The following is a 228617-nucleotide window of genomic DNA, read 5'->3' on the forward strand; positions in this document are numbered from 1 at the left end:
AGGGGTCGGTGTGCACCGACCCCTCTCGCTATCCAGGCTTCGCGCACCTCACCGCAAGCAGCGGGAGCCCAGGGCTGGGCTCCCGCTGCTTGCGGAGAGTTGCCTGCATGCTGAAGCCTGCCTGCGCTGAGCTCAGCGCGTCCAGGCTTCGCGGACCTCTCCGCAAGCAGCGGGAGCCAGTGCTGGGCTCCCCCAGCTTGCAGAGAGCTGCCTGTTTGGGGGCTGGGGTTGGGGGGAACTCGGGCTTCCCCTGCCCCAGCCCTGCGCCTGGGGGAAAAATAATTTCCCCCCTTTATTTCCCCCCAAAAAACTAGGTGCGCCTTATGGGACGGTGCGTCCTATAGGGCGAAAAATACGGTACCTTTATTTATGTTCTATAAGTGTTAAATGTGTAGATGCCTCTTTAATTCACTGGAAAATTAAACCACTTGCACTTTCAGACTGATTTAACTGAGTTTAAATATAATAGAAGTAGCATATTTGGAGCATTCCAAATATTACTATTTCTAAAAGGGATTAAAAAATTTGTGAGTGAAGGCACAGCACTATCCTTCACTTCGAACAATTTTTTTTTCTTGCCTGCCAAAAGAGAGACTTGATAGCAAATCAGATGTGAGGCGCCAGATGTAATAAATTAAATGGCATTTGTATTCTGCCCCTGCCCTGCTCTTGATTTTATTAGATATTAACATGTTTAAAAAATTTCCCCAATGAATGCAAGCCAGATTTCTCTGAAGATATTTCATGTCACATTTATGGCAATTCAGCAATTTTAGCAAGCTCCGCAAGTCAATTAGGAGTCTTTGTTGCTATCTGGCCAGATTCACGTTTTGCAAGATTAATTCTAAGCCACTCATCATTAGCAGTTGTGAGTGTGACCTCTTTGGTCAGTCTGCCGCCTGTATGTGAAATGTGATCTGCTCCTAGTAGCTATTATAAATGCATGTCTTTCTCTTTCTTCTGTCTGATTGAAATACTCAGTTGCTTTCCACTGTCCAGTCTAAAACTTGCCATGAGAACTAGCTGTGACCATACAAGCAAAATGTGATGTAGTGCCATATTTTGAAGAGCAGGAGCTCATCATGACAGCCCCATAGCCATGCCCCAAAGATAATAAAAACTTCAGGCAGCTGTGCTGACATAATTGGCATAATACCCCGTTTATTAGGTTTATCATGACTGCAATCCTATGCATGGTTTCTTGAGGTAATCTCCATTGAACTAACTGGTGCTTGTTTATGACCGCCCAGGTTCAACTTCTTCAGTGCTTCGTCCATGTCTAATCTTGCTCCTTTCTAACATTTATTGGTGTACGTTTTTCTTTTTGTAAATCTAGGTAAAGGTAAAGGTACCCCTGCCCGTACGGGCCAGTCTTGACAGACTCTGGGGTTGTGCGCCCATCTCACTCAAGAGGCCAGGGGCCAGCGCTGTCCGGAGACACTTCTGGGTCACGTGGCCAGCGTGACATCGCTGCTCTGGCGAGCCAGAGCCGCACACGGAAACGCCGTTTACCTTCCCGCTGGTAAGCGGTCCCTATTTATCTACTTGCACCCGGAGGTGCTTTCGAACTGCTAGGTTGGCAGGCGCTGGGACCGAGCAGCGGGAGCGCACCCCGCCGCAGGGATTCGAACCGCCGACCTTTCGATCGGCAAGTCCTAGGCGCTGAGGCTTTAACCCACAGCGCCACCAGCGTCCCTTTTGTAAATCTACCAATGAATAAAATAAAAAATCAGGTTTAAAGGGTTTTCTCAGGGTGGTAGAAAGCATGTGTGTTGTGTCCTGTGGTGGTAGGGCTCTCCCTTCTTCTGACAGGAAATGCTCTGTGAGTGAGGGTACAAAAATGGAGAGCCAAGGAGGGTTAGTTTTGAGGAAAATTTCCCCATTTGCATCTTGAGGAATGTTGGACGGTATGTGCCCATCCACTTTCCTATTCTGCCTTTTACAGTAGAGCAGATGTTTCACATGCAGAAATCCCCTGGTTCAATCCTTGGCATTTATAGTTAGGAGAATCTCAGGCAAGACTTCTCTATCTGAGACCTGGGGAAGTTTCCACCACTCTGTATACACCAGGGGTCCCCAAACTAAGGCCCGCGGGCCGGATAAGGCCTGAGGGACTCGTTTATTCAGCTCGCGGCAACCCCTGCCACCGCGTTCTCTTACTGGTGCTGCTCTGCACGGCTGCCCACTTCTGGGTCGGAGGAGCACCGGAAATAGCTTGTGTGCATGCGGAAGCATTATTTGCACATGTGCAAGTGCACATCGGGGTCGGAGGAGGACCATGCACATGCACACAAGCTATTTCCGGTGCTCCTTCGATCCGAAAGTGCGCCGGAAATAGCGTGTGCACACGCGCTCCCCCCACCCTCCGGCCTGCCGTGCGATTGGCGCTGAAGACACCGGCCCGAGGCGTGGTAAGTTTGCTGACCCCTGGTATACGCCATTCTGGGCTAGATAGTGTAGTGGCTTGGCTCTGTATGCCACAGCCTCATAAGTGTAATTTGGGGAGAGGGATAGTACAAGGTGCAACTCAAGAAACCAGATTTGGCCCCAGAGTGATCAGTGGTTTCCCTTGTACAGTATGATCAAGAGAGGAAGACTGGATGGCCTCATCTCAGCACTGAGGATTAGATGTCTCTTGGTTCCTTCTGCCTCTATAATTATTGGATGGATCTGCTGGGTCAGCACAGCACGGAACGTCTGCATTTAGGACGTCAGCTACTTCCTCCAAAACTATCCCACCTGGAATGCAGAGTCTATTGCAAACTGAGCAAAGGAACAGCATGCAGCCTGTATTTGATTATTTTTAATAGCAAATCTTTCCATTGAGGCAAATACATTTTTATAGGTTTTTGCACAAAGTAACTGTACCTGCTTCTTATTTAACACACAAGAACATATGACATGGATTTCGTATTAATAGCAGTCATAGTAATATTTCTTACTGCCCTTCACCAGAGGTCCCAGGGTCAACTACAACAATAGAATATTAAAATAAGTTAAAATAGATTACAGCCAAGAGATAGATCCTAAATGTATAGGGTTGGATTCAACGAACTCAGTGTGCTAGCAGAAGCCAGAACAAGGGTTCCTTCTTGCACAATGGGGTTTCCCCTTTCCTCTCTGTGTGCTCCTCCAAGCCTCCCCCAGCTCTACAGAAGTTTGATTCAAATATTTCTCCCTCTTTAACGCCATTGGTAAGGTGAGGCTGTAGCTGCAACCCTGCAATGCTACTCACCTGGGAGTAATCCCAGTGGAACTCAGTGGAATTTAAATCTGAGGTACTATCCCAGTTCTTTTCAGGCAGACATAATTCAGTCTTGCCTAACCATCCCATTTTCTTTTTAATTTCATTTTGAAATCATCCCTTCCAAACCACCTAGTCCCTGTTCTCCCACTTGGGCACTGGTGAAAGATATGGTAGAGAAACAAAACAAAAGAGTTGCACTCAGGCAAGCATATCTCAATTTAAAAAGATATGAATGAGCCCTTTTCCTTTCCCGCAACACCTCTTCACTCCTTGATGACACAAGCAAATAAACCAGGAAGCCTTCAATTAACCATAGTTTCCTGTTTCATCTGAACTGGGAAACTATGGTTACTAGCTTTGGAACAAAACATAATGCTAAACCATGATATGAAGTTTTTTGATCCTGGCATACTCCAAAACTGGTAATCATAGCTTCCCAGTTCAAATGAATCAAGAAACTATGCCCCTGCAATCCCACAAAGGGCAGCTGAGCCTGAGTCACATTTTAATTTCCCACAATGCCCCCAACACAGTATCACTCCAAGACATTGCAGCTACAGTCCACCACAGCTACAGCTGGCCCACCACTGGCCTAACAGAAACTATTACAAACAGTTTTAGATATAGAAATATTTAAACATACATTTAAAGTAGCATACTGTGCAACACTTTCAGGAAAGAAAACCCCCCTATTAGTATTCAAAATGTAAACAGAATGCATTATTATTCATAGTGAAAAATGCTATTCCTAGGCTGATCTGTTGACAGTTGCATATCAAGAACTGGTGTTCTGGTAATGCTAATTATTCCAAAAGTACTAAAGCTAGGCTGCCCTTTGTGTTTTTATTTCATCTGCAAAAATCCAGGGTGTGTCACGATGTGTCATCAGTCTGATTTTATTGCTCTGTGGTTATGTTCTAGGCTATGATCAAGCCTTTTCCATTCAAGCAGGAAAAAAATTGCTTTGCAGCCAGCAAGCTATGTTTTCTGTTCTAGTTTGTTTATTTATTAACTTACAAAAATTTAAAACCCTGTGAGAGAGACTAGAAATGATGAAAAGGACAGGACATTCAGAATGCTGAATGCTTGCTTGCCCTGGAGAATGGGAAAGACAGGTTATAAAGCAATATTATGAGTCAAGGACACTGCTCAAGAACACTGTGATCCAAACCTCATTCCATAAATTATTTCATTCCTGGATTTAAAAAGACAGGGATTAATTAAACATTATAACGGGCACATGGGACATACCTGGAGGCAGACACTGTTCTTGGCATGCTGCCTACACACACACACACACACACACACACACACACACACACACACACACAATGACACACCTTTTCTTTTTCACTCTGTGCAAACACTGTTGGTATTTGTTCATTTTTGGGATGGCAGAGTCAGTAAGTATGGGAACCTCTGCACAGTTGGCGGGGTGTGTGTGTATAATAACCCTTGCTGGATCAGACCAAATTTCAGCATCCTGCTTCTCGCAGCAGCCAAATGCATTTGGGAATCTCACAAGTGGGGCATAAGGGCAATAGCCTTGTTTTGTTTTTGCTCCCAGCAAGTGGTGCTCAGAGACATGCTGCCATATAGCCGTCATGGCTAGTAAGCACTGCCAAACCTATTCTCCATTCATTTGTCTGATTTGGAGATGAAGAAACTGTGGTCCTCCAAATGTTGATGGACTAGATCTCTCCTCATCGCTGTCCGTTGGCCATGCTGGCTGGGGCGATGGGGGTTGGACTCTATCGACATCTGGAGGAACCCCCCAATGCACACCAAATTAAAGTAGTCATCACTACCTCTTGTGCCAATGAAGTCACAATTGTGACAAGATTAGCATACCCTAACAAAGGAAAGATAATGGTTAGAATCTAGATTTGATAGCTTTTGAGACTATGCATGATACAACTGGGACGCAGGTGGCGCTGTGGGTTAAAGCCTCAGTGCCTAGGACTTGCCGATCGAAAGGTCGGCGGTTCGAATCCCTGCGGCGGGGTGCGCTCCCGTTGTTTGGTCCCAGTGCCTGCCAACCTAGCAGTTCGAAAGCACCTCCGGGTGCAAGTAGATAATTAGGGACCGCTTACCAGCGGGAAGGTAAACGGCGTTTCTGTGTGTGGCTCTGGCTCGCCAGATGCAGCTTGTCACGCTGGCCACGTGACCCGGAAGTGTCTCCGGACAGCGCTGGCCCCTGGCCTCTTAAGTGAGATGGGCGCACAACCCCAGAGTCTGGCAAGACTGGCCCGTACGGGCAGGGGTACCTTTACCTTTACCTTTTATGATACAACTACAGTGGTACCTCTGGTTATGTACTTAATTCATTCCGGAGGTCCATTCTTAACCTGAAACAGTTCTTAACCTGAAGCACCACTTTGGCTAATGTGGCCTCCTGATGCTGCTGCACCACTGCTGCATGATTTCTGTTCTCATCCTGAAGCAAGGTTCTTAACCTGAGGTAATATTTCTGGGATAGTGGGGTCTGTAACCTGAAGTGTATGTAACCTGAGGTACCACTGTACTCGTTTTATGAGAACCAATGCCAGTTTTCCCACTATTGGGTGATGTACTGCATTTCTATCTAAACGATAGTGATTTATTTCTAAATCTGTGTTCACACCTATAAATTAGAATATGAAAATTATTTGAAAATTGGTGTCCCCCTTTGATCACTTTTTTGTGGGTACTGCACTTCCTTTCCTTTTCTTATCATGCACCTTAGATGGCAAGGACTGAGCCTGTATGCAGAACAGACTGAGCTGTAGCTCCCACCCACACTGGGATGTCTTTTTCCACCCCCGCCGGAAAAAAATAGTAATGGGGAAAGAGGGGATACGAATTAGCTCAAATTTTGTTTCCAGTTTTTCTAATTAAAAATGGTTTGGAAACAATTTTTTCAGACAAAAGCCATTTGGAATTTTTTTTTTCTTAAAAAGCATTGCTAATTTAGAAGAAGGTGCATAAAGCAATTCCCAAGCAAGACTCATTTGTACCTTCTAATTTGTGAAGGCTACGATACCAATGCGTCCGACTTTATTGTCTCCTCACACGGCTTCATCAGTCTGCAGTCAGCTGGAATATGAATAGAGGCAGGTCCCAGGAAGATGAATTCATTCATTTTATTCCACTGTTTATTGTTTATTGCATACATTACGGATGCCAACATGATATTCCCTGCATCCCTGTGCAATGCAATATAGCTTCGAAGATACTTATTTAGAAGACTCCCTGGTGGAGGAATTAGGAGGGGAAAATACGTATTTAGGCAATTGCTTTGCCTCTCATGTGGCAGAGACGATCTAATGCCTATGGCTTGTTTACAACTGATTACATTGCCCACTCACTGTTCCACATATGAATATACTGTCTTAAGGCACATGAGAAAGCTAAAACAAATATCATTAATGCAGGCTGTGCAGCTCCCTGTATTGTTGGTTCTCATGATTAATGGTATCAAGGCTGACACTGCTTCACTGCAGTATCACACAAAAGCAGTGTGGGGAACCCATGTCTCCAGTTCCCCTTCCTAAGCTCCAAGCAGCCCATGCTTCTACAATGTGGCTTGTAATTGTTACCTGTGAGCAGGAGTGACAGCTTGGCCCTCAACCATGGGTGCACAGGGCTGTGGGTGCCATGCAGTGTGCATGGCCCTGGCACCAAAATTTGTGGGTGCCTGGCCCCTTCATGGGCCCCAGGGTGTTTACACCTATGCCCGTCAGTCAAGAAGGGCAAATCTGTGTGTTTCTGTTTGTCACTCACCCACTCTGCCTTCTGTTCAGTTCCCTACATTTCCATACCTATTATTATTATTATTATTATTATTATTATTATTATTATTATTATTATTATTAAAGTCTTCATGAGAATTCACCAGCATTTGAGAGTGAATTTATGCACACTGCACATATACACATTTTGTATGCAATTTTGTCTACTATACACATTTTTAAAAAGCAATTTCCAGAAGACAGCACATTTTTGCATGTTCTTTTCACTATTATGCACACTTTACACTAGTATGTTCATTTTTGAACACTTTACTTGGCTAGAGGACTGCATTGCAAAATTTGGAGAAGTGCACATTTTTGAAGGATGGCTGCATTTTGGTTCCTGCCTTTTCTTTGTATTGTGTGGGTGTGCTCAATTGCTCCTCGAACATGAAAAGAGGATCACAGGTCTGGTGGGCAGAAGAAGTGGGTCAAATATCCTTTTTACTAATGATGTTCTGAGCTGAACTCACAAAATCAGTTAGGATCCTAGAGTGTTCTTGATAAGATTTATGTTATATTAATTGCCTGCAGGAGCTCAGTACAGCTCAGCATGGTCTTTGCCCTCTTATTTTAGCCTTACAACAACCTTGTGATGTAGGTTAGGCTAAGAGATGGCAACTGACCCAAAGCACCCCCCCCCCCAATTGCTGAGTGAGGATTTGAACCCGAGGTTCCCCTCCTGGTGCAATACTCTAACCACCAAACCACAGAGCATCAACAAATATGGGCTACAGTACCAAACAAAATCAGAAGTAGTGTCTGAAACTTTGTTCTATTTGTAGATTTTTAATTACATAGGAGTGGGAAAGGGTCTGGATAACTTTTCCAAACTGTTGCACAGTTTAAAGAGGATCACAGGTCCGGTGGGCAATTTATGTTGGCTTGATGCTCTCCAAATTTCCACACTCCTTGCTCTTGAACGACTGCAGTGCGGAAGAAATGATTAAATTAAGTTTTTGCAAATAGAAGCACGTCAAGCTTGGAACAGTTAACCGCTGTACTTATGCATTACTGTAAACAGCCTGAAGTTAAAACATTCCCTCCCCAACCGCACCCGTTGTTGACTTATTGCCTTTTCCCGCTTCCAAAGCTACTTTTTCTTTTGTTCCAAGCCCAAGGAAAGAAAACTGGATAGGATGTTTGCTCCACCCAGTGAGGATGCTGGTCACACCCTTTCAGGGGTCCAATAGTACCTTGGTAGGCAATGAAGAAGGTCCTCTCTGCTACTGGCAAAGTACGCTAGGCATGACCCACATAACATCTGCTCAAGGTTCCTCCTGAACTGTGGCTTTAGATAAATATCTGGGACAGACAGTTCATTAATTTGCTATGGCACCTAGTGCCTACAGAGAGGATATTTACTGAGCTCCTTGTATGAATAAACAGACTTTGCCCTGAAATACTCCCTGCAACTCTTGGATTCCCATGTGCTGCCTTCTTGAAAATAGAAAAGATTATTACAAAGAGAAAACAGTATTGTAATAATCATCACAATGTTAAGTTGTAGACAAATATGAATATATATCCTCTAATAATGGGAACAGATTAATTAAATCTTGCAGTATATCATTCTAGAAGTGGATAAACAGACTCTATTTATTGTTCTTTTGAATGCCTTCTCTTATCAAATTTGCTATTTTTTCTATATTAACTATCTCCTAAACTTTAGATAACCAAGAATCAAACAACAATGATGTGGTGTCCCGTCCCGTCCCCCCCCCCAAGTTTTGAGAAATTGCCATTTTAGCTGCTGTTGATAAGTGAGATGCCATTTCAGTACCCTCCTGTGGTATAGTGCTCTTGAGATCCTCAAACAGTATTACAACTGGGTCCATTGGAAGATCGTAACCTAGGGCACTTTTCTATTTCTATCAGAGCAGATTCCCAGAAAGTCTGGATTGCAGAACATTCTTGTGACACATGAAGTATATTTGTGTTAGGTGCCTTACATCTCCTACATTGATCACTTCACTATTCCTTGGCTAACTTTTGCTCAGTCTAGTTGGAGTTAAACACTATAGGTCATAATTATTATGACCCCCTCCCCTTAAAAATTATGGGTGTTTAACTCCTGCTAGGTAAAGGTAAAAGTAAAGGGACCCCTGACCATTAGGTCCAGTCGTGACCAACTCTGGGGTTGTGGTGCTCATCTCGCTTTATTGGCCGAGGGAGCCGGCGTATAGCTTCTGGGTCATGTGGCCGCTTCTGGCGAAACAGAGCAGCGCACGGAAACGGCGTTTACCTTCCCGCCAGAGCGTTACCTACTTGCACTTTGACGTGCTTTCGAACTGCTAGGTTGGCAGGAGCAGGGACCGAGCAACGGGAGCTCACCCTGTTGCGGGGATTCGAACCGCCAACCTTCTGATCAACAAGTCCTAGGCTCTGTGGTTTAACCCACAGCGCCACCCACGTCCCTTAACTCCTGCTAGAGTCACACAAAGGATAAGCCCAGTTTACAGAAGCTTCAGCTTACCAGAAACATAGCCAAATTCTTAGTACTTGAACTGCATCAGTCTCTGCTCCTTTTTCTTGCCTTTTGGGAGAATTTGGGGGTACATTTTAGAATGTTGAGGCCATGTGCTCAAGCTTCCTTTCTCTCCCCTCCCCTACAACCCATCCAGATAGTAAAATGTAAAATACATTTTCATTGCAGCTCTTCTGTAAGAAGCATAATATCCACTGCAAGGTGGAATGTTACATTTTTTATTTTATTTTAATGAAACTCTTACGATCACACCTAACATCCCTTGCTTCAGAAGCCATGGTCAGATAGGCTGTTGCAGGGTCACAAATACTGGGAGAAGCAGGCAAAGTGCCTTCAGCAATTTGTAACGAAAGAAAATGAACACTGGTAAAGGAAAAATTGTTATCTAGGAAAGGAATATCACGAATGCCTGAGCTAATAAAGAATTTGTATGCATACTCACTGGAGAACTCGACATAAATAATTTGATATACTAATTGACCAGGGGAAGTTTACATTGTTAGTTACACATGGAAAAATAATTAAATGGTAGATTGAAGAGTGAGTCAGATTTTTGACCTGGGGCCAGAAAAGGGATGTGAGCGGAAGAGTTTAATTGGTTATTATTGAATATTAGTTTGTTCAGGATCCAGATACAGATTTGGAGCATTTTATTACCCTCCTCAAAGTGGTTATATACAAGAAGTCAAAGACTGGGGATTACTTTGAGTTTATGGTCTTTGAAATATTGCAAACATTGTAATAAAGCATATTAGAATTGGCCTGTTAATGATTTAATAGTGACAGGTTATATATATCCAGTGCTGCATGTGCAGAGTTCTACTTGCACGACAGGACTTCTCCTTCCTCCCCTCTCTCAAAATGTGCCCTCCAAACTTCTGGAGCAGATTTTGAGGGTGCCCAGGGGAAGGGGTTTCCAAAGCGGAGAAGTTCAAGCCAAAGTCTGCTGCATTAGTGGAACAGCAGCGCTGGATGCAACCTAAGGTGTTTGCGCATTTAATATTTATGTAACTGTAATATAAAGAACAGTCTATGTCTGATATTCATTTTTTCCACCAGCTGCAGCCAACATGGTCAATGGTCAGGGATGATTGCAGTTGTAAGTGTAGCAACGTATTTTCATTTGTGAAATATTGGAGGTTAGGAGCTTAATATCACATTCCATGGGAATGGTTGTTACTATTATATGAATATGATGTGTGTGTGTGTGTGTGAGAGAGAGAGAGAGAGAATAAGAATAACTATTTCATTTTCTCTAATTGTTCATATCTAAGAAAACCCAGCTAGATCGCTTCCAGAGAGTATGTTCATTCCACATGCCTCCATTAGGTGGTGCTCCAAATATATGTTAAGCGGTACATAACAGAACTGAGTAGTTTTTAAGGTACCTAAGGACAGAAAATATACCAGTGGACAAGTGAATCTCTGTTGGCTGTACCCACGAAGTCACAGTGGGACTATAAATGATCAATTACGTCTTGCAAGGACATACACATCTGCACTGTATGATACCTTATCATCATCATGAATTAGGGGAAATGTTTCTCAGGAGTGGTGGAGCTCATCGTTAGCAGGAGGAAAAGGAAAGCTTCTTTCCCTTTCCGTAAGTCCCACCCTCCTCCAGCAGCAACAACAACTACTGCATTGGAAGTCTGGCTGCCATTTTGAATGCTGCACAGTCATAGCATCTCCCAGGGGTGGGTTTTTTGTGGGTGGGGGGAGCAAAGGTCAGTCACTACAAATAAATGCTCAGAGTTTTGGGTGAGAAAACTCTGCAAAAGTGGGTTGTTTTCTAGGGGTGGGAGAAAAGAAAAACAAAAGAAACCACTGGAAAAATATATTCATAGAAATCTTGGCTCAACCCTAGCGTCAGTAGGCATTCTTGGTAGCTTCTGAATGATCCAGTGTCTAGTCTTTACCTCAGGCTGTAAAGCATCCTAGCCCTTGTTATAGGCTCCACAGGGCCTTCCCCACAAAAGTTACTTTCAGCTGCTTGCCCTGTGTGTCACTTGAGGCTTTTCACATAATCAGATTGTGCCTGTTAACTAGGGATGAGGGATGAATTCACTTTTGTTTGCCTGTTAACTACCCGATATGCACGTCTGGAACAAACAGCAAACTGAAGCACAGCTATCCTTTGAAATTCACGTTTTCAGATTTTGAGATGGTGCTTCCCCACTCACGAACATGTACAAAAATGCATATTGTGGGAAAGTGTGCATGAAAATGCATATACAGTGGTATCTTGGTTTTTAAATGTAATTCATTCTGGAAGACCATTTGACTTCCAAAATGTCCAAAAACTCAATACGCAAGCCTCAAAATGTATGGAAAACTCAAACAGGAAGCCGCCTCGGAAGTTTTTTTATACGTTGTAAGCTGCCTTGAGCATGGCATTAACTTTGGAAAGGCGGCACACCCAAAAATGATTGATTGTTTATTAGGAGAAATGCCAACTAAAATGTTGACAAATTTTCCTGTCTTTGAATGAAGGGCAGGACATAAATCTAATAAATAATAATAACCAATTATTATTTGTCAATAATAATATTTGTCAACAGTTATGATATTATTTAGTTGGGGTGAAGGGGAAACAAGTGTTATTTCTCTAATTTAGCTGTAATTCCTATTGGGGTTTCAATTAATTAAAGAAAACCAATTAAAAAAGTAAGATTGTTTTTAGATGGTGCTTGCATATTCCATATCTTAGAAGAGGCATTCCTTCCTCTGTGAGGGAATGCAAGGAGATTGCCTCTTCTAAAACGGTATTACTGTCTGCATTTCTTCTTAGCGGTTTTTTTTTAAAAAAACCCTGGTTAACTATCTATCTATCTATCTATCTATCTATCTATCTATCTATCTATCTATATCTATCTATCATCTATCTATCTTCTATCTATCTATTTGCTCATAAGGTGTCCCTGGTTAAAGGATGCAACTGACACGGCTTGAAGCAAAGGTGCACAACCTGAGGGCTTCCTGCCGCCCTCAGCCTAATTCTACAGAGGCTTTGGCCTGATTTCAAAAGCCCTCTGCAAGCTCAGACTTCCAGTGAGAATGTTCTGTTCCTTTCCCAGCAGCCTGCTAGGCAAGGAGGGGGGGGGGGCGGAAGGCAGGCAGGGAAAAATGGTGGCCCTGTTAGCACCGACACTTGAATAAAGCAGAGAGAAAATCCTGGTCAATGTTTACAGAACAAAATGAACTAAACAGTACACAACTTGAGCAGAAAGAGAGTGATTTGGCCTTTTTGGAAGGTCTTGTTCTGAGCAGGAAGACATAAACGAAACATCCACAAGAGAACTGTAAGGCCAAATGAGCAGAGTGGGAATTACTTCCAAAGAGCCATGGTGCTGCAAGTCTCCGCCTCTCCCTCCCCAGCTATGTTCTATCATTTCATGGGAAAAAAACACTTCTATAAAATGCTATAACTGATAGAAGACTGCTCTCTTCCTCTTAAATAATGAAAGCCTACTAAGGTTGCCAGACCTCCAGGTCTGGCCTGAATTCACTAAGTTTGTGTGGCAAATGGAGGGCTTGAATTTCCAGGTGGCCCAGAGTGCTAATAATAATAAATACTAATAAATATTAAGAAGACTGTGCATGCAGCTTGCAGAGTTTCAACCTGGCAGGAGTTGGCTGCAAATTGCAGCATAGGCACTCAGGGCGGGGGTAGCTCTGCTCTACCTTCTTCCAATTAACCTCCATCTCCAGGTTCTGCCCTATGACATTGCAAAGGAATGCATCTGTGACATCACCAGGGGCAGTCCCTAAAGCCTCAGGTTTGGACCCTGTGATGCTCCTGACCTGGCAACTCTGATTCAAAGGGAGCAGGAGGATCATCTAGCCCAAGCCCCGGCAATGTAGGGATTCTGTCCACAGCCGTCCCTGGGTGGGCTCGACCCACCAACCCTTTGGTTATCAGCCACATATACTGACCCATTATAATTTTAATAATAAACATAACCCCTCCCCAATTAACAATGCACAATGTACTTGCACTATTTGTTCGTTATTTCTGCTGCAGCTTAGGTTGTAAGAATTATATTGCTTATTAATTCCTGTTTCTATTATATTGCTAGCTGTCTTGAGGGTCTAGTTTTAGAACAAAGTGTAACATGTAAATATTTTAATTTACATTCCAGCAGGAGCAACTATCTTCCTCGTTTCATTTCCTGGCAGCTGGTGGTTGAAACTATTATGGCACATCTGCATCCTGTTCTTCTACCAAGAAATTCAGAGTAGTACACATTCTTCTCTACGCTTTCATCATCACAACAACCCTGTGAGGTAGGTTAGGCTCAGAAATAATGACTTGCCTAATTTCACCCAGTGAGCTTCAAATCAGAGAGGAATTTTGAGCTTGAATCTCCCCCATCCTGTTCCAGCCTCCTAGTTTGTTGTGCTGTGTATTTATTTATTTATTTTATCCACCTTTCATTCCAAGGTCTTAGAGTGGGTCACAACATGTCAGGAGCCATACAAAATTAAAAACGGTTTAATACAAGTTACATAAAGATTAAAAAAAGAAATTTGCATGGTCATTATGTAATTCCATCCCATTCATTTCAATGTAAAAGGAAAAGGGTGATGCAATCAAATACATATCATCTGCAGAATGAAAGCAGCAATAGCAGCAAATCCTTATTGTATACGCTGGATTGATTTCCATTCCAAACATGGGACAAATAAGTGAACATAAGCAATTTCTTCTCTAGAGTCTGTTTCTGTTGGATTTCTTTGACATCCCCAAGTGTGTATCAAAACAGGCAGAGCTGTGTGCAATCTCCAATGATTTTCCTCTGAGATGAGGGCTGGTCTCCTGTCTACCTTTCATTCTCTCTCTCTTTTCCTTCCAAGTGGGAGCTACTTGATATTTATTGATATAGAAATGCATGTAGCACCTGCTGTTACAATTTTCACAGCTCAGTGTTTACACTTTGCTTGTAAATTGTGGCATCTCAAAGTCTCTGCCCTGTCAGAAGCATGATCGACAGCCTGTTAACATGGTTTATCAAGATAACAGGCCTGGCATTTCCATTTTGTAAAGATGACTTGTCACGTTTTGCAGATGCAGTATACTTTTGATCTGGGAAGCTGCATTATGTCAGTTTAAACCACTAGTCCATCTAGTACATTGCTGTCTACTCCAGGGATGAGGAATCTTCGCCCCTCTTGATATTGTTAATTCCAACTTGCCCCAGCCCCAGCCAGCATGGCCAATGCTAAAGGATGATGGGAGTTGTAGTCCAGCAAATATCCAGAAGGCCAGATGTTGCCCTTTCCTGGTTTGTTCTGAATGGCAATGGCTTCCTGAGGTTTTGGATGAAGAGGCAAAGTAGGCCCAGGACAATTTGCTGACTGACAATCCTGAGCTAGATGGACTCTGTATAAGATGGCTTCCTAGAAACCTACATTTTATGTCATTTATCCAAAGATGAGCATGCTACCTTCTCCACAAGACATGAGGAATCATTCCTTTATTTTACAGGCCACAAGCATGTTGTTGTGAAGCACCTTGAAAGGGCAATATAAATATGTTTTTCATTTAGAGAAATAAATTAAAATCTACACAGAAGAAGAACTCTATGTTGCCTCTTGGAACTTTACAGCTGCCTTCCCTTCACGATCCATGCATTTGACATATAACCAGCCAGTAATAATAGGGAATAGGGAATATTTATGATTAATTCTGGCTTCCCAGAGATTGGATGTATTCTTCTATTCCTCAACCCTGTGCTGCCTCCCCTCCTTTCATACTTGTATGGTCCTGACTACCCCTCTCCAAAGTGCATAGTGCATGTTCTATCTTGGTTATCAAACCTCTACCCCAAAAGGTGTAACCCAGCCCTTCCTTTGGGCATACCTAGGATGGGGATGATCTCACTGCTAAGACAGCTAAGACCTTCACTACTCATAAAAGAAGGATGTGATAATCCCAGTCCCAAGGACACTTCAAAACAAGGATTTCCAGAGCCACCTTGGTGGTTATATAACGTACCCACTTTAATGCATCATGCTTTGCAATGCTACTGGCTGGATGTAATGTGTGAAGTGATGCCAGAACTCATTACAGAAATGTGGGTTTATATTATTCTGTGAGATCTTACTGTGATTCATCCTTACTCTTCCTTGGCTTGAAAGTTCACCTAGTCTTACCTACCTGTACATTTTATTCAGCAGATAGGAAGGGAAGAAGTTTCATGTTAGTAGAAGCAGGAAATGACTCAATTGTTTGCATTTTTAGAGTTCTGTTTCATGGAAATATGACCTTTCGGAGTGTGGGGTGGGCACTGTGTTTCCAACACATCCTTGGAAGGAAGAACATAAGAAAGATTGTAAAGCAGTTTGCTAATGGAGTCGTTTGATGAATAATAAATAGCAGGGTTTTCTTAAATGTAGCAATCAACTCACTGCAGAACTTGCATTCTAGGGCCAGAACAAGACATGGCTGCCTCCTAAAACATGTCTGATCTTCTTCTTTCACATTCTCCTGCAGCATCTAGTGATACAGGCTGCATCATGTGATGGAACTGGACTGCAAGGTTTTCTTTGTCCTAATTCACAGACATCAATGTATTTATTGACTGATTGATTAAATTTACCATATATCTTCATGTTTCCTCCCAAAGTGTGTGTGTGTGTGTGTGTGTGTGTGTGTGTCTTAAAGGTAAAGGTAAAGGGACCCCTGACCATTAGGTCCAGTCGTGACCAACTCTGGGGTTGCGGCGCTCATCTCACTTTATTGGCCGAGGGAGCCGGCATACAGCTTCCAGGTCATGTGGCCAGCAGGACTAAGCAACTTCTGGTGAATCAGAGCAGCGCACGGAAATGCTGTTTACCTTCTTGCCGGAGCAGTACCTATTTATCTACTTGCCTTTTGACGTGCTTTTGAACTGCTAGGTTGGCAGGAGCAGGAACCAAGCAACGGGAGCTTACCCCGTCGCAGGGATTCGAACCGCCAACCTTCTGATCGGCAAGTCCTAGCCCACGGTGGGTTAGCCCACAGCACCACCCATGTCCCTTGCATGTGTGTGTCTTACTTCCAGGTAAACATGTGCAGGATTTCTGCCTTCATCAAGTTAGCTGCTGCAGTCTTCATTCTTCTAGAGTCATTTATAAAAATGCAGTGGAAAAGAGCCTGGGAAGTAAGGGGCCACATTGTGAGACCACCTCTCGCTTTCATTGCTGAAAGGCCTCCTATGGAGACATGTACTAGCTCGTTTCTATTATAGACACACAAAATGCCATGCCAACAAATTTGCAGGTCCAGCAAGGCCAGGGATGATGAGAGTTGTAGTTTCACAATTTCTGGAATACTCCGTCTTAGAGTATGTCCATACACTAAGGCACTTCATTGACAGCTGTTTTCAGGAAAATGCAATGACAGCATTCCTGTCAAGTAGGCAAAGTTGGGAGAGAGTTTGAGTCACAGTGCTGCAGTTTTTTATTGCGGTTTTGCAACTCCAAAGATCAGTTTTGCATCATGCCTAGTTCTGCCCATGTTACACTGTGACATGAGAATAGCAACCCCTGGCTGCTGAAATATAAGAAACGTTTTGTGTGAAAGTTAGGTCCCCAATATTGGAACAGTTTCCTAGCCTCAAGAAGGAATTTGCCCATTTATTGGGTAAGAGTGAACTCAAATTAATTGCAAGCAGGTTAGAGCTGGCATAGTTGGAGTGGCATTCGGAGCAGCTGTCTTGGCTCCTCTGTGAAACCATATTTCAATTAGTCTTATTCCAACAACTTCAAACTGCAAAAGTTGTCCTGGACTGGCAAATTGCAATGGAAAAAATGGCAAAAGAGCACTTTGTGAATCAAGAAAGAGCAGCAAACTATGTCAGAGTTTGGCAAACATTTTAGTCTGTACCCTGGTGCCTCTCTCTCTCTCTCTCTCTCTCTCTCTGTGTGTGTGTGTGTGTGTGTGTGTGTATTTTGACTAGTCTGGGCTCAAATTAGATTTGATATCCTGGTGTGCTTTCCAAATGTAACAACTAATAAATGAGCCTCTGTTGAAATGGGTGCAGTGGAGAAACTTCTCCACTTGTCTTTTCATCTCATAGTCTTCTGCTCCAATATTGTTTGTTCATTCGATCTGCTGCAATGTTTTTTGTGTGAATAGGATGCATATATCGCTGGTTTTGTTCATGGGGAAAAAAATCCCCATGAAGGATTTCAGTGTATCTAAAGATCAAGCTCTCTGGATCCCCCCACTCCCAAGAATCTGTCATGATAACGTAGCTCGAGGAAGTTATGATTTTTCTACATTCCTTCATGTCAAACCATAAACATGTTAGGTCCTGTATCAGCAAAGCCAGCTCAAAGTATTCTGTTGACAGAGAAAACAAATTTCTAAGAGTCTTCACAGATAGGATTTATTTCTAAGAATACTTGACATCAGTGAGTGAGTAGAGAATTTCTCAATAATCTGAACCTAAGCAGACAGGAACCCTAATGAGGAAGTTCAATTCACAGTGAAACCCTATGCATGTCCACACAGAAGAAAGTCCCAGGGAGTTGCTATATTTTAAATGGCGTTTCTGTGTGCTCTGGCATTCGTCATGGTGTCCCGTTGTTCCAGAAGTGGTTTAGTCATGCTGGCCATGACTCAGAAAGCTGTCTGTGGACAAACGCCGGCTCCCTCAGCCTGAAAAGTGAAATTAGCAACTCCAAAAGTCGCATTTGAGTGGACTTAACTGTCTAGGGGTCCTTTACCTTTTTACCTTTTACCTTACTATGTTTTAAACATTATTAGTAGTGGTATGCTTATCTGCACGTCCATCTGCATGGACTGCAAGATGGACTGCAAGAAGAACAAACCTATGCATTCTGAAGGAAATCAGCCCTGAGTGCTCACTGGAAGCACAGATTGTGAAGCTGAGGCTCCAATACTTTGGCCACCTCATGAGAAGAGAAGACTCCCTGGAAAAGCCCCTGATGTTGGGAAAGATGGTGGGCACAAGGAGAAGGGGATGACAGAGGATGAGATGGTTGGACAGTGTTCTCAAAGCTACCAGCATGAGTTTGACCAAACTGTGGGAGGCAGTGGAAGACAGGAGTGCCTGGCATGCTCTGGTCCATGGGGTCGCGAAGAGTGTCGGACATGACTAAACGACTGAACAACTACAACAACAGATGCTTATCTACCAGTCACTTTCCTATAGATATGCTCAGAGCAGCACACAGAAACAGTAAACAATACAGAGCTATATATTGATAGATAAATACAGTAGAAATAATACATGTACAAAATCCATTTGACAAATTTCATCAGTTAACATTTATATCCACACCAGCTAGCTAACAAAAACATCAAAATTATTTTCCCCCTAAACTGTTTGATTAATAAGAACAATCACCAAAAATATTCACATTTAGCTAAATAACTGCTAAACTTTCCGCTAACTAATCCAAGTTTCTAAAGTATCAACAGTTCAATGGGGCTTAAACTGGATTTCAGCCCCAGAATGCTTTTGATCTCATTCTCTCTCCCCCTCCCCCACATACACACACCAAGAAAACATGTTTAAGAAGCATATTTGCCTGTGATCAATTTGTGTACTGAGGTTTAACTTCCAAGATTATCCAGCTGACTGTGAGAACCTGGCTAGCAATGGTTCAAGAAACCACATGCATCAATCTCAGTAACAGTTTCTCTTTAAAGCAAAACAAAGCATGGGGGATATAACTCTTTTTGTTTTACATGATCTCTCCATACATTAAATGCCTTTGCCTGCTGATGTAAAAAATCCAAGTCTCTGCCTGGTGATGTAATGTATATAGTCTGCTCTGATAACCAAACATTAGCCTAGGTGCATTTTAGCAAGCACTTTTTGTTTACTTTCTCTAAGTGTACTTATACCCCACTTTTCTTCCAGGGAGGTCAAGCTGGCATGTATTGTTCTCTGCCTCTCCTGCCCCCTCTCCATTTTGTCCTCAGAACAATCCTGTGAGGTAGATTTGGCTAAGAGATCATCACTGGCCCAAGCTCTCAGCCGTATAGCTGAGTGGAGATTTAAAACAGGGTCTCCTCATTTTTTGCATTTGGAAAATATATTCCAGTGGGTGTGCAGAACCTCAAAGGAAGAGATCTACTTTACCAACCAGTAGCCATTAGTGAGGAATCAGTGATGAAGAAGAGGTAGCTTCTCTGTGTATCACCCCACACTGATTCAGGTAATACAGTGGTACTTTGGGTTACATACGCTTCAGGTTACATACTCCGCTAACCCAGAAATAGTATCTCGGGTTAAGAACTTTGCTTCAGGATGAGAACAGAAATCATGCTCTAGCGGCGCAGTGGCAGCAGGAGGCCCCATTAGGTTAAGAACAGTTTCAGGTTAAGCACGGACCTCTGAAATAAGTTCTTAACCCGAGGTATATTGTAAGCATTGTGGGTTTACTTCCATCACCAAAGGCAGGGGGAGTGTGACAGGTTCAGTTGCACCAGGTGCGAAGCCTCTGGGGCCACAACTATATAAATTCAGGCATGCTGAATTTTGGTGTTGCACAGGGTGCCACTGAAATTTGAGACGCCAAGGTCTGCCACTGCCAACATCCCATCCTAGTCCAAGACTCTAAGCACTACTCCACTCTCTCTCTCTCTCTGTGTGTAGTGTACAGTCTTCAGTATACATGAGGGATGGAGAACTTGTTGTTTTTGTTCTACAGCTTCCACCATCCTTGACCATTGGCCATCCTGGCTGCGGGTGACAGGGGTTAAGAGTCCAACAACATCTGGAGGGTCTTCATCCCTGCTTTACATACACCATCAATTTGGTCTGCCTTTGGAAGTGGAAATGTGCCCCCTTGCTGCTGAAATTTTGCTTCAACAGCTGCTTCACCCCAGGCCATGTGAAAATTGCGCTCCAAATCATTGTCTATTAAAAAATAAAAGTAGTTGTGTTGCTCCATAAGAAAGAAGAATCCAAAATCCCTACTATTTTGGTGGTCTGAATAGAGGCATTTCTGAAATGTTATCTATTAAATTAACTCAAAACCCAAGACTAACATGGATCAAAACTGCAAAAGTCACCCCTAGTGTGCAGAACTAGGTGTGCTTAATCCCATTTATTTAAATGGCCTTGACTTTACCTGACTGTCCTCCTTCATGACTGCAATCTGAGGCTGATTCATTTGGAAACAAATCCCATTAAATGCACTACTTGCAAATTGTGTAAACTGATTTTAATACTGCATTTCTTATATTGGAGCATCCTGCCCTGGGACCTCTGGGGAAGGGTGAGTAAGAAATCCAATCATTATCGTTAATAAAACAATAATAGTTCAGAATAAATGTGCTTTGAGGCCAGGGTCTCTCTCAGTCCTGCCTGGAGCTGTCAGGGGCTGAACATGGGACGTTTTGCACGCAGAGCAGGGATGCTCTATCTCTGAGCTACTGTCCTGACCGTGAGAGAGGAGTCCCGGTAGGAGTATCATTAACTCCTCGCTTTCTTTCCGTTCTCCTACTTTATTTCCTTGAACTCTTTTTTCCAGCCCGTTAGGCGATAGGAAGGAAGGGGATTTCTCTCCCGACCCCCCATCTCATTCTGCGCGCTGCGTAGCCCCCGGCGCGAGGCAGAGCCGCTTTAGGACCGCGAGGAAAGCCGCAAGACGCGCAGGGGAAACAGCTGGGCGCGACCACCTTCTCGGAGAGGGTGAGGCGCGCCGCTCCCTCCGCGCGAGATCCTCTTTCGGCGCGCGCCTCCGCCCTCCCGCCGCCCCCAAACCGAGGGCGCGAGTGGTATCTTCCAGCCGAAGACTATCTCGCGGCCAAATGAAGGAGCGCTGGCAAGCTGCTGCCGCCGCTGCCCAAGGTAGCCTCCAGAGCAGCAGCAGCCGCCGAGGAGGAGAGAGGAGGAGGAGGAGAGACCAGCAGCTGCTGCTGCTTCCTCCGCCAGCTGAGCGAGCCGGCCGGTCTCGGCGTCGCTGCCGCTCCTTGCAGGCTCCTCAGCCTCCCAACTCTCGGCGAGGGAGCCCGGCCGGTTCCTTTCCCGTTGGCTCTCCTCCTCTCGCCGCCTCGCCCTCGCCTCACTCGCCGGGACAAAGCCATGAAGGCGGCGCTGCTGGAAGTGATGAGGATGAACCGCGTCTGCCGGATGGTGCTGGTCACTTGCTTGGGCTCCTTCGCGCTCGTCATCTTCTATTTCCAAAGTATGTTGCACCCAGGTAGGGCGGCTGCTGCTCCTCGGCTTCTCCTCCTCCACCTCGCGCGCGCCCTTCGCGGGGACTTGGCGCGGCGGCGCCTGGGGCTCCGGGGCCGGAGGTAACGCGGGTGGCGGGAGGCGAGAGGAAAGTCCGGCGAGGGAGCACCTCCTCCGAGGCCACGGGTGGGGTAGAGCCGGGTCGCCCGGGGGTCGCTGGCGAGGGGACGGCCAACTTCCGAGGGCGGGAGGGGGGGGGGCTCAGAGAGGTGGGGATCGGGGTGAATGAAGGCAGGGGTGGGGGGTCCGGGGAAGGAGGCGAGGGACCGGGAGCTCCCTCTTTTTGGAGGGGGGAGGAATCCCGCCGGCAAGATCGTGCTCTGGGGAGAAGGGCGGCCCGAGCGGGGCGCCTGCTGCTGGTGACGGGCTCGCCTCGTTCCTCTCGCCGGCTTCCAGCTGCTGGCCATGTGCGCGCAGACGTTGGAGGAGATCCCGGCTGCGCCGCCGTCGCTGCAGCAACATCAGCATCAGCATCGGAAAGGGCCCGGAGGAGACTCCAAACCCCGCAGCCCTGGACTTTTCATGTACCGTCTCTTCTTCGTCTTCTTCTTCTGTAAAGGAGGGTTGCCGTGGTGGTTGTGGGGGGCGACGACTCCGCCCATTATTTTGCCCCTCCGTCTATCTCTCCTTACTTGGAGGAAAGGCACTTTCCTGCAGTGATAAAACTGGGAACGATGGCAAGGTTGCAACGCTAAGCCCCCTTGCTGTCAAGTTAACTCCACGGGACTTGCTTCACGGTGGGAGCATTAAAATACAGAAATGTGGAGTTTCAAAAGTGGGACTGATTGATTGATTGATTGATTGGCAGTTTTGCCCTGCCTTTCCTCCAAAGAGGTCAAGGCATTCTACATGGTCCTTCTCTGTTTTGATGGTCACAACAACCCTGCAAGGTAGATCATGATGAGAGAGAGAGTAGCCCAAGGTCACCCGGTGAGCTCCACAGCCCAGTGGAAATCTCAACCTGGGTGTCCCCAGTCAAAGCCCGTTGCTCTAAGCACCAAGCTGTGGAAACTTTCCCAGCCCCAGATATCCTTGGCTCTCTGTGCCTCCCCACTGCCACTTGCTTCTAGTGTTTTTCTTGCTTTTTACTCTGCTGTATAGCTAGCCCATAGGGACTGCTACCCATAGCCCAACTTGAAGGAGACAACAGAAAAGCTCTGTAAATAAAATCCATTAACACATCTATTTAAGTGAAGGACCTTAGTCCAGCAGGAGAGCATCTGCTTGGCAGGTAGAATGTCCCAAGTTCAATGACTAAGTCTCATTTGGGAGAGATTCTCCCCCCCCCCCCGAAATCCTTGAGAGCCGCTGCCAGTCAGCATAGACAGTATTGAGCTAGATGGACCAAATATATGCAGCAGCCTTAAACCATCCTCTTTCCTTGGCAAGGTGGTAAACTGAGTCAGGTTGTACCACCGACTCTGTATAGTTGAAGTAAAAAATTCTAGACCACAGTTATTTATCTGGCTGAATTGAATGGGGAGGGGGGACGGGGGGGAGAGAAATGTTGTGGATTAATGTGGTGGTAGGAAAGAGCAAAGCTTGTGTTGTTTCCTGCAAAGTGCATCTCCAACAGGGTGGGCAAACCTTCAGTCGCCCAGAAGGAAGCGTGTTGTGAGGAGCTTTAAAATCTTTGTTTAGTTGCATGTAAAATATTTATATCCTGCCTTTCCACCCGCTGTCTCCAGCAAGTTGGGTTTGCATAGCACCATTGCCTAGAGAAGCTGGATCACTGCAGCAGCAGAGAAGGATAAAGATCAACTTGCCTGCTGTTACGTATATGGGGTTAGGGACTGGAATTCTCATGGCTGGATCATGGAGAGCCTTGCTGGCAATGCTTGGTGGATTCATTGAGAAATGGGTGGAAATGAGCAGATCTGGCTGGCTGTCTTCTTGCACTTTTTTGGGTGAGTGTGTGTGGAGAGGGGAAGCGTTTGCCTAGGACGGTGTCACTGCTGTGGCCAGATTGTAGAGTGAGGGTTTTCAGAAGCCACCTTTATAGCAGTGGTTTTTTTCCCCTTGTAGTATAGCAGATTAGGGGACGCAGGTGGCGCTGTGGGTTAAAGCCTCAGCGCCTAGGACTTGCTGATCGAAAGGTCAGCGGTTCGAATCCCTGCGGCGGGGTGCGCTCCCGCTGCTCGGTCCCAGCGCCTGCCAACCTAGCAGTTCGAAAGCACCTCCGGGTGCAAGTAGATAAATAGGGACCGCTTACCAGCGGGAAGGTAAACGGCATTTCCGTGTGCGGCTCTGGCTCGCCAGAGCAGCGATGTCACGCTGGCCACGTGACCCGGAAGTGTCTCCGGACAGCGCTGGCCCCTGGCCTCTTGAGTGAGATGGGCGCACAACCCCAGAGTCTGTCAAGACTCTTACCTTTAGTATAGCAGATTAGAAAGAAGCCTTTCTCAAATTTGGTGCCCTCCATACGTTTTGGACGACAACTCCCATTAGTCCTTGGCAGCATGCCCAATGGTCAGAGATGATAGGATTTGTAGCACAAAACATTTAGAAGGTGCTAGCTTGGGGCTAAACTCTGTGCAGCAGGTAGCTAGCTGTATTCCTGCCAGGAGGTAGAATTGTACTGGGGACCAGTGGAGAAGCTAGCTTGCCAAATTTGCAAAGTTTCGGTAGTCAGACACGACAGCTGGAGTGGGGAGAGTCATGCATCAGACTAAATATCTTTTTTAGGCTGTTGCTTAAGCTTCATATACTTCGTAGGGTGCTTTCCAACCAGGGTTCAGCATGTTTATGGTTCAAATTCTGCACACACCTACCTAGGATAATTGATCTCAGTGGGGCTGGTTTCTGAGTAGACTTAAAGAGGGAGGATTGCACATTTAACCGCTGTTGCTTTCAAGGAGGGGGTTAAGTAGATGCTCAGTTGTTTCCCAAGGAAAGCGGAGACCTTTAAAGATGCTTAACTTTTGTCTCTGCAGAATCTTATTCCCGTTTATTCTCAAGTAAGCCTCACTGATCGGGGACGCAGGTGGCGCTGTGGGTTAAAGCCTCAGCGCCTAGGACTTGCCGACTGAAAGGTCGGCGGTTCGAATCCCTGCGGTGGGGTGCGCTCCCGCTGCTCGGTCCCAGCGCCTGCCAACCTAGCAGTTCGAAAGCACCTCCGGGTGCAAGTAGATAAATAGGGACCGCTTACCAGCGGGAAGGTAAACGGCGTTTCCGTGTGCAGCTCTGGCTCGCCAGATGCAGCTTTGTCACGCTGGCCACGTGACCCGGAAGTGTCTCCGGACAGCGCTGGCCCCTGGCCTCTTAAGTGAGATGGGCGCACAACCCCAGAGTCTGTCAAGACTGGCCCGTACGGGCAGGGGTACCTTTACCTTTACCTTTAAGCCTCACTGATCACTGAAAGAAATTCTATGTTGAGTTTATGTGCACGCTTTCTGTTATTCCTACATTTCTGAAATGTTTGCCATGGTTCAGTAGTATGCATTTGTAATTGCTATCAGAAACTGCAAGATTCCAGAAAAAACAGTATCCACACACATCCACACATAGGCAATCTTCTCTTCTATCCATAACTCATTATAAATGCTTTTCTGCATGTGTCCATCCTTGGCTGTGAACCTACGATTGGCTTTCCTACAGCAACAAGGGCAGGGAAGGATTGCTTGAAAAAGAACTCGCTTTTCACTTACTGCCTGCTGTCTTCTGCCTTACTGTTTCTCCCACGATGCACTACAGAGGATGTAATAGAGAGATTTTTTGCCACTTGCCAACTGTCAGTTTAACACAGCTGATAAGAAAGTCTTGCCAATTGTTCCTACAGCAACAGTTTTTTTTAATAAAGTATTTTTACAAGACTCGCCTGCCTGTTGCTGTGTGCATGGATATCATAACTGGTTGGGAATTTTTGCAGAATTGCACTGGTCAGCTCTGTGGACACGTTCTGCTTCTAGAGGGAGTCAGGTCCCCCCACCCACCCACAGTAATTTAGAAATGCAGGTCCTGAACATGCTGTAGTGGAATGTTTCACCAGCTAGCTTAGTGGTCTGTGCTAGAATGCATGTGAAATAATTTTACTGGCAATTGCAGACACTTTTGGATGTTTAAGTCCTGTCTTGCCATCAGTAGAGCTTATATTGCAGCTTGGTAAATAAAACACCCCAGAATACTCTTGCTTGAGCTGTTTGCATATACGTACCTTCAGGCACTTCTCCAACAGAGCAGGCACAGTGAATCAATGCAACTGCCCTTTTTATATAAAGTGTAGTGAATACTAGAGATTGTGAACCAAACCAGAGCAGAGACTGCCTTTTTTAATTGTGAGGGAAACAATATCCCTGAGGACATCTTTTTGGAGGAAGGTACTTCCTAGGCATAGTATTTTTAAATAACTGAATCCAGTTATACTGATAACCGATGATGACAATTCACTTGCTACACTTATCTTATTTATTTGATTTCTAGCCCATCTTTCTACTGAAACAGTGCCCCAGAATGGCTTACCTATTAAGTCCGTCAATAGCTGGAACTTAGTAAAAAAAAGCACCACCCTCCTCAAATCAACATGAGTCAAGAGTGCTTGATTTTGATAGATTATGTAGGGAGGGCCCTTTTTAACATTCTTGATTTCAAAGCCTATTTAAATTTCTATAATGCAGCAAAACCTGGAAATCTTAAGTCACATAGTTTTTACATGTAGTATCTATAGATCCTTGGGCATGTTCTGAAGGCATATGATATAGAAACCTTTCTGAAGCTGTGGTGGTCTAGGTCAGATATCCCCTTCCACTCCATGTACATATTAACATGAAATAAGCCAATGGATGCGTTCTGCAGTTATTTATTCAGAGCGCACGCTGCATGCAAGGGAATATTATTCAAATTAATGGCAGGTGCAGCGGTTCTGTAACTTTTTGCACTTGTACTAGATTGGAAAATGATTTTGGTATATGGCGTGTCATATCTCAGGCCCACAAATCCTGGCACCACAGTTAGCACAGCATTTAATTATTCTTGTTTTTAATGAGTGGCATTTCAGTTTTCTTGTTACCTCCCGCTGAAACTCTGAAGGTCATAACTTACTGTTTTGTGGGGTGGGGTTTTAACATTTATTCATATATGATGGCAGGTGAGTGTGGCTTGGCTGAAACATATCAGAAGGCCAAGTGGGAGGGTTCTCTACCGTTGATTTATTGAAATGTTTTAATTTAATGGGATCCCAGAATTTTGGCCAGGAAAAGCACCACCTGGAAAGTGCAGAATCTAGGCAGCGTCCAATTGTTCAAGTTATATATATAGGGAAATGGCTCTATTTTTATATTTATTTAAAATCACCTTTTTTTTTTACTATTCCACATTGCAGACCAGCTTCGGAACTGATCACAATTAAAATGCACTTGAAAGGGCCACCAAACACCTGCTTTTAACACCTGCTATTGTTTTTATGCACAACTTGTACAAACACATCTAAACGTGTAACCCATTAGTCTGACATTAAACTCCTAGTAAAAGCCTAAGTGAACAGCTGGCTTTGGAAATTTAACAACATTAGTGCCATTTGTATCTTTGTGGGAAGGAAGTTCCAGAACTGGGGCTCCACCATCACTAATAAGGCTCTCCCATGTTTTTGCCACTGATTGAACCACAGAGAAAGGTAGTGTGACCATGAAAGCTTCCTTGACTGATCTTATCTCACAGGCTGCCCTATAAGGGAGCAGTCAGGTCCCAAGTTGTTTAAGGCTTTGTATTGGAGTAGGTGAACCTTCTAAGACTACTGTTCAACACACACAAACTGTGCACATGGTAGTAGACCATGCAGCAGCTCTGCTGATTGCTAGGAAGACCAAGCAGGAAATTAATTGTAGGAGCATCCATGTGTCCTGGCTAGCGTAGTTTGACCTTGGGGAAGGCAATCAGACTGAAGATATGAAGCAACTTCCCCAGTGTTTCAGAGAGGAAGCAAATAATTTCTGGGCTAAACAGCTTTTGTGAAAATCTGCTGCATTCAGACAACCCAAGTATAGCAGGCTGGGTGTGGGCACTTCTGCAAAAACTGTTTTGGTGCCCATCTTTAAAAGGTGTGTGTAAATTTATCTCCATAGCTGGATTATGGTTCTGAATGAAAACTGATCGCATTCAGCAGGAAGCATCTTGCACTCTTAGCCAGTATGAGATGTGTTGTCTCTTGACTCACTCTGAAGAAGCCTCTTTCTAAAACCCATACCTCTTTCTTTCACATTGCTCCTATCCAAAATAGAGTTTTATTATAAACTGAGATCTCAGGATAGTCCAGTGGGGCCTGACAGAACATAACAGGAAAAAGAAACTAGACCATAGCCTTTGCATTGATTCTCATTGGATTAAATCTTGTCTTTATTTGGTAGCTTCATTGGGAGAAATAGAGTTGCTTTTGAGGTTGGTGCTGATGCAATCAGTGGTGAGCTCTCGGTCCTCCAAATTAAGGCAGAGACTTGCTTTGGGGGGAAATTGCAGGATACAGATTGGTTCGGTTCTGTGAAGTCGTAATGGTTATCTGGCTCCAATCTCCATGACTGCACAACAAGGGACATGGCTAGCATTAAAAAGCCAAATTGTATGAAGTGATAGTTATCAGGTGATTAAGCTTAAGCTTTCCCAGCTTGGGTCCAGTTGAAAAGTAGTGTTTTTTGTGTGATAAGAAGGCTCTGCCTGTGATATCTATGCTGGCAATTTTGCACAATTGAGCCACTGAAATGATTAATTGCATCTGTTACAGTGAGAAACATGGCTGTGTCGTTCTGCATAAAGCCCAGTTGTAACTCTAATCAAGCGAACCCTCACTAGTGGAGTATGCCTTATATGGTTGGATTGGAAATATATTTTGTGTATATTTTATGTCCTCTAGTGCAGTGTTTCCCAACCTTGTGCCTCCAGATGCTTTTGGCCTACAACTCCCATCATCCCTAGCTAGCAAGACCAGTGGTCAGGGATGATGGGAGTTGTAGGCCAAAAACATCTGGAGGCACAAGGTTGGGAAACACTGCTCTAGTGATGGTGTCATGCTCTCTTAACCCTCCTGGACCAAGCATATATGCTTGTATATTTTCCTTCTCTATTTGCTTGCATTTGTCATATTTTTCTATTAAGTTTGAATGCTAAGAAGCTTGGGTCTGGAGCCTCAGGTTCTAGACCAGGGATGGGGAATTTTCAGTCTTCCAGGTCTTGTTGGATGACAGTTTCCATAATCTCTGACCATTGTCTATGCTGGCTGGGACTGATGGCAACTGAGGTCCAACAACATCTGGAGGGCCACAGCTTCCCCACACTTGCCCTAGAGAGGAAGGCCACCCACAATCATCCCTAGATTGTAAGGCTGTATCAGATTATTCACTCTACAGCAATCCTGATAATTTCAGCATAAGGCATTTGATGCTTAGATTACAGGAGAGAAGCTACTCTGGGTCATAGCCATCAAGACCAGACTTGTCAATCTGGTGCCCTCCTGTACTACAACTCCCATCAGTCCTAGGGCCCCAGCCAGCATAGCCAAGGCTGATGGAAGCTGTAGTCCAAAATATCAGGAGGCCGCCAGGTTGGTAAAGGCTAGACTGCTGTGATACAAGCATTCATAGGCAACTCTACTTTATCAAATGCATCAAAGAAAGTAGGCTGTTGAATTGATACTGTTCCAACTTTGCTCATTCCGCAGTATACTAATTAAAGCTGAGCTGATTTACAAAATCGTTCTGCTTGTTTGGGCGGCATTTAAATAACTTCTCGCTTGTTTGTAATTTATTGGTTGTATAGATTGAATGGGCATATGCATAACTGTGGCTTTGTTCACCATGGATAACCTAGACTAGACTTCTTCTTAAACATGGGGCCCTCCAAATGTTGCTGGGCTACAGCTATTGTAACTATAGCCATACTGACTAGGACTAATGGGACTTGTAGTCATGAACAGCCTCCCAAATATTTTGTTATCTGAGGCAGTGCAGGGAATGATGCCATTCCTTTATCCCCAGTCATGGTACCCAAGGCTGATCAAGTCATTTTGACACCTGAGGAAAAAGTCATGCAAGACTGTTGTATTTTTGCAACAATAATTAAATAACTAACAATTTGCTACCCTTTCACGACACCCCTAATCTGCCTCCTGAGGCAGCTGTGTCACACTGCCTAATGGTTGGGCCTGCTGTGGCTGTAGTCCAAAAGCACCTGAGGGACAGCAGGTTAGGAAGGTCTGATCTAGACCAATTATGGGCAATATGTGCCCCATCTGATTGAGTTGGCCAGTCCTACTTTGTCAAAGAATATGTGTAAAGATGGTGGTGATATGATGGGCCCCTATTGGAAAAATTAATGAGTGAATGAATGAATAAATAAATAAATATTGTATTTGTATTTGTATTTAGATTGCAATATTTTTTACAGAAAAAGTGGATTTACAAATTATCATGGGCAAATCTATGTTCCTTTTGCTTTTGTTTTTGGTGTTAAACCCCACCCCCCCCAGTGCTAGATTTGTAAATAAACTAATGCAGCCTGAGTTTTTTAACACACACAAACGGTAACATAGGGCTGAACTCTTTTTCTATGTTGCTTTTGAGGGCAGCTGCAGACAGAAGTTAAAGAGTGTACTTGGGTGGAGAAGGGCTGGCTGAAAAAGTCAGAAAATTATGCCAACCTGCAAAGCAGTCTTTTGGCTTAGCCTCATGAGAGGTTGTGGAATTTGGGCCCTTGAGGAGTGGATTTCTAGCCCAACTTCTCATTTAGAAACTCATGGCTTCCTGATTGGAAACTGAGGAGAACCCTGTGGAATTTCCTACAGATTATGTGAATTGTTCCACGTAGCGGAGCAGGTCTCCCCTCCGCTCTGTTCTGTGAGGCAGTTAAGTATCCACCACACTCTTAAAGGGAACGATGCCTGTCTATCTAGCTTCCAGATACCAAACTGCCAGCTGTCTTTTTGCTCTCCAGACCCATTACATTTCATTGCAGTTCAGTCTTATACATTAGCATAAGCCTGGAAAAAACGAATCCTGCATTTATACCTAATGCCATATACACAATATATGTCAACCAATTCTAGAAGGCTTTACGCAAGTGAGCCAGTCAGGATAACTGTTTGACAGCCCTGTTGCCAGACTTATGAAATGCTGTGATATCCTTCTAGATTGTAGGAAGGCCTCTATATAAATGCAAAAGAGTATATTGCAATTCTTAGTTTAGCACACTTGAAATTTGCTTCAAAACCAATTACTCCTAAATCCATTTATTTTTTTAAAGTCATTTTGAGAGCTCTGCAGAATGCCTTTCAATATAAATTTGGTGCATCAAAACTCTAATGCAACAGTCAGGCTAGATTATGGGACTTTTTTTCTGGTACTGTTAGCCCCCAGTGGTGAACCTTGGTGAAATGTGTTGCTGAGATACTGCAAACTGCTTCAATTGTATGTATGCTGATCCTTGCTTTCACCATTGAGCTTAGCAATCTTTGGGTATCCCAAAGTGACAACCGTAAGCACATGAAGGGAGGGACAGTGAGGATGAATGTTCCATTTCTTCTCTGAACTTTTTTTTGGCCTTTTTTTTTTTTGCCTTCCAGCTCATGCAAGGTGACTGAAGCAGGAATCCCTTTGTGTCCGTGGAGGCTCCTTGTGTGTTCTAGAACCCTCAAAACCAGGCTTCAAAAAGGTGCAGGGAGGTTCTATGAATATGAAAGGATCCCTGCTCCTCTCACCTTCCATAACATTTAATGTGAGTAAAATGACAGCAGTAAGATGCAGCTATCCCCACGCTATGCCTCGTATTTACAGGTGCCACTGTGGAACATTTGAAGGGGGCCTGTGTGTGTGTGCATGCTAGGAACATAGGGAGCCGCCTTTGTTGTTGCTTAGTTGTTTAGTTGTGTCCGACTCTTCATGACCCCATGGACCAGAGCACGCCAGGCACTTCTGTCTTCCACTGCCTCCTGCAGTTTGGTCAAACTCATGCTGGTAGCTTTGAGAACACTGTCCAACCATCTCGTCCTCTGTCGTCCCCTTCTCCTTGTGCCCTCCATCTTTCCCAACATCAGGGTCTTTTCCAGGGAGTCTTCCCTTCTCTTGAGGTGGCCAAAGTCTTGGAGCCTCAGTTTCACGATCAGTCCTTCCAGTGAGCACTCAGGGCTGATTTCCTTAAGAATGGAGAGGTTTGATCTTCTTGCAGTCCATGGGACTCTCAAGAGTCTCCTCCAGCACCAGGGAGCCGCCTTATGTAGAGCCAATTAGACTTGCGTTTTCTTTGTAATGACCCAGCTGGCTCTGTATTTACACTGACTGGCAGCATCTCTCCAGGGATTCAGACAGGATGCATTTCTGGAGATGCCAGAGATTTGACCTTTTTTTTTTTTGCAGGCAAAGCCCATCTTCTCACGCCGGGTTACAGCCCTTCCAATGAGCTATATGCCTTTCCATGCTGTCTTCATCTTAGTCTGGTTGAACTTGGGAACACTGATAAAAGAGAGCATTGTCCAGTGGAAGTTAATAACTTTATAAATTGCACTTACTGAATGGAAGACAAAAATGTTATTGACGAAGCAACTGAAGCTTTTGTTCTAACTGTGGCAGTTTCTACACTTCATCTGGCCCTGTTACTTTCCCCCTGGGGAAAACTGCTCTTTAGCGCAAACAGCAACTTGGGTTTCCTGCAGATTGCCATTTGTTTTGGTCTATCACTAAAGAGCGGGTTTTCCCTTGGAAAGGAGTGGGGAAAGGGGGAAACTGCTTGGACCTGTGCTTTCTGGGCACGGCACAATCGGAAGTGTGGACGAGCCCTCATGCCCTTGGTTTATTGGTCCAGCTTAATGTTCAGCTTCTAATTGCTTTCAAATTGGCGTGACTGAAAGTGTGATGCCTGCCCATGCAGATCTGCTGATAGATTGAGGTCCTCTGCTATAAGAAAGAAGGCCTGTTCAGTATGCCAGCTCCAATGGATAGGTCTGGGATGAAGGCCAGAGGGAAGAGAGGTGTGTGGAGGGCTATGTGCTTGATCTCCCAAGCCTGAGTTTCCCCATGCCTGTTTTAAAGGGATTATGGCTGCTAGTCATGCTGGCTATATACTACCTTCAATATCCAGAACCTCATGCCTCTGAACACAAGTCACTGGAGAGGTCTATTGCGCTTGTGTCCCGCTTGTCGGCTTCTGATTGGCTACTGTAGAAAACAGAATGGTGAACCAGATGGGTCTTTGGTCTGTTCTTAATGCACATGCCAGCTTTTGGACAGGAATGTACTTGGCAGCCATATATAATTTTCTCCCCTCCATTTTCAGTAATGGCCACTTGCTGTTTAATTCACTGGAGGGGGGGGGGGAGTCCCAAGAAACCCCAATGCACTCCTCTGGTATTTTTGGAAATGTCAGTACCACCCAAGGTAACTTTCCACTAATTTTCAAGTTGTAGGAACACCCATTACTCTGTAATGGCAATTTCCATCGGGCAAAATGTATAGGTTCTTTTTCATTCTTTAATTGGTCAAAAATGTTAGTACAGATATTTGCTAAACACCTTATAAATAGCAAGGGAGTTTTGTGCTGGCTTTCGTAATATTAACGCCGTACATTAAAACTTGTCACGATTTGGCGTAAGCCTCATTTTTTCCAAGACACACCATTTCCTATAGCTTGGAACATTTCCCCTTTTTTTTATTCATAGGAATAAGTTAGGCTGTGGATTCCCTTTGAATAATAATCATAAAAAAGCCCTGGCCTTGGTCAAGTGTAACTGGCTTGCTGATCATTTCATGTCTCTTTGGGGGAGGGGGGGTGAGCAGAGTTTCTGAACGCTTAAATTGTTTCCTTGATTTGCTTACCAGGGAGACAGAATGGTTTACGTACTTGCATGATGCATTGAAATGTTAGAAGCAGTTCAGAGCAGTGGTAGAAATTGCATCCTTGTTATGTACCCCCCCCCCCCGCCAAAGGTTGCTCTGCGGTGTTTAGAGTTTATACACCAATATGCTCTATCAGAGCTCTCTCTGCCTGTGAGGCTGGTTTATTCTCCCCCCCCCCCCAAAAAAAAATATTGTGCACATGTCACTATAATACAACCACTGTTTCTCCTCCAAAGCATTGGGGTCTAAATCAGATGTATTATTTATCAACTTGAAGGTAACTTGTATCTGTGTTGAGGGATAGTGTTTGATAATAATGCAAAACAGTTGAAAGAGGAGGCTAGTTCTCTTTTTCTTCTTTTTAGGGGGTGCTTGCTTAAGGCCTTTTGTGTAACAGCAAATGTTGTTTTTTAATTTAGGCCACTTACTAATTGGATTTCCTGTATCATAGGAAATTCCAAACCTGGGGCAATGTGTTTTCCTATCATGGCTATGGGTGAAAAGCCAGCATTTAGAGTTTTGCAATCAAAAAGGGAAACTAAAAAGATTGGCTGTGATCCAGGTAAGGTTAGCTGTTGTGTTGTGGCCAAATCCTATTGAAATTGATGGGGCTTAAGTGAATCAAGACAATTTATTTATTTTAAGGGGGCTTTAGTCATGAGTAACTTTATCTGGATTGAGGTTCTTGCGGCTTTGGTAATGTGGTACGTGTTGTTTGCTGTTATTTCAAAGATTAAAAATACAAAATACACAAAAGATAAAAAGATTGTTTTTATTTCTTAAAACACACCTACCCACCCAAAATTGGTTTGCAATACACGGAATGGCAATCTTGCAACATTATAACCCCCAAATTGGTTTGCAACACACAAAATGGCAATCTTGCAACATTATAACATTGCAAAGGTGCCTTTTGATTGAGGAAGGAAAGAATTGTCCCTGCAATTAATGATTTTTGATGTGCTAAAAAATATTTTGCATTTGTCTATTTTTTCTTCTGCTCTCAGATAGTATGTCAGTATGCCATTCTTTTCTATCATAGAATTGTAGCATTGGAAGGGACCCTACCGTTTATCTAGTCTAACCCCTGCAATCACAGAAATAAGTTAAATAATCCCTGGCAAATGACCATCCAACCAATGTTAAAAACTTCCAATGTCCATGAGGCTGCTGTTAGTAATTTTTGTAGTCTCCAACTTTGCATCTGGTGGCTGGTTTTCCCCCTTTGATGAGGGAGATGCCTGTACCTTTTATGGCCCTGTCTCTTTTTCTGGTCTTTTAGATGTGGCAGCCATTTTGTGTTATGCCACCCCATCCCTGGGGCAGCCATTTTGTGATGGGCATCTGCAACATTTTCTCAACATTCACAACATGCCCTCTAGCTCAGTATGGTTGACAACTCCTGCTGTAAAGTGTTAAGGCCAGATATTGAGGTGCTTACATGATCCTGTTACATCAATGGGGTTACTTCTGAGCTTAAAACTAATTTCTGAATCCTTCACAGTCACCTACCAGAGTTGGAATATCACCACTGTCTTCTCTGTTTTCAGAGTGGAGCTACAGCAATTTATCCTCTTTAAAAGACATTAAAAAGTGAATGCTACAACAGTTCTTTTTCTGCCTTGTTAGAGGCAAAGATCAGTGAACTTGGCACTAAATGAATCCGCAAAAAGGCATTGAAGACCCTCAGCAGGATAGGAAATTTCATGTGGGCAACATGGAGGGGGAATAGTCAACCCCCCTCCCAAAAGTACTTCACAGTCCATGAGATTGTTCCTCTGAAGCTCCTACCTCTTTGGTTATTATGATGTCTAGAAAGTAACCACAAAAATGCTCTCAAAATTTTAACAAACCAGCCATTGTGTTAAGTAGGCCTAAGTATGTATAGTTGAAATAATCACATATTAGCCTTTCCCAGCCCACCCATATCTCAGTTTCCCGCCTTCCTCTTTATTTTCAGATTGTAAGACTCTTGGGCTAGGGGCCGGTCGTGCCTGTTCTTTGTAAAGCACTACGTTGCCTCCTATGGGGTTTTTCACCTATTAGAGGGTGGGCAGTATTAGTATACAGAAGTACCTCAGGTTACATATGCTTCAGGTTGCATTCGCTTCAGGTTACAGACTCCACTAACCCAGAAATAGTTAAGAACTTTGCATCAGGATAAGAACAGAAATCGGGTTCCGGCGACGCGGCGGCAGCAGAAGGCCCCATTAGCTAAAGTGGTGCTTCAGGTTAAGAACAGTTTCAGGTTAAGAACGGACTTCCAGAACGAATTAAGTACTTAACCTGAGGTACCACTGTATGCTGCTAGATGAGTATCTTACGTAGTTGGTTTTGTTTGTGATTTATTTTTCCCTTCCCTAGGTTTAAATTGTTTTAATGTGTTGCACTTTATTTTCACCAAGTCGCTTTGAGACTTTTTATTGCAAAAAAAGTGACAGATGAATAAAATGAAATGCACGTAGATGGTGCTAAATAAATACATATGCCAAAGAACATAATGTTGAAGCTTGTGGGGAGGTTTCTCTCCATTATTCCCCTTCAAGAATCCAACCAACAGTGGCACCCCTAAGCAGTTCTTTATGGTGTTTGCCAAAGACAAAAATAGACACCAGTTGTGGCACAGAGGGTTGTGGAGGAAGGCTAAATTCAGAGCTGTTGTTGCAATGGCCTGTGAGTGCCTTTTCTGGCCCAGGAATGTCTCTCACTTTGAAATTTTATCTTTATATCTGATGGAGATGTAAGAAAAAGGTGCAGGCGACTTCCTACCCAGTTGCAAGCTGAGTGCACAATTACATCACTTCAGATGTTTAAGACTAACTTTATGTATGGAATTCTGCACTGATTTTCTGTCCTCTCATCACAAAATATCTGGTTGCGGACCTGGCTGGTTTTGTCTTTGTTGTGTGGCTCTCCCATGGCAGGTTTTCAAAATGATGGAAGCCTGACAATGTAATGCTTTAATTTGTTGTTCTTGCTGTTGTTCAGGGTGTAGCCAGTGGAGTGTGGTCTGAAAATGTTCCAAGGGTCCTTTGGTAAACTTTTCTAAGCATTAGCTTAGAGATCCCTAGTCCCTTTGCTTGCTCCCTCTCTTTTAATTTGGTCAGTTTATTTATGCGATTATAATATTTGCCTCCCTGTTTGTCTTGGCACTTGAGTGTTTTAGGCTTAATGAACAAATGCGTCCAAGATTCAATTCTTTAGTCAGATTAACATTTGTACTCCCCCTGATTTTCTGTGCAAACAGTGTCTCCTTTGCTAGCAGCCAAAACAAAGCTTCCTACATCACTACAGTGGTTTGTAAACAGTTCTAGTTCTTGCTAAAATGAGTAATTTCTTCACAGGATACAAAGGCACCAGTTCTACAGATTTTAGGCAGAGCTGCTGCACTGGATTAAAAAAAAAACAGACTGCAAGTCAGAATGTGTGCAGAGATCATTTTGCGTTCAGGGAAATATGGGGTCCCAAGTAGTGCTTAAAAAGGAAAAAGGAAAAAAGGAGAGAATGGGACACAGAGAGAAGAAATCAAATTTTTCATTTGGCTCCATTTTCAAAACAGCTCCTTGGACTAGGCAGGCAGTATGTCCACCAAGTAGTCTATAGATCTGAACAAGTGCCCATTCAGTGACTGTGGGAGTAATACTGTTCTCATGCAAATATAGGTTGGGCTTTCAGGACCTTTCTTGCATCATTCTGGATATTGGATTGCGGCATCTATGCAGATGTGGGCTTTTTTGTTTGGTTGGCATTTTGAGGCATTGAGCACCAAATTCCAGGGGGTTCAAGGCAAGGATTAAGGGATTCCCTGATTCGTGCTGCACCAAAGCACTGTTTACTGCAAATTCCTTGTAAACAATGCAGTGTAATCCTATGCATGTTTCTTTTGAAGTAAGTCCCTCTGCTTATAATGGGTGTTAACAGCATAGTTAAAATCATGTATATTTACCTTTATGATTGTCATTTACGATCTTGTGATCATGCCTATTTGAAAGAGTTCTTATCCTCTCTGGTGATCATAGAATCTTAGAGTTGGAAGGGACAAGACAACCAGTTTGCACTTGCTACAAGTGTATTGTTGCTTGTTCTCTGGCAGAATGACAAACATGGCACTGGTGTTACAGGTCACTGCATCAGCTCCCTCACCCTCCATGTCTCTGGTCCTGTGCACACCAAGACACAGAACTCTGCGCCTCCCCCTTAAACTCCCCCTCTAAATGCGAGCTCCCAGGATCAGCACTGAGCTAAGTTTGACTGCTGCTGGTTGCTAACTCCTCCCTCAGCCTGGGTTCCTCTCAGCTGTAACTCCTCCCCCTCAGATACTGTGTTCCTACAGAGCAATCAGCCACACAAACCCTCAGGCTCCGAAAGACACAATCTCACTCTCTTCAGTCTCCTCCAGCAATCGTTCTCCCTGTTTGCGATATCTGATTGCAAGCTCTGAAATGCTCTTTTAAAAATTGTGTACCAACCACATATCTTAAAACAATCATCAGCGGGAAGGGAAGTAAAAAGGAAAAATAACTCTTAAGGAGGGATGAAAAGGAAGGATTCCAAAGTCCATTAGAGTCAGCAGTGTTTCCCCAATGTTTCATTCACTTGTGGCCAAGCTAGAAATGATGAAGGATGAATTTACATCCTTTGGTTTTCTGCCATGATTCTGTAATGATGTAGTTTCACAGCTGAATGGCAAAATTTAGCTATAAGTACTGGGCTAATTGGAAAATGCAAACAGTACCTTGAGATGGAATGTCTAATGACTCTGTGAGCATATTTTGTGGGGTGGCAGCATTTCTCAGAGTTGTGTACCATGTTAGTGCAAGGAATAATGGCTGATACAGTGCATATATGTTTTTTTTTAAAAAAATGTTGAGTGTGAGCATTTGGTATAAAATGGCATTCTCAAGAGCGCTTAGCACTAAAATATTTGCTTCATTTACTTTAGCTATTGGCTTACTTGCTAGCACTATTTCACTATAATAGAAAAATGGCAGTGCTTGGAAATTTATAATTAATTCCACCCTCCCTAAACTGACCTTTTAAGGGTCAATGTATCACAGCCACCACTGAACAGGAAGTATTAACCTGGCTGAACCTGTTAAGAGGAAGGATTTAAAGCTGAAAAGGCGGTGGTTGGTGGGGCTTTGCTGAATGAGCCTCACCTCAACTGACTCATTATAGAAGGATCTTGGCCACAGGGAAAGATACTGCTAGATAGAAGAGCAGTATATGAAGTTCAGTAGCTCAGATGAAAGTTCTAAAGATTACTGCCCATCTATATATTTGGAACTTTCTTCATGTTTCCTCTTACACCTTTCCTGGAGAACTGCAAAATATACTGAACAGGCTTATATGGTCTTCCATAGTTCCAGTTACAGATAGGTAGCTGTGTTAGTCTGCCATAGTCAAAACAAAAAAAATTCCTTCCAGTAGCACCTTAAAGACCAACTAAGTCAGTTCTTGGTATGAGCTTTCGTGTGCATGCACACTTCTTCAGATACACTGTTCCATAGTGTTGGTGGGGAAATCTCAGTTCTACTTTTAAAAATAAAGATCACAGCTGATGACTGAAGGCACTATGTATACAAGCGTAGCAACTATATTTGATTTTAAGGAGGCCTGGAAAAATGGAAATTCATTTGCAGTTGTGACCTGAAAGCATGAAAAGAAAAATGGCATGACGATAAATCAAAGCTGCCAAATCAAGAAACATCTTTTAATCAAGTCATGTCCAAGTTCCTATTAATGTGCCCCCCCATCTATTTGATAGTACAAAACTGTAGCTGGCATATTCACTTTCTCCGCTTTTGGCCTCACCCTCATGTAATGCTAAGCCACAAAGCTTCGTTTATTAAGCCATACTGTGCATGAGCTGCATGCTGATAGGCAGCCTGAGTGCTGTCTGCTTTGTTGTTCCTTTTGCCGCAAACCACAGAGGGGGCTAAACAAACCACAGAGGGGGCTAGCCTAATATTATGACCAGACCCAGTATGATGGTGTGTTACACCCTGACAAACCACGGTCAGTAGCCAGGCTGACTACTGGTCTTTGCTAGGGTGAAAACAGACCTGTGATCCTAGTTTCAGACATATCCCTAAGCTTTATCCCTTCATGGTTTATTGCCCACCTGCATGAAGGAAGGAACAAAGTGGGAAGGCTCCAGTGGTGTGCACCAGCATGCTGGAGGTGCACACTACAGTCATACCTCATGTTATGTCTGCTTCATGTTACGTTCTTTCAGGTTACGTCCCGCGGCGACCCGGAAGTACAGTGGTACCTCGGGTTACAGACGCTTCAGGTTACAGACTCTGTTAACCCGGAAGTAGTACCTTGGGTTAAGAACTTTACCTCAGGATGAGAACAGAAATCGCGTGCTGGCGGCGCAGCGGCAGCAGGAGGCCCTAGTAGCTAAATTGGTACCTCAGGTTGAGAACAGTTTCAGATTAAGAACAGACCTCTGGAACGAATTAAGTTCTTAACCAGAGGCACCACTCTACCGGAAAGGGTTACTTTCGGGTTTCGCCGCTCACGCATGTGCAGAAACGCAAAATGACACCATGTGCATGCGCAGAAGCGTGGAATTGCAACCCATGTGTGCGCAGACGTGCCACTGCGGGTTGTGTTCTTTTCATGTTGCGAATGGGCATCCAGAATGGATCCCATTCACAACCAGAGGTACCACTGTATGTCCATAAACCAAGCTTTGTGACTTATAGGCAGATGCAGGCCCCTACCCTTTCCCTTGCAGTGAAGCTCACTCTCATGTCAGAAATGTTAATTGCGTTTTCAGCCTCGGAGAGCCACGTTTTACAGCCTCTGACAATATTTATGGCATAAGTTTTGACAGATTCACAGTCTTATCTGCCAGTGTGGAATATATGAATGTTTAGAATTGCCTTCTCCTGAGCCAGGCCATTGATCCATCTAGCCTGGCGTTGCCCACTCTGAATGGCAGACGCTCTCGGGCAGAAGGCTCTTCCAGCCCTGCTAGCCAATATCTTTAAAACTGGAGATGTGATGGATTAAACCTGAGGCCTCTTGTGTGTGCTGTGTAATTGGGCCATGACCCACCTTGAAGCTATTTCCAGGGATGGTGGCCGACAGACACTGCTTCCAGTATTTGAAGCTCTTGTCAGGGATTGGCAGGAGGAAGAGGAAGGAATGGGCACTTGAAAGTAAACACAAAAACAGCCCCCCCAAGCCCCCCCTGAGTTTCATCATAAATGTGCTGATGTTATCTTAGTGCCATCAGGGCAAGGCTTGGTGGGGGATAAACCCACTGCCTCAATCAGCAGAATGAGCAGGGGAAGTATAATCATCACAATAATTTTATTATTAGTTGCAAACTAAGCAGGACTGGGTCACCCCATTTTGATGTAAGACACATTATCTTCTAAAGTAGGTGCACTCATAAAACCATTTACAGATAGGTAGCCGTGTTGGTCTGCCATAGTCAAAACAAAAAAAAATCCTTCCAGTAGCACCTTAAAGACCAACTAAGTCAGTTCTTGGTATGAGCTTTCGTGTGCATGCACACTTCTTTAGATACACTGAAGAAGTGTATCTGAAGTGTATCTGAAGAAGTGTGCATGCACTCGAAAGCTCATACCAAGAACTGACTTAGTTGGTCTTTAAGGTGCTACTGGAAGGAATTTTTTTTGTTCATAAAACCATTGTCTAACTAAAGCAGTAAAGTGCTCACATCCAAATGAACTACAATAATTACAGGGTGGGGGGGGGAGTAGGACTTTCTAGGGTCACAGCCACACATTTAAAGCACATTTGATAAGCATGGCTTTTTAAAGAATCCCAGGAGCTGTCATTTATCCTTGGTCCACATAAACTGATGCCATAATATATTTGCTGGTTTTTAAAGTGTCTCAGTAGGAAACTAGCATGGCTACTCTTCTGCATATAGGAAACTTGTTTTAACTGAGTGATTATTTACTTAAAAACGGGACTGTTTGGTCTTGCTGATTTTAAAACATAGTTTTAAATCAGTCCACTACATTGAATACATTTGCACCTTCTCTGTTTCATTATTTTGAAGGATATCTATTGGCCACTAACACCAAGATCAGCAAGGATGGGTATCAACAGAAGTATTTCATTGACTAGGAACTGGATCACTTGCAAAGCAATGTACCAGCAAACACTGCCTCTTCAGTGTCCTCCTTTCACAAAGAGTAATGAAAATACTGGGTCCATCCAGTGTCTGGCTAACTTTGTGCATCAAGTCTTGCCAAAAAGCTTAAATAGGAGAAAGCCAATGGAGCAGGGCTTCGCTATGCCACAAGCATACAGAAGAAAGCTTCCCTTTCTTGATAGATTACTACCAATTCACAGCCAAGTACATAAAAAGGGGCTGCCATATACAGTCCAAGGATTTTGGAACTGTACGCATGCATCATAAACATTTTGCAAATGTGGTTTATGTATTGTATAGCTTGAGTCTGTTTTCTGACAAGTTTAACAGCCCTGTTCTCCTGACTATGTTCTCCTGGGAAGACCCATTGATTTTACTGCAACTCGGGCTACAATTCTACCCACAAATTTACCTGGAAGTAATTTTCAGTGAACTCATTAAGACACACTTCTGTATAGGGGTTAGAGTTTCTAGCTAGGACCTTGGAGACAAGCTGGGCTATAAATGCAGCAAAGAAATAAGCAAAATAAATAAAACAGACATGCATAGGGTTGTACTGTCAGGGTAGAGCTGCAAGTGCAACATGTAATTGCATATATACAGCAAAAGCTCAGTGAAGGTTACTTGTTGTGGTCTTATGACTTTGACTTGCTGCAATTGAAATCAGTTTTGGAGAGGAAGTCTTGGAGAGCATTACACAAATTGCTGAAACAATGTTGTTTCTACCTCATGACAGCAACTGTGTGTATTTTTAAATTTCCCTGTAGCAGCACTATTGCTAAGAATTCCCCCCGCCATCCCTTCCTTTTTAGAAGAGAGTGTGTAAGGGGGCTTTTGGTGTCAAAAATACTATTTTGAGAGTTCATAAGGATGTAGTCACAGCTTATGTGGTTGTTGCGCTCCTGATATGGGTGTTGCTGCAGCTTACCTGCATAAGCACCTTTGGGGGCAATCTGGAGGCAACCTGTGGAGGCAATCTGGTGTGCCTGCCCTATCCCACCCCACTGCTGTTCAGGTGAGCTACAGTGGATGATGATCCCCAGAGGGTGGCTCTGTGGTCCCCTGCCGCCACCACCACAACTACTACTACAAGAGTCACTACTGCAGGAATGTCCTGCAGTTTTCAAAACTGGTATTTAGACTGGGATCCACACACGTCGCAGAAAACCAAGTCATTTGAGTAATTCAACAAAATGGTAGAAGGTGGTAGAATAGACTGCATCATATCAGACTACAGGAGTGTGTGTGTTTGTATGTAAATGCAAATCTGTCCGTTGACTTTTGCAGGGGCTCTCACAATCCAGGGCATAATATGAAAGCATGCAGCAAACCTGCTGAAGCTAAACAGGTGAGGATCTTGTCAACGTTTAGATGCAAGACCACCTGGGATTCCGACATGTGCTGCTATGGTGGAAAGGTGGGATAATATGTAGGTGTGAGCATTTAGTCTAGGAAGCCCGTCCCCCCTGCACATGTGCACACACAATCTATCTATCCATTTGTTACTACTGCGATAGGATTTTGTTAGGTGGTAAGTGAATGTTCTTGGTACTGAACTAGTCCCAGACCATACAAATTCAGGGTCAGTGCAGGGGCTGTGTTGTGAATGTGAAAGTCCCCACAACTGCCAAACTCTTTGTATTCCCCTGGCAACTTATTTTTATTTTTATGCAGAACATCAGTCACACATGGTACATGTTGACTATTTAGTGAGCGACTAAATTTTGTTTACAAATTTTCAAGGAAAAGCAGCAGCTGTGTATGAATCATGTTTCCCTGGCACACTCAAGTGCTGAGGAAATGGGTTCAGAATTACTCAGACTTTTCACTTTTGGTACACTCAGATATAATTCTAGTGAATTTTGAAATTGTAGACCAAAGATGGAAGTAGCATCCTGCTATGGGGCAGGATTCATCTAAGGACTTCAGCTTGCGCAATGAGGTTTTCTTTCTCTCACCCCCTGCATCCCCCCAAAATGACATGGGGTATGTATGTCAGGATAACTCTCAGAGCATGGGATGGCAGAAGGAGAGCAGGGATTGTTCCATCCAGGAAGCTGGAAGGCTTGTGCAGATGGAGTGTTCATAATAGTGCAACATTGAATTCCAGCCATAATATTTTTATCTGGCACTGGCTACAGTTTTGCAACCTCCCTGAGCAGAAAACCCTATATCTGTATTGCTGCTGGTTGCATTTTATGTCTCTGGCTGCTGAGATGTTACCGTAATGGTACAGAAGGGATCTCACTATAAACAGATGCAATATGGTCATGGACTTACTTTGTGTGTCCTCTTTTTCAAAGCAACTGCTTTATGAAATGTAGGATCATGTCAGCACTGCAGTACTATTATTGGCAACGTTGGTTTTTTTCTTTCTAAAAAATTGCTGGTTTTCTTTTTTGGGTGGGGGCGTGGGCGTGTATGAGCTGAAGTAGGGATGCCTGAGGAGTTTGCTTTCTGCAAGTTCCAGCATGGATGGACCTGAACTACACCTCCCAGAGTAACATGAGGATGGGAACATCTATTGCTGGCCCCTCCTGATTCCTGTGAATTCAGATTCAGCTCCCTCTGTTGGCTATGCCCTCTTGGAGCTACAGCTGTGTTCAATTCTCCTTGTGAAGAGTGCTTTTATGTTCCTTTCATCAAATACCAAAGAAAAGCAAGCTCTGAACCATGGCTACTTCTTGTTTCAGTAAAGATCACATTTTAGCTATGGTAGATTCAGTTCTTCCTGCCACCCCGCCGTGCTCCGAACCTCTGAATTGAGTGCCTCAACCCATTTTCTAGATCGTTAACTTCTTCTTTTCTAATAGAGAAGCCTCCCTTCCTAAAGGATAGCTTTCTGCGAAATAAAGACAGATAGACCTTACTTGCAGTAATTTTCTTGTTCACTTCATCCAGGCAAAATTCTGTTTATAATCAATACCTGATTTATTTAAGGCTTGCCATGCAGTATTGACTTTTTGGTAGTTGTATAACTCCTTGCCTATTACGTGTTTGGTGAGGTCTTTCAAATTTCTCTATGCCTCCTTCATTTTTAACTGTTTGCATTCTAGTTCATTTGCTAGCCATGACCTGAACCTTACTTCTTAAAAGACCAGGATGCATTTCCCCCTTTACCCACCTTTGACAATAGAAAGACACTGAAATATTTTATTTGAGGGAATTATTTTCGGTGTCTGAATGTTTATAAGATGTATTGCCTCCACAGTAAGCCATTATTTCTGGTTTTTTTAAAATGTGCTGGTTCTCATGTATTGCAATGCAATGAACGACTAGCCTTGCAGTTATTATTATTATTATTATTATTATTATTATAGAATGCAACCTGTGCTAGTTTGGAGACCCACACCTGCTTCTGGTTCAAGTGGGTTGACAGGCAGCTACTTCCCCAGCTTCTAATCCTTGACTACCTGGAGCCTGGCTGTTTTTGAGCCAATTAGGTATAGTGGTTAGGGTGCAGAATAGCCAGTGCAGTGCTTTCAAGATGCAGTTGCACTCCAGTTCCCATCAGCCTCACCAGCATGGCCAGCAGTCATGCTGAATTGGAATTGTAGCCCAACAATCTCCATAGGGTACCATTTTTGCTGCCCCTTAATTGGAGTGTCAGACATGGTCCAAATCTCCACTTAGCCATAAAGCTGAATTACAGTGCAATCCTAGTCATATCTGGCTAGGCTGAATTTTTCTCCCTAATAGTGCACTTGTTTCTTATCTCTCTTCAGTGTTGCCATGTCTCCCTCTCAACCGACAAAACATTTAAACACCATAAGCTGAAGAAACTGAAAACAAAAATAAATACAGGTCACAAATAGCTCAGGTTCTTTTTTTGTAATGTTTTGTGCTTAGCTTAACAATAAAATAAAATACATGAGGCCAGATCAGTGAAATAATCAAACCAAAATATCAACAGCAGACTCATTTCCATGTCAAATAATTTTTACTATTTCCATTATCCAGTTAATTTAATGAGGAGGTGCTTGTTATCCTTGCAACAAGCCATACTTAACGTAATCAAATGACACCCTTAAAAAAATTCAAATAATTGTCCACCACAGTTTTCTGTATGGATCACTAGCAGTGATGGTTGAATCCCTTTGAATCCCTCCAGTTTGACTCATAATTAGCTGGGTTCTTCTGAACTTCATTAAAGGACTATTGGGAAAAGCTTGTTTTCCCCAGCCCTGAGCTCAGAATGTTCCGTAAGAAAGATCAGAGTCTTGGGCACATCTGGGAAGCTCTTTGCCACCAGCCCCTGCTTCTCAAACAAACTTCTTTGATTGAAGAGCAGGAGGGGCAGTGGCAGGGAGAATGGACTAGTGAGCACAAATATTCATTCATTCATTCATTCATTCATTCATTCACTGACTGCCTTTCTCCCTGAAATGCACTCAAAGTGGCTTACAGATAGAAATACTGCTAAAAGCACAGAAAAAAAAAATCATTAAGCATCAATAGAATCAAAACAATATATGTATGTGTCCCCCCCCCTCTCTCTGTCTCTCTCTCTCTTTCACACACACACACACCACACCCCTATTAAAATCATACAATTACAATCAAAACAGCATGGCACCAGCCCTTTCATTAAAAGCAGTCAGTTTCCAAAAGCCTGTTGGAACAAGAAAGCCTTCACCTGCTGGTGGAAGGACAAGAAGGAGAAAGCCAGACTAGCTTCTCTAGGGGAGGGAGTTGCAAAGTCCGGGAGCAGCCACGAGAAGGCCCTCTCCCATATACCACTTTGAATTGTGCCCAGAAACAGACTGGTAGCCATTGGAGCTGTTGCAACAAGGGAGTCATGTGGTCCCCATGCCAACAATATTTAGGCCTCCACCTTAAGGCCTGGACACGTCTGACCATGCTCAGAAACTTCCATTGCCACTGTGGTGTATGAGAATTGTAAATTCTGTCCATCCTAGCAGCAATGGATGCTCCTGAACATGCACACACAGAGAGAGTGAGTCCAGGCCTTGAGGAGACCTAAATCCCTCTGTTATTGCCAGTGAACAGTTGGGAGGACTAGCTGGCAGTGAGCCTGTTATGAGTTGAACCTGAACTCTGATGAAGTTGTGGTCTCAAGGGTCACTTGTGTTCACTTTTCCAAGTGTCTCCACACCAAATTTATTTAACTAATTAGGGTAAGTAATTAAAGACAAGAACCAAATTTGCTCTCTTTTCTATCCATTGATTCCATTTGTTCCAGCTCATCCATGAACCAATGTCCTTAATCCATGAACGTTGGCCAATCCATGAACCAATTTGGGCTGTAAGAATGTTTAACAAACACACTTTAAGGCCAAGAATGGATTGAATTCATGTACTTCTTTGTACTGAAAGAAGAGTAAAGAGAGAAAGCAGGGCCGGTGGGGGCGGGGCGCTGAAGAGGAAAAGAAATATAGACTTCTTTTTAAAAGGGTAGCATTGTTCCTATCCTGTTTGTGTGAATGTTTACAGGGTGCCTTTTGTCCTTCACAGAGAATATAGCTATTAGCAGTTGTCAAGTGATGAACAGGGTGAGCAGGACCTTGCGCATATTGATCTGAGCTGCTTGACCACCCACAAAATCTACTTATATTCGTTGGGCAAAATTGATTTGAATCCATGCATTCCAGCTTGTGGATTGGATTAAACATTTTTAAATGTCACGCTCAGTGAGACAAGCAGTCTTATCGCTCGTCCTAAGTCATTGATTTTTATTTTATGTTGAAAAGAACATTTTTGTTTTCCTGTTAATTATGTGGCTTTAGGTGTCTGCTTTGCTTTTGACCTTCACCTGCTATGTTTAATTTTGGTACTTTGTTGTGCTTTAGTTGATTCTTTAAGATTTCTTTTCTCCTTAGATTTGAGATCCCTCCCACCCCCCAAAAAACTCTGAAAATATATGTAAAGCAGTAGACAAACAAATAATAAAAATAAACATGGCGGTGCTTTTGAGATGTGCTACACATTCTGAATGTGTGTTTGTGAGAAGCAATACCTTGCAGCAGTTATTTCTGAGCTGTGTTTCAAAAATTAAAGCAGGGGATGGAAATTGTATGGAGCGGTAAATCTGCCCTTTGCACATTTATCCCCTTTTAAATTGCTTCTTTACCCAGTGGGACGCTGAAGTGCACGGCTGCCATGTAGAATCTTGGCTTTGAGCGCTGGAGGCATGGAAGATCATTTTGTAATGGAAGACAGCAAAGAGGCACGATACATACTGGCTCACTGTATCTTTTCCATTAGGCATGGTCTACTCTGGGGACAGAAGGGATTTAAAACCAAAACAATGCTTTTTAGCTTGCGCTGTCTGTGCTGGAATTACTTTTTGATTCTTTCCCAACAAAGTAATAGCATGCATATGGGGGTGTACACATGTGCTTCCAAGTCAAGAGATGACAGATGTTGGTGTTGGAAACAGATAAACTTGTCCTAATCAAAAGGTTTTAACTGGTCTCCCCAAAAATGCTTCTGATTTCATCTAGGAAGAGGTGTGTCTTGAGAGCTTTGTAGCATGGGTACACGCCTCCTGATATTATTGAGCAACATCATCCCTGACCGTTGGTCATGGTAGCTGAGGCAGGTCCCACGCCCCACTTTGCCAGGCTGTAGCTGTTCCAAGGGAAGGGAATTCACTAATGTTTGCACTAGTAAAGGCATCCTCAGTGTCTTGTTTGCCAGCTTTCCATAGGAATGACTTTGGCCACTGTGAGAACAGGATGTGAATTAGATGTCCATTTGTTCTGATGTAGCTTTTATGTACGAATGCACAGTCCTGGCAAAGGAAACCATGCAGAGCCTGGAGGTTGCAGATCAAGTGAACAGTCTGGGCTGGAGGGAGCGGACAGGAAGGACTCAGGAAGGAACAGTTCTAAAGAAGAGAGGCAGGCCTTTCAGGACCTCGGACAGAGCCCCAGGAACAGACAACTGCTTGGGCACAAGTTCAGTGTTAGCTGAGCCCTTTTATGCCCCTTGACCCTGACTATCTTTCAGGCCCCACCTCCTTGCGGAAGGGTGCAGAGCCTTAAAGGGACAGCCCTGTGGCCTGGAGACTGGCCATCTGTCACTCCACCAGGATCTCATGCTTTCAGCAGCACCTGTGGCAAGCCAGCTGACTTACCAACACGGAACTCCTTGCAGTGTGTGAGAATGCCAAATTCGTCATAGAGCCAGGCTCTGTGGAGGTCCCTGGCTATTGGGATCAGGCTCAGTATTTCCCTGGTCATTGTTGTGCTGTGATGACAGGCTCCTGTTAAGAGCACAGGGGACACCACCCCATATATATGGCACAGGACTTCAACACTACTATAAGTCTCGCCTTCCCACCCATTCGAAGCCCTGTTTTGTCATCTAATGAAGATGGAAGACACTGTGCTGCTTTGATGTTCTATTTAATGCTTGATCGACCCAGTAAATAAGAATTAGGCAAATTTTCCAGAAGCTAATATTCATAAGGCCAATGAGTGATGATCCTATTGGGAAAGGGTTAAGTAGGTTCTGTTGATTCTCTGTCACACTAGTATAATGAGTGTAGAATCTGCTCTCTGGGGGAGTGGCGAAGGTGGGGAATCTCTATCCAAGAAGAGCACTCATATACAAATAGCTGTAGCTCTAATAAACCTGAATAAATTCTATTAATTTATATGTTAATTAAGCTGCTCTTTAGGTTCTACACTCTGAGTAATGGAGGGTAGGGGAGTTGAATACAGAGCAGGCTGGGGTGGGCACCTGTTTTCATATACCCCCAAATCAGTGTGAAGTTAAGGAAATCTGCATATGTTGTTCTGATCCTTTACTAGCCGGGAAAAGCTGCTAAAGAGCAGGCCAAATGTTCACTGCCTGCAAAACTACTCAGTTAGCAGATGCCATTTTGCTTTAAGAAGTGCCACTGAATTGTGACTCAGAACCCTCCCTGATAACAAATAAATGCTTGTAATTCCAAACCTTTCTTGTAATGAGTTGCAGTTATCACTCAGTCTAGGACCCAGGTGGCCAAATATTACAAGATCTCCACCTGACAAGGGGAAAGCGATAATAAAAGTTTATATCTTTTTATGGTGAAGGCCTTCAACAAAGGGAAAAAAATGGGCATTTGCAGATTTCTCATCTGCAAAAACTGTCACAATAATATCTAAGTACACATTATATCACATTCTCCAATAACGTAACACTGAGAGCCCAGGTTTTGCTTTGTAAAGCAGTAGAGACCAGGCAGATCCAAAGTGGAGAACAGGCATGGGAATGAGGTGTTCAGCCTCACTCAACATGCCATTGCCTGGTTTCAAGGGGGCATTAGCAGACGACTTATATCCTGTAAATTTGTTCTTCTAGGACAGCTTCTGCCAACCTGGTGTCTTCCTTGGGGGAAACCATGACTGTTAAATGTATGGTGCAGATGTGGCCTTTGTCTAGGATGGGCCAAGGATGCTGCTGCTTTGAGTTGCTGCTGCCACTACTCTTCATCCTTCTGCAGCTAAGCTTCAGTGTTCCACCCTCTTTTACAAGGAGGGAAGCGATCTGGCAGCAAAGTTTCTGTATATGAAAGAGAGAGAGAGAGTGCTATGAGTTTGCTTTTGTATCCCCAGCAGGTAGCAGTAGTGATGAGAACATGGCTAGTTTCTTTCTTTTCTTTTCTTTTTGTAAGAGAGAGCTGCTTTTCCATTCATGGCTTCATTCATTCATTCATTCATCTGAAGAACACTCTCAAGGTTGCCTGAATAAATGCTTGGGTTGTAGTCTGAGGAACAAGGATTTAAGAACATTATGCATATTTGATTGTGCCTTTATGAGACTTGCAATGAAGGAGCTGTCAATTTCATTTCTCTTCAGTCTCTAAACTTTTCCAGTCCTGAATTCTGCAGCAATTTGATTTCTTTTTATAAAAAGCCTTGTGAAAATTCACCAGCAAATTATTGCAATTTCTCCCTAATAAACACATTTTTTTATGCAGTTTTGACCAATGTACACATTTTTTTGCAAAAAGCTTCCCCTAACAAAATGCACCTTTGTATGTAATTTTCAGGGGGGGGGGGTTAATGTGCACTTTCCCCTAATACATGCATTTTTGTGAATATCACTTGGTTGAAGAACTGCACCTCAAAATTGTGGTTCTCTTATTGTTTTGGAAAGTGCAAATTGTTATAGCTTAATCTTTAAATGCAAACTGAATCAGATTTCTTCCTTCATCCCTAGCTGCCGTTTACCTGGGAAGAGGAGAGCAGTGATACAATCCTCTTCTCCAGAGTCCTCCTGTTTTTTGGGGCAAGTTGAGCAGCGTTCATTGTCTTTGGCCCTCAATGAATTAATATTTTAGGGGTGTCCACAGAAACATTTGATCAGCTGAAAATGAGATGCCAAAGAATGTAGAAATGGACATGAAGACTATTGTATATGAAGCTGCTGAATACTTCTAAAGGTAGCTTCTGCGTTTGATTAACATGTATATGCTATATGGGTGTGTCACACCTTTGGTTCTTACTGCTTTTTGAAGTTGAGCAGTATTACTTGCTGTGGCTCAGTTTCCCAGATTTTATCTCTGCTTTGAATTCAACAGGATCAGAATTTTTGCATCTCTTCTCAAGCCTGTGAAAATAAGAAGTCCTGAAATGTTTAGGAAATATTATGTGGCTGCAATCCAACTCCCTTGTCCCATCAGTGCAAGGATTTCTATACAGGAAGTACAAAAACTGTTTCATGAATGCCTCCCACTGGCTGTGTTATGCGACACCATTAGTGTGAACAATGAAACCACAAGGCTGCATGCAGACACGCTTAAAGAATGGGGCTTGCTTTTCTTTCCCCCTGTTAGAAGCTTGACCCTACTTTCCAGCTTATTTTACAAACATACTAGGTAGCAAATAGAATTCTGATTCTATTCTCCACCCTCCTGACTATTAACCTTTTAATTGCCATATGAATGTGCCGTTTCTATTTGTTTTTAAAAACTAACTTTGAAGAAGAAAAAACTTTTTTTCTGGGAAGTGACATCACATTGGGAAATGACATACGCTGTGGCATCATGGGATCAGCCTATTGGGATTCTCCGGTGCTGGCTTCTGGTGCGAACATTTGTTCCAGTCCTTGTATATGGCCATCTGATCAGCTCTGTATGCTTGTTGCTGCTGTTCCTCATTCTATGGGATCAAAGGGCATGGAATATACATCACACAACACTCATATGCCTGTGTGGTTATTTTTAATGTGCTACGAGCTACCTTGTGCATTGGTTTTCCCATGGAAGGGTGGGATACAGTCTTAAATAAATAAAAATTAAGAAGTTGTGTTTGTGTGTTTTCTATGCGCATAGAGTTCATCAGAGGATGGATCACTCTTAATGGCATGGCTGCACTTTTATGCTTCCCCTGAAGCTACTGGCATTTCCCAGAGACAGGAGAGTGGGCAATGAGTTGTCATAATGCCCCAGTGGCCCCAGTTACCGCCCCTCTCTTCTTCCCAGTAGCTTTGTACAAACTCAAAGAGAAAGTGTCTGAAGTTCTTTTGCCAGCAAGTGATGAGCAACAACTTGATTCCAAAGATGCGTTTACAAAGGGGAGAGGGAACCTGTAGTGCTCCAGCTATTGTGAGACTAGCAACTCCCATCATTCCTAGCCAGCATGACCAATGGTCAGGGATGATAATAATCTGGAGGCCATCAGGTTCTCCCCTTCTGATTATCTGGCTGATGATAATATATCTTTATATTAGTTGTGCAAAAATACTTTTAGGAATGCTATCTAGCATACGATCAGAGCAGATGGGAATTGGTGTCCCAACATCTGGAAGTGCCTCTTTTCGACTGGACAACTAAAAGGTTCCATGATAACTTCTAGAAACTGTCTCAGGCTGACACTGAATGTTTTAAATCTCACACGAAGGGTTCCTGTATCTTTGCCTCTCTCTCTTTGCCTTTTTGGATACTCTCTAAAACGTGTTCCAATTTCCTCTCATTGATGGGGAAAAGGTGATAGTCATGGAAATTTCAGGGGCATAGAAAACCACACTTTGAAAACGTGGCGATTATGATTCCCTGTGGCAGATTAAGTAGTTTTTATAGTTTGGAACATTAATTAATATTTATGGAGCCTTGTGTTGGCAGGATGGGCCCTGATCACTGGCTCTTGCAGCTTCAAATCCATTTCAATTATAATTTTGTTACTGTGTAAATGTCACATATACATTGCCAATGTATACATTAACAAAGCCGTGAAAAGGATGAAACACACCAGGAGAGAGTTTCTGCTTGCATGGCTTTAGTCAGTGCTGGCATCGGCTTCAGCAGTAAACACTCCTAATTAGGGCTCTGCAGAAGTTTATATGCCTGTGTACAATTATGGGCTCTATGTGGCCAAATGAAGGACATAAACTGCTTAGGAACCTAGGCTTATCCTGGGCCAGAGACTATTGGTTCCTTAGTATTGTCTATGTTGCCAGGGTTTCAGATTGGGTTCCTTCCCCCTGGATATGCTGGGGATCAAGCTTGGGGCCTTCTGCCTGCAAAGCAGATGTTCTACCTCTGAGCTATGACCCTTCCCCAAAGGAAAAGGGCTTCTCCATCTCCATGATGCTAACTGGGAAGAAAGCTAATCAGTAGGTTGTCTTCTCACAGCCAAGATGTTGGCTTCCCAAATTGCATTGTGGGTGGGGTGAAGTTGGTGGCGAAGGGAGTGAAGTGGCTTAAGTATTAGGTATCACTCATAGTGAATCCCCAGCATGCCCAGGGGTGGGAACATGTCTCCCTGTTTCGGAGGGAGAGAAAAACCGCCTGCCTGCCTGCCAACTACCTAAAAGCCAATGCTGAAATCTGGTGGTGATGGTGAGCCATGCAAGATAAGGGATGGCAAAAGAGAGAACTGGCAGGATGGTGGGAAGAGAGTCAGCAAAGCAATGGCTAGTTGTTTAATGCAAGGGTAGGTGACAAAGCTTTCCCTTGGAGGAGCATAAGAAGAGTTATTCTGGATCAGACCAAAGGGCTATCTAGTCCAGCATCCTATCTCCAGGACCGGATGGTTTAACTGCAGGATATTACAAAATGTTAAAAGAATGGTTGACTCAACCATTGAAAGAAGTTTGCAATCAAATTTTGGAGGGGAAAAAGGCTCCCGAATCGTGGAAAGAGGCATTCATCTCACTTATACCAAAGACAGAGACTGGCAAAAGCCAAGTAAAAAACTATAGGCCTATATCACTGTTGAATGTGGATTATAAAATTTTTGCAGACATTCTGGCAAAAAGATTTAAAAGAGTGCTAGTAGGGGAGATTCATAAGGACCAAACAGGCTTTCTCCCAGGGAGATATATGTCAAGTAATGTGAGAAATATTTTAGACATTCTGGAACTGTTGGAAATGGACATTAACAAAAAGGCAGTTTTGATCTTTGTGGATGCGGAGAAAGCCTTTGACAATATCAATTGGAGTTTTATGATGAAGAATCTCCAGGGAATGGGGGTAGGCCAAAGATTTCAAAATGGTATAGGTGCGATATATGCAGAACAAAAAGCAAAATTAATCGTGAATGGTATGGTGATGGATGATATATCAATAGAAAAGGGTACACGACAGGGATGCCCTATGTCTCCCCTCCTGTTTATATCTGTCCTGGAGGTTTTGTTAAACATGATTAGAATGGACCCGCTGGTTAAAGGTATTCAGGTCGGAGCGAAACATTATAAATTAAGGGCATTTGCAGACGACTTAGTTCTAACATTACAACAGCCAGAGGAGAGTACGAAAAGAGTGTTGGACTTAATTGAGATATTTGGTCAAGTGGCAGGATTCAAATTGAACAGACAAAAAACCAAAGTGTTGGGGAAAAATTTGACACCGGAAGAAAAAGATAGATTTCAAAACGTAACGGGTTTGGAAATTGTTAAAAAAGTTAAATATCTGGGGGTAAACTTAACATCAAAAAATGCTAATTTATTTAAGGACAATTATGAGAAATGTTGGACAGAAGTCAAAAGGGATCTAGATATATGGTCTAGACTGAAACTTTCCTTGTTAGGCCGTATAGCTGTTATCAAAATGAATGTATTGCCGAGAGTGTTATTCTTGTTTCAGACTTTACAAATTCTGGACAAGATGGAGTGTTTCAAGAGGTGGCAAAAAGATATATCTAAATTTGTCTGGCAGGGCAAAAAGCCCAGAATTAAGTTTAAGATCTTAACAGACGCAAAAGATAGAGGGGGGTTTGCCCTGCCGGACTTGAGGCTCTACTATGAGGCAGCAGCTTTCTGCTGGTTAAAACAATGGCTACTTCTTGAGGACACAGACATCTTAGATCTAGAAGGTTATGATAATAACCTCGGCTGGCATGCGTATCTGTGGTATGACAAGGTGAAAGTGCATAAGAGTTTTAAAAACCATATGGTACGGAAGGCATTGTATAATGTCTGGATCAGGTACAAAGATTTAATGGAAAATAAAACCCCCAGATGGTTATCACCAATGGAAGCAAAAGCAGTTAAAAAACTTAACATGGACTCAAATTGGTTAAAATATGATGAAATGCTAGAAAAGGATGGAGAAAAGTTTAAATTAAAGAGCTATGAAAAATTAAAACATAGAGTTAGAGATTGGCTACATTACCACCAAATAAATGAAGTGTTTAAGCTGGACAGGAAAGTAGGATTCCAGAGTGAAAAGTCAAAGCTAGAAACGGAACTGTTAGAACCCAATACAAAAAACTTATCTAGAATGTATAACCTGCTGCTGAAATGGAATGTACAGGATGAAACGGTAAAATCAGCTATGATTAAATGGGCACAAGATGTTGGTCATGACATTATGTTTGCTGACTGGGAACAGTTATGGACCACCGGTTTGAAATTCACAGCATGTACTGCTTTGAAAGAAAATATTATGAAAATGATTTACAGGTGGTACATGACTCCAGTCAAGCTTGCTAAGATCTATCATTTGCCCAATAACAAATGTTGGAAATGTAAGGAAGCTGAAGGAACCTTCTATCACCTTTGGTGGACCTGCCCAAAAATTAAGGCCTACTGGGAAATGATCTATAATGAAATTAAGAAAGTCCTTAAATGGACGTTTTCAAAGAAACCAGAGGCTTTTCTTCTGGGCATGGTGGGCCAATTGGTACCGAAGAAGGATAAGACTTTCTTTATGTATGCTACCACGGCAGCAAGAATTCTTTTAGCAAAGTATTGGAAGATGCAAGAACTACCCACTCTGGAGGAATGGCAGATGAAGGTGATCGAATATATGGGATTGGCAGAGATGACCGGCAGAATCCGTGACCAGAGGAAGGAGGCGGTGGAGGAAGATTGGAGAAAATTTAAAGTATACCTTAAGAACTACTGTAAAATATTGGACGGTTAAGATGTCGAGAGGCTAGAAACAAAGAACTACAGCTGTAAATCGTAAATTAAAGGGGGAAACTTAATGAGAATATATAGAGAAATTGACTGAAGGGTTGCTGACACATTATAAAATAATGATGCAGAGAAGGGGAGGTATGGGGAAGTCATGTTTTATGTATTTGTTTGTGATTTGTTTGTTTTTCCTATACCCTTGTTCCCTGTTTTTTTTTTGTTTTGTAAAAATAATAAAAAATTATTATAAAAAAAAATATCTAGTCCAGCATCCTGTTGTTACAGCAGCCAATTAGATGCCTGTGGGAAACTGGCAAGCAGTACTTGAACACAGGAGCACTTTTCCTAGTGAGAGCCAGTGTGGTGTAGTGGTTAAGAGCGGTGGACTCGTAATCTGGTGAACCGGGTTCGCTTCCCCGCTCCTCCACATGCAGCTGCTGGGTGACCATGGGCTAGTCAAACTTCTCTGAAGTCTCTCAGCCCCACTCACCTCACAGAGTGTTTGTTGTGGGGGAGGAAGGGAAAGGAGATTGTTAGCTGCTTTGAGACTCCGTAGGGTAGTGATAAAGTGGGATATCAAATCCAAATTCCTCCTCTTCTTCTTCTTCTTCTTCTTCTTCTTCTTCTTCTTCTTCTTCTTCTTCTTCCCCCTCCTCCTCCTCCTCCTCCTCCTCCTCCTCTTTCTCCTCCTCCTCCTCCTCCTCCTCCTCCTCCTCCTCCTCCTCCTCCTCCTCTTCTTCTTCTTCTTCTTCTTCTTCTTCTTCTTCTTCTTCTTCTTCTTCCCTCCTCACCAGCATAGCCCATTGACCAGGAAAGATCTGTGTGCAGCATTTTTGTCTTTTGGTATGGTGGCTTCTAAAAGACAAAAATGCTGCACACAGATCTTTCCTGGTCAATGGGCTATGCTGGTGAGGAGGGAAGAAGAAGAAGAAGAAGAAGAAGAAGAAGAAGAAGAAGAAGAAGAAGAAGAGGAGGAGGCCCGCTGCTCGGTCCCAGCGCCTGCCAACCTAGTAGTTCGAAAGCACCTCCGGGTGCAAGTAGATAATAGGGACCGCTTACCAGCGGGAAGGTAAACGGCGTTTCCGTGTGCGGCTCTGGCTCGCCAGATGCAGCTTTGTCACGCTGGCCACGTGACCCGGAAGTGTCTCCGGACAGCGCTGGCCCCTGGCCTCTTGAGTGAGATGGGCGCACAACCCCAGAGTCTGTCAAGACTGGCCCGTACGGGCAGGGGTACCTTTACCTTTACCTTTACCTATGGTGGCTTCTGGGAATGGAGTAACAGTATTTGTAGGGTTTGTCATTTTGAACTTTGTGCCAAACCATACCATAAACGATTGTTTCTAAAGCACTTTGAACTATGGTTTCAGACTCATCTCAAGTAGTAGTGAAGTCTCCTTTATCATGGTTCATATGATGTCTGAACTAAGGGATGTCTTTGTGTGGCCTCAGCAACTAGTCCTGGGTGGTGGCTTTCAACGAGGTACCCTCCAGATGTTGTCAAACTTTTATCAGCCCTGACTAACATGGCCAATAGTTAAGGATGAAGGGAGTAGGGACCCAACAGCCTTTGGAGAGCCCCACATCTGGGCTAGCCTGCCACCACGGCTTCCCTGGCTCTATGACCACCTTCTGTGCAATCTACAAATCTAGAGGCTAAAAACAGAAGTCATTGCATTTCTGAGTCTACATTTAGATGCTTAAATACAAGCTCTGAGTTTCAAAATTGCTGCTGTTCATCCTTCAACTCCTACTCAAACATACCAAAATATTATGTACTTAGTTTGAAACCTGTGAAAGGCCCCTCTTTTAAGAAGGTAGGTACACCTGACTTTTGTTTTGAAATAAAATTCCTAGTCATGAACAACAAACAATATCAGCTGTTCCATCATATTTTTTTAAAAAAAAAATTAGTGAACTTGTAAATATACATAAGTGAATATGCTTCTCAAAACTCACCTCATCACATGATCTTTATTTCATAGGATTTTTCTTTCCTCACAGATGCCTAGAAAACAATGACTCTTGGGGTTATTTGATCTCACAATCTTATTTGTGAAAGGATGTCTTCCATAGAGTGGATTTCTACTTTGTGATTTTTAAGGGCAGTGCTATGAAATTTCTGGTACCTTACAACCTAGTTGCATCATAAATAATTTTATCCTCTTTGGTGCAAGTTCCCCCCACCCTCCTTTCAAATTATACACTCTGTAAATTAAAACAGGGGTGGCAGCCAAGGGGGCCTCCAGTTGTGGGGCTCCATTCTGCGTATGGCTCTCTGCGTATGTACTCTCAGTGTTGATTATACCTCATGGGGATAAGCCATTACCTGTGGCATGGAGATTGTGATTATTCTCTAAGGCAAGGGACAACCTTGCAATAGGCAATATTTTGGATCACATATGGACTCATTGTTCTTTCCTTAAATTGAAGATCAATCCAAACAGAACGGCTGCATTCAGTTTAAAAAATTGCACCGTGGAAAGCCTTGAGCTTGCACACTTCTCCTCACCCTACATCCTCATGGATAAAGGGAAGAAAATTGAATTTATTGTGTAGTTTGAGCAAACCACTGTTTCCCATATTGAGACAAACTGGGAAAATGTGGTTTCCTAGAAACTGTGGTTGATTAACAAACTGACTCTTTGGGATGGTTGTAGGGTTTTTTGAGGATATGGTGGTTTAGCTCCAGATGAAGGGATCAGAAAGAGGCACTGAGGGGTTTCTGGTTGACGTCTTGCTAATCATTCTATGAGATCATGTAGGACCTCATTTTATTTCTCCATGATTTTCAGCACCTATATGAGAGCACTGGGAGTTGGGGTCATACCAGGGTTTGTCACTGAAGTGTCGTCTGCTCCGTTTCTCTTTGATATCTGAATCGTGTTAGCTGTGCAGGTGCTGAACCAGTGTCTGAATGTGGTAATGAGCTGGATGAGGGCTAATAAATTGAAGCTGAATTCTGACAAGATGAGGCACTGTAGGTAGATGCTTCCTGGGACCAGACAACTGATATACAACCTGTTCTCTATGGCATTGCCTTCCCCTGAAGGAGCAGGTTTGTAACTAAGATGTGCTTTGTCCCGCTTTATCACCAGAGGCTCAGACGTCCTTAGTTGCACAGTTCACCATTTTTCCAGCTTTGCCTGGCTTGCCAATTGTGGCCATTCATGGACGCCGTAGTCTGGCCATGGTGATCCATGTTTCGGTAACCTCCAAGTTGGATTACTGCAATCTGTTATGCATGAGGCTCTTGGACTACCTTTGAAACTTCAACTGATGCAGAATTTTAACTGTTACAACCAGGTTTTGTTCATGTTATGCCAGTCTTATTACAATGTCACTAGCCTAGCTTTCAAACCCCATTTAAGATGGTGCATTTATTTTGAAGGCCCCAAATACTGTACCAGCCTACCCATGTTTTGAAATTTTCTGCTGATGCTCTCCTCCAAGAGCCTCCCTTATTGGAAGTGCACTTTTAAGGATATGAATAATTCACCTCCTGGAATCTACTGGATGAAGCACATATATAAGTGTTTTAAATAAATATATAAAAAATGGCTTGTAAAAGTCAGTTTCCCAAACCTAATGGAACGGGAAACTGTGGTTTGCTTTTCCAAGTCCTCAACTGAAGTTTAAATTTCCTCCCCTTGTATGTGAAAGGAGAGGGAGAGAACCCCATTGTTTGTTACATCTAAATATAGTCAGTTGTTCTTGATGATGGATCTTTGGTCTGATTCAGCAAAGCACATTTTACTAAAATGGTAACAAAAATGCAGAATTGCACTTAGTTTCTTTTCTTTGTTTTGCTGAAGAGAGCAGCTAATGACGGCATTCAGGTGGCCTTGACTCAAATATTAGTTGAAGACTTGAGCTGTCTGCTTTTCATCTTCAAAGGGCTGCTAAAGAAGAAGCCTAATCTTCTGGAATTTAAAATCCATATAATGGGGGCATTGGGGCAAGGAAGAAATTAATAGATTAACAGAGTCATCCTGTAGAATATAAGGCAGGAGAAGGGAAAGGAAAAATCTGCACAGTATTGCATTTTCTGCTCTCTTCCCACTAGTTCCTCATGCAGTCTGATTTATCGAGGGTTTGGGAGAACAGATAAGGAATGGCAAAGGGTTTTCTTCTTCTTTTTTTAAAGATGTTCACTTTGAACTACGACTCTCTCATGCATTGTCTGTTTGCAGAACAGAGGGTGTCAATCAAGTGCTGCCAGAACACCCCAGGAAAAAGTTATTTCCTACATGCAAAATGGAAATTGCAGTTTGATGCCCTTCCTGTTCTTCCTATATCTAATTTTTCCCAGCCTTGAGACTTGATAAATGAACATTTTTACATGACTTTAGCCCTGTGTTCATTCTCTCTCTCTCTCTCTCTCTCTCTCTCTCTCTCTCTCTCTCCCCCTCCCTCCCTCCCTCCCTCCCTTCCTCCACTTTCTCTGACTTTCTTCTGGGACATTCAGAATTGGTTCCCTTGAGACACTTTCTCTTTGTAGAAGCTCCTGAGATTTAAGTATACAGTGCTGGGAACAAAATTCTGCATCTGTGAACTCATCATACTTTTTTTTTTTAAAAATGTATTTTTATTAAATATTTTCTTAGTTTACATCCTACATTTTGAGAATGGAATACTTCTTCATTTGAACTTTCGAAAGGACATACTGGGCAAGGGCTAAGCAACAGCCTATATATATATATATATATATATATATATATATATATTAACATAAACATATCTGTGTTGATATAGAATGTATTTCATTCTCCAGATGAGGAAAGAAGAGGTAAAATGTTGAAGGAAACTCTCTCTCTTTGGAAGGTCTACTAGTACTTATTTTTTTAGTAGGATTTTTCCTTTTGTAAATATTCTTGGATGATCATGTTCAGGTATTGTGTTTTTTATGATAGTTGTATATTGAGTTTTAATGTCTTTAATATATTTTATGCAGTAAGTCACTTTGGGGCATTCTTCTGTGATGAATAAATATAATTCTTATTCTTCTTATTATTATTGGAAAGTCACCACAAAGTGACACATTCCCTGACGTTCCTCAGCTTTTTCTTGCATTCGGTTAACACCTGATGGTAATTCTTTTTCCTTCAGGGTAGATAATTATGTGAGGAAATGCTATTTAAGTATTTAATATGAGGCAACGCTGTAAAATTAGGCCTGTTTTCAAAACATAGGCACTGTCTTTATGTCTGTAAAGTAATATGCTGTTTTATGGTGCTGTATAAATAAGGACAGCAAGACTTCCATCCTGAGATAATGAGTTTGTGTCCTGAGGTAATGAATTGGGTAACTGTCACTGTGGGAAAAGAGAAATGTTTTGTGTCTTCTCATAATGCATCATAAATTCTCTCCTGAGTGAAAAATTAATTGTCCCTGTCTGATTGAATATAGGTACTATAGCTGAAATATGCCATTATCTCCCTATAGGAGCACATATTTGGAAACAAACAAAGCTCAATGTTTTTCCTTTCTTCTGCCCATGAATTGAATTGTGGAGATTAAACAACACATTTGGGGGAATGGAAGGTTATGGAAATCAGCTAGAAACCTGTTTTGTTTGTTCTTTAGAATCACTACCTTTTCTTAAAAATTAAATGGGTAAGAGATAGGGGAAGATTATTCTTTGTAATAACCATGATAGAGGCTTAGTTCTGACAAATTGCAGATGAGGAGTTAAACCTATGTCTGGGTGGCACATGTGGTGATCCTATAGTTGCTGTTTGCTTGGAAGTGCAAAACCTCTAATTAAGAATAAATGTCTTTTTACTGTGAAAATTTCACTGCTCAGTAGGGGCCTCCATGGATCAGGAAAGCTGCAGCCTGGCCATGGTTTTGGTCAATGGTCATACTTCCATTTTAGTTGGTAAAGTGTTTTTGTGAGACATGGCTTAGATTAGAGAACCAGGAGCCCTATCCAAGTTTTGATCAGGGATTATGTTTTTGCTAAGTGTCAGTCAGTCTACAGAAGAATAATGATAATTTGGCTAACAGACTGTTGTTACACAAAGTGTACTAAGTTGTGTACTAAGGAACTGATTACTCTTGACAGGAGGACTTCCTAAAATCTCAGCAGTCTTTCCCAGCACCTCTTTGAGACCTCAAAGTAAGTTTAATAAGAAAAAAACATACCACATTTCCCATCTATAAGATGCCCCCGTGTATGAGTTTTGGGGGAACTCAGATTTAAGAAAATGGGGGGAGATACCCCAGAGTATAAGATGCCCCCTAATCTTTGACATTATTTTTTAGGGACAAAACCTAGTCTTATACACTGTCATTTATACACTGAAAAATATAGTAGATGGCTTGAGCAAGCAATGAATGATCTAGTAGTTCTGGTTTTGTGAGGAAGCAAAAGTGTTCTTTGACTTGGCAGAAGCAACCATCAAGCTAGAAGAAACTCTCTTTGAGAAATTCAATCTCATTTTACCATTCCTAAGCTTGCCAACCCATGGCTGGATGTCTGAACTCAGTCAGTATATTTAACTCACGGGGTGGTGGTGAATGGAGCTGCCCATTGTCCCTGCTCCCAATCTCAACTTAATGTAGCTGGTTGGCGGAACAAACCCGAAGAGTGCTTGCTAATGGTTCCTCACCGTCCTTGGTGCCATGTTGTTGTTTAGCATCTTTATACATGATTTGGATGAAGGAATTTGAGGGGATACTCATCAAATTTGCAGGTGACCTCAAACTCAGAGGGGTAGTTAATGTCTCAGAAGACAAAACCTGAATTCAGATTGGAGAACTGGGCCAAAACTAATAAAATGAATTTCAGTAAGGGCATATGTCAGATTCTACAGTTAGGCACCAGTATAAGATGGGGGACACTTAGCTTACTAGTAGTACATGTGAAAAGGATCTAGGGGTCTTATGGACCACAAGCTTAACATGAGTCAACAGTGTGATGCAACTGCTAATGCTATTCTAGACTGCATCAATAGAAGTATACAGTGGTACCTTGAGTTACCACTCAGGTTACCTCAGGTGTACCTCAGGTTACAAACTCCACTAACCTGGAAAAGTTGCCTTGAATTGAGAACTTTGCCCCAGGATGAGAACAAAAATCATGTGCCGGTGGCACAGCAGCAGCAAGAGGCCCCATTAGCAAAAGCACGCCTCTAGTTATGAACAGTTTCAGGTTAAGAATGGACCTCCGAAACATATTAAGTTTGTAACTAGAGGTACCACTATAGTGTTCAGATCAAGGGAAGTAATAGTTCCACTCTTCTGCCTTGGTCAGACCACACCTGGAGTACTGTGTCCAGTTCTGGGCACCACAGTTTAAGAAGGATATTGACAAGCTGGAACGTGTGCAGAGGTGGGCAGCCAAGGGTCTGGAAACCAAGCCTTTGGAATTGAGGGAGTTGGAATTGAGGAACTGATGGAGTTGGGTATGTTTAACCTGGATAAGAGGAGACTGAGAGGAGATATGATAGGGCTATGACATGGAAGATGGAGCAAGCTTGTTTTCTCCTGCTCCAGTGAGTAGGACTCGAACCAATAGATTCAAGTTTCAAGAAATGAGATTTCGACTAAGCATCAGGAAGAAATTTCTGACAATAAGAGTTGTTCGACACTGGAATGGACTCCCTTAGAAGATGGTGGACTGTCCTTCACTGGAGGTTTTTAAGCAGTGGCTGGGTGGCCATCTGTTATGGATGCTTTGGTTGAGATTCCTGCATTGCAGGGGGTTGGGCTAGATGACCGTTGGGGTACCTCCCAACTCTACAATTCTATCATTCTGTTATTCTTACGTTTCTATAACTCTTATGTGGTCACAACTTTGTCCCTACAATCAGGAACCCTCACTTTCCTGCTGGCATTAAAAGAGATGAGTGTTTTACAATGAATGTAACAGCACATGCAAACTGCTTCCTTCCCTCCAAATGTCCAGTGTAATGCGTGAAAAGTGTTTATGTATTTGCACATTTGCAAAGCTTGGTCAGTGACTTTATATATATCTGCCCTTGGGTAACTGGCTAAAGTTGCTTGGTGGAAACCAGCTGGGATTTGGTTATTTTGAGGCTTTTCTTCATTACAAAGCTGGCGGCATTTGAAACCAGTTGGAGGATGTTTTCAAGTAAAGTATTTTTGGGGGTGGCTGATATGAAATGCAAGAGAGGCATAAGCCCATGATGAGTAACTAAGTTCTGTTCCAAGCTTTCAGCGATTACCATCTGATTCCAAGCTAGCATATCTTACGGCCTGACATACGTCAGTTGCTGTTGCTGTGGAATTAATGAAATTACTAGACCTGAAAGCATTAATCAACAGATTAATTTATTAATTGACTGTGGCTTAAAATCCAGCTGAAAACATCCCTTAATTAGTTGCAAGGGTGTTTGGCTTCTTTCATGTGCATCAGAGGAAACTGCTATCTATCAAATGTTATCAGCTATTTGAACTACTGTAAAAACTGTATATTGTAAAAACAGTGTGCTATAATACGTTTAATATAATTCAAACACTTTGGACTGGATTCAGCTACTTGGTTCCATTAGTAAAGCCAGCAGGACTCCCACTTGTACTGATGCAACAGTCTCCTTAGTTTTATGTTGAAGTCCACCCTCTGTGTGCCTGATCATCAGGGTAAGCTTCCTAGTCCAGTCCCCCCCCCCCAAGAGGACCTACAATCATATTTTGTGGAAATTTCTATCTGTCATGCATGGGTTGAAGGTTGCTCTGTTTCTGTTCACAAAGCAATTTCTAAAGGAGTTGTGTTGCAAATTTTCCAGTGCACAGCCAATTTCCACAGTGAAGCTTATCATTAATCCTTACACTGTTAATGATGGAACCATTTGATTCATCTGCTATCTGTTCTTTGGACTTCCTCTCCCTAAAGAAAAAGAAAATGCATTTTTAGCAGCCATATTGTCAATAAATTTCCTCTACTCAAGTGCAGGCAGCCTTTTCTGAAGGACCATGGGATCAAAGGTGTACTTCGACTTGGTTTGGAGTTCTTGCCAAAAGTAGTTTCAGTGCTTAAGTTTAATTAGTAACTCTTTGCTTGAGTTTGTGCATGACCCGTCCTCCTGCCCCCGCCAAGGGAATTTTCACATTGCCATTCCTGAGCAGACAAATTCAGGATGGATATGTTCTTTTTGATGTGTTGTGCAGGATCCAAAAATAGACAAATAACTTATTCTCCAACACTGGACCGGTGGGCTCCTTCTTCTGCCAAGCATAATTATGGACCATAATTATGATCCACGTCTTTTCTCCTGCTACAACCCAGGAACTGAAGGGAGGTATCTCCAATGCTAGTATCTGCAAATCAGCTCAGTGGCCTTCTCCTCTGATGTCTGTGAAATACTATGCAGTGGATCTGCATGCTATGAGAGAAGATGCTGTGAGCAGCATTTTGTCTGTTGATTCAAGTTTCTATTCCCCCACCAGGTTTATCCTATGGGATTGCAGTCATGCTATCTACCTACCTTCCTGTAGAGCAGGGGCAGAGAACACCTGTGGTCCTCCACCGGTATTCCTGGACTTCAACCCCCATCATCCCTGTCCATTGGCTATGCTGGCTGAGGCTGATGGCAGCTGGACTCCCAACCATATCTGGAGTGCCACAGGTCTTCCATGCCTTCTGCAGAGGCTTCCTGCATTTGCTTCATTTATTTATGGTGACGAGAGGGAACAGAGTGGGTGAAGTGCTGTCCCTGCATTTGGGCTCCTTCACACTTCCACTTGTCCCATGCCTAGAAAGCACGGGTCCGAGCGGATTTTCGCTTCTCCTGCTAGCACCTTTGCAAAGCTAAGCAGGGTCCAGTATGGTTTCAAACTGGATGAGGGACCGCATGTTGAGATGCCTGCATTGCAGTGGGTTGGCCTAGATGACCATCAGGGTCCCGCCCAGCTATTCAGTTCTGTGATTCCATGACTGGAGGGGAACAAGGAGTCTGTGCTTCTGTAGAAAGCATTTTGAGGCACTGCATACCAAAGTCATCACTCTGACAGGGGCCCAGCATGCTTAGCAGCCCTGCTGTTTATAGTGAAGGCAGATAGATGCAAGAGTGTGCACACATTCAATTTTCTAGGAGGAGGAGAGGACATTTGTCATTGTTACAGCTGCATGATGAATTTGAGGGAGAGGAGATGCATTTTAGCTTCAGTCAGGAATTAAGTTTCTGATTTGAGGAAAGCCACAGTGTTAAATTCAGAGCATCCCTTCTTGCTTTTCCTCCTTTTAAGGGAACTCAGAGCTTTTTAGGAGGGGGTGTTAACTTTAAAGACACCACATAATATTTACAGGCCACGTAGATATTAGTGGTTAGAGCTACTGTAACTCAGAAAGCCCTGTGTTCAGTAAAACAGAGAAGGAAGGCAAAGCTGAGGGGCATGCCTTGTGAAAGGCAAATGTGAAGGCTTCCCCTGTGAGACCTTTGAGCTCGTCTCAAGCAAACCATCTGAAAGTTGAAATGATGCACTTACATCTTGTTATGGTGGAATAAGTATCCTAGGTGCAGAAAGCTTCTGACGTCTTCAGTGAAAACATGACATTGCTTTGTATAGAGAAAGTAATGCATTTACTATTCCAAAATACTATTAAAAGACAGAATTATAGTTGCACTGTATTCTTTCTAATGAGAGAAGCAACATTTGCATGCTTTCCCACACAAGCTGTTTATAATTTTGTATGCCCATGTGAAGCTTCCCATTTTAAAAAGTTGTTTCGATCCTTGAATGAGTGCTGATCGCTTAAATAACTCCCAGAGGAATAGCCATGTTGGCAGCCAAAACAACAAAGGAGTCTTGTGACGCCTTAAGGACGGTGATTCTGAATTGTGGTTATATTCTCAGGACAACGCTTTGTGCGTCATGCAGCGCACAAAAGCTTATGCCAGCCTTCCCCACCCCCGTGCCCTCCAGATGTTTTGAACCACATCATTCCCAGCCAGCCAGGGAGTTGGAGTCCAAAACATCTGGATGGGAACAGGTTGGGAAAGGCTGATTTGTGCAATAAAGACATTTGCTAACATTTAAGGTGCTGCAAGACTCTTTCCTGTGTACGTATCTGCATGTATTGATGACGTATTCCTGGCACTCGCAGTCCAAGGATCTCCGGTTTTGTATCCCCCCCCCCCCCAAATCTCCCAACTGTAAATACAAAGGCAATGAAATCTGCTTGAGCCAGATGGTTGGGGCTGATTTGCAGAAGCATGCATAAAGCTGGAAGAAAATCTCTTTGAGAAATTAAATCCTACTCGGTTGCTTCTTTCCGCTTCCCAAGGGTGTAAGTAGTCTCTGAAAACATGTAATAAGAATAGCTCATACTTTCTCCTTCTCAGATGATAAATAGTGTGGTTTTATTTCACTTTGCAAGAACCCCCTCTTAGCAAGACGACCAGAGCAAGAGTCACGATCAAGATTTTTGATTGCGCTACTCTATGGAATTACATTCTCAAAACCTTACCCAACGTTTCAATCTGTGGTCACATCAGAGATCACCTAAGAACAAATTGGATGGTAGCCAGGTAAGTTTTACTCAGAACAGATCTATTGAAATTGATGAACATGACTTTAAATAGTTGTGGTTTTTCCCAAAGAATCCTGGGGAATGTAGTGTGTTAAGAGTATTTGGAGTTGATAGGAGACATGTGCTCCCCTCACAGGGCTGAAATTCTCAGAGTGGTTTAACAACCTATTCCTTTTCACAGGGAATTTTGAGAGTAGTAGCTCTGTGAAGGGAATATGGACCTCCAAACAACACTCAGCACCCTAAGTGTTGTTTGGAGGTCCAAACAACACTTTGGGGGAAGCCATGGCTATTTAGAGTGTTATGATACTAGTTTAAGTGCATACTGCAGATAGGGCCTTAGTCATGCCCATCAATTTCAGTGGGTCTGTTCTGAGTAAAACTTAGTAAAATTGCTACCAATTTATTGAAACCATGTCATCCACAAAGATAATAAATGCTTCAAAACTAAATCCTTCCAGGCCCCCTTTTAAATGTCAGTTTTTAGCTGCGTGGGAGTCGCTTTTCCATTTTGTTGTGAGCTTCTCTTGCAAAGTTTGGACACCTTTTAAAATGACCCAGCCATATACAATGTAGAATGTGAATCTCTACCCTCCGACCCCCATTTTTTCAAGCAAGGTGACAGTTCTGTGGTCCTATTCAGATCCTGCACAATTGAGTCCCACTCATGTGGTTGTGTCATTTTGAACAGCTTCCCTCCACAGGAGCTACACACTGAAAAGTTGCCTGAGTAACATTTAAAGGGTCCCACCGATCTTACCAATTACAGAATAGGTTCAAACTGTGCAGTATTCGGAAAGTGCCCAAACTAGCACACTTTGTTCAAATTGAGCAAAATCCATTTCAATAAAAAAGGAAATAAAGAAAAAAACAGTGATGGCTCCATTCATTAGATACCAGTGGCTTTAACATTATAAATGGTGGCTTTGAAATACATCTGCTTTGGATCGTGCATAGACTTGCACATATAAGAATCCTGGTTGATTCTTTCTTACTTTTTCCATATAAGATGTAAATGTTGACATCTTAATACCAATCTTGCTACATTTGTCTATTTTAATAATTCATAAGAGACAGTGTTTCCGTCTCTTGCATTCAACATTGCACAGCTGGCTTGGTAACTAATTGAGGAGTGGTTGTTCCCTTCAGTTATGTCTCTGAGCATTAGCCACTGTAGAACACAAGGCAGCTGAGAACTTCTATTAGGTGATTTATTGAGCTGTGTTTGGTCTCCTGGTTCTTTTTGAATCTGTGCCTAGTTTTCTCCCTCAGAAGCTGCCATTGGGAAGATCACGACCTGTTTAGATTTCTCCTTAGTCCTCTGGTGGGTTGCGTTTGTCTTCTGCAACATAAGGTTATCTATATTACCAAGAAGGCTGGTGGTTTGAGCCCACCCAGGGACAGCTGTGTGCATTGCAGCAAGTGGGACTTGTTGAACCTCTACAAGTCTGTGATTCTATATGTTGTGCACATATTTGTCATGATGCACGATATCAGCTTCTCTTAGACCTTTGGGGCTTTGAACTGTGTGACATAGTTCTTTCCCCCCCTTTCTTTTCCTTTTTGTTAAAAAAACCCCCTGTCTGCTGCCAGCCAATACACTTTATAGGCTGAGTATGCTGAGTTTCTGTGGCCTTCAGAATGCTACAGCATCATGATGTGAAATTCCAGAATAATGAAAGCAGCCCTATTCCCATGGTCTCTGTTCCTCTGTGGATTGTTATCTTTGTTCCTGTATGATTCAGACTGCCTTGAAAGCATTTGGACCCCTGTTTTAATCTCTGTTTGCTGGTCAGAGCTCGCACTTCTGAAAAAAAAAAAAGATTTTCACCTGATATTTATTCTCTTTGCTACTTAACTTGCTTCACCCACCTGAATAAATTCTTGTTCATGTTCTATAGGCCAGCGTGTGTTTTATAATATTAGCCTCTTCATCTTTTATCTCTTTATTTCCTGTGTCCTTGATCTCCTGTTGCCTCGTTGTTGTGGATTTCCCTTGCCTGCTTTAGGACAGAACTGACACATTCTGTCCTAAGAGAGCGGTTGTAAGTTCTGCAGCTGGCAAGTGTTTTGGGAAGGACTCTTGTGCTTTCAACAGTTCCTTTCCCTGCTGATTTTTCCATTGTGTCACAGCTAGAGATGCTTAAGGAATTCAGTTTCTGTGAATTCTGATGCAGACTGACCTGATCTGCAACCCCTGAACTAATGCTCAGGTTGGAAACTAATTATTCTTTGGATTTCACACTTACCTGAATTTTGCAACATAGCTCTCAGCTACAAAAAGGTGCCAAAACATGTTTAAAATGCATATTTTAGAGTAAGATGTGTTTAGAAATGTGCATATTCAGATAAAATACACATTTAAATTAGATATTTTGTGTTGAGATATGTAATTAAATATCGCAAGTGCAATGTAGAAGATAACATTGTGCTTTCATATTGTCTCAATACTGTTTTTAGTAATAAGCGTGTAAGGATTCAATCAGTGAATTAAATGTGTGTTTGATACAGTTTAACATGAATTTAATAAACAAAAAAAAAGCAAAGGTATGTCAAGTAGAACCTTCCCTACCCCAATTCACAGTTGGAAAATACCTTTATTAAGACCAACCTAATTGTCACAAAATAGTGACACGCTTTTGAGTCCCCAGGGAGTTCAATCATACCTAAGGTGGGCTCCAGTATAATCCTTTTCTGTGTAAAATCTGACAGGATTGTTGCAACCAAGAATGAACATGTAATAGCACTTTTTACAGCAAATGTGCTATAGACCCAGTTTTTCTACAGTTATGACACAGAAGTTGGTAAGGAATGTAGTTAATGTGTTAATTCCATTAGTGAGGAAAGAGCTGGCTCATTCCTAAAATGTACCTGACCCGAATCTGGTGACTTCCTTATCAGTGCTACTGGACATATTAGGCACGTAACTCAAATTACAGCGTGGGCTGTGGGTCATTGGTTCTTATTAGGAAGGAGTGGATAGTTGTGCAACTGTGGAGTTACCTGAACACCTTGAAAAGAGCTCATCTGAGAAGAAGACTTGGAGAATTGCCATATCTTTGCACTCTGAGAACTCTAAGCTGCTGCAGGACTCTGTGCATCTTGACTTTCCTGCATTGCAGGGGCTTGGAACTGCCTTGGTGTCCCTTCCAACTCTACATTTCTATGTTTCTATAACTTAGAACCTGCGTGTTGACATCCTTCAGCAAGGACGTTGAAGTACAGGGACCCCTCTGGGACCAGAGGGAGAAAACTCTTGGTGTAACCTGCATATACCGTATAAATATACTGTGTGTGTGTTTTTTCAACCTACCCAACTTCCAAGGAGGTTAGGGCAACCACATGGCTTTGCCAGCCCTGCAAGTTTCATCTGTGAGACAGGTTGGGCTTTAGCAGGAGCAATCGGCTCAAAGCCAACCAGTGTGATTTATGACTGAGTGAAGATCTGAACCCAGGCCTTCCTCCCTTTATCATAGTCTAGCACTCTTGCCCCTCCACATCCCATTGGCTCGGGATCATTTCCAGCATCCCATTCTTTTCAACTCATATCATAGTTCACTTCTCAGATGTGAGACCTGCTTTTTATTCTACTATTGATCATTTGAAGTGGTGTTTTTATGTCTCCCTCTATTATGCATGTGCAGCCCTGGTGATTTTAATAGAAAGCTTTGCATAAAGCCTGAGAGTAAGACATTTGTTTTTGGTATTTGAGATTCCTGCTTTGTATGAACTCTCTGGCTAGTTCTAATAAAAAGGCATGATTTATATAGCTTATGCACCATGTAAGTGTGCTCGAGGTACAGCAACAGTTGCAGTTCTCTGGATAGTAATCTGCTTTTTTCCCATGCCATTTTATAGGCCCAATGTCAATCTGAGGGCATATTCTGCATTATTATTACTTTCTGTGGCAGCCCCAAATACAGAAATGTATCTGGAAGGGCTAGATAGATGTTTAGGCTCTAAGAAAAGCAATGTATCTCTTTTCAGCTGGTTTGGAATGCTTTGCATGTTGCTTGCACTAGAGCTTAACCCACAGATTGAGAACTTCCTGTCTTCTAGCTTTTGTTGGACTACAACTCCCATCATCCCACACCCATTGACCATGCTGGCTCAGGTCGATGGGAGCCAGAGTTAGGCAACTTCTGTTGGCTGCCCCTGGCTTCATCTGTTATCTGAGTTAGAATTCCCCCATTCATATTTTTTTCTGTGCTGTAATTATACCCATAATTAGCAAAGTGAATCATACAAAATACTTGCAGTTCTTTTACTTATTTATAAAACTTATATCCTGCTTTCTCCCCAGAAAGAAAATTGAAGCATCTTACAACAATCAAACAGACATGTAAGAAAACCAACTTCACAAAATGCATTAAGCAACCATAAAAAAATGGAATCTGCTTAAAAAAGGAAAATCAGCAAAAATGGGGAATTCATAAAACTCCAAAAAAACCTAAAGTGAAGGCACAGAAGAAAACAACCTTCAGTTTTCTTCAGCTGAAGGCCTTCCAAAACAATCAGGTTTTGGCTAAATGCTTGAAGTGAGGAGGACCTCAGGACTGAGGGCCAAGTGTGGCCCTCCAGGTTTCAATATATGGCCTTCAGTACCCCATCCAAGCCACACACCTCTCCCTAAGTCAGACCTCTCACCTGCTCTTCTCTGTGCCTTCCTGATTCTAGCTAGGCAAAAGCACTTAAGGACTTGAAGTGTGTGGAGGTCCCGTGCCTGCCTGCATGAAGAATTGTGGTGAGTAGGGGCAGAGACCCCTGGCATCCGTGTGGCTGGCATGAACAAAACCTGTCTGCTTTATGCAGATGTTGAGTGTGGAATATTTAGGTAACTGCAGTGCAGTGCAATAATATATTGTATTCCCAGAGGATGTAAAGATAATTCAAAATCAAAGAAAGTGGCCAGACAAGGCCCCAGCATATAGGCTGAAGGCATATAAGGCCCTTGTTGAAGCTAAGCAGGGGTCAGACCCAGGTCAGCAAGAAAGGAAGAAATATGATGCTGGTGAAGTTAAGTCTTTATTTAAGGAAACAAAATACAACTCAGCCTGGTGGTCTCAGCAACCCTTTCCAATAGGTCTTGCCCCTATGGAGCAGTTCCCAGGATTGAAGGTCTTCTACTACCCTTAAAACCTCCAGGATGTTCCCCAAGCAGTCTCAAACTGTGTCTGTCCACCTCTGACCTCTGCTCTGATTTTCTCATTACTCTGCATGTTCTTGGAGACCAGCGGGAAGGGGAGCTTGTCACAGCAGGAGGGAGACACTCCCTGGATTCTTCAGTATGGTGCTCCATCTCTGCTTCAGCCTCAGAGTCTGAACTGTTCCCTGTCACAGGCTCTGCCTGCTCACTAAACCCTGTTGCTCTTTCAGCTTCCGACACCACCTCCCACCAATCTTCTCCCTCTGACAGCTCCTCTGTGTCCCACAATCAATCCCCTGGCTCTGAGCCTTACACCTCTGGGGTTTTGCTTGGGGATTCCCCAGCTGGTGTCTCTCATTCCTCTTTGACCAGCCAGTCCCTGACAGCAGATCAGAGTCTGGTCAGTGCTTGGATGTATGGCCACTTGGAAACTATGTTTACACTGCCTTGGGGGGGTCTATGATAGCAGAAAAGTGGGATGTAAATGTAAGAAAAGTAGAATTGGCTGTGTTGTATTTACTTGCTCTTCTCATTACAGTGTTTACAGATTTCTCTCATTTCTCAAGTTTGCACAGCAGATTACTGTTATGCTAACTTTTGGCATGTTGGGCAACTTCAGGAAATGCATACAGCATATGCAGCATAGTCTTTTCTCAGAGTGTCCACTGGTGCCAACTCAGTTTGTTCCATATAAGAAAAATGTGGCAGGAACAGTAGCCTTAGTCATGACTATCTATGGCAGTAGCTGGTTAGCAGTTGATCTTGGTATAATTTAGCAGCTGTCTTTAGGAATAACATCTGTTTTAAATGGAGCGAATGAACACGAGCACAAAAAAGGAAACCTCTGTGCTCTGAGTTCCTTTATGGATGAAAGCGGGAGGAGAGGCGGTTCAGTTCAGGATAAGAAACAGAGCCCGTGGCAAGGGAAGGATTTCCCTTGGCTTCCCTACCAAATAAGCGAAGGGGAAGCAGAGAAGTTTGCTCCTCAGGAGGGAACTGCTGTCAAGAGTCTGCTTCTTCCTCTCTCAGCAACCCTTAATGCTCCATCCCATCTTAATTGCTTCAGAGAGGCCCTTGATTTTTCATAGAGGCTTTTCTTTTGTGGGGCAGGTAGCTGTAGGGGAGAGGTTCTTATTTTAGGACCCAAGCTAATCTTCCACAGAACCTGAGAGGCAGCTACCAGGTTTGTTGGGAAACTTGATTGTTTGCTAACAGTTCTTCACTTACTTGCTCGGTAACCTAAGCAGTAGTAATAACACCAATCCAAAGTCTTATTTAAAGGAACGTACACACAGGTGCATCAGCTCTGGCCTTCGTAGGCCCATACAGAGTTAGCTATATTGTTGAGGGTTGAGGTCAATGTGTGACTGCTGACCTTGGGTGGGTTGTGTTTTAGCACAACCAGAACCACTAAGAAAACATCAGCTGCAATGGATTAAAAACCTGCTGCATGCAGTCTGGGCCATGCAGAATGTCTAACAGTCATTGTGGATGCTGTGCATGCCCTAAGATGGTCATATGAATGGACTTGACTACATCATTTATCACTTTGCTCTGCCCTTCTGTAAATAAGTTTTATTACCCTCAGTCCTCTTCACTTCTTTGCTTGACACCTGTCATTTTTGGATAACAAAAACACTACCAGAACCACCAACATATTAGTAGGGAAAGCAGTTTCTAGCAGTATGATTACGTAATGCGTTTTCAAGTCCCCCGTCTTTCAGCTTTTCTGTTCAAGTTGCTCCAAGGGTCTCTAGGTGTGAGATAAGATAAGCAAGGTAAGTACCGGCACAGGGGAAGGCTTCAGTAATGAGTATTTTGTTTACAGTGCCGTGTAGCATGTGCGTGGAGTGGAGAAATAGGCTATGTTATGGATTTAACTTTGGCAAATCAGATGCAGGTCTCATACTGGGTAGTATGCAGCAATGTTTTGCTCGAGAGTAGACCCACTGAAGTTAATGGACATGGAGGGCACCAAGTTTGCTAGCCAGTGCCTAGTATATATTGGACACTTTGATTTTTTTAAAAAAAATGTTGATGAAGTACGATGGACCTGGGCTGAGCACATTTCCTTTGCCCTGAAAAGAAATGCTTTGGCACGAAGTGAGCATATGTTCACCCAAACCACTTCTTCACTTTGAATAAATGTTTGACTTTACCTTAAACTGCAGTGATTGATTACAGAAAAAGGAAAGGGACAAAACTCTACACTGCTTTTTTTGTTGTCATTTTATTTTGATTAGTAGAAGACATTGTTTTAAAAATGGATGGATAGATATTCTTAACATACTTACCCATTTAGCAGCAGATGAAAAATGGCCGGTCCTCACTAAATTTGCCTGACAGTTGGTGACTGACTTGAATCTAATATGTAAGCTTCATAAGCTTTGCCATAATGTTTTGAAACGGTCATAAACCTTAAGGGTATCCTAGTCACACATTTAACCTGCCACATTTAACCTTCCTCTGCGTAAGAAATTTATGACAGGTTCCAAATACAATCCTCAACCTTCTCCTTAAAGCAAATCACAAAAAAGAATGGTTATTGGGTCTCATGGGAACCCAGAGTCCGCAATATATTTAAGCAGGCAGCAAGATGGCTGGAATTAGACATTCAGTGCCAGGTCTGGGAATCCTGGTTGCCACTGAATAGCTACAAAATAGAGGCAAGATGCAGGAATTTAGGGTGGGAGAGACTGTACTTTGCCTCTGTGCACCCACTGCCTGTCCCTTGCCACTCCCTTCCTGGAGTCATTACTCATTACAATGTTGGAAAACATACCCAGAACTCCTTGTAGCAGGGGGCAGGAAGAAGCTAGGGGAAGAATTGTGAGGAAAAACCACAGGCAGAAGGGTTTATGTACTTCTTCCCCCTTAGCTTGAGATTAAATCCTCTTCATGCCCCTCTGTAGCTGTTGGACCATACTTGGATCTGCCGCTGAACGCCTAATTTTACTATCACCAAATCACGATTTCCAGAGTTCTTTGGCGAACAGCTAAATTCATCTCCACAGGTAGAAAACATACCATATTGCATGTGCACACACTCCAATTAATTTAGAGTATAAGCAGGGCTTTTGTCATCCAGAACTCGCCAGCCAGTTTATTATGCATATTTGCTTTGGAACTGCTGGCCTTTTAAATATTTTGCTACATTTTATGTCAATTGTATTTTTAGCTTTCTATTTGGTTGCTATTTTTTTTAATGAAGATCTTATGTCGCCTCATGTAAACCACTTTATATGCTGTCAATTAAACAGCATATAAATCTTGTCAAGTAAATGAAAAGAAACCAACGTGTAAATGTGATGAAACTCACTGTATATGGTGAATCCAACATATGGTGTAGGTAGGAGGACAGCAGAAGATCCTTCACACTTTCCTTTTATAGAGAGTGCCTATGACCTTTTGGGTCTGTGGTGCAAGGGATGTTTGAGATTCATGGCTAATGCCATATATGCAGAATAGGAGAGAATGATTAGGGATGTAGGCAGCACGCCTCTTTGGGGAAATGCCTGGCACCCTTCCAACGAACTCGTAATTGCTTCACCGCGAAAAGCTGCAACGCAGACAGACGCAGCGACAGGAAAGGAAGAAAATCCCTAAAACGCAGAAGTTGGTGATGTAATGGGGATTTGATTCATAGCTGACCGCTGTTCTCAAGAGTCACCTTCGAGCAGAGGAGTGTGCTCCCCTCCCTCCGCAGGCAGATGATTTACTGCTTGACAGGTAGCTCACCAAAGCCCTTTGGCTGGAATCAAATGGCTTGTCTGATCCCAGCCAGTACACATCCATTTTCTCATACCTTCATTCAGGAGGGAGCGAAATAAGGCTGACTGAGCACAGTGCATCTAACAAATGCTTTGTCAGGTTACAGGAGCTCAGGTATTAAAAATTTATTTCTACCAAGGCTGAAGCAACATTAAAAAAACTAAATGAAAAAATGAAAAAGGGTGATTTATGGACAGGGAATTTCTCCTTGCTTCATAAAACCATCATATCCTACAGCTGAACATTTGTCAGACGCTACTTAAAAAACCAAAAAAAACCCTCACTAGCACCATTTTGGTTCTTTCATCCACAATGTTTATTCAGAAGCCAGGTTTGCATACAAAGCAATTAAATACAGTCAAACCTCGGTTGTTCCGGAAGACCGTTCGACTTCCGAAACATTCAACAACCGAGGGGCGGCTTCTAATTGGTTGAAGACCTTCTTGCACTCAAGTGGAAGCTGCATTGGACGTTTGGGTTCCAAAAAACGTTAGAAAACTGGAGCATTTACTTCAGGGGTTTCAGCGTTCGGGAGCTGAAACAATCGGGAACAGAGCTGTTCGAGAACCGAGATTTGACTGTAATCTCATTTTATTGCATATGTGTAATCACTCGTTTTCAGCTGTGTAGCTGCTAGGAGGTGGGGAGTGTTGAGAACATGGTTAGAGCTTTAATTATGGTAATAGTAGAGGGACCCCTGACCATTAGGTCCAGTCGTGACCGACTCTGGGGTTGCGGCGCTCATCTCACTTTATTGGCTGGGGGAGCTGGCGTACAGCTTCCGGGTCATGTGGCCAGCATGACTAAGCTGCTTCTGGCGAACCAGAGCAGCGCACAGAAGCGCCGTTTACCTTCCTGCCGCAGCTTTACCTATTTATCTACTTGCACTTTGTCGTGCTTTCGAACTGCTAGGTTGGCAGGAGCAGGGACCGAGCAACGGGAGCTCACCCCGTCGCGGGGATTCGAACCGCTGACCTTCTGATTGCCAAGTCCTAGGCTCTGTGGTTTAACAGCGCCACCCGCATCCCTATGGTAGCAGTAGAGGATAGCAATTTATAAATGGGGCTACCACGTTGGATATTGTATCCTCCTTTAACAACTCCAAGGCATACCTACTGCACTCTGTTTCATTCCATACCCATTAGACCACTTTTTTTACACAGCAGGCAGAGGATAGGTGGTGGTGCGTTTGCCACTAGAAGAACAGCGTAAAGGGAATGTGCCTTTATAATCTAACTCTGTAGCTTTCCAGATGGTGCTGAACTACAGTTCCCATCATCCCTGACCCTTTGCCATTCTGGCTGGCCATTCTGTGAGTTGGAACCCAACAACATCTGAAGGGCAACAGGTTCCCTATCACTGTGCTAAAGGGGCAAGTAGTAACCATTTTTTAAAAGGATCACACTAAAGCAAAAGCAAGGTTAGCTTACCTCAAGATAGTCTGAAGGAAGGAAGTCTTGGGTTTTTAAAAACAAACAGAGTTGAGTGGCCAACTCATTTTGTTGCATCTTTACAATGCTGTCTTGGAGAGAATCCTGTGGTGTTCCTGTTCAGAAATATACTTTATATATATTAAGTACTTGTTTTATTAAACTGAATGGGGAATTCAGTCTCTTGAGTGATCAGCTGGAAGTGACAGTTGTGATTATGTAGCCCAGGTCAGGCTGAAGTCAAGAGCTACATCAGCAAATGATGATTTGAGAGGCCAGAGGCAGGAATGTAGCCAAGGTCAGTTGGGTGGTTGGGTCCTAGAAATCACAATACCTGTGTTTGCATGGCTTCTCTTCACAATCTATTGCACACAATGGAGGAGCAAGCTTGAAGCATCCATTAGGTAAGGCCAGCCAGGACCCTATTGGCTCTCCAAGAGGGAAATCCATATATTGGATGGTAATTCAAAAACTATTGTATGTCTGCATTTCTACCATGTCCTGGTCCTTCTAGGGATGACACTGATTCTTTTTAAAATAGTCTAGTAGAGGGAAGAGAGAGATTCCAGGGCCATGGGAATCTGGTGCTTAGCTGTTTCCATTTTAGGACTATATTTGCTTTCACAGTAGGTTGTTAAATTGTTGTGTGAGCTTGGGAGCATTGCTTTGGCCATGAACTTGCTGCCAAAAAGTGTATCTGACTATTTCCCCCTCTCTTTTGTTAAAGTAGTCAAAGGAAAGTACAGTTATTAATTTGACTGTGGCGAGAAAACACTTCAAGTATATTAACAATGCTTTTATTTTCATAATCCCAGGAACATTCAAAGTTTAGTAGATCTTATTCCACCTTTTATTTTTCTGAAACACAAAAATGTCTTAAGTTATTCTGCAGGATTAGAAGGCGTAGTTATCAAAAGTAGGTCCTGCAAATCCTTATATGCTAATTTGAAAATTCACATGCTTGAATAGTTCCATGGACGTAACACATTTAAGCTTTGTTTCTTTTAGTTATGCTATACTTATTTGTGTTTTGCCATGTGGAGGTCTGCTGCTGAACCAATTATACACCCAAATGTTTTACATAAGAGCTGCCTCTTGAGTCCTATTCATGCACCAGAAATAGTGGAACAAATACCACCAGGGCTTGCATTTGGCATAACATTTAAAAGGCACTGAATGCAACTCCAGCTTGCCAGGCAACCTACGCAACCCCAACTTTACCTGTTCCACTCGTGACATTGTACAGCAATTTTGGTCAGGGATAGTCTGGCTATTGTGACCTATGCATTGATAACCTCAAGACTTGATTACTTTAACACACTCTGTGTGGGGCTACCTTTGGACCTGGTCTGGTGGCTCTAATTGGAGCAAAATGCTGCAGCTAGACTGTTGACGGAGACAGGCTCTCATCAGTACATAACTCGGGTGCTCAAAAGTTTTCACTGCCTTCCCCCACACCAGGGCCAAGCTCAAGGTTACTGCACTATTTTGCAGCTTTGCTTAACAACTTTGCTCCACGATTCCTTAAGGCAGTGTTTCTTAAACTTGTGTCTCCAGCTGTTGTTGGAGTACAACTCCCATCATCCCTGACCACTGGTCCTGTTAGCTAGGGATGATGGGAGCTGTAGTAAAGCTAGAGACCCAAGTTTGAAAAAACACTGCCTTAAGGGCTGCCTCATTCCTTATATCTCTGCATGATCCTGAAGATCTTTGTGGAGTCACTGTTGGTGTTCCCTCATGGCTTGAATGCATGACTCCTGTTCCTCAGTATTGTGGGCCCAATTTTGTGGAACTCCTTTCCAGCTGAGGTCAAACAGGCCCTCTCCCTGTTGAACTTCTAGCACCTACTGAATATTTTTTTACAGCAGGATTTTTAACTGATGTTTGATTTTGTAGCTTAACTGATTGTTTACTTTTTGTGTTGTATCCTTATAAACCACTTAGAGGCTATTGTAGTTACTCAGTATATAAATTGTTTAAATAAATAAATATGGCATTTGGTGTGAGGATATAGTATTGGTGGGCCTAATCTGGCTGCAGATTGAAGGCTCCCCAACCCTGTTTTAAAGGATGTGCTGCTTTTTCTAAGGAGGAAATATCCAAATGTGAGCAGGAAACACGATCATCATGCATTGGAGTTGAAAATGATAGAGCCTGATGATTTTCCTGTAGTATGGGCAGAATTCAGCAAATGCATCTGAGGCGTGTGGTATTGACCCCATGCATGGAAGAGGATATAAATAAAGCCATTGCTTTGTATTCATTGTTTGCTTGTCTTATAATTAAGAGCACTTTAGCTTCTTCTTTACCTTCACCTCCATGCTTCTGTGTAACTCCCTCTAATTTGGAAACCACTTAAAACATGAGTCAACCATGAAATTATGCAGTCACTGGCTTTCCCTCACAGATAAACTATATTTGTGATGGAGAGTTATACAGGGGAAAAGATATATATTTTAGGACTCTCCTTTCCTGACAAGATCCTATTACATGCTTTCTTCAAAGGGCATGGAGACCAGGAAAAATTGCTGCTTGCCATACATCAACACAAAGTGTAGTGGTGCTTCCTTTTTTTTTATATCCCCCACCCAAACTGGACAAGGGAACTGTCTCTCTACCCTACTAGGTCAGCACTAATGTTGCTTGCATCCTCATATGCATGCAGGGCTGCTGCTTCATTGCCTTCCGCACCCCCCACCTGCAGTTTTGCCACTGTTGGGGTCTGTGGTGTGGCAAGTGAGGCCTAGCAAGGTTCATGAGGCAAAGAGGGGCAAGGTTCAGGAAAGAGGCAAGGCTCGTGCTGTACTCTGGGAAACACGGTGCTCTGCCATTGTCGTGGTCTGAGAAACAATTGGGAGGCAGTAACGCTTCTGAACACCAGTTTCTGGAAAACACAGGAGAGGAGAGTCCTGTTTGCGGGTTTCCGACAGGCATCCGGTTGGTCACTGAGAGAACAGGATGTTGGACAAGACGAGCCTCTTCCACCGGGCTCTTCTTATGCCATTACTCCAGGAAGAAATAAGCTGGAGCGGAGTCTTTCTACAGCAGCAGGCGCTTGTGCAGCCAAATAGTTAGCACCGCCTGAGCAGCAAAAAACTGCTCTACTTAAAGGACCCAGCCTCCTTCAGTCGTCTCCTACTTCGGAGGAGCCTCAGGTCTTCCTGGGTTTTTAGCTGTCGAGTCCTCTGAGTCAGAGATTGTGGTGCTGCATCTTCAGACTGTTGAGTGGGCCTCACAGGTTATTCTGAAAGCATTTGTGGGACTGGACCTGCACGTCCTTCCCCTCACTCCTCAAAAATGAGGGATATGGCTCCAGGGTCATGACAGCCACAGCTAATGCAGCAGAAGCACTGGCACTCCTCCTCCTTCCTCTGAGGAGGAAGGTCCTTCCACAAAAGCCCATGTGTTGTGTTAAGTCTGTAAAGTACCACCAGGTTTTTTGTTGTTGCAGTGTTCAGAGTATTAGACTGGGACTGGGACGACTTGGGTTCTAATCCCCACATGGCCATGAAGTCTGTGGTATGATCTTGGACCAATTGCTGTGTCTAAGTCTAACCTACCAGGCTGTGTCATTGTGATGATAAAAGTGGGTGGGGAAGAACTTTGCAATACCATCTTGAACTCCTTGGCAGAATGGTGGGGAAATAAACTCAAAAGGACTCATGGTACGTGTTACATCTTTGTTCCATCCTGGCACCAGTTACTGAATAAGATGTCTTTACATAGTCCACAAATTTACAGGATTAAAGTTTAATTAAATCATCTCTCCTTTTATTTAAAGGGAGAATGGAGAGAAGAAGGGGAGGTTATTTGGTCTCTGAATCTGGAGTAGATTTTTTAAAATAAAAAGACTTCACAGGGGAAAATCCATTAATGTTAGGCAAGTTTGTGGACTGTCCTACAGTACAACCAAATTATAAATAAGCAAGTAATTGTGAATGGGATTGCATCTTTAAACTCAATGGCGGAACCCCCAAAGTAGATAATGCAATCTGGGTACAGAAACTTCTCAGGGTGGCATTCTAGGAGCACCCAGTGTGGTGTAGGGGTTAAGAGCGGTAGTCTCGTAATCTGGGGAACCGGGTTCGCGTCTCCGCTCCTCCACATGCAGCTGCTGGGTGACCTTGGGCCAGTCACACTTCTTTGAAGTCTCTCAGCCCCACTCACCTCACAGAGTGTTTGTTGTGGGGGAGGAAGGGAAAGGAGAATGTTAGCCGCTTTGAGATTCCTGAATGGGAGTGAAAGGCGGGATATCAAATCCAAACTCTTCTTCTTATTCTTGCTCTTTAGCTCTGCTGTACAAAAGGGGACTTGTGGGTTTCTCTTGCTGTTTTTTTTTCTTTTCTGTGAGCAAAGGATATAATAAGTAAGTGCAACATGCTCATACAGTACCTGCATGGGATTAATATGTATCCTAGTACTAATCAGGATGTGAGAGCTGCTGCTGCTGCTGCAAGGCAGGTGAATGGAAAGTATGGTCCGGACATATGGTGCTCAGTGTTTTGTTTTGTTTTTCTTAATCAGAATGGTAATATAAATGGATAAAAAATCAGAGTTCTCCCTTTCACTGGGGGTATGCCATAACTTAATTACTTGTCATCAGAGTGCCTTGAAATTCTTAAAGGAAGGTGTTAGATGAGCAGAAGGAATTGTTAATGCTGTTTGTAAACCTACTGATGTTTTGCTAATGAGATTCCCTTTCATGTACTATAAGGTAGATAGAAGGAGAGTGATCCTGCTGTTCAGAATGCTAATCAGTAGTGCTGGAAAGACATCTGTTTAAGCAAATATGATAAGAGAGCAAACTATGAAACAGTTTGCATCTTACTTGAGACTCCTAGGCTATGACCCTCAGTGGACCAGCATTTAAGAACTTTGCAAGGCGGAAAAGTGTGTTTGTGTTAGAAATTGGGGACAAATTGGATTCAGTTCATATTTAATGGCAAACCTGCCTAATTCACACTTTCCAAAACAATATGTGAACTGAAAAACAGCCATCCTTTGAACATTTGCACTTCTCTGAATTTTGTGGTTCTTCAGTTGAGTACGTAATCTATATGAAAATGCATACATTAGGATAATGTCCCATAAGTTGGTGAAAATAACATACAATTTTTTGCAAAATTTGCATGCAAAAATGTGTACAATAGGCAGAATTGCATAGAAAAATATGTAAGTTATGAGAAATCTATACTAATGTGCTGATGAATTTTCATGAGGGCTTCTTTAAAAATAAATAAATCACAAACTGATAAGGGAATGTGGAGTACTGAATGCAAGAATGGAACAGTGAGAAACTGAAATGGACAGATTTCCACATCCATTGCGTGTGTAGATTTATAGATTGCCCTACCCCTGAGCTACAGAGTCATTTAGTCCATGCTTTGCATGCAGAAGGTCTTAGGTTCAGCCTGACATCTCCAGCAAAAAGGACCAGTTGGCAGCTCAGGGGAAAGATCTCTACCAGAGACCTTGGAGAGGTTTCCCTAGTCCAGTAAGTAGGATTGTATTGAGCTGGATGGGCAAATAGTCTTACAAGGCCACTTCCTATGTTTCTGTGGTGTGGGAACACTGGCTCAAAGAGTTGTGTAGTTGCCTATTTGGGACTTCCAAAATTTTCAGACTGTAGCCCAAGTCAGGTTGACCCTGCTGGGGTATTTTCTCATGTACTTCCTTTAAAAAGCACATGCCACAAAATGGCTACTGCCTGATGGGGCAGCCTCTGCTTGTTGCACCATCCACAAGCAGGAAGTTGAAATGCTACTCCTGCTTGTGTTCCCATCTTTGCCACTTACCTAGAGATGCTTCTCTGCCCTTTGCTCATTTCTGTCCCTGAGTCTCTCGGACCCACAGAAGAACCATTAATCCTCTGCAGCAGATCATTTTCTAGCAGCCAACGTTCTTTCAGTCTTCCCAACTGCTTGTCTCAGCACAGTCCTGGCAAGGTGTCTGTGCTTAGTGATCTTGCTTAGTGATCTCAATGCTCTCTAAAGAGAATAGTGAGAGCAGTTGTGTGAAGGCTTTTGGCTCCATCCTGTCCTGACTCTGCAGAATTTTGCCTTGGATGGCTGCCCAAGCAAGGGGGTGGGGGCAGTGATTTTGAAGCTCCCGTTTTTCAGGCATCTAACCTTGCCTAAAACCAAATTAAGCTTGCAATTCTCTACCTTTTGTGAGGCTGAGCCAAGAAAGCCTGCTGCAAACTCTCTTTAAAAAGAAGAATGATAATAAAAATGAAAGTAAAGGCTTCCCAGACACTTGTGATGACTTGTGCTGCCATTGCAGAGCCAGCCAGATGACAGCAAGAGTTTGTTAGAAGGTTGTGGTTTACTCTTTAACCCCTGATCCTATTTATCTATCACATTCATATCTCATCGTTTCTCCAAGGAGCCCCGTGTGGTGTACATGGTTCTCCCCCTTCAACACTGTGAGGTAGGTTAGGCTGAGAGGCAGTGACTCGCCCAAGGTCACCCAGTTAGCTTTATGGTTGACTGAGGAATTGTACCCTGGTCTCCCAGGTTCTAGTCCAGCTACATTACACTGGCAGCTTTTGCCCTAACAAATGCAGCTATTACGGGTAGGGTATGTTTGCTTTTGCTTGTATCGGAAGTGAAGGTGCTATTGAATCACAGGTGTGCTGGTGCTCTGGAGACACAGAGCTATGCTTTCACTTCAGAATCTGGGTGGGAATGCCAACTTCCATCACCTCTTACCTTGGTCATGCTGGGTGCTGCTGATGGGAGGTGCAGTCCAATGACATCTCGAGAACCACAGGTCCCCCCCCTCCTTCTAGAACTCAAAGGGAGTAAAGTATGTCTCCAGGGAGACTTGAGATTGTGGGTGTAAGCACCAGACTTGTGAATAGTTCCTGTTTTCTATAGAGAACCAGGATGGCATAGCAATTTGTTTTAATCTGTTTTTAATATTGAATTTTAAGTCATCGTAAGAAGAGTTTGGATTTGATATCCCGCTTTACTACTACCCTAAGGAGTCTCAAAGCGGCTAACATTCTCCTTCCCCTTCCTCCCCCACAACAAACACTCTGTGAGGTGAGTGGGGCTGAGAGACTTCAGAGAAGTGTGACTAGCCCAAGGTCACCCAGCAGCTGTATGTGGAGGAGCAGGGAAGCGAACCCGGTTCCCCAGATTATGAGTCTACCGCTCTTAACCACTACACCACACTGGCGTAACCCACCCTTGGGCCTTGGGGTGAAGGGCAGATAAGAAAACTCATTACTACTACTTGAAAATGCGATAAGTCACTCTTGCTGTGCTTGTGCCCCCTCCCTATTCCATGAATGGGGCTCCGGACACCTGCCACGAAGTCCTGCCCCGATGAGACCACTTCCTCAGAGCTATGGCCCACTTCCATATTTTTTGCTATCTGTTGCATGCAGATGACTTTGTGAATGTAGCCCAGTCCCAATTTCATGTTCATGTATTTTGAGGTTAAATGTATAGCAAAGCCTAGGCATAGCTTTCGTAGGCCTTTGATATACAGGGAAATTTTCAAGCAATGTGCCACCTGTAATTACCATTAGGGTGATGGAAATGGTCTATGTGTTTTCTACATGTGCCTCTCTGATGCTTAAGTTTGAAGGTTAGGCTAGATAATATGGTAGCTACATACCTTTGCGCCTCTCTCTCTCTCTCTCTCTCTCTCTCTCTCTCTCTCTCTCTCTCTCTGTGTGTGTATGAAAGGGGGGCAATCTGGATCTGCTTCCTAGCCTGTGCAGTGGGGTTAAATATTTTTCAGCTGTTCTGGTCCTGATCCACATTAGAAGGGCCCAGTGCCTGAAATTTGCTTTGAATGGGGAGAACTCCTATTGATGTGAGCATGTGTGTGCCCACCACCGCCCAATGAGGATTGCAGGCGTTTGGTTCCAATCTTGATCAGAAGCACAGTGGGGCTGGAAGGGCAAATCTCCCCCACGTCCTTGGCTTCTTTTGCTTCTATCTCACACTGGCAATTTTTGTTTTTTTAAAAAAATAGAACCGTGGTAAAAGCTTGCATTTAAAGGCAAAGATACATTAGGTTTGTCTCATCTACTTTCGCCTGTGATTTTTCAGCTCCAGTCATTTAACGAAAATGGAGCAAGTAAGAATAATCGCTGGTCTTTGGTAGCTAAGTTTCATTTTTAAAATCCATTTAGATTTAGTTGAATTCTTCATCAGTCTTCCCATGCTTCTTTCTGCTAAGATTCATATTAAAACCATACTCCAATAAATTTGCTAATCTAGATAAGCTTCTTTTTTATATATTTTAGTATCCACTGCTTTTACTGTAATTGTATAGGCTATTAAAAAAATTTTTTTTAGACGGTTGAATTGAATGCATTCTTTTCCTTTTTAAGCAACTAATTTCACACATAAAACAGCCTATTTTCATTACAGGGTCATTTACAAATTACCCTCTGTGAGCCTGTAGGCTCTGAGCTTTATGATATTTAATCAGGCTAGTCAAGTCAGCTTGTGGTTGATTAATTGATGAGCACATAATATTAATTGGTGCTTGATTTGTTTTTAACAGGGTCTAAGTTGGAAGGCTCACTACTTGTTGTGGTGGGCAACACAGACTCACCTTAAAATCATATAGAACTGCATCTCTGTAATTTGTTTTTTATTCTGAATATGTTCCATGTTATTGTTTGTATGGTTATGTGTTAGCTTGTCCACATGTTTATGATAAATCAATAAAAAATGTTGTTTATTTTATATAGTGTTGTAACAAGGTTTCTCATAATGGGGTGGGAAACAGTAGGGCACCCTACATAAACAAAATAAATCTGAAACAGTTCTGTATGGGACAGTATGAAATTTGATCCAAAAGCCCAGAATGTTTCAGTGTGAATCTTCTTTCATGGTAATTAGGAGTTAGGGATTTACTTTTATTCAGAAATATCCTACTAAAGTTAATTTTTTTTGGAAAGGAGGTTCTTTATTTTCTTTAAAAAACTCTCTCTCTCTCTCTTTCTCTCTCTCTCTCTCTCTCTCTCTCTCTCTCTCACACACACACACATCTATCTATCTATCTATCTATCATCTATCTATCTATCTATATCTATCTATCTATCTATCTATCTATCTATCTATCTCTATCTATCTATCTATCTATCTATCTATCTATCTATCTATCATCTATCATCTATCTATCTATCTATCTATCTATCTATCTATCTATCTATCTATCTATCTATCTCTGCCTCCTCTCTTTAAATTTGACAACACACACACGTACACACACATCTATAGACCTGTTCATGATTGACATGGTAAAGGTGATCACTGAGTGCTTTTTTCACATGGGGAAATGGTCATTTGAAAGGACAGATCCTGAAGCTGAGGCTCCAATACTTTGGCCACCTCATGACAAGAGAACCCTCCCTGGAAAAGACCCTGATGTTGGGAAAGATTGAGGGCACTTGGAGAAGGGGACAACTGAGGACGAGATGGTTGGACAGTGCTCTCGAAGCTATGAAGCTGAGTTTGACCAAACTGCGGGAGGAAGTGGAAGACAGGAGTGCCTGGTGTGCTCTGGTCCATGGGGTCACGAAGAGTCGGACACGACTAAACAACAACAACAACACACTGGAGTCTGATCTGAAAACAAAAGCCTCCTGGATGTCTGGCAACTCCCAGACCACAACAGGCAGCTTTTGTGTTTTCACAAATTTTCATTGTGAAGACAACCTTAAAACACACACACAAAGAAACAGCAAATACCTGTTGCTTGCAGTCTAGCAGTAAAATGGCAAATAACACTCCACGAAGGGAAGCGAGCTGCTTCCAATTCCAATGGTGTGCCCTGTCAAAGAACCTATGAAATACTAACTTTGGAATATTCATTTCCCCACAACCCCCCAAATCATTGATGCATGATTACCTGTCAAAGGGTTGTACAGTTTCATTGCTATTGAATTGCATCTCCCAAACCACTAGTGTTTTTTATATATATATGTAAAGCATTTCTAAACTGAGGTCACACAGTAGCAAAATCGAGATTAGTTCTCAAGTACAGCAGGCAGTGAAATAGCTACACTGAGCAGGTAATCTCTAGGACATGGTATGATGCACCAGTCCCTGATTACAAGTGGTAGGGAGAGCAGAGCCTGTACCTGTTTGTGCTGGAGGCGGGGAGCTCAGATGCATCCCCTTTGCATGCAAGTAACAATCAAGAGTCTGTTCACATGCTGTTGACAAATGCAAAGCTGAATGTATTCATTCTGAAAAGAGGAGCCTGAATGCAGTTTTCCTTGCCTCTTGTGAGTGCTTGGCTGCCAATGTTTCCTCTGAAGGCTGAGAGTAGTTTGAAGTGACCATATAGTCCTTTTGCATGCAAAGGATGTGCTTTCTATCCCTGAGCGATGCCCTTCCCCAGGCCAAACAGGAAGTGCCACTCTGCCTCTGCCACCACTAGCGCCACACCACCTACTGGCAGAGAATCAGTGCTGGCATTGGTGCCGATTTCGGGCAGTATCTCACAATATTTTGGCAAGATCTCGCTGGAAATCTGTGATGATGCCTACACCGTTTCTCTGGCACTGTCTCTGGGGGCGGCGGCAGCTATGGGGCTTCTGCTGCCTGAGGTGGCTGTTTTGCCACACCTAATAGGTGGGCTGGGCCTGCCCTGCCAATTCCAGTTTTTAATTCCTGAGAATGCCTGACACTGTGCTGCTTTAATTTTGTTCTAGTAAAACTCTGTCAGGAGTGACTTGCAGTTTGATTCAGGCTGCGTATCTGTTTGGGATCCTGAAATGTTGTGATCCAGGATGCAGCTGCTGCAGCAGCAAGTGACCTTTTCACATTCTAACCACACTTCTGGATTGATGCCTTTAAAATTATAGGTCACCAAAGCAGCTATTATCTTTAAAGCCCTCCTTCTCTTCTCTTTTTGAGCAAGCTCCATGCCAGAGCAGGCAGGCAAGCAGGCAGGCAGGCCACAAACTGATTTATTTATTTTTTAAGGATGAATACAGCAAAGACCTGGTTTTCCACCCAATTTCGGAGACTGAGATGGGATCCTTAAAAAGCAAATGGTCACCAAGGACTTATTCTGATATCAAAACACTATCTACACAGTTCTCCACTATAACTGGTGTGGTGTGGAGGTTTGAGTGTTGGGCTAGGACAGGGGTCAGCAACCTTTTTTCAGCCATGGGCCAGTCCACCATTCCTCAGACCATGTGGGGGGCCGGACTATATTTTTTTTGGGGAAATGAACTAATTCCTATGCCCCACAAATAACCCAGAGATGCATTTTAAATAAAAACACACATTCTACTCATGTAGGCAGGCCCTACAAATAACCTAGAGATGCATTTTTTAAAATGTATTTTTATTAAAGATTTTCTTAGTTTACAGAAGTATGTGCAATGTCTCTCTCTCTCCCCCCCCCAATAACATTTTTTACAGATCAGTTTCATTTGTTGAGAAATTAGGAAGAAGAAGGGGAAAGGGATGGGAAGATGGGTGGGGTGGCGATGTTTCTATTATACTTAATATATGTGGGGTTTTGTGTCAGTGTCGCTTGTGCAGGTTCCCAGAGATGCATTTTAAATAAAAGGACACATTCTACTCATGTAAAAGCACACTGATTCCCGGACCGTCCATGGGCCGGATTGAGAAGGCGATTGGGCCACATTCGGCCCATGGGCCTTAGTTTGCCTACCCCTGGGCTAGGACCTGGGAGACCAGGGTTCATAATACTTACTTGGTCATGATGCCTTTCAGCCTAACCTACCTCACAGGCTTGTTGTGGGGATTAAATGAGGGGGAGAAGCTTAGGTCTCTCTCTCTCTCTCTCTCTCTCTCTGCCTGATCTTCCTTCCAGGGCTCTTGTTAGGATAAAATTGGGAGAGGTAGGGAGAACCAGCTCTTGGTGTGATAAAATGCATTACAAAAATAACCTGGAGCTTTCTGATCAGCACACACAGTAAAGAGAAATCTCACGTTCAGTTTTAGTGCACCATCCATAGAATCATAGAATATTAAGAGATGGAAGGGACCTTAGGGTCCCTTCAAGGCTCCCGCTCCATACAGGAATCTTCAGTGACAGCATCCTGGACAGCTGCCCATTCAGCCTCCACTTAAATATCTCCTCAAGCATTTCCCGTGTTCTAGGCTTCCTCATATCACATATCCTAACAGCTCCCTGGAGGGAAAGCTTAGCTTCAGAGGTGGTGACTTGCCCACAGCTACTCCTGTAAAATAAAAATAAAATAAATCTTCATACAAACCTCCCCACCACTTCTGAGTACTGAAATACCCAGATAATAATTCAGAAAGAAACCCACCTTCAAAGTTATGACTTCTGTACTTTCTTATATGTTTGTGGTTCCCTCTGGCTAAGAAATAACTTGGTACTGGTAAGAAGCAATATGGAACGAGCCTGAAGTGAATGGTGGGGAGAGAGAATGCTCTCTGTGCATTGTACCAACCAATATACAGTACCAGCAATGGATATTTAAAGGTAACTTTAGCATACATAGCAGATACAGTTTCTGTTTCTTGATTCCTAAGAACAAGAAGAGATCAATTATTCAATCCCACTTCCTTTCTTTTTTTCATTTAAGGCAATGGAGTAAATAGTGTGCACATACAGATATATATTTTTTTAGGTACAAGGACATGCTAGAAATTTGAACGGGCATCTCAAAGAAGATTGTATGCTCTTTATCACAGTAGATGTGAGCCCAACAAGAGATATCACCTGTAGAAAAACTGTAATGAAAACACACTTCAGATTTCGATCTTCCTATCTTGTTATTGACTTGAAATGAAAACAAACTACAATCTGCTAGACAGATATTTAATAATAAATTCCTAGCATGCTTAGTTTCCAGACTGGGGATAAATAGGAAGACTGAAGTCTTAGACTGCATGTAACAAACCTCAAAGTCTGGCGAGTCCCAGAATAATAGTGCTTAATGAATCATAGGGGGAAATGAAGTTGCTTTGTGGAAGAAAGCTGTGTGTCAGGGCTGGTGGTTTGTTTTGAGGCAAGCAGGCAGTCAAGCAGGGAGGAAAGGGAGGGGGAATTCAGTCTGTGTCTGAGAGATGAATTGTTCAAACTGATGATCTGGGCTGCAGTCAGCAAGTAGAACCCCATTGGCCCCTTGGGTCACATGATCCCTGCTGAAATGGCGGCTGCAGTACTGTCCTCTGGCCATCTGCAGTGGTGGCACCGCAGCACACAGCTGGTGAGTGTCAAATGTGGCTTTAAAAAGGGATTGTTGCTTGTGGCTACAGTGATTTGCCTCAGATGAATAGGTTGAGGCAAAAGAAATGGCATGTGGACACAATGGTAAGCAAAAGGAACTATATCCAGTTCTCTTAAATCTATTTAACTACTGTGATTAGATTTCAGATCCAGTACCTACTGCGTGTTACTTGCATTGAAATCACTGCTAAGAGCATCATTGACTTGAATGGCTTAATTTTTTTGTTACCATTTACAGCCCCGTCCCCCCAATTGATTGTGTCCTATTCTTTCTATGTTCTTAATGCTGTACTGCAGGATATATGCCATCTCCCAAACAAGATGTAAATGGGCATCTTCAGCACAGATACAATCAGCAACTGACATGTATATGAGTTTTAGCAACCAGATATTAGGATCCTTTGTCACTTTGTTTCGCATCTGTGTAATGAAAAATTAAATATTAACCAATCCTTAGAAAAGTAAGATGAGATGCAGTTAATTTAAGCAAATTACCAATATTTGTTTATGTTTATGATACAAACAAGGAGTAATTAGGACAGCATAAACAATGTAAATAAAGCATTACCAAGGAGATTAAAAAGCCAGTAGCTAGCGGATGCTGCTATTCACATAAAGATTTGGGAAATGTGAACATGTGCTCTGCTTCAATGGAAATACCGATGGGGAGTTTGAGACTCTGGCATTCTAAAGGTCAAGCTGTTGTTTCTGCACCCATGTTGGTAAAAACCACAATTTACACTGGGATTTTTTCCATGGTATTCTCCTGTTGTCCAGTCTGCTGAAAGGCTGTTGACGAACTCATCACTTAAATGTACCTATCCCTTTGAAATTTAACATGATGAAAAGCAGCTTTGTCCTTTTGCTGTTCTTCAGAGCTCTATATTTCACTAGGTCAGGGATGAGGAACCTGTGGCCTTCCAGGCGCTCTTGGACTCCAACTCCCATCAGTCCCAGCCAGCATTCTCAGTGGACAGAGATTATGGGAACTGGAGTCCAACAACATTTGGAGGGCCACGGGTTCCCCATCCCTATTCTAGGCCCTTGGTTTTCAAATGTGACTTTGTTTGGTGAAGATGAAGATTAAGTTTCTTTCTCCTTTAGTTGCTTGTTGGCCCCAGATATCACACTTCCCATTCACATTGAATGGAAGGAAGTGGTTATGGGGAAGGCTTATGAGTGTGGCAGATGAAAGGTAGTTGTGACTGGCAAGAGGTGTGGAGAGGGGGAGCAAAGTAAAGCATAGGCTTTCAGCTCGCACAACACAGCTGGGCATTGTGACTGTGCAATTTTTGGCTCAGTTGAGGGTTGGACACAGATTTCAGGTTCAAGGAAGGAATATCAATGTACTGAAATCCTCATAAGCATCACATTGAAAGTAAATCTGTCTAACAGAATGGGTCATGTATTGTAGGCTTAGGTTTAATTTCATATCATTTCTTAGGGGTACAATAAAAGAGCAAGACTTTATGACTCATTTAAAACTTCACAACAAACTACTGTATTTTTTGCTCTATAAGAAGCACTTTTTCCCTCCTAAAAAGTAAGGGGAAATGTGTGTGCGTCTTATGGAGCGAATGCAGGCTGCGCAGCTATCCCAGAAGCCAGAACAGCAAGAGGGATCGCTGCTTTCACTGCGCACCAATCCCTCCTGCTGTTCTGGCTGCTTCTGGGATTCAGAATATTTTTTTTCTTGTTTTCTTCTTCCAAAAACTAGGTGTTTCTTATGGTCTGGTGCGTCTTATAGAGCAAAAAATACGGTACATGCCGTCCATTATTGTAACTCAAACATCTATTGGAGTTTCCAAATGTACAGTTGGCTAAACAGTGTTTAGATGTGCTTTTCTGCTTCTGTTCTCTTAGTATTCAGCTTAATAACTTTACTCCCATCTCTGAGGTGCAGAGTGATGGACAAAACAAACAGTTTTGTCAGCTTGGAAATCAAAACCATCCCACAAACCATGGCTTGCAAACCTGCTTTAAACCATAATTTTGAATTCTAGTTTGCTGGCCAATCACTGTAGCTAACCTTCCTTACCCATAATGTACCAATTGAGCCTATGTACTGAGCATGGGGACCTTGTGGCATTCAAGAGGTTGTTGGACTTCAACTCCCATTTGCCCCAACCAGCATAGCCAATAGTCAGGAATGGTGGGAGCTGCAGTTCAGCAACATCTGATAGGCCACAGGTTCCCTCATCTCTTCTATATATTTTTAAAGCTAGAGAGCAAATTCCAGTCTTGACTTAGCCAAGCTGCCAAAGACTTGATCTCTTGCATGCAAGGTGTGCTTGGAACTTATACTATAGTTATAGTTCAACTTTATTAAAAAGTTTTCATTGGAAACGTTTGAAGAAAACCACAGGTAGATCAGACTGCCAAGCACTACAAGGGCAAATCAGCCTTGCCCTTTAGTGAGCTGGTGTGTCAATATAACACCACAGGGTGTTATCTTATCTTATCTTGAGCAGATGAAAAGGACAAGAAGCGCTTTTAGAAACTGCTTTGCCATTGGCGCAGGTGCATTTGTCAGCCAAATAAACAACTGTTCAACAGTATACTGTGCTATATAGCATTCACAAACTAGCCTTACATAAAAAACTTGCTGTTGCTAAGAAGCACATTTCTTGGCATCTCTAAGCATCTGTCCTTTCCTAATGTGCAAACAGCTCTAGCCCTATTCAGGCCTGCTGATTTAACACATGAGCAGGGAGTGAGCCATGGGCTTGGCCCTCCCCAGTTGCCATCCCCATCGTTCCCCACAAGAGCAAATCCCCTATAAGGAAAGGTTATTACATTTTTGATCTTTCTAGTTTACAGTAAAGGCAAGTAAGAGGCAATATGAGTGCATGGAATTATGCACGTTATGCAGAAAGTGGATAGAGAGAATTCCCCTTCCCCCACGTAATACAAAACTCGGGAACATCTATTCCTTTATTTGAAGCCCTGCCTCAAAACGTGTAAGCTCCCTGTTACTACATTCTTGTGATGTTGCCAAGAGTGACGCTCAAGTTCTTCTTATTTCTTGCCTTGGTTTATGTGAGACAATTCAGGCATAATACCAAACGATGGTTTGGTGTTTTGTGAATAAGTGGAGAAGCCATAGACTCATTCATCTGGTCCTGAGTGGAGGCACATCATAGTTTGCTGCTTCATCAGAGCAGGCGAAGTATGGTTTGTGTCTGCTCTGCAAGCCAGGATAGGAAACCATTTTTATGGCTCCTTCTGCACTGGCCAACTCTAGCGTGGAATGGCTGTGCACAAGGGAAGGGAATGAAAGTTTTTGTCAAACTGCCTCCTGGCTCACCTTTTCTTTTGCTTTGGCTTGTTTATTGCTCACTGACCCCCATGCTGATGGGCTTAATGGCAATGATGACATGGGGTTATGCTGAAGCCTATCAGAGTGAGGGCAGTGCTCCATGCGATCACCCTGGAGCCTGCTGGTAGGGGAAGCATAATTGCTGTCTCCTCTTTTTGTCCTGCTGCCACTAAAACATTCCCCATCCAGCTTTGCAGCAGGCAGAAAGTGTGGTGCTATCAGGGAAGACATTTAAACTCAGCCCTGTCTTAACCTCCAAATTAACACTTGTTTAGGAGCTCAAGTCTGGCATGGCCTGAAGATGTTATGCAATGTTTTCTTGAGGAAAACTTTCTTCTTCTTCTTCTTCTTCTTCTTCTTCTTCTTCTTCTTCTTCTTCTTCTTCTTCTTCTTCTTCTTCCTCCAAATACCTGTATCTGTGCATGCAGAAGATCAATTGGTATCCTACATATGTTTAACTTTCAATATTTTAAGCAATTGCTCTATTGAGCTGTTTGACTAAAAATCCTCAGAAGTTAATTAAAATTGCAGCCCACGGTAATCTCCAGTACTTTAAATGGTGAAGGAAAATCAAATCATTTAGTGTGTTTGTTTACTAGAACTATTCAAGATACCACCAAGACTGTGGAGTTTCTCATTGCTTTGAGGGGAAAGCAGCAGGTCCCTTCAGTAGATAATTACCTTTTTAATGTTTCAATTTAGATTAGGAGAGAAAGAGAGACATTTATTTTTCTTTCAAGACAAATGTATGTTCTGTTTCGCTTCTGCAGAGATGTTTTGCAGTTTTCTTACAGATTTTAATATGATAAGCATTAGATAGGAGACAATTTGTTTAAGTAATTGCTTCTGCAGCCGGCACTAACCTTTAAAGCCCTTTAAAGGTCAGGATCTGAATGTCTCAAGGACCGTCTTCTCCTGCTACGTGAGCCTGCCCAGTTATTATGTTCACCATCAAGGCTTTAAAGCAGTAGCAGTCGGAGGCGTGGCGTTGCTCTCCTCCTTCCAAACACTGAGTGTTGTTGCCCGTTTCTGAGAGGGGAGGCCCAGGGAGCTCATCACAGGGTGGGCGTGACGGCAGAGTTGACCCAACTATCCTGCACCCACGGATGTCTTACGATAACCATCTGAGGTGGAAACAGTTGAGGGAGTGGAGCTGGTTTTGCAATATTGCTGAGACAGTTGCCCTGCTTCTCATCCCTCCCAGTGCTGCAGCCTGATGGGATATTTACTTTTAGGTGACAAGTGGGAACAATTTGCAAGTGTTTTTTAGAAGATATAAGAAGCTAAATATGGTAAAACTGCACTAAAAGCCCTATAAAAACAAAGAAAGAAATGCACCAGCTCTTGTTGTGCTGAGTAGGTCCTTTGGTTTTGATTCACGGTGCAGTGTCTCTGGGACTTTTTAAAGGGTAGGAGTGATGATGTCATCTTCCAGATTGATGGATTCTCCTTGCTCTGGCAAGTGAATGAGGTGATAAGAAGGTGTTCGCAGTTTCCAGTTGTTTGTGACAAGTTAGCCTAGATAAAAATGTCTGAGAATGTGAAAAATAATCGAATAGAAGCTGGTTACTGTTTTCCTACTTCACACTAGCAGTTTTGCTGGTAACACTTCCTTGTAAGATGGTCGGTATTTAAAAGCTGAAACTTGCGTTTCAACTGATTGAAGATTCTTAGTTAAAATTTAGTGTGTTTTACAAATTGAATCTATTCTATAAGAATCACTTATGTGACAGTCAGCTGATCCCAATACCTATGCAATTATGTTGTTTATTGTTTCTCTTTGGGAAAGATGTATATATCAACACGGAGCCTGCTTTAAAAAACAAAAAACTATTGGTGGTGTATTAAATATATTATAATTATTTTACTTTGTTCTGAATTATTACCTCCTTTTCACCCCAAGGTCCCCAGGTCGGTTACAATTTAAAATACAACATTAAAACAGTTTCTTAAAAAAACCTACAATCACAAGTATAGGGTTCTAAAAGTATGTATTTCACTTGTCAAAGGCCAGGGTAAGGGGGTGGGCCTTCAGTGATGAAAGCTGGATAGTGAAGATGTCAAGCACATCTCTGTAGGGGGGGAGTTCCACAATTTAGGGTGCCACAGAGAAAGCCCTCTTCCTTGCCACCTGTGCCAAATCTTCCGATAGTGGTGAGACTACCAAAAGCTGATCTTAGCACCCACTGTGGTCTGTAGGAAAAGAGGTGATCTTTCAGATTTGGGGGAGCAAAGTTGTCTAGGACTTTAGCACTGTGAATGGAACTGCAACCAATGCTGTTGTTTTAAAATGGGGGGGTTATAAACGGAACCCTATCCAGTAATCTGCCTGCTCCATTTTGGAACAAGAAGGTGTTTTAATCATCAACAACAATAACAACAAATTATAATAATGTTATGATTAGTTAGCTGAACCCTACCCACTCCATCAGACCCACCCTTATGGTTAATTCTTTCATCACTATTTTTAAAGAAATCCAGCCTCATTTCTGAAATATGCTAATTGTTTTAATTTATGCTTTAAGAATCATTTAATATTTGGGAAACCTGACTAATTTCACTTTATTTCCTGCCAGTAATACGTAGGAATCCATTTGGAATGGACATCTGCTGCCGGAAGGGGTCGAGGAGCCCACTGCAGGAACTGTACAATCCAACCCAGGTAAGCATCCTAGTGCTGTAGCTTCAGTTCTTCACACATCCCACACACGCTGTTCCGTTATTTTCCTGATGAATAGTCTGGCTTCCTGGTGGAGTGCATTAAGGCGGCAGAGAAGCTGCGCACTTTCCTTGCAAAGTTATTTCGCTTATCTGAGAGCTCTAGTGAATTCTCATCTCCTGTGGATAGGGAAATAGAGAACAGATAACGCATAGGCGCACACACTGTGGAACACCTTAAGACTTTTAATGTTGCTTTTCTTTTACCCTTTCCAGATATTGTTTGGAAGCAATTGCAGGTAGCCAAAATGTTGCAGATAAGTATGGCCCAAAGAAATAATAATAATAATAATAATAATAATAATAATAATAATAATAATAATAATAATAATTCTGGAAACTTGCAGCCTCTTAACAGCTCCAGCCTTTCACCCATTCATCCCATGCTGGCTAATTTTGGTTGGGTTACTTGTGAGTCAGAAGTCAGTTTAACAGCTCCCCCCCCCCCCAGCAATGTTTGAGCACTAACCTTGTAAGGTAGGTTAGACTGAGAGGCTGTGACTGGCCCGAGGTCACCCAGTGAGCTTTCGTAGCTGAATGGGCATTTGAACTCTGATCTTAATCCAGCCCTCTAGCCATTACATCACACTGGCTCTCATGAATAATGATCTCTGTTCAAATGGAGAGGGAACCCAGAAAACACCATGACTGGCTTTGTTTCAACACGAGGTTGATTCCTGTTTCCAGTATGTTTTGAAATGTTACTATAGGAATCCATTTTTAAAGTATGTCTGAAGCCTTTGTTCGCTGATATGTAGCCATCAGTTGTGATTTAGGGGATGAAACATGGTTTTTCTGATATTGTTGATGATACCCTACTGAGAAAGAGGTCCATTCTGTGATTTGATACAGTGGTGCCTCGCAAGATGAAATTAATTCGTTCTGCGATTTGTTTCGTCTTGCAATTTTTTCGTTTTGTGGAGCGCGGATTCCCTGGGTATTAACGGCTTTAAGAAAAAGGAAACAAACTCGCAAGATGTTTTCGTCTTGCGAAGCAAGCCCATAGGGAAAATCGTCTTGCGAAGCAACTCAAAAAACGAAAAACCCTTTTGTCTTGCGCGTTTTTCGTCTTGCGATGCATTCGTCTTGCGAGGTACCACTGTATTTAGTGATGTATTTTGTTATTTTATCGAACTATTGTTACCTCCCTGATATCTTCAGATTAAGCAGGGGGTAAAAATATTTTAAATAAGTTAATGATACCTTGGAGAGTAGCATTTCCTGCTAGCCGTGGAGAGGAAGTATTGCCATTGCAGAGGGTGGGAAATGCCAGCCCAGCTATTAAACATAGTTATTAAGGTTTAACAGCTGCCTATTTCATATTTATACCTTAATGAATAACATTTTGTGAAACGCGGGCAGCTATTAAGGGAAGTGACTCTTAATAAATCTCACTCATTAGATTTAACAAGCCACTAAATATTTCAAATGCTACTTGGTGATGGAAGGAATCACTGTGGGGCTTGCAAAATGGGTTCCCACTGATTAAGCAGGAATTTTTAGAGGGGGCTGGTGACATTTGAGAGATACGTGTTGGCTGTGACATGAGAATGTCAAAATGGTTCTCAATATGTCTTTGCCTTGCTTTCTGCTTCTAAAATGAACCCAGGTTAGTTTCCATTTTTACTCTGAGTCCGAGGAAGTTAGGGCAACAGCATTTATTGACACGAGCAAGTTGGGCTCTGTGTTGCTAACTGGAAAGTGTACATAAAACTTTCAACAGGAAGAAAGTAAGCCTGCCAAAAGGGGAAATAATAAAACCTTAGAACGCTTTCAGGGAATGACTGGTGAGGAAAGTAAGCTTTAACCGCTCTGACTTATCGCCTCTGGGGTTTGCTGGGAAACATTCAATATGTGCTTGTGACTTTTCTGTTCCCATTGCCAAAGGTCATGAAGGAAGATAAGAACATACAAACACATTAAAAAGGCCTTGAATCCAGTCTCTTTGCAAGCTGGGTAGATGCAAAGGCTTCCTGGCCTGCTACAAGTAGGGAACACAGTTCTCTGTTATATGGCTTCCTTCTTTTCCTCCTTTCCAGGTATATCTTGACCAGGGACAGGTGACTACTGTATGTCAATTTCAATTTCTCCCAGTTTCTCATTTTTCTAATCTTAATTTTGGTTCTTAATGTTTCCTCGTCAGTTTGCAATTTTTAAAAAAGACCTCGTGAAAATTCATCAGCAGTTTTGTTTTAATTTCTCCCAATAGACACATTTTTTTTTGTATGCAATTATGCCTATTATATGCATTGTTTGCAAAGCATTTTTTCGTAATGAAATGTACACCCTAAGTACATGCACTTATGCACTCACTATTTGTCTGAGGAACTGCATTGCACAATTCGGAAAAGTGCAAATTTTGGAGGAGGATGCCTGTGCTTTGGTTCACGTCTTGTTCCGGAAAGTGCAAATTGGGTAGGTTCACACTTAGGTGCGAACTGAATCAAATTCATTCCTCATCCCTCATCTTTACCAAGCCCCCTGCATTAGAATTCCTTCAGCGTCTTCCTCTTTGAGGGAGCCAAGCACAGAGTCAATGTTTGAATAAGGCCAGAATTTCTCACAGCCACTGTTGAACTAAGCAGATGACGTTTTTCACACATCAAGAATTTCCATCAGTACACTGGCATCTTCTATTCGTAGTGCATTAAAGGAAGGGGTGAGAGTTGGAGAAGGAGCGGGGCGGGGGGAGAGGAAGAAGAAGAAGAAGAAGAAGAAGAAGAAGAAGAAGAAGAAGAAGAAGAAGAGAGATTGACTCAGCCTAACATCCATCCGCCTTTTTGGATAGCGTTTGCACAGTATATGTCTATGCATGAAGGGCATGGCAGAGCAATATTCCGGCAGACGCTGTCCTGTTGACATTCACAGATCACTTCAGAGGAGTGAAAATAGCAAGAAAGCTACTGGGTGGAGGAGAGAGGTGAAGTGAGGTGATCATAGGCTGCTGTCTTGAATGGCCCTGTTGTTGCCTCAGTTGTGCGGTTTAATACAGTTCTTCCACAATTTGCAGAAAAACTTAGTTGATTTTTGTCAGCACTTTGTCATTAAATGACAGGTGGTGTTTGAGTCTGGCATCATCTGGGGAGCACCATGCAGATCTTCCTGCTCAGCTAGACCCTCTCATGCGGGCTGTACATTCCAGCTTGCTGTTGCCACATGAGCACCTGAGCTCGGAAGAGGAAGAGTGGTTGCAATGCATTGGGCAGCTACCTAACTGAATCCACTCCTTTGCCCTATCTCTGCCTCTTCTCTTTCACCATTATTTTTAGCCAAGGGTACAGCGAGAGGAAGGAAAGAGGCTTCAGCAATGGGAAGTAGGATTTGGGGACAGATCAGCATACCAATGAACTGCAGCTGCTTCCCTTCCAATTATCTAGAATGTCTCCTCGTTCTAGCCTTGACATGGCCAAGGAGATGCATTTTTTAAAAGCTGGAGAAGGGCAAGCAGTAGCAACAACTCCTTGCCCCCTCTCGTGAGTATGAAGTTTTGGGAAACAAGAAAAACTGTCTGCATAGATATCAGGTATTGTTAAGAAGAACTATGCATTAATTGTATGCGAAGTCATGCAATTTATGGCATGAAAGATCATTTGGAAAATCTCCCCCACTCCACCCCAAAGTCTTCTTTATATGATTAACAGGAGCAAGCAGTAAAGCTGTTTGAATAATGTCCCACAAAATTTAAAACAAAGCACAATCCCTGCATGTAGAAAATTAGTGTGTCATCAGGGGTGAACTCTATGAACAGACACGTGGAATAGACACTTTCACATATATGGACCTCATGCATAAACTGATTAGAGAATGAACGGATCCACTGGGTCTTCTACGGTTTTCATTGAACTTTATGAGCTACTTCTGTTGAAATCTACAATTCAATACAATGAATAGTATATATTGTTTTTTCAAACGTACAGCCGGTTATGTGTTTATTGAACACTTCTCTATGGCACGGCAATTTTATATGTGCAGGAAGTTATTTCCATAGGGGGAAACTACCAAGGATTGAGTCCCTGCAGTCTGAAGCCTTATGGGTCAGGACTTTCTCCCTTGGTTCTGTTGGTCCTGCAAAGGGGCCCTAAAAACTCTGAAAGTGCTTTGCATCTTGCAAACCTTTACAGTATCCCTGGTGGTTATTGAAAGTATGACTTCTTCCATGTTAACAGATGGGTTCTTTGGGGCACCAAATCATTTGTTGTGTGGCATCCAGAAATCATTCATCAAAGTTGTGTCTGCCAGGGCATTGTGTTTTCCCAGCAATATTTTGCCCCTGGGAAGAATGTGTAAAAATAGTTTATTGCTTTCCTTCATTTTAAAGCTCGGGTGGAGGGGGTGGGAAATCGCTTCATTTACATTGAACCCCATTTGGACAAGCCTGCTCACATGTAAATGCTACCCACGAGTTGTGACAAGGGTATGAAGCTTTAGGCCCTGCATCATTATGATAGCTTTGTTCTCCCTCCACTGTCGGAGGCATTGCTCCTCTGAATACCAGTTGCTGGAAACCGCAAGTGGGGGGTGCAATGTTGCACTCTTCCTTGTGGACTTCCACAGGCATCTGGTTGGCCACTCTGAGAACAGGGTGCTGGACTAGGTGGAGCATTGACTTGATCGTGCTGCAGAGCTGTTCTTAGGATCTTATCTCAATCACCTTCCAGGAGCAGATGGAGATAGCAACACAGGGGGAAGAGCTTAACATGTCCATTCCCTACTTGTGTGTAGGCTTTATGTGTGAGCAGAATGCCCAAATAGTGTTTGAATGCCCTTATTATGATTTATTTTATTTCTATACCACCCTATACCCGAAGGTCTCAGGGCGGTTCACATTAAAAATCACTTAAGGACCCCTGACCATTAGGTCCAGTCATGGCCGACTCTGGGGTTGAGGCGCTCATCTCGCTTTATTGGCCGAGGGAGCCGGCGTACAGCTTCCGGGTCGTGTGACCAGCATGACTAAGCTGCTTCTGGCGAACCAGAGCAGCGCATGGAAATGCCGTTTACCTTCCCGCCAGAGCGGTACCTATTTATCTACTTGTACTTTGACATGCTTTCGAACTGCTAGGTTCACAGGAGCAGGGACCGAGCAACGGGAGCTCACCCCGTTGCGGGGATTCGAACCGCCAACCTTCTGATTGGCAAGTCCTAGGCTCTGGTTTAACCCACAGCGCCACCATCAAAACAAAAATCAGATTATGCCCCCCCCAAAAGAGAGCCAGCATTTTAAAAAGGGTATAGGATGTCAGGTCAGGCAAAGGGCCGGAAAACGAGGCTGAGATAGAACAATTTTTGACAAAGAATGGATTACCAAAGTTGTCTCAAGAAAACAGGTCAACCCTGAATTACAAAATAACACAACAAGAGATTGAAGATGTCATTCAAAACATGCAATTGGGCAAATCCCCAGGGCCAGACAGGCTTACCTCCAAATATTATAAGATATTGAAAGACTATTTGATACACCCATTAATGGAGGTTTGCAATGAAATTATGGAGGGGAAGAAAGCACCGGAATCGTGGAAAGAAGCCTTCATCACATTGATACCTAAATCAGAAAATGAAAAGACACAACTTAAGAATTACCGTCCCATCTCCCTTCTAAATGTGGATTACAAAATTTTTGCAGACATTTTAGCAAGTAGACTCAAAAAAGTTTTAAACGATGTGATTCATAAGGATCAGGCAGGCTTTCTCCCAGGCAGACATTTGTTTGCTAACACAAGGAACATTATTGATATTTTGGAACTTTTGCAAACAAATATTAATACAAGAGCAGTGTTAATATTTATAGACGCGGAGAAGGCCTTTGACAACATTTCATGGAAGTTCATGAAGAAAAATTTGGAAGGGATGGGAGTGGGACGGGGATTTGAAAATGGGATAGATGCAATCTATTCAGAACAAAAGGCCAAAGTGATAGTTAACAATGTGGTGACGGAAGAGTTTAAAATTGAAAAAGGAACACGACAAGGTTGCCCTATTTCCCCCTTGTTATTTATTTCGGTCCTGGAGGTGCTCTTGAATATGATTAGAGGGGACCGGTTGGTTGAAGGAATTCAGGTTGGAGCGAAACAGTATAAACTTAAAGCTTTTGCAGATGACCTAGTTTTGACCTTACAAGAGCCAGAATCTAGTACGAAAAGGGCATTACAATTGATTCATGAGTTTGGTCGGGTGGCGGGATTTAAACTAAACAAACAAAAAACTAAGGTATTGGGAAAAAAACTTGACATTTTCAGAATCAGAAAGGTTTCAGAAAGAGACAGAGTTAAATGTGGTTAAAAAAGTAAAATACCTAGGGGTAAACATAACAGCCAAGAATCTGAGTTTATTTAAGGATAATTATGAAAAGTGTTGGTCAGAAATTAAAAGGGATCTAGAAAGTTGGTCAAGATTGAAACTTTCCTTGTTGGGCCGAATTGCTGCTGTAAAGATGAACGTATTGCCAAAGATGCTGTTTTTGTTTCAGACTTTACAGATTGTGGACAAAATGGAGTGTTTCGGGAGGTGGCAAAGAGATATCTCCAAATTTGTCTGGCAGGGCAAAAAGCCCAGAATTAAGTTTAAAATATTAACTGATGCAAAAGAAAGAGGGGGGTTTGCCCTGCCAGACTTAAGGCTGTATTATGAATCAGCAGCTTTCTGCTGGTTGAAAGATTGGCTGCTTCTTGAAAACACTGATGTTTTAGATTTGGAAGGATTTAATAACGCTTTCGGATGGCATGCATATCTGTGGTATGACAAGGTTAAAATTCATAAGACTTTCAAGAACCATGTTGTTAGGAAAGCAGTGTTTAATGTCTGGACAAAATACAAGGACTTATTAGAAAATAAGACCCCAAGGTGGTTATCACCTATGGAAGCTAAGGCTCTGAAAAGACCCAATATGGAGGCCAAATGGCCGAAGTATTGGGAAATATTAGAAAAAGATGGAGATAACTGGAGGCTGCAGAGTTTGGAGAAACTAAAAGATAAAGTGCGAGATTGGCTACATTATGCTCAGATTAAAGAGGTTTTTAAATTGGATAAAAAGATAGGATTCCAGGTGGAAAAATCGAAGTTGGAAACAGAACTGTTAGAACCTAAGACTAAGGTACTTTCAAGAATGTACAACTTGCTGTTAAAATGGAATACACAGGATGAAACGGTTAAATCAGCGATGATAAAATGGGCACAGGATATCGGGTACAATATCATGTTTGTTGACTGGGAAAGGTTATGGACCACCGGTATGAAGTTCACTGCATGTAATGCCTTGAAAGAGAATATTATGAAAATGATATATAGGTGGTACATGACCCCAGTCAAGCTTGCAAAAATATATCACCTGTCTGATAATAAGTGTTGGAAATGTAAGGAAACTGAGGGAACGTTCTTTCACCTCTGGTGGACTTGCCCTAGGGTTAAGGCTTTCTGGGAAATGATATACAATGAGCTGAAAAAGGTATTTAAGTATACCTTCCCTAAGAAACCAGAGGCCTTTCTTTTGGGCATTGTTGGCCAGAGGGTGTTAAAGAAGGACCGAACATTTTTTATGTATGCAACAACAGCAGCAAGTATACTTGTCACCAAATACTGGAAAACCCAAGATTTGCCCACGCTGGAAGAATGGCAGATGCAACTGATGGACTATATGGAACTAGCAGAAATGACCGGCAGAATCCGAGACCTGGGAGAGGAAGCAGTGGAAGAGGATTGGAAGAAATTTAAGGATTATTTACAAAAACATTGCAAATTGTTTGAGTGCTAAGATGGATGCGAGACTGAAAATAACACGGCACCATCAAGTTAGTTGAAAAGAATATGAGAATGAGTGAACTTTAAGAGAAAGATAAGCTTTGAATTAATAACATGCCCAAATCAGGGACTTAAGATTTAGACAAAGGCATTCAAAGTAAGGGACATAATATTGGAAATTTATAGAATAAGAATTGAAACAAGGTGATAAATTGCTGGTTAAAGTTGTATAAATCTGGAACGCAGGAGCGAGAGATGTGAGGAAGTCTAAAAAGTGAAGAAAATATGGTTACTAAAAGATGTTAATTTTATATTTTCTTTTCTTGTTTTGTTTTCTGTCTATTCTGTTATACTTTCTATTGTATTAGTAAAATCTTTAATAATTTTTTTTTTTTTAAAAAAAAGGATGTCAGGTCAGGCAAAGGCCTGGTTGAAGAGGAATGTATTTGCCTGGCGCCTAAAGATGTATAATGAAGGCGCCAGGCAAACTTCCCTGGGGAGAGCATTCCACAGATGGGGAGCCACTGCAGAGAAGGCCCGTTCTCGTGTTGCCACCCTCCTGACCTCTCAAGGAGGAGGCACATGAAGGAGGGCCTCAGAAGGTGATCTCAGGGTCCGGGTAGGTTCATATGGGAAGAGGCGGTCCTTAAGGTATTGTGGTCCTGAGATGTTTAAGGCTTTACAGGTCAAAACCAGCACTTTGAATTGGGCCCGGAAACTAATTGGTAGCCAGTGCAATTGGACCAGGATCAGTGTGATATGCTCAAACTGTCTAGTTCCGGTGAGCAACCTGGCCGCTGAGTTCTGCACCACCTGAAGTTTCTGAACCGTCTTCAGAGGCAGCCCCACGTATAATGCATTGCAGTAATCTAACCTTGAGGTTACCAGAACATAGACAACAGTAGTTAGATTTGTCATGAATGGAATTAAGTATTTAAAATCTATTTATAGGCTGAACACACTCACATGGTGTATGGGGAAAGTGACCCACAGCAGAATGCAACAGCTACTGTATTCCATCTCCCTCCCAGCTGTGGCTGGCAGGAGGAAGGGTCAATGAATATATGTCTGGTAGCGTTAGACAGAAGTCATGATTAACTGGATGAAAGAACCAAACTTCTCCTTGTATTTGCAAAGTGTATTCTTAGAAAAGCAACACACTGCAGCATCTTGTAATTTGTGTGGCCTTGTAGGGATGCAGCGGGCTAAAAATAAGTTAATTACCAACCAGCCCACAGAGCTTAAGTCAACCAAGGTTCAAAATTTGCCAACAACATATTTGAGGCTTGAGCACATCTGTGGGTGTCACTGATCCTTTCATTGCATTGAAAACAGAACCAAATCATAAGCAATTAGTGACAAGACTTGGCAGGGTAATAGGAAAGAAAATTACTACCCTTCTCCAAGAAGGGTCTTGATCCTGTTTTCCTATGCAGGAAGGTTCCTAATTGGATAGTATGGATGCTACCTTTGCATACCAATTTAAACATCCTTTTTATGTACAATGGTACCTTGGGCGTTTAGGGGACGCGGGTGGCGCTGTGGGTAAAATCTCAGCGCCTAGGACTTGCCGATCACATGGTTGGCGGTTCGAATCCCCGCGGCGGGGTGAGCTCCCGTCTTTCGATCCCAGCTCCTGCCCACCTAGCAGTTCGAAAGCACCCTTAAGTGCAAGTAGATAAATAGGTACCGCTTTATAGTGGGAAGGTAAACGGCGTTTCCGTGTGCTGCTCTGGTGCCGGTTCGTCAGAGCAGCTTCGTCATGCTGGCCACGTGACCTGGAAGTGTCTGCGGACAGCGCTGGCTCCCGGCCTCTAGAGTGAGATGAGCGCACAACCCTAGAGTCTGTCAAGACTGGCCCGTACGGGCAGGGGTACCTTTACCTTTACTTACCTTGGGTTAAGAACTTAATTCGTTCTGGAGGTCCGTTCTTAACCTGAAACTGTTCTTAACCTGAGGTACCACTTTAGCTAATGGGGCCTCCCATGCCGCCGCCACGCTATTTCTGTTCTCATCCTGAAACAAAGTTCTTAACCTGAGGTACTATTTCTGGGTTAGAGGAGTCTGTAACCTGAAGTGTCTGTAACCTGAGGTACCACTGTATTTGTATTTTTTATTTTTTTTAAAAAATGATTCTCTTAGGTTTGTTGCTGAGTTATTGGCCCAGTTCATTCATAACCTAAGTCCATGGTTTAGTGTTACTGGGATGAGTTTGAGGCTTAACAGAGTCCTCCCTCCTTGGTCATCTGGTAAGGCTAAGAAAAACTTCCATTTTACATTAAACACAGTTTAGTGCTACTAAAATCTGGTTAACTTAAGTATACTTAGTGGAAACAGGCTTCATAAGAAACAATGGTTTGAAGTTGGTTGGTTTCTGCTAACCACAGCTAAGCCATAGCTAAGGTTGGTTTAGGGAGTGTATCTTCTCCTGCTTTCCTGCTTCATGTCACACAGTTAACTTGATATACGCATGGAGCTTCTACCCACACAATGGCTCCAACAGTGCAACTCTTCCCTTTGTGCCTGTTGAACTATCCCCAGCATTGAAGTCAAAGAGAATGTCTACACATAAATGGCATCATTGCAGCAAGTGCTAGTACAGAGAGTTGGCATAACAGTTCAGAGAGGAGCACTTTTCATATGTTCTTTTTGCATTCCGTGAACATCCATGAGAGGTGTAGCATTACAGGAACAGGTTGTGTCCTTGACTTGTACATGTTCACTGAAAGACAAGGATAATGGGAACTATAGAAACTGCCATCCTTGTCCATGGGCCATGTTTGTTGGGGCCAGTGGGAGTTCGAATCCAATGACATCTGGAGGGCCAAAGATTATTCACCTCTCCTCTAAATGTTTTTGTGTTGTGACTTTGCTAATCTCAATGGCCTGCACTCTCATTCTTTTCCTGGCTCATTGTGATTTCACTTTTTCAACCTTCTTTTTCAAAATGTGTCTTTCTGCTCAATAAGGAGCCAAATTGCTGGGAGGCTGCCTTGCTTAAAGACATTGTCTGTCCATCCATCTGATGGAATTGATAAATAGATCCAAGAATTGTGGGTCGTAACTGAAGCCGTTTGATGCTTTGTTATTTCAGGGTTGATGTGCTGAGATGTATTGATCTCAACAAAATTTAACCACATTCAGTTACAACTAGCAATCACACATGCTTGCTTTGCCTCAGCTGTCTTAAATCCCAGTTGTTCACCCTCCAACTGCTGGCTGCTAAACCTAGTGCTTAGTGAGACAGAGAGCTCTGCTTCATAGATCTGTGATAGAAAAAAAAAACAACCAGGGCTCCAGCTTTCAGGAATAATAGCTCTTTAATTCCATGATAAAATTGACTAAGGGACTTGGAGCTTTGGACGGTTTTACACAAAGCATGTTCATCGTTAATCAATGTAGAATTGCATTTGTAGTTTGCATGGGAGAGTCAGCCAGTGCAAATGGGACTTCCATGCTGAATGACATAAACTTATACATAATACTTCTAAATGGAAGTTGTGAGATGGAAACTGTACACCTGTTCAACTGAGAGTACTGAGTAATCAGAAGATGGAAGACCTACAGTACAATTCTGTGTAATTCTACTTAGAAGCAAATCCAGTGGGACTTACCTAAGAGTAAGTGTCACATACCAGTATCAATGGTTACCACTTTTGCTTCTGTGTGGGCTTCAAAAAGTGACAGAGCCTAGGGATTTGGATATGGAGGACCAGAATCAGACTGGGAATTGAGCTAAGAGCTAAAACCGAAGCAGCAGTTCATGCCCTATAGTAGGGCTTCATTCATTGGGACGGGACAGGATAAGTTGGTGGCAAGATCTGGGTAGTTCTTGCCTACCCAGATCACTCATATTGTAAAGATAGTTTGTGACACTGAAAAGGCTAGATGCACTTGAATTAGCAGAGTTATACTCTACCTGACCCCCTGTAGAAGAATACCACAGTAAAAGAATGAGTATCAGAAGCTTACTATGTTTGCTAAGAAAAATATGAAACCAGAAATGGAGTAATGTAAGTAGCAACTGGTTTTATATCTGGTGTCCTTTTCTTATGACTCTTCCCTTTTCTTCTGGCCATGTAAATACCATGATATACAGCTGGGACCGCCAACCTTTTGGGGCCAATGGGCATACTTGGAATGTTGAAGAGGTGCCATGGGTGCTAGTAACAAAATGGCTGCTGTTAGGGTGTGTGTGTGTGGGGGGGTATAAAGCAAAATGGCTGCCATGGGGAAGTGTATGAGAATCTGAGACAGTAAAAACAAGAACTGAGCAGGAACAGCAGTCTGTCATACATAGTTGATTTTTGAGGGAATATTTACTGAGAGCTTGTTGTGGGTGCCATAGTAAGCGCTAGCAGGCATATTGGTGCCCACATGTACTGTGCTGAGGAACCCTGCACTGCAGTAATCAAATGACTCCTGTTTAACAACAGCTGTAATGCAGGAATATACTCTCTCTCTGTGTGTATATTAGAATACAGTTACTTAACTCATATTGAACAGTGTTCATATTTATGATAATCCACCTTAAATGCTTTCTCTTTTCCATCCAGAATGTGATTATTAATGAGTGAAACTGCAGTGTGTGACTCTATAAAAACAGATAAAAAGAGGCCTACCTACTGTGCCCATCTCTGGAGCCTGATGAAACTACAAACAGTAAACACAAGCAGCTCATAATCTTAATCAGTATAGTTGAAGGCACTGATTGCTCATGTGTAAAAGCTCATCAAGCGTAAAGAAACAGAACAGAGAGTTAATAGAAACAGCCTGATGTACAATGCCAACCCCTAGTTATTTCATTCTGTTTCCAGAAGCAACCTGCAAAATTATAGCAGTATGTCTAATTACTGCCTGTCAGAGCAGCAGGCGTCCAACAGGAGAGGAATTAATTGATATTACTCTAAGGGATTTTCCAGACGATGTTTTTTTATTGTGCAATAAATGCACAGTTGTTCAGTTGTGGGGGGATCCAGATGTCTTTCCGCGTGTAGTACGACTTCTGTGGAGAAACGGCATTACCAAACAGTGTGCCTTTATTAGGGGGAGAATGGGATGTCAACCTAAATGCATGCGGAGGGTGGGGTGCTGGAAGAAAAGCTGTAGCTCAGTGGCAGAGCACATGATAAAGTCAAGCTGACTGGGGTGGATAGGAGCTGAAATACCGCAACACATGGAGGACCACAGGTTCCCTGTTGCGTAGGCTATACTCAGCTTGATGAACCAATGGTATGTTTCTATGTTCCTCGTTTCATTAGTGTCCCAAACATCTATTGGCTAGTGACTTAGTGATGACTCTTCCTTCTATGCCACTTTATGAACTAATTTTAAAAGGGGGTAGTTTGTTTGTTTTTTAATGGTTTTATGCAGTCTATAATCTGAACCATGGGTAGGCAAACTAAGGCCCGGGGACTGGATCTGGCCCAATCACCTTCTAAATCCGGTCCGCAGATGGTCTGGGAATCAGTGTGTTTTTACATGAGTAGAATGTGACCTTTTATTTAAAATGCATCTCTGGGTTATTTGTGGGGCATAGGAATTCGTTCATCCCCCCCAAAAATATAGTCCAGCCCCCCACAAGGTCTGAGGGTCAGTGGACTAGCCCCCTGCTGAAAAAGTTTGCTGACCTCTTATCTGAGCACATACAGACATACATTTTGGCAAGGAAACATTCCTGCATCTTTTAGAGAAAATGAACCTGTAAGAAATGGCTTCAGTTTGAACCTAATGACCTTACCTTCTGGCATAAAGAACTTCATATGCAACTGTATACAGCATCAAAGTTGTGTACGACATGTAGCTGGGATTCTCCCACACAACCTCCTAAATAACAGTAGATTTAGAATTTGGGATGCTCTGGTTTTGTACAAACTTGTTCAGGAAGTGCAATAAAATGGAATCCAAATATATATATTTAAAGGAAGATACTATAGTATCATGGTTTCCATTCATTTTCTGTGGAACCTCTTCAAGCTGAATACTGATTCCTTTTTTTCTTTTTGAAAGGTGGGTGTGGAAATGATGGGGCTCAAAACTAGAGCTACCTGGTGGTAGGAAATGGCCACTGACAACAGAATTGACAACGCAAATGCAAGGCCTATTTGCATGTTCAGCTGTAGAATTTACACACACACACACACACACACACACACACACACACACACACACACACTCTGTAGGGTAATTAAGTAAATTGTCAGGACTAGAATTATTCTGAAATAATTGCACCTCAGCTGTCAAAAGAATGAATTGCATTCCATACTGCCACTGCGCACTCTACTTTTGAATGGTACTGGCAGTATTTATGTTGACGATGTTGTTGCTGCTGGTATTGTTGTTAGCTTAAATTTATATCTTTCTCCCGGGTAACAACAATTTAAAAACTAAAGTTTTAAAAGTAGAACAATTTACAATCAAACACAGTCTAAAACAAGAGGTGACAGCAATTATCAAGATGCAGGCATGCTCTAACAAAATTACAGCAGAAGTTATCAAAACAGAAGCAGGTATGTAAAAACAGAATATCTCTTATCAGTCTCTACTAAGGTCCTGGAAGAATAAAAATGTTTGGCATGAAAAAATGGGCAGATGATGCCAGTCATACTTCAGAAAGGAGGGAGTTGCGTTGCTGGGGTGCTGTCATGGGAAAGGCCCCATTTTAGGTCACCACGCAGCTATTGTTCTTTGACTGTCCTCAAGGGCAGCCCCACATAAAGTGCAGGAAAATGATCCGTTCTGGAGGTTACCAAGGCATGGACAAGTGTGGCCAGACATAGGTTTTCTGGGTTTAGTCTTGAACTTATAGAACAAGTAGAAAGAAGGATATTCAACTGACCTTTGAACTAAGCCCTTAATTCTATTTCAAAAATTACATGAAGCTTGGTAAATATCAACAAAGCTCTCCACTGCCATCATTGAATAAACTACTCCTCCTGCCTCTGTTGAGCTAATTTGGAAAAAGTGAACCATAGGCTTAAATGTCCCATTGAAATCAATCGGAGTTAAGAGCGCTGAACTTTGGCCAAGCCATATGATGCACCCTTGCATTCCAGTTCTGCAGCATATATCTCCTGTGTAACAGAGCCAGTGTCATGTAAACTGTGCTGGACTTCAAATGGGACTCCTAAGGCTTTATCCCCACTCAGTCACAATGCCTAGTTTTGTTGGGGAAATGTGTCATGTGTACTGTACTACTCTCAGCTCCCAGGATTTGATTGATTTGATTTATTGTATTACTGTTCTGCTTTTCACTCACATGATTTGCAAAGCGGCTTGCAAACAATAAATAACTACAACATAATAGAGCATCACAAACGCAACGTAAATTATATAGCATAATTAACAAATCATCAGTGAAACAATTGCAAATCATCATTAAAACAATTACAGTGGACTCTCGGGTTGCGAACGTGATCTGTGCGGGAAGCACGTTCGCAACCCGCAGCATCCGCAACCTGCAGTGACGTGTCTGCACACTCACGGGTTGTGATTCGGTGCTTCTGCACACGTGCAAGCGCCAAAACCCAGAAGTAACCCATTCCGGTACTTCCGGGTTTGGCGCGGTGCGTCACCCAAAATCACACAACCCAAAGCGTCTGTAACCCGAGGTATGACTGTACAATCTGTCAAATGCTATAAACCAAAAAACCCCAAACCTCTAAAAAATAAGCTAAACAGCACAATTACAACAGAAGTCATATAGGATTCACAATCCTATCATTTGTTCCTAATCTACAAAACAGTGTTAGCTACATTAACAAAATAGCAACCAAGGGATGGGGAGGACAGCGACTAAGTGCTGCTGAATTCATACACTCTCTTTCCTCACTCCTGTGACTTGGAGGAAGGGCAAAATAAAAATGGAATCGCATCATCATCACCATCCTATACCAGAGCAAACCAGCAATTCTCCCCACCCCAGGGTGGCTTCCCACTCCTCCAGAGGAAGAGCCATACCTCAGTGGTAGAGCACCTGCTTCCTATGCAGAAGGCCGCAGATTCAATCCCTGGCACCTCCAGTGCACCACATCTGAAACCCTGCAGAGCCGCTGCCAATCAGTGTAGACGGTACTGAACTGGATGGACCAATGGTGTGACTTGGTATAAGGCAACTTCCTATGTTTCCTATGCAATAAGCCTCCCGCCTCATCTTCAGTGCAGCCGCTGTTAATGTAGTGCTATCTATCTATCTATCTATCTATCTATCTATCTATCTATCTATCTATCTATAAATAAATATCACTTTTTCATGTCATAGGAGGTGGGGGGAAGCCCTCAGGAGATGCCCCAGTTCAGCATTATTGTCTGTAATGCATGCAGACTGGAGAAGAAAGCCGCAATCCATGTGATGATATATTATAACCTTAGTCACAGTACAGTGTCATTAATTCTTATTTGTAAATGAAACGGGATATTTTAGACGTTAGGGAAATTAACTGTTTTCCTGTAGCTGTAGACCATGTATCACATACTTGGACACATTGTGAGCTAAGGCAAATTAGTCAACTATGTTTATTTTGTAACTGTTGCAGTACAAAAGATCAGTTATTCTAGGGGCCAGGTAGCCTTAATAGTGCGATGAGGGTTTCCCCAACTTTGAATGTGGGTGCACGAATCTGTCCACTTTGAGTTTCTCTCCATTTTCTTTTTCTCTCCCATTCTAAGATTCAGTTTTCCACATTTCCACAACAGTTTGTGATTTATTAATTTTTTTAAAGTCCGGTATATTTGAATATTCATTAATATCTGTTGAAATAATGGGTAATACCCAGCGAAATTCTACTCAGAGTAGACCCACTGAAATTAATGAGTCTCAATTAGTCATGTCTATTAACCTCAATTAGTCTGCTCTTGAGTGCTCTACCCCCCTTCAGGAACAGTATAGAACTAAGTGAAATAAATGGTACTGTCAGGTCTGCCTCTAGATCCCAGCTCACAGAGGACCAACGCCCGGTGGATATAATGTACAAAAGTCTTTATTGAAGTTTAGTTTCCATTTCAAAGCTCTGGGCGCGCAGACCCACGTCTTGACGCTAGACCGGCTAAGTCCCCTCTGACTCACTGCTCCACCCACACCAGTTTAAGATTCTAGCCCGGCTCCACCTCTTACGCTGTTCTTTCCTTCGCTGGGTCCTTCTGCCCTCTGGGGTTTCCTCCTTCCTGGACTCCTCTGACGCTGAGCCCCCTGAGTCTTGTCCCTCCCTCCGGCGGGCTTTAGGACCTGGCTCCCTTCCCGGGCTCCCCGCTGTGCCGCGCTCCTGTACATTTGAACTTGGCGCGCGCGCCCAGCCGGTGACTTTCCTTCTGACCGTTTCCCCGCTTCCTGATGTGGGCGTTGCCAAACCTGACTCCTCTCCTCCCTCTGGTGGTGAGGACACTGGTCCCGACTCCTGGGACTCCCCCTCCCCACTGCGCTCTGGTGGAGACGCTGGTCCTGATCTCCAACTGCTGCTCAGGGACTCCCCGCTGGCCCCTTCCTCCTGGGGCTTCCCCCCTGGAACCCCCCTCGCTCTGGCCACCGGCGCTCCCTTCTGTGAGTCCTCCGATTCGCTAGAGAGGCTTGTGGAATAACTCTGGCCACTGTCACTGCCTGCGCCCCCCTCGTACTCCTCCTCCTCACTCTCCATTTGCTCCCCCTCCTGTGTCTCTCCTTCTGAACCCCTGACAGGTACGTTGTTTGAGCAAGCTCTGGAATTATTTTTCACATTTTCTTCCACTGGGAAAATGTGTGCCACTTCAGATTATCATGTATCTGAGTGGGGAAACTGGCAGTCTGGAGCAAGGGCTAATGGGATATTATCTTTAGCGCTACTGTAGATAATCCACATGCAGCAGCTACAAATTTCTGAGATGAGTGTCTGAGACTGTGGCCTCTTTTTCTCTGGTGACACATAGCCTCTCTTGCTCCCTGTAGCAAGACTTCCAAGCACCTGACAGATAGCTGTACCACGAGCTTGTCTCAGTTTAGATGAGGGGCAGATGTTCTGTTCTTTGTCACTTTTGCAACTGCTCAATCTATCCCCCCTTTTTTGGTAGATTGAATAAAATGCATGAAAGATTTGCATTTAGATTGTCCTTTAAATTGCATTTAATATGCATCATATGCATTCCTCCCCCTTTGTAAGCTTTTTCAGTGTATTTCACCTAAAAAATGTGCATTTTCTTTGAACTGACCCTTCATTGCAAAATGATCTGATTGATAGTTGTGGTCCAATTCACATGTAAATCTGGGAGTGTTGAATTAGGTCAGAACCAAACAAATTTCTCCTCCATCCCTCGTTCAGATTGTCATGAGTCATGAGTTTTGTGTGCAGTTGTGTATATCTTTGTTTCTCACAACCTGACTATATCTTATGTTGCACACACAGAGAGCCAAAGAGCTTCTTTTGAACAGAACACCAGAGGTACTTTGCCACGATTTGTTATTTTGGTCAAGGAAGGGTTGTTAAGTGATGACTACACCCCTAGGTTCCGTTAGTCAAAATCCAAAATGTTGCATTTCCAGTCCTTTTAAACAGTCTGGGTATGTTTAATGTGCAACTTCTAATGTCAAATCCTGACCTTTAAAGTCTGACAAAGCAACTAGGCATCTTCCGCACAACCCTAATCATTGAGTAATAGAGGCAGCTAAGGATCTGGGCAGAGTTTCTTTTTGGACATCGACAGCAGTTCAATACACAACCTTTGGAAACTTTTAAAAATGCCCCTGCTGAGGAAATGTGACTGAGGACATTAATTGCTATCCCTGGTGTTGTTCGTCTCTCTATCTTTCTCCAAGGATCAAATTAGTGAAGAGGAAAGGATTGATTTGATACTAAGAAAACCGTGTTGTTGCTAGCCATGCCTGCTGAGTTTTCTGGGTCTTGCTGTGTGGCAATCACAACCCATTAGCTTTTACAAAACGCCTGTTCCCAGTTGAACTGAAAGCTTAGTTTGTTGAGACTTTTGGGAGTCTTGACTGAGAATTTCCTTGAGGGCTACACTACAATGCAATCATGTATAATTTGGTGTGTGTGTTAGCAAAAAATAGCTACCGGGAGTTGCAGTTTTGGGGATGGATGGGAAGGGAGTGCTTAGCCTTAGATTGTTTCTCTCCCTGCTGCAAGGGTAAAAGTAGTTGTTGCAGATATCTTGAGGTTAATCTTGCCCTGCCACCCCCCCTCTCAAGACTGCAGCACCTTGCAGCTCCTTACTATTTCTCTGTTTAAAATATGACACAACCAGTAGAACAGGTGTGTCCAACTTTCAAGAGACTGAGATCTACTCTCACTATAAAAAAACTGGCAGTGATCTACAAAAGTTGTTGAGCTTTTTTGTGGCAGGACCGATGATCTACCACAATCTACCATGGACACCCCACAATCTACCAGTAGATCGCGATCAACCTGTTGGGCATCCCTGCTGTAGACTAAAGGTTAACATCCTTAAAGTAAAGGTGACCATTAGGCCCAGTTGTGACCAACTCTGGGGTTGCGGCGCTCATCTCGCTTTATTGGCCGAGGGAGCCAGAGTACAGCTTCCGGGTCATGTGGCCAGCATGACTAAGCTGCTTCTGGCGAACCAGAGCAGTGCACGGAAACGCCGTTTACCTTCCCGCCGGAGCGGTACCTATTTATCTACTTGCACTTTGAGGTGCTTTCGAACTGCTAGGTTGGCAGGAGCAGGGACCCAGCAACGGGAGCTCACCCCGTCACAGGGATTCGAACCGCCGACCTTCTGATTGGCAAGTCCTAGGCTCTGTGGTTTAACCCACAGCGCCACCTGCATCCCTGTTAACATCCTAATGGCGTGCAATTGCCTTTAAAGTGAGGTTTGGCCCTGAGATGCAAGGAAGTAATGGCTGCCAGCTTGGGTGGCTTTAAAAGAGGATTGGACAAATTCATTTTGTAAGTAAGGTTGTGGGGAAAGTGCCTGAGGTGCCCACCATTTCTGTAAGCGAGATTGATTTCTGGCCAGTTGCTAGTGCCAGGCCTGCTGTACCTCAAGGAAGCTCATGAGAACCAGTTGTGCCAGCAGAATCTCGGTGATATAATTTTGATGCCAGAATAAATTCCTCTTCTCCCCCCTGTCCTAGTCCCATGCCTTGAGGATTCCCACCAAACCAGCTGGCACTTCTATAATATACTAAAAGCCAACTTTGCATTTCTGCAGCCTGGAAAAACTCAGAGAAGGGTGTTCCTAATTTTCCACTCTTAAATCACATCTGCTCAGTGTTCAGACCACAAAGTACTAAAAGTACTGCGGAACATGAAGCAAAACATCACACACAAATTAAAGACCCCCTTTCTTACCCACCCACCCCTCTCGAGAAAATCACATTTCTTTTCCAAATGAAACTGTTATCAAAGCCATTGCTTAGCCATCCTAGCAGCAGATTTGGAAAAGGCTAGTGCTAACCTGGTATCCAAAAGTAGACTCAACTGGGGTAGGGCAGAGGCCTGCAACCTGACTGGTCCTAGGCATATTTCTTTGGAAACAATTCAAGGGACTTATTTCTGAATTAACTGAGTTTGTAAGGATGTGAATTGTCATCTTGGCCACTTGATAGACTTTGGCAAGCACTGGCTCCTTAACCTCACCCCTGCTCCCTTCATTTGCAACATGGAGGCAAGATTTGCCTACCTTCCAGGGTTGTTGTGAGGCTGATGAAGATGGAATATGTTATAGGCTTTACATATCATTCTTTCTATTTCTGGTGCTTGGATTCTCAGTGCTATTACTTATGTTAGCCAAGATTGCGCTGTTTGCACACTAAAGGGAAGAATGTGGAGGCTTTGGGGAAATTGCAAGTGTACCAAAAGTCTATGGGAGGGGGAAGAGACTATAATGAATGGCCATGGAGAGCTGACAGTTGGGTGCTACCCCCACCCCCACCACAAAACCCTGGGGAAATGGAATGGAGTAACTGGAATCCTGAACAGGGAGCACTCTGTGCTGCAACATTTTGTTGCAGCTCCCACTAGTATTATCCAAGTGCTAAGCTGCTGTTGTGAATAATGCAAATGCTAATAAAGTAATAATATTTCCCCATCCTTCCTGTAAATGTGTTATTCTCCTGTGATCAGCCATAAGGGGACTAGTAAACGGAAGTAATTATTAATTCAATTAGAGTATGAAGGGCAAAACGTACAGTCTGCCATTGGGAGATGACAGCAACGGATGAAGAATGGGCCGAGGGACGCGCATAGTGGGGAGATGAAGAAGCTTCTCTGTCTCTTCTGTCCAAGCTGACCTTAGCCTTTGCCACAAATGTGCTTTTGCTTATGAAACATCCCTTCAGAGAGGCTTCTATTTAGATAGCAATATATTTTGGGATCAGAACCTTGATGTCAGTGTGGAGGTTAGGATGCCAGAAGAGACACACAGTGGGAGCTTTCAGGTCATTTGAATGCATTAAGTACCGTATTTTTCACTCTATAAGATGCACTAGACCACACCTAGTTTTTGGAGGAGGAAAACAAGAAAAAAAATATTCTGAATTTCAGAAGCCAGAAGAGAAAGAGGGATCGCTGCCCAGTGAAAGCAGCAATCCCTCTTGCTGTTCTGGCTTCTGGGATAGCTGCACAGCCTGCATTTGCTCCATAAGACGCACACACATTTCCCCTTACTTTTTAGGAGAGAAAAAGTGAGTCTTATAGAGCAAAAAATACGGTATTTACAATTGGCTGAGCAGCTGGAGAAGAGAGACATTGCCTCAAAGGCCCATTGGAAGCTGAAATCCTTGGAGCAACATCTCCAGAGCATAACGGTCTTTCTAAATGTAAATGGAACGGAGGTCCCCCAGGGTGAAGGTCCTAGCATTAAGACAAATGTTGCTTGGCTTTCTGCAGTTTGCACTACCCGAGTGTCATGTTTTAAAAGCAATATTTAAAGTAGTGCCATTCTGAGCAGCTCCTAGGTGCCACCTAACATTATTTTTGTAGTTGTCAACATTAGAAATGATGAAAACATGTACACTCAAGAGCTGGTGCTTTTTTAAAAAAACATAGTCTACTACCATCTCGTTATCCGGATAAAAGGAACAGACCTTAAATAGCTAATATTAAGTGTGGTCAGATCTGCTTTTGCTATCAAAATGCTCATCTTGTGATTGTTGAAGCACCAGTCTAAATGCTGCAGGACAAAATAGAAGAAAGCTATAGCTGTGAGCTGTCCATGTTATAAGAAATATCCTTTGCCCTGGTCAATTTCACCCATGCGAGCTACATATCCCGCCCCCCCCCCCCAAATTGGCCATTTTAAATATGTTGGAAAATCCAAAATACACAAATGATCAAGATGCACAGGAAATAATGAGAAACCTCTTTTAATGTGGTTTCACTAAAACAAATCCTGTTCCAGTGATCTTGCTGAACCGAGAGCAGAAAGCTGGCATTGACCTCTTATCTAGTATTGCTAGCTCTGACTGGCAAGAACTCTCCAAAGTTCTAGAGGCAGATGTCAGGGACTCTGAACTAGGGATGTGGGGGGGGGGGAGTGTATGAGTTAGCGCTGAAAGGAGAGCATACCAAATTTGCACTTTCGAAAATGATATGTGAACGCAAACAGCCAGCCTCCAAAATTCGCACTTCTCCAAATTTTGCAGTGCAGCTCTCCAGCCAAGTCATCTGCCCAACAGTGCAAAGACTAGAGGAAAGGGTGCATGTAAATGCATTTAACAATGAAAATAACATACAGAACGCACTATAGTAGCAAAGCTTGCTTTGCAAAAAATGTGTCTATTGGGAGAAATTCATACTGAAATGCTGGTTTTTAATTGCAGACTGGATGTGGGGAAATGAATGTCAGGTCAGAAACTGAGAAACAGAGATTGAAACTAACATCTGTTCTGAGCTTAACCCATATGCCCAACAAAGTCCCTGGGTTGTGCCACCAACCCTCTGAAGCATGGCCCCTTTTTTCGCTTTGGCTAGGCCAGGGGTCAGCAAACTTTTTCAGCAGGGGGCTGGTCCACTGTCCCTCAGACCTTGTGGGGGGGCGGACTATATTTTGTAAAAAAAAAAAAGAACAAATTCCTATGCCCCACAAATAACCCAGAGATTCATTCTAAATAAAAGCACACATTCTGCTCATGTAAAAGCACCAGGCAGGCCCCACAAATAACCCAGAGATGCATTTAAAATAAAAGGGCACATTCTACTCATGTAGAAACACACTGATTCCCGGACCGTCCATGGGCTGGATTTAGAAGGCGATTGGGCTGGATCCAGCCCCTGGGGCCTTAGTTTGCCTACCCATGGGCTAGGCAGTGTGTTTCCAGCCCTATGGTGAATAATAATCTTTGGGTTTCCTTAATTCACAGAGTTTTTGGCTTACTTTGGTAGGCTGTAGTCTATCGTAGGCATTTAGGAAAAAAACCATGGCAGAGTGTAATGATCTTGAAACAAAGTGTAAATGATCTTGAAAGAAAATACATGGGGCAAAAGAATGAACCTTTAATCCGTTTCAATAAATAATTGATTCTTGCTCTTCCTGCCGTTATCAGTGTAATTAAATCTGTGAACCAAGGTATCTCTTCTTGGGATATTGACTCTTTCTAAATAGCGGCTGCTCAAATATTTCCATTTGCCAGCGCTGTGCTTTTAAAATAAGATGCTGGTACAGCCCAATTAATAAGGCATTCTGAAATGTTACACGCTTCCGAGGGAAAGTTTAAAAGTAACCCGAGGGAAAGTTAACCAGCTCTTGTGGATTTGATTGGTGGGGACCATGTATCTTTTCTGAACAAGTTTCGATATACGCTCTGGTTGCTTTAATGTGTACATTTGGGTCCCTGCAGGGCATGGCGTATGGTTCCGTATTTACACCAGTCAGTATGCAAGCAAAACAACTGAAGGCGTGTGGCATTTCTGAGGGATTAATGACTGCCTTAGAGGAATAAATTGCTCAAAGCCATTAACCCTGGGAAGTCATTTAATCCCCAGAACATGGCCTGTGCCTTAGTCGTCATGGCTGCTATTTTGAGAAAGAGATCTCCCCCCCCCCTAAAATAAATAACTGAAGGGAAACAGCATGGATGTGACCTCATTTGGGAGAGCTCAAGAGTGCCTTATAAGCCTTCTCGATGCTGGGACGTAAGGATTTCTGAATGGCACATCCGACTTGGTAGTGATGCCAATTTTGTCATGTTTCACTCAAAACGGTGGTGTCTTTGACACAGTGGTACCTCTTGTTAAGAACCTTATTCATTCCGGAGGTCCGTTCTTAACCTGAGGTACCACTTTAGCTAATGGGGCCTCCTGCTGCCGTTGCGCTGCCGCCATGCAATTTCTGTTCTCATCCTGAGGTAAAGTTCTTAACCTGAGGTACTACTTCCAGGTTAGCGGTGTCTGTCACCTGAAGCATTTGTAACCCAAAGTGTTTATAACCCGAGGTACCACTGTTTTCTTGTTTTTGTCAGCACTGAATAGTGGGTTCTCAACATTGCCACTTCTGTGTCCTCTGAGATGCAACACATACACATATTAGGATGCCATTTTTCTCAGTTTCTCTGTTTTCCAATCTTAAATTCCGCTCTCCACATTTCCACACTAGTTAGCATTAAAAAAAAAGCCCTCATGAAAATTCACCAGCATTTAAGTGATGATTTCTCCCAATATACATTTTTCTCTTTGAAAATTTTCCTAAGGTTCAAATTCTTGCAAAGCAGTTTTCCTAGATATAATACATCTGTATGTTATTTTCACTCATATATGCACTTTAATGCACACTTTACCCTAGTATATGCATTTTTGTACACATTAATTCTCAGAGAAGTGTGAATTCTGAAGGATGGCTGCGTTTCGGTTTGTATATTGTTCCCAAAAGTGTAAATTAGGTAAGTTCACCTTTAAATGCAAACTGAATCAAGTCCCTCTGTGCCTTAACTCTCCCTCTCATCAAATGCCTCAAGAAATGAAGAGTATTTTTTTTTTTGTGATAAATAGCAGGGGGGATGTTTCTGACTCTGCTGGATAGATCTTTGCTGATAGCACCAAGGTTGCAGATTCGATTCCCATAAAGGACAGCTACCTATTCCTGGGGTTGGGCTAGATGATCCTCAGGATCCCTCCAAACCCTATAATGCTATGAAACATTGAAGTGTTGGTGTGCTTAGAAAGAGTATATATTTAGATGCCAGGAGGCAAAAAAACCCAATTAATCAGACCTCTAGCTTTTAACTATCTATGACCTTTCTGCATAGGTGGGATGTTTTAATGATTTTTTAAAATAGAATTGGCTTATATATATTTTTATTGCTGGTTTTAATGTGTTATTGTTATCACTTAAAATATTGTAGGTCTCCTTGAGTTGGCATGGCAAAAAAGAGTCTAGGAAATTTAATAGGAAATGATAATGATAATAATATACTTTCTGTGTGAGTTCTTCAGCTGTTCCAGCAGAAAGTTTCTGCAACTTCTATTACTAAATGTCATTTTTTTATTGCATAATAATGTCCTCCCTGCTTCTGTTTCAAAAGCAGAGAATAATTTTGAGGGGGTCTCAACTCTTTCCTGGGTTTCTTGTGGGTCTGAGCAATTTTTTCATTGGCTTGTCGGTCCTTTTTATATTTCTCACCACTGAAATATTTTCATTTCTTGATAATCTTAGGATGCTTTCAAACATAGTGCTGTATTCTGTAGGGGCTGGCTATCCTGTTGCCCTCTATATGTTTCTGGACACCGGCAGCCCCAGGCAGCCTGGGGCCGGGGATGAGAGGAGTTGTAGTTCAACAATATCTGGAGAGCTGCAGCTTCCCTATCCCTGTGTTGGAGCAACTTCTGCTACCACCCATACTGAGCCTGTTAAACTATGGGATGTGTGGATTCATGCCCTGAATGTGGTGCATGCTCTGATTTAGGTCACCTGCTAAACAATATTCATGGACTACCTGAGGGAGGAAAGCAAGGGAAAGATGGATTGCACAGATTGTGAACGAGAAAGGAAAGAAAGTGATTGGAAGCACCTCCTTTGAATTCTTCCTGTTCCCTACCAGTGCTGTTGCCTGGAGTGATATTGAAAAGGTTCTTTGCCTCCTCACACTCTAAAATCCTATCTAGTCTCACATCTTTGATATTAGCAGTATGTATGTACTGAGGCCACGAATAGCTGCCTACTTTATTTCAGACTTCAGAAATTCTATTGCATATGTAACGATGATGTGTTGCTGCCCAGTGACATTCCAAGTATGATGAAGTATGTCAATGGACTGGCTTGTTTTTCTTACAGAAATGACCAAGGAAGTGGGTGGGACAGGAAATGAGTGGAACCTCCACCCAGGGTTCTGACTATCTGTCTGTGTGTGAATAATCTGGACATTCCTCAGGGATGTTTGTCATCTCTGCTATGGATCAAATGACCAGGCAGTTAAAATAATTTAGAAAAGTCCTGTACAATTTCCAGAGAGGTAGCTGCAGTGGTATGTTCAGCAAAAGCAACATACAGTGTTGTGGCACAAAAGGTTGAATTTGCAACTTTAAAAAAAAAAAAAATGGCAAACTGATGTGGAGGACTGAACTTAAAATGGGAAAAATTAGAAACCAAAATTGGCAGATTCTCTCTAATAATAGCACAAGTGCTGTTGGGAAAGGGCGCTTCATCAGAAACATGAAGTGTAATCCTAATTTGCAGGGTATGCTAATTTGCACATGGTTGTAATATGTAACATCTCAGTTAGAGCTAGTTACTTATATTTAATTCATAGCATTTATATACTGCTTTACACCATAGCTAGAATGTGTGCAAAATAAGTATGTGCCACTTAACAGCAATCTGGAATGCGTTTTCGTTTTCTTCTGAAGTGGAAGCAACTTGTGTCTGTCACAGCTGTTGGAGAAGAATAGAATGATGTATATCACACAAATAATATGCCCTTAAATATTTGACACAGGAAATAGTTTTCTTCTGCTACTTCATACGGGGTGAGCATTGCACTCTAGAACTGACACTTTCAAAGTGGCCTTATAGTGGATGTTTTGAGTTGGAATGCTCTGATTCTAAAGAATCAGATTAATAAATTGGGATGCTGAAACATCCAGTTTTGTATTATTTTATTTAAACAATTTATGAAACACTTAACTGCAATAGTGAACTGAACAAGAAATACAATACTGAAAAAGTAAAAATGGATAAAAATGATAAAATCTAACTTTGGTTAAAATGCCTGCTGGGAATAATAATAATAATAATAATAATAATAATAATAATAATAATAATAGGCTTCAGTAGACCCTGGAAGTTCAACAGGAAGTCTGACCTCAACTGGAAGGAAGTTCCATAAAGCTGGGCCCACAGTACTGAGCTAACCACTAACAGTGACTCCAGCAAAGAGCTCAGTAATCAGTAATATAAGGGATTAGGTGGTCCTTGAGGTGTCCTGGACCCAAGTTATTAAATGCCTTGTAAATTAATACAAGAACCTTTTGTCAAAGGAAGCCCATTTCCTGTGGTGGACAAGAAGACAACCTCCCTATCAAAAAGGAAGTCACGGAAACAGCCCCACACCAGTCTTGTAGTATTAAGGCTGGCGGGTTGGCTAGTTCCAGCAATCCAGCTATGACCTGGAGAAGCATTTAGTTTTCAACAAAGGGCAACCATCTCTACTTAAGCTGAAGTGGCCCATCATTAATTTATTCATTGAGTACCAAGTGCCAGGCCATTAATCGAGATGAACTAAAATGACACTAATGTGAATGTAATGGGACTCTCAGAATTTCCTAATTAATTTATGCTGTACTATTTGAAAGGGGTTAAGGATGCTCTCATCATGTGTTCTGATGTGCTATTAAACAAAATGTAAAAACGTGGGGTTTTTTTTGGGGGGGGTCTTCATTGAAGAGCCTACAGAGCAGAGAAAAGTGGCAACAGTTAAAATCTAGTTTTTCATGCACCTGTCAACATGAGAACCAAGAAACAGCACACAACCCTGGTGGAATTTCCCATTTTTTAGTAGCTCCAGTGGATCTGTCTGTACTGTGGATCACTCTATATGGCTAGAAGATAAACACTTAGGCTGTAGGACACTGAGGTTGTATGATAATGTAACCACAAGTGTATGAGGAGCAAACATCAAAGCACACTGAGGAATGGCAATGACACCTTAGACACTACATTGGGAGAATATAGGTTCCTTTCCCTTCTTATTACAGAAGGACATGCCAATTTTGATTCTCTTCATTTTTCCAATCTTAAATTCAGTTCACCACATTTTGCAGCAATTTGCAATTTTTTATCCTTATGATAATTCACCAGCATTTTATACTGTGAATTTCTCCTAATAAACACATTTTCATATGCAGTTTTGAGTCATGTACACATTTTTGCAAGCAATTTCCCTTAATATGCATTTTTGTGTAATATTTTCATGAATATCTTTTTACGGATATTTTTATTCACACAAACGCATGCATTTTTTGTACACCTTTCTTGGTTGGAGAACTGTATCACAAAAATGTGCAAATTTTGATTCTTCTAGCTGTGTTTTAGTTTGCATACTGTTTTGGAAAGGGCTTTTAAAGATTCGGCTTTAAATGTGGACTAAATTGAATTTCTCCTCCACTTTGTCAGTTTTAAATCACTTGCCACTGCAAGCGTTCCACAGCCTCACTGTTTAGAGCCAGGAATACCCTGCTCCGGGGCTACAACACCAGCTCATCATCTTCTGACAAAGTGGGAACTGGGGCTCTTTTACATGACCAGTATGGGGAGAGCCTTAGCTCAGTGGTACAGCGCACGTCTTGTATGTGGAAGATCCTGGGTTCAAGCCCTGGCAATTCCACCATCCCAACACCAACATCCTTGCTATATTATGGACTGTGATGGGGCAGCAACAACGTTGGGGCTGCACAAATGTCCCAGTGGGACTGCTGCTGCTACAGACTTGGCACTCCTGATGGTGCACCCAAGCTGCCCTGACCTTTCCACAGTCCAGCCCTCTCCAGTAAATCAACAGCAATGCTGGTGTCAGGAGGGTGGCGCCACCGCATCCCACGTGTCACTGCTGGATAAATCCACATTTGCTGGTGATACAGAGGTCTCCCATCTCCATGTTACAATGCCACCACCTCAAGGATCTTCCTACATCACAAGGTATGTCTTCCAGGCGGCCTAGAATGTTCACCTAGTTGCCTGGACAGCAAGCCTTGGAGAAAAGGAGGTGGGATAATCAAAGGAAGAAATAAGCAAACAGAAAGAGGCCTCTGGAAGCCATATTCTTGGCTGTTGCTAATGGTGTACAAATCTAGCTTTTTAGTACTGAAGCTCTTTTCCCTGAGTCTATGAGCAGAAAAGCCCATAGCTATCTCCACAACTCAGGAGCACAAAATAAAGGACTGAATAAAAAAAAAACAGTGCTAATTCATCCTTTTAACTTGGCTCTAGTAGTATTACTACTCCTGTGTTTGTTTGTTTTGCTTTGCTCATTAACTTTGAGTGTGTTGACAGGCTCTGAGCATAGCAGGGGATTCACAAGAACCATTACTGGAAATGAACACATTTGTCTTCTGAGGTATAGATTACAAGAAGAAAAGCAAAACTGAGTTGCTTGGTTGTTTTTTTTTAACCATTCATCATTTTTCATAACTGACTTAAAAATAAACATTTATTATATATGGACATCCTCCCAGGAGGCTCACAGTTAAAGGACTGATCACATCTACTGCAACAGCTTCAGCAGTTTTATAGCATCAGGTGCTACCAGAACATTTGCTGGTGGTATCCTTGTCATTACCTAGATACCAAAGATTTTACAGAAAAGATCTAAGTAGCTGGAGTTAGCCAGTGAACTAAAGAGATCTGATGGGTAGCACATTAGATATGGATCTGGGCTTGAATCCTAGCCCAATCTATCCCTCCACTTGTATGCTGTATATTTATTTATGGAAGAATTGCCACTTGATATAATAAAAAGCTCTATGTGGTTTACATAGAAGCAATGGGAAAACTTGACAAGAGGTATGAGCACCGCTTTTTCTCAAGCAGAGGAACTCTCAGGATGTCACTTCAGGTTCCCAGTCATTCCTTTCAAGCCACATCAGAGCCCACCCCACAATAGACATCAACTATGTTGTTGGGCAAAATGGCCCTGTGGGCCAAATTTAGACCCTTGGCAGGCCAAGTCTGACCCCTGGGTAGCACAGGTTCCCCATTCTGGCATGATACATGGGAATGAGAGTCATGTATTTGGTGCAATTGCTTACCATATTGTTGGAACTCAAATTATCATTTGTAATGGTAGTACCATACAGGTCTTGTATTCTTCTCCATGTACTGCTTCCAAGCATCAGGAAGATTCTCATGGTTCCCCCATGGCAGCATTCTTCTAGGAAGGCTACCTTTATAATAATTCTGGTTTGTTTTATTTTTTCGTATTTCAGTTGGGTGGATTGAGAGTTTGCAACCCTAATGGTCTGTTCATAAGATATCTCCATTCTTCCCGTGGCTTTCCTCCCTGCTTCAGAGCAATGCAGGGTAGTTATTCAAAGGATGGCATTTCTGAAAGTGGTTGAAATCCAGATGGCAAAGAAAACAACTTCACCACCTAATTATGGGGCTTAGCCAGCAAACTGTCAGTTATAGTAACAAGAACTCTGTAGCAGTAACTGTAGCGAAAATGTAAGACCCGTAAGCGTATTAACAGTTGGTGCTAAAAATAATGTTAAATCATAGGGAAATGTCTTCCAATGTTTGAAGGGCTTCATACACGTCTTTTTTGAAGTAGCATAGCCCTTATGCAAGGACTGTACTATCTCAAGACTCCCTTTAAGGAGACCTTGCTTGGTATGATTGCCACCTCCTCTAAGGTTCCTCCCATACCAGTTGGGATCAATGTAAAAGCTTCTACCCACATGTTGTCATGGGCCAGGAGTTAGTTTCGCCTGCTGAACAGGCTGAAGGCTGCAGCTGATCAGCCTTTGAGGACATGGGGGAGAAGGCACTGATGAGAATCAGATGGCTTCAGCCTTCTTCAACAAAGCTCTCAGCAGCAGTCAGATACTGGAAACAACACCTCTGGTTCCCGGTCCTACCTTGCTGCTTCCTGGTCTCCATCTGGACCTTTGGCTTCATGACCATTGGATTCCCTGACCTCTGGATTATCCGACTACGTGGATTGCTATATACCTGACCCTCGGAATGGACTTGACTTTCTATGCTGATTCCACCAAGTGTATCTCAGAGACTCTTATCTTCTGTTAGTCTGTCCTCACATTCCACCAAGCTCTGCACGCTGTTGCTTGGCAACAGGACTACGACACATGGCTTCTTTGACAGATGTTTAGCCCTCTATGCAAATAAAATATACTTAAGCCACAGTTCTCCACAGTAAGAGAGCTGTGAAGCTGGAAAGATCCTCTCTGAGTGGGACCTGTGACAAAACGTCATAGAGTGGAATGCTCCTGTTCAGTGTTCCAGCCAGAATGCCTTTTTTAAGGCATTGTGTTCCAGGGATAGGCAACTGGGTTCCTTCCAGATACAAGTGGACTACAACTTCCCTCATCTCTGATAACTCTACATGCCTACTGGCGCTGATGGGGGTTGGAGTCCAACCGCATCTAGAATCACCATGTTGGCTACCCCAGCTCTATTTCTTCCCCCTTACCTCAGATTTCCAGCCCCCACTCCTGAGTCATTCAGCATTCTGTGACCATTCAGAAGCTGTTTTGTCATATAAGCAGCATTTAAACTAATACCATGTTATAATTAATGTCCATCTAGAGTTAGAAAAGGCTTTAGCTCCAAGGCTGATGTGGCTTTGGGCAAAGTGTCCTCCGATGGGCTCCATCCAACATCAGTGAACCTTCTACAGCAGGCTTCCTCAACCTTGGCTCACCAAATGTTTTTGGCCTACAACTCCCATGACCCCTAGCCAGCAGGACCAGTGGCCAGGGATGATGGGAATTGTAGTCTCAAAACATCTGGAGGGCCGAGGTTGAGGAAGCCTGTTCTATAGCTTACCTGTTAGAAGTGACATACAAGAGCAACCATTTCAATTTCCCACAATGCCACTGATATATTGCTTCACTCTGGGACATCGTGGGAAAATAAAATGGCATTATGGGTAATCAAAATGGCAGAGCCTGTACTTAGGCAGTCTTTTAATGAAGAACACCAAGCAAGCGTCATCGGCGGACCTGCTCGGCCATGGCAGCAGCCAAAAGATGGTGCGTCCTGCTGACCTCAGGCCTGGATTTCTGTACTATTACGTTATTTTTATAGGGGTGAGTTCTGACCCATGCAGCATTCCCCATCAGTGCATCAATGGCACAGGTGAGGATATAGTTGTTGAGTTTTCCCTCCTTCTGAAGCTATGAAAGGTACGAGAATCCTGTACCATACCAAATAAAAGAATCCTGAGTTCTATTCGCATGGTGTACAGTATGTCAACGAGACTGCATAAATATTCATTTTTCTTACATGCTTTAATGATATGCTGATTATCTGGCAACATATTTCTTTTCTTTTTTTGGAATAAGATATATTCCCTATTCTCTATCTAATTTTCCCGTCCCCACGCGAGTGCCTCAGGCTGATTGAGAATCCTGCCCTGCAAAGTAAGAGAGTTTGGCAGTAATTTGGAAATAAAACTTGCACCCCTTTAAGACTGGCTACTTATCAAGCAATCAATTATTGCTATTTCTGGATCTTGGAAGTACTATTTTTAATTCTATAATTCCATCAGATCTACCCCCCTCTTCCCGACACCTGTATTTTCAAACTCTACAACTTGCAGCATTTACCTGTTTTCGTTCCCAGGTCCTGCCTCATCACAGGGAAATTGTGATTCACTTGTACTAGCAATGAATGATTTTGGCAGGACTTTCCCTCAGCCTGAGGAGATTTGGAAGGGTCAGACTGGGTGGGGAAAGTTGTAATGAGGTGTGTGTGTGTTCAGTTGAATTATATAACTGCGTCAAACACTAATATTATTTTGTTTCAGCTTTTTAAAATCTTGTCTCCTGTGGGCTCTTCTCTATGCCTTTTGTGGACATCTACTTTTCTCTCACTACTTTTATACACACACACACCCTTGTCAAAGTGAAGAGTGATTTTAAAATATAAATCAGGCTGCATCATTGGTCTTCTGGGAGTGTTTTTGGGGTTTTTTGTTTTGTGACTGAATTTTGAAATTGGAGGCAGGATTGAATCTAATGCAGTAGTAGCTAACGTGGTGCTCTCTATATGTTGTTGAAGTACGGCACCCACCATCCCTGATCAGTAGTCATGCTGGCTGGGGCTGAACAACATCTGACTACCCCTAAAGGCCCTTGAGATGCATGTTAAGTTATAAAAGTTAAATTCAGTGCCCTTTAACAAACAGTATCCCCTAAACCCTAACCCTAAACATTAAGAAGAATGATCTGATCAGGAATGGACTTTGGTAATCTTTAGAAATATGGCGCTGCATGCAAGGCAAAAATCTGGCGTCCCCAAGTGGATCTTCTTAATTATGAACCATTTCCATTTTGCACCTCTTCGGCTCAGCACCCTGTGCAGGGGAACTTCCTGCACCACCCTAATTCTGATGGTCACCTGTCATGAATGCTTTAGCTGAGATTCCTGCCATTGCAGGGGATTGGACTAGATGACCCTCAGCAGGTCATCCAACTCTACAGTTTTATGCTTCTATGAAATGTGGCACAGACCTGATGATACAAGCTGTTCAGTAGTGGTACTGACAGCCTTGGAAAGTGGTGGACTGCCCTTCATTAGAGGTTTTAAAGAAGTGACTTGGATAGCCAGCCTATCAGGGATGCTATAGTTGTGGATTTCCTGCATCAACTAGGAGCTAGGCTAGCTGAACTTTGAGGTCCTTTCCAACTCCATTATTTTGGGATTATTGCTGTGTCTATATTGCACCTGAGGGCTTGGGCTGAGGGCAGGGGGCACTTGGTGAGCTTAGGGCTGATTTGAAGCAGGTGCTTCCTTTACAGCTCAGTCTCTCTTGACCATTAGCCAGTTCTGGGTGGTGCCCATTGGGACTCAGAGAGCAGAACGCATGGAGACCATCCAGAGGTGGAATCAGAGCCAATGACAGGCAGAGCCAACTCATTCTGGTATTCCATCACCCGTACAACAATGAGAAAGCTGATAGGCAGGCTCAGGGCCGGATTTAGGTTTGATGAGGTCCTAAGCTACTGAAGGTAATGGGGCCCTTTATATGTCCAGCTGTCCTTTGTTAACAACAATGTCGCTGTTTTTTGTGTTGAATATATGCAATATGGTAATTTATGGACCTACACAACCCAAAACACTGTTGCTGTATGTAGGTTTTATTTTATTTGTTTTTTTATCTTATATTTTGGAAATGTACATCCAGGTTTTTCCCTTTAATTTTTTTTGGGGCCCCCAAGAGGGTGGGGCCCTAAGCAATAGCTTGCTTAGCTTATACATAAATCCAGCACTGGGCAGGCTACTTATAACCTGGGCTGGTTAGAAGTGAAGAAGCAGGCAGGTTGAGCCTGGCTGAAGGCAGAACGAGGTTGGTGGGGCAGAGCTCCATTTGGCCTAATAGAGCAGCCCCTACCACCATTAGGTAAGAGTAGCCCTTACCTTAAAAAAAGGTGTAGAGTTGGAGGATACAGAAATTAGTCGAAGCAAACATCATCATCATTTTTAGTATTTGCAAAGAATGTCATAGAAGCTAATCTTGTTAAGTATTTTTCTATTTTTTTTAATGACTTGGCACCCATTGCAATGTCACTGAGTTGCTGCTGCTGTGCTATTTTTAATTTTTTTTTAAAAAAGCTGGTTTCTTAAAAAAAATTCTGAGATTGTTATGCTGTCAGCTTTCCACGTCCCAGGAGGATAATAGCCATTTTTGTTTCTCCTGCTTTCGGCAGCTGCTCCTGTTAAGCAATGATTGCCATACTAAACCCCTAAAGTTGACGAGTTTGCAATAAAGTGCTTCTCCTAAATCACTTTGAACTAAACTATCCATGATGAGTTACTTCTTGCCCATTAGGAGCAAGGCTAGAAAGCAATTAATAATCATTTATTTTTATTTTTTTTAAAAAAATCCCTCCAGATAAAAGAAGCAGAAAAGTGTTCCTTGTGGCACCTGGTGTCGTAAATAAGCTTTATAGTTATGTCTTTCCACCAAATGTCAAGGCAGCTCTGATCATGCAATGTAGCAATTTTCTGTCTTGTTCCTTCATATTATAGAGATTGGACTAGATTTGCAGAAGGTGGTGTTCTGCAGTCAGCTTCCTGGGCCATTATAAAAAAAATTTTTTTTGACCCTTCTCTTGATGAGATGATTGCTTGTAAGACAACTGGCAATTACTGTTCTTTCAAGAGACTGGGTGCATATTAACAGATTAGAAGGCCTGGAGATGTACTACTATATTATTAGCTGCACCTATACTGCAGAGTTATTGTGAATTGCAGTTTTGTAATTTCTACATACAAAGTGTTATATTCTATAAATATGGGGCACATCATTTTGTGATCCCTTTACAAAATGATAGCTTTTCGTGCACTACATACCTATTCAACTAACAATCATTCTTTTCAGCATCCAGACTTCAGCTTAGCTGAGCATCCTTGCTGCATGTAAGTCAAAATTAGCAAATTCTAATACCATCTGACAAATTCCAGACTAATGTCCGGATCAGAATTTGCTCTCCACAGGCTTTCACGCTTCTGGGATGTTTCCTCACATGTAGAAGTGATATGGATTGAAAGCATTTGCCCATCTCTGTATGCAACCTCCAGTTTCAGAGAGGCTGTGTGTAACTCGATATCAGATCCTGGGAGCAAGAGCAGAATAGACTTGCTGCCTATATATAGGATGTCCATGCACACAGTGCTCCAAAAGGGGACAAGCATCACCCCAAAAGAGCACACTCCTGTTTTAGATATTTGAGGTCTCTTCTCCACGTTTTCATATTTTGTTTTTTTAAAAAAATATTTATTGAAGTTTAACAATTACAAAGAAAGAAAAACAAACAGTAATAATAATAGAAAAGATTACAATACTTCAAAAATACAAGAAAATACAATGCTAAAAAAGAAAAAAAAGAAAAAAGAGAAAAGAGAAAACCCAAAAACAATACAACTAAGCAATAACATTTAAAAACAATAACATCCAGTATTTTCATATCTTTATCTTTCATTTACTTATTTCCATGACTTCCTCACACCTCCCTTTTTGTATTCTTAATTCATAATTGTTTCAGCAAGTCCTTTCCCTCTTTCTCAAATTTTATTCCATAATTTATCTTAACGCAATTTAACCTTAAATTTTACACTTTAACCCATTAACAATCCATTTTAACTTAATTCTGTATAACCTTTCTGCTAAGACCATGTAGGTTCATTCCAGCATCTTACTAACATTCATTAATTTTACAGTACTTTTTAAAATATACTTTAAATTTTTTCCAATCTTCTTCCATCGACTCTTCTCCCTGGTCTCGGATTCTGCCAGTCATTTCCGCCATTTCCATCACGTTTTCACATTTTGATGGCTCTCCCTCCTTACCTTCTTAGCTGCTTTTAGAAACCTTCAACATGAGCAAAACTGAAAGTTAACTTCTGCATGTTACACAAGAAGCTGTGCTGATATTACAGGGGGAAAAATAAAAGAAAACTACAGCAGTAAAGCACAAGGACAAAGGGCAGAGGTCTGAAAGAGGCTGGGCGGGCACTCCAGTGTCCTTAAAACCTGGCACAGTCAGCACAGTTACCGTATTTTTCCGAGTATAAGACTATACACGGGTAGTGCTGAGGGGTGTATTCTTAATTTGGAGACCCCCAAAATAGTGGGCGTCTTATACACAGAAAAATATGGTAATTTTCCACCACAACCATTTCAGTAGCCATAAGTAATTGCCATCAGTAACATGGCTGCAGAATGAGAGATTTGTGGTTAAATTTATCCTAGACTCCTGGTTTAATCATTGTAGCTGCTACCCTCCCACCTGCCATATGAAGTCCTGTGACCAGCTTGACTGTCTTGCAAAGGAATCTATGACTAAAAGGAAACTGCTGAAACAATTCCAGCTATTTAATAATCCCTGCGTTTCTGTTGATAAATGTTTATATATAGCGCAATGCTAACATTCGGTTGATGGGATTTGAAATGGATGAGAACTTAAATCCAGCCCTGCAAATCTCAACTAGAGATGGGAAGAATCAATCCAGTTTGTAGCCGAAGGAAGGAGTCGATTTGCACTAATAGTTTTAGCGTCCTGTAGCTGTAAAAGGGAGCATTGCATACGGCGTGGTTGGAATGCAAAATCTGGTATACAGATGAATGGAAACTTTGGCCCATGCTTCTTTTTAGCCTTCCAAGTGACAGATGTTGGCCAGAAGCTTTGTACAGTGGCACCTCGGGTTAAGTACTTAATTCGTTCCGGAGGTCCGTTCTTAACCTGAAACTGTTCTTAACCTGAAGCACTACTTTAGCCAATGGGGCCTCCTGCTGCTGCCGCGCCGCCAGAGCCTGATTTCTGTTCTTATCCTGAAGCGAAGTTCTTAACCTGAAGCACTATTTCTGGGTTAGTGGAGTGTGTAACCTGAAGCGTATGTAACCTGAAGCGTATGTAACCTGAGGTACCACTGTATATTGTAGCATCTACCTACTATTATGTGAAAAGTGCTTGGAAGCCATTGCGTTCATCACTGCAGTAGTCCAGAGACGTGGGACACACTCTTCTTATTCTACAGATAAGAACAAAGGCAGAGAGTGTTGCTTGATTCTGTATCAAGGCCACACTCATTGAGAATGGTTCAGAATAATAGAATTATAGCATTGTAGACTTGGAAGAGACACCCAGGGTCATCTAGTTCAACATCCTGCCATACAGGAATCACAGCTAAAGAATCCCCCACAGATGACCCTCCAACCTATGTTCAAAAGCTTCCAATGAACGAGAGTCCGTCACACTTCAAAGTAGTACATTTCAGTGTCAAGCAGCTCTTGGGTTTAGAACTCGGAGTTCTTTAACTTGAGAAATATGCCTATATATTATTGAGCGTAATATGTCAATGAGAGCACAGCTCCATGTTTTCTAAGAGGTTTATGCTCTAAATAAGGCCCAAGGGATTATGCTCTAAATAAGGCCCAAGTGGCATAAGACCTGCTTCCTTACACACTTCATGTGAATGACACATGCCACGTGGGTTGGACCAATCATATGAGAAACCCTGTGATTGGTTCTGCTCATGTGGATGCATTCTCCTGCTGAATATGACACAGGAAAGGGACTTTCAGCTTGCTGTGCCTGCATGTGAAAGAGACTTAGGAGGCTACCTACATACTGAAATGGATCCTTAATAAATACTTAATATTACCACATGGGGTGGTTCAGTGATAATAAAGGCAAAGGTAAAGGGACCCCTGACAGTCATGACCGACTCTGGTGTTGTGGCGCTCATCTCGCTTTATTGGCCGAGGGAGCCAGTGTACAGCTTCTAGGTCATGTGGCCAACATGACTAAGCCGCTTCTGGCGAACCAGAGCAGCGCATGGAAACAGTGGTGTAGCGTGGGGGGTGCAGGGGGGCCTGCCGCACTGGGCACAACATCTGGGGAGGGCGTGCTCGCACTCGCAGCTTTCTGCCCCTACCTGGCTCACTCTCTCTCTCTCACTGCAGTGCTGGCTGTGCGAATCCGATTGGAGCCGCCGGGTCGCCGCCCACTGTGGAGGGGGTGGGTGCCAGGCGTGCGGTGCGGAGAGAGAGCGAGGGACTATCTGGGGCAGGGACAGTGCAGCAGCCGCCCAGCGCAGCGCTGAGCACGGGAGAGAACCACGCCAGACCAGACCAGGCAGCAGCAAGAAGAAGCTGGCAGGGGCGGCAGGTTAGGGGTTAGGGAGCGCAAATTACTTGCCTTGCCCCGGGTGCTGACAACCCACGCTACGCCGCTGCACGGAAACGCCGTTTACCTTTCCTCCGGAGTGGTACCTATTTATCTACTTGCACTTTGACGTGCTTTTGAACTGCTAGGTTGGCAGGAGCAGGGACCGAGCAATGGGAGCTCACCCCGTCGCGGGAATTCGAACCGCCGACCTTCTGATCGGCAAGTCCTAGGCTCTGTGGTTTAACCAACAGCGCCACCCGCGGTCCCTAGTTCAGTGATAATATTTAAGTATTAATACCTAATATTACTGCTTGGGGTGGTTCAGTGAGTAGTGGTGGAGCTTCATGCTCCGGCACCGGGGGGGCAGAGAGCAGGCAGGGCTGGGGCTGGCGTGTGTCCCAGGGTGGGGCACGCCACCCACAGGGGTGTGTTGCGCGCCCTGGAGGCGTGGCACCCAGCACAGGTGGGGAGGCAGCCATGATGGTACACCACTGGGATCATACTGCCGGGGGCAGTGCGCTCCCCCCGCACTCCTCTTCCTCCACCAGTGTCAGTGAGTAAGTGGTCTAAGGAGAGGGGTATGTAACATTTTCCTCACTTACCATATCTCTGCTTCTTCTCAAGTGACACCCACCTCTGGAGGGTCAGAGCATATTTTAAACACACGTTTTGAACCCTTGTGTAGAGAGGCAAGCCACAAATACAAAGGTCCAAATATGTGTGTGTGTGAGTGTGTGAGAGAGAGATTTAGAATAGACAAACTGAAAACAAAGTACCTCTCTTCATCACCATTTCTCTGCATAAAATCCTCCTGGACGCTTTTCTGTATTTAAAAAAACCAAAGCAACAAAACTGTAGGATTAAGGTTCCATTCCTTGCAGTTTCATGTTCTGTGTAGTTAGCCCCTTATACTAAAACATATGTTGAAATGTGATTGGTTGGCATCTTGTTAGAGTACATGTTGAATATGATGACAGGGAATTGTTTACTGATGTGTAATCAAATATCCTCCGTGATGCTTTATGACCTAGTAGGGTTTTCAGAATTTACCCCTTTGGGACTATATTTCTACACTAATAGTGGATGTCCTCACAGGCCTGTTAGAATACCAGTGAGATATTGCTATTTGTTGACAGATTTGCACCCACAGACAACATCTTCATGCATTATGGTGTTGTGGTCCTGGTGGATTAACTCCCCCCACCCCCACCCCTGCTGTGATAGAATTTGGACATAGGTCCAATATTTGCTAGTCAATCATTTTAACTCATTCTTCTGCACTAGGAGTCTGTGATGTGTTTGTTTTTTTGTGCTGTGCCCTAACACATTATGTCTATTTTATGTTCTTACTCAATATTTGCCCTGTTGCTTTTGTGATTTTGCTGCCTTTTCCTCCTCCCCCCCCCCCATGTTCTTTCTTTTTGTGTGTTGCCCTTCTGGTACACAACACATTTACACTTTGTGCTGCTGCAAACCTAGCACTCCCTTTAATCAAATTATAGATTCTCCACGCCTCACTCCTTGAGACATGGTGCTGCACTCTTGAATATTGACCACAGTCAATTTGCGAGGCGATGCATTCAGTAAAGGATTGGCGGCTCAGTCTATTCCAGCTTCTTTAAAAGAGTGGCAGAAAAGGTGTGGTGAAAATGTCAGCTACCTTTATTTCGAGATATCAATCACTGTCCTTTCAGAGAGTTTTTATTGCCTGTTTGTATAAGTCTCTTTGTGCACAGGTTTCTTTAATAAAACGAAGCATTAGACTAAAGCATGTTCAGCCTAATGCACACCCCAGCAATGTGGATGGCTTTAAAAGAGTACTAGACAAATTCATGGATAAAGTTACTAATGGTTGCTATTCATAATGGCTATATATTATCTTCAAGATCAGAGGCGGCACGCTAGACAGTAGTTACCATGAGCAGGAGAGGGCTGCTGTGCATCCAGCAGAATTATTCATACTTATTTATTGAATTAAATTCTGCCCTTCCTCTTGAATAGAGTGGGAACATAGACTGAATCTTGTGCAAAAACAAATACCCTTTTCCTTTCATGCCAATAGCATGAAATCTCTTTTTGCATGCTAAAATGCCCACATTGGTCTATATTCAGGGGTTGGTCAGGAAGCATCATGGGTCAAAGATCACTTGTGCTGTGTGTGCGTTTTCACACATCTCTGCCACAGGTGCAGGACAAATGTGCCACTGAGGAGTCCTAGAATTCTTCTGAGTGAACAGAAGTTGCAACTGTAGATGCAGTCACCAATTTAAATGTGCCTGTCAGTCATCCCAGTTCCTGAAAGCAAAGTGCTACTCTTTCTGTTCTTTCCTTTTTTTGTCATTTAGCTTTTGTACTACTAGCAAAAGGAGCTCCAAATAAACACTGCTACTTATGACAAAAACCTCTGGGCGTTTTCAGGGAAAACAAATAATGTGCAAGGTTTTCTGTCATATGTGTCCATAGTTCCCTTTCTATCACATTATAGTAATTCTGGACTCTGGCCCGTTTTTTTTAAAGACGTGTACTTGAAGTGCCTTTTTGAAGTCAGTGATAAAAATACAAATACACATTAGGAATGTGCACCAGGCATGTATTTCCTATTTACAATTTTTTCTGTACCGCCAACATTAACAAAAAAAACCACAGCATAAAAGAACTGAGTGCTTGCAAAAGCTGGACCCTTATAAGGTGAGTGATGGACTGCTCATTTATCTCCAAATGGAACTCATCCAACTGCAGGATTCTGTCACCAAGGTGTAGACCTAGGGCTAAGGAGTGATGTTGAAGGAGAAGGCATAGGCCATAGCTGCATATCTTGGTGAGCCTGTTACACTTTGTGCGGATAAATAAGGAAGGAAGGAAGGAAGGAAGGAAGGAAGGAAGGAAGGAGTAATTAGGTTGAGCAATGTAGGGAAATACTAGAACAAAGAACATGATGGCATTGAGTGAAATGTACCTTCAGGTAGAACACTGAAACACTGGTTGTTGGGGTGGGAAGAAATGTTGGTAGTGCAAGTCTCACCATTCTTTTGGTCTAAGGTTCTTATCTTAGTTATTTTGAGTACCTTGGATGTACACTATTTCAAAAAATACCCCTTAACATTGCAACTATTAGACCCTGTAAGAGTGCTACCTGAACAGAGGACTAGCACAGTGATCAAGTGGACTTGTTGCAAGCCATGGTTTCTTGGTCCATTGATGCCGATTCGCAGCTGTATCAGAGACTGAGCAAGAGGTGTTATCTTGCAAGCTTGAACAGACTTCCAAGGCCTTTCAGTCTGTCAAGATGTTCACACCTAAGAAACAAGTAAGATGTGACCAAAATGTGATGCCCCTGAGCAGGTAAGACTCTGGAGAGGCTGAATTATGCAGTGCTTCTAGGATACCAGCTGATGCATTTAAGGTATTGGGAGAGTGAAAATGAGAATTGAAATTCAGACTCGGCTAACACTACCATGTGATTTCGCTCCTAGTCTAACAAATAATAATAATAAAAACCAGGCAGCCAGGAATACACAAGTAGGTGCATTGGGGAAAGTGGAGGAGGCAACAGATGCTGTGCTTAAAATTCCAGTCATGTGGGCAAAAGGTGAAGCAGGTGCATATGTGGTCACCCACTTCAAGCAACTGTTTTTCTCAGTGTTCTGGAAGGAAATCACGTTGCATGGGAACCGTTCCAGGGACGTGCTCAGCCTTGCTTGGAAAAAACTATTGCTCCATAGCAGGCAGTTTGAAGTTTTTAACTCTGATTTCTAAACAAAATCAAAGAGAGGAAGGGAGCCACAATCAAAGGACACGGACAAAAAGATTGCAGTTAGGGCTGAGATTACATGAGAGACTGCCACACAAAAGCTGCACTCTTTTTGGCCATTCCCCCCACCCCCAGAGGTGAGGCTTGAAAATAGGTGAGGGTGATTTCTCTGTTTGTGGGCAGTGGTGGCCACACAAAAGGAGCAGGAATAGAGCAGTGTTTCCCAACCGGTGTTCCGCGGCACACTAGTGTGCCGCGAGACGTTGCCTCGTGTGCCGCTTGGGAAACACTGCTCTAAGTGAGAGGGGACTCTGCTCAGGCTGCATCCGCCGTGCGCGAGGGAGGCGCTTCCTCTCGTGAGGGAGGCGAGAAGAAGGGAGGCGGGGCCGAGCAGGCGGATTGGCCCGGCGGCGGCCGTGACGTCACCCTGCGCGCGGCGGCAGATTCGAAACTCCTCAGGCGCAGGCGCGGCTGGAGCAGGAAGGCCGCTCTGCTTGAGAGGAAAGAGAGGGAGCCGCCGGCTGCGGGATGAAGAACACCGTTCCGGGGAGCACCGTGAAGAAGCTGCTGAGCAAGCACAAGCCGCACTTGCCTCAGGGTCTTACTGCCCACCCGCCTCTGTTTCCTTGCTGTGCTTGCTCAAACGGAACAAAGAGCAGGGAAAGCCCCTCCCCTCCAGGCAAGCAGGCAGGAGGGGGAGAGAGAGAGAGAGCGTGCGAGCTGGCTGGCTTGGGTGAGTAGGTGAGGGAAAACTTTTGCCTTCCTTTCCTCCCTCCCCGTTATACCCCTCTCCTGCATTCTTAGCCAGCTGCTTCTCTGCACACCCCTCTCGTGCTCCTTGTCCGTTCTGTGTTTTTCCTTCCCTCCCCACTTAAAATGTGGTTTAAAAGCATGGATCCACATGGATCCTCAGGATCTTTGCATTGGGTCACCCCAAATTCACCAACAGATCACATAGCATGTCCATGGCTACAGCCTGCCCTCCAAAAATCACGCACCCACTGTTGCCTGGGGCTGCAGTGGTGCAAAAATGTGGTTACAAAACATGGATCCACATGGATCCTCAGGATCTTTGCATTGGGTCACCCCAAATTCACCATCAGATCACATAGCATGTCCATGGCTACAGCCTGCCCCCCCAAAATCACACACCCACTGTTGCCTGGGGCTGCAATGGTGCAAAAACGTGGTTACAAAACATGGATCCACAGGGATTCTCAGGATTTTTGCATTGGGTCACCCCAAATTCACCATCAGATCACATGTCTGTGGCCACAGCATGAAGCACAAAAATGATACATCATTAATATTCACTGCCCACGGCGGCAGCCAATCGGCTGCCGCAAAGGGCGGGCCCTCACAGGTTCACTGAATAAAGTATTTTATAATTTTTCATATTTCTGTTTACTTACTATTTCATAATAAAGTAATTATAAAATACTTTATTTGTGTTTATTTGATTCCTATTAAAGAGAGTTACTTTATATATAGTCAATATAGGCACAGAGTTAATTTTTTAAACATTTTCTAATGGTGGTGTGCCTCGAGATTTTTTTCATGAAACAAGTGTGCCTTTGCCCAAAAAAGGTTGGGAAACACTGGAATAGAGGTCTGGCTCTTTACCTTATAGTAGCAAAGGTTCATGAATTGGAACAAGGCAGGCAAGGAAGCATGGGCAAGGTGTCTATCCCTTCTCCATAACACCCATTCAGAGAGAAAGTAGTGTCATACTGGAAGCATTGCCCTCTCTCTAAATGGACTTGGACATAACCACATAGTAATATTTGATTGGTTATGTGTTGTCGTGGCATCATATACACCATGTGATTCTGACGGGCTTTTTGTTTTTTGAAATGGGTGTGTGGGGTAGAATCAGGTTTTACTTGTGTTAGTGAACAGACAGCCTCTTTTGAGTAAAGAGCTCCCGTGGCTTCATTTTTTAAAACTGTGTGTGAGAGATAGATTTTCAGGCTGAGCATTAGGTAGAGGGTCTGCCTATGTAAATAGTGCAGGGATTAAGTGTATAAACTGTTAAGCCAGGAAATTCCTGATTGAAATCTCAGCTTTGAACTCACTAGGTGGCCTTAGGTCTGCTGCAGTTCTGTCAGCTTCAGTCATTTGCCCCTAGGGCTGGTCCTACCGTTAGGCAGAGTGAAGCAACTGCCTCAGGCAGCAGATGCTAGAGGACGAGGAACTCTGGCAAGTTTTGGGAGGACAAGCTGCAGGAAGATCTATATGTTCTCTGTAATGTGCTCTCAGCCACCTAATTCTGCACTCAGGTGCAGCATAGGATGCTTTCCGATCACTAGCATTTAGCTGTCAGTCTGACTGACCTTTGTACATAGAATTGGAGAGGTGCCATCTTCCTTTGCCTCAGGCAGCTAAATATCTTGGGACAGCCCTGTTTGCTTGCAACATAGGAAAATGCTGGTGTGGCTTATAGGAATGGTGTAAATGTTACTGAGATAATGCACATAAAGCACTTTGAGTGCTTGGAAATGTGCTTTTTTAAATCCTAGGATTAACCCCTTGCTGCAGTGATCCCCCCACCCTCATGGCTGCTGTTTGAAAGGAAGGTAGGAATGAAAGTAGAAAAGAGAGAGAGGGGGAAAGGAAGGGAAGAGTATCAACAAAACAATAGGAAAGGAAAAGAAAGGATGGTCCATAGCCAGTGAGTGAACCTCTGGGAAGCTGTTTCTGATTGATCTCTTTTTCATTCTGGAAAGAGTTATCATCTCCATTGGTGGTTTTGCAAGGTAGACCTGTCCACTTGATTTGGGACAAGTACAGTGGTGCCTCGCAAGACGAAATTAATCCGTTCCGTGAGGCTCTTCGTATAGTGGTTTTTTCGTCTTGCGAAGCAAGCCCATTGAGCACTTAGCGCATTAGCGCTATTAGCGGTTTAGTGGCTTTTAGCGATCAGCTGTTAAGTGGCTTATCAGCAGATCAGCTGATAAGTGGCTTAGCGGCTTAGGAAAAGCAGGGGGGAAGGGGAAAAAACCCGCAGGAACTCGCAAGTCATTTTCGTCTTGCGAAGCAAGCCCATAGGGAAATTTGTTTTGTGAAGCGCCTCCAAAACGGAAAACCCTTTCGTCTAGCGGGTTTTCCGTCTTGCGTTCGTCTTGCGGGGCACCACTGTATTCCAAAGCAGAATGCTAAAAAATGCAACCTACCTACCAGCCTGAATACAGCAGCCTTAATATGAGATAGGCAGGTCCTTACTCTGATTCATACCCCACTGTTGCCATTACTGTCATTACCCTTTTAATCCCACTCCCTCTTTACTCAGGGGGAAAAAAGCTTTACCTTGAAGCAGAGGACAAGGAGGCAGTGAGAAGGAAAGGATCCCTTTCAACTCATGAAGGGATTTACAGCTGTGACAATTCAGTGTCAAGCTTAAACATGTCCAATTTTTCATAACTATTGGGATAGGTGATAACATGATCTTCCAACATCATCCATGTAGGCGTGTTGATTAGCAGATGGGTTCAAAGAAAGCGAGAGTTGCCCTAAGACTCTGCTGTGGCCTCCTGTTATAGACCAGTGGTGGAGAACCTGCGGTCCTCCAGATGTTTTTTATCCCATCATCCCCAGTCAGCATGGCCAGAAATGGTAGGAGTTGGAGTCCAGCAACTCCTGGAGGACCACAGGTTCCCTAGTCCCAAGATAGGGCATTGCCTTTCAAAGAACTTTGTTCACCATTACAGCTCCTCACCAGGAACCTCTTTAGCAGCTATAAGGATTTGCCATCTTTTGTTCTTGATGAAGAATATGAGTAATTACTTGCTTGTATATTCATGATCATGAAAAGCTTTCTGAAACTCCTATTCATGGAAAATAAATGAGGAACAAGGGAGAAGGGCTGCTGTCCGGACAATGCAGAGTAGATAATTCTTCTAAAAATGCTGAAGAAATCTGAACGTGGCAAGTTAGATAGAATCTGTGGCATAATTCATGTATATGCATGAGCCACCAAGCACAAAAACAGACAATGGAGGACTAAATTAAAAACCATAAATAAAACTGGAAATTAAAATTTCCAATAATAGGGAGACAAAAAGCAATCAACATAGGTAACCAGGAGTGCCAAGTATTAATGATAAAGCATCAGACAATGAAAGGGGAAAATGCAAATAGAAACAAAAGGATTCTCAGCTGGGTTTGTGTCTTTTCTTCTTTCTTTTTTTTAAGAAGTGGGATAATCGAGAAGAATTATGTCCAATAAAATGTTGGGTTTTCTCTCACATGGGGAGCAGCAGTGAATGCATTATGATTCCATTCTGATCATTGCCAGGTTTTGGTTATAGAAGAGATGGAGAGCCCACTGAAAGGGGTATCTAGATGGTCAGGTTTTTTTATTCCATGTGGCCCTCCTCATGCTGCTGGACTCCTAACATCCATCCACCCCAGCCAGCATGGCCATAGGTAAGTGATGATAGGAGCTGTGGTCCAACAACATCTGGAGGGCTGCAGGTTACCCATCCTGATCTGGCAGCCAATGGCATGTTGCTAGGGATGGGGAGAAATTCACAAGATAACACAACAGCAGGTGGAAAGTAGTCTTACATCTGTTATATGTTCCAGATATTTTTGGGGTACACCTCCCATCATCCCCAAATGCCATAGCTAATGGTCAGGGGTGATAGGAGTTGCAGTCCCCAACATATGGAGAGCATCGCATTGGCTACCTACACTGTAGACATTAGTGCAATGGAGGACAGAAATTGCCACACATCTGCCATTTTGGGTGGCATGTCCAACAAGCAGAAGGTATTTGATAATCAGAGTCGCCCAAGCTGTTAGGTGGCTCTGCACTGCCATAGGCTAATCTTTTATGGCTTCTGTCTTTGTTAGAGATGGAGTCTGTTTTCACATCTGGCTCTGGTTCTGTGTTGATAGAAACTGAAGCTGTGTAGACATTACCATTTGCTCTGGCTCCAGTGCACTCCCACCCCTGGTTTTCAAATCTGTGTACACACAAGTTTATCCACAGCATTCTGTCGTCTCTTGAGAAATACTGCTGTTGGATGTGTTTCCCCTCCAACCAGCTTCAGCCCAGAAGGAAAACTTAAGCTACATTCACTTTGCAGTTAAGCCGAGGTGTGTACATTTGAGACATTGTGCATGTGTAGATGACAGCACCTGCAAGGATAGGAATTTGCAAGGAGGTGTTGCAGGGTTGGGGAAACCAAACAGGTACTGTGTATTGGGTGAAGGCAGCCCTGGACCCTGTGTGGTGTTGACCTGCTCTGGTGTGTGCAAAAGTGATCTGAAATCATTTTGGGGAGGGACAACCTCTCTGTGAGTCGCTCACCCTTTTGAGTTCTAAGCCATAGGACTAACGTGTTTCTTTCATTCTATCCTAATGTGGCCTTGGGTATGCTGCACATGGTCATCTTTTCCTGATATGCCATTTTATGGACTGGTACCTTCATGTAAGGGTTAAACCGAGCCTAGGGCTTGCCGATCAGAAGGTTGGCAGTTCGAATCCCCACAACGGGGTGAGCTCCTGTTGTTCGGTCCCTGCTCCTGCCAACCTAGCAGTTCAAAAGCACATCAAAGTGCAAGTAGATAAATAGGTACTGCTCCAGCGGGAAGGTAAACAGCGTTCCTGTGCGCTGCTCTGGTTTTACCAGAAGCTGCTTAGTCATGCTGGCCACATGACCCGGAAGCTTTATGCCGGCTCCCTCGGCCAATAAAGCGAGATGAGCGCCGCAACCCCAGAGTCGGTCACGACTGGACCTAATGGTCAGGGGTCCCTTTACCCTTTACCTTCATGTAAACAGCATGTTCACAGCTGCCCTTTTGGGATCCTTTTAATGAGGATTTTGTTATTTTTAATTCACTGCAAGATGGAGAACAAGGCAAGTACTACTGCGCCATCAAAGCAAAAGGACAGGTCGGTTCAAATGCATGCAGATACTATCCTAGGCTGGGAATCAGCACAGGAAGGCATTTGCATTGTCACCACATTTCCAGATATGTGATGTAAAGTAGGACCTCCTAGGGGACATTGCTCATATGTGTATCTTAGCATCCGTCCCTTGCAAATTTCATTTTGTTGCAGTGCCTCCTGCTCTCAGGTTCTCTAAGACAATTTTGACTTTAAATTAGTCTACTCTCTAATCCCCTCAGGTTTATACTAGCAATAAACCACACATTCATCCAATTTATTACTGAAGATGTTGAAGAGCATGACCTCTACCTAAGACTGCTGGGTATTTCTTCCTAATTTGAAATCAAATTATTCTTCATTATTACACTTCAGATCTCTTTCTTTCTTTCTTTCTTTCTTTCTTTCTTTCTTTCTACCTTTGGAAAGTAAAGAGAAAAGGAAACATTTGGAGATGGACTCCAAGTCCCACCATTCTTGATCATTGGCCATGCTGGTTGGGGATGATGGGAGCTGGAGTCCAAAGACAACTGGAGGACCACTGGTTCTCAGGAATAATCAGGGTTCTAAAATGTTCGGGGAGCCTCCATGCATACAATACATTTCCCATTCCAGACAGTCAGCTTTTGTGGATTGGAAGGCAATGGAAAAAGCAGACGAGGGGAGTCACCCTCCTCGCTGCCCCCCCCTCCCATCATGTGTCTACTTTCCTAGATTTCTAATGTCTAAAGAGGGCTTATCCCTGCTCTGGATGAGGATAATATTAAAAGCACTCCCATTACCAGACGATGCCTCAATTTGGATTTTAATAAAAACCACAGGTGACCAAGGTTTTTCTGACATGCATTAATAACTTTATTAGTAGGTTACTGGGTCCCCTTTAACAGTTTTATCTTCAGAGTATTCCTGCCATAGCACCACAGAGGAGCAAGATTTGCTGATATTCTACCAGAAGGCAAATAAAAAGGTAGTTAACGGCACTGTAATAAAATGTAATCATCTATAATGTCTGCTGCTAATAGAATAAAGCCCTTCTTTTTCACAGTGGCTGAAGATGGATGGATTCCAGCAGGTGGCTGCTTTGTGAGGTTTGCAGATATTTTTACGACAACATTTCTCTTTGTGCAGTACTGAAAAAAAGGAGAGTAAAAAGCGAAATGAATTTAAATATGGCATTTGTACCAGTGAAACAATTATGATTATATATTTATTTATTTATAGCCTGCCCTTTTTCCGTGGCTCTCCAGGGTTTCAGACAGCTATAGGTTCCCAGACCTATCAGGCGGGATCTGCTTGCAGTAGCCTCAGTAATCCTTGTAACAGTAAACTTTGTAAAGTAATACCAGTATTCATGGCTAGCCCCAAATTTCCACCTCATTCTGAGACTTCAAAAAGAGGCAGAGGCGTACCCTTCTTCCCTGCCCTGGAAAAAAATCAAAACACTTTACTGCAATAGCCAGTTTAAAAGCTACCACATTTTACGTGACCAAAGTACTTGAAGCATCTGGAGTGAGGACGAGGTGAGGAGAAAAGTTTTTTTTTAAAAAAATTGAATGCCTTGTGCAGCAGTGCAATAAGGACAGGAAGTTTCTTCTGTGTTTGATCTTGCCACAACAGCAGTATTACTTTGTCACACACATAAATGCCACACACACCATAGGCTGATAGGTGTTTTTTGCGCTGCCCACCACCCTGCGTAGATGGGGCTGGTCTCACCAACTCCTGAGTAAAAGAGGCAATGTTTAATAGAAGGGGAGGCAAAGGGGGAACAGCCTGGCTAGTGACCACTATTTTTATTTCCCGCAGTTACTATAATGGGAAGACAAGACAGGAGTTATCATGTAGCTTAATTCCTGGCATGCTTCAGGAGGAAAATGGCAGCCGTCACTAGTATTTCTCCCAAAAGTTTCCAAGGAACGATGGAACATGCTGACATAGGAATATGCTGTCAGGACTTGTCAGAAATGAAAATAGCAACTGACAGCTGTCCAGAGAAGTGCCTCTGTCTGTGTAAAACTTACAGCAGTGGTAAAGTGGGGGATGTTTTAAGAGAAATTCTCCTACCCCAAATTCTAGTCAAAAGTTCCTGCTAAGAACTTATTTGCATTAATATTTGTAGGAAAAAATGCTCCACCCAGCAAGTAGAAGCTTACAAAAGTGAGGTGTCTTGTCTCTTTGTTCTGTATAACAGTGTTCTGCTGTGCTCGTTTCTCTGGCCTGCAGTATTAGGCAAAACTCTAGGGATTTCCTTTCACTGCTAAACATCTGAGGAGCTGAATGGAAAACCCTGGGGTTTAGGGCAGAAGGGAGCCTGCCTTTTTCTCTTCAGCTATTGTGGAGCCTTAAGAGCAAGGCTTTCTTGGGAGAAGTCTGGCTTTACATTCTAAAGTGCGCTCTGAGGGAAATCTGAATTCCCCACATGGCCTGTGAAATAACTTTCCATCCTCCCTCGCCGTCTCAGGCTGCCACAGCACTGACAATTGAGCAAAGGGTGAGTTCTGAAAGGTTTGGAATGGTTTTTACAGCTGGAGGGTCCTGGGGAAACTTGCACCTTGGATTCTGCCTCTCTCTTTTTGCTTCGTTGTGAAGACGTATAATTTACCTGCCCTGCTCCATCTTTCCTAAATCCTTCATCCTCCTGCATTTCAAAGCAACAGCAGGAAGGCAGACAATGGCTTTGGCAGGATATCGGTTAGACACCCAGATGTATAGTATATTATGCTGTGCTGACTTACGTTGCCTCTCAAACATTATAGCATCATCTCCTGGTTTTAAAAGCTTGCGTCTCCGAAAAGGGGCAGCAGTGGTGGTGATGAATAAATATTGCTGTAGCAGCATGCACAAGTGATGTTCTGGGAAGCAACCAAATGAGTCAGTTTAGCTGACACAAAGTCACTTTGATTGTTCTCCCTCCCATCTGTTCCTGAAATGGATGAAAGCGTTTGCTGTATTGGAAGTGCCTTTTTGACCTGATGCACTGTACATATTTGCCTTTGAAACGAACACACACAGATCTCCCTAGTACTTTGATTAGACTGTGTTGGACTATGAGTAGGGATATGCAATCAATCGCAGTTTGCAGTTAAAAGTTAACCTACCTAATTCACACCTTCCAAAACAATACACAAACTGAAACACAGTCACCCTTTGAAATTCTCACTTCTAATTTTACCGTGCAGTTTTCCGGCCAAGTAATGAGTACAAAATGCATAAGCTTGGATAAAATGTGCTTAAAAAGCATATATTGGTAGATACACAGCAATGGGTGGGGGGAGCTTGGCTGAAATCCCTACTCAGCCATGAAGCTGACCTTGGATTAATCATTTTCTCTCAGCCCATCCTACCTCACTGGGTTGTTGTTCTAATGAAATAGAAGGGGAAGGAATGGCACGTGTCGCCTTTTACTTCATGGAGGAAAGGTGGGGTATAAATTCAGTACGAGTAAACCCATTGTTTCTTGTTCTCTAATGGAATGCGTCGTTCAGTTCCTGCTGTGTACATCAACCTTAAAAAAATATATTACTGTTATCTCAACAAAAATACAACTTTGCTGCTTGTTAATGAATTGCAGCCTTATACCTTGTCATCCAAGTTAGACATAGTTAGTGAGAAACTGTCAGCCATGCTGTCAGAACGAGCCACACGGTTGAAAACCCACATATACAAATGGCAATATTAATGTACTACTTAGATTTGTTGTGTCTTATCTGCAAGAACAGTTCAAGAATCTGAGGTGTGTGGGAGTGGGAGGCAAGTGGTGGAGGAGAAGAAAGGAGGTAAGGGGAACCTAGAGTGGATTTTTTTTGTAGTGGGAAACTCTGCATTCCTTCAAAGAATTAAAAACAGATTCCCAGACTGAATCCTGGCACAATGAAGAGCACACACAGTAAGGGATAAAAACTGTGGACAGGCATTTCAGTGAGGAAGGACCAGAAAAGGTATTATTGGGGTTAGGGGAAACCAGAGTAAATACATATTTCAAAACAGATACCTTAAAACAAATACCTTTGGTACCTTAAAACCTTAAAAACAAAAATGTATGATCACATTCTTTAAAGATGAGCTGCAAATTGCTTAGTCTGCCCCCATTATGGAATGTTTAATATTGTTATTTTTATTGATTTGGTTTACTTTTTGTATTTTTAAATATGGCATGATGCTATGTGTTTTGTTTTGCTTTTTTTGCAAGGCACTTAGAAAATCTTATTGGTGGCTGGGATTATCGAACTATTAATGAATTGATTAATGCTAAATACATTACTGTGGAGATGGACTGTGCTCTCTGAATACACATTATGTTAGCAAAAGAGAGTGGACCACGCTTATCAGGGGTCAAGCTATTGTGAACCACTACATGTCCTATTCCCTGTGAGCCTGGGTCTTCAATTATAATTGTGTGGGAGGGGGAAAAGAGAGGAGATGCAGTCTCCACATGCTTAGGGGGACTTCTCTTGATAGGTTCCAGGTAGGAACAAATCAGATTCAGTTCACATTTAAATTCAAATTCGTCAAATGTACAGTATACTTTCAAAAGCCACAGGAGAACAGAGAACAGCCATCCTTCAGAAGTTGCCCTTATACTGTAGTTGCAATGTAGTTCTCCAACCAATCATGTTCTAAAAATGCATAGCTTAGGTGAAAGTGTGTGTGAAATTGGATATATTAGCGAAACTATCATTCAAAATGCATTACAGTGGTACCTTGGGTTAAGTACTTAATTCGTTCCAGAGGTCCGTACTTAACCTGAAACTGTTTTTATCCTGAAGCACCACTTTAGCTAATGGGGCCTCCCACTGCTGCCACGCCACCGGAGCACGATTTCTGTTCTCATCCTGAAGCAAAGTTCTTAACCTGAAGCACTATTTCTGGGTTAGTAACCTGAAGCGTATATAACCTGAAGCGTATGTAACCCGAGGTACCACTGTATATCACTGAGATGCCTTGTATTAGGGAAAATTGCTTTAAAAAATGTGAGAGTTAGTCAAAACTGCATACAAAAATGTGTTTGTGAGGAGAAATCTGCCCCTAGTTGCTGAAGAATTTTCATGATTTTTTTTAAAAAAGATAATTTGCAAATGGCCACAGAAATGTGAATAAGCGGATTGAAGATGGGAAAAAGTGAGGAACTGAGAGAGCTGAAACTGACAGATCCATCACTTAGTTCTGGGATTCAGCTCTGGTGAGGAAAACATTTGTATGATGAGCTGAGCCCTAAAACTATAGGTTGGGGTTTAAGGAATGCACTAGCCTTGAAGGAAAGAGGGAGTCCATGTTGAAATGGGGATGAAAGAAAATGTCCCACAGCACTCAGAGGCAGGAAGAGATATATAGTGTTGGTATCAGTGGAGTAGAATGAGCTCACAAGGGAAAGTCTGGAGGCCGAGGGTTTAGGAACTTATATGGGTGGCCAGGAGCTACGGGCAGTGGGGGTGGGAGGACAAAGTTTTATTTATTGCTTGAATCGTATACCCAAACCAGGGCACTAGCCTTTACAGCACCTACACACCATATTGTGCTATAATAGCCTCTACAGCTAGTATTTTTATACTTGCAGCCTTTGTTGTCAATTTCCCCCCATATGCACAGTTTAAAAGGACATTTGATTTCCTGCAGCTGAGTGCTCACATTAGCATGTAAGCGCATAACATACCAATTTGACAGGGTGGCTGGATATTGCAGATGGTGTGTGTGTGTTGCTGTCACTTTCATTTCAGAAGTTGCTTGTAGAAACTAATATCTGAGAAACTGTTGGTGATTAATCTGATCAGCCACAACTAGTTAACGTGAACTGAAATCCCACGGAGGTGACAGGAGCACAAACCCACCTCAGTCATTCAGAAGTGTGGGGTGGGGTGTTTGACTATCAAGACTATCTTCCTAGCGGCTGCATTGCTTCCACTTATTTGGAAGAAGAGGGGAAGGAGGAGGTGGCAAGGTGTATCTACACCTTGTAGATACACAGGTGGAGCCCATCCGGTGTACGAGAACTGTAGTGACCTTCCTACTGCCTCGCTGCTCTCAGTAAGGGTGCATTCAGACATGGGGAATAATACACTAAACTTCATTCACACCACTTCTCCTGTGATTTCTCCACAAAAGCATCAGAGAAGGCTTGTATTCTGTTATACTGCCCCCCAAATTTTATCACTTTACTTTTGTGTGTTTCCAGGTTAAGGGGCCTGCAAATTGATCCCCCCACCTCCAGAATTAAATAACACAAAAATGAGCACTCAGAATACACAGTATTACTTTTCTGGAAGTGGCTTTTGCTTCATGTGAAAACTCAAATATCATGCAGAAATAAGCAGGTAGGGAAACATCGGGGAAGTGGAATACACTGCTGTGTGAATGCAACCTAAGGGGCCGGAAAGCTAGTGTTGCTTCTCTGCCTTCCTTGGCAAGTCATTAGTCTCCATGCAACTCAACATCTTGGAGGAATGCGTACGGAGGGGATGTCTTGTCAAGCACACGTAGGCTCTCCCTGTGAGTTTGACACCTTGTGCGATGGCCATCTGCATAGCATTTACTTCCAGTATCCCTTTCTCCTCTTTCTAGGCCACATCCTTCCACAGAAAGAATTGACAGAAACTTCCCCTGTGGCCCAAGGCCCTTAACATTCAAAACTGTATCTGGCAGTATCATTTGTTTAGAAGGAAAGGATCCTGGCCAGTGGGGCTAGATGAGTTTTGGTAAGCTTTTTTTGGTCACATCCTAGATATGTTCTCACTTTACATTTTGAGGGAGTACACTTTTTAAAACAACAACAACAACAACATCCTTAGTTGTACACCTAGGAGGGGAAAAGAAATGTGTGAAGCAGCACTTTATAATTGTGAAAGCCTTCACAGTCTCATAGTCCCACAGTACTTAACATCAAAATGACTTGCCACACGATAGAGACTGGATGTCTTATTAATCAAAAATTAGATTAATAAAATAGGTATTATTAATAATAACAATCCAAAATGTATTGATTGTATTTTTATCCTGCACTTCCTCCAAGGAGTTCAGAATGGTTCATATTTTTCTCTTCCTTGTCCTGTCTTTTTTTTTTTTTACAACAGCCCTGTGAGGTTGATCCATCTGGGGCACAGAGACTGAATGGCCCAAAGTCTCCCAGTGGGAGATAAATGATTGAGTGAGAATTTCAACTTGAGTCTCCCTGGATTCAGTCTAAGAAGTCCTCATAATGCCTCCACCATTTTGGCTTGTTTAATGCAGAAGAGTAGCCTCAAACCCAGCCAAGTAATACAGTCAGCAAAGAATCCAGTTTTTTGACTGGAAATAAGCCCTTCTGAACTTGGTAGGACTTGTTTACGAGTAACTGGATTGTGCTGTTAGAAGCACACAGTGTGGCTGCCTGTTTCATTGAGTGAAATGCAGAATGTGAGCAGATTTGATATGACAAATAAACATTCCCAGCAACAGTACTGTACGTGCAGGAGGAATTTTTTTTATATATTTAATCACCTGCAAAGTGATTTGTGTCTTAACTCTTAAGAGCAGCTCTGCTTCTGAAATCTCGTGTGGCTTTTCCGTTCAGTCTCTTGTTATCAGACTGGCGGAGATCTTCCCAACCCCACTGGAAAGAAAATGAAATCAGCAAGCACACAACTCATCTGTGCTGCTCTGCTGCTGTTCTTCCTTGGAGGTTTTTAAGCAGAGGTTGGGTGGCCATCTGTCATGGATGCTTTAGCTGAGATTCCTGCATTGTGTGTGTATGTGTGGGGGGGTGTTAGACGAGATGAACCCTTGCGGTTCTTTCCAACTCTAGGATTCTATCATTCTGTGATTCCTAATGCCAATAATTTATCGGTTTCTCTCCGCCATACATTTGCTGCAATGAAGAAAAAAAAGCAGCTGAAACTCCTGATATTTTTAAACTCATCTGGGACTGCGGAAAATATTTGTTGCTGAATGCTGCAGTCTTCCTCAAGCAAGGATTGCTAGGAAGATGTCGACAACCAATATGATATAGGAAGTCTTGAGTAAATTACAGCTTGCCCTGCTCCTGCTTTGTCCCAACTTTTAGAACAGAATCATAGAATTTGTGTAGCTTGAAGGCAGCTCACAATTCACCTGGACCACTTTGATAGCCAAAAATATCCTGGAAATTAATGAGTTTAGCAGCCAACGTAGCACCCCTTCTCATTTGTACTCACTTGTAAAGAGTCACGTAAGGTGAGCATTAGATGTTTTTGATGTCTTGTTTTAGTTGAGTAACATTTCTTTCCCACTCTGTCTCCCAAGAAAACAACACATTTCATAGAATCCTGGAACTGTAGAGTTGGGAGGGACCACAAGGGTCATCTCGTCCAGAGCAGGAATCTTTTAATTTTAGCACAAGCTTTTGTAGGCCATGGCCCCCTTCATCAGTTGCACAAAGTTTAACATAACTTGACAAGCATATTTAAATGTCGTTCTGTGTGTGCTGTATGTGACTGAGGTCAAATGAAATGTAAAAGAGAGCAGACGGTGATGACCATTTAACAGCAAAATAATTACGTTCTTCAGCTTGGTAATACCACAAGTATCCTGGCGTTGCTAAGCCAATTAACAGATGTAGTGTCATAAAAACAAGTAAACATCAGTGAGTTCAATTCAAGCCACAGGTATCAGGATTGAATGGCCTGATATACTGCATTGCAATTGAACAATTTAATGCTGGAGTTTCCCTTTAAGCTGGTTACAATATATCCAGTTGTATAATTGTATACAATTGTATATTGTATATACAGTCTAAAAATAATCTCCTTCTGATTACTGAATATTGCCTGATGTTAGAATTGTGTCCATATATTATTTTACATGGAGGCAGACCTGTTTTCCTATGTAGAAAGCATTGCTGATAGATGATGGCCTATGCCAGATTGGCATCATCTGCACTATTCTCTAACCAACTGAGCTATCCAGCTGTTGTGGCTGATATTATTGGCCTAGTCTTGCGCTGTTGATACAGGGACAAAATGGCCAAACTGTGGCTCAGTTACCACAACTGGCATGTGCAGTGGGCATTTGTGGGACTCTTGCTTCCAGAGCGGGAGAGCTTCTGCATTTGGCTATGTATTGTCTAGAGCAGACCTGAACTTCATCCATCTTCTCCCAGTACTGTACTGCTGCCTGCTTCATCACTCAGTTGCTTGGGGTCAAAATCACCTCAAGGTACTCAAGGCTGCACATGTACTCTAATACACACACTGCACTGTTTTGCACGCTGAGCTAGAGAAATATATGCCATTTTGGGTTTCTCTCTATTTCTCACTTCCCCAGTCTTGAATTCAGTTATCTGTGTTTCGGCATCATTTTGTGTGTGTGTGTGTGTTTGTGACCTCATGAAAATTCACTTGCATTTTAGTGCAAATTTCTCCACATTTTTGTATGCCATTTTGCCTGATATGCACATTTATTTTCATGATTTTTATGCACACCTTCCCCTAACGTATGCATTTATATGCACATTGTTTGTTTGGTTGGGAGAGAGAGAGAGAGAAGATGGGTGTCAATATAATAACACTTTCAGAGGGTGAGTTCAGCTGGAGAAACAACAGGGGGGAAGCTAACACACCAAACCAACACCTCCTACCCCCCTCCCTGGAACAGATGGTAGGGCCTTTACTGTGGTGGCACCTTTCCTACAGAATGCCTCACTGAGAGAGGTCTGTTATACCTCATCACTATACTGCTTCAGGCAGCTGGTAAAGACCTAGCTTTTTCATAGGGGCTTGGGTTCACTGAGTAATTTTCTGAGTCAGTTCTGTGCTACGCTTTGTGGCTCTGGAAGTTGTTAAACAGGCTGGATATTGTTAGTTTATTGCTTTAGGTGTATATTGGGTGTTTTCTTTTTTGTTTTTTTATCAGGATCATGTTTGTTCAATTCTGTTTTTATCACTGTTCATTAGCTGCTTCGAGCCTTTTTGGAGAAACAAGAGAGTATAGAAAACTTTTAAACAGAGAAATGTTGTGAGCTGCCATTCTGTGTCTCCTGCATCACTTGTCCTTTGGGTTTTGGCCTAATCTATAGCAGTTCGAAAGCATGTCAAAGTGCAAGTAGATAAATAGGTACCGCTCCGGCGGGAAGGTAAACAGTGTTTCCGTGCGCTGCTCTGGTTCGCCAGAAGCGGCTTAGTCATGCTGGCCACATGACCCGGAAGCTGTACGCCGGCTCCCTCGGCCAATAAAGCGAGATGAGCGCCGCAACCCCAGAGTCGGTGACGACTGGACCTAATGGTCAGGGGTCCCTTTACCTGTACCTATAAAGGCTGTGGCCTATGCCAGCCTCCCCAACCTGGTGCCACTAAGACAGCCTGGCTGTGCCATCTGGGGCTGATGGAAATTGCACTCCGAAGTATCTGCAGAGCATAAGGAATGGCCTGCATTAAGAGGGTGGTTGAAGGGAAGAAAAGCACCAATGTAAGCTGCCTTGAGCTTCTTGGTGTGGGATGCAAATGTGATCGATAAATGTAGGGCTTTATATAGCTCACCACTTTTGGCACAGACTTGCCTCTCCCATCTCTTCCCCACCCCCTGGGGTGAAAACTGAGCCACTCTGACGCTATGTGGGGGAGCTTCTTCTCTTCTGTCTGGTTTACCTTTCTGGATTTGCTTTTAATTATTTATTTGCACGGGCAAATCTTTTCAGGACCTTGAAAAAAGGGAAGAGGATGTGTTGTGATTTCAGAAGCCATGCATTGTTAAAGAGCCTTTTAGCTAATTCTTCCCGTGTGAATGATGAGATTGATTAGAGTGACGTAAAAAGGACTGCTGAAGCAACACAAAGCAAAGAAGGGGGGCTGTTCACAAACTCACCTGCACTCCCCAGCGGTTTGATTTTTTCCAAATGCTTAAGAATGAAAGAGATCTGTTTTGAAACAGAGCAGATCAAATCCTTACTGGGGCATCTTTGGGCAGCCTCGAAGGATGACAACTTACGTAGCATTAAAAGGAGATTGGACGTCCTACTGGCATGTAACAGGCTCCCCAGCAGAATGTGATACTGTTGGCACAATGAGATACAATAGATATTAAATTGCACCGCTTGTTAAATTGGGGATAACTGTCTCCAAACCGCTGAGTTGCATGAAAGGAGAGGGCTAAATAAAATTTCAAGTGCACAGTGTTAATCGGAACGCTGTGTAATTGAGTAAGCCTATTATATTTCAACAGCTGTTTTAGACTTCTTCTTTTTAAAGGTATTCATTCCCTGTGGGTGTTTTCAGAGGGTTCTGCTGGAGTGTGCAGGACGTGGGCAAGAAACTTGTTCAATAAGCTATCTATGACTGCTTTGGCTTAAGGTGAAGGGGGGAGGGAATGTTCAGCATCCAAGAGTAGCCCCGAATAGAATAAAAACATTCATTCTTCCCTCCGTGGGTTTCCGAGCGTCTGAGTTGGAAGGTAGCAGGGTGAGCAGGAGCGGGAAAACAAAGTCAACACTGTTGCTTGACACCAGACTGCCTCTTTTGGGTAGTTTTCCACAGTAGCAGAAAATAGCTGTGTAATCTGCAGCGGGCGGCTGAAGGCCTCATTTCAATAAATAAATAAATAAATAAAACCCAGGCTGAAAGAAAATAGGCAAAGGGAGTGGACCGGAGGGATGACTGAACATGTCAGTTTGGGTTTCTCTCGCTTTCTCATCTCTCTCCAACACGCCCACCCCCTTAAGTCCTTAAGTTCAGTTCTCCGCATTTTTGCAGTTTGCCATTTTTGTAAAAAATTAAAAAGTCACTGTGAAAATCCATTGGAACTGTAGCTCCTAGTATAACCTTTTTATATGCATTTTTCTAAACTTTTAAAAATTTGCCTAATGTACATGGCTTCTTCTTTTTTTGCCAACCGGTATTTTTTGTATGTTATATTCACCAGTATATTTCTAGGCACCTCATGGGTGCATTTTCATACACATTACCTCGCTTGAGAGGAGCACTGCAACATTCAGAGAAGTGTGAATCTTGGAGGATGACTGTATTTTGATTTGCATATCGTTTTGGAAATTGCAAATTAGGTAAATTCACCTTTAAATGTGAACTGAATCAAATTTTCCTCCATCCTTAATGGGTACGGAGCGTGCTGTGGCAGCCAATGCTGGAGCAGAGGAAGAACATAGCAAGACCGCTCTTTCCTTTGCTATTCCTTTACTAGAAATGGCCTTCGGCTCAACAAGATTTCCCCCGATGTTTCTAGTCTCAACATCCTCAATATTAAGAGGCTTCAGATGTAGCATTTGTCTCCATGTTGTTCTAAGTGGTTTACAAGTATAAAATGCATTCACGTATAAGCATCCATAATTAAAATATTCACTAAAACAATTAAAATGGGATAGATGGATAAGGAGGTCAAGGAACTGCCTGTGTAAACAGGTGCATTTGCCACCTTGGGGTAAAACACTCACCTCCACCAGGTGCTGGAGTGAAAACTACTGCTTTCAATGCCTTGTTTGAATCCTGAGGATATTAGTTCTCTTGATTTATTTTCAAGCTTACAGTCCTCATTATTCCAGATGGAATCTTCATGGCAAATAATTCCAATATAGCCCTCTGTGTTGAATTAGTTACTCACCCCTGTTTAATGTTATTTTTGCAAATAAAAAATTGGGCCAAGCCTAACCCAGCCCAGGTGTAGTTTTGCTTTTGAGCCTTATATTTTGCAAAGAATTACACAGTAGAAGTTTAGTGGCAACTGTTGCGATTTTTTTCAAGGTGAGATTGGCCACTCAAGTATTTGAGTATCACTCTGGTACATGTTTATGAATTACATATGGATGGAAACCCAAGGCCAGATCCTGGTTCCGAATATCAGCCATAAAACGTGTCCTAGGAGAATATCCTCATAATGCTTTGTGGGGGTTCTTAATGCACAATTTCAGTGAGTGGCATTCTGACACCATTAGTGGTGGTTTGCAATGGTTTGTTTGGTTTGGCAAAAGATCCGACCCGATGAATTCTGCTTGGAAATGTCTGTGCAACCTGTCGTTTTGTGTCAGATGTTCACGATTCCTGTGGGTTTGTGGTCTTGCTACGATTTCAGTGATTCTGCGGATCATAAACAGCAACAGGGTTGCAGAAAGAGACCCCTGCATATCTCTACTGTTTCCAAAGTGCATAACACATAAGGTTTATTGGCCCTGTTTCTTGGTAATATTGGCCCTACCTGCATTTGGCACAGGCGAATGATTTGCTGAATGGAGGGCTTTGATGAGCCTCCTGCCTCAGACAGCAGAGCTTTGCTGCTTTGCCATTAGAAACCAGTGGAGTGCGTTTTTTCTTCTATTTTAGGTGCGCCATTGGAATGCTTCATAGTGAGAACGCAACTACTAACATTTCGCATGACAAAAAAATAATAGGAAGGGAATTTCCAGAGGATCCACTGACCTATTTTAATAATTCAATAGTAATATTACAAATAATACCATTTTTGGTGGAATTCTTTCTTTAACAACAGTGCAGTAGCATCCCCAATAAGCCAATTATCCATTTTTCTTTAGGCGCAATTCTTCCCTGTGTGAGTGCTGTGCCCTTGCCTGTAGGAAATACCCATGGAGTATAACAGAGCCCTGTTTTTCCTCCTCTCTATGGAGCTTTCATGAAGCCATTGGAGGCCTGTGCACATCTTCTATATTCACATCCAACCTCATTGCCACCGCCACCTCTCCGTCACAGACAATTCATCATCTTCTGGACTAAGGATGGACAAATATGTGAATTTGGTTTAAAATGGTTTAAACCATGTGTAATGGCCACTGGTGACAATGGGTGTGTTGCTTCTCCCAATACTTTAAGCCAGTGGTTCCCAATTCATAGTCTGTGGACCCTGTATAATCTACTGGGGGGGGTGGAGGTGGTCTGTGGCACCATTCACAGAGCAAAAACTGCAATAGAGATTTCCAAATTTCAAAAGTAGGAAGTCCATGGCCTGACTTTTGAAGAACTGGGGGTCTTCAGTACTTAGCTATTTGGGAACCACTGCTCTAAATGAATGGTTTTATTCCCTCACCCACCTACCTCATTTAATCTGTGCTGCTGTGGAAATATTAATATTAATAATAATAATAATAATTCTATTTATACCCCACCCTTCCCTGTTCAGAAAACCGGGCTCAGGGTGGCTAACAACAAATTTAAAACACTTAATTGATGCAACAAAAAACAGCATAAAATACAGTATAAAACGTGAATAACAATAAATTCAGAATTCAAAAATCAATTTAGGGGGGAAATCCATCCAATAAACATTAGATGATCACCAGGGCTAGCTGGCTAAATTAGTCCTATTTGGGCCAGCGAGGAGACCAGGGGAGAATTAGCTGTGGGACCCCAAAGCGGGTAATCTTCATAAAAAGGGAAGGGGGAGGGAAGGAAGGGGAATAAAAGATCAGGCTAAGTTCAAATTGAAAGCCAGGCGGAATAGCTCTATCTTACAGGCCCTGAAGAGGAAGTTAAATCCTATATTAGGAACATAGGAAGCTTCCTTCTTCAGCTTGGACTGTTTCTCCCCTTGTCTCTTTTGATGGGCAGCAGCTTTCCGGGGTCTCAGGTAAGATGTATTTCCCATCACCTATTTTACATGGAGATGACAAGTTTGGGATATAGAGCCTTCTGCTTGCCAAGTACATGCTCTGTACATGCCCTTCAGTTGACATTGATTGATGTTAGAGACTCCAGGGCTTCAAGGCTGAGCCTATTTCTTAGCCTAGGGAGTTGTCCTCGGTGAGTGCTCAGGCTTCTTTTCCAGGCACAGATGGGGACAGTGATGTGCAACATCAGTGCCTGTGATTGGCAGACAGCATGAAGCCTTGGGATTGGCCTAGAGCACTGCCACCTGCCATCTGCACATTAGACTCCAGTCCCAAGTTTCTGCGGGAAGCGCCAGTGACTCTCTTCTGGAAAATCCCAGTCCCAACTCTGGGTATGGGTACAGCTATTGTTTGTCGCAGCCTGGTTATATGACTTTTATTTTGGAATTCTGCAACGCACCAAACTCTGCTCCTGTGGTTTTTGGTTTTTTTTAAATCGTTAATTACTGCTGCTCCAGAGACCATAAACACATCAGAGACAAGACTCATGAGAGGGGAATTTTATGCACTGAGTATTATGCTTGGATTGCACTCTGTTTAAATTAATCTTAAACACTAGAGATTTGCACTTCTTTAATGGCAAACATTTACCAATAATTTATTGTAACACTGTGGAAAGGGGCTAGGGTTGAATTTAATTTTAAGCCTCTCTTTCTTCCTCTTTGCTTTCATTTTCATATTGTCCATTTACTCAGAACTGTCTACACACAAAAAATGGTTATAATGATTTTATTATTATTATTATTTTGCACGGGATAGTAGCTGTTGGAAATTCTGAAAGCCCTTTTCATATTCTTGCTCCTCAATGTTTACTTCATTTCGGGAGAGCTTTCTAAATGTACACTGCGAGTTGGGTTTATTGCCCCTTTCCTCTTTAATTGCTGCACTAATTTTTTTTTTAAAAACAGCTTCTTATTTTTATATTTAAGGGTCCCCAGATGTGGAGATTTATTGGTGTTGGGGAATGATTGATAAATGATTTGAGTTAAATAGAAAAACTGGAGGCATTGTGCAAAACACAAATGGTGCCAGAATGGCTGCATAGGACCCCCTAAGCATATTTAATGTGATGCTTACTATATAGCTGCTGCTGCTGCTGCAGCGAGCCACAAATGTCTACTGTTCTATCAGGATTATTTTGTTTCTTTTTTTTAATGACACAAGAATTGCTAATGAGTTTCTATAGCAATCATAAAAATACGCATTTTGTTGTCTGATATCGTTAAATTTGATGAAGCATGGCGTTTAAAAAAAGATATAAGGGGAGCCAGGGTGGCGTAGTGGTTAGAGCATTGGGAGGTACGATGGAGACAATCGAGAAGGGGCCTGTCTGAAGTGGCAGGCAGTTCCAGAGGGTAGTTGCTGGTCCTCTTGATAGGATGGAATCTTCAGGATGTCCTATCTTGCAGAAAACACTGTGGTTGGGGATGCAGCGGATGAGACACTGTTTTAGATATGCTGGTCCCAAGCTGTGTAGCGTTTTCTACAACAGTTTTGTGCACCAATAACAGCACCTGGGGTAGCTCAATAAGGAGAACATGAGACGCTTAATCCCAAGGCCGTGGGTTCAAGCCCCATGTGGAGCAAAAGATTCCTGTATGGCAGGGGGCTGGAGACCAGATGACACTCATGGCCCCTTCCAACTTTGCAATTCTCTCATTCTACCTTAAACCTAGCCCAGAAGCAAGGGTGCCAACTTGAATAAAATATTGTGGGAGCCAAGGTAAGCCCTGCCCTACATAATCGCATGGCACATGCACACATACCATTTGAATGGGAATGCCCATCAACTAACCCCTATGGCCCCTAGGAGTTGGTTCCTATGCCCAGTAGCTAATTGGCAGTCAGTTCATTTTTTGTTTTCAGCAGCGTAGGATGATGACAATATTCTGCTTCAGGGAGCTTGTTTGTTATAAAGTACTTTTATGGGCACCTTCCTTTTGGTTTTCTTCTGTCATGGTTCCATCTTGGGGGCGGGGGGGGGGATAATATGATGTACCATGTTTCGACAGAAGTGTTATAGAATCATAGAACTGTAAAGTTGGAAGGAACCATTCCGTCCAACCTCCTACAATGCAGGAATCCCAGCTAAATCATCCCTGATAGAGGCCCATCCAATTTGTCATTAAAAAAACCTCCAACAGAGGAGTGAGAGTCCACCACCTTCTGAGGTAGTCCAGCCCACTGTTGAACAGCTCTTCCCATCAGAAACTTCAGAATCTCCTTTCTTGTAATTTGAATACATTGGTTCAGATCCTACCCTCTGGAGCAGCAGAAAACGAGCTTGCTCCATCTTCCATGTGACAGTCCTTCAGCTATTTGAAGATGGCTGCCAATCAAATCTCCTCTCAATTTTCTGTTCTCCAAGCTGAATATACCCAACTTCTTCAACTGTTCCTCATCAGGCTTGGTTTTCAGACCATTTATCATCCTGGCCACCCTCCTTTGCACATCTTCCAGCTACTCCATGCTTTTCTACCTGTTCCTGGAGGGAGCATGTAGCATTAAAGTGGAATAAAGGGAAGATGGCAACTAACAGGAAATAGGCAGTTAAAGAGTTACCCCACAGTATTTGGTTGTGGAAGGTGACAGGACAACCCCACATTCAGACTCTTCTGGCTGGAGAAAAATCTTCAAGCCTCTGAGCATTTGCTGAGATGAAAGCCTTAAATAAATTAGCCAGTCATGAAGGCATAATTTTGTTAATCACACACAATCATATACTTTGTATATTAGGCCAGCTGCATTCAGTGCTCCTTTGCTGCTGACACATTTTTCCTGTGTTTTTTTTTAGACAGATATTAAAACTCTACAATCAGGAACTTGTTTTTACAGTTAGAAAAAGATGCAGCCTTGAACATTAATGAGATAATTTTAAAACAGTCAGCGTTATTTGCAAGAGTTTTCTTATTCTTGAATTCAGTTCCCACTAACAATGGCAAATAGAAAAAGGCATTTGGAGGTTAATTTCTTCACATGAAATGATTTGTGTGCGAACATCCAGAGGGGGGGGGGAATTGAGAGCAGTTCTAACGTAACAACTTTGTTCCATGAAACTAATTATTCCTGCAGACGGCGAGATGTGAAGATTGCACCTGTATACTAATTAAAGGTACCACTTGTTATTAATTTTACACATTAAACACATTTACATCTTGCTAAACTATCAGGAGCCAGTGAGACACAGGCAAGCAGCAAGGACAGACTGTGGTCAGAGGTCAGAGCAAACAAAAAAGGACCTTAAGGTCCAAGGACCTGGTCCAAAATGGACCATGGTCTGAAAACAGCTAAGTAAGAAGCAAAGCTAGGTTCAGTTAGGCTGTTCAGCAGCCTTTCCCAAAGGCAAAAGGCTCAGACTGAGAAACCAAGCCCAGAGCAGCAGTTATATAGTGACAAGCATGGGAAGGAGCATTTGCTTGCATGCTGAGGTTTCTCCAGGTAGGCTTGGGAATGACTCTTGTCTGAGAGTCTGGAAAGCTGCTGTCAGTCCTTGTAGACAATGCTGAGCTAGATGGACCAATGGTCTGATTCAGTCAAAGGCAGCTTCTGATGCTCCTAACCAGGCCTCTGTTGGTTCTGCAAGCCACCTCTTCCAACTGGAATGAAGAGACACAGTATCCACCATGGCCATTGCATGGGTGGCACTAGTAAAGGTAAAGGGACTCCTGACCATTAGGTGCAGTCATGACCGACTCTGGGGTTGCGGCGTTCATATCGCTTTATTGGCCAAGGGAGCCAGCATACAGCTTCTGGGTCATGTGGCCAGCATGACAAAGCCACTTCTGGCGAACCAGAGCAGCTCACAGAAATGCCACGGAAATGCCGTTTACCTTTCCGCCAGAGCGATACCTATTTATCTACTTGCACTTTGACATGCTTTCAAACTGCTAGGTTGGCAGGAGCAGAGACCGAGCAATGGGAGCTCACCCCGTCGCAGGGATTTGAGACCTCCGACCTTCTGATTGGCAAGTGGTTTAACCCACAGCGCCACCCGTGTCCCTATTTCACAGCAAATACAACTCAGTTAACTTTTCCTGGCCTGAGAACGACAGGAAATAATGCTTCTGCATCCTGCTGCCTTGGATCCAGCTTCCTCTGGTTCAAGTTCCCTGGTGCTTTACAAAATACCAGTGAAAATGTGTTTCACAGATACACTTAAAATATAAAGTATGAATGCAGTAACATGTGCATTATTAACAGTGCAGTACAGACATCATGGAACCAGATTTGGGCACAGCTCTCCCAGTGAACACACCTGGGCAAATCTGGGTTTTCTGATCTGTGAAGTGGACCTTACGACATTTGCCCATTAAGAACACTTTAAAGATCACAGTCAAAGCCTGTGACCTCAAGGCATCTAAAGCTGTCATCTTTCAATAAATGTACTCTGCCTGTTACGGCAATGTCCTCCACATGCTCCTGGCTTGATCTTCTATCCAGGTCAGAAACAACCACCAGAAAAGGAAAACTCATCAAGATGTGAAGTCAGGGATCTTGACATCAGAAATGAATAGGAAAATAGGAAGTTGTGTGAGTTTTATACTTTCCAGTCTGAAGCTAGATTGGTTAACCAGGATGCAGGGAAACTTAATAATAATAATAATAATAATAATAATAATAATAATAATAATAATAATTTATACCCTGCCCATCTGGCTGGGTTTCCCCAGCCACTCAGGGTGACTTTCAACCGAATATTAAAGACATGATGCAGCCTTAAACATTAAAAACTTCCCTAAACAGGGCTGCCTTCAGATGTCTTCTAAAAGTATAATAATTGCTTATTTCCTTGACATCTGATGGGAGTGCGTTCCACAGGGCAGGCGCCACTACCGAGAAGGCCCTCTGCCTGGTTCCCTGTAACCTCACTTCTCGCAATGAGGGAACCGCCAGAAGGCCCTTGGTGCTGGACCTCAGTGTCCAGGCTGAACAGTGGAGGTGGAGATGCTCCTTCAGGTATACAGGGCCAGGGCCCTTTAGGGCTTTAAAGGTCAGCACCAACACTTTGAATTGTTCTCGGAAATGTACTGGGAGGCAATTTAGGTCTTCAGGACTGGTGTTATAGGGTCTTGGCAGCCGCTCCCAGTCGCTAGTCTAGCTGCCGCTTTCTGGATTAATTGCAGTTTCTGAGTCACCTTCAAAAGGTAGCCCCATGTAGAGCGCATTGCAGTAGTCCAAGCAGGAGATAACCAGAGTATGCACCACTCTGGCGAGACAGTCCGCAGGCAGGTAGGGTCTCAGTCTGTGTACCAGATGGAGCTGGTAGACAGCTGCCCTGGACACAGAATTGACCTGCGCCTCCATGGACAGCTGTGAGTCCAAAATGACTCCCAGACTGCACACCTGCTCCTTCAGGGGCACAGTTTTCCCATTCAGGGCCAGGGAGTCCTCCACATTAGCCCACCCCCTGTCCCCCAAGAACAGTACTTCTGTCTTGTCAGGATTCAACCTCAATCTGTTAGCTGCCATCCATCCTCCAACCACCTCCAGACACTCACACAAGACCTTCACTGCCCTCACTGGTTCTGATTAAAGGAGAGGTAGAGCTGGGTATCATCCGCATAGTGATGAACTTAGCTTTAGTTTAGGTTTCAGCTGACAAGTAGTGGTGATTTTTAGCAAATGGTTGCACGAAACAGAGACATGCAAAATTGCAGCTACTTGGATGGTTAGTTAACCTTTTGCCTCTGGCAGTTCAGCTGAAACATTCAGCATGTATTTCATGAGAAAATGAGGGAGATGTTCTGAGATTTGTCACTGCTTTTGCATGCATCACCACTGTAATGGGTAAATTTGGCATGGTCTGCAGTTTTCTCCTCTAGGACTCCTCTGGAGAGGAGTGACCCAACATGTGCAGAAGAACTCAGGATTATGATGAGTTGCCAAAACCACATGCTGCCCTTCTGCTACCACTGTGCTTGGCGCTTGGCCACCTTGTTCCATTTCTCATTTTGTACAAGCACTTATTTCTACTTTTCCTCTGAAAATTTCAGAAGAGAGTTCTACAGGTCTTTCAGGGAGTTATTTTGGAGTGTCTCAAAATAAATTTCCTAGCATTGTAGAGAGGTCCATTTGGCTAATACCCTGCTGTTAATCACTTCACACAAGTGCTTAAAAGATGCTACAGTTGAAACCTGCTTGTAAATCTCATCATCTGTACTGAAAGCCTTGACTTCTAATCCCAGAGGACAGGCTGTGCTTCCTTCAGGAGGCCCGATACTCTGCACATGTTCAAGAGCACTTTCTTCCTTATTACATTACATGTGCCACAAATGAGCTGTAAATTAATAGGGTCTGAATTGCATGAAAGTATTGTTGATTCAGTGAGGCTCACTTCCATGTGGCATAATTTGGATTAGATCGCTGAATCATTTCTACCTATTGTTTACAAATCTTACACAGAAAGAGATATTCTATAATTTTTTTCCATGACACTCTGCTCTTACTTTTTACACTCAGCCCTAAATTTTACAGCTGGAAGTTTTCAAAGTCATTTCTTCCTGCTTGCAGTATGAGTTCAGAATTCATGATGACTATAATTTTTTGATGGAGAGCAGTGTCATGGAGTTCTGGAAGCCTTCTGAGCATGCAGTGTGTGTGTGTGTGTGTGTGGGTGTGTGGGTGTAAAACACAATTGGCTCACAGTGCAGCTTCTGGAGTTCTGGAGCTGGCAAGCTGCCTGGTTTTCTTTGGACAGCTTTTTATTATTAATTTTAGAAATTTATATCTCTGCCCATCAATAAATATTCCCTTATGAGGAAAACAATGCAACCACCCAGAAAAAAAATACATCATAATTAAAAATCACCAACAACAAAAACACACAATAGAAGACAGCAAAAAGCAGCACAAAACAAGAACAACCCACACTCGTTATAGCAGAGACTTCATAAAACAGCCTGGACTTTTGAAACACAATGAAAATGTAATCTCTGTGTAAAATAGCAGTCATCAGGATTGGGCAAGAAAGAACGAGGTGACTCCAGGTGACAACAAAAATGTGTCATGCTAGCATTGTACTATGTAGTGGTATACTAGCACCATAATGGTGCTGGCTTGGTCAGTGGCCACTGAGGAAATTCCGCTGGTCCATTTGGGTTTTTTGAACTCCAGTTTTGGTGGGAGGGGATTTATGGATAGGGTCATAGCTCATCTGCTTTGCATGCAGTTTCCCTTTTCAATCTCTGACATCCCCAGGGGAGGCTGGGAAAGATCCCCATCTGACACCCTGGAGTGGTACTTCCTATCAGTGAAGACAATCCTGAGCTAGGTGAGCCAATGGTCTTGACTTGGAGTAAGGCACCTTCCTATGTTCCTGTGGATGGCAGCCTTTTCAAACCCCATCACTGCTGAGGATCTGCCCGTGGGGCTATCCTTAGGCCTGGTCCAGCGGCTCTGGCTGGTGAAGAACACTGTGGCTAGACTGTTTCTGGGGGCAGACTATTGGCAGTACATAATTCTGGTGCTGAAAAGCTTGCACTGGCTGCCCGTACACTGCTGGGCCAGGTTCAAGGTTATTGTTGCAATTTACAAAGCCTTTAACAGCTTGGGTCCAGGTTACCTTGAGGTCTCCCTAATCCCTTATATCCCTAATCAATCACTGAGGTCTTTGGGGAGTCACTGGTAGTGGTCCCCCATGTCTTGTATCCATGGCTCATATCCACCAGGAACTGTGTGTTCAGTACTATGGCCCCAGTTTTTTGGAACTGGCTTCAGTTTGAGTTCAGAAAGGCCCTCTCTTTGTTAAACATCTGGTACTGAATACTTTTTCTAAAAAAAAATCCAGCAGGCATTTTACCTGGAATCTTATTTCATCGTTGTCATCAATTTTTAACTTTTCTGTATTGTATTTCTTGTTCACTGCTTAGAGATTATTGCTGTTAAGCAGCATATTAATCATTTAAATAAATAAAATGAATCTGATCTGTCGGTCACATCCTGTTCCCCACCTTGAAAAAGAGGGTGCCTTCAATTAGAGAACTGCCCTCTGGCCTTCATCCAAATAGAAGACCATCTTCTGTAAAATATGGCAGAAGGCAAGAGGGGCAGTAATGAGGAATGCTAGGATTACACACCATCCCACCATCATGTGTGACCATCATGTTCTGCCAGTTTGCCCCTAAAAATATGTACAGTACTTGAGATTTTTAATAAAGACTTTAAAAATGACTACAAGCCAACGGGAGGTGGGCAGAGGTGGATGAAATGCTGCCCTTTTATCTTCTGCTTTGTTCCTTAGCTTCATATTTTATCTGATTGAAAAATGGAATCTAGATTTTCTGTTATCCCACGGAGGCACAAGACTGTCACAAGGACATGACTTAATTATTAGAAGCATCTTTTCTTCCCAATTAGTTTTGCTCAACCTGAAGTGATGATGTTCTCCCAACCTCTCTCTCCCCCCTTTAGCACTTCTTGTTCTAATTTTAGGTTTTTCTCCTTCATTTCTATGACTGTTTTGTATTACGGGTGATGGGGGAAAAAAATCTTAAGAAACTGCTGATATGGGGGGTGGGGTGGAATGAGATTGCAGAATGTGGGGATGTGAGAATTGGGAATGTCCTCTGGATTCTAAGATTGAACGGACATAAGAACATAAAAGCAGCCTGCCAAATCAGGCCAAGGACCCATCTAGCTGAGCATCCTGTTCTCACAGTGGCCAACCAGATACCTGTGGAAACCCTGGAAGCTGGACATGAATGCAGCAGCACTCTGCCCACCTGTGATTCCAACCAACTGGTATTCAGAGGCACAATGCCTGAGACAGTGAAGGCAGAACATAGTCATCATGGCTAGTAGCCAGTGACAGCCTTGCCCTCCATGAATTTGTCTAATGCTTTTTTTAAGCCATAGATTAAATGAGCAAATGGTGTCAATACTGCAGTAAGGTCTGCAATTTGACACCCTGGGATGTGGTGTGTGTTTGTAATAGGTTGGGTGTATGAATGACTTGTGTGTTTCTGAATGGATGGATGGGTGTGGGGTGATTAGGAGCACGATAGAGAAGTGTGGGGTAGTGGTTGTCTTAACTGAGGTCATCACCACCCCACAATCCTAATTGGTAGAGAGATCATGCAATGAAAAAGATTGATTCCACTGGCACCACTCTCCAGACCTCTCTCTGAGGAAACACTCAGAGAAAGGCCCAGGATAACCATCTTATTGCTCACTAGGTTCCTGTCAGCATAGACGTTCCATTTCGACCCTGGGATCTACATGGCTTTATAGGTTAAGACCAGCACTTGGAACTGGGTACAGGCATGTAATGGTTGTCAATGCAATTGTGCTCGAACACGTATTTTATGTTCATACTGCCAACTCTCCATTAGCAATCTGTAGGCTGCATTCTGCACCGGATTCTGTGTGTGATGTACTGCAGTAATTTAAAAAATAAATAAATGTTTCAAGACTTTATCAAGAAATTTAAATAACTCTCCAGTGAGAAATATGTGATAAAATAAACGAAAAACCAAGAGAGATCAAAGCTGAAAACACCAAGGTTCACAGCCATTACCTCATAAAATAAAGTACATTTTCAAGAGACTACACATGAAATTAGATGTTACAACAAAAGAATGACTAGAGACAGAAATAATGCAATACAAATAGTGCAATCAATTATATGTCGTTTGTGGACTAAAAGCAACAGTGGGTATTGATTGTATTCGCTGAATTGATTTCCATTCTGGAAATGGGATAAATAAGTAAACACCAGCAATTTCCACTCACATTTCTGGTTTTGTTGGAATTCTCCGACATCTCGTGTGTGTGTGTGTGTGTAACAGTTTGTTACAAACAACATGCAGACAGTTCTTTCCATTGCTGAACCTTGGGTTTTAAATGGGGAAAAAGGAGTTCCTGCTAAGCCCTGCCCAGGCAGGGGTTACAGAGTTTGGTGGAGAGCCTTTATAATTGCTGGCGGTCCAGTAATCTCAGTGCTGCTCTGGAGGCCACAAGTGAATCATAGCAATTTAGAAGGACGGTAACAGGCGTTTTTTGGAATCGGAGCACAATTTCATGAAGGAAGTGATTTCTCAAAGGCTAGGTTGTACACTGGAAGAAAGTAGCAGGTTGTATCCACAGTGATTCCCTTCAGTCCCCAGATTTTTCCATAATTGGCTACTGGTCAATTAGATGGATTAGCAGATCTGGCAGCACATATTTGGGGGATTTGTCTTCCTTTCCTCTACCCTGCTGTGCTTCAGCAAACTTTCTTCTGAGAAATGCCTTTTTAATCATGATTTGTTTGGCCTTGGACCCTTGACAGGTTTAAGATTTCACAGCCCTTTGGGTCTGTAATGAAGAGCTATGGAAAGGGGAGGAGGTGTTTCTGCCATTCTTTCTGGTCTCCCTGCAGTTGTGTCCAACCATTAAAAGAGTGTAACTTAAAACTTTGTGAAACCTGCAGTTGGTCTATAACCTATTGATTATACTCCCAGATTTAGCATTGAGAACTGCATTCCGAAACTGTGTAGAATTATGTATCTTTGGTATATTCCATATTCAGTTGAACACAACCAGTGCTATTTTTCTAGAGAGATAAAAAGGTGCTGGAACTCACTATCAGAACCTCCCTCATTCTCTTAGAATGGCAATGGTGCCCACCTGAGAGGTGCTGGAACTGAGTTCTGGCAAGTTCCAGCTGAAAAAGAAGCCCTGGGCTCAACAGTGGTTAAAGCTACATGAGCTGTAATCTTTATTTATCACATTTATATCCCAGCTTTTCTCCAAGGAGCTCAAGGTGTAGCATACATGGTTTCTCTACTCCTCATTTAATTCCCACAACAACCCTGTGAGGTAGGTTTGGCTGAGAGGCCCAAGTTCACCCAGCAAGCCTCATGGCTGAGTGGGGATTTGAACCCTGGTCTCCCGGGGCCTAATCTGATGCTCTGACCACTATACCAATCATCCTGGCCTCCACCTTGCAACTCCCCTGTGGATATAAAAGGTGCATGTTCTGCCACTGCAAATCTGCAGGGTTTTGTTCCGCCAACCATAGATAGTCATGGGAAGAGTGGCTACTGCTACATAGATGTTATGTTCTTCCATGATCTACTGGAAAGTGTTCCATTATAGAGGCAATGTAAAAGCCAGCATCAGCGATGGGGAACTTGCAGCCTCAGAATGTTGCTGGACTCCATCTCCCATCAACTCCACCCAACTTTAAAACACCTATCTAGCAAAATGAAGAGGGGAAAACCCACTCGCATGTTCCAAGAGGAAGCACATGTAAAAGCAAAACCTATGTGTTTTCGCTCCCAGGTCACCAACTGCTGATATACAACAACCATACCTATTTTGTAACACTTGCTCTTATTCTCCTATCACAACCATGTGTTTGCAAGGGAAGGGGTGGCATGGCAGGATAGCGTCATTTCATACAGCCAGTTTGGCAGGATGCTAAGGCTCCAAAAAATGTGATTTCTTTGATGTTGTGGGTGGTCTTGTGAAGAATCCAAGAGTAGCTGAGATTGCAGCTTGTCACATTCTATCTCAGGAGTAGGCAACCTAAGGCCCGTGGGCCGGGTGCGGCCCAATTGCCTTCTCAATCCGGCCCATGGACAGTCCGGGAATCAGCGTGTTTTTACATGAGTAGAATGTGTCCTTTTATTTAAAATGCATGTCTGGGTTATTTGTGGGTCCTGCCTGGTGCATCTCTGGGGCATTTGTGGGGCATAGGAATTCGTTCATTTCCCCCCCACAAAAAATATAGTCCGGCCCCCCACATGGTCTGAGGGATGGTGGACCGGCCCATGGCTGAAAAAGGTTCCTGACCTCTGTTCTATCTCCTCCCAATGCTTTCCGCAATGTGGTAAACGGGGTTTTCTTGCAAGTGCCAGATTGAAATTGGTCATCAACAAACAGAGCATTGTGGGGAGACAAAGAACTGGACTTGGATCTGCAAAACAAACTTCATTTCTGCCATGGACTTAATATGTGACTTTAACCAAGTCAGTGCCTGCTGGGCTCGGTTCCAGTCTGTACTGTGGGAATAACTGTGACTACCTCATGGCACCTTCATTTTGAAGGCAAACTGCAATGCAGAGTGCAAAGCACTTATAGTTAAAAGTGTACTGAAAATAAATGGTAGCAAGCAGAATGTTCCCGGAGGCTAAAGTCCTGATAACTGAATTCTGCAGCAACTTCTTATGACTTTGTAGATCTGTAGCTATGCAAAGATGAAAGGATGGAACTGTTCCATATTTCATCTCTGTCTTACAAAGCTTGTGGTATTGGGAATGGGTTCTCCTTCTGGAATTCTGGAATAATAATTTGTTACTGCCTCTTAATTTGTTCTGCTTAATGTAATATTTCATAGCGCAGTTCCTGAAGCGTAAGTTTTGCACACATGGATCAAAGCATAGATATATGGCAGTCACCCCAGCAAGGGACGTGGCAGCAGTTTGCTTACCGGCTAGAGAGTCCTGCAACAGCTTCAACTGTTATTTGCCATTTTACAAGGATATTGAAAGGGAAAATATGTTTTAAAGCACACCACCTGAAACAATGATACACCTTCTTGCACTTTGAATCATGCATTTTCATTTGAGTTTATTTCTTTAAAACATCTATAAACCACTTGATTTAGAAAATAAATCAATCTCTGAGCAGTGTACAACTTAGAAAACAGTAAACCGTATCCTGAAAACAACAATACAACATTAGACCAGTAGTATAAAAGTATATAAACCAATAAAAACAGGGAATTCATATAGATTAAAGCTGGTCCCTCTTTTATGAGTCAGAGAAGGCTTGGGCAAAAAGATATTTCTTTACAAGACATTTGAAGCACAAAGACATTCTCTAGCAGAAAGGCAGTAGCGACAAAGGCCTTCTTTCAAGTCATCATCCTATGGCATTCTATAGGGTTTGGTACCCTGAGTAGAAATTTCCCCAGATTATCTGATATTACAGGTCTGTATGGGCAGGCAGTCTTTGAAATAACCTGATCTTGAGTTGTCACCATCAGCCTATGCTGTCAGTTTTCCATCTGAATTTTTATGTGTGTGTTGCATCAGGCAATAAATGTATCTTATGGGCAAGTACCCCAACACCCCTCCTTTCCCCCCCTTTTCTTAGGTAAAAGCAGATTTGGGAACAGAGCATTTGGGAGAGGAAAAGCAGCAGCAGCAGCAAAGTACATAACCCTTTCTCCTTCTGCAGCTTCTCCTCTCCATATCCCTCACGTACAGTAGTTAGTTCTACCTCCTGCAGGAATAAAAGCTAAGGCAGGTTTATTTGGAGTAGTGAAAATGTGGGTAGCATTCAGGGGGAAAGTCAAGCACAACTCCCCCAACTGCTTTTCCACTCCCAAGATCCCCCCACAAATTTGCATTCCAGAGATACCAGGCAAGGCAGTGTCAAATTCTAAAAGGATCTGATGCACAATTTATCCCACTCAGTCAATGCTTTGGTGAACGCAGTATCTAAACTGCTGCTGTTGACAGCAAGCAGTGATACCTGCAGTTTGGCTGAACGCTAAAAGGGGCTTAACGTTTTGACAAACCTCTCTGCTTTCTTGGCTTTTGATCATCAGTAGCATCCTTAAAGTTTATTCTCCTGCTATTCCTGGGTTGTTGTTGTTTTTTTAGAAAAGAAAAGAACTCTAGAATCTGTCACAAGACGCCTGTTTTCATTAAAATCCTTAAAGCTGTAGTTGTCAGGAGCTTACTTACCATTATCTGTATAGTAATGAGCAAGGGAATTTGTGCCACTCCACAGTTGCAAAGGCAGTGTTGGCGCTTTGTGACAGCCCAACTTTCCCTGGAGTTAAAGCCATTAACATAACAAAACAAACCCACATGCAGGCTTCAGGGCCAAGGAGGGGTTAGGTGGAAGGAGACTGGGAATCTCAAGGAACTCTATGGGGCCAAGAACCAGTGTGGCTGGATTTCAAAGGATAACAAAATACTAAGGCCCAAATTAAATACCGCACACCAACACAAGGAACTGCCTCCCAATGGGCCTTCTCTTTGGGTGAAGCCAGGGGCCGGACTATATTTTGAAAGAGGGAAAAATTAATTCCTGTGCCCCACAAATAACCCAGAGATGCATTTTAAATAAAAGCACACATTCTACTCATGTAAAAACACACTGTGTGTTTGTAGTGTGCTGTAGTGGTTAAGAGCGGTGGACTCGTAATCTGGTGAACTGGGTTTGCGTCTCAGCTCCTCCACATGCAGCTGCTGGGTGTCCTTGGGCTAGTCATACTTCTTTGAAGTCTCTCACCCTCACTCACCTCACAGAGTGTTTGTTGTGGGGGAGGAAGGGAAAGGAGAATGCTAGCCGCTTTGAGACTCCTTCGGGTAGTGATAAAGCGGGATATCAAATCCAAACTCTTCTTCTTCTTCTTCTGATTCCCGGACCATCCATGGGCCGGATTTAGAAGCCGATTGGGCCAGATCCGGGCCCCAGGCCTTAGTTTGCCTACCCATGGTTTAAGCCCACTGCTTTGGGAAGATGAGATTGAGTTGGAGGGGGGGGGGTTTACGCTTTTTCTTTACCTGATCCAAATTTGCCTAAGTGGTGTTTCCCCTTGCAGACATACAATTCACACCCAAGTGAGAACAGGCGCAGAGCTGATTTCATTTCCCTCTCAGAAACACGATTGGATACCTGAGTGTTTTATGCTGAACATTAGCTGGAAAAGGCTAGGAGAGAGGAATTATCTTATTTCACAGAAAGGTTGAAAACACACATACCATTCCCCATCAACTCAGATCATTAAGCAGCCCAAAACATTCATTATTTTTAATATGACAGGTCTTGCACAAAGCTGCTTGTAAGAGGAGCAAATGGAAACAGGGATGTGACATTAGAGACCACACACTGAAATGTCACCACGCATGTAACAAACCCCACATTTCCAAGGGAATTAGGGGTGGAAATTATCACAGTTCAGATGCTTGTCCGAGGCCAGGAACAGAAATTATAGAAGTAAAAATGAATGGGAGTCGCTATTGTTGGTTTTTTAGTTTGCATATGTTGCATAAATAATTACATTATTTTTGGCATTTCTCTTCTATTGAAATGTATTGAAAATTATGTTAGTTTTGGCCATAGCAGATAGAGAGATAAATAGTGTTGGTTTCAGCAGAAGCTGAACTGTAGCAAAACGGAAACAGCACCGGTTGCAACAAACACAAGACATAACGGAAATCACTGCCTCCCTACATCCCTACCCAACACCAAATATGTGTTGAGGAGCTCCTACACCAGCAATAATGGTTTTTGTTTTTTTGTTTTACTTATTGGATTTTCCACAGGACAGAGAAATCAATATTAAATGAAGAAAAAAGTACAGGGTAGCATTTGGGTGATGGCAACATTGTGCGGGTGCCACAAAAACATGAGCAGCACCAAGTCCACAATAAACTGCCAGGTAGCAGCATCCTATGTCTGTCTCAGAATGAAGCTTCACTGTCCTTCTTCATGCCCAAGTCTTTCTGATTTAATATCCTTTGGTGTGAGGATGGGGATTTATCAGTGGGCTGTTTTCAGTTGCTGGTAGAGTTGTCTGGAAATTCTGAAGACAGTCAGAAGGCTTCTGTGAAGTTTCCTTGGATATCTGACATCATGGGGACTGACCAACTTTGTTGAAAACAAAGGGACAAGTTCTGCACATCTCTAATGAAAGCCTTTGCATATAGACAAATTCACCGTCCAAGCAGGAAGGATTTAGCCTGCCTTTGCTTTTGTTTACAGAGAAGATCTTAGCACTCATGAAAGGAGGTATTGGGTAGCAGTGTGAAGAGCAAGGGGCAGTATTGGCAAGCTCTGTGCAAATTTCCTTCTACCAAAGCCCCTCTGGCTTTTCCCTGTGGCATCTCTCCCATTCCATAACTGAGCCTCTCCTGGGCAACAAATTGTAGCTCCAGTGATTTCTCCTTCCAGCCCCCAAGCCTCCTTTTATGAATAAAGCATGTATACACCAGACTTGCCAGCAGTCAGTAATCAGGCTGATTTTTGTTAAAATATAGCAACGGAGCGATGGGGAAAGAACGATGTTTTGTTTTCAAGGAGAGTTGGTGTTTAATAACGATGTGTGTCTTGAACCAGGGGAGTAAATATAGTGGTAAGGAAAGCAAACCAGAGAATAGAATGAATTGCCTTTTAAAAAAAGAGAGAGGAGAAGTGGGGGGGGGCATTTAAAACAAAGAGCTATTCTGTTGACCAGGTGATTGCGACAAATGGCAAATGGTATGTGGTAGAAGCTGGCCTGTCAAACAGTATTTCATTTTAAACACCCTGGATTAAGCTTGTTTATTGGGAAAGAAGTATGTATCCAGGATATATTGCTGCACCTATCAGCAAAGGCAGGGCATAAGGCACAACACTGTTTAATCAGCTTTTTGTAGGTAATGTGATGTTTCCACTAGGAATTGGCCATCAATCCCTTCAGTTTGATAAAATCAGGCTTTGCATAGCGTGCAACAAACAATTCTTTAACTGGCATTCAAAACTGAAAAGAGTGCAATCCATATGTAGGTGGGGGATTGTTGACAAAGGGGCTGCATTCAGATGTAGAGTTTATTGCATTACCATTACTGGTTAAAATTCTTGGGCTTGTGCCCCAATTTCTCATGTTCCTTTTACACTACAGCACACTGTTGTATTAGGGAACTATTACTTTTTGACCAATATATATCGCCATGTCATTCAGAATTGTAAATGGCAGGAAAGAAGTCCACACTTGTATGACACTATGTAGTGCACACAGCCCCTAATTTCATTGTGTGAGCAGCGATCATGAAAACCATGGGACATTGCCATGCAAAACTCCCATGAGTTAACAGGGTTGCAGATTGATATTTTTTTCTGGAAACAATTAACATGGGGATGAATGCTAAACTGCCACAAGATTACACTACATTTCCAGAAGAGGCTCTTAGCCATTATTCCACACCACACTCCATTGTTTCTTACCTTTTCTGGGTTGTGCTGTCATAATGAGCTCTAATCTGACCTTAGATGACTCATCCACCTATGAGGACCAAGAACTCCCAGAGCCAGGAGACTTGGGGAAGCTGAGAGAGTCCCCCCACCACAACACTGGTGTGGAAAGCCCTGCTATCCAGGAACCCTTCACCAGGCCTCCCCCAGGGGATGTTCTGGAAGGACCTTTGAAGCCCCTGCCTGATACGAAACAATAATCTTTATTGTCATTGTCCCATACAGAACAACGAAATTGAAAAAAAATCTACATCAGACATTCAAAAACCAACAAGCCTGCTATCCCAGCTATCCCAGCCTGGTTGACCCCCTAAAAACTCTGATACCCCATAATTAAATACAATATACTCTCATAGAGACTACCTTACACTGCGTTTAAAACCAAAATCTCAATTGGATAGAAACTGTTTCTCAGGTGGCTAGTCCTAGTCTTTATAACCCTGTACCTTCTTCCAGAAGGCAGAAGCTGAAAGAGATCATTTCCAGGGTGTGCACTATCCTGCACTATCTCTGCAGCTTTCTTATGATACCTGGAAGCATAGATTTGATCCAAGGTGGGAAGAGTGGACCCAATTATTCTCTCTGCAGTCTTTACAACCCTGGACAGCATTGTTTTTCCCCTGACCGTGCAGCTCCCAAACCACACACACAGACCACACACAGTACCTGGAGGGGGGAGGCTGAAGCACCTACCCACCCAGTCCTTGGGAGCATTGGCACTAGTTGGCTGGCAAAGGAGCACCCGCCTAAGAGGCCTAGATCACCGTGCTGCTCACGAGTAAAGGGCTCCTTCTGAATACTCTCAGTCTGTGAGTTCAGAGAAAAGCACCAATGCCTGGAGGGAAGGCGACTGTTCTGAGCAACACAAGACCCATGTTTTTTCCCCCAGAAGCTTGCATTTTACGTGGCTTTGGGAGTCATATGAGAATGACGGGAGGGCAGCTTAAGCAAAACAAGGGACGTGACTCCAGGCCCAAAGGCAGGCGACAGCTGTGGACAATAATATAATTCAGTAACCTGAATAGGAGATTGTTTCTGCATTTATTTAGATCAGCGCCCCCTGTAACACTCCTTGGAGCGTAGCAGAATGACTGATACTTGGTCAAGCAGTTAATGCTTAACCTTTTCACTACATGGTTAAGGTTTTGTAGCGAGCCTCTCCGTTGCAGGGATTTTATGATTTGCAGGCTGAGTTATGCCAGAATATTAACTGTGTGGTCCCTTCAGCACATACTTTTGAGCAAAGTCTGTGTGGGGTTAACAGAGCACAGAGCAGGTCTTCCTCTGCTTGTTAATTCAACACCCCCTAAAAAAACATAGCAAAAAAGTACACTAGCTCTGAATACATGAAGAAGGTCTGTAGCTCAGTGGCAGAACCTATGTTTTGCACAAAGAAGGTCACAGGTTCAGTCTCAGGTATGGCTAGGAAAGAGTCTTGCCTGAAACCCTGGAGAACCTCTGCATGTCTGTGCGAACAACACAGGACTGTTATGTACTGAGCTGAATAGGATCCCAAATGCAGCAGTCTGACTGGTCCTAGAACAATAGGATCCAAAATGCAGCAGTCTGGTTGGTCCTAGAACAATAGAATTTAGAATGCAACAGTCTGATTGGTCCTAGAACAATGCAGCAGTATGATTGGTCTGCAGGAGCCACCCAATCCAGCTCCAGGTGGAAGTGAATCCACAATCTGATTGGCCTACAGGAGAATCCCGGAATTAGCCAATCACGTGCAGCCCATTGTGTAAATAATGTATATAAAGCAGATATTTTGGGGAAACTTTCATTCTTCCTCACCACTATGAGCTGAATAAAGAGCATGAAATCCACTCTCGACTCCCAGTATATTTCAAGGACCAAAGATCTAATTCTTCCAAAAGCATCTTCCCATGCTACTAACGGTGCCCCCATTGTTTTTTCAAGTCACCTGATCTAACTGGGATGAAGAGATACCATGTTTTCTTTCTGGCTCTTACCTGGAGAGGCAGGAGCCACAGCACAGCAAACATCAGCCCATTAGCTTCCTTGGCCTGAGAGGTGCCCTGCTGGTGCAGCAAATGAGATTCCTGCCCCCTGCTACCCTGCACCCACATGTCCCCCAGGGCTTTGCAAAATATCAGTGAAATTACGTTTCATATGTACAGTTAAAAATGAAAAGGGGTGAGTGCTGAGTTAGATGGGCCAGTGGCCTGACAGTGTAAGGCAGCTCCCGAGGTCCCTGTGGTCTTTGGTACTAAATGCAAATGATAAATCCAGAAGCAAGACAGTGCTGAGAACAGGGCCACAAGGATGTACCGACAGGAGCACTGCCCTTGCAAATTCAGCGCTCCCAGTCGTGCATCCCCATCTCACCACATGAAGCTTGCGCACAGACAGAGGAGCAAGCTCAGTAGTTTACAGTGCAGAAGGTTATTGCTGGAGGGGAGTGTAAAATGGTGTAACAATAGTGCCAAAGAGAGAGAAAGTGCTAGTACAGTGTTGCTACAGTGATGTTAAAATCTGATGTGTATTGATATTCAATACTCTGTAGTGTCCAGATGTTTTCTGTGGGATCATAGAACGGTTGAGTTGGAAGGGACAGTGAGGGTCATCCAATCCCCTGCAATGCAGGAATTTTTTGCCCAACATGGGCCTTGAACCCGCAACCCTGAGATTAAGAGCCTCATGCACTACCAACTGAGCTATCCCAGGGATAAATCAATTACCTCGGGTTATAGACGCTTCAGATTACAGATGCTTCAGGTTACAGACTCCGCTAACCCAGAAATAGTACCTCGGGTTAAGAACTTTGCTTCAGGATGAGAAGAGAAATTGCGCGGCAGCGGCAGTGGGAGGCCCCATTAGCTAAAGTGGTACCTCAGGTTAAGAACAGTTTCAGGTTAAGAACAGACCTCCAGAATGAATTAAGTTATTAACCCGAGGTACCACTGTAGTACCATTTTAGCATTGTGTAACTTCGTGACACCCCCACCATTTCCCCTTTTACTCTTGTCCCCTGAATCATTACTCGCTTTTTGTCACGGGGAGGACAAATGAAGTTGCAAGGCGGCCTTGTGAACTGATCACTTCTTCTCTGTTAGCTCACTTCTGTGAGACATTCTGAAACTTGTTCTTTTTCAGTCCTCAGGCTGGTTTAAGCTTGAGATCTGTGAACTCCTGACTGGCCGGAAGCTGATTCACAATAGCAAGATAGAAACTCTTTTGACCTTACAGGATATCAATGTTTCCCACAAACAAATTCATCTTCAGGCAGAAAACATCCGTTAAATCGAAACAGTTCTATTTTAGGTTTAGACATCAGAAAGTTCAGGGGTGTCATTGTTTTAAATGGATTGGAGGTGGCATGGAGAAGGCAGATGGGGAAACATTTTTCTCCTCCTCTCATAATGCTGTAACTTTTGGGCATCAAATGAAGCTTAATGTTGGAAGATTCAGGGCAGACAAAAGAAAGTACCGTATTTTTTGCTCTATAAGACGCACCAAACCACAAGACGCACCTAGTTTTTGGAGGAGGAAAACAAGAAAAAAAATATTCTGAATCTCAGAAGCCAGAACAGCAAGAGGGATCGCTGCGCAGTGAAAGCAGCAATCCCTCTTGCTGTTCTGGCTTCTGGGATAGCTGTGCAGCCTGCGTTCGCTCCATAAGATGCACACATATTTCCCCTTACTTTTTAGGAGGGAAAAAGTAAGTCTTATAGAGCAAAAAATACGGTACTTCTTCACACAGTGCATATGTAACTATGGAATTCAAGAGAGAGAGAGGCAGTAATAGTCACCAATCTGAATGGCCTGAAAAGAGGATTAGGCAAATGTGTGGAAGACAAGACTACCAGTGGCTTATAGCACTTGTGGTCATGTTGCTGGAAACTACAGGACAGGAGAGTACTTCTTCCCTCATATCCTGCCATGTTTTATGCAAAGTGTTGGGACTCTTAAGATTGGAATTTGATCTTTCCTAGCTATGGTGGAAGAAGCGGAAGCCATAGACAGCCAACCAAAGTGGTGCCTCCTCAGATGGTGAAGTGGTGGTACCATTAATAATGGCAGAATGAACGTTATCAGACCCATGAGGTCCAATCCACTACGAAGTTGGGAAAGACCCTTTTCTGAAATCCTGGAAAGTCAATACCAGTCAGTGTAGTCCAGGGGTGAAGAACCTTTGGCCCTCCAGATGTTGCCAGACTACACCATTGGCCTACCTGTCAATGGTGTAGGAGTTCGAGTCCTACAACATACCTTGTGTTGTCAGTCCTGAGTTAGATGGACCAATAATCTGAAATGGGACAAAACAGCTTCCTATGTTCTCATGTGCTTAGAAATAAATCTTGCTTTATTTATCTTAACTAATATTATTTTTCTTCAAGATGCCCCTCCCCCAACCTTAGCCCTTGTAAAACTAGGCTGGCATCATTTTTCTATTCCGCCATCTTTTCAAGAAGATGTTCAAGACTTGACCACTATAAAAAAAAACCTGGGATAATTTGGGATTAAAAGAAGGATGTCTGAAAACTGGATAATGTCCCCTGACATTTGACACTGCCCCCATAGGCATACTTGAAGAGAGCAGCAAAAAAATGGCCTTTTGAACCAGCCCTTAGTCATCTGTTTCAGATGCTATTAAGAACACAACTTAGTTGGGGTTTTTTTTAATGTAACAGCAAAATTGTTAATGCTTTTGGAAATAGGCCAGTGGCTTGAGAGATGGATGATATTTATTTAACTTGAGAGAAAGGAAGTTACACTATGACAAATTCTGTTCCTAAGACTTCTGGCGCCAGGCACGGAATACCTATAACCTGCTGCTGCAACAGCTTCTAGGTGCCAGTCAATGCCATGCAATGTGATCTTATGCCAGCATTGCAGAGGGATTATAAAGAATGTAGGCGCATAGGGAGAAATCTTGCAGTATGCAGTATTCAGGATTCCAGCCGCTCCACTTCCCATCACCCACCCCATCCCCACCTCCAAAAAAACACTCAGTCTACGTTGGTCTGTTTTAAGGGATGGTCCCCTCTTTAGAGACTTTCTTACATTATATATTTATTTCTATTCCTGCAAATCTTGCTGCCGCCCCCCTCAAGCTTGCTAATACCTCCCTAGGTGCTGTTTTGAACTCATAAGCAACAACACTCACAGCCAGATCAGCAGTAATAGAGGGATTAATAGGGATTGCCTAGTTGAAGCAGACCAGGATCCATCTAGTCAATATTGTGTTTGACAGTGATAATCTAAATGCCTCTCCACACTCAGAAACATTAATGCATTGACCATCTCTTCTTGTTTGCCCCCAGTGCCTGGTATTTAAAAGTATACTGCCCCCTGTACATGGGGTTTTTGTTAAACCATCATGGCTAATTGATAGATCAATTTAGACCCCTGCAGATCTTCACCGCACAAGACAGGGAAGGTTGGGGATTGGTTGGGGGAATCACGCATGCCACAATGCTGGGGGTGGGGCTTGTATGCACACCCTGCCCCCATCCACACTTTCAGCATTTGTGTGCTCAGGCAAATGCCTGAACACAACCTTTTATTTCTCCAATTTTGAGGAAGAGGTACAAAAACCATTTCCAGACTTTGCAAGTAATTGTGGTGGTCTTGGGTTGCAGATGCACAAATTTTCAGGCCTGTAACTCATGCAGCTGAAATGAAATGGGTTTGTTTATGTTGTGCAAAGTGTGAAATTGCAGCTCCTTGATCTGTAAGAAAATCTGCTGCAAGAAGATCAATGCAAATGGCAAAATGTCTCAGCAAATAGTATTCTTTGTGTTGAGAGAGAGAGAGAGAGAGAGAGAGAGAGAGAGAGAGAGAGACTGAGTATGCAGCTTTCAGGGTGCAATTGCATTTTGACAGTTGAGCTTTTAACCGGTGTCAGCCAAGACTTGCCATTCAGCTCTGCATTGGCATTCTTTCTGCCTTTTGCAGAGTCAGGACAGATAAAAAGTATTGGAGGGTTTGCTACAAGCCTGTGGAGAAAATGGTAGGTGAAGCATGAGTGATGCTATTAAGAATTAAATATGTGGCTTTCCATGAGAAACAGTATGTGTTAAGTATGAGGTTGTGTGACGATCTGTCCCCTCCCAGTACTGGAATGCAAAAGGGTTGGGTGAGGTGACATTGCTCATCTGGCTTCCCAACCACACAGGTGGTTGCTGTGGTACAAGCATAGTGGCAATTACCTCTTGGTTATCAGCAGCAACCGCCACATTGGGAAGCCAGGTAAGCAATGCCACCCAACCCTAGCAACTACTACTTCTGGAATGCAGACCACACCAGCTTTTCCCCAGGGTGATGCAATCCTTGCCCCCCCCCCAAAAAAAAATGGTTCTAGAAATAAATGGTTATGCCAAAGCTTCCATGGAACAGTTCAGCTAAGTCAGGATTTGAAGGAAGATTGTCATATTCTCTTTCACCGTAGCCCTTGTAGGAAGAGAAGCTGTGATGGACATTCTACTTTTTATACTATCAGCCTGGAATGGAAACACGATCTTAAGCACACCCCTAAAGCACAGCGAGTCTGTGGGTGCCTTCTGTGAGCCAGTAAGTTCTGGCAATTACAGTAGGCATACTGTACACTGTAATCCTGTTCCAAAAAGCAGAAAGGCTGTCAATCAGAGCTTAGGCAATATGGTTTGAAGGGGGGGAAAGGGGAAAAAAACATATCCTCAAACTTAAGGTCAGTTTATAACTGGATATAGAGTCCTTGTCTTTCACTCGCTCCCTGTTGGTTTTGGGCAAGAGCCATTTAAAGTGCAACAAGTCTGCTTCTATGTGTATCTGCCTCTTCTAAGAAGGTCCTGTGTTTTCAGCACAGGTCACCTGGCTTCGTTTCTTGAAGTACGAATGATGGACTCTGACATGCAGCCATCTCAAGACAGCAGTGGGTTTTATATGAGGAGTCATTTAAGGCAGTGATGGACAATCTGTTGGAGCCCACTTTTGTGCCGGTGGCCAGGTCTGGCCTTCCAATTGGAGACCTCAAGTGTGAAGTTAGAGTTAGGGGCCAACCTGAAATGTTTGGATTCTTAGTCTCTCATGGTCAAAGCAGGCATGACATAGGAGTTCCAGAATCTGATCTTGTGACTTTTTCTTTTTTCTTTTTCTTTTTTTTTTTAAATAATATTTATTAAAAGTTTCCAATTACAACAAAATAAAAAAAACAAAACATCCAAATTTAAAATCTTGTTTTCCATAACATCTTTCCAGGACTTCCCCTCCCCTCCCCCTCTTGTATTCCAATTCTTACTTATAAATTCAGCAATTTCTTATCCCAAATTTTGAACTTATTGTCATTGACCCAATTTAAAAATATTTTCCCATCTCCTAAAATCGACCTGTTCCCTTCCACGCGTTCCCCACTTTAACATACATTACAAATTAAAATATAATGAAATAAAATGTAGTTTAACACCCTTTGGATTCCAAATTTCCCTCCCCCTTTTCCCGGTTTCGTTCGCAAAATTTATCAACATCTGATGTCTTCCTGGAGCTCCCACAATTTATTTAAACCATAGTCCTTTACCAGTCATCTTTAATTTCGAATGTCCAATCTTGGAAGGAGTCTGTCTCAAAAAGGCCCATTTTTTCCATCCAGATTTTTATACATTAGGAGTAAAAACTCCAGTTTTATTTCTTTAAACCTTTCAAATCTGGATGTCCCAAATGTTCCCTCTTCCAACTTTATCCAATTCTTGTTATTCTTGTTGTTCTTGTTGATCTCTCTCCTTTTCTTTTTTTTTCCTTTCCTGTTTTCCTGCACAAATGTTCTAATTCCAAAAGCTTCAAATTCAGCTGCAGAGGCTCTGTTATTCAGGAACGAAACATAATGCCAAGTCCCTTCCATTTTTCAATAGATAAGTCTATTGTCTTCTTTAGTATGTCAGCCTCTGTAGTCAAAATAGTGTTCCATTTCTGCAGTTTCCCAGGAGATAGAAAGTTCTATTCAAATTCCATGTCAACAACTTGTAATATCCCTCGGCTCCTCTAGGTGGGTTGCAATAACTCAGTTCCCTTCCAGATCACCCCAATCAGTCCAAATAACTTATTATTCCTTGTTTTAAACAATTTGTATCCAATTTATAACAAATGTAACCGGCAAAGTCCTTGTAACAAAGTTCTCATTTTTGTTCTTCTGCTTTGACAGCTCTTTGACAGCTGTCAAAACCTCTCTTTGTCTTCTCCCGGTGCTCTCGCAAAACGCTCCCAGGGTTCGGGGGGGGGGGTACTTTTTAAATCAATTCAACTTTTCTCCTCCAGCTCAGTCTTATAGTTTTCCGTCGCAAAATTAATAACTTTGTAAAAATAGGGTTGCACTCGATCTTAGATGTCAAATCCTTTGCTTTAACTCCTCTACAACAGGGGGGGGGGCTGACTTCCTTTTTGCGCCTCCCCCGCTCGCTCCGAATTTTTTAAAAAATTTATCCCCCTTTTTAGTCCAGGTTCCAATTACTCATGGGTTATTCTTTTAGGTCCAGATTTTCAATAGAAGAAGTCAGCGCTCTCCGTCGAATGGCATGCGGCTTCGCTCGGCAGGGGAAGCGGAGGACTCAAAGCACCACCACCCCCTGTCACCCGTTCCGTAGCCTTTAAAAAGGCTCCTTCGCGGGCCGGGGGGGAGCGCAAAAGGTGCCAGCCGAGTCACCATGTCCATGGGTTTCAGCACCCATGGTTTTTGAGGGTCCCCGCGTCGCCGGCGCGGTAGGACCCAGCCCCTGCCGAGCAGGCTCCCTCCGGAGCTCGGAGGGAGTCCGCCATTCGGCGATGGCGCCAACCCGGAAGTCTGTCTTTTTTCTTTTTAAACCTTAAAAGTAGATAGTGTGAATTCTGCTATGTTTGGAACAGCAGCTTCAGGGAGTGGGGAGGAGAAGGGGTGTTCATCTCTTTCTTCCCACACTGTTTCCCAGATCAAATTTGTCTCCCTTGTCAAAGCTCCTGTTAGCCCCATTTGGAGTGGAAAAATACAGTCAACATGCAGCTATTTGTATGTTTCTTCTCCAGCAGGGTTAACATGCCAAGTAGTGGCAATAAGCAACAGTAACTCACCGGCTGGGAGGTCCGCAAAGCACCTCTGTTCCACTATGTTATGCGTTACTGAATATGCAGTTTCCCTGCAGTATCTGCCTTGGCATGTAAAGAATATTGGGATATCTGATGTAAGATAGGTGAGGGACTATACGTAGTGGTGGAGTGTAAGCTTTGCACACCAAATTTTCCACTTCAAAGGATTGGGTATATAGCAGAAAATCTGGATGCCACCTGATGGTCAGAGTAGACAGTACTATGCTAGTTGGACAAAATAGTTTGACCTGGTATAAGGGTATTTCTTGTGACTGACCCCCTTGGAAGTTCGTTAGTATCAAGATGTACAACTGTCTCTATAGAAGCGACTTGTCTGTCCGTTCCCAACAGCAAGGGCTGGCAGACTGGCTGACTGGGCTCCCTTGTCCACTCACTTGCTTACTCCCTGACCATCCCCAGAGGTAGCATTTGCCTGGAGAACTTGTAGCCAGGGGTGCTGCAACCAACAGCTGTGCAAGACTTTGGGAGGCAGAGATGCAAGAGGGCATCAGAGGAGGGAAGGAAGGAAGGAAGGAAGGAAGGAAGGAAGGAAGGAAGGAAGGAAAGGACAGAGGCCATGTTGCCCGTGGCACCCCTGACCATCATTCAAGGCACCCTAGGGTTCCATGGCACACTGGTTGAAAACCACTGCCATAGGACAAGGTAGAGAGGCAGGCCAATAGCTACAGAACCATGGACAGCTCCAGATAATGGAGCTTAGGACTGACCTGGAAATTTTTATGTCTTCAGGAACAGATCACGCCTCTCAAGTACCACCCCTTCCTTGAGGAGAGGAAGGCTTTAAAGGCACAGGCTTGGGGCTTATAACTCCTTTTCTTTCTCTTGAACAATTCCTTCCAGGCTTATTGCTGGTGTTGATGGGTTGTCTTGGGGCTGTAAGCACTGGCATGGAGGGGGTTGGTTCCCCAGTTGGTGTAGACACTAAGGATGTGGACTCTGGAGGTCCCACAGTTCAAGAGCCTCAGGCTGAAGAGCACTAATCTGGTGGGCTCTGTCTAGTCCTGGCCATGTTGCTGGGATTCTCAAGAAACCCAAATATATGATGCTACTTCCAGTGCCATGGGTCTGATGGGTCTAGCCAGCTTTTGCCTCAAAGTCAGAGCCCAGACTTCTGCTCAGTGTGGGGGTCTCTCTCCCCCCAATACATTTTTATTAAATTTCTTTATCACAACGGGGGGGCGGGGCGGTCTCCTGGCTGTGATACTCACATACAGTTATTTGCCTAATTGTGAAGGCCTGAAAGAGGGCTTCTGTATGAGGCATGCTTAGTCAGGACAATGTGTGTGCTTGTCATGCTCTGTGGAATGTTATATTTTGGTTTCCTGAGAATTCCAGCTTCCAGAGAGAGAGAGAGAGAGAGAGAGAGAGAGAGAGAGAGCTGATCTAAGCAGAACTGAGCACATGTTAAGTTGCATTTATTTAAATGGGAAAGTGAAACACATGCATACCTGTCTCATATTAAAATCAACCAGGATTAAAAGTACTACTTTTTGGCTGGAGGAAATTTTCTAACCCTCATCACTGAAGAGAGCAGAAATTGAGAATAGGTCAGTGGTGTCTGCTCCAGGCACAGAATGAAGTAGCCACTGACTACAGCTTTTCATAGCTTTCGGTGCTGACACAGATCCCTGAATGCATTCTCTCTCTTCCTTTTTTAATGGATTCTCATTTTCATTGCTTTTCACACATGCATCACTTATTCTTTCCTTCCATCTACAAGCTCATGCAACAACAACAACAACAACAAAAACAACAACAAAAACAACAACAACAACTGCCCCCATACTGTTACCAAGTTATCTAAGTATGCATAACCAGTGACCTCTAAATGTAGTCCATGCACCAGTAATGAAGAATATGGTTGTCTGGTACAGAACTCCGGTCCATTAACTGTAGGGTACCCACCCTGATGAGTCAGGAAAAAAGCTTGAGCCATTTCTGAGCAGTGCTTTGTTTTTAAAGGGTTTTTAAAGAGTGGACCTCCTAGTAGATCAGGTGCTGCTTTAAGAAACTAAAATAGCATCTCGCAGAGGACAAAGAAGATATCCCCACCCCCATCATTGTCCTCTGTTTATCACTGTCCTTGTCTAATTATAATAGACAGACTCCACGTTGTAGAAATGCATCCACAACATCTGGAATGCTCATATGTTGAGGTTAATGGAGGTTAAGGAGTCTGAAGAGCAGAAACGTTCAGTGTAGCCTCAAATTAAGCTTGACCTGAATAAGAGCCATCCTCATCCCCTTTGAGACAAGTGCCGTTGTCACCATCACCCTCCTCTCAGGCTTGGGGAGCAAATGTGGCCCTCCAGGCCTCTCTATCTGGCTCTTGAAGTCCCCCAAGGCCACCCCTTTCACTGACTGCACTTTGATCCTTGATGGTTTTTGCCTGGCTGGAATGTGTCCTTGAACTCTGAAGGTGCCACTGGCTTGTTGGAATAGAGCGGTGGGTGGAACATGATGCAAAAGTAGCACTTGCATTCATTGCTCCACCCGTTTTCCATCTAACTATGCCCATCGCCGCCATGTTACTCTCAGAAGGTTGCAGTTCTCTCCAGGTAGCAGTTCCTAAGGCAGTTCCAAGTGCTGCGCCTGTCAGAGCACACAACCCTGGTATATATGGACAAATAATATTGAGCTGCTTTAAGGAGGTCTCATGGGCCTCTCAGGTAGAACTCCAAAGGAAGTGCCAGGGCTGGCTGTGAAAAGTGAGCCCTGCTCTAACCAATTTAATTCTTCCTGACCTGCTTTTTCTTCCTCTAATTATTGCCTTCTCCAATCTGGTGTCCTCCATATGTCATTGGAATACAGCTCCCACCATACCTGACCATTAGTCATGCAGGCCGAGGCTGATGGGAGTTGGAGTCCAAGATATGTGGAGGGCAGCTAGTTGGTAAAGGCTGGTGTTAATTGTTCTTACTACCAAGTTCAGGAAACTAAATCCCACTGTCTTCTGCTGCAAGTTAAAATAATTTACAATCATCCAGTGGTTCAGCATTGAGGATATGCACCATTTTGGTCTCACTTAAGGGCTAAGTGAGCCATTAAACATATGCAATTTGCCTCCATCAATGATAAATTCCATTCAGCATCAGTCTGTGCATTCTTTTGTTGGGTCAGGAATACACCAGAGTGCTTGTTGGTGTTGACATTCTAGTAAAAATTTTTAAAGACCTGGCCTTTTGCATGAACTCCAAGCTTAGCATCTTACACAGAGTAGCGCAGACCAAAAATAGTAACAGTGGTAAAATAAATAAATTAAGTAAAATTATATTTTCGGAGCCACCTTTGCCCGTCATACAGTTCCTGCAGCAAAAGAGCATCTTTGTATGCTGAGGCAGTTTCATATGTTTGCACAGAACGTTTTTTAAATGTGCTGCAGTGTTAGTGCTAAAAAGGTAATGGGAGAAGGATTCTTTATGATTGGCAAAGTAGCTTTTAAGACACAGACCAAGCCACAGGAAGACTGTGTAGGCAGCAACTGCTTTCTAAAGCCCTTCACTGTAATTTTCCTTAAAAGATGTAACATTTCATTCTGCAGCGCTTCCTTGGTTACAGTTAAAAAACTGTAAAGGACTACCCACCAACAAACTAGATTTTAAAGCTGTGGCTATCTTGGGAGCTGACTTTTATTCTTAAAATAAAAGTCATCCTTGTCGTTACCTTTGTAACTGGAACAATAAACTGGAAGTCTGCAATGTTCATCCTTCTAGTTATATAGGGCTGTGTGTTTTCTTATAGTGTTTTTATCTGTGTGGTTTCAAGTATATAATGTGCTCTGTGGATATAGACACTTCCATACAGACTGGTTGCCTGCAGTGGGTTTTGAGGTTGCAGAATTTAAAGTGGTTTATTTATAGAAGTGAACCAGAGTGGTGTATTGGCTAGAGACTGTCAGATTTAGGGTCAGGAGGACCTGGGTTCAAATCACATTTGTATATATGTTGGCATTTTTTAAAAAAAATCCTCCTGAAAATTTGTAATAATATTGGTGAGCGGTCCCCCCCCCCCACAAAATACATGCATGTTTTCTGCCATTTTTCTTAGAGTGAGCACTTTCACAAGCAATTTCCCCACAACAGAATGCATTTTTCTGCATTATTTTCACTAGTACATGCGTTTTTGTGTGTACTTTTCACTAATTTATGCACTTCTGTATGCATGAGTGCAAAATTCACAGGAGTGAAAATGTCCAAGGGGAGCTGCATTTCAGTTTATGTTTTGCTTTAAGAAGTCCACATTTAGTAGTTCTGCATTAAACTACAAACTGGACAAACAGCTCCCTTACAAGGAGCTCAAGCTGATGCACATGGTTCTCCCCGCTCCTCATTTAATCCCCACGACAACCTTGTGAGGTAGGTTAGGCTGAGAGGCAGCCACTGACCCAAGGTTTCCCAGTGAGCTTCATGTGACTGATTGGGGATTTGAACCCTGGCCTTCCAGGTCCTAGTCCGACACTCCAACCACAACACCACACTGGCTCTTGTCAACTTGGGTCTTTTTTTGTCAGGGCCTTGGTGGAAGATGTAAGCCGCTGGACCAGCAAACTGTAAAGTCCCTCCTGGCAGAATAACTTGGCAGCTGATGCCTCCATCTAGCTGGAGGAGGATGCAGCAAGGCATTCGAGACGGTGTCAAAACGAAACTGAGAGGAACATTTCTGAGCAGCGAGGACTCTGTCGGCAAGCGTTATGTCACTGTCACAGACTGATAGAGTTCCACTAGAAAGGCTTCTGACAGCTTTTAAACTAAAACAAGGACTGAGGGCAACACAAGAGGGAGGAAGAGAGGTGTGGATCATTATATCATGTAGAGCCTCAGGCTGTGCACTTAGACGTCCAACACTGTTTTTTCCTCTTGCCTATCAAGGACAGGTTGTCCAGTTGAGTAACAAGATTGCGGCAGTATGTGTCACATCCCCGCAAGCGTGTGAGACAGCTAATAAAAACTCCACGAGAAGGCTCTAGCAGCCCTGATTCGCAAAGTCATGTCCTGATTTCCCTAGAAAAGAAGTGAAGGGATGAGGCTTTCCCTGGTGGCTCATACGGGCTGAATGAATAAACTTCTGGGAACCTCCTGCCAGAAGGACTCTGGAGGAGCTCATCTACCTGTGGACTAAGCAGTGCCAATAGCAGCCAATGGGGCAGCACAGGTAGGGTGGCATTGCTCACTTGGCTTCCCAACAGTGTGAGGGATGAGATGGTGCAGAACTTGGCACCGTTCAGGTGCAGGAGCTTTAGATTGGCTCCCCTGCCACACTGAGCTCTTCATCCCATCTCCCAACAGTGGTGCTTGAAGTTGGAATGCCAGGGGAGCAGTGCCAGTCTGCTAGTGCCACCCTGCCAACTGCTACCAAACAGTGCTGGATCCAAGTTTTGTTGGGTTCTTGGGTGAGACACCCTCCCTGCGCTCCCCTCCTTCAGTGAGTCTACCTCCGCATCACCATTGCTGTTTATTTATAAAATTTATATTTCTGTGTCATGGGACCCCAGGGTAGGTTACAGCAATAGCTCAGTCGATAGAGGATGAGGCTCTTCATCTCAGGGCCATGGGTTCAAGCAAAAGATTCCTGCACTGCAGGGAGTTGGACTAGATGAAGTACATGGTCCTTCCAACTCTACAATTCTATAATTCTATGAAAGTAGAAATAAAGCAACCAGTAGACACTAAACCACAGTAGCATTTCTTTAAGTTAGATAAAATATGTGCAATCTGTCCATTCTTACTAGACAGGTCACGTTTGGTGCTATGTCTAGATTGATCCTTATAGTGCCCCAATTTTCAGGTTACATTAAACCATAGTTTAAAACAAACTATGGCTTAATGCAAATGAGCAGCGCGCCTGTGTACAAAAGTTGCAGGGGCACTGCTTGGTCATATGAAAACATAGTTTGTTTTAAACTATGGTTTAACGTGGTGTGTGAAGCAGGCCAGCAAATGGTTTGAACACTAAAACTCTCAATTTTTCTAATGACTGAACCTTGAAATCTACTAGGAACTGTAGTTTATTTTGTAACTGAAGCTAACTGCACAGGCCATTTTCTATCAAATGGTCTCGTGGAAATTGCCATGAAATTGCTGAAGCAAGTGATTTGCAGTGCAAGAGGCTGAAATAACTTTTTGAGAACAGTGTCAGCAAAGTCCAATTAGGTTCACGCAGCTTCTGATCAGACATTTCTATGTTCCCTTTCACTTTATTCGGGAATATGATAATAATGACTTTAGCTACCTGTTCATTTGATAACACTGCCTGCATTTTAGAAAGTGGACGCTAAAATGATTTGGTATGAAATAGTCAAAATTATCTTTCCTGTATGCCTGTGAATGGAGTGCAAAGGCCAGGAGATTAAAATCGAAGCGAGAGTGCCTGGCATTATCTCTTATAGTTTACATCATCATTGAAGCTTTTTGGCTCCTGGGAGTTATAAAAGAAACACTGACATTTCCTGTTTTTAAAAAGGGGTAGAGTAGGAAGCTTTTCAGCCCAGATAAATTACTCCTTTGCGATGTAAGCACTGTGGATAATAACCACATTTCCTGTGTAATGTGACCTACCTTCTGGGTTTTCCTTTCCGGGGAGTGTTATTATTGCTGCTATTTATTCAGTACATTTATTCACTAAATATGCATTCAGAGTGTTGGGGCCTTGACTGCCGTGATATTTGATTTAAATTCAAAGACGAAATGGTAAGGGCTTCAAAATGCAAACGAAAAAATAAATGCGCAAAAATCCTTTCCACGCCAAGGGCTAAGCATATTTACCGAGCCGCACACTTGCTCAGTGAAGTGAATGAAAACCGTGAATCGCTCGGTGTGGTTCTTATTGTTATGGCAACGTAGACATCATGGACCTGGGGTTACATCCGCCTAGCTCTTATTTTCAAGACTGGTTCAGTTCAGTGGCAGCAGAACCACAACTCATCAGGAGTCATGTTAGGAGTTTAGGTAGGCAAAATGTTTGGAGTCCAGGAGGGTTGGTTTATCTTTGGATGACGTTGCAATAGGCCAACACTAGCAAGGTAATGCAGGTACTTGCATTTGCCATGGGACTACGATCCAAGTTATCTTCCATCAAAGATGTCAAGTGCTGCCTTTGGCTGATGTTTAGTGAGTGATTGGCTCCTTCCCTTGCATATATAGCCTTGTTTCTCAGTTGACTGCTTTGGCTAGGCTATCTTTCTTCCAGCCCAACCGTCAAGCCTTCTGTGGCCACCTAATGGGCAGCATGTAGCCACACATTCCTCAGGAAGTGTGGTTCCTGATTATTATTATTATTATTATTATTATTATTAAATGCACCAAAAAATCAGAGTGCTAAAATGCTTGAGAAGCATTCACAGGTACAGGAGGCTCTCCACTTCAGACTTTCAGCTTCCATAAACTGGAAGGTGATAAGAACAGTGTTGGGTTAGAAACAGCACTCTCCTTCCTTACACGTTCATATTAACTGGGACTGGAATGCCTGGAGAGGACTTCTGATGTTGGCGTATCATATTGTGTAGAGGGCAGTTGTTCAGATTTTGCATATATATTGGAGTATCAGGGCTCAGAACAGCTTTGTGGCATATGTAATTTGTTGGCCCTCAAAGGAGAACCCCTGGCATGCAACCAGTGTCTCTTGTGTGTGTTATGTTTGTATGTATTAGTGATGGCTTTTATCAGTCAGTTTGAAAGAACTTGCCAAAAGAGTTGGGTGTCTTTTTAGAAAATAAGGTCCCTTTCACAAAATGGCACTCAACCACCCTACATTTCCTGAGCCGCCAAAACTGCTAATTGCTTGTGGATTTATTCTACAAAGCCTTTTGTTTCTTACCATCCTTGTACATGATGTTACTTCTGAGCCTCTACATCTTTGCATTCTCTATCCAGCCACCTTGTCTGCCCTTAGCTGCCAAGATTTTAAAAGCCTCCATAAAACTCAAACACGATTGATGCATCTGAATTCTAACAGGTTTATACATCCTTGTGTATTTGGGAGAGGAGAGGTGTTGAGGAAGTTTATGCCTTGGTTTTATGTGGAGACTTGAGGGGAGTGCCCTTCGCACCAGCTTCTGCTAGTCATCTGTAGTAATATTGTTTGTGTTGGAAGCTTCAGAGGACCCAATGGCTGCCTGATGGTAGGCATGCTGCTGTGGGAGGCAGCCAGGGGATATATTTACCTACTTTCCACTGCATTTAGAGGCAATTTCCAATAGGAGCCCATGAGACCATAGTGGCTGCTGATGCCCCTTGGGACTGGTAGGGTGGAAGGCAGGGAGAACTACAGTAGGAGATGTCAGAGCCACCTAATTCTACTTTCTTGTCCTCCTTCCTGCTGAGTTCTACAAGGGCAGCCCTAAGATTAAGGTGGGGACTTGAGGGGACTGCCACCCCTAGGACTGGTAAGAAGGCAGGCAGGCAGACAGGCAGGTGGAAGCTAGCCGGAGAGATATGGAATTAGGGCGGGGGGAAGTGTCCCATCTTCCAAAATGGACCAGCCCCTCCACTGGTGCTTCCAAGTGGGTTTGTGGGCTTGGTGCTGCTCACGGTGGCAGCGGTGGCAGAAATGGGGTGGTATTTTGGGGAGGATGGTGTCATGTAGACTTGGGGGGGGGGGGGCTTGCATGCATGAGCAGCGTTGAGTTTGGCATAAGCTGCCATGAGGAAATGCCCGAATACAGTTATCTTTCCCATATCATAAGCATGGAAGACATGTACTGGGCAAAGATTGTCTGGAAAGGCTTTCAGTAGCCCAAATTAAAAGGGTGGAACAACTATGGACCTCATTCATTCATTCATTCATTCATTTATAAGATTTCTTACCCATCCTTTGCCATAAGGAGCCAGGGTGAGTGTGGGTAATAACAAGCCCCCCCCCAAACAAAGGCTAAATTAGCATTCACTGCTCCACCCACTTGCACTTCCTGCCACTGCCATGTGGCCCCTGGAATGTTGCGTAGAAAGGAAAGTGGCCCTTGGGCTGTACAAGGTTCCTCACCCCTGTGCTGTAAGCGAATAGATGTTTGGAGTGCTGGCTGCCTCCCTAGAGTTCTGAAGAGCGAACAGACTGTATCTATCAGGAAAGCTAAGTATTTGGAAATTAAGAATATGGTGGCATAAGTTTTCTTTTAATAACTTATGGATTTATGGACATATGTATATTCTTCCTTTTTATTAGTTTCCTTTTTTAAAATTTTGTGTGTGTGTCTATTTGTTAGTAAGAAACAATTTGTAAAATGTAGAAAAACTAATAAAAAGCATTAAAAAAGAAAAAAAAGAAGAAATCAACCTCCACCAGACTGTATGTTGGTTTAAGCTATGTCTCTACCTGTACTCATCCTCTCTAAGCAGCATAGGGAAGCATTGGCAGGTTTAAACCATTCAGGTAAATCCAGGACAGGTACTGTTGAAATTGCCTTCTGTCTGTGGAGCAAATCACGGGCAACTGTGATCAATGAAACAGATTTCAGTGTATAGTTGGATCCAATTAATGGAATAGGCAATGAACTGGAACCATTTTAAACCCAAGTGCTCCTTTGGGCTGGTTAAGATATGGAGTAATGTATAATTCCAAAAAAATAAATGTGGTTGTGTGTGGGGGTGCCTCCTCAGGAGCTCAGGTTGTGGACTTGCTAGCAAACTAATTATTAACTTTATCATTAAGTGCCAGATTCATTTTTCTCTTCTCTCTTCTGGAAACCATTCATTCCACGTCTGAGATAAAAGGAAAATCTGCTCTGGTTTTTAATGCAGTGTGTTTCTATGGCATACCTTCATGCGCTTAACACCTAATTTTGCTCTTTTAGCGGCATTGCATTACTTTTTTCTTTCCGGCTGCATAGAACTCACTTGTGTCCCAACACAGACCGCAAAGTGCTCATGGGTGAACTGAACCAATGCTTCCACCTCAGTGAGGCTTTCTCCTGAGCATTGTGCTGCTTCCCCCACGGGCAGGACCATAGCTCTGTGGTGGAACACAAACTTTGCATCCAGAAGGTTAATGCCTGACAGCCAAAAGGGTCAGGCAGGAGGTGATGGGAAAGGTGGGTCTGCAGCCTGAGACCATGAAGAGCTGCTGTCAATCACAGCAGACAGTACAAGAAGGGAGAGTGTCATTGCACTTGGGTTCTTCCTGTAGGCATCCCATAGGCAGTTGGTTGGCCACAGTGAGAAGAGGATGGGGACCCAAATTGACCTTATCCAGTAGGGACCTTCTTATGATCTTAGATGGGGACATAGCCAGATCTGGTTGAAGCCATATTCCTATGTTCCCCTTCCTCTTCACAACCCCATTGGCCCCACAGGTGGTCTCTCCTAGACCAAATTAGGGAGAAGGACCATAACTCGGAAGAGCATCTGACTTGTATGAGGACAGCCCTAGGTATCTCCAGGTCTTAATGAGCTGCCTTCCTTGACTGCCATCCTTACCAGCAGCTACCAATGGCAAGATTCCAAGGGCTGTATACCAGCGGTGGGTGTGGCCACAAACATGGGCAAGCTTTTGAGGGCCATATACCAGTGAGAGGTGTGGCCTAGAGGGTGTGGCTTGGGTACAGTCCAATTGAAGAGGCCTGGAGGGCCACATGGACACACACACACCCGGCCTGAGATTCCCCATTCCTGCTCTAAAGGCGCTTGGTCACTGTTTTCCCTCACCTGAAGTCAAAGGTCATATAGTCCAAGGAGAGGTTTACCACTTTGCTGTTTCTGAGAATGAGTCTACGAGTGGCAGAAAGAGTGCATATGAGTTCAGGCTTCACAGGGACTGAAGATAGTTGACTTTTCGTGTCAAGGAAGAAAGCTCACCCAGGGCTTCTTAACCTACTGAGCTCCACGGGAATCTTCCTATTGATTTCAGCAGGTGTACGAACAATCTCTTCTCCATTCTGTATTTTGACACAGTTCTTCTGAAGAGACACTCCTCAGAGGAGAACTAGTTCCGTGCTAGAACAACATTGAGCGGCAGGTTTGCCTGTCTGCCTTCACCCAAGCGATTTTCACTCTGAGATATTTGTGTCATTTGTTACTTTAAACAAGTCTTTTGAGGGTGGTTGTTGTTTTTTGCATGTCACAAATATTAATTCCCCCAAATATCCCAACCTGTCACTCCATGGTTCATGCTCCCCACAGAATTTTCAGCTTCCCTCCCTCTCCCTACCACCTAATACCAGATGTCGCTCAGTGCCGTCAAAAGCTTGTGTGCTTTTGAAAGCTAAAGCCTGCTCAGCTCCAGAATTCACTTGCAATATTTAACTTGCTTTCTATGTATATCATCTATTGGCCTCTTAGTGATCCATCCCTTTCATGTTATCGTGCTCCAGCCTTCCCTTGAAGGTACTTTATGCAATTGCTGCTTCAGAGACTACTCTGGGGGCTTCATTATTAGCTAAGCCAAGCCTTTCAATCTGTTTCTGTGCATCAATGGATTCTTCATCTTCTTTTTTTTAATGAACATATGTTATCAGAATGCTGTGGAAGTCACTTTATAAACTGCCATTAAACTCACTCTCTGGCAACTTATTGTTATTATTTCACCATTTATCTGCAGCTTGAAGTATTATCGCCCTGCATTTGCCTGTTTTTAATGTGCAACGTGCACGAGATGTTCCATGCTACAGTGTTCTGTCATTGGCTGAGACTTTTATATCCTTGGGTTAAGTGCATATTTAAACACTTCAGGGAGTAACTGGCTAAGCCTGGAGCACCACAGAGAGGAATCTGGTATTACAATCTGTGGCCAAAAAATAAAATTGGGAAAGAAATGCTACTTTGAGATGCATTAATACCAATGTTAGCAACTGTGATCTCTGAGTTTGTTTGTTTGTTTGTTTGTTTGTTTGTTTGTTTTAAAAATGCTTGGAAAACAATATAGAAAACTGGATTTTGCTGTTATGGTTTCAGAGAAATGTTTTAGACACAGGGCGGTAAAAAATTCAAAGGGATCAGACACAGATACCGGTAATTTTCTTTAATAGTTCAACTCCATGATACATTTCTCAATTATCAGAATGGCTCCATCTATATATCAAGGGGAGCAGGGGTTACAGAAAAAAATAAAGATGGCTCAGCGTTTCCTCATGTGGCGTAACTTATGTTTTAATAAGTGCAATGTGGCCAACTGTATTATGTTAATTGAAATGGTGTACAAGCAACATTATTTTACATATATGCGCAATATTAATGTGCAAATTCATTGCAACTTCCTAGTTCGTGATAAATATGCTTTGTTAACTGTCTGGACCTTTTGCCAAATTTTGCATATGCAGAGGTGTAGTGCATAGAATAAATGGGTGGCGGTCGTGTTGCTGTGCTTCTCTGGCTAACGTGTCCATTGCATGTTGCTTCATTTTGAGAAGGCTGGAGATAAACTAGAGAGGAATACAAAGGATAGGTGAAGAGACTTAAGGTGCAACCCTAAGCACACTTATTAGAACATAGTGGGCTTTCTTCTGAGTAAACATGTATTGCAGGAATGGGAAAACGCTGACCTGCGGATCAGTTGTAGCTTGTGGCACCTTCTCATCTAGCCCACAGCCTTCTCACCTCCCTCCCTCCCCCCATGAAAAATCTTTGGGTAGATTTTGGTTCAATATCAGAGGGAGCAATTCTGGCAGTTGCATAAAAGAGAGGTTTGCCTAGAGAACATTGGTAACAAGGATTTTATTTTCAATGTATTCCAGTCGTTTATATACTGCTTAACACCAAAGTTTCTAAGAGATACACATTAAGATAACAAAAAACAAACCAACCACACATGCAGGTTAACATCAATTAAAATTAATAATAAAAACAGAAGCTTACTTAAAATGCCTACTGAAGTAGAAAGGTCTTCATTAGGTGCCTGAAGTTACCTATTAAATTACACATGGTTACATTACCTATTACATGAACATGGTTTTCATTTTACATTTCAGTTTCCTATTATCATCATTGCTAGTTGAAGGGAGAAAATAAGCACAGGGAGGGGGCCTGTCTGATCTTAGCTGGGAGGGAGTTCTGCAATGCTGAATGCACAGCTCACAATGAATATGAGCCATGCATTTGAGTCATGGGGGACCACCAACAGAGGCTCCCCAAAAGATCCCAGTGATGGGACAAGAATATAAGGAATCAGGTGGTTCTTAATGCATAAGGGCCATGTAAATTGCTACAAGAACCTTGAACTTTTGCATGTAATTAATTGGTTTGGTCCTGATTAAACCTGCCTGGGTAATGCTCAGATTAGGTAGCTCTGTAGTTTTCTAACTCTGATCAAATCTTAATAACAAGGAACTGGGCACTGATAACTAATGAAGTCGTTCACACACACGCACACCCCGCCGCCCTCTGTGGTCACATCCACACCATACATCTAAAGAACGTGGATTTCTCTAAGAATTTCTCTAAGAATTTGTTTATCCCTCATAGGGTTACAATACTCGGCAATCCTTAACAAACTACACTTCGCAGAATTATTTGGGGGAAGCCATGTGGTTGTTGTATGGCATGGATGTAAAACTGTAGCACTTAGCACTGGGGAGGGTTGGGGATATTTGATGCCAGAGACAGGCCAAGACAATGTGCTGCCCCTAAAGTCTGCTGGTAGGATTGTTGGTTTGATCCTGTATAGTAGGTGTTGTGTCCTCAGATGAAGGGGCAGGTATTTGCACTGGTCAACTGTACATGCCAATTTGGTTAGTAACTCATTCCTCAGTCAGCCACTGAAAAACAGTTTTCTTTGCAATTATAACTGGCTGCTTTGGCCGCATTTTGGTCCTACTGACCAACAGCAACTGAACCCTCCTTCCAGAGAAACAACCTGGGAGTCTTGCATTAAATTGGCATGTGGTCAACTCTGCCTGGGATGTTCTCCCACCATCCCTCTAGAAGTCTGTTTCATTGGGGAACTTGCAGTCTTCTCTTTGGAGCAGCCTCCCCCAACTTGGTGCCCACCAGCTGTTTTAGACTCCAGCTCCCATCTGCCCCTGCTGATACAATTGTGGGAGATGCAATCCAGAACAATTAGATTGGGGGAGGCTGTTTCAGAGTAAGCAAACACAGCGCTTGCTTTTAAATTTGCCTGGAAAAGGGATTTGTACTTCTAGGCATGCATCAAACATATAAACCTGCTTGTTTATAACAAAAGTGGTTTGTGCAGATCCGGTGACCTGGCTGCAGATATAGACACTCAAATTCATACAGACAAGTCCACAGAGGAGAGGGCTGTCAATGGCTGCCTGCACCAAAGACTCTGTCTCCACAGCTGGAGAAAGCAATGCTTCTACATATCCGTTGCTTAAAACCACAAGACAGAAGAATGCTCTTCTGCCCAAGTCCTGCTTCCTGGTTTCCCACACCCGCAGGACTGTTCTTGTTTTCTTATCTTCTTTTGCTTGACCAGTGGAGCCTAATCCTGTGGGACAAATGGGGTGCTGCCCCATCAACCTCTGCCTTCCCCACCTGCCTTCCTTCTTATAGCCAGTCCTGCGGGTGGCACTGCCTGCAAGCTTCCTCCTCCTTAACCCCAGTGTTCCCTTGCAGAGCTGAGCATAGAGGGAGGTGGGCACAAGACTAGAATTAATCTGTTCTTCCTTCCATTGGATCTGACTCCACGTATAAGTGACTGGCACCACCTACTGCTGAGCTCCCTGCCTTTTGCCCTGCCAATCCCAAAGGGCACCAGCTGCCACTGGATTCTTCCTGATAAATAATATGAGGTTTGAAACATGAGAGGTTTGGTCACTATACCCTTTCCCCCTTCACCTGCCTTAGCGGTGCTCTAGAGGATGTTTTCAAAGTTCGTAGAGTAGTGTCATCATATAACCCTTTACAGAGGTCAGTTCAGGCAGAATAAAGACCTGGCGGGGGTGGCATTGTGGTGGAAGGTTTAGCTTCCTGATCCATCTGCATTAATTTGAACTTTAGAAGCTGGCCTATCAGGGTTTCCAATCATGTGGAGAGGCCCCTTTGCATTTGAAGGTGTGTGAGCAAGATATGTGTGGCGATCACACAGGGTCCCTGGACGTTTCACCGTTTATTGATCCCTGTGCCACCACTTTATTTCTCGCTGCCACCACCCAGGCCCTACCTGGTACAATACTGAGACCAGTCAGGGTTAAATTGGAACATAAACTTCTGTTTATTTATTGCAGTTTAACAATCGCGTGGTTTCATCAACGGTATTGGTCAATTACAGTCACGGGGTGCCTATCCAGACCTATAACTTCTGCTACCTGCTCTGACTCACTAAACCACCTGTCAGATATTTACTTGTCTTCCTGGTTCCTAACTGTTCCTGACTCAGCTTATTTTGCTACTCTAACTCGCCTTACCCACAGACTCTATCCCCATTCACTCCCACTCCAACCAACCTCCCAACGAACTCCGCCCCTCCCAGAGCTGGTTTTATAGTCCCTCTGGCTCCACCCCCTGGGTTCTGACTGGGTAACCTGTTTAACTATTTCACCTCCAGCACTCTCATATGTTAACATCACAATATGAGCAAACAGAAATGGGTTGGCACAGAGGCTTCTGCCCTCCCCTTACATGAGCCACAGATTTTCAGGGTCAGAATCTAGCTTTTGTTGCTGGTTCCTGGCAAGAGGGCACACTAAGGACTAGTAGCTTAAGCACATCTAGGGCGATTACCACCCACCACTGCTCTTACGAATAGCCACTGTGCTTATTTTTTGTACATTTGCACTTTAATTGAATTTAGACTGTTGTGACATAGAAAGCTGCCTTGTACTGAATCAAAGCATTGGTCCATGTCACTCATGATGGCCAACACAGACTGGCAGCGGCTCTCCAAGGTTTCTGAACATTCCCAGCCCTATCTGGAGATGCTGGGGCTTGAACCTGGGACTTTTCTCTCTCTGCATTCCCATGTATATATACCTGCCAACTAGAAAATTGCTTGTGTTTGCTTAATTACATAGCATGCCGCTACATTTCTTGTTTTTCTTTAGATAATTACAGATCTGCTGGTCATGATGGGGAGAGTGAAGAGCTAAGCCTCCCTCACAGAAGCACGGGCTTCTCAGCGGGAATCAGGCTCCCTAGCACCTGTAATCATTTAAAGAAAAAACAATATGTGTGGCTATATACTGCATATTAAGTGAATGTTTAGTCTGGCACTGCAATGGAAGAAGTGGACTCCACAAAAGCCAATGCATTACTATGTTTGTTAGTCAAAACAAAAAAATTGCTTCCAGTAGCACCTTAAAGACCAACTAAGTTTTTCTTGGTATGAGCTTTCGTGTGCATGCGCACTTCTTCAGATACGATTCAGATTCTTCAGGTATCTGAAGAAGTGTGCATGCACACGAAAGCTCATACCAAGAACTAACTTAGTTGGTCTTTAAGGTGCTACTGGAAGGAATTTTTTTGTTTTGACTATGGCAGACCAACACGGCTACCTATCTGTAACTGGAACTATGTTTGTTAGTATGAATATAAGGAGGCAGCAGTTTCCATCCCACCCTGATGCTGCCACAGTCAGTGCTGTTTCTGTTGCACTACAGTTCAGCTTCTGCTAAAACCTATGTTATTGATTTTGCTATCTGCTGCGACCTAAACAAACTCAATCATGTAATTTATTGCATAATTAATTTAAATGTATTTTAGTGAAAGGGAAACATCAAAAGTAGCGCTGAAAATAATGTAATGATTTATGTAATGTTTGCTGATGAAAAGAACCCCATATTTGCTTGTGTGATTTCCATTCCTGACCTTCCGCTCCCATTTCCGTTTCTGATGGAATTCTCCAACATCCATGTTTGTTAGCCTTTAACGTACTACAATACCTTTTTCTTGTTTTGCGCAGGAATTGCGACCACAAAACATTCATTTTAGCTGTCCTTGCTACAGCACCTGCACTTTCCCTTCTTTCCCCGTTTTCTCCCTGAGCCTTGTGGGGCATCTGGTCCAGATGGAGACTCTAAACAAATGACAGGGAACAAAACTGGTGACTTGCAGCTCGTAAAATGCAGTGGTAGCCGAAGGAAGGGTTAATACCAAATGGGAAGCAAGCATCTCCTTTTTCCGTGCTTGAACTTGCCGTCTGCTGGCTGTCTTTCTGAATGTTCAGCTGAGCATGGCAGGGATTCTGTGCTCCCAGCAATGGGGCAATCTCGCCTGCCATTTCTGTCCACTCATGCCTCTCCGCCCATCTCCCCATGGCAGATTCAGGCAAGAAAAACACAAATGATTAAAAGCAAAGCAGGAGCAGATGTTCCGCATCAGGTTTAAAACAGGACTGCAGTAGCTACATTATCTTAATCCTCCAAGTAGGATATGTGCTCTGGGGCATGTTCCTATGATTTGTGTTTAACATTCTGGCCTTGCCGCTGTATACAAATGTTTGCTTCCTTTTTTTGCTTTTCGTCGGCTCAAAGCTAAGATGGAAGTCAAATGTTACTGAGTTCATGCTTCCCCTGGGGGATTGAAATAAGGAGTTTGAAATAAAACAAAAACAACGGATCATGTACTTTGAAATTAGTTTGCTCTGATGTAGATCTTTCTAACTTTTTTTTTTTTTTGGAGAAGCAGCACACAGGGATTTTGATGTGGCCAAAAACCAATCGCTTTGGTGAAGAAACAGCTATGATTAGGGGTAGCATGAATATTTCACAGGGGTGCGTGTCTCAAAATGCAACACAGCCTGCCCCACACAATACTCGAATACAGTGGTTCCTATTTGATTTGGGTAACTGTTGTTCATATCCCCCCCCCCTTCCAGTATTACCATACCCTATACTTTCTGCTCTTCCCCCAATTTTTTTAAGCCTTTATTTGGGTTTGTTCTGCAAGACAAGACCAATTACGATGGTGCAATTTGCTGGTATGTGACTGAATCCCACCAAAATATAGCAACAGTCTAGAAGCCCCCTTAATTTCCCCCTGTCTTTGCCTTTAAAAAAAAAGGTACTGTTATACACATTAATGTGTGAAATCTGAATATTGTCCCAGAGTTACCAAATAATGGTTTTGAATCTGAAATTTTGTTTTGTGTATGGGAAAAGGAACATTTTAATTAAACAGACAAAGGACTGACAAGAGTGTTGCCTATGATATTTTTTTTAAAAAAATAGGTAAACCTTGAGGATGAAAATGAGCAACTGACTCTAATGAGAAGACATCCGACTATCAATTTCTCCCTTTCATGTCATTTGAAATATGACTTCCTGGTAGCTGAAGGCTCATACATTACCTATTACATGCACATGGTTTTCATTTTACATTTCAGTTTCCTATTATCATCATAGCTAGTTGAAGGGAGAAAATAAGCACCTTCCCCTGTGGAAAACAAAACCATGTCAAAAGAAGAAAGCGGGGGGGGGGGGGGGCAGTGAGGAGAGAGATGCAGAATGGAACCCTCTTCCAGATGTGTGTAAATTATATGTGAGCCGAATCTCCTAAGTAGTACCTTTCGGAGGTCATAATAATTGAAAAGCAATGCGGGGGAGATTTTGACCCCAAGATGTTCATTTCAGTTGCATGGAAAGAGCAGATGCAGATGTCACTCTTTCCAAGCAGAACACATTCCACACCACGTGAGCAAGGAAGGCAAAGACTTGTTCTCTGCTGCCTCAGAGGACAGGAATAGATCTGTCAGGTGGGTACATTTCAAGGGAAAACTAGGGAGAAATGCCTTACAGGTAAGAGCGGTTTGACAATAGAGCCAATTGCCTAGAGGGGTCGTGGGGTCCCTGGAGGACTTCAAGCAGAGCTTGACAGCCATCTCCTTGAGATGCTTCAGCTCTAGATTCCCTGCATAGGGTCCAGGTTAAACTACAGAAGCTATGACAGAAGTAGGGGTCTTCAGGGTCCTTCCCACTGGATATGCATCCTTCTTGTCCTGTCCTATCCACCTCCTGCGGCAATTCGACTTGAAAACAGCCTCTCGTTGGCCTAACTGCCACATGGTTTGTGTGAGTGAGCAATCTTCAAGCCTAATTGCTGAGGACGGGGGAGATGACTGAGTATGTGGGTGAGTGTGATAATGAGTTTTGGTTATCTGTGATCATGGATCCCACAAGGTTGATAAAACACTGACAAACCTAGCTTTCATCCCTCATTTTAGAAAAGAAGGTATGGCAGCAAAAACCTGGAATCAGGACGGAGCTCAATGTTGTGAGGCCAGTGCTTTTTAAAAAACCAGTTTGGGATGAAGACTGCTGTACCATAAAAAGAGGATTTGCAGTGCTTTCATCTCCTGCATTGTGTGTCTGGCTTCACAACTGAACTAGTGGGTGAGCATCCCAGCATGGTGCACACTGGTTAAAGCTTTCAGCGGTGGCAACTCTGCACGAGTGCTCCCTCACTCATTGCTCCACCTAGGGAAAGATAACAAAGCACACTTTAGTTGGGTGCCTGAAACAGGATGAGTCTCAGTCCTACAGAAGCTGAGTATTTCATCAACCTTCCCCGGAGTCTGAATCAGGCAGAAGCAGCAGTACACAAGAATGGTAGCTTGAACCAGCATCCACTTTGCCAGTATGGTCATCTGCCAGTTTGTTTGTGAAACTAGGAAGCGCCTATTATAAAACCTTTGCTTTGTTAACCTTTTTAAAATTTTACCTCTGCCTTCCCTCTAAGCCTTTGAGGGAAGACAGACATAAAATTAGAGATGGTTCTTGCACCTCTCTCAGATGACATACAAACACACATGTACAGTGAAGATGGAGGAGGAGGAGGAGGAGGAGAATTAAGGCAGGAATCCTGCCACAGCCATCCCTGGGTAGGCTTGAACCACCAACCTTCTGATTAACAGTCAGACGCACTGAGCCATTGTGCCACAGAAGAAGAAGCACAGTGTCCTGCCTTTCAAGAGATTAGTTCATGTGATGCATCTTGCCCCCAGAGTCCTTACTATCTTGCCTTTTCTTACTCCCTTCCCATTGCCCTTATGCCTTCCCTTCACCCTACTGATCTCCTTGATTCTTATGCTGCTTTGGCTGTGGACCTTATAACTCAGACCTTAGTGCTAGAAGCCATGCTGAGCAGAAAGCTGGTATAACATCAGGCCTGTGGGCTGTATGTCAAGGAGTTGACTGATTTGCCCTACAATTTAATCTCATAAGACTAGCAGACTGCTCCAAGGTTTGCATGTTGGGCAGGCAAAGAAGAGTGTTCTTGCTGGCAGATACCTGCCTGACAAAGGAGACATGAAGCTTCCTGGCTTTCCCTTTCTTGTTGGGAATCTTTTGTGTACCAGGTGGGACAGGAGATCTGACAAGTTTGCAGAAGCAACAAAAAGTGGAACTGGCATCTTCAAGCAGATCAACAGAGTGAAACAATTAGGGCCTGGCAAGTGTTCAGAACTGATGAAAGGGTTGTAATGCAAGGCAGACAGCGACTGTCTGCAACTGGAAATAGACTAATGAGCAAATACAAAGGGGGGATCTAACAAGAAGCTTCTTGAATAAAATCAGCACTCGAAGGAGACTCTCCTTGAAGGTAGAAAGAGGACTTTCCTGCAGTTTCAAGAAAGAGGGCCACCAATGCCTTACAGCAAATTTTGATGCAGAGCTCTCCCTTCAAATTAGATTAGGCAAACCAGGGAGGTTTCCCAATAAGTAGGAGGTCATTGTGTCGTTTCATTCCTGTTTGGAGCATTCATTCTCAGGTCCAGAGATCTGGTAGGACTCTGGCCTCAGGCTGCACCCCTTACCAGGCCATGCCTCTCACCAGCTTAGCTTCATATTGTCCTTGAGTGTTTTGACTTATCTGCAATGTGTCCTTGGACTCTGCTAAAGCCACTTGCTAGTCTGGCTGGAGGAAGCCGAATCGAGTGTATCGTCAGGGGCGGGGGAAGAATAGATACCACAATGTGTGGGTTCAGTGTACTCTACTGTACATTAAGAGTCGCGTCCATTGCTCTGCCCACTTTTGGCTCTGACTCAACCCACAATTGGCCAGCAGCTCCTAGAAGTTTGCCTATTAGGCCTTCAGAGTAACAAAGATTTCTCAACTGTGACACAGAAAATCAGGGAAGCCAAATCATCTGGCTCTTAATCATCTACAGTAGCACCTCAGGTTAAGTACTTAATTCATTCTAGAGGTCCGTTCTTAACCTGAAACTGTTCTTAACATGAAGCACCACTTTAGCTAATGGGGCCTCCTGCTGCCGCCGCATCGCACAATTTCTGTTCTCATCCTGAAGCAAAGTTCTTAACCTGAAGCACTATTTCTGGTTAGCAGAGTCTGTAACCTGAAGCTTATGTAACCTGAAGCATAGGTAACCCGAGGTACCACTGTATTGTGTAACGATGGGCTTGCTGACAAAATATGATTTGCATGACCATTGTTTTAACTTGGGTGGTGATGTAGTGAAGCCACTGCAAGTTCTGTTTATAGCACAGAGACTGATCATAGCTCATACTCCAGTTGTATTGAGGGTGCAAGTGGAAGAAGCTCCAAAATGTAGATTCAGCCTGGTGGTGATGATTACTGAGTGCCATCTTGACCTTTGTTGGAGGTGGGTAACAAGCATTTCTAGGACTGGTGGCCATCATTAAAAACGAAAAGTAACCTAGTGATGACTTTACCCCATAACTATCCCATAAAAATAGCCTTGTGAACTGTCCCTGATGCCTCAGCCATGCATATGTTTTCAGATTCATGCATCACCTTGATTTAGGGGCTTGCAAGTCACTTCAGAACTGTAGCCTTTGATGACTTTGAGGATAACATTGGTTGTCGTTTTAACAAACGAAAGCAATAAGCCTCTGCGCGTTCATCTCATCTGCCTGGACCTTGTTATTGGTGTCGCTTTGTGGGGGCTTGCTGGAAATGTGCTGAGCGGTGGCAGTGGGCCATAACTTCTGCAGATGCTCTGGTTTTCTGAAGATTGGTCTCTGATGCTTACAAAAATGTTTATTGAGCACACTGATGCAATCTGCTCATTCATAGCATAATACATTAGCCTTATTGCAATGCTGTTTTAGCCTAAAAGGATTTGCTGGCAAGCCATATTGTAATTAAATTTTAACGTGACTACTAGTGTTTAATGTGTGTGGGGGGTGTTAGTGAGGGTCTCGAGATATATCTGTAGGGAGGTGCAAAAAGCAAGATGTTGCTGTATGGCTCCCAATTTTCTGCCATTAAGCCTATGAATAAAGGGTATCCTAGGTCAATTACCTCCCATGCACATTAGTGAGTGGCAGTTACAAATGGGAATGGAAGAGTCTTCCTCTTCCAAGATCAAGGTTAAATGAAACCTCAGCATGAGGAAAGAACAAGTTCTCAGAGGGCGGCTGTAAATAAATTAGATTCCAGCAGCTGCATGGAAATTGCACAGGATTCTATTTGAAATCGAATTAAAAATACAGGCAACAAAATGCAGCATAACAATACAACAAGATTACTAATTAAGCTGGAAAGGAAACTCACTGATTGCAGCCCACGGGTAAGTTTGCAAGACAATTAGAGTAAAATAATCAAAGATGACTAACCTGTGGCCCTCCAGATGTTGTTTAGACTCTAGAAGATCCCATCATCCCTGACCTTTGCTCATGCTGGCTGGGGTGATGGGAGCTAGAGAAGCTGGTGCACATTCCCTTATCTGGCTTCTGAATTTTTAAAGAGATTTGACTGCTGCATCTGTACTGTCCTTTGGGGAATTCCTAGACCAGTGCTGGATGGCCTCATGGACAATTGGTGTAGGTGGTGAAACCCTTCAGACTATGAGAAGAGGCCACATGAGCATGGAGAGTTTCCACAGAAAACCACCTCCCAAGCATGCAAACTAAATTTCTTTGCAAATGTGGGAGAAACTGGGTGAATAGTGAAAGGTTTCTTGGACATTTGCATCACAAAACATGTCCAACTGTTTAAAACACTCATTTTTAATGAAAAATATTGTTAGAGAACCACACAGAGAGAAAGAAAAGTCCTACAAATAACTTTTGGTATGGTCTTTTGTGAGCTAACACAGTTAATAGGCTATATATTGCAATTGACACCCAAAGTCCATGATGTCCTCCAACACTGTGGGAAATATAACTAGATATTCTTTTTCAATTTTGAGAGGCATTTGTAAATGTCAAGAGACTTAAAAAAACAACAGTAGAAAACAACAGCTTCCTATACATCTACTTAATAAATGGGGCTGAGTTGGGTGATTAATTAGGCATCCTGCCTTCTGTGAGTCACATGAAGAAATTGTTGCTAAGTTGATCTTCATAAAGAAGAGATTATAAAATAGTGTGGTGGTGTTGTTTTGCAGCCAGCCAACATGTACCAATGCAAGCATGCAAACTTTGGACTTCCAGTGTACATTTACATAGGAAAAAATGAAAAGATTGAATTTAGAGTCACTATCAAAATTCCGCCCAGGCAAAAATTCAAAGTGAATGTGGGGGTGGGCGTCCCCCAGCCCCCAGACAAAACATCTGAGGAATTTTGATGGATAAAGGCTGTTCATCAGGCTAGCAATGTTTTTAAAAGGGAGTAGGATAATACATTCATAGCTGAAGTGGAATACATTCTGCGCCACTTCTCCTCAGCCCCAACTTCACCATTTTTGTCTGAAGAAGTTGAGAAGTTTATTCGTTAAGTAGATTGGTTCACCTAGGCCAAAGTCCTTCACACACACAGAGCTCTTTCAGGACTTTTGTTGCTTAAGTTTAGTTTTTGTTTTTATTCTCAGTTTTAAAAATTGCATTATTGTATACTTTGTATACAAGCTTATTAAACCACCTTTGTGTGTCTTTCGGCAAACATCCATGTTGCTGCTTGCCATTCACTGAAAAATATACCAAAGCTGGGTTGAAACAGGTCTTGGTGATGTGAGAGCAATGTCTTCTCCCCACTCCCCAGAATGCATTTCAGGGTGTTTTCAGGGCCCATCCTATTCCTGGAGTTGTAATCCATTTTAACTTTTTAATTCTAAATTGTCGTAACGTACCCTGAGACCTGCTGGTAAAGGGTGAGTAATAAATGTCATGATGGTGGCAGCGGTGATGATTTCAGCACTCCCAAGTTGGCATTGGCTTGTAGAAACCAGACACATGAACAGGCACGTCCTGATTTAGGTCACCCACAGCATGGCCCCTGGCAAGAATATGTGTTTACTTGCTTGCTGTTCACTATTGCTTCTTGAGTCAATGAGCCTGAATCCCACCGCTACCTATTTTAAGAAATGACATTGACAAACTGGAGCATATTCAGAGAAGGGCAACCAGGCTTGTGGGGCGTCTGGAAAAAAAGTCCTATGAGAAGCAGTTAAAAGAGCTGGGTAGTTTTGCCAAGAAGTGAATATTAAGGTGAGACATGATAGCTGTCTTTAAATATTTGAAGAGCTGTCACACTGAAGATGGAGCAACTTGTTCCCTGTTGCTCCAGATGGCAGGATAAAAACCAATGGGTGGAAATTGCAGGGAAGCGAGTTTCAGCTGAATGTTTCAGCTCAATGGTAAGAGCTGCTTGGCAGTAGACAAGGTAGGTTCAGGAGCTGGTGGGCTTTTTTTCACTTAAGGTTAGTTAAGAAGAGACTCAAAGCTGTCTGTATCAGGGATGTTGTAGCTGCATCCTGTGCTGTAGATCCTGCAAGGGGTGGGGGTGGGGAAGAGACTGTAGATGGCTTCTCTCAACTCTAAGGTAACACCCACATGATAGATTTAAAGCACATAGCTTCCCTCAAAGAATCATGGGAGCTGCCATTTGTGGAGGATGCTGGGAAGTGTTACTCTGTGCGTGGTAAACCACAATGCCTGGGATTATTTGAGGGAAGTCATGTGATTTAAATGTGCTGTAAATGTAACATGAATAGGACCCATTTTAGATACCCCCCCCCCAACCAGGTCCTTTCCAACACTGATTCTGTGAATTTAGAATATCAAGAGATTTAAGAAAAAAACCCACATTCTCCTTTTCATATTTGTAAACCACTCACTCAGTAGAAAACCTCTAAGTGGTTTACCTATTGACTGCTGAGCAATTTTTACATATTCTGATATCTGTATTCAGTTATCTCCTGGCAAATAACATTTTGCTCCTCTTAAAGCGGCATCTGAGTTGCATTCAACATATGCAGCCAATAATTTAAAAATAAGAGCTACATTAAATTTAATGTTTTGCTATTTTTTTTCTGAATGAAAGCATGTCATTAGGGCTGGGAGGAGAACTCTGTGATTATAAGTTTATTGACTTAGAGATTGGAAATGTTATTAGTTTCAAGTTCCACTACAGATGGTAGAGATAACAGGGCATATTTTCCACATGACTGGCAATTTTTAGTGGTCAGTATCAACATCTGGTGTAGGAAAGCTTCCTCTATTATATGATTTTTAGTCATTCCAGATATTCCAGTTTGTCACAGACAAAGTGTCCTTTGTATCTTCCTCTCATGGTAATTCATACAGATTTTGGAATATTCACGTGTTTATGATAGCCTTCCAACCGTCTTGCAGATTAATCCAGTTCATGTCGTATCCCTGCCTAAAACATACACATATTGCATTAAGTTGAACTGTGCAACTTTCCCTTAAGCCAGAATCTTTCCCTTTCTTCACTTGGTCTAGAAGAAACTCTCATGCAAACCTGTGTTAGGAACTCTGCTAGAGAGCTGAGTAAAATCCATTTAATAGCCTGGTCTCAACTACAGAGTTGCAAGTTCAGAGAGCTAAAAGCTTGCAGAGGTGCGTTCCTGACAATCCACCGTTATGGAAGTTTCTTCCTCTGAGGACTTCCAATAATTAATTGCAAAGTGTCCTAAAATTGCTTTAGCCATCAGATTATTGGTGGATACCATTTAGCAGTGTTTGAAGATGCAGACAATTTACAGCTAAGGCAATAAAACTCATTGACTAGTTAATCAATTAATATGTGACAGAATGTTATGTGTTTGCTCATTTTGTGCAGGGGAGGGGTAGAAGGCAGATGAAAGGAGGACCAGGACAGAGGGAAGGCAGGAGAAACTGTAGCTTCCCTGTCTATTGAGGCCTAAGGCATTCAAGGTTGCAGCCTGCAAGCCTGTTAGTTGGCTAGGCATCTGAACCAATCTTGGGGAGGAGAGCATTTTCCTTCACAAGGTTCAGTGATACGAGTAAACTTAGTTTCTATTGCAATTTGGGTTCATTCAGGAGACTAGCTTGGATCTAGATGCTGCATGAAGAAAAAGGTGTAGCATCCTTGGTGGCTGAGGTGCAGCCCTTGATGTTTAAAGGCCTCACACAGAATGGGCTCAATTTCTGACCTAAAATTATTCAGATGCCTTGTTGAATGTTCAGAGAGAGAGAGAGAGATTACCTGCCCAGAGGGAATAGTGTGTAGCCAGTCCAGAGTGTTTATATCCAGCTAGTGGATCTTTGGATGAAGGATAGTATACAACTACTACTACTACTAATCATCATCATCATCATCTTCATATTTCTCTTAATCTGCACTATGCCTTATATTGATCTGTCTTGGAGATAAATATCGATAAATTATATGACGGGTAGGCAACATGGTCCCTTCCAGATATTGTTGGACTACAGCTCCCATCATCCCTGGCAATGGACCATAGTAGCTGGGGCTGATGGGTCTTGTAGTCCAACAACAGCTGGAAAGCACCACATTAGCTACCCTGCTTTAAGCTTTCTCTCTTGCCCCACCAGCACTTTCAATTATACTGTGATGTCTTGCTGCCTCCCTCCCACTGTCAGCCTGCTTGCCCCTGAGCTGAGGATAAGAAGAGTAAACAAATGAGTCATCTGTCTTTGTCTTAGAGCAGCTTCATACTTTCAATCCCCCCCCCACACACACACACAAGGGTGTATCTTAGTCTAGGAATAAAAATACTCAGAACACCACTAACCATAGCTTTCTAACAATGGGCAAATGTCTCTAGGATTGAGGGGGAGAAGATCATGAGACTTGGTGGACTTACCCTGTGGCGGGTTGCAGGCTCTAGTGAGCAGCGGAAGGATGTTCCATTGAGTAGTTTCCCACAATGCCCTGGAGCATTCCTGATTTAGTGTTGCTCCAGGGCATTGTGAAAATTTTAAATGGTGGCTCCAAGCCATGTGAAGCTCATTGGCCCATGAGAAAAGAGGTCTTCAGGGTAGGGTAGGGTAGTAGCCCCTCCCATCACAACTGCCCAGCCAGGTACTAGTGCCAAGGCAGGCCAGGTAGAGTGGGAAAGAGTACAAACAGGCAGTAGGCTGTGATTCTCCTCTCTCACTAGCCCGTGGTAGAGCATAATTATTGGGTGCCTGATTTTCAAGGTTCCTTCAAGGCTATCAGTAGCTACTAGCCACAGTGGCTATGTTGTACCTCCACTGTCATAGGCACCAGTCGCTGGGAATCACAGGTGGGCAGGGTGCTGTTGCACGTGTGTCCTGTTTTCGGGCTTCCCACAGGCATCTGGTTGGCCACTGTGTGAACAGGACACTGGACCAGATGGACCATTGGGCTGATCCAGCAGGTTCATCTTACATTCCTATGTCCTGGTTTGAGCCCTGCAGCTCTTAATTCTCCTATAATTCTCCCCCTTCTTTGAAAGCGGATGACTCTTTGCATTTCTGAATCCTTAATAAATGTATAGCCACAACAAAGGACGTCAGTGCAAGGAAGCATTCTTTTGAGTGCTGTACAACAAAAACTACCTGTTAAAAGTCTGCCTGCCCTTGACCTCTTATTGATTTGGTTGGCAATAAGAGGCCAGCATCAATAGCAAAGAAAGAAAGAAAGCTTCAAGAAAGCACTTTTGACTGCCTGTCCTCCTCTGAGAATAGCTGAGGTGTCCACACATTTTATTTCACTTGCCAAGGTCACAGCCAATGAGGAAGCCAAGACAATTAATCCTAGAGTGAGACAGACATCAGCAGCAAGAGTACATACTGTGTTCATTTTCGAAGGCTTTTTGAAACTCTCGGCCTCCTGCTGCGTCTCAGCAGCAAAGGTCAGCCTGAGTTCTGCTCTTCCGTAGAAATGAGTTTGACTGCAGGAGCAGAAAGAACTTCATTTTCTATATATAACTACGAGAGTTAAGACGTTTCAGACAAAGTACACTGAAAATACATTTGGTATTAGGATATACGTGTATCGTTCTTCAATGCTTGAGCAGAATAGAAACCTTGTAAAGTATGTCTGCGTGCATCCAAATTCTTCAAGCTTGGTGATTCTGTGCGACTGACCACTGTCCCTGCAGGTCATGCCTATGATAATAGCCAAGATTATGATAGCTAGGGATGGGACCTCCAGATTCTGAGGCATCGGTGGTTGTCTGCCTTCTTCATTGCTATTTTGTGAGCATCCAGCTGGTCACTGTTGGAATGCGGGACAGGACTGACTTTTAATCTTACCCAGGAAGACAATTCTTATATGCAGGATGTTTTAGCCCAGGGTTGCTCCCTTGCCAGACCACATTACTAACAAAGGCTCTGCACCCTTGTGTTGCTGCTGTGTTGTTAATACATCAGAGGAATTTGTGTATAGAAGTAGGTTTTGGATTTCTGCCCAAGATGGCAGCAAGTGTTTGCAGACTGTACTGAGTTATCCACTTTTGTTCTTTCTTTACGCAGTTGGAATTATCCAGCACGGCCATCCTTCATCAGATCCGGAGGGATCAAGTCACGGATACATGCCGAGCCAACAGCATGTCTAGCAGGAAACGTCGTGTGCTGACACCCAACGACCTCAAGCATTTGGTGGTTGACGAGGATCATGAGTTGATCTACTGCTACGTCCCCAAAGTGGCCTGCACCAATTGGAAGAGAGTCATGATGGTTTTGAACGGGAGGGGCAAATACAGCGACCCGATGGAGATACCAGCTAACGAAGCCCATGTCTCGTCAAACTTGAAGACGCTCAACCAATACAGCATCCCAGAGATCAACCACCGCTTGAAAAACTACATGAAGTTCCTGTTTGTCCGCGAGCCTTTCGAGAGACTGGTGTCAGCCTACAGAAACAAATTCACCCAGAAGTACAACACCTCCTTTCATAAGAGATATGGAACCAAAATTGTCAAGCGCCAAAGGAAAAATGCGACCCAGGAAGCCCTACATAAAGGCGATGATGTGAAATTTGAGGAGTTTGTGGCTTATCTCATAGACCCTCACACCCAAAGAGAAGAGCCATTCAATGAACACTGGCAGACTGTATACTCTCTGTGCCATCCCTGCCACATCCATTATGATCTCATAGGGAAATACGAGACACTCGAAGAGGATTCCAACTACATTCTTCAACTTGCAGGAGTAGGAAACTATCTCAAGTTCCCCACCTATGCAAAGTCTACAAGAACTACTGACGAAATGACTACAGAGTTCTTCCAGAACATCAGTTCAGAGCACCAAACACAGCTGTATGAAGTCTACAAACTTGATTTTTTAATGTTCAATTACTCAATGCCAAGCTACCTGAAATTGGAATGAGGTGGAGAGCCAGAGAAAAGGGAGAAAAAGAGGGGGAAAGAATATGAAACCTGTTTTATTTAAGATTTTTATTTGTCACAATTACATATGAAGAATGGGTTATTTTGTAAGTTAATATTTTCTTCTTTTTTTGAATGATGCTGCGAGCAGCATAGCTGGAAATCTATTATTTAAATTGTCGGTAAGAAGGGACAGCTCTGTTTGCAGGGTAAGAAAACTGTGGCGGCTGTAGCTCTAGATGTGACTAGTAACTGCGACACTGTTTGGTGCGGGGCGCGTGGGGGGGTATTATTTGTGTCCTGATGAATTCTTTTCCTTTTGCATTCTTCATAAATCTCAGCCTTTTATGTTATTTATGCTTATTTAAGAACACAATAGATTCCTTGTTAGGAGCCAAGATGCAACACTGTGTGGACAAAGAAAATGTTTCCTGTGCATTCCTTGCAGGAGTTTGTCTCTCTGTCCCTAATGTCATTACTGAATGTTCCACTAGTGAAGAATGTGTGCAAATAATTGGAAACATTGGAACAGGAATGGGTTTAAGGGGCTCAGGGGGACCCTCCCTTGAAATATATATGTCAAAACCTTGTGGTTCTCTGATCTGTAAGACACACTTTTCTGCCGATGATCACACACAGATGAAGGCCCAACGTTTGTCCACAGGGACGCAAGGTCGGTGAGGCTTTCACCTTCGAGAATGTATTAAAACATCACACATGTGCACTTCCAAAATGAGGGGTGAGGGGAAGGAGGAGAAGTGGACTACCTTACTCAGTCTCTCCACCCTTAAAAGGGCCAGTCCAATATTAAGCCAGACACTTCAACCATCTCCCTGCAATGAAATGAGTGATGCATACAATGCTTCTGATGGGGAAACCATGTCCTTCGGAGATGATATGACAGCTGATTGGCAAACACAATGTCTAATTTGACCCCCACAGTGCTCATATTTTGTTCTTTCTTTTGTTCTTTCTTGCATGTACAATACTCCTTGCGACACCATTGTCCTTTCTCATCTCCCTGTATCTTGGGCCCAGTGTCCATCCCTGGCTTCCTGCAAAGTTGGCTCAACCCAGCCTTCAGAGAAGGCACCAGCAAAATGATTGGGAAGGGGTGTGAATATGCTGCATACACCCTACCCCTAACGTCACGTTCCACCCATGACATGTGCTCCAAAACAAAGAACATCCTGCAACTGAAGACATGATCGTTGGTTTCCCATAAGGCAGATTGAAGGATAGATGTTGGGTGACTCCAGCTCCCATCAGCCCCTGCCAGAATGGCCAGTGGTCGGGGTAATGGGAGTTGTAGTAGAACAACACCTAGAGGGCCACAGGTTTCTTATTCCTACTGTATCCTAATGAGTGAGCCAGCACCACGTTCTGAACTATTGCAACATTTTTAGGTTCCCATTGCAAATATGAAATGACAGCAGGGACTCTCCTTTAGGGTGGATCCCTGTGCTCTAGAATACCTTCACAAAACTGAATACCCTACAAAGGAGCAATTTTATCAGAGTACCATATATGATGCCGTGTGTGATAGCATCGGCCTTGAAAGGGACAGCTAGAGTTGCTTAAATATATATGTGTATACATGCATAATATTTAAAGTCTGTGACTGAAAGAAATGTGAATGTATCTTGTACAGAGCAAATTTTTCAAATCTCTACTTTGCCAGACATGATGTTAATATCATTTTTTACTTCATACTTGGCATTCCCTTGCTTGACATCAAGATGGAGAAGAGGTGATCCATCTGCATTGCCATGATAAATACTGTTGGTAGTAATATTATTTAAAGCTGCAGTGGCTAGTCAGCTGAATGGTTAGATGGACCAAACGATTTTAAACTGGTTAATTAAAAATATGTCCCCAGTTAATTGGGCTGCAGCTTTTAAAAACAATGTAGATTTTTATAAAAGTACTTACACAGACCGTAGGTAGCAAGCACCGTCTTAGAAGAAGCATTTCTACAATCTCATATAGAAGCCTTCTAAGGTCAAGCCTCTGTGGTGGGTGCTTGTTGTCACCTAAAGCAATTGATTGGAAAAACAATTAATTAATGTGTTTTTTCCAAATCCCATGATTTATGAAGATTAACTTAATTGGCTGACAGTCCTAATATTATTGTAACATGTAGCCCAACATGCTGAAAGTGATTAGTGGATTTTGAGTTTCCAGCTCGCTCGTTTTCCCGAAAAAAATAAAGAGTAGAATCAGAAAATCGTAGAATTGTAGAGTTGGACACCGAGGGTCATTTAGTCAAACCCCTAAATAGCCCTAGTTAAAGAATAGCGTTTCAAGTGCTCAGTTCTCTTCACACCTGTTATCTCAGTCAGTGCTGTGCGGTGAAATTTTTCCTAGTTAGGGCCAGAGGCACCAGTTGCAAGGGCCATTGGGGAGGGTGGTCGACACACACAGAAACATCGTGCTCCCCCTCCCCAAGCCAGTAAAAGGCTTCCTGGTCTTTGGGAAGGTCTAATGTGCCAGGAACATTGAGGGGACTAGCTTAGTCCCCTGACCGCACACCACTGATCTCAGTAATTGTACTGCACCGTGAGAGAGGCTTGTGGCACATTTGGTAAGCAGAGCCTGGTCCAAAGACCTATTTTGTAGTGGCTGAGGGGTGTAGCACATGCTGGCACTTTGACTTAGCACCACGTCACCGAGGAGGATACCAGATATCACATGATTTGAGCGGGGCAGCCCATCATATGCCGAGTCTGGATGAGAGGGATGAGGGGCCTAAAGGTGAAGTAAATCATAATTGGGAAATTCTAATGCCCTCAAGCAAATGATCTAAAATTCAAGAAACGTGTTCAATTCAAGTATCATGGGAGAAAGGCATTGTTCTGGTGATACTACTGTCACAGGGAATGTTTCCAAAGGCGTGATATGAAACTGCAGCTACAGAAGTCACAGGAGGCGGCTTCATTTCATTTGGTGAAGCTGGTTCACAGGTGCTGACTGGCACCTCAACTGAGTCACAGCAAAGAACCTTGAGAAGAGAGCTGGAGAGTCTCTTTCAGTGCTGCACCCTTCTCTGTCAGCTGACTTTGGCCTACTTCAGATTTTGCCACCCTCTGTTCCTCAACGTATTGCTTGACAGTGTCTGTGAGAGGACTGATACCAGTAAACTCCTTGCAAACTCAGGTTGTGTATAAACTATTCCATTAAAGCACATTCAACACACATTCTTTTCCTCAAATAACTCTGGGCACTGCAGTTTACCCCTCGCAGAGTTACAATTCCCAGCATCCCTTAATGAACTACAGTGCCCAGAATGCTTTGCGGAAGAGAACGTGCTTTACATGCATAGTATGTGCAGAGGCACAATCAGCAGAATGGGGCAGCAGCGTCCTGGTGTTAAGGGTAGATTGTGCCACGCCTGTGCCAGGCTGCAGGGAGTTGGGGATTTGGGAGTGCTCCCTTATGTAAGCAGACAAACAAACCCACTCTTCTTTTTGAATTATGCAGAAAACTTTACACAGCCAGAGCAGAGATTCACAAGTCCTTTTCCTGATGTTTTATAGTTGCAGGCAGTAGGAATGGATAAATCCATCAATTTCCTTTTCCCATTTTTCCTATCTTAAATTTGGTTCATCCTATTTTGACATATGTTTGTGAATTGTTGAATGAAAGAGCCTACATGAAAATTCACAACGTGTTCAAGTGCATTCTTCCTGATATATACATTTTTTTAATGCAGTTTTACTAGTATGTGCATTTTTTTGTAAGTGGTTTCCCCCAGATGGAACACATTTTTGTATGTTATTTTCACTCATCTGCATATTTTTGCATGGACTTTCCATAAGTTTTAGAGTCTTTTTCATATGCATTCTTTTGGATGGAGAACTGCCTCAAAAATTGGAGAAGTGTGAATTTCAAAGGGGAACTTTGGTTCGCTTTGTGTGTCATTTTGGATGGTGCAGATTTGGGAAGTTTGCATTAAAGTGTGAACCAAATTAATTTCTCCCCACTCCTTGCAGGTAGTTAAAAACAAACCTATATAAACAAAAATTCAAAAATGAACTGGAGTAGAACACTCTCATATCCAGTAGAAATTGTTCTGTGTGAAATGGCAAATTGCTTTTTTTTATTATTAATTTTCAGATTTTGAAATTTACAGGCAATTGTCAAACAACCAAAACAAAAAGAGAATTCCATAAATTCCCATGGACTTCCCTCCTTCCCTCTGTGGGTCCTTACATTAACTTTTTTCTTCCTGCATCCTCTCTCTTAATCCAGTTCCATTACAACCATAGTCCAATGTGTCAATGTGTACAAGTGTCTTTCCAGTCCTACTAATAATTTTAATTGTTTACAATGATTTTTAAGGTAAATTATATATTTTCACCATTCCTTACTGAAACTCTCATCAATTATCAATCAGTGAGATGGCAGATTGTGATATGATGAGTAGCATATTGTCTGGAAATTGTTTTAAATAGGCAATTATAATTTATTCATTACAAATTAGCAGGGAGTAAGGCATGTATTCTGCCAGTGAACAGCACTGCAAAGTTTGCTTATTGTTAGTTTTTTTTTTACTTATGGGATGCCCAACTGAGTAGGCAACAAGTGAACTATTTATGATGCAGTGCACTGTTTTTTATCTGTGGCGCTGTTTTGACAGAGATCAGGAAAATACACTATGGGAAGAATAAATTGAATTCTTTTCTTTACAGTTCTCATCTGTCTTGTTTGCCGTGAGCGGAAAAGAGAATAGGATTCCATTTTTGAGCAAGGAGGTGATGATCAAACACTTTTCACTTGTCAGTATTGCACTCTAGACTGTCACTACAGGGGGAGGAAAAATTAGATGGTTCAAATAAAAGGTTGGCTTTTGTTGTTCTCTAAACAAAGCTCTGTTATTTTGGGATTGGCAAAGTGTCCCTCTCAAAACAGACTTGTTTATAACTGTAACTTGCCTGAACCAGATCTTCCCAGATCTTAAAGGTTAGGGAGGAATTGACCCCCTAGGATGCTGAAATGTGTTTGTGTGTGTGTGTGTGTGTGTGTGAGAGAGAGAGAGAGAGAGAGAGAGAGAGAGAGAATGAATATTAAGAAATCTCATGGCTGGGGTCAATTGCAGAGGTCTTTCCCATTTCAACTTTAAAAGCATGGTTGAGTGGCTTTTTAGACCTTGGACCCTACTGTTTTCTCTGTTGTTGGTTTTAGTCTCATGGTGATTTTTTAGCTTGCTTTGTTTTTTTAAATTTACACCACCCAGAAAACCCATTGTTAATGGCCAATACAATAAAAGAAGAGAAAATGTGAGTAGATGCATAAATACAATGCTCAGGAGACAGGGTCTCTGCAAGATGGGAAAGAGCTTTAAAACAGGCCCTCTACATGTGACTGCTTAATGCAAACATGTTCCTCAGCGGAATGAGATTGCACCATGAAGTGGTTCTCCATCTGCCAAGGTATGTAGGGTTGCCAGACCTCCAAATTTCCAGGGCCCCTCCATGTGGCAAGTGGAGGAGGACTAGAACCTCCTGGTTTGTGAGAGTGCCTTTCATAACAAAAAAATTACTAAGAAGATTGTATTCTAATCTATAAAATCTGTATGCTGCCCAAAGAGCACAGGTCGGTTCACAACAGAAAAATACAAAACAAGAACACAAAATACATAATAAAACAGAAATGTATTTTGGAACCTTCAGCTCAGCAGGAGCTGGCCACAAATTATAGCATAGACACTCGAGGGTGTGTCTGCTCTCCTCCTCTCCCAATTAACCTTCATTACCAGGGCCCGTCCAATGACATTGCTGGAGGCCATCCCTAGGTGTCAGGATTTGGCCCTGAAAGTTCAGGGTCTGGGATGCTCCTGATCTGGCGAGTGTGTGTGTGTGGAGAGAGTCTGTTGTGCACAGGGGATGTGAGTCACAGAAGGTTCATAGCAAAGGTCTCTCACAGATCCTGCTGTGTTCCCCTCTGCAACTTTTCCTCCCCCTACCAATAGTTCAACTGTTATTTGTTTTCGTTTCTTAAAAAAATCCAGAACGATGAACTTCTTCCTCTTGTGTATTTCTTCAAAAAGATAGGTTGTGGATGTTTATACACAGTGTGTTCATGATGTTTTCCCATTTTCCTTTGCTTGTGTGCGTTTCCTTCAAAGGCAGTGAATTTTCATGTTGGCTTTGTGTCCCCAAACTGCAGGATAGACACTGGTGGAGAGGGGGCAGTGGAAGCACACTGCCCCCGGCACTACGATCCTGGTGGGGTGCTGTCGTGGCTGCCCCCCCACGCACTGGGTGCCACACCCCCGCAGGTGGTGCGCCACGCACCCAGGACATGCACCACACCCCAGTGGGCGGCGCGCCATGCCCCCAGAACTTGCGCCACACCCCTGGGATGTGCATCAGCCATGCCCCTGCCTGCTCTCCCTCCCTCCCTCCCTGGAGCATGAAGCTCCACCACTGAGGATAGAGCCCCTCGAGTTGGGAGCAAGGTATTCATATGGATGTGGACATGAGGCCTGGGACACCAGGAGTAATCCAACATTGCTCTTTGATGAAATCCTGTCACGTTCAGAATGAGTCCTAGTAGAGTGAGTCCTAGTGACCCAAAAGGGAAGGGACTGCCTTCTCACATTCTTTAGCACCTGCTTTCCCTCATTCAGAGTCCCTTGCACAGCAAGTCCAACTCTGTGTAGGAAATCACTCACCAAACAAATGGTTGCAATGGATTAAAGAAGGAGTGGGGAACCTGAGACCTTCAGATGATGTTGAACCACAGCTTCCATCCTCCTCCTTGACCATTGGCTATGCTGGCTGGCAGCTAATAGAGTCTATCTTGTAGAGGACCACAAGATCCCCAACGCTGGAATAAGTAGAATGGGGGGCTCAGGTTCAGAGATGTGCAGTGCAATCTTATGCATATTCAGAGAGAAATTGAGTTCAGTGTGTACAGGATGGCAGCCTTGGGTACCAAATTGTAGATAGTTAAACCCAGTAGATATGTGTTCTCCCTGTTATCTCTCTCTCATTTGTTTATTGCCGTCATTAACATGCTGAAATATGTCTCCCTTGGGTGATGGTCTCCCGTAGGACAGCTACATTGCAAGGAAAGTGGTGGGCATAATCCAGGCAAACAAAGCTTTACAGAGCAGAGGCCTTCTCTCCCATCAGCCACAGCGGTTCCTGAAGGTGGCAAGTGGACTCTCCAGGCTTGGCATCGGCACATGGCATTGTTAGGTAACTGCTTGGAAGAGCCCACCATAGATGGCTGTGCTGGGCACCAGATGAATTGAGTCTGGGAACCACCATCGTAATTTCCCACAATGACCCTGAGAGATCATCAATTCAAGGCTTTGTGAGTTATTAAAGTAGTGAGGGCTGGGGTGCCACCATTTTAATTTCCCACAATGCCTCAAACTGGCACTGTGTTGGGAGCCTTGTGGGAAGTTACACTGGCAACACATCAGCTAGCACTAGTTAGAGCATTGTTAGCTGCCACTACTTCCAAGCATGTTTACTAGGCAGCTCATTGGCATAGGCATTGTACATTTTGCCAAGGTTCTCATCAAAATGGCAGCCATCCCTGCCTATCCCTTTCTGGCCGCCATCTTGCTTAACTGACTGCATTCTGCTTCTTACGTTTGCCTACAGCATCATGGAACATGGGGTAGAGCACAGAGATAACATTAGGAAGTGACATCATTACTTTTAAAGTTCTATGACCCTTTGCATCTTGGGAACTGTTGCCCATTCCTGTGCTGTTTCCCCCCCTTTAACCGCCTCTATCAGACTGCCCCATTTTGCCACAAAACATATTTATATCTCTGCCCCCACCCCTTCAGCAAAACAAAACAAAATGGGAAGTTATTTCCATTAGTACACACTCTCATATTTAAATCCCTTTGCATTTCAGCATATTACTAAAAATGTGTTCAAATGTGTTAGCATTTCTCTAGAGCCATTAGGTAGAGGAGGCAACTGCTTCAGACAGCAAATGTTTAGAGGCAGAGAGTGCCAGCAAAGCCTTGGAAGTCAGATCTGTGTGGCCTGGCTGCTCAGCTTGCCCTTCACCCCCTAAGCTACCTACTGGCTGCCCTCAGATGCTGGTGGAGGCAGCCAGTGTGATCAGCTTCCATCTGTGGACATCTGGGAGGAAAATGCATCTTGTTTTTTACCTCAGACTGCAAACTGTCTGAGCCTTGCATTTCTGCGTAATATTTTCGAAGGATCTAACCAAATGTTATCTACTGCAACTGGCATGTACGGTGATGCACAGACCAAGAGCTTTTGAAGCTAATTGACCCCTCCGAAGGTTAACTATAGAAAGCTGCACTATTTTCAGGTACAAAAGGGAATGTCCTTAATATTACTCTTGTTACAGAGAGTGTTATTTTCTTACATGCATGAACAAGACAAAATGTGTACATATAATTTAACATCTATGTGGGGGTTTGACTTCTTTTTCTTTTTTTTACCTATTTGTATGCAGTAGAAGGCTTGTTGTAGGAAAAGCATATCTGAATATACTGATAATAAAAAAAGAAACTAAGTTATACATTGCCAACACAAATGTTAACTGCTTATGAATTGTTCCTTTACACAACACACACACACAAAGCCATTCAAGCCTGATTATTTTTCTAAGTAACTTCAATTAAATTGAAGAAAATAATTGAAACGTGTGTGTGTTTTTATTGCATGTGATATTTCCCATGTACTCAGCTCAAAATTATTCATGATGTGCAGAAAGTAGCTAGAGAAAAGTCCCCCCCTTTCATAATACTAGAACCAGTGGTGTAGCATGGGTTGCCAGTGTCCGGGACCGCACAGCGTGAGGGGGTGGGAGGGAGGGAGATGCCATATACATGTGCATTCAACTGCCTAACAGCGTCCACATCACCCAAGAGACTCCAGCCACATAGATAAGAAGAGTCATTCCATTGTCTGGAGAGGTCACTTCCTGGTTTGCATGGATAAGACGCTTTTAACGGAGCCCAGCAACGGAAGCACACAGCTGTATTGAGGCAGCACCGGGTGTTGAAATCTTGTGCCCCCTAACAATTCTGCATCCAGGGCAGCTGCCCCTGTGCCAGCCCACACTCACCAACTAGAACCCAGGGACACTGAATGAAGCTGAATGTTGGAAGACTCAGTAGGACTGAGAAAAGAAAGGACTTCTTCACATAGCGCAGTTAAACCACGGAATTTGCTCCCAGAAGAAGCAGTGACAGCCACCAAATTAGATAGCTTTAAAAGAGGATTAGACAAATTCATGGAGAAGGCTATCAGTCCATGATGACTAGGCTCTACCTCCACTTTCAGAAGGAGTGTGCCTCTGAATATCAGTTGCTAGGAATCTCAGATAGGGAACATGTTATTGGCCCACAGTGCCTATCATTCCTGAGCATTGTTAATGCTGACTGGGGCTGATGGGAATTGTAAGCCAACACTGGACAGCTACAGGTTCCCTAACTGCTGCTTTAAAGGTTTTTTCTTTTCTTAACTAGACATATAGGTATTCTTGTGACTTCTCACCATTGTCTTCCAGCATGAATCTTCAAGAGCAAGATTGGTCCTAAACTGAAGTGATGTGGATGCCTTTAAAAAAAGAAAAAAGATACAGGAAGATTTACTTGCAAGTGTTGACATGTCTCCTACCATGTTGTAACCTCAAATTTGATGCTATTTAAAACTCGAGAGTTCGAGATGTTTAATTGAGCAGGGGGCGTGGGGTGTGGAGAAGTTCCTGTGCCAGCAATGGCAGACTTTTAAAGGCTCTTCTGACCTTTAAATTGCCACGATAGACCACACAGCTCAATTCTTTCTCCATCCATATTCCACACCTTGATTTTATGCAGAGAAGAGAGAGACATTCCAAGAGTCTGAATGATAGCAGCGCTCTGTTCATATTTATCTTCATGAGTGAAAATGGTAATTTGTAAATGTTCCTGCCATGCCCGAGTTATTGCTACATTTGTCTTCGATCAAACGGCGCCGCATAATGGATTGGCCATCTTGTATTAAATGTACATTATTACTTTGGTATAAAAATGTTATTAGAGTGAATGCAATAAGCTTTTATGTGCAATTTGTATAGCAGAAAATGGTTTTTAAAATGTAGCTTTGCAGTATGGAGAAATGAAATGACAAGAACTTTGCTGATCAGATATTTCCTCCCCCCGCTGCCCCCAAAAGTCTAATAGCTTCAGAGAAGGAAATGCAATTTAGATAGGGGGACATAATAGTTTAGAAATAGGGTGCAATCACAGAAATAGCAAACCTGGCATATCAGGAACAGTTACATTGCCTCACCTATGAACTTTTAGGATTATAGAATCCTAAAATTGGAAAGCTCAAATATCATCCCTAGATGTAGGCTTACGTGCACATAACATTTGGGGCAAATAAATAAATCCACACTCCTATATAGATCTTTTACTTGCTATTTCTGCCCTGCTTTGTTAAGAACAAGATGCATAGATGCTTTCCGTAGAGAAGAATAAATTTGCATGTATAAAAATCTGGCTGAGGAATCAGACTATGACTGATCCAGCAGGTAGCAGTTTCGCTTCCCCTGCTCATTGAAATCGCCCTGCACAACTTACTCCATGGCCCATTTTAGCAATTAGGACTTGATCTCACTGCCTCTCTCCACCTGCTCACACAGGCACTGATCCACATGCAGCAGCACTCCTTTTGCCATGACGCCTCCCCATCCTCACTTCCATTGATACCCTTCTGCAAACAGAGAGCTGCATTTGAAGAAAAGCTGCAAACACAGCCAAGTGCTCTGCAGTAAGACGGAAATGGATTTCCCCTCAGAATTTTAAGTGTCGTTCTTGCTACCCAGCTCCCCCTTGGATCTTCTTTGATCTGCCACTTTGATTAACCAGCTCCCCCCCCCCCCCATGATAGCACTTGCAAACTGCTAAGAAGTGACCCTCTGCTCTTCTGTTCTCCAAGTGAGACGGGCTCCCAAAACATTTCCACCTGCCCTCCCTCAGCCCCTCAAATCCAGACCTAAGCTGCTCCTGCCTGCGTGGCAGTTCCCTATTGTCTTCCCCTTCTTCTCCCTTGCTGTTGCTCTCGTTGCCAGGCAACAGGAATGGGCCCGGCATGTGAGAGAAGCACTGAGCAATTACCTTCCAAGTTGTTAGCATCAATGTGCTTAGGTAAGATAAGGGAACTTCGGAAGATCAAAAACAAACCACAACTCTACCGTCTTGGACAACCTATGGGGGAGTGCTCATGGGGCTGTAGAGAAGGAGGCTCGTGAAAACGTTGGCGATTATGCTCTTTGCATAAATGCATATATTTCACTTGGAGAGTTAGTGTTTCAGGAAATTGGATCTGGGAGTTATTTTTCCATAGATGTGCCAGCTCCCACCACAAGTCACATAACGACCAAAAATACATCTGCAGATATTCTCGAATCAATGTAGATCCAGGAGATTTTAAGCTTACATCCTTGAACAATGAAGTGTGTTGAAACAGAAACCATTTCCACTGATCTCTCCAGCAGTCCAATTTGCTAACTTTTCACAGTAGAGTTTGCTGGTACACAGGGAGAAAACTGTGCCCACTTTGCTACTTCCCTGCTCCTGCTCTACTACCAGAAATAAGCCACAATTTAGCTTAACACTATGTCAAAACCCAGGCTCACTGTTTGTTGCCTCCAAACTAACCACAAACTGTAAACCAAGAGCAAACCTTGGTTGCAGCTCATGGTTTGTTTGGAGACAGACAAACCTCAAGCCTGGGTTCAGATATAATGCCTAACTGTGGTTTAACTCCAGGTAACTCAGCAGGAGCCAGGGAAGGATCAGAGCAGCCACAATTTTCTCTATGTGAACCAACACACTGCACATTCACCTGTAAACCATGGTTGAGATTGCCTGTGGTTTAAAGTGGGGGTACAGACAAGGCCAATGAGTAGATCACTGTTTACTTTAGTGTCCCACAAGCTAAGCATAACTGTGGTTTAAAAGTGATGTGTGAATCAAGCCGTTGCAAGCATGCTGCCCACCTTATCACATCATGCCTGAGAATTACTTCACGGTGAGCTCCATTTCAATTTCAGGAGGTGTAACATTTCCCAGAGGTGCATATTAATTGTGGCAAAGTATGCTGCAATTGTAGAGCTGTAATCTATTAAACATTAATGTAATGTCATAAGCTCTTAGGTGAAAATGCTTCTAAATATTTATTAAGACATGTAATTGTTTAAAGTACAATTTCAATACCAAAGAAGAAAACCTGATCTGTTCTCTGTGCTATTCTGTTGCATGTCTTAACGGTGTTTTGCCAACTTGAAGAGTGCCCCAGTTGTCGCGGCTATCAATTCTTATTTACTCAAACACCCCAATTCTTTTGATAAACCAGACGCTCATGGTATAGCAAAGGAAGGCACTCCATTGGTTGTCATGACCATCTTTATCCATCCAATGGCCATTTTCCAGGAAATGATCCAATCATGACAGGTCTTTACAAATCACATGTTTGCAGGCCAACATAAAGCAAAATTATGGTGTGGCCATGAAGATATGTTATGGATATATTATAATATTGGCATAATCTAGGCAACCACATAGACCTAGAATCGAAATTAAATTGTTCAATATCAAAAGGATGAATAAAATAACCTTGAACCTTGAAGGTCTTAGGGAGATTTCTGGGTATGGTTCATTTATCAGTGGTCTCTCTGATCTCTCGTGATTATGTTGTATGCTATTCTGGGGACTTTTAGTATTAAGTGTCAGCCACACCCAGCATTCAATACCAAATGAAAGACCTAATATTTCTAGCTAACAGCAATTGCAGATGAAACACGCTGCTTCTACTGCTTTCCTCAAGACATTCAGGGACCTTAAGACCACTGCTGCACACATCCCCATTCCTGTCCTGCTCAGGTCCTCCTTTGGATATGTGGTCATAACTGGGAACAAGAATGAACCTATCAGTTGTCACACTAACTGAGCCAAGCTTGTGCGTTTGTGGAAGAGGTTAGTGGCAGAAAAGAAGTCCCAACCTTTGCATCTTATCCTCCTTCTGCAGGGCACCAGCAAGCTGTAAAATAATTATTAGAGAACTGTAGGGCTCTAATATAAAGGGAACTTTACAGTAAGTACAATATGGCCAAATCAAGTCCTTGCATGAGTCTTTTAAAAGGTATTCTTTGCATTAATGTTCTACCTGAAAACCCACCTCACACATAATGCCTGTGGTACATTTAATGGCAGATGGTTTGCAGTGGTGGCCAAACTTTTTCCAAAGAGGGCCAGATTTGATGAAGTGAAGGGCTGTGAGGGCCGACCAAAGTTGTGAACCTCTTTTTAGGATTGATGTTTTTGAGCTTTTTTATGATTTTGCCCCAAACTTGTTGAGCTTGTCTTTAGGATTGATGTTGTTGAGGTATTTTTAGGATTTTACCTCAGGAAATAAACTGCCCACAGGGGCTGGATTAAACCGACCAGCAGGCCAGATTAGGCCCCTGAAACAGACTTTGGACA

General features: G+C 43.1%; 1 protein-coding gene and 1 long non-coding RNA gene across 13 annotated transcripts; one reads left to right on the forward strand and one right to left on the reverse strand.

Moving 5' to 3' along the window:
* Nucleotides 1-7818: 7818 nt before the first annotated feature.
* On the reverse strand, nt 7819-13167 carry LOC310825247. The gene is made up of 3 exons (XR_014555192.1): nt 13015-13167; nt 8214-8322; nt 7819-7943 (listed from the first exon to the last, which is right to left on the reverse strand). It is a non-coding gene; the product is annotated as an uncharacterized lncRNA (long non-coding RNA).
* A 483-nt stretch (nt 13168-13650) lies between these two features.
* Nucleotides 13651-223777, forward strand: CHST11 (carbohydrate sulfotransferase 11). Of its 12 annotated transcripts, none has more exons than XM_083700804.1 (4): nt 21266-21673; nt 71766-71804; nt 96920-97005; nt 214287-223777. In XM_083700804.1, the coding sequence occupies exons 1-4, from the start codon at nt 21556-21558 to the stop codon at nt 215139-215141; spliced, it is 1098 nt and encodes a 365-aa protein (XP_083556930.1). In that variant the 5' UTR covers nt 21266-21555; the 3' UTR covers nt 215142-223777. The 12 variants fall into 12 exon arrangements, 9 of the variants coding, with proteins under 9 accessions (XP_083556931.1, XP_083556935.1, XP_083556930.1 ...); XM_083700808.1 differs by having other exon boundaries at nt 21266-21658; XR_014555646.1 differs by lacking the exon at nt 71766-71804 and having other exon boundaries at nt 21268-21673; nt 214287-218384; nt 218500-223777.
* Nucleotides 223778-228617: the final 4840 nt, after the last annotated feature.

This window comes from Podarcis gaigeae, assembly GCF_964106915.1.
Source record: "Podarcis gaigeae genome assembly, chromosome: 10".
NCBI classification, from domain to species: Eukaryota; Metazoa; Chordata; class Lepidosauria; order Squamata; family Lacertidae; genus Podarcis; species Podarcis gaigeae.

Coding starts and splice junctions, on each gene's coding strand:
- CHST11 (XM_083700804.1), top strand. CDS start 21,556: ATGAAGGCGGCGCTGCTGGAAGTGATGAGGATGAACCGCGTCTGCCGG. Junction 21,674..71,765: donor CCAAAGTATGTTGCACCCAG/GTAGGGCGGCTG, acceptor CTTTCTCCCCAG/AAAGAAAATTGAAGCATCTT. Junction 97,006..214,286: donor AACTGTACAATCCAACCCAG/GTAAGCATCCTA, acceptor TTCTTTACGCAG/TTGGAATTATCCAGCACGGC.